Below are 288,358 nucleotides of genomic sequence, written 5' to 3' on the forward strand. Positions count from 1 at the left end.
AGGAGGATAATGTTTGGGCCAAGACTTTCCAGAGAAGAGCTTCTTGGAAGTAGCAAAATCTGCAAACCTATGCACAAACACATCCGCTTCTGTCTCAATTTGTGATCCAAGGGTGGGCCTTTGCATATCCAAGGCAGTCTTTCTTTAACAACAACCTGACATGGTATCCTTGTGTAGGGCCGTCCGACTGGATGATACAAAGGAACATGGATCTTTTAGTGGAGGGTTGAACTAAAGCATAGGCACCCTCTGTCAGGAAATCTGGGATACTGGGGTGGGCGGTTACACTTGGCAAAAAGGAAAGGGGCGACCACTATTTGTGGGAATGCTTACACTGTATTCCTTATCTTTAAGAGGCAAAGGAATGCTTCCAGTTGGCATGAATGAAAACTGTGGGAAAATCCTACAAATTCCAGATATGAAGTGGGGCACCTCCTCAATGATGGATATGTACTGGCAGTGCAGCGAGTTTGCCTACACTGAGCTCATCTCCAGATGGCACTGACTTTGTTCCCTTGTGACCATACACACCCCTACTCTGGCCATTCCTAGAGAAGAACTTTCAGATTGTACCAGCACTCACTAAGGAAGAGTCATTTCTGGAATGGGGATATAGCAGGCACATGTTGTAAGGCTGGGATGATGTGAGCGGGAGCAAGTCGTAAAGCAGGGATGCTGTGAGCGGGAGCATGTGGTAGGCAGGGATGCTGTGAGCAGGATAGCAAGGTCCAGACCTGTCCAGTATAGGCTTGGTTGCTGCAAACAAAGTAGTAACCAGATTACTCCCGTGGGCAGCTGTAGGAATGAAGGACTCTGGAGGGAAATTCAAAATAATAGGAATTAAATTGGGAATATGATTGAGCTGCAATAAACAAATCACATTCACCCACAAAGTGGCTGCCATTTTGAGTTTCCAAAGCAGCCCCAAAGGCAGGAACTACAAGGACAATATTAGAGAACATGATGTCTTGGTTAGATTCAGATTTAGGTCCATAAAACCTTCTAAAAAAATAAAAACAGTTAAGTACACACAAACAAATAACAACTTATGCTATACCATTTTTAAAACACTGCCTGACAGAAAGCACGAATTTTGCAATTCCTACTGCAACATCCATAAAACACATTTTAGACAATAACCCCATTGCATTGGACCTCAAATGTGTATGAGAACTTAAAAATAAGGGCCTTAAACCCGTAATGTGGGCAGACTCCTAAAAAGCCCACTCCATGAGAACATGACTTAAAGAACATTTCACAGTTACGGGACACATTCAGACACCTTTTATATCCAGTACATCATTATTCTATTTAACACTTGATAAAATTGTATTACACCTCAGTCTCACTTTTAAAATCACAATTTACATAGCCTGGGGTCGGGTTAATAAGCCCAGTAGGGAAAAACAACTTCTTGGCCAAGAGACTTCAGTGTAAAGCTTATAGAAGGTTTCTCCCTCAAGTAGGCCATTTCCAATGTACAACCTACTGTTTCAGATAATCCTCTCTGAATTTGTTTGCTTAAAAAGAAAGTCCATATTCCAATTGTGCCCCATAAGGAATGCATACTTATAAGGTCTCTTATCCTAAACAGAACATCCCTGGCCCGCTTCCTTCGGCTAGCAAGAATTTCTTCCAAGCATAATTTGGAAACATTTAAAGTTTCATTATCTAAGGATAGCTTATTAAGAAACCTCAAAATGTTGGAATTAGTCTGCAGATGCCAAGGTACCAAATTGAGCTCCCTCCTAATACTTTGTATCATGGTTCTGGGTGGAAGAAACAATAACCTCCTAAGGACAACAGACTGTACTGTATCTAAGTTACAGGAGGGTTCCAGTGCAAGAATCTCTGCCCCATACAACACCAGTGGCAGTACTTTCCCTTAATAGGCTTTCATAAGAGGTGTGAGCGCCAAGCTCCCATTCCTCTGGTTAAATTTGACCAGGTATCCAGCTTGTAACATGGATCTGGACTTAACGCTCCCCATGTGAATATCCAACTTTAGATTCTTATAAAACGGCAACCCCAGTACTTATAAGAGTCCCCAATAACCACAGTGAATTAATTCAAAACCCACTTAAAATTGGTTAATTTTCATGGTATTCTGTTTATTGTATACTTCAAGGGAGTCCAATTTTCTTTGCAAACCAAGAAGGGTATAGTCTAACAGAATCAAATCATACACATACAGCAGGCATAGGATATGCCATTTCCAAAATTTTGGAGAGAGGGATTTTGTTCGTTTTAAAGCTGCTGCTAAGTCTGCCAAAACTAAACTAAAAAGCAAGGGAGCCAAGACACACCCATGATGCAGGCCATTCCAAATTGGAATATATTGTGAGAATCTCCCAAATCACTTCCAGTGTGCCTTCTAAGGACCTGTTTGACTCCCTCATTTGCATGAGCACTACATGTGCACCAACACTCTCAATATTACAGAATGAGGCACGCAAGCATCAATGGCCCTTTCTACAATGCCATTGTACCCCAGGGTTTCACAAGGCAGGCGCGCACGCCCTTTGCACCCCTGGGATTCAATGTATACTATAACCACATGTTGTAAATGTAAATGTGAAATAAATGTAAATCCAGTATTTGTAAACTGCACAGCTACCCGGAGGCATCCTGGCACTGGGGGCCATCAGGAAGATTAAGCTAGCTATTGCCCAGAGTCACATGGTGCTGGGCTAACCTGCCACAGGTGCTGGGGATCAAACCGGGAGCCCCAGCGTCTGGTGTCAGTCACCCTGGCGGCAGCGCCACACCTCTTCCCAAGGTTGTCAAAGAGATCTGCACGCACAGCTAATTGGGGTCTGAAAATAGTAGTTAACAAAACAAAAGTAGCCTACAAATCATAGGGCTGGGTGATAAGGTGATCACCTGACATCTTGTGACTATAAAGCTAAACCATACAAGTACAGAAAGCACATTTTTGTTTTTATACGCAAAACTCTAATATAAGTGTTAAAATCTGGTTTGCGATGTCAACATAATCGGCGCCACCTTGTCCCCACTCAGGCCTGTACGCTCTAGTAACGCCATGGCCCCTCTGCCCCTCGCCGGTCACCAGCGCGTCTCCCTGGCGCTACGAACACACACCCCCCCTCTCTGACCACCCCCGCTCTCTCGTGCATTGACCTAACACCCCTCCCCAGCGCGACCGACCTCGGAGGCAAAAACCCCCCAGCCAACACCTCCCCGGCCTTTGATGAACCCCCTTCCTCTGCCCTGCCCTGCTCCCAAGCCACCACCTGGCCCTGCAGCTGCCATTTATTGGCTCCCCTTTCCTGTAAGCAGTTGCCCCGATTCAAAGGATTTCCGACTAATCAAAGGCCCCCCCCCGTGCGATCCGATCAGATACACCCGTTCCGGGAATCGACAGAGTATCCTGCTGTGGAATAGCTATCACTTTCTGTAGATATGTGTGGGAACGAGCTAGAAGTTGGGATTCCAGGGATGTCTTTTTGTACATCAAAGTCTTAACAAGAATGTGTCACGTGTAATAAAGCAATAAACCTGTGTATAAGAGGCCAGGCCTCAGAGATGTGGTTAGAGCACCTCCCGAAGACATTCTGTGCGCGTGTCCGAAATGACAGGCTCTCCTCATGAGAAATAAACTCTGTTCTTGCGTTCCAGCTCCAGCGCCTGTCTCTTTATTTGGTACTATTTGCTTTGGGAAATTAGAGGCGCCCTTGCGCCAACAGCCTGGGTATTCGGTGGTAACCGGCTGTTTTTCCTCAATTGGCGTCCCAACGCGGGGCCCATCAGCGACATGTGGGTTCAGTAAGAGAGGTCCTGACGACGGGGTGAACGTCTAAATGATTGGAGTATACCTGCCTGGAGAGGACCCTCGTCTGGCTGCCGATCGAATGAACTTCACCGATTCTGAACGGACCTCTCTTGAGGGACCTGCTGTCCTGACTGGGACCCCACAGGAGTGCTACGGTAAAACTGGAATAAGAGGACGATCGGGCGCTGGAAGGGGAAGGCGAAGAACTGTCCACGTGGTCCGGGTAATGTTAAGTAGGACGTTTTTATACGTCTGATTGGCAGGATGGTTTTATCCACCTGATTGACTATTTGATTGATTGTTTGTATCGGAATTGTTTGAAAATACTAGTATTATTCGTTGATTGGTTCGCTTAGCCTTGGTCGCTACTTGATACATTGGTCCTCTTTGGAGATTCTCTGTCTACAAACGGAGAGGAATACAAAGATTCTCTCTTCCTTTGCAGGTAGTGAAGGGTAGGTAACGCGGACCTTTGTCCCCCGTTGTAACCCGTTGTGCCTATCTCTTTCTCACCATTTGATTGTTTGATTGTCCGAACACTGGTTGTTTGATATTGGTTCTTTGGAGGTATTCTCTGCTTACAAATAACGTGGAATAGAGACATTCTGTCTAGTCTTTGCAAGCAGTGAAAAGATAGGTAGTGCGGACCTTTGTCCCCCCTTTTGTAATCTGTCATGCCTATCTTCTCCCCACTGATTGGTAATTGGTTCTACCCGGACCATTTATTAGAGGTAGCTCGCCCGGCCCCACCGGAGGGCACCCCTAATAAAGAGGACATATATATAAGATACGGATTAGCCACTGTACCTTCCTAGCAAATTATAGCAAAACCAAAGGAATCGAACAAAATCAGTAGGCCACTGATAGGATCCTTTTGACCCTGCTAAAACAAGAAACACTAGGAAATAGCCCTCCGCGAAAAGTATGAAACTAGGGGGAGGAGCCAAGCTCGCAGTCGAGATGGCCACGAGGTAGCTCGGCTCCGCCGCCCTCGCTTCCTAAGCATGCCTGCCCTACCACCCACCCCGCCCAATAAACGACAAACCCTATACAAATGAAAGTCTGCTGATACCCACTATCGGCGTCACCAGATTGGGCTAGATCACGCACAATTGGACTATGTCTTTTTCTGGTTATACAGTAACATCTTTGTGCTCGTTGCCACACTACAAACATATAACACTCCAACAAAGTAGTATGATTAAAACGCTTTAATAACTTATAGATATATACAACACTCCAACAAAGTAAACACGTTAAAACACATTTTTTAAACAACTATTTACATGGCAGCCTGCTGCAACATCCATCCCAAAGCATTCACCGTCCGCTTGACACTATCCCTGTCCCTCCTTCCCCGGAGTAGCAACATTGGGCTGCTTTGGGCTGTCTTTTAGTCGGCTTTGGGCTATAAAAAGCCTACAAAATCCATTGGCCTTTGAGGCGGCATCAGTGGCGGACCGTTGTGCGAATAGGCCGGAGGCAGCACAACGCGCCGAGATCCGGACGGCACCGAGGTGGTGTCCAGCAAGTTGCTGCACTGGTCTGGCCATCCTACAATGCCGCGCCAAAAGACGGCGTGGGGTGCCCTGGGGGGGAGGCAACGCGAACGGGCCTCCCCCGCCTCCCCAGGTGGAGGCTCCTCAGCTGCAGTAGGGCACCCCTTAGCGTTTCACTCGCCGACCAGCTGAGAGGGCGCCCCTTAGCGTTTCACTCTCCGACCAGCTGCAGTGGGACGACCCTTAGCGTTTCACTCTCCGACCAGCTGCAGTGGGACGACCCATAGCGTTTCACTCGCCGACCAGCTGTAGCAGGACAGCCATTAGCGTCTCACCTGCCGGACGGTTGCACCAAGATTGCCGTTTACGTCCCACTCAAGTGGGCCCCCGCAGTTGGTTGGTCGGGGGACCCACTCCGATGGCTGTGGTGGAGAACTGCTGCTGCCACAGGACTCTCAAAATGGCGGCCGGCTCTTCGGATTTGGGCCTGGTCCACTAAAATGGCCCTGGGACAACTTGGAACTCGGAAGCTTGCCTGATCGGGCATGGGCCCCACCCTGGAAGACGTCCCCTCAGCTTTGCAGATTCTACGGGAGTCATTGGCCCTCGACTCCCGCGGACTTCTGGTGGGGGCAACCGCCGCTATTGCTCGATCATTCCACATCGACTTGTCTTTGCCCCGGGCGGCAGCCACCCTGTCCCCATTTGGTGCCGCGAGAGAGGCTGATTCAGGGCGTCGGCAGAGGGACACGCCTGTTGTCCCGCTCTCCGGAAGGACCACGGCATTGCTGCGAGATGGTGGTGCTCTCATGCTGACGCCAGCTAGCGTTTGAATTACCAGGAGACGCAGTAGACTACCAACTCGATCAGTTCAGGCGGAACACCAACGTGACCCGGTAGGGAAGACTTTGCTTTCCCCACCTTTGAGTCACAGTTCATGCTGTCTGTTTTTTTGTTGGCATTAATGAAATTTTTAAACTGCCGAAAGGGGTTCTGGTCCAACCACTAGTCATTGGAGACATTTGGACTGTACCCTGGACCCGCCCGACCTCGCCCCAAAATGGCGCCGATGTAGGCGGGACTCACAACTCCTTATGACGTTCCGGTTACTTGGCACTAATGTTAAGGGATATGTGTACGGTCTTTTTGCACATGACGGTGGGGGGGATACTAACTGGGCATGCGAACAATCTTATTGATGCTGGTCTTTTCATTATTGATTATTTTTATTGTCGCGCTAAAGTAGCGTTGTTCATGATACTCGACGCCTCTTGCACCGTGGCCGGCCTATACGGTTGTAGGCCCGTATTTGTATACTGACCTTTTACAATAAAGGGTTTTCGAGGGAATTATGGAATCAGCGTCATAACAATCGTCTAGGTTGGTAAGGTTTTTGATTAATGGCTGTTATTCCCAAACAATAGAAGACAGATAATGCAGACCCTTTGTAGCTTAAGGTATCTGCCGAATATAAGGTGTGGTATTTTGTCCCATAAAGTACGACTAATTGAGAAACAAATACATGAAGAGGGAACTCGAATTTAGGGACAAACAAAATGAAGCATTTTTTGGTATAATAAGAAGGGAAGGATATGTTACTCAGAAAAATAATGCGAAAAGGATAGCCAAGATCTGCTGTATCACACGTTCCTGCAGCTAGTCTGGTACGTGGTAAGTAGAAACTTTTTCGTGTTTGCGCGTGCTGATGTGCTCTGAATGCTGCACCCCCCCCTTTTCTTTTCTCCTCTGTAGGTTACATCGGAGTTCCGACTGAAGAATGGAGTGGACATGGACCGCACCGTGCTCCATGTAGGGAAAGACATTGACAAGCGCTGTGAGATATTGCATGGAGTGCAGACCATCACTGGGAACGTGAAAAAAATTGTATGGTGTGACTGTGCGTACGTGCCCTGATTGTATGTTATGAATGTATATGTATTGCATATGCCCGGGTCGTTGGAGAAAACGTCTTTGTATGACTGAAATGCTGGTCTACCGATCAAGGGGATGGGGAAATAAGCCTGAATATGGTAACTCCTCGTCTGAAGAAACGACTCTCCCTCAGTCCAGAAGTTAGGGATATTGGCATGTTTTAGATTCACCACATAGAAAATAAGAGTTGTACCACTGAACGTCCGACCGATACCCCTCCTCTGCCCCGGTTTTTTTGATCACCGCCTGCCCAGAGGTTGGAAGGCTCCACCGTGAGTATAAGCGTGACTGGACTAATGTCCGACCAGAAAAAGAGGAGTAAGTATTTTTTTGAAATAAGGCCTCCAACAGAATTGCCCAGAAAGGGAGGGGAGTGAAAAGTCCGAACACCCCCCCCAAAAAAACAAAAACGAATTACGGAGAATACTGAAAATACGCAGCACACATAGAAAAAGGAAAGGAAAAGAAAGGTCCCCTTACCCAAAATAGCCTATTCGGTGTTTGTGTGTACGTGAACGTTGAATTTATGTTTTCCCTTAGCTTGCGTTCTTGTACATAAACCTGACCCGTGTTGCTCTATGTTGTGTGTGCACCAAGTAGCCTATTATCGTACACGTCTCTCTCTCTCTCTCTCTCTCTCTCTCTCTCTCCCGTTTTAATGTCGTACGTGTACCAAATAGCCTACTTGATGCGCACGTCTCTCTCTCTCTCTCTCTCTCTCTCTCTCTCTCTCTCTCTCTCTCTCTCTCTTTCTTCCACACGGAAGGCTCCCTTGCCCTCTTTTAAATAAATGACGACACTGTACCTCCTCGGTATATGTATAATTGGCTTAAACTCAACAGGGTTCGAACAAATTAACAGAGACAAAACAACCGTATTTTGCCACACTACTACCTCTCCTTTCTGTAAAATGATGGAACTTAATTGGCTGAGAAAGAAAGGACAGGTAAGACGACTGATGTCCCCCAATCTGGCCCTTATAACGGGAACTATACGTCAGTGGTTTTTGTTGTTTTAGGGCTCTAACAACCCCACCTCCATTGCTCAGATCGCCCCGCCTATGGCCCAAAAGTACAACGTCTAAACACCCCCGTTCCTCCAGAATAGTCCCAGTTCTGTACTAGCCGTCCCTGGACATTTTAAGAAATAGCTGATGACCTTGTTTTTGAAGATTCATCGCTTAAAACTGATAAAGGTTAACAATAGTCTCCAGCAAGGAAAATGTTTAGCTTGTGTTCCTCCCCGAACAGATACTTGTGAGCCCATGACAGTAGCACTTCGCACTTTTTCATAAACTTAGCAGTCCTTGGAGAAAAATATGAATCAACAAGGCTTGTGTTGGAAAGACGAGTCTCTACCGGAGAAGCCGGTTCGAATTTTGACAGACCAGGTAGTTGATAGATGTCAGACTTCCTACCACGTTTGTAAAGTACAGGAATCAACACCTAGCAGACCCGATGATGGAAATTTGCAGGAGCATTCGCAAACCTGCGTCACAGCAATGATTTATGAGTTAGTAGCATACACCGATGTAAGAGTTAATAGACATCCACCATAGAGTGACCGATAAACGTTTCCCCAACTACTTGGGGTTGGGAGAGAGAATGAAGTATGTAAATGTCTTCCCTACCAGTTCCCTAAGATTTGTTTTTTTTTTACTTATTCAAAGATAACATGCGGTCATCGGAGGAGAGGGGTCGGACGTGACGCACAGCCTGGCTGCGGATCGTGGAACATCTATGGCCTCGTCCAAGGGGGAGCCACGGAGCAAAGAGATGCGGGACGAGGCACCATTCTCAGCATGGGAAGTGATAGAAAAAAGGGCTATTCAGAAACCCCCTGCTCATCGATCAGCTCGTGCCTGAAGTCCCAGCCTGTCGAGCCCGATTGAGGGGCTCATTGCTAAAAGACTCTGCTCTCCTTGGTCCACTTTTGATCCGATCCCACTCCACCCCTCTTCCCTCGGCCTCCCAAAGCACGCCCCTACACCCCCCCTTTTTTTTCTCATATGGGAATTTGAACTTGACTTAATGAAAGAAGAACAAAATGCGGGTACCCCGTCTAAAGGTACCTATGATAAAATTAGTTAAGGAACAGGACAAAACAGGACTGTGATCCGAGAGTAAAGAATGGTCACCCCCTGCAGTGTGGAAACTTGGATTTGGGCTGGACCTTGGCTCAACCGCCGGTGCTCAACAGTGCCAACGAAAGAAGAAGAACAATGAGAGCCTACCAGTGTCGGCTCGCTATAATAGGACACTGGAAAGAAGAACTCCCTTTTTTTTAACATTACCCTCCCACTCTGACTGTAACTCATGTTGAGTTGAATTCCTCTCCCAGCCACCTTCGTATTGACTATCTTCCAATCGAGTTTTCGAAATATTACATCGGTCACTTCCAACTGTACATTGATAGTTAAGAAGCATTAACTCAACATAATGACGATTGTGTAACATCAGCCGTGCACATGAATATGCTGTCTAGTTTGACCCCCACGAAGTCTAGGCCTTAAGTAATGTACGTAATATCCCTTGTTCTGCCAGAACGTTTTATGATATCATGTTTGTGTTCAAGCGAGCTTCCCTCCTCCCATCTCCGGGTCTGACGTATGACGCAGCTGATGTAACTTTGTATGCGCTACCTCCTCGCCTATCACATCAACTACATGTAATTATGTACAATTCTGTCAGATTATTTCTGTCTGTCCTAAGACTCTGTACTGTGAAGAGAGAACGCCTGAAATCATTTAGGATGTCGAGGTTAAGAATTTAAATGAAGGTGGGTGTCGGCTAGACAAGCTGGCTAGATATGTTGAAAAGGGAGGACTGTTAAAATCTGGTTTGCGATGTCAACATAATCGGCGCCACCTTGTCCCCACTCAGGCCCGTACGCTCTAGTAAGCAGCAGCCATTTTGAAAACGCCATGGCCCCTCTGCCCCTCGCCGGTCACCAGCGCGTCTCCCTGGCGCTACGAACACCCACCCCCCCCTCTCTGACCACCCCCGCTCTCTCGTGCATCGACCTAACACCCCTCCCCAGCGCGACCCGACCTCGGAAGCAAAAACCCCCCGGCCAACACCTCCCCGGCCTTTGATGAACCCCCTTCCTCTGCCCTGCCCTGCTCCCAAGCCACCACCTGGCCCTGCAGCTGCCATTTATTGGCTCCCCTTTCCTGCAAGCAGTTGCCCCGATTCAAAGGATCTCCAACTAATCAAAGGCCCCCCCGTGCACTCGATCAGATACACCCGTTCCGAGAATCGACAGAGTATCCTGCTGTGGAATAGCTATCACTTTCTGTAGATATGTGTGAGAACGAGCTAGAAGTGGGGATTCCAGGGATGTCTTTTTGTACATCAAAGTCTTAACAAGAATGTGTCACTTGTAATAAAGCAATAAACCTGTGTATAAGAGGCCAGGCCTCAGAGATGTGGTTAGAGCACCTCCCGAAGACATTCTGTGCGCGTGTCCGAAATGACAGGCTCTCCTCATGAGAAATAAACCCTGTTCTTGCGTTCCAGCTCCCAGCGCCTGTCTCTTTATTTGGTACTATTTGCTTTGGGAAATTAGAGGCGCCCTTGCGCCAACAGCCTGGGTATTCGGTAGTAACCGGCTGTTTTTCCTCATAAGCCCAAAAACTGAAATCATGGGATAGTACACAATCTACCATCAAACTGATACAAAAAGGTACATTTTCAAAGCTTAGCAAGCAATTCAAGAATTTTGCATCTGAGTTGCTATACATGAGAGCCTTTACATGCCAGACATAGGTACAATTTGCTAGGCGCTGAGGAAAGAGATTGCATTAGTTAGTAAAAGTACACTAAGGTAATATTTTATAGCACATGAACATGAGATTATTGCATTCTTTTTTACAACACATTTATTTAGGGCTCTGGTTGGACCAGAATGCAATTACTGCAAATCCCCTGGGTAAAACTCTTCAGGAAATGGTGGTGAGGATACTTGTAACTCTCAATAGCAGAAGCATTGCTTTAACCTGATCAAATTGGGGATTACTTCTTGCCATCCTAAATGTAGGGATTATTGCCATTAAGTTAATTTGGTAGTTGATGGACCCAAGCAAGGAACAGAAAGAATGACCATGGGGGACAAAGAGGAAACTCACTGTTCATCAGTGCAACAGATTTGTTGTGTTTCTAAAACAAACTCCTGCTTTTAAAGTTAAATCGAAAAAAAACCGAAAAAATGCCCCGTGGACCAGAAAACATAGCTCCCTCTTTGCATGCAGTTATGCCTACAATGGACATGCTTAACAGGCAGATGGACTATAGGTACAGAATTCCTAGCTAGGCTCTATTTGTGGTAGTGTGGGCGAGCAGTTCGACTTATCAGAGGGTAGTGCTAAGCATTTGTTTCACTCGCAGAGGCAATACATAAGACACAATCTCAAGAATAAATCTGAGACCAGTTTATAAAAATAACAATGATTTTTATGTCCCTTTTCTGACTAAAAACTTTGTTCTACAGTAAGTACTTTTGAGGATATGAATTTTCACAATGCGCAAAATGAATTACTTTTGTGCAAAATTGAAGTCAAAAGAGAGATATAGGAAAAAAGATTATACAGTTTGATTTCAAGGTTCACCTTCAGGATTTAAGTAAGTAGAAAGGCCAGGTTCAATGTTCCACTAGTGGATACTCGGAGTGTCCCAAATTCGGCCGGGGGCACAGTACTGAGATCATTGGTAGCTGGTGCCCTAGGGGAGAGGGGGCCACTTTGAAAAAGCACTACACAAGGGGACTTACAGGTAAGTCTGAGGCGGCCCACTCAAATGATCAGGATGAAAGGGCCTCAAGATCATGGGAGCACAGCAGGTTCATTGGTACTCAGGACGGGTGGGCTGGGTCAGAGCAGATAGGTCAGCTGGGCAACGGGCTTCAAGATGTCCTCGATGGCAGTAGAAGGCAGATTGGAGAGGCAATTAAGGGACAGCTGGGCCAGTCACAAAGTGGGTCTCTGGGATTTTGGCATCCTTCGATTGGTGCCTGCTTCCTGGGCAGTTGGAGTCCGGATTAGACTCTTTGTCTTGGTGAATGCTGTTGAAGGTCTTGTACCCCTGGTATTGGTGCAGCATGGCTCCGATAGGTCCTGGTGTCTCCACTCTTGGTGGGGAGACTCATATAACCACAGAAGCATGTGTATAACTTTTGGTTTGAGTGTTGCGTCGGAGTAACTGTGAAACAGCAAGCCGATAAAACCATAGTCTGTGGTTCGGTGCCTGCAGGCTGCAGCGGAGTGGTACCTCCACTCCAAGGGAGTTCTTTGGTAATATGCAGAAGGCTGGAGGAGCACCAGATTTCTTGAAGACCCTTAGAGGTGTAGGACAAGACAGCACACCATTGTTGTTGAGTCCTTAATGTAGCAGGCTGGATTTGGTGCCAATTTTCTGCAGCAGGGCTTCAGTCATCAGGTCAGCAGGTCTTCTTTGTCCTTTCCTTTTCAGTGTCAGTTGAATCTGAATCAGGGTCCAAGGATGCCACCTAAATACTACATGTAGGGGCCTTAAAGGGGGTGATAGGTAGTATCCAAAGGGTGAGCTACCTTTAGGGTGTCTATACCCTTAAGTGACCACTTCCTGTGGAAAGGGGCACTAGCCTGACACTAATTGACTACTTTCGCCTTAAGCTAAGATGGAGGGCAATGAAAAGTGGGCTATCCCCTGCCCTTCTTTAAAGATGGTGCTGGCTGAATGTGGGCCCACCTCCTAAGTTACCAAATGTTCCCACCTGTCTTCCCACTAAATGTGAAGCAGTAAAGGGGGGTTGGCATCTTCCACTATCTGGGTCTGCCAGGGTTGAATTTCAAAAGCAGTATCCCATTTGAATCTTCCCATCTTGTAAGGCCATCCTGTCCTCGGGAGGTGTGAGCACCTCCGCTCAGAGCCGGCTTTGTTCCTGGCCTCTGAGAGTGCAGGACCTCATCCCATGAGGTCAGAAACATTTCTGGTAGTGGCATGCTGGCTAAGACTAGTCATTCACCACACCAGTGCTCAGTAAGTTTTCAGAAGACCCTCTAAAGGGTCTCCTGTGTGCATTTATTAATAAATACAACACTATAATCAGAGAAGATTTATTAAGACAAAGCATTTGGTACCAAACATCTTGGGGTACAGTGAAACCATCATGGAGCTAGGAAACCTGTAATGACAAGTATCCAGCCCATGCAATCTCTATGGCTTACCTGTGCACTTACAATATCCAAGAATGTCTCAGATATTGTAGGGTCATATCTGCTCATGCAGATATGTATACTCATGGGATAAAGTGCACCCTTCCTTAGGTCTATAAGGCCTGCAGTAGCAGTGACTTACTTATACCTCATGCAGTGCAGTGAATGGGGGCATGGCAAACAGACCGTCCTGCCTCCATCTGCAGCGGTCGCTCCCCCACGCTCCATCGCTCCATTGCTTTTCAAAAGGCTCCCTGCTGGTATCGTTGCTTGTGCATGCGCTCGAACTGTAAAATCGTTTCACTTGTGATCTTTATTTAGCAGCCAAACCTTAGCATTACGATATTTAATTGTGCCTGCGCTTGTATTGTATAATCGGCCACTTGTAATTTTAATTTAGACTAACCTCAGCGTTACGCTATCTGCATAACTTGCTGGTCGTTTTAATTCATCAGCTGTTATCTGCCAATCTGTGCCGGCGCCTCTGCCCACCCCAACCTCGTTGCCTTAGGTTTCGATTTTGCTGCCATCTTGTTGTTGTTGTGCCGTCCCAGCCTGCAGCTCCACCCTGCTCCCGCCTCCCAGCTGACCCTCCCTCACCCCGCCCCCCCAATATCTACATATGGCAGAACAATTGACGTGCAGCGTCCACGCGCAGCGGGTGCGCGCCAAAGGTGCGCCAAAGGTAAGCCCGTCTATGCCCGTCCGCGCCAGGACCGCGCCCAGCACCTGACCCCCTGTTCCCCGCATCACCCACCCCTCCCGCATTACATACGACGCCTCCACCCTCTTAGCACTTAACCCCGGCCGACTCCCTAACTGCGCCCAAGCAGCACCAGGACACACCCATGGACCCTTCACCTGCCACTCCTGCAAATTCACCTGCATCAAGACCCACACCAAACCCACAAACACCAAACAGAGATCCAACACCAACCACCTTAAATGCATCCTTCTCAACACCCTCTTGGTTCACAAACACGCCATCGACCTTTGGAATCTACTCGACACCATTTCTCCGGACATCGCCTTCCTAACAGAAACCTGGATGAATGCCTCTTCAGCTCCAGACATCACCATAGCCATCCCGGACGGCTACAAGATCATCCGTAAGGACCGCACCATCCAAACAGGAGGAGGCATCGCCATCGTCCACAAGAACACCATCCGCGTCTCAACCAGCTCAGAAGACAACCTCGCTATCGCTGAACACCTTCACTTCCAGATCCACACCGACCCCAAGACCACACTCAGAGGCACCCTCCTCTACAGGCCACCAGGACCCGGTACAAAATTCAGCGAAGACATCACTGACTTCATCACCCCACACGCCCTCCCCTCGGAAGAATACATTCTACTGGGAGACCTCAATTTCCATCTGGAAAAGAGCAACAACAGTAACACTACCACCCTTCTGGACAATCTCGCCAATCTCGGACTCAAACAACTTGTTAACACCCCCACACACTATGCAGGACACACACTCGACCCTATCTTCACTTCCAGCAAGCATATCTCCTTCACTCACACCACACCCCTCCACTGGACGGACCACAGTTGCATCCACTTCACTTACAATAAGACCACGATCCACAACCACCCTCAACCAACTCTGCGAAGAAATTGGAACAAAATCACCATCGACCAGATCTCCACATCGCTTCTTCAAAAACCCCCTGCCTATTCAACGAACCCTAACCAAGCCGCCATCAACCTCACACAATGGTTAACCCAAACCGCCGACAAACTAGCACCCTTGAAAAAACATCAAATCAATCAAGGAAGCAAGAACGCCCCCTGGTTCAACGATGACCTTAAGAAATCCAAGAAGCTCTGTCTTTCCCTTGAGAAAACTTGGAAAAAAGACCCAAACACTATCACCCAAGCCGCCTTCAAAAACGCCACCCGCAAACACCACCAACTAATCCGGACAGCCAAGAAATCAGCACTCAAAGACCGACTAGACAACAACACCCACAACAGCAAGGAACTTTTCAACATCATCAAAGAATTCACCAACCCCACCGCCAGCTCAAACGACATCACCCCCTCTCAAGTCCTCTGCGACTCCCTCGCCTCATTCTTCCATGACAAATTCGCCGACATTCATAACAGCTTTACCAACCAACCCGTAAACCAGTCCACCCCACTCACCTCCGAACCTGTACCTCCTCCGAATAACCTTTTCGACTGGAACCCAATCACCACAGAAGACACCATTCGCCTGATGAACTCCATCCACTCAGGATCCCCTACAGACCCATGCCCCCATCACTTCTTCAACAAAGCAGACTCCATCATCGCACCCCATCTCCAAGACGTCATCAACTGCTCCCTCAACTCCGCCACATTCCCAGAAAGCTGGAAACACGCCGAACTCAGCGCCCTTCTGAAGAAACCCACAGCTGACCCCATCGAACTCAAAAACTACCGCCCCATCTCGCTCCTCCCATTCCCTGCCAAAGTCATTGAGAAAGCCATCAACAATCAGCTCGCCGCCTTCCTCGAAACCAACAAATCACTCCACTCCTCACAGTCTGGCTTCCGAGCCAAACACAGCACCGAGACCGCCCTCATCACAGCAACAGACCACATTCGAACACTACTGGACAACGGAGACACAGTCGCCCTCATCCTCCTTGACCTCTCTGCAGCCTTCGACACAGTCTGCCATAGCACCCTGATACAACGCCTCAGAAACATCGGAATTCAAGGAAAAGCATTGGACTGGATCATCTCGTTACTCGCTGGAAGAACTCAGAGAGTCCGCCTCCCCCCTTTTAAGTCAGAGGCCACCGAAGTCATCTGCGGCGTCCCGCAAGGATCATCACTCAGCCCCACCCTCTTCAACGTCTACATGAGCCCCCTCGCAACCATCGCACGTCAACACAACCTCAACATCATCTCCTACGCTGATGACACTCAGCTGATCCTCTCACTCACCAAAGACCCAATCACCGCCAAAACCAACATACATGAAGGGATGAAAGAAGTAGCCGAGTGGATGAAGCACAGCCGTCTGAAACTGAACTCGGACAAAACGGAGGTCCTCATCTTAGGTGCATCCCCTTCCGCCTGGGACGACTCTTGGTGGCCAACGGACCTAGGAAAAGCCCCCATACCGACGGACCACGCACAGAACCTGGGCATCATCCTGAACTCCTCACTCTCGATGACCAGACAAGTCAACGCCGTCTCATCATCATGCTTCAACATCCTACGCATGGTCAAAAAAGACATTTCGCTGGATCCCCACCGAAACAAGAAAAACGGTCACCCACGCACTGGTTACAAGCCGTCTGGACTACGGAAACACCCTTTACGCCGGTACCACCGCAAAACTGCAGAAAAACTCCAACGCATCCAAAATGCTTCAGCCAGACTCATACTAGACATCCCCCGCACAGACCACATTTCCGTTCACCTGAAAGACCTTCACTGGCTCCCCGTGAAACAAGAGGATAACGTTCCGTCTCCTCACCCACGCACACAAAGCCCTATACGAACTTGGACCTGATTGTCTCAACACGCGCCTTTCCTTTTACACCCCCACCCGCCAGCTGCGTTCGTCCAACCAAGCCCTCGCCGCTGTTCCGCGCATCCACAAAGCCACCATGGGGGGAAGATCCTTCTCCTACTTAGCGGCCAAAACCTGGAACTCCCTTCCCATCCAACTCCGCCTTACTCAAAACCACCTAGCCTTCAGAAAACAGCTTAAAACCTGGATATTCGATAAGTAAACCTCCCCCCCTTCCTCAAGCGCCTTGAGACCCTCTGGGTATGTAGTGCGCTATATAAATTCTGACTTGACTTGACTCGAAACAGGAATGTGTGGCATGTCAACTCTTTAGTTTTTCCCGCAACAAGACATTCAGCCTGCAATCACATTTTGCATGATCTTGTTGAGGGGTCTCTAGGGTGGCACAATTTGTGCTGCAGCCCTAGTGGACCCTCTTCAGTCCCAATGCTCTAGGTACCTGGGGTACCATTAACTAGGGACTTAGTGGGGTTGCTGTAGTACCACGTGTGGTGTAGTTATAGGGAAGGAACACTGGTACTGGAAACCTGGTTAGCAGGGACCCTGTACCCCTTATTCAAAGTTACATCAAAAAGCACGCAAAAAGTGGGGGGGATTGCAATAAGAGCCCAGTTCCTCACATGCGTTACTTCATTTTTAGCATTGTGAATGTTCTCTAAAAATGTTCCCTGGGACCAACTGGAATTTCTCTGCTATTGTGCACACAAATATGTGTTTGGTTTTTATTCATGTGATGTGTTCTCCAAGCGTAGTGGTTCAGCATGCAAACAAAATGACTCAACTTTGTCCGTGGGTCCCTTATACAACTGGTTAAAGAGTATATGTTTCTTCAGACATCAATCAATCAATCAATCATATCATTTGTAAAGCGCACTACTCACCCATGAAGGTCTCAAGGCGCTGGGGTGGGGAATTCTGCTACTGCTCAAAAAGCCAGGTCTTGAGGAGTTTTCTTAAGGTTAGCAGGTCTTGGGTCTGCCGTAGGTGGATGGGGAGGGTGTTCCAGGTCTTGGCGACGAGGTGGGAGAACGATCTGCTGCCGGAGGTCACTCTTTGGAAGCGGGGGACTTTGGCGAGGGCGAGGTCGGCGGAGCGGAGCTGGCGGGTGGGGGTGTAGAAGCTGAGTCATCTGTTGAGGTACATTGGTCCGGTGTTGTGGAGTGCCTTGTGTGCGTGGGTGTGGAGCTTGAAGATTATCCTCTTATTGACCGGGAGCCAGTGCAGGTCTCTCAGGTGGGGTGTGATGTGGCTGCGGCGAGGGATGTCGAGGATCAGGTGTGCAGAGGCGTTCTGTATGCGTTGGAGCTGTCTCAGGAGTTCGGCCGAGGCTCCTGCGTAGAGGGCTTTTCCGTAGTCCAACCTGCTGCTGACATCCATACACTAACGCCTGTATTTTTTGTAATTATAATTGCAGCTGCAAACGGTCATGAAAGTGACCTGCCTTTAGGTCGCATTACCTTTAACATTCACTCTGTTAATAGCTTTTCAGAAAAAGTTGTGATTTGAATGCTTTGTCAGGAGTATCAAGCACTACATAAATGCAATATAATAAAAAATTACAATGTTCTGGTGGGCAAAGAAACTAGTTATGCATCTGGGAGTGTTGATTTAAGCCCGTCGCACCCTTTGAAATAATCTTGAGATCTTGGCCAAGCAATGTAATTCCCCTTTGCTTCAGTTCTCTTAGCTTTGAACAAGTTAAAGTAAATAATCAATAACAGTCTGTCATAAAGCAACCTGTAAATATTACATATTTTTAATTCTGGTGCGGGTATTTTAAGCAAAGAAGAAACATGGAAGTCCTTGAGGAACAAGATTGCTTGCAAATATCCTTTGTGTGAATTTATCAGCTGGTCCTTGTCAAACAGTGACTCACTCTCACTACAGAGAAGAGAGGCATGTGTCCACTCAGTGAGTAATAATGCTTTTGATAGATTTATTTTTACCTCAGCGCTGAAGTGACCCAGAAAAGGGGAACATTCATGGCATCCGTAGAAGATAAAGGTCTTTTGGGACCAGCGAGCAGGCGACCCTGACAAAAGCGACAGAATTAGCTGTCACCGCTAACTCAAGGCTCCTTCACAGTGGATCAAAGGCACCTGCTTGCGACAGCCAGATGACAGCATGCAGGGGAAAAGCTGGAACCCGTCTCCTTAAAACATGGTCAATGGTTCCTGTTGTGCAGCATGAGAGATAAAGAGAAGTTCTCCATTCCACAGTGTCCAAATTCCAGAGTAACCAAGCTCTTATATATAAGGACTCAGGTCGACAACTAAACTCAGATGATTTTGTTTATTGCAAACTCTGAAACCGATTATTATACACCAATCTAAGCATAAGGTTATAAAAATACAGAGTAAATAGAATGAAGCCAAATCTACAGAACCGATTCACCCTATATAATAAAAATAAAACATCTAATTTGATCACGGCCACATAGGTAAATAGGAGAGAAAAATGTGCGTTTGATTGCTTCGAAACTCTATTTAGAAAAAGCTCTAAAACCCCCAACTGTCCCTGTACTACACTAAAGAGGGGGTCCTTGTCTAAGGCAAGTTGCTGAATGAAGGGGAAAATGTGTCAGCTATCAGAGCATTCCAAAGAAGTAACTCCATATTGGGGCATGTAGCATGAAGCCACAGCAGCCAAAGATGAAGTCTGAACCTCAAGGCATCCTAAAGCAAAAGTGTCAGCTGTCTCGAACTACGTTGCAACATAAACAATCGCTGGATTAAGGCATCTCCCACAGTTCTATTAGTTTTTTTTCACTATTCCAGCATCCTCCAGCTTCCTTTCTCCTCCTCCATGTTCACACGTTGAGGTATTTCGTACGTCTTATGTCCCATCTCCTTCTGCAACAAGAACTCATACACCATTCAACGGTGCAAACAAAATGCGAATTTAAATGCTAATCTAAAAAATACATTGGAAACACATTTCAGGCCTACAGTTAAGCTAAATTAACAATACACAGGTTACATTATGTGCACCCTTCTACAAGCAAATAAGTCATACTTTCGATGTACACCCTAATAGTTACACATGACAAATCTTAAAGTATTATTATCAAGAGAATAATGTTAAAACAAATTCACAATTGTGTGCATGAGTTTTGGGTTAATTCAGAGGGATACTTTAACATCTGGTGCCCCTCTTTCATATTTTTCATACATTAGTCACACAGAATACATACCTGTAATACCCAGTTCCTCACATGCGTTACTTCATTTTTAGCATTGTGAGTGCTCTCTAAAAAGGTTCCCAGGGACCTACTGGGATTTCCCTGCTAATGATCACATAAATACATATGGGCCTCATTTATGAGAAATGACGCATCGCTGCCTGAAAGCAGTGATGCGTCACTTCTCAGTGTGCACTCCTTGCGACATTCCTGATGTGTCATATTTAATGTATGACGCATCATGTCGCAAGGAGTTACAGATACGTCAGTATTTCTGACGTATCTGTAAGCGCAAAAGTGACGCATTGGTGGAGTGTGTCACAAAAGTGACACAACTCCAGCAATGCATCCTTTCACATGGGGCAAGCCTCATGTAAGAGGGCCTGCGTCAGTCCTACGCCTGCTGTGAGGCAGGTGCAAATTTTTGACGCAACAGCGTCCTAAAAGTGACGCTGTAAAATCTTATAGATTTCACTGCGTCACTTCTACGTCCCTTTCTTGCGTCAATATGCCCCCCTTGCATACATTATACCTGGCGCAGGTACAATGTGGCGCAGGGGTTTACAAAGTTACGCATCTACCTAGATGCGTCACTTTGTAAATATGGGGCAACAAGGTGCATTTTTTACGCTACTGGTGCGTCACAAAAAGTGACGCACCTGCGGCATAAAAGTGATGAACAGCCTCATAAATGAGGCCCATATATTTGGTTTTCATTCATGTGAATATGTGTTTGGTTTTCATTCATGTGATGTGTTCTCCAAGCGGACAACGTCAGTAGTTCAGCACTCAAACGTAATATCTCAACTTTGTAGGTGGGTCCCTTGTACAACCGGTTAAAGAGTATATGTTTCTTCAGAAGTTCAGACAGTTCAGAAGTTTTTTGTAATTGTATTTGCAACTGAAATTGACTTTGAAAGTTACCTGCCACTTGGCCGCATTACCTTTAACATTCACTCTGCTCATAACTTTTCATAGAAAGTTGTGATTTGAAGTTTTAAAGGAGGTAAAGCGCTTCAATGCTTCCTCGGGAGCATTAAGCTCTACATAAATGCAATCATAATAAAATTAAAATGTTCGAGTGGGCAAATCAACTGGTTGTGCATCTGACATGTTGGTTTAAGCCAGCCGCACCCTTTAAAATAAGCTTGTGATCTTGGCCAAGCAACTTCATTCCCCTTTGCTTAAGTTCTCTTAGCTACCGACAAGTTAAAGAAAATAATCAATAACAGGCTGTCATAAAGCAGCCTCTAAATATTACATATTTTTTAATTCCGGTGCGGGCCTTTTTAAGCAAAGAGATAACACGGAAGTGCTCGAGGAACGGGATTGCTCACAAATCTTTGAGTGAATTTACCAGCCGGTCCTTGTTAAACAATGACACATTCTCACTACAGAGAAGAGAGGCATGTGTTCACTCAGTGAGTAATAATGCTTTTGATAGATTTATTTTCGCCTCAGCGTTGAAGTGACCCAGAAAAGGGGAAAATTCACGCCATCCTCAGAAGATAAAGGTCTTTCAGGGACCAGCGAGCAGGCGACCCAGACGACGGCGACAGAATTAGCTGTCACCGCTAACTCAAGGCTCCTCCACAATGGAATCAAAGGCACCTGCTGGCGAGGGCCAGATGACAGCATGTAGGATGAGGTTGACTGAACACATGGCACCTTGTCGCGCGAGGCAGCTCATTACTTCCACAAATTTCACAGCAAATTAATCAGAGATCGAGGCTTTGAAGCAAGAGGCGGACAGGAGAAGGATGTCTGAAAGAGCTGTCGTAGCCTCTGTCATCGCGGATTTTGAGATCCGCCCATCACACCTGCGACCAGAGTACATCTACTTGTTTCATGTGTACGTATGTCGTGGGCGCCACGTCAGATCTTCAGATGCGGTAGCGGCAGCAGGTAGGCAGCACAGCATTAGCAGGGGAAGGCCTGGTGAAGAGCCACGTCTGAAGTTAAGGTACTGTGACCAGTGCTTGAATTGGAAAGATAGAAGTGCAGGTACTCTGTACCAGAGTACCTGCTTGTGTCTGAGAAGTGCTGGTACTCTCCAATTAAAAGTATTACATTTCTTTCGAGTACTCTCCCTCGCAAAATAAAAAAGTGCTGGTACTCAGTACCGGACAGTACCGGCCCATTTAAAGTACTGACTGTGACCAGTTCCATGCTTCATTTGAAAAAATAACAGTGTCGCAGGAGCCAAACCTTCCTCTAAGGAGCCCGCCGATAGAGCTGCAAATGGCTTGAGTTGCCAACACCAGGGATTCTTGGACTTCATTCCACCTCGTGCCTCTCTGTTTGGCCATTCTTCACTTTCAATATCCATATGTCACACTTGCAGGTTCTTTTTCAACCACACTTTCTCCCTTTGTCAGTGTTTTTCTATCATTGTCCTCTTCTTTCTTTTGCCTTTCTGTTTCTCATTTGTTGGATTAAAATCTGATGAAGTCGCAGCAGCGTCGACCCGCCTCTTTAATATCTATGTGGCACCCCTGGCCAGCATCATGAGAACATATGGCTTTATTCCGGTGTCCTACGCCGACAATACCCAGCTCCTCTTCCCTTTCAAACATCTCACCCCTGAGGTCAAGAACTCCTTTTCCCAGGGTATGAAGGCTGTGGGGCATTGGATGTCCACCAACTATCTTCAATGCAATGTCGGTAAGACCGAAGTCATGTTGTTTGGAGAAGCAAAACTGCTATGGACTCCGGACTGGTGGCCACAAGATCTTGGTCCAGTCCCGGACCCAAAGCAGGTTGTAAAAAATCTAGGAGTCAGACTAGATCAGGAACTCTCATTAAAGCAGCATAGCAACTACGTTGTGGGTTCATGCTTCCACGTAATTGGGCTCTTACGGAATGTTTTCCCTCCGCTTCCCGACTCAGTCAGAAAAACTCTGGTGCAGGCTCTTGTTTTAAGTCGCATAGACTACTGCAATGGCCTGTTTCTGACCGCTAATGAAGGAGTTCTAGCAAAACTCCAAGTGGTTCAAAACACTGCAGCTCGATTATTCCTTAACGCCTCTACCCGAACCCCTTCCAAACCTCTATTGGCAAAACTTCTTTGGTTACCCATAAAACAGAGAACCAAATTCAAAACTTGCTGCATTATTCATAAATGCCTTAACGGTTCAGGACCCGAATCCCTAAAAAACAAATTCATCCCCTTCGTTCCTACACGCTCCCTCAGGTCCAGTGACCAGGATTTGCTATGTGTCCCTCAAACTAAGAAGGCTAGACACGGTGGTAAGGCACTGTCTGTGGCTGGACCCTCTCTTTGGAACAGTCTCCCTAGAGCCCTCAGACAATGCTCAGAACACCTACAATTTAGGAAACAACTTAAAACCCATCTGTTCCAACTCTAATCATCCAATCTAGTTAAACTTCTATACATCTTACCGTTATGGCTGCCAAAGCGCAGAGATACTCCTCCGGGAGTTGAATCAAGCGCTATACAAACCCGCAAATAAAATAAATAAATAAATAAAATAAGGTAGGGTAACTGTACTACACACCTTCCGTGGCCAGACAAACTTGTGTGAAAACAATCCCAGAAACAGCTCCTTGTGAAAAAAATATGTGTACACAAACATGAATATATTAAATAGCCTTGATAAAGCTCACTAGCCTACATGTTCACAGAGACGAATCAAACGAGGCATGCATATAAACACAAATACTAAAGAATCTGCTGGATCTGGCCATTTTTGCAGGGTGACTCCCAGGTTTTTGCCTTCTGTTGCTGAACCATTTTTCGTTTTGCCATTTGGACTCTGCACTTTTTTTTCCTGCTAAACATTGATAAGGTGCCTGTGCTCTTTCCCTAAAATATGGTACAATTGGCACCGACCCCATTAGTACATTTAATTTACTTGTAGGTCCCTAGTAAAAGGTACTACATGTACCCAGGGCTGGTACATTAAATGCTACTAGTGGGCCTACAGCCCTGATTGTGCCACCTACTAAAGTAGCATTGTAAAACATGTTTCAGGCCTTCCACTGCAGACTGTAGAGCAGGTTTAAACAGCTATTTCAACATGCCAAAACCAACGTTTTGCCAGGCCTAAGCCTTTCTTTTTAATACCTATAAGTCAACCCTAAGATAGCCTCCTAAATGCTCATAGGGCAGGGTGCATTGTATATAAAAAGTAGGAAATGTGTACTTAAGTTTTACATGTTCTGACAGTAAGAAACTCCTAAAGTTTTTTTTAACTGTAGTAAGGCCTATCTCTCCCATTAACTAACACTGGGTTATATTATTATTACATTTAATATGTACTGACTTTAGATTGGGATGCAGATTTGCTGTTTCCACTAAAATGAATTGCAATTTAAACTCCTCTTTCATGCTGAAGTTCGATTTTAAATTACAATTCTGAAAATGAGACGATTTGAAAGTTGGCATTTTTTTGTCCCAACCAACGGTGCCTCCTGCCAGTGTCTTGGGTCACAAGTCAGTGAAGGCTCAGTTTTTGGGAGTTTGTGTATTGCTTTCAGACAGTAACACAAAGGGGGCTTAGGAAATGACATGATGGGCTATCCTGGTAGGATGACTGGGGATGGGATGTACTCAGCCCCACTTACACTTCATAGGGCTTTGCCATCTCAATACACAAAGGAACCTTACATTAGCCCTGCCCTGCTTTTCGTCACCACAGACAAGTTGAAGCCTTGACAGGGGAAGAATTTTCCAGTCCAGATGGGCTGGCCCAGGTATACATATTGGACATCCAGAACCACTCATCATAACACTCCTGGCCCTGCGGAGGCTATAAAAGAAGGACTGCCATGCTGCCAGAGGACTGCCTTGCTGTCTGAGAAGAAGGATTGGACCTGCTTGCCTTCATGCCAGGCTAGCCAGAGTGACTCCAAGCTTCAGTTGGCTGACCTCCTCTGTGAGCTGCAGGAGCACAACAAGCTTCTGAGGCTTCCTTGCAACTGCCCAGCTGACCTGCTGCAACTGGAAATGCCTGGACATGCAACTGGACCTGCCTGAGCCCAGCTGACCTGCTGCAACTGGAAATGCCTGGACATGCAACTGGACCTGCCTGAGCCCAGCTGACCTCTGCTTGAGTGAGTCCTTATCTACCAAGAGGTGCCTCCACAGGCCCTGGACCCTTAGCTGGTATCAGAGTGTACACCTCCTAAAGAAAAGGTGAAAATCATGAAGTTTGGGTTCCTCGCACCGAGAACAGGGTCAGTTCGGCACGGGCAGCTCCTCCGCAATGGCGGAGGAGCGTCGCTCCACTGGTCAGAGCCAGCAGCTAAAAAATAAACAGTATTTCATTGTAATTTTTTTTTAAGCAACTGGCTCAGCCAGCATGTGCAGGAAGGGGTGGGACCTGGGCATGAGAGGGGAGAAGAGGAGTGCCATGTGCAATATGTAAGCAAGCATGTGTGCTTGGCCGGCCAGAAACCCAACAGACACCCTGACTTGAGCTGTGCATCTTTCCAGCCAGCTCATACCAATACCTGCACTGCTCTCCTAGCAAGAGAGCAGCTTGGGGATTAGACAGGGAGTCTGTGGCGTGGTCAGTGTCTGCTGGGACCAGGAACAACAGCACAGAGGCACGATGCGGAAGGCAGCCAGCAGCAACTAAGTTTTAATTTTTTATTATTATTAAACTCCCTCCCCTATGTGCTCCCTCTCCTGTGCTTCCCCCGCGCCCCTCCACCCCTGCCTCACCACTTTATTTATGTGGTGGCCACCACAGCAATTCAGGCCAAGACTCTGCTGCCAGCAATGACCGCCAACATAAAGGTGCTGTGAAACCTGCTCTTCACACCGAAAATGACCACCTGCTTGAACTAGGAATGTGAGACAGTGAAACCTGCTCTTTGCAGTGACAATGACCTCCTGTGTCAACCAGCAATGTCAGACCCACACTTTGTGCTGAAGCAATGACAGCCCATGACTACAGTCAAGACGAAGCTCCAGCAACAACCAGGTCTTCAGGTTTCTGCAACGACTGTCTGTTATACTCAACCTGCTCTTTGCACCGAAAGACACTTACTCACAGCATCATCCAATAAAAAAGGAACTCTTTGCGTGGGGCTTAGAATGTAATGTTTCAGCACTGTTAGCCTATCAGACTCCCTGGTCTGTCGCACAAAGCCTCCAGGGCCATATTACAGAAACCTTTAATTCGTGCTTTGATGAAGGCAGAAACATTTCACCCATTTTCTACTTCTGTAATATGGACAGAAGCACATGCATTTTGCCCATTCCTAATGATGAAACGCTTTTTGCCACAGGTCAAAAGTGAGAAAATAAGTCGTGGAAGGGTTGCTAAACATATACAGTATACCTTTTTACATATAAATATTTTTACTGGTAGAAATAAAAAAAACCTTGTCCATGAAAAATACCTAAATATATAGAGCAATCTACATATGAACTCTTTTTGTTACCTATGCAAGTAAACAGAACAAAATGATTTTACCACAAATTAAGGCTCCAATTACCAGATATAAAGAATGGATTTCTTGTGTGGAATTACAATTAACATAATTATATGTGGGCTGCTGTGGCCTGGCCACACCCACATTTCCTTAGTACTAGAACACTGGACAAGATTTAAATGGGGGGTGAATTCACTTTGGGAAAAAACTGCATTGCAGTCTTGACTAGGGATACATTTCACCAGGGTGGAATTGTACACTATGTACAGTTCTGCTCTGGGGGTTTTGCTATTGTTTTGCAGCAACAAAATTGATCTGGTTTGCAAAATCGTGTGAATAGTACAACGTTTATCAATGGTTTACATGGTTTTAGAATGCTCATTTCTTCACAAACCATGTGTTGATAAAACACCCCTAAAATGGTGAAATGGAAACTTTTCTTGGAGGACCAGTTTACACAACTCAGTTTCTTGTGCAAATGTTGATATGTAGGTGGAATTTGCCTATTTTGTCTATTCTACTTAAGTCTGTAGGCATGGATACTTCTACAGCACAACATTCTTCTTAAAAAGATTATTTGGCACTATGGAAATAGGGAGTAATTGGCCATTAATGCTGCTCACAACTAAATCCAGTAGTAAAGCTATGTCAGACACCAAGGTCTTCTGAAAATGATGGGGCATGTTAATTAATTTCTAGTGTAATGCAGTGCAGCAACCCAAGTTGCTGTGATGTGCTGATAGAGAGAGCATTCCAGAGCAATACCTACTAAGATGCGGCAGTGCTGCTATCTTACCCAGTGCCACCTAGAGCCATGCAGTTTTGCGCATATCATAAAGGTGTGTGCAAACTGGCTAGCCTAAGATTTTTTTAATGGTAGGTTACTTTGCTGTACAGGGCAGCACACATGCAATGTTTAAAAAGTTAGTGAATATTGAAAGATTCCTCCAACCTAGGGCCTGATTCTGATGCGCTTAGGAAGGTCTCCTAATGGTATTTGCTCCATCCAAATGTGATCGGGAATATGTCTTTCTGACCGACTCGGAAAGGTTTCTGACTAACTGAGTATGATGCGAGTTAGGCATTAGGAATTTCCCAATCCCAAACCGATAGCATTTGGAATGACTGAGCCGTATGGTGCAGTATTGTGCTTCTCTATGAGCCGTTTTTCCGTTCGACCGAGTACGATGCTGGATTTATACAGCCTTTCTGAATCATGCCATCCGACTTGAATCGTCAGTCGGAATCAGACTTTGGGAGCCCTATTTTCCACAGCCATCCTTTTCCTCAATCGGAGCCTATGCATTTGGTTGGAACAAAGGCTCCCATTAAAGTTAATGGGAGTCCAACCAAATTGTATCTGGAAGCATCTGGATGCATCGTACTTCGTCAGTTGGACTCTCCAGATCCGATTAGGTCGGAAACCATTCCCAAACCTATTTGGTCGGGAAGCTTTCCAAACCGCACCAGAATCGGTCCCTTAATGTCCATTCCGACAAGGTGTTATTTTTTGGTGCAAAGGCCTGTCTGCCATTGTTTGTAAATTGGGCTTTGCAGCAAAAACCACGGGTAGTAGCATGGGCTCACCCATGCACTACCCATGGGATGCCCCCTCAATTCAACAGGTCCCATAAAAGCCCACCTCGTACACCAACGGCTGTCCCTCTACATTTTAGGTATTTGAACCTCTGAAACACAGCATACATTTTGATTTGTGTTATATTTAGAGAATTTCATCAGCAGGAAAAGTGCCCCTGTGTCTTTGATAATCTAATGGTTGACGAATCTGAATTCAATAGAATTCTGATCCAAACTGAATGCCAGTGTAGCAGGCACAATTTATGAGAAGGTGGGCAATCTTCTTAAGATTAACGATGTCCATGGATAGTGCATTTTGAATATGTTGGTGCTTATTCCATTCTATTTTTGGCCGACCAGAGTAGGTCAAATTGGCAAAATCTACTTTTGATTTGAAAAAAGATTTGAAAGTATCATGTAATAAAGGAATGGTGTATTTTTGATAAAAATCCTCAGGCGATAAAAATAGACATTCTGTTGTGCATTTCCAAGTTTTAGGAGTATGCAAAGTTCAGATACTTTTAGGTTTTCTCCTGCTTACGTTTTTCTTGTATGATTTCCCTACAGGAGATTAGTTTGAGCAGAAAATGTCTTGCGGGAGACTTGGAATTGAATAAGTGACTTAGCTCTTATTGCATGGGTTATGGGAACACTCCACATTGTCTTTTGCTTGCTTAGTATAAAAAATGTTGTCTAATTTAATGTTCAATGATCAGTGTTTTCTACAGTGGACGAAAAAGTGTGTTCCTGAATTTATCCTAGGTTGCTCTAGATCTTCAATGGTCAAAGCAAACATTTACATAAAAATATGTGTTCCATATGAATTTCTTTTTAAATCCATTCTTAATTTACAGAACATGAGTGAATATAAGATGTCAGAAATCATGGGTTTTGGATTGTGTTTATGTTACAGTATGCACTTTCCTCTAAAGTGATGGTTGAAGAGAAAAATAAATAGCGCTAGAATGGGTCTTGTAGTGAAACTCTGTCTGGTTTGGGAGCGTGAAGAAACAGATGGAGTCAGCACAGCAGTTTGGTATCGATGCATGCCAGCCCAACATTTATTAGAAAATTGAAATTCATAGATGCAGTATGATCCATGTACCTGTTTGATTCTGCCAGTATCACATGCTTGTCTCAAACATTAAGGCATGTATATAAAAGTATACAAGATCAGCTAAATAAATCTGTTATTGTTGCTTTGATGGCTCACAGTAAAATAAACCATTAACACTGTTATTGAAGTTGGTGCCTGTGTATCTATGAACTTAAGTTCTGCTATTTTACACCTGAGGGACAAAGGTGCTTCCCTGAGCCAGCACCCTCCCGCCAGCTCAGCGAACCCCAGCCAGGCCGCCGACAACCTCACGAAGTGGATCAGCAACTGCGCGGACGAACTCGCCCCACTGAGGACCCCGCCTAGCAGACCCGGCAGCAAGAAGGCCCCATGGTTCACCGACGAACTCAAGAGCTCCAAGAAGAACTGCCGAGCCCTCGAGAAAGCCTGGAGAAGGGAGCCAACACCGGACAACATGACCACCCTCAAGCTTGCCACCCGGAAGCACCACCAACTGATCCGCGACACCAAGAAAACTGCATTCAAGGACCGGCGGGATAACAACGCACACAACAGCAAGGAACTCTTCAACATCGTGAAAGAGCTCTCCAACCCCAACGCCGGAAACAACGACATCACCCCATCGCAAGAACTCTGCAACTCCCTCACCTCCTACTTCCACAACAAGATCGCGGACATACACAACAGCTTCAACACCCAACCGACGAACGCCACGTCCAACTCGACCGAACCACCGCCCCCCACCACCACCCTCCGCGCCTGGACCCCGATCTGCACCGAAGAAACCGTCCGCATGATGAACTCCATCCACTCCGGATCTCCGACCGACCCCTGCCCTCACCACGTCTTCAACAAAGCCGACGCCGTCATCGCACCCCACCTGCGGGACATCATCAACACCTCCTTCACCACCGCCACCTTCCTTGAGAGCTGGAAGCATGCCGAACTCAGCGCTCTACTCAAGAAACCAACAGCGGACCCCACCGAACTCAAGAATTACCGCCCCATCTCGCTGCTCCCGTTCCCAGCCAAAGTCATCGAGAAGACCGTCAACAAGCAACTGGCCGCCTTCCTCGAGACGAACGGATCCCTCGACCCCTCACAGTCTGGCTTCCGAGCCAACCACAGCACCGAGACCGCCCTCATCGCTGCCACCGATGACATCCGAACCCTGATGGACAACGGAGAAACAGCGGCCCTCATCCTACTAGACCTCTCCGCGGCCTTCAACACCGTCTGCCAACGCACCCTAGTGCAGCGCCTCAGCAACGTCGGAATCCAGGAGAAGGCACTGGAATGGATCATCTCCTTCCTCGACGGAAGAACACAGAGAGTCCGTCTACCACCGTACAAGTCAGAGGCCATCGAAGTCATCTGTGGCGTCCCTCAAGGATCCTCGCTGAGCCCAACCCTCTTCAACGTCTACATGAGCCCCCTTGCGGCAATCGCACGCCAACACAACCTCAACATCATCTCCTACGCCGACGATACCCAGCTGATCCTCTCCCTGACCAACGACCCCGCCGCCGCCAGAGCCAACCTTCACGAAGGAATGAAAGAGGTAGCCGAGTGGATGTCGACCAGCCGCCTGAAGCTGAACTCGGACAAGACGGAAGTCCTCATCCTGGGATCCTCGCCCTCCACCTGGGACGTCTCCTGGTGGCCCCCCGCCCTCGGCACCGCACCCAAACCGACAGACCACGCACGCAACCTGGGCTTCATCCTGGACTCCTCCCTCTCCATGACCAAGCAAGTCAACGCCGTCTCCTTGTCATGCTTCAACACCCTGCGCATGCTACGGAAGATCTTCCGGTGGATCCCCACCGAGACCAGGAAGACTGTCACCCAGGCACTCGTCACCAGCCGACTGGACTACGGCAACGCCCTCTACGCCGGAACCACCGCCAAGCTCCAGAAGAGACTCCAACGGATCCAGAACGCCTCAGCCAGACTCATCCTCGACATCCCACGACACAGCCACATCTCAGGACACCTAAGAGACCTGCACTGGCTCCCGGTCAACAAGAGAATCACCTTCCGTCTCCTTACCCACGCACACAAAGCTCTTCACGATCAAGGCCCGAGCTACCTCAACAACCGCATCAACTTCTACGCTCCCAAATGACACCTCCGATCAGCCAGTCACACCCTCGCCGCCGTCCCCCGCATCCGAAGAACGACAACAGGAGGAAGGTCCTTCTCATACCAGGCCGCCAAGACCTGGAACTCCCTCCCGACCGACCTGCGCCTGACCCAAGACCACCTCGCCTTCAGGAAGAAGCTCAAGACCTGGCTGTTCAGGTAGTAGCAGCCCCCCCCCCCCCCCCCCCCCCAGCGCCTTGAGACCCTCCGGGTAAGTAGAGCGCTATATAAATGCCTATGATTGATTGATTGATAGGTGCACCAGAATGTGCTCAGTGCTGAAAATGTGTCTCCTTAACCCCCACACACACGTTGGTGATATCCAATTTGGTATTACTCATGAGTGATTTGAGTGGTAACCTTCCTGTCGGCACTGCTGAATGCTGAGGTTGCTCTTTCCTCACCCACCCTTCACTTCCTGTATCTTTATCTCACTCCTGTAGGTTCATTTTCACCCCTGCTTTTTCCCTTTATGACTTTTTGCCCATCTTTCTCACATTCTTCTGTTATCCCTTTTCTGCCTTTCTCTCTCTTGCTCTGGGCCAAAGTCTGACAATGAAAAGTAAATCCTGGTCCATATAGTTTACCACCTTTAGCCACCACAACAAATTAAGCACTGTTTAATACTCACCATATTCCTACCCCCAGAATCCCATACAGTGCTAACAGACATAATTATTTCCTATCACCTGATTATCCAGCAAAGAAAATAGCCCCAAGAATCACACAGGTGAATTGTTTGTTGTTCTCTGTTTCTCCAACCTAAGAGATGGCTAAAGCTCTGATTACGAGTTGGACAATACCAAGGGATGAAGAACCGGGTTTTAGAACCCAGCGGCGCCAGGGATAACGCCCGATGTCTTCGGATTCCCCTGCCTCGGCAAACAGAGACACGGGACACTTCTTGATGACGTCATAGACCAAATTTTTTTGGCTGCAACCAGGAACAGAGGTCTACAACACGGGTGGTTCGCTAGAGACTGCACAAATTCAAGGATCGGAGCATCGTCTTTTATGCCAAAAATCACATTCCTGGCTAGCATCAATTACATACAAACTGACCAATGGAGAAACAACATTTTAAACATATCGCATGACGACAATCCCACTTTCCGTTGTCCAGTCCACCAGAGATGACCAAGCAAATTCCAATATTCCTGTTCGATCAGGCCGGACAAACCCTTCATAAAGACCTCAACCCAAATCAATGATTAAGCCATAAAGGAAGGAACAGAAGCAGGATAGAAGGGTGTGTGCATGTACCATAAACTCAGCAATGTCCTGCTCTTTGATCTCTATCAGACCAGCTGCTTAACAAGGAACTGGCTCAACGAGGTCAGCCTCGGGCAAGGGAGTCAGTTCGGCCAGGTCACACAAAAGTCAGCTAAGGTGTACGTGTCCCAAAGACTCGTTCGGCCATAGTCATCGGCCTATGTGAGGGCAACCACACAAAATGGCTGCCGCACACAAAATGGAACCCGAGGGTTCAAACGAAATCCCTGAATACGTAGTGTTCTCATTGATTGGTTATGACGAAAACACTTGTACATACCGCACTCGTAATTTGCGGTCTGCTGACACCAAAATCGTCTATATCCGACGACCTTCATTGAACGGGTTCAGAATCTCCAAACCACAAACCCTCAGAGTCACAGTACCACAGAACCACAGACCCTCCTTTTGCCCTTACATAGGCAATAAACCCAAACCCATGTCAGTCTGAATCCAGGTCTATATTCATCAGATCATCAAGATGTTGCTGTAGCATCATCCTAGTACTTAGCAACTCTCTCTGGACAGGTCTCCTCGCACACGAAGTAGCACAGAGGCCACATATAGCAGGAGCACACTGTACACAGAGACAGAACAGGAAGAGGATAGCTAAGATCATCCCAATGACCATCAGAATCTTCCATCCCCACGTGGATATCAATCCCCAAAACCATCCCATTAACGACCAATCTCCCTCGTCTATATGTACAGACTCGGAGATCTTATGTAGCTTGGAAATGGCCTGGAAGACTGTCGGAGCGTTGTCTGGAATGAAAACGCAGCAGCTCGATTGAATCAATTTACACACTCCACCTCTGTCTGCAAGTATGACATCAAGAGCAACTCTGTTCTGAAGTGTCATAAGTCGATCCGACTGGAGCTCAGCAGTCATGTTATTAAGGGCACCGGCAGTTTCGACTATGGTGGACTCAACCACTCTCGTCAACTATCGAATATTCCTGCTGTTAGCCATCGGTCCCCAGGACGGCAGAAAACCCTTAAAAAAATCTCCCAACTCTTGCCCTGCGGTATCTTCCTTACTGAAGACACTTCTAGCAACTCTCGTCTTATGGTAATCTGCCGCAGCTGTAAAAGTGGGAGGCAACAGGAACGAAACAAAACATGTGCCTGAAAAGTCAGGGGGCAACCATGTGTATGCTTTATCGTAACAGATGAAATAGGTACCCTTAGCTGCTAGGAACGCTGGGGAAGTCTGAGACGCAAATACATAAGTCTCAGTGCAGACACTCTTCCCTAACTGAGCTCTCGGATTCTTGCCATTACCTTGCAGACAATAATGACCCTGATGGGGCACTATCCAAATCGGTGGAGAACTTTTCGCTCGCTGGTTAACACTCAGACTAACTCCATATCCAGTAACGTTCCAACCAATGTATGCTTGTGTCTCATCTCTCGGTATAGTCTCGTAGGAACTAATTCCTCTAATCATATCGACTATGCCCTTGACAAGAGCACAAGTCTTCGGACTATCTTTCACAGAACGTTGGGGATAGACTCCATGAGCATAAATGAACATCGTTCTATTTGCCGAAATAGAACCATTGTACCTGAAAGGCAAAATCACTTTATCGGTCGTATGGGGCATTAGGCCACAAACCCAACAATTTGTCGTGTTCATTACTAGCTGGTGTTGGTGCAGGAGTTGAACAAAGGAATTGTTAGCAAATTCCAGTCTTCTAACTATTTCATGTTCGGGCAGAGGGTGAAAAGAATGAGAAGAAATAGTAGGAGGAGGTATAGGTTGCGTAGTGGGCATGAACGTCACTTGAAAAGAGAATGTCACATATCCTATTAAAAACATCATTAAGCTAAGCAACATAAATTGACACAATATTAAAAATCTTTTCCGGGTCATCAATTTACAGATTTTGCTCTTAAAGCTTATTCTTTCAACAGGTCTCTCCATCTCGAAAAACTCCATCCTCTCTAATTGCTGCTCGCGGTGGTAGGGTGTTCTATGCTAAGGAATGCTTCTGTCAGCCCAGGGCAACTCCTTTAGGCCAACCAGAACCGTCGACCCAACGTCTTCGGCTTGCACTCCAAAGACTTCGGCAACCGCAACCCTACAGCTGAACCCAGATGGCGGTTCGAAAAACAAAAATCAAAGTAGTTCCTCGGAGGAGAGTTAACCTGAAAAAATCAGTAAAAGAAAACTTTAAAGCTTTATTTGTCCCGCGACTCTCGGTCGCAAATTGTAACGCTCTTTGCCAGGCAATGTCTGTTCTCGGAAAAGTAAATCAGGTTCAACAGTGTTCAAATGCTTCAATGGAGGCACAGCTTCTTGAAGAAGATCATCACTTTCTTGCTCAGTGTTCGTTCCAATCAAACGGGCATCACTGAATGGCAGAAAACGAGGCACGGTCTCAGTCTCAGAATCAGAAAGTCCTTTCTGGACCCACCGGTCGTACGGCAGAGGCAAAGGAGTCCTCTTGCAATGTACACCGTGGATCCAGTTCTTTTAACCGTGCACTCCTACTGCAGAACGGGTAGATAACAACACCAGATAAGGTCCTGTCCAGCGGGGCTGCTCGTTCTTGGTTCGCTGAAAATTCTTCACGAGCACCCACGCACCAGGTTCAATGGCGTGCCCTGGGTCTTCAGAAGCTTGTGGCAATGAATCGTGAACCTGTTGATGCAAAACACGCAATTTAGCCGTCAATTCATACAGGTAGTCAAGCAACACAGGATGTTCTATTTCACTAAATTTTGTCGGCCTCGGCACTCCCCAAATGTTCGCCGGGCGACCAAACACGACTTCATAGGGACTCAAACCCATTCGTGAATGCACAGTCATTCTAGTGGACAAAAGGGCTAGAGGCAAGGCATCTAGCCATTGTAAACCAGAGCTCGCTTGAATTTTGGCTAACTTCAGTTTTAGAGTGCCATTATAGCACTCAACTAGACCAGCTGATTGGGGGTGGTTTGCAGCGTGAAACTTCTGCCTTATACCTAACCCATCACATACTCTCTTCATCACTTGACCCACAAATTCACTCCCATTGTCACTCCAGATCATTCTCGGCAAACCATACCTAGGGAAAAACTGTTTAATAAGGACTTTTGCTGTGGACAAGGCAGTATTGTCCTTCAAAGGGTAGGCCTCCACCCATCTAAAAAAAAATCAAACAACCACTAACACATACTTCAGGTTGTTGCACCTCTCCATGTGGATGAAATCTAGCTGCAAAGCCTCAAACGGATACGTTGGAGGAGCAAAATGACCAGCTGGAGTTGGAATTCCCTTACCAGGATTGTACATCAAACACACCATACAGTTCTTAACCAGATTGTCTGCACACTTAGGAATTCCAGCATTCTGCCAAACCGGAGCCAACAACTTGCAAATCCCTTTCACGCTGATATGTGCCAATCCATGAGCCATTGTAACCACTGGAAGCACATACGCATCGGGTAACAACCATCTCTGATGCTCTGACAAATCAATCCAACAACCATTCGAATCCAATTTACCCTTGCTCTCTCTCCATTCATTCAACTCTTTCTCTGTAGCTTCAGCTTGGATGGATTTCACACTCTGAATCGTATCTTCACAGATACTTCCATCTGGAACCCATCTCACCGGACCTGCAACATACATTCGACTCATCACATTTCTCGCAGTTTCTTTCGCGACCTCATCTGCAAACGCATTACCCCGACCAACATCATCCGTAACTTTCTTATGTGCACTGCATTTCCCAATCGCTACTTGCAATGGCAAAGTAAGAGATTCAAGAAGTTCATTCACCAACTGACCATGCTGGATCTTAGTCCCATGCGAAGTCAGGAACCCACGTTCTCTCCACAAACGTCCAAAACAATGAGCCACACCAAATGCATACTGGCTGTCAGTATACACAGTCACTCGTTTTCCTTTCGCCAATACACATGCTCTCGTTAATGCAATCAACTCTGCTGCTTGTGCTGAATTATGTGGGATACGTGCTGCTTCAACAATCGTATGCAAAGTCGTAACAGCATATGCCGCAGTCGTATCACCATTCGGAAGCTTAAAGCACGAACCATCAACCCATAAGGTACCATCACACTCTGAAAGAGGAGTGTCCCTAAGATCTATCCTCCCTTTCGTTTCTTCCTCAGTCCTAAGGAAACAATCATGTTGTTCGGTATCATCTGACTCAATTGAAATTGGCAACAACTTGGCTGGATTCAACGTGTTGCATCTCTTTATATGCACTGGACTCACTAACAAGGTCAATTTGTAACCCGACAACCGAGCACTAGTTAAGTGCTGTGTCTTGGTACGATTCAACAAGGTATCCACTGCATGTGGAACCATCACAATCAGTGTATTGTCCATTACCAAACCAGCAGACTGTCGAATAGAAACAGCTGCTGACGCTGTAGCTCTCAGACAACTCGGCAACGCTCTAGCTACCGGATCCAAAGTCGATGAAAAATAAGCACATGGACGCTGCTTATCACCAAATTGTTGAGTCAACACTGACAATGCACATCCCTCTCTCTCATGAACATACAATGTGAAAGGCTTACTGTAGTCAGGGGTACCAAACACAGGAGCCGAACACAACGCATCGCGTAATTCTGAAAAGCTCTTCTGACATTCGTCAGTCCAAGGAATAGGATTTGGAGTATCCTTAACCGTAAGAGCTATCAAAGGCTTCGCAAGCAACGGAAAATTAGGGATCCACTGTCGACAGTACGATGTAATACCTAAGAAAGCACGTACTTCTCTCTGTGTCGTAGGTACACTCATTTTCGCAATCGCTTGAATTCTTTCTGGGGTCATTTTCCTTCTCTCCTCCGATAAGAGGTAACCTAAGTAGGTAACTTCTTGTCGACAATGTTGCAACTTCGAAAGAGAAACCTTATGATGGAAATCAGACAAATGACGTAACAACGACAAAGTAGCCTCTCTACAAATCTCTTCATTGTCAGTAGCAACTAACAGATCGTCAACATACTGAATAAGAGCAGCACCATCAGGTAAAACCAACAAATCAAGTTGCGTCTTCAAAGCTTGACTATAGATCGATGGACTCTCGCAATAGCCTTGAGGAGCGCGCTTAAAGCGGAAACTTCATCCTCCTAAAGAGAATCCAAAGATATCTCTACTTTCTACGGCAATCGGGATGCTGAAGAAAGCATTCTTCAAGTCAATCACCAAAAACCACGTGGCTGTAGCCGGGATCAAAGTCAGTAAAGCGGTGATATCAGGCGCGACAGGAAATTGCGGAACTACAATCTTATTCACTTCGCAGAGATCGTTCACGAACCGGTATACAGGAGGCTGTGAAGAATCAGTCCTTTTCAAGACAGGCAAAACCGGACTATTACACACATTACCTCTCGTTTCCTCAATCACACCTTTTTCAATCAGATCATAGATGATCGCCAAAAGTGCTCTTTCGCCATCACTTGAAATGCGATATTGTGGAATGAGTGGTAATCTAGCATTCGCTTTCAACGTCACAACATATGGCGGAATCTCTAGGAGACCCACATCATCAGGACCAGTAGCCCAAAGAGAATCAGGAAGAGAAGACAACTCAGGTGGAAGTCGATCTTTAGACAAGTACATCGGAGAGATCACTCTCTTACCCAATGTAAGATGTACTCCCGAAGGAGAACAATATAGCGTTGCATACAATCTCTTTAACAAGTCCAATCCCAACAAGTTCTCACCACAACCAGTCGTCAGAATGAGGGGTGCTTCGAATTCACAAGGTCCAACAGAAATAGACAACGGACTAGAAATCAGATTCGTAACCGGGGTGCCAGAAAAACCTACTGAAACATTCTTTAAGCCAGACAAAGGTGCGCCAGGGAGTTTAGAGTGCATGATAGAACTCTTCGCAGCACCAGTATCCAACAGAAAAGGCTCTGACACACCTGATGCAATCACTTCAACATAGGGTCCACTCTGATCTACTGGAACTGAAACAACTCCCTCTCTTTGTCTATGGCTGTCCTAGCAATCATTACCATCCATATCCTCACCTTCGAAATAGTAATCGTCCGCATAGTACTGTGCCGTCCTACCAGACGCACCATTCTGCTGATCAAAGCTATTCATAGAGTTCTGTGGAGGCAAGAACACGCATTCTGACCACGACCTCTACCTCTAGGAGCTTGTTGAACACCTCGACCTCTCACACCAGAAATACCATTTGTGCGCTGTAACAGAACCGGACACCTACTCATTAAAATGACCCTCTTCTTTGCAATACGCACACTGATTAGGACCTACTGGAAAACGCTGTTAAGAAGACTCGAACCTTTGCGAGTTTCTCTGATATTGCTGAGGTTGCTGATAATCGCGCTGATTATTACTTGGCGGATAAGCTTCCTGTAGAAGAACTTTAGTCTTCAATTCCTTAGTCTTCCTATCCGCTTTCTCTATCTCATCCTTATTCCTATTCTCATAGTACTGGGCAGTTGCCAAAATCTGCGCTGACGTCGAAACAGCCCAAGCACTCTCAGAATCCTTCAATCTATTGCACAATTCTGGAAGCAAATTATGAACAAATTTGTCAATGAACAACCTTTGACCACTTCGGTACTCATGTCCTGACCACTGTGGTCTACAAATGTCTCTTTGAACCTAGTGAAAAAGTCGGACACAGCTTCGTCTTTCTTCTGCTTACACACAGACAACATGTCCCAATTAACATGCAAAGCAGGCATCAAAGTCTTCATATAATCAATAATCCTACAAGGTAGTTCAGCAATTATATCTTCAGGCTTAGCACCACCTACTTGCCTAGTATCTGCAGCTGTAAGATTATCCCATGTATCACCCAATTCCTGCGCATGATCCGTGTGACGAATCTTTCCCCAAATAGGCTGTGGAACAACATTCCCAAACAACATATCTATATCTGTTAGATTCATAATACATGAATCCGCAGTTTGAGATAGTTCCTTATAGTACCCTGCTGGATTTTTGCGCGGATCAGGCAAAGTCTGCTTAAGAGCTAAAACTTCAGCACGCTTCCATGGAACATGTAACCAGACACGCTGAAAGTGTGGCTGAACAGGTGGAATAGCTTGTGCATCACCAGGTCTCCAAACTGTAGGAACCTCACGCATTGGATATTGACGCGCCTTCCTCCTAACCGACGGATCAGGCTCAAACAGTCGCTGAGAAGGAGATTCACTCCTAAACGACAACAATGTCGCAACTGCTTTCTCAACCTCGAGACCCACAACAGTCCCTTTCGCAAACTCAGAACGTATACGGTACAACTCAGGCGGAGTTTGTTCTACCTCACTATCTTCCCATTGTTCACGAAGGAAAGAACACATCATATCAAAAACATATCTTTGTTTCGGTGCTTCCCATTGATGAAAAACATCCATAACACCCTCAAGATCATAGTGCGAAGGATACGTAACCCATTTACGCGCTAAGTGATCTAACACAGTCCTTTCATTAGCATCAGGCAATTGACTACGCGATTGCTTAAGCTCGACAACAGGAGACATACCCAATGAACCCAACAGAGGAGAAAAAATACTAGCAACCGCATCAGTCATTCTCTGTCGAGCAGAAGGAGAAGGTGACAAAAGAACAGGAGACGGGGCAGAATGAGAGGAAACCAACGTCGGAACAGTAACAGGAGGAGTAAACAAAACAGGCGTAGGAGTAGCAGACGAAGGAGGTAGCAAAGTCTGCGGCCCTTGAGAAGGATGCACCAAAGGAATAGGAGCCAACGGAAGAGGAGCTGGCTGTTGAGGAATCACAGGTGGCAAAGCAACCGGAGGTTGTGCAACTACAGGTGGCGGAGGTGCCGTAGCACTCTGCACATAAGGGGGTGGCGAACTTAATAGATGCGACATTAAAGGATCTTTCACAAGATCTTTCTTCTCTTCTTGTTGTTGAGGTGGCAAAGCTGGGTAGCACTTATCTACCGCTAGTTTACGCTGCCTAAACATCTGTTCGCTTTCTTGTTCTTCTTCATTATCCCTAAACTGTATAGCAGCTTGCCCCATTGACATACCTCGTTCTCGTTTATTTTACTTCGCTAACTTAATTTCTTTCTGTTTGGCTTCCTTTCTCCATATGCGGAAAGAGTCAAACAACGCCGGCCGGGCTTTCTTCTTGAACAATTTAACTTCGAGATTGTCTAAAATCTCAGTTTCAAAGCTACCATAACGTGGCCACTGTAGGACACCGTCTTTCTTGGTATATTTAACCCATATTTCATTATACGCGATGGGGCCCACTCCATGTTTTACGTAGAGCTCATAGGTCGGAGTTCCAATCGGAGGAACCGGACACGAATCCTCCAATCGGGAATCCCTAGTACAACCACAACCAAATATCTTTCCAAGTCTGCTAACACCAGGCATCTTCGCTCACTAGACTAGCTTCAAACTTCAAGGGAAATCTCAAAACGATTGTCTCGTGAATACACGAGTCCCTCGGCTTTGGGGCCTGCAGGTCCCAAATCAAAGTGATCCAGAAGGATACCCAAACAAAACTAAGGACTGGGAGACGCTCCACTCATACTTAAGTGAAAGGTCGATGGCGTCACCAGAAGACCCGTCTATTGTCTCGCTCTACAAATCGTCTAATGGCTCCAAGACAGGGCGACAGTCAGGGCAGCAGTCCTTCGTAGCCGTCGGAAAGCGGGGAACCTCGCAGCAAAGACTTTCTGACCACGACGACATACAGGGATCGATGAAGTGGCAGGCCTTCCTCCAGAATTTCCACACGAAGCTCCTCATGATCTTCGGGCTTGGACCGGTACCGCTGAAGTCGTCCTACGTTGGGCGCCAACTGAAGAACCGGCTTTTAGAACCCAGCGGCGCCAGGGATAACGCCCGATGTCTTCGGATTCCCCTGCCTCGGCAAACAGAGACACAGGACACTTCTTGATGACGTCAAAGACCAAATGTTATTGGCTGCAACCAGGAACAGAGGTCTACGAAGCACAACACGGGTGGTTCGCTAGAGACTGCACAAATTCAAGGAGCGGAGCATCGTCTTTTATGCCAAAAATCACATTCCTGGCTAGTATCAATTACATACAAACTGACCAATGAAGAAGCGACATTTTAAACATACCGTATGACGACAATCCCACTTTCCGTTGTCCAGCCCACCACAGATGACCAAGCAAATTCCAATATTCCTGTTCGATCAGGCCAGACAAAACCATCATAAAGACCTCAACCCAAATCAATGATTAAGCCATAAAGGAAGGAACAGAAGCAGATGAGAAGCAAGATAGAAGGGTGTGTGCATGTACCATAAACTCAGCAATGTCCTGCTCTTTGATCTCTATCTGACCAGCTGCTTAACAAGGAACTGGCTCAACAAGGTCAGCCTCGGGCAAGGGAGTCAGTTCGGCCAGGTCACACAAAAGTCAGCTATGGTGTACGTGTCCCAAAGACTCGTTCGGCCATAGTCATCGGCCTATGTGAGGCCAACCACACAAAATGGCTGCTGCACACAAAATGGAACCCGAGGGTTCAAACGAAATCCCTGAATACATAGTGTTCTCATTGATCGGTTATGACGAAAACACTCGTACATACCGCACTCGTAATTTACGGTCTGCTGACACCAAAATCGTCTATATCCGACGTCCTTCATTTAACGGGTTCAGAATCTCCAAACCACAAACACTCAGAGTCATAGTACCACAGAACCACAGGGAGTGGTAAATTTGCATGTGAATTTACCTTTACAATGTAGCTAATCCACCACAATATCATCTACTTATGAGTTAAACCCTTTGGGATGGGAAATATCCATATGGGACCATTTTTCTGGGTGTGAAACTACACAGAATTTCAAATTTTGTGAGGTTTAATGTTTAGTCAGACCACCTACCTGAGACATTGGATGAACGGAGTAAGAAAGTGAAGGTAATTTAAGGCAGATTTATATGTTCCTCTCAGATCGAAATTACCAGCCAGAAAATTCATGTCTGATTCTACCAAACCTGGAAAATCAGGTTTAGAAAATTCTACCAACTCGGAGTGAAGCAAAGTTCCAGGTAGCAAATCAATTAGTAATTTAGGAAAAATGCCCAAATGCATGCTGGTTCTACTCCCCCTTCCAATCTGCTACCTTTACTCCCTCCCCTCCCATGCCTTCCATTCCTTTCTGGCCAACTCTAAAACTCAGAGGGTTATTTACAAGCTTCTTGTGCTGCCAGTGCATCACTTTTTGTGACGCACCGGTGGTGCAACCTGCTGCCCGATATTTACAAAGGTACTTTAGGCCACCCTGCATGGCTTTTCGGGTTCTTGTAAATATGGCCCATTGATGTGCAAAATTTGTGTAAAAGGGGCATGCCATGGGTGTTGCTGTGGGAATTCCCATGCAATACCCATGGATTCTGCCGCATTTCCAGATTTACGAGAAATCGTAAGCCTGAAAATGTGTCAGAATCCTATGCCTCCCCAGGGGAGGCGTAGGGAAGTGCAATGAGGTGAAATGTTTTAATTTAATTTCTACTCGTTTTTTCCCTCTTTTTATGCCTGCTGCATTCTGCACGAAGACAATCATTCCTGTGATGCAGGCACCCTTGCACCACTGTGCAAGGGTGCCTGAGTTAGTGCATGGCAGCTAATTGTGACCCAGTGGAGAGCAAAGGAATATGTCATATCTTTGTAGATATGACACATCCCTTTAGTTATGAATTGCCACAGCGTGGTGCAGAAAAATGGTTTGTAGCACCGCAGTGAGTTAACATCTTGTAAATCAGGCCCTCAGTTTTTACTATTGGTGTCCTATTTGTTACCGTCAGAGGAATGAAACACAATGGCAGCCGTCTGTTGTAATCAAACTAAAGGAAAGAGGTTTGTGTAGTCATGATTAACAGAGGCAATTAACATACTCTATATTTCATGTTAGCCCAGCTATATTTCATGTTAGCTTGACTCTTAGCCTCCTGGCTTCTTTTCTCCATCAAAGGGAACAAAGAGTTAAGTTGGGCGAATTGCTGTCTCCTCCCAAGCCTGTGCAATGTGGGGTCCCCCAGGGTTCTTCTTTAAGTCCCTTATTGTTTAATATCTATGTGACCCCACTTGCCAGGGTTGTGAGATCCTTTGGGTTTGAGGTGTTGTCGTACGCCGACGACACCCAAATTATGGTCTCTCTCACCAAGTCGGTGAATGACTCTGCCTTGAAGTTCAGATCTTGCATGGAAGCTGTTTCCCAATTGATGATCCAGAACTTTTTAAAATTTAACGGAGAAAAGCCAGAGGTCTTGATTTTCGGGGGCAACCAGGACATATGGTCTAACGACTGGTGGCCGGCCTCTCTTGGGGATTGTCCCGCTCCCTCCCATTCGGCCAAAAATCTGGGGGTCCTGATAGATACCTCTCTTTCCTTTGACCTCCAGGTCAGTAGGACGGTGTCCACCTGTTGTGGTGTTATCAAGATCCTCAGAAAGATTGCAGCGTACCTCTCTCCTGCTGCCCGGAAGCAAGCCACAGTTGCTCTTGTCTCCTCGAGACTGGACTATTGCAACGCTTTGGATGGGGGCATAAATAAGAGCTCTGTTCATCGTCTCCAGATGGAGCAGTATGCCGCGGCCAGGATTGTTCTGGTTCTTCCACGACTTTCCTCTGTATCCCTGGCCCGGAAAAACCTCCACTGGCTTCCTGTCCAGTTTAGGATATCCTTCAAACTTCTCTGCCTGGCTCATGGGGCCTTCTATTGTTCGGGATCTGAAGGCATCAAGTACCCTTCTTCATCCCTATAGCCCCAGTAGAGTCCTCCGCTCCTCTTCTAAAAATCTTTTCCTTGTTCCCAGATTTGCAAAAGCTAGATGGGGAGGTAGAGCCTTTTCCACTCTGGCACCCAAGCTCTGGAATTCCCTCCCTCCAGAATTGGTAGGACAATCCTCTCTGGTGCTTTTCCGTAAACAACTAAAAACTTGGCTCTTTTCGGAGGCGTACCTGTAGATCTTGAATCCGGTGCTGTGAGATTATCTGTCTGTCCATCTTGTTATGGCTGGCTCCTTGATGCCCTTGGGCTAAGTTGCTCGATACAAGTTCCCCTTCATTCATTCATTCATATTGTTGCCTTGTGGCGTCATCTCATGTCTGACTCTGTAGGCCCAAGCCAAACCTTGCTTTTAAGTTGATCTCACCTGGCATGCTGTTGTTTTCCAGCATGTATGTTTAATTGCAGTGATAAATTAGAAAATAAAAATGCAACGAGGAAACAAGCTGTTCCTTAAAAAAATGTGAACTTGTCACAGGTGTCACACATAACATGGGACTACCTGGCAGCTATAAATCTGTTGAGGCTATAATGCTCTATAAAATTAGGGGTACATTTATGAAAACTGATGCATCACTAAGGCATGGTAACGATGTGTCCGAAAAAGTTGTGCTGCAGTACAACAGCTTTAAACGCCTTGAATGCGCCATATTTATGGTATGGTTCACCATGTCATAAGGTTCCAAGGTGCGTCCAAAATATTGACAGGAAGGTGCAGAGAAAAGTGATGCATCTGTAGCCAAAATGCTTTGATTGCTGTAAACAATTGTTTACATGCCGCAAATATTTTTTGCATCACATTCATGTGAACAATTTGGATATTTGGAGGGGTATTTATAAAGCGCAGCGTTCGGTCCGGAAGGAGCATCATGGCGCTATGAATCCTTGATACCAGATCACAGAGTGGTATGGAGGGGGCTAGATTGAAGCTTTGGTCCAGTCATCGGAAAGATTAAAAATCCAAGTTTTAAGGAGTTTCCTAAAAGGTTTCTCGAGCGTCTGAAGTCTGAGATGTCTAGGCATGTTGTTCCAGGCTCTAATAGCCAGGGTACTAAGGGTTTTACCGCCTTTAGATTTCAGGTTGAACTTGGCAGAGGTCATGAAGTTTTCTTGTGAGGATCGGAGGGAGCGACTCGGGTTGTAGTGGGGGAAGCGTCTGGTGAGATAAGAAGGACCTGATTTGTTAAATGCTCGGAAGGCGATGGTGAGAATCTTGAAGAGTATTCTCTTGTGCAGGGGGAGCCAGTGTAGGGTTTTCAGGGCGGCGGAGATAGAGGATTTGCGTGGCAGTTTTAGCACAAGGCGGGCAGCGGTGTGTAAGACACTTTGAAGTTTCGAGAGAGTGGACTTTTTGGTTCCTGCCAGAAGGCCGTTACAGTAGTCCACTCGGGAGAGAATGAGGGCCACTGTAACTGTCTTTCTGGAGTCAAGGGGGAGAAAATCAAAGAATTTTCGCAAAGATTTGATTATGCCGAAACATTCTCCTGCTACGGCCGCGACATGGTGATCGAATGAGAGGTCGGAATCAAAAAGGACTCTGAGGTTTCTGGCAGAGGTGACCGTCTGAGGGGGAGCTACAGAGTTGTCCGGCCACCACAATGCAGGGCAGAAAGAAGCATTCTTACCAATGGGAAGGATCTCAGTTTTATTTGAGTTGCAGCGGAGGTGGTTAGCGTCCATCCATTGGAAAACTGCCGTAAGGCAGTGTTTGAGGTTGAGCTCTGCCTTGTTGGAATTGTCGTCAAGGGGGATGATAAGCTGGGTATGATCGGCATAAGAAGTTACGGTTATGCCGAAAGATTCTATCAAGGTGAGAAGAGGGATAAGATAAATGTTGAAAAGGAGGGGGCTTAGGATAGACCCCTGAGGGACTCCGGAGGACACTTTTTTCTCACTGGATTGGAAGGAACCAAGGGTGACGGTTTGGGACCTACCGCTGAGAAAGGATCTAATCCATGATAGGGCTGAGTTGGAGATGCCGATGTCGATAAGTCTGTTGATCAGGATGGAGTGGGAAATGGTATCGAAAGCTCACGTGAGGTCAAGAAGGATCAGAATCGCCTTCTTCCTTTGATCTTGTAAGGTTTTAATGGTGTCGGTAAGTTCGATTAGGGTGGTTTCCGTTGAATGTTTGGACCGGAACCCGGATTGCTGGGGATGGAGTAAGTTGCGGGATTCCAGAAAGGTCTTGAGCTCTTTGTGGACTAGCTGTTCTGTTATTTTACCCAGAGTGGGTAACAAGGTGATAGGGCGGTGGTTGGTCAGGTCCGTTGGGGATTTGTTCGCCTTTTTCATAAGTGGCTTAACCACGCCCTTTTTCCATGAGAGAGGAACAGAGCCGGAACTGAGGGATAGGTTGATTAATTCATTGACGATAGGGTTGACTTCATTGATGATGAGGTGGAGAATCTTGGGGAGACAGGGGTCAGAGGGGGAGCCAGATTTGCAGGAAAGGATCGCTTCTCTGGTCTGAGCCAGGGTCACCGGAGTGAATTTTTTGAGACTGTTAGCGGTTTCTGGTTCGGGGGTATTGTGTGTTGGAGGGGGAGGGGGAAAGTTTTTTTGAATGGAGGTAATCTTATCGTCGAAGTAATCCGAGATCTTGTCACATAGCTCTTGTGATGGGGGGATTTCGGGTTGGAGAGCTTTGGGGTTGGTGAAGGTTTTTACTATTGTAAACAGAGTTTTTTGCTTTTGGCTGGCCTCTTTAATGGCATTTACGTAATAGGTTCTTTTGGCCGATTTGATGGTGGAGAGGTAGCTTTTTCTCTGTAGAATATAAGAGCTTCGGTCGCCATTATCGTAGGCTCTGCGCCACTTACGTTCCGCTTTCCTGCAGAGTAGATGTGCGGAGGCTAAGTCGGGCGTGTACCAAGGAGCTTTGATTTTAGTTTTCTTCAGAGTACTATCCTGATGATTGGATGGGCATCGTTTGGCGATTTCCAGTGCGAGCCAGTTGTCGAAGCGGACTGCATCTCTATCGATGTTACCGGATAGAGGTGGGGCACTGATTGGGGAAAAGGGGTGGAGGGTTAGGTTTTTCTGGACCGTTTTCCAATTGGTAGAGTGAGAATGGTGGAGAGTGCGCTTATGATTAGTAGAAGGGAGGCAGCTGGAGATATGGAAGGGGATCAGACAATGATCAGTCCAAATCTGGGGTAGGGGGGATAGGGTGGTGATGGAGGGGAAATTGGAACAAACACCGTCCAGGGTGTGACCCAGGGAGTGGGTGGGTAGCTTGACGCTTTGTTGTAGGTTGAAGATTTCAAGTGTCTGCAGGAAGTTGCTAGTTTGAGAGTCGGCGTTGGACTCGAGGTGCAAGTTAAAATCTCCTAGGAGGGTAAAGTGGGGGTAACGAAGTAGGAAGTGACCTAAAGCGTCGTTAAGAGAGTCAAGGAACTTAGCAGCATTGCCGGGTGGGCGGTAGATCAGGCCACCAGAGAGGGAGAGGGAATGGCTGAGTTTGATGGAAAAGCCTAGTCCCTCTACGTCCATGAGAGGGTCAAGGCAGAAGGTGTGGCAGTTGAAGGTATTCTTCAGTATAATTGCTACGCCTCCTCCTCTGCCTTTCTGTCTGTCCTGTCTATGAAAGGAGTAACCCTGGGGGAGGGCTATGGCTATGTCGGGGTTACTGTCTTCTGTGAGCCAGGTTTCAGTGATCATGAGGCAGTCAAGATCATGGTCAATGATAAGGTCGTGGATGTCCTGACTGTGTTTACACATTGACCGGGCGTTTATCAGGCCACCTGTGAAGAAAGGTCGTTGGTTTTTAGTGGAGGTACGTAGGTCGGAGTCGAGAATGAGTGACCAGTGACAATTAGTGCAGCTGGTGGAACAGTGTAAAGATATTGTCATCTGAAAGGCAACTACACTGCAACTTGACCTCATTTCCTTTGATTATCATATGCCCTAAACATCGATGTTTAATCAAATGTGAATAAGAATAAAGTCTGTATGTCAGCCAAGTTACTCATGTCAACAGCTATCATAGATCCCCATTAACATATCTGACCTCCTGACCAGCAGCCTGTCCTGGATGACCACCTGTTGGCGATGACAACCTGCCCCCCCAAGGACTATTGCACCTTCCCACAACTCATGGACTCCTATGGAATACCTTCTTTAGCCACGGAAAGAGATGACAGCATTGCTGGGTTTTCACAGGAACCACTCACCAATCCAAGCCCAGATGTGAACTCCGAGGACCTCCACGTAGCCTTCCAATAGCGAGCAATAGGAGTCCTGGGGCAGCTAGTATATTCAGTGGGGGCCCGGAGTGGGATGATGGTGCATGCCCTTGAAAGTGTCCATAGCTGCCTCAGTCCCAGTAAGGACACCTCTGAGGCAATCAAAGGCATCTAACCTTTGCACCATAGAATGAAACAGTCGCTGGCTAACATTGCTGGTGTCATGGGGCAACAACAACTGCCCTGCCAATGTGACACAAGTAAGATGCCAGCCAGCTGGTATTCACCTGAACCATTTAGCAAACTATAGAGTGAAAGCAGAACTCCTATATAGAAACTTTAGGTGCCTTCCACAGCAATGCTGTTGCCTTGTTGACAAGTTATTAGGCAATTGTCAGCGCTGTGCTGCTTTCCCTGAGACACAGACAAATGCTACCGGTGACAGGGGAGACACATCTACCACTGATGTGTGTGTGCCTCAGATGCCCCGACACAGATACCACCATCCTCAGGGAAGGCACAACACCCATCAGAGAAGGAAGAAGTGGACTTTACCAATTTCCAGCAGCAAATTTCCCAGTAACATGTGTCTGTGCTTCATGGCCAGTTTCTCTGTGGATCTGGGTTTCTCATCACTCCAACTCCTTTTTCACTTGATACTGTCCCCATTTTGTATGCTCACATGTTTAACTAATCCATTTGTTGACTGTGGATGAGGTCAACCTTTCCTAATGGCAATTTGGACCTCCTCACTGAAATTCTCCCCATCTCTACATATCACATGACATGTATTCCGGACTCTCTCTGGACTTCCTTTGGTCTACAACAATGTTGGTGTTGGTGCCCCAAGAACTGCATATATGTACATGCCTATGCATACACCTGTAAATAAATGCACTCCTATGAACCAGTGTAGTGTATGTCTGTTGCAGATAGAACTAACTGGGCCATTGTGGATGCTTATATACAAACCCACTTCTTAGCATCTCAAGGAAATAGCTCAAAAGTCACTATCACCTGCTTGTTGTGCATTATTATTATTATCATTATTATTATTCCTAAAATGAAAACTTATAGAGCGCATAGCTATCCAAAGATCTGACATCCATACGGACAACACTTGAGAACTTTGCAGAGGCATCAGGGTTCAGAGTGAACTGGGACAAGTCCACAATCTATCTGCCACACCCAAGCCTTGCTCCTCAGGACATCAGGATAGGCGAGTAGAGCACAGCATGGAGCTCAAGCGCCCCCCGATAACTCAGGGTTTGCCTGTCCCATTCCCCTGCTAATCTATTTGAAGGCAATCACCGGAAAGCACTGTCTAGAATCAGATAGGCAGTGGGATTCTGGAAGAATCTTCCTTTAGCCCCGATAGGACGTGTGGCCTTGGCCAAGATGATAATGGTTCAACGACTATTATATCACTTTATTAATTTGCCTGTATTCCCACCCCAAGCTTTTTTCCAGGACTTAGAATCGCTACTTAGCTCACTAATCTGGGGCAAAAGGCCGACATAGAATAGCATTGACTAAGTTACAACTACCCACCAACCGGGTAAGGCTGGGTGCACCTCCTTTTGAATCATACTTCTTGGCAGCGCAACTATAGCTGTCCTACCAGACGGCGGGCAGACACGTAGGGGAGACCCACACAGCAATGGGCCCCATACCCACTCCAGAAATCTATTGGTTGCTACTGCCAAGCACTAAACCGTGGCACACATACCCACTAACGGTGTCTGTGGCTCGTATATGCATGCAGAGGATACATCATATGTCTACAGGAGTGCCTTTGTACTCTCCTCTGCTGCCATTGATTGGATGGCCAAGACGGAAGGCAATCTTAACAACTAGTATGCTCTGTAGCTGGACAGAGCATTCTCTAACGGAGATAGAATCTCTGTCCAAGGACGGACAACTAAGACCGTTTCGCCAGATAATGGAAGGCTTTGATTTCCCACCGGACAATTTTTAGTCCATAGGCAGATCATAGAAAGCTACCGTCCAAATTATGATTTGACAGAGGGAGAACCAGCAACTCACCCAGTCCTCCAAATGATAATACACATGGGGATGGGCCGGCACCTGGTCCTGTGGCTGTATAAGGCCATACAGGAGCTCATAAACAAACCACTGGATGCATTAAGGGCAACATGACAGGAAGAACTAGGGCACCAACTACACAACAAGGAATGAGAGACAGCAAGAATACACAAAAAAGGTGCCCCGAAATGCGAGATTTAAAAACATACAATTTTATATATTACACAGAGCGTACCAAACGCCAGCACATCTTCAGCAGTATTATCAAACCACTCAGTTCCTTTGCCCCAGATGTCAATCACTGGACACAGACTTACAACACATGTTTTGGACCTGCCCCACAATACAATCATATTGGACCACTATCCACAAGACATTAAGAGACCTCACGGCCTATCCGTCATAAACACATGGGAGGCCTGCGCACTCAGAATCTTCTGAAGGCGGAAACAACACAAAGTACGAATCAGCTTTGCATCGCTAGCAATACTACTAGCAAAAAGAGGAATAGCCATGTACTGGTGGGACCCTGTGGGACCCCTGGAGGCAGCCTGGGTGGGAGCAGAGAGCAAATGTTATGTTATGTTATGTTATGTTATGTTATGTTATGTTATGTTATGTTATGTTATGTTACCACAATTTGTAAAGCACAAACAGTGCCCCAGCAAAGAGGCGTCCCGGCGCTGACAGCGGAGTAACTGACACATGTGGGAGGGACTGATAGTAGGACTATGGTGCCGGGAAGAGGTGAGTTTTGATGGCCTTCCTGAATTCTTGGTAGTTGTTAAGGCCACGGATGCGAGCTGGGAGTGCATTTCAAAGGAGGGTCGCTCTACTACGAAAGGAGCGGCCTCCACGGTGGACTCTCTGTGTTCGTGGGACCACTACCAGATGTTGACCCTGTGAGCAGAGATGATGACAATTTACAATTTATTCATTTCTTTTGTTTTGGAACTCCTACGGAGGTCCACAAAAACACACCAACAATTAAAAGGCGAAACTTTACATACAATACAAAAATTATTTCATATTCATTGCTATAAAATTATATCAGACATACTGAAAAATATGCAGATAATGCTTTAATACATAAGACAATCACATAACCCACTGATACAAAATTCCTATATCAAACATACTAAGAAATGTGCAAATAGTGCTATGAATACATGAAACAATCAAATAACCAACCGATTGGTATTAAATCGTAACCAGAAAGCTACTGATAGACAGTGTTCTAATGAATAAGCAAAAATGTTCAAAAGAATTGATACATCTTAAAACAAACCATTTCTTTCAGAGAGGACAAGACCAAAGAACGTGTGTCCTGAGCAGAGTGAATATTAAATCTGATAAAAACTCGTTTTAAAAAAACTTGCCTGGCACGTTGCAATTCTGAACATACAAAAAGGACATGATTTAGATCTTGGATTTGCAACTGGCACAATTCAGACATTCTCTTATCTCTAGGTGTTTTATCCCAGATGCAAGTAACATCTCTTAAAGGCAGCAGATTGAGTCTCAGTAGGAGTATCAGCCTTCTAATCCCATGAGGGATATTCCAAGTTAAATAAGGCTGGCGGAGATGATGAATGGAAACATATGGTGAGAGGAGGTTGGCCAGGATGTTAGGGGTGTTCAGTTTCAAGGCTTTGAAAGCAATGCATAAAGCTTTGAATTAAGTTTGCCTGGCCAAGGGCAACCAGTACAGGACCTGCACATACCTAGAAGGGTTTTTGTTGCCGCGTTCTGTGCCCTTTCCAGCCTCAGAATTTCGGCCTTATTGGACCCCAAATACATAGAGCAGGCATAGTCCAGTCTTGACATTACAGACTCTTGGATGATAACCTTTCGTGTGGGTGCATTGAAGAAACCCAATAGGGGTCTAAGCCCCCATAGTAGTCTGAAGCAGGTTCCTGCCACTTGTTTGGTTTGGTCTCAGAAGTTGAGGGGTGAGCCTAGCCATAGCCCCAAATTTTTCACAGCCTGCTTGGAGGGGAGGGGGCACTACCAAGGCTTGCGGGCCACCAGTGTTTCCTCCACGGACCATGGTCCTTCCCCACCAACAATATCTCTGACTTGCTGGCATTCAGCTGGAGACAGTTGGTGGTCATCCACCTGGCGACTGTTACTAGGTCGCCCTGAAACTTGAGGGCGTCCCGTTCAGTGTCATTTGAGAGCACCACCACAAACTGTGTATCGTCAGCATAGGAGACCGTGGTCAGTCCTCTGCTCCTGGCTACTGCGGCCAGGGGTTGAACGTAAAGATTGAATAGCAGGGGGCTGAGGGAGGAACCCTGTTGCACCCCTTGCTTGATGGGGTGGGCGCCTGAGGCATACGGGGGAACAGTTACCACAAACGACTTCTCATGAAGGAATAAGGCGAGCCACTCCAGGGCCCGACCGGTGATTCCTGCCTCCTCCAGGTGACGCAACAGTATGGCATGGGACACTGTGTCAAACACGGCACTTAGATCCAGAAGAATCAGTGCCGACGTTCGACCAGTGACCAGTGCCGACCATAGATGTTCTGTCACAGCCAGGAAGCGGACTCTGTGCTATGACCTGGTGGGAAGCCGTTCTGCGAGGGGTCCAGCGTGTTATTCATGGTCAGAAAGTCCGACAGGAGGGAGTTGACATAGGCCTCCGTGATCTTTGCCGCCCAGGGGAGCAAGGCGATAGGACGGCAGTTCTCTGGTTTGGCCCTTTCAAGAGAAGGTTTTTGAGTAGGGGTATCACCTTGGCCTGTTTCCATGCCCTGGGTACCGTGGCAGAAGCAAGTGACCCGTTTACCACCATGCCCATAGAAAATATGACTGCAGAAAGCACTTTCCTAAATTGGTCTGGTTTGAACGGGTCTACAGGGGATCCTGACTTAACTTTACTGCACAATGCAAGCAGCTGGTCAGGGGGGATAGGCGGAAAGGCATCCAAGATATTCACCTTTTGATAACACTGTGCCACCTGCTTGTTACCATGTGCAGTTTGAAAGGACCTGTATATGTTATTCACATTCCTAACAAAGAAGGTGGTATGGTCCTCACACTGCTCGTTGGACTTGCTGGTCGGCCCAGCGGTGTTCTGCTGGGTTTGAAGGCCAGAGAGTGTCGATGGGCAGCAGCAGAGGAAGAAACAATCAGGGAGGAGGAAGTAAAAGAGATACGCAAATGACACATATCTATGGAGTGGACCTTACTCTTACACCAATTCAAGCAACAAATAACTTGTTACGATCCAGGCATCTCTTTGCAGGCCTCAGCAGACCTGCAAACACAGACCCAGATCTTAGGCACACAACACCACTTCTCATGCGATTGCAAGTGCGTAACGGCATGCAATAATGCAATTGCCCACTGACTAGGTCAACCAGATAGACAATGACGTCTGGACAGGTCTCTACCTGAAGAAATTGACCATATTCACAGACAGAATACACAATAGCCCAGGTACCCCATCTGATACACATATCTCGGTACACACGAACACCACCCCAGTTAAATTCCCCAATTACTAGTTAAGCAGCATAACCAGTAGTTGCTACACCAGTAGTTAACAGGAAGGAGATGCAGCTTCATGAGTAAAGACATACACAATAATATGATATTGTATATTGAGGCACTTATACTATGTACAAGTTAGATGTCAACCCAGACAACCGATTGCACTAACTACTGTTAAAAATGCACAAAATGAAGTCAATATAAGTGTGACACTATGCGATATGCTCCGAATGCAAACAAAAGCTAATCAAGACATTTGGGAAAAAAAGAAAGACAGAAGCAAATAAGTAAAGGAAGGGGGGAGAAAAACCAAAGGAGAAAAAAGAACGAGAAAAGAGAAAGAAATAGGAAAGAAAAGGAGAGAAAGAAGAGATTAAAATAGAAATAATTAAGATAAGGAAAGAAAGCAAAATGCAAAGAAGCAAGAAGAAAAGAAAGAACGAGGAAAGAAGTAAAGGTGTGAAAATAGAATGAAAGTAAAGATGAAGAAAAACGAGTATTAACATATAAAAGTGGAAAGACAAAAGAAACAGTGACCAGAAAAAAAACAATATTTTGAAGCCAAGAGGCATAAAAAGTAAAAGCAAGAAAAAAGAGCAATAAGAAATAGCCTGGTCATCTTTACTGTAATGATATCCTGTACTTAAGTAGCCATTCGAGGCATATTTCATCGTATTTGTAATTGTCATTCCAAAACAGGCATAGTGGTGACCAAAATTTGAATTTCATCTCCCTGTTCACCAACTGCTTCTGATTATTACACAGAAAAACCAAAGGTGGTGATGGACGGAGCGTTGACAATACAAACACTCACCCCCAGTCAACTGATCTGGGTTTAATCCATCACCGTTCTTTAGTTCACTCCTCCACCCCAGGTCAGACATGGCCATATGCAAATCAGTCTGACCCTGTGCCTCATGGGAACAGTCCAGTCCGAACTGCCAAGCCTGATTATTACACAGCATTTTCCCAAACTGCCCTTCAAAAGTAAATTCTCAGTTGTCGCATATGAATGAAATTCTGTATGGAAAAGGGAACTTTCACCTTGAGAACAACAACGACAACAGCTCCGCAACCCTGATCGATAACCTCACCAACCTCGGACTGAAGCAACTCGGCCACACGCTCGACCCGGTCTTCTCCTCAAGCCTATACGTCTCCATCAGCCACACCACCAAACTCCTCTGGACGGACCACTGCTTCATCCCCTTCGACTTACAGAAACCCACCACACACCACCGCACACAACAGATCCCCGGCCGCTGCTGGAGCAAAATCACCGAAGACCAACTAAATGCAAACCTCGCTCTCAGCCCACCCACTGAACCCTCCAACACCGACAATGTTGCCCACAGCCTCAGACGCTGGATCGAGGCCTGCGCCAACAACCTCTTCCCGCTGAAGAAACCCCCCCACAGAGAAACCAGCAAGAGGGTCAGCTAGTTCAGCCTAGACCTCCTAGCCTCCACGCCATCCGAACCACCACCACCTCATCAGGGCGGCCAAGAGGGCCTCCTTCAAAGATCTCCTTGACAACCACGCACACAATAGCAAGGAGATCTTCTAAATCGTGAAGGAACTCCCCAACCACAGCCGTTGCGAGCCCTGTGCGACTCCCTCGCCCCCTTTTTCCACTGAAAGATAGCAGACATCCATGACAGCTTCAACACCCAGACAGCAACAAGACAGACCCTCCGTACACCATCAACCACAACCCCCTACTAGCCTGGGCCAGCGTGAGCATCAATGACACCATCAAGACCATGCTCTCAATCCACTCGGGTTCTCTGTCGGACCCATTCCCGCACCACGTCTTCAATAGAGCAAGCAGCACCATCGCACCCCACATGCGCAACGTCATCAATCTCTCCCTTGAGACCACGACCTTCCCAGAGATCTGGAAACACGCTGAGATCACCGCCCTACTCAAAAAACCTAAGGCAGACCCAAGAGACCTCAAGAACTTCCGGCCCATTTCTCTGCTCCCCTTCCCGGCAAAGGTCATCAAGAAAACCGTCAACAGACAGCTAACCCGATACCTCAAAGAAAACAGAATCCTGGACCCTTCCCAGTCAGGGTTCCGCAGCAACCACAGTACCGAGACTTCCCTCCTCACTGCCACCGACGACATCAGGACCCTGCTGGACAACGGCAAGACCGCAGCACTCATCCTTCTATACCTCTCTGCCGCCTTGGACACCGCCTGCCACCGCACACTATACGCATGCTTCCACGCCGCAGGGATCCAAGACAAGGCTCTGGATTGGACCACCTCCTTCCTTTCCGGCAGAACCCAGAGCGTCGGCCTTCCCCATTCCGTTCCAAAGCCTCCGAGATCATCTGCGGCGTTCCCCAGGGATCCTACCTCAGCCCGACGCTGTTCAACATTTACATGGCCCCGCTCGCACACGTAGCCTGTCAGCACGACTTCAACATAATCTCCTACGCCGATGACACTCAGCTGATCCTCTCCCTCACCAAGGACCCCATCACAGCCAAAGCCAACCTCCACAAAGGAATGAAGGCCGTCGCCGACTGGATGAAGACCAGCCGTCTGAAGCTGAACTCGGACAAGACTGAGGTCCTCATCCTCGGCTCCAACCCTACAGCCTGGGACAACTCCTGGTGGCCGACAGCACTGAGGGCAGCCCCGACATGCACCAACCACGCACGCAACCTGGGAATCATCCTTGACTCTACGCTCTCAATGACCAAGCAAGTCAACGCCGTCTCCTCCTCCTGCTTGAACACCCTCCGCATGTTCCACAAGATCTACAGATGGATCCCGACAGATACAAGAAAGACAGTCACCCAGGCCCTCAACAGCCTACGCGGGAGCCCCGACCAAGCTCACCAAATGACTACAACGCATCCAAAACGCCTCGGCACGACTGATCATCGACGTACCATGGCACGGCCACATCATCCCCCACCTGAGAAACCTGCACTGGCTCCCCGTCAACAAGAGGATATCCTTCAAGCTCCTCACCTACGCACACAAGGCACTCCACAAGACTGGCCCAGCCTACCTCAACAGACGGCTCTCCTTCTACATCCCCAACCACCAGCTACGCTCCGCCGACCTCTCACTTGCCACTGTCCCGCGCATCTGAAGTACAACCTCCGGTGGGAGATTCTTCTCCCACCTCGCCGCCAAGACATGGAACACCCTCCCACCGAGCCTACAAAAGACCCAAGACCTGCTGACCTTCAGGAGGATACTCAAGACCTGGCTGTTCAATCAGTAGTGACACTGTCCCCCCCACCCCTCAGCGCCTTGAGACCCTCGCAGGTACGTAGTTCACTTTATAAATGACTAGCAGCCCGCCCCAGCGTTGTCTGGGGCAGAAGGGGGCTGGGGGCAGCATTTCAGGCTTGCGTGCACTCCTGCCCCGGCCCCCGCCCGCCACAACATTGTCTGTGTCCCGGACAATGTCGTGGCGGGCGGGAGTGCACGCAAGCCTGAAATGCTGCCCCCAGACCTTGAGCCTTACCGCTGTTGTTCCGGGCCAACCTCCAGCACCGGCTCCCTCCCGTCCCGTGTCCCAGAGCCTTACCTGAGCCGCCGCTGCTCCCCGAGCTCCTCACTTCACCGCCGCTCCTCCTCGTCATCACGTACGTTGCGGCCAGCGCTACGTCGTGGCAGTCAGCGTCGCGGCCGGCGCTACTTTGAGGGCACTACTTTTTTTTAAGTTATATTTTTAAATTTACGTTTTTTTAAAATTTTCTATAGCCTATGTCCATCTGCACACCCTGAGGATTACAACAATGTATTGGGTGTGTGGATTGGCGCTGTGGTTCCCGAGTTTACCTTGTCAAAAGGTTTGTGTTCTCTCTTTATAATAGTAGTATAGATTGATTGATTGATTGATTGATTGGAAATAGGAAAGGAAAGTTAAGTGCGGGGGAAGGCATAATTAAAGAAAAAAGATGCTACATATATCTTCAAAATGTCAAATTGCATGTCCAACTTATTCAAAATGCCTTATTCTTAACCAATTGTTACACCAACAGGGCTGCAAAACATTCAGTTTTGATGCAATTGTTTTACCACATTTTATTGGTGGATGAAACACCCCTTGAAAGGATCAGACTGTCTGGAGCAACATAAATTAACTAAATATTTAATGATTAGCTCTTTCAGCCCCAATCATGAGATGGGTAGAATGATAAACCTAACCAGGAAGTATAAGTAGTGCCCAGACCCTGTCTGATTTCTCCTATGGCATGGAGGAGCATGATTTGCGCCTCCATTCCTGGCATCATCTGCTTTTGTCTGATAATACTTTTTTCCTGCCCACCCCTACGCATCAACCTCTTGCCCTCCTTCGCCACCTACACAGATTGAAACATCTAATGCAGAAGAGGATCCAGTAGTTCTGGGCCCATGATATTCCCAGCTGCAGGTACAAAAACTTGTTATTTCATCATTCAGGGGTAAAATGGCAAGACAAATCTGTGATTGCAGACCCGGTAATTTTGGCACCCTACACCGCAAAACTCATCATCAGAGCCATAGAATTGCTACAATTTCCCATGTTTTTTAAGTTAGGGTTTTTACAAATTGTTGAATCAAATTTGGGTACAAATAGATCAAAAATGTAATGGGAACCCCACTCCAATACTTCTCAATACCAATAAGGAAGGTTAGGCCCAATAGGCAGTCTTTGATTTTTTGGGTTATTTCATGTGTGTCAGTACACAAATGCCTGAAAACATTTTGTAACTTTTTGGTAAATTCTTGACTGATGTGCTGTAGAGTGCACCATTTAGCCTCATTTTACTCAAACAATTTTGTAGAGCCATTATATTCCGAATTAGGCTCTCTCACTTTGCTCGCTTTATGCCTTTCACGATGTGGTTCTAAGTGTTTGTGCGTAGTGGCAGGGGTATTTTTTGTATTTAGTAAATCTCTTGCCACATTGACATGCTTATAAAGAGGAAAACAAAAAAGTTTCAAGTGGTTTGATAGAATTAATCTCAGCCACTGGAAAGTACTCTGGGCACAATCCAGTGCATCATTTTGATTTTTTTATTTTGCCTAGCATGCCATTTCATACACGAAATGGACATATACAAATCAGCCTTGGTTTTTCTCCAGGTGGAGCAGTCCAGTCCAAACTATGGGACCATGTCCCATATAAACAGAAACACATGTAACAAGAGACCAGTTTTGTTCACTATGGGCCTCATCAACAGGGTGCAGATTGAATGCTACTGCACTGAGAGCATGAGCCCCACATTTGGGCATGCCCATTGCACTTAAGGTGTTGCACTGAGGAAAACAAAAGTGATGTGAAGTAGTATCAGCCACTGTTAATTGCTCAAGGCCATAATCTAGTCCATCATTTTTTACTATTTATTCATGCTCAACACACCACTTCATCCAGGAACGAGTCATGTGCAAATCAGCCTTTGTCCAGTCTGAAATGCCAGACCAGGTATCCTATGAGTGTGAACACAAGCAATCCTAGACAGGTTTTCCTTGATTTGAGCCTCATCAGTAGGATACAGCTTGAGATGTGATCCAAACGTAAGTCCTGCGCTCACTGTGCCACTTGAATCAAGCGGTACCCTGCTGATGAGGTCTAAGTGTGCCAAAACCAGTTTAGGGGTGCCAAATGCATCCACTGTAACAAGTAGACCATAGACAGTTGGTGCATCTTGTATGTATCAGGATTGTGACCTTGTTTTCGAGGCTGTAAAGCAATAACTCCATTTTGGGTTCACAGAATATGTGGCATTGAAAGCAAGCCTGTGGACCACCAACACGTATGGTGGTCATTTAAATTTAAAAACAGACATTTATGTAACTAAAAAAAGGCACCTTACATGCACCCTTGGTCTACATTCTATAAATAGGGGGTCCTTCATAATCAACTCAACTATTTTCCCCAGGCGCCATATTTACACCCAACTCGAGAGACTTTGGACCTGGCATGCCTTGCAAAATTGGCTGTATCACCTTTTTGCCTATGTTTGATGAATACTTTATAATATAAAGACCATTTTGAGATGCTGATTTTCTACCAACTCAGAAAAACCTGCTGCATAAGAAAAGTGTCACCTCTTTTGCAGAAAGTGGATATAGCACACTTTGGAAAGGGCAGGAGTCCTTAGCACCTATTTTTGGGCAAAAGCTCACTTCCAGGAGAAATGATTACAAAACATTCAGTAAAATTGTGAGGCACTTTTTGCATGTGTCACTCCCACTTTTTGCCCCGTGTTTTATTACTAGGCACTGGTAAAATGACTCTGAAATGCCCTGAGCCCTGTTAATCAGGACTTTGTGAATGTGCGCTGACCCTTAAAAAGGTACATGAGTGATTGTTTTTTATCCAACTGGCATAGCTTAACTTACTTATAAGTCCCTGGTATATGATACCAGGGGTACCTAAGGCCTACATGTCAAAGTGTCACTCGTGGACTGCATAACTACTTGTATGACTAAATATGACTAGTATGACAAAGTTAAACATGTCTCCCAGGCTGCCACTACAGATTGTAGAGCAGTTTTAAATGCCAATTTCACTTGACCATTTAAGGCAATGGCAAAGCCCAAACCTCAAGTTGTAAAATACCCAAGTCACGACTACAGCAGACCTCAAGAGTCCTAAGGCAGTGTGCCATATATTCCAAAGCAGAACCCATGCTCTACAGGTCCTGGCAGCAAAAACGTTACATTTTCATTTTTATTGTAAGGGGGGTTTGTAGCCCCATTGGCAAGTAAAAAGTTAGAGGCTGATACTTCAGCCCTGCTAACTTCAAAATATCAAACAGTTCATTGCATTAAGCCAGACTGATGCTCAAGTCGAAATTAATGTAATATGTTGCCACATACAACTTCAACAAAGTTGCTACTCTGTTGCCCAGTCTTCCAGTGACCATCTGCTGAGGCTAGCCATGAGACAGCCTTCTGCCCTCCTGAGGAGATGTATGAACAACTCCCAGGGAAGGTAACAATAGAAGCCTGCCACTTGAGGAGGTGTTACCTCCTCTTGTAGGAAGCCACACCGGGTATTGACCCAAAAGGCAGTCTTCATAAGGGAAGCTGCCTTTCAACGCTCAAAAAGGTGAAAACACTAGATAGGAGCTGCTCTTTCATCCATGCAGGTAGGTTGGCATTGGGGAGAAAGAGAGGTAAACACTGATCAGACAATTGTTTTCCATGTGTATGTAGCACACAGGTAGCCACATGTCTAGGTTGGGCTACTAAGGTCCACACCAAGAGGGATGCCCGACCTCTTGGGAGTGGGCAGAATAGAGTACTCTGGGATAGTTAAGTGCCACACTTCAAAGGAAGTTGCCATCAGGTGGGGGGACCCTAATAGCCTTTTGGGAAGTGACTGGTACCTCCCCTGAGGGTATTTTCTGGGCATAAAAGGGAAACCCCTAGCACCCAAACTCAGAGCTCACTAAACAAGAGAAGAATACTGAAGGACTGCTCTGGTGAGCCTGGAATCAGTGAAGAATAGGCTACTCTAAAATTGGACGGTACCTGTTGCTCCTTGAGCTAGCAAGGGAAAAGGCTGTTCCTACTGTGTTCTGCTTGTGAAGAAGTCACCCACCTGAGCCCAGACAGAAGCAGACACTCTAAGAGTCAGTTGATTGACTTCATGTTCACTGCACAATGCCACAAAAGTTGAAGAAGCCTGCTGGGGCGAGTTGGTAACCAACATTACTGGATCATCACTCTTTGCCCCCATTCAGTCCAATAGACCTGGACCTGACTATCAAAAGTTGCACCCATGTCTGCTGGGCCCGGGAGAGGTGTCATCCAGAAGGAGAGTTACTGCTAAAAAAAGAACACCACTAAAAACCATTGTGCCAGGCACTGGTAACTCAGAAGTCTCTGGACCTCTGTTGCCTGAGCAGATTTCGAGGGATGTCGACCCCTGTGAGTAGAATCACCTAACTGAGACCATGACCAATGAGTAGCCCCAGGAAGACCCCTGTCAAACTGCACAACCTTGTCAGCATCCTTCTGCCTCTTCTGCATCCTGTGTCCCTTCCATGAGGGCCACTCTATAGAAGACAATGAAAGGGGCCACTGGTGGCACAACTGGACTAAAATCGGCTTCTCTTGAGGAGGTAACTGTTTTTTTGACCTTAATGGCCCACTTGACTGGCTCCCGGCTGGAGGTGTTTTTTTATAGGAGCAAGGGTCACTTATGTGAAGACTGTAGAACATCTAATATACATAGAAATACAATGAAGTCTACATTTGGTATCCAATTGGAGTAATAATACATATTTATTAAAGCAGAATAAAAGATTTTGCAGTGGGAAGACAAACACAAGAAAGGTCAAATGAAGCTTCCAAACTCATGAATCTCAATGTGACAAGAATGAGAATGCCATAGTTAGGTCACAAATTGCCAGTACCAATGCTCATGTATTATAATGATCAATTTTAGCAATTGAGTCAAAGTACCATAGTCAACGACATTTCGATCCCTTGGAGAACTATTTGAATCACCATCAGGGCTTACAAGATTATTCCTTAGACACTATTAAAGTTACTCATTGTCTAACCCATTGCCAGCATGAAGGGAGCCAGTAGTAGCCAGCGGACCCACCTGCAATCCAGGAGACCAATTATTGTATTGCCTCCTACAGGACCAGCATCTTCTAGCGACCTACGTATCCTTGCACTCATATATTCCTGAGACAATCATCCTCCTCCTTATCAAGGGCCTTCAACCACAAGGCTCGGGACCACTTCCTCCTGATGTGGCCTCTTTGCATCTCTGTCCTGGAGGCCACTGTGCCCCGTTTTATCAATTCCACCCTGTTCCTTTCATTTTGCAGCTACTTCTGGCTCCCTTGATGGTGGCATTTTGTTACACATGCCGTAATCCAAGGGCTAGTTAGCTCCCCTCCTATCTGGACCCTCAGGGAAAAAAGGCTCCAATGACCTTGAAACCAGCACTTGGACTCTACCATCATTGAGTCCTACCATGTCAAGTACTGCCACCTTAGTTCTGGTCTTCTGGACCATTAGAAGTGGGCTCTGCAAGGCTCTCTGTGGACCCAGCAGAACCAAAGCATCTCCTCTGCTGAGAGGCGCTTTTCCCAAGCAGATGCAACCTACGTGGGTTCACCCAATCAAAGGACTCTGCATCGACCCCGCTATCCGCATCAGAACTGCTGTCTGTGCAAAGCTTTCCTGCCCTGGACCCTCCCATCACAAATATCTCATTGACAGCAGCCTCAACGATGATGCATGTTCTTGAATCGTAGTTTCACAGCTCCTCGGGACTGCACATCATGTTGACTGCATGATGCATCATCGGGGTCAGGCTTCACATTGTAAGCCATCAGCGACAGGATCCTCAATGGTGATGCTGGATCTTGCAGCACCTCAAAAAAAGCACATTGCCTCAACTGTGTGACCTTTCCTCGGCACAGGACCTCGCAACTCTCATTCAGCAGGCTTACTGGGTCACGGTACCCTGCTCACGCTCCATCACATTTGACCTGAACTTGTGACTTTCCAGCCCTATCTATTTAAGTGCAGAGACTCTGCAGTCATAAATATACTACTAGTAAAATACCTTCATGAGTAGAAAACAGTCATATACCTATGCAAAAGTGTAAGTTTACCTTTGTGAATCAGGCCCTCAGTATCTCATCAAGTACTGAACCATCTGCCTACGATATTACTGGAAGAGAAGCATATTGTTTGCATAGAGTCTCACAAGCCGTTGGGTGACTTCTTCTTGTCCAAAGTGCTGCAGCAGCACATCTTGTATGTATTTTACCATTGTCAATGCAAATAAAAGTTGCAAGAGAGAACAACTTGGTTCAGACACCAGCTCAATAAGCCTGTATACTAAACTAACGGCTAGGAACACACTTTTGAAATTCACAAGTCATTATCCCCAAAATTTGAGAGATAATCTCCCTTTTGGACAGTTTTTAAGAATCAATTATAATTATACCAAAAAGGATGATTATTTTACTGAGGCAAAAAGTCTTATGCCAAAATTGGTAATGAGAGGCTATCCACCCCGCCCTGTGAAACGTTAATTAAAACAAGCTTGGTATTATGATTGTGATGCTCTATTAAAAGTAAAAGATCATCAAGAACAAGATCATAATCGACTGACTTATGTAACAATCTTTGGGACTCAATTTAATAGGACAAACAAGACTATATTTAAAATTTTGCATCTATTACAAACTGTCGACACCTAGTGGGAAAGAGCAATGTTTGAGTTTAAAAGAGGTAAAAACCTGAGAGATCACAGGGTTAGGGCATACAATGATCTGGACCCTAAGTCATTACAACGACTTTGGGGTTTGAAGCCAGCAATGGGACATTACCCATGTGGTAATTGCTCAGCATGTCCCAGGACAACCATAGTTAAAACATGTACATTAAATGAAAAATCTTGGGTTTTGAGGAGACATCATTCAAATTGCTGTTCAAAAATGTAACTTACTGTATTGAATGTCCTTGTTCATCATATATATAGGAACAATTACTCAAGAAGTGAAGAAATGTATAATTCAACATCAGTCATACTTACTTTGCAAAGTAGCAAATGCGGTGCCCCATTGGTGGACCATTATAAGAGGCTGACACATGCCTCAAAGAAAAGGAAATAGTTAGTCTGAGGAGTACTTACGTGTTCTAGATGCAGACAGGATGTGGATTGCCTGCTTACAATGAAAGAAAACAAGCGGATTTGGTTGGTCAAAACATTGGGAAAAGGGCTAAATCAATATGTTGAATGGCATACATTGGCCACTTTGTAATACTTTCTGATTGTGGCAATTCATGTTGTTAAATATTACTGATATATATTGTAATTCAAGATTAATTCCTCTGTGTATAGCTGAGGTTCCATCTAACGATCTACTGGCTGGGAAGACATTGCAATATGGCATATTTTTTGCTATAAGTACATGCCAGATATGGATTTTTTAGTCCTTATTTGTTATATTGAATCAACCTTGTCCAGTTTCTGTGGATAGCTTCATTGTAAGTTCCATTAGTTGAATGGTCCTTGGGCTGCAATTTTCTTTTTCACAAAAATTATTTAAAAAATGTTCTATGAATATTGTTTTTTCAAAAAACTCTGAACTCACTGTATAACCATAAATCTGTCTATTCGGTTTTCTGCTTGCGATGTTGTCTTTAACTTACAGCATTATATTACTCCTATTTATGTCTCCTTTTGTCAACAATGTGAGATCCAATTTACCTTTAGTAGGGATAGGGAGATTAGTTGTTGTGTTGAATCTCTGAAGCTATTCCAAGATGGCTGCTACCTATAATGATTTCAGACAGTAACTTAGAAAGGTGCACTTTCTAGCCTAGTTAAGTGACATTGTTGCGAACCATTAGGTGTTTTTCTCACACCTGTATATGTGTTTAACGCCTCATTATGATATATTGTACATACTTTATTTATGGTTACTGTGCTGGGTTACTATCGCTTTTCTGATTTTTGAAGTACTTCTCAGAAGGCCAACATTTTTTGGCTTCTCACATGCGATCTTGAATAGGTACTTTTAAATTGAGTGAAGCATTCTTCTTACGGAGTTGAAGCTATTTGTTCGGACCAGTGAAAGTATAAGAACGCCACGGCATCGAGTATAAGTAAGTTTCTACAAGTTTCTCTACCACCTTGACTAGGTCGTGAATGAAAGTCGATGAGAACTAATTCTTGGCTTTAAGTTGTTTCGTTAATTTTTTATAGATAATATGACCCTAATTAACTTGGACATCGGTAAGACCGTTTTTCTTTTGGCGACAGTCAATTTATAATAGGATTGGATTTGGAGTATTCATTGCAGGATTTGTGTTTTAATCTACAGCTTGAACTATGCACTATAATTGGTATCTGGCATGAAGCTGATTTATATGGAAGTAAGGTTTTTGATTCATATGTACTGTAGGGATTGGGTTATAGGTTTGACACAGGGTGCTCCAATGTGAATTTCAAATGTCATAAAGTGTTTTTTTCAGTATAGTTGAATTGGCACAAATGTATGGTGTTTTGGTAGTGATTTGTCACTTGTGGGTGTTTTTATTGTAAACAGGCATGACTATTGTTACTGGATGTTTTGATTTGAGTGCTTTTGATTCAGTGCTTTGTTTGTGTCAGAACATACAGGATTTAATTCTCCGCTGAGTCACGAGGATGGTCTCAGGGACCTAGTGGGCAGGGCCGGACTGGGAACCAAAACCGGCCCTGGCAAGGTGCTCGCCCAGCCATCAGGGTGGGGTTGGGGGTGCAACCGAGCTCTTTGCCAGTGCCGGTTTTCAGCCGATTTTGTTACACAGACTATTTTGCAGCTTTGCAACGGCCAGTCCGGCCCTGCTAGTGGGGCATTGAAGACCGAAACGTCAAAACCACACTATTCTTAACTTTAGTCATCAGAATTTGTATTTTGTTAAGTCCCATTTTTGCGAGTATTTGAAAGATGATTCATTGGGACCAAAGATGATTTTTTCAAACTGTCATGGTTAAGAGGAGTGACTGCACTTCCATTGATTCCTATATTAGACACAATTTAGAGAATTGGAGGGATTTTTTGGATGATGTCTGTGTTGTTATTATTTTAATATATGTACTTCTTTGAATTCTTATATATATATATAATTCAAGGATTACTAAGCAGGATACTGCCCCTCAGTATTGCGAGTCAGTGGAGAGGAGTGGGAGCTGCAAGTTTAAATGGGGGACTGATTAAAGGTGAACCAAGAACATTTCATGCTGCTATTTTAAAATAACTTTTAATGTGCTGTTTGTTGCGCAAGACATTTTAACATTCCAATACTCACTGTGCAGGTTGGGATATTCATATACACTACATTTATCATGACAGGCCAGTCTGCAAAAGAAGTACGATGAGTATTTTCTACATTTTGATGGAGGGCCAATTTGCATTAATTAAACAAAACAAGCAGCACGTGACTCCAGATTGAAAAAAACAGAAAGTGCTGAAACGTGTCTCTGGGAAAGGAAAGCAGTTTTAAATAAAGTTCAATGGCCCACCCTCCCTGGAGAGCAAGGACTTCTTTTTATTGGAAGGAGACCGTGGTATATATATATATATATATATATATATATATATATATATATATATATATATATATATATATATATATATATATATATATATATATATATATATATATATATATATATATATATATATATATATATTACCTACTGGCGGTCGCCAGTAGGTATATATAGTTAGGACCTAGTTACCATAGGAAATTCCGAACATTGTATTGGGAATAACTTTGGCGCCGATTGAGGAATCTGCCTGTAATGTTCCTTACATTTGCCTCGCTGCGCTCCGCTCTTTCCCTGAAAGTTACGGGGGGGATTTGTCAAGCAAGGGCCGAGAAAAAAGGGGGGTCCCAAAACGTGTTTTCCCAATGTTAATTTTCATAGGGACATTCTGACAAGGCTACAGCTCCAACGGCTGAACGGAATTACACCAGCTTTGGCAAAATCGTAGGGACTGGTATGCAGCAGCGCCTTTTGTATGTTTGGTGTAAATCCCTCCTGTAGTTTTTGAGAAAATTGAATTTGAAATTTTTCAAAGTGCATTTTCTATGGGACCTTTAGACGCGGCTACAGCCCGAACAGCTGAACGGAATTAAACCAAACTTGGCAAAATGGTAGGGACAGGTATGCAGTAGTGTCTTTTCTTTATTTGGTGAAAATCCCTCCAGTAGTTGTTGAGAAAATTGAATCTGAGCAAATTATATATCTATATGCGCTCACCGCACGCGCACCGTACGCGTACGGTACGCGTACCGTACATGCGCGTACCCTTACGGGCGCGAGCGAGTTTCTGATTGGCTGGCAGTCGACTGTCAACATTCCAAACTGTCCAAACCAGGAAGTGTTGGCCACCATCTAGTTTTTCAGGAGAACTGAGGCACAAGAGAGTCCAAAACAAGAGTGGAAAACACGAAAAGGGGGCAGGGTAGAGACCCCACAACCATCTAGCCCTTCTCAGGGGGTCCCAGAAGGACCCCCAAAGGCAAAAAAAAAAAAAAAAATCAAAAAAATCGAGGGGTACGCACTCCGTACGCGTACGGTAGGAGTACCGTGCGCGTACCCCGCGATTTAAAAAAAAATGTGGTGGTCCTTCTGGGACCCCCTGAGAAGGGCTAGAGGGTCAGGGGGTCTCTACCCTGCCCCCTTTTCACGTTTTCCACTCTTGTTTTGTGCTCTCTTGTGCCTCACTTCTCCTGAGAAACAAGATGGCTGCTCGGGTGGTCCCAGAAGGATAATAACATATATAAACGTTATCCGCTAATAGAATTAGCATTTACAAAACCTTTGAAATTTATTGAAAAAAAATATAGGTTTCACGCCTGATATAGTTAGAAATTAGCATTTAAAAAACCTTGCAAATTCACTGAAAAAACGATAGGTTTCAGGCCTTATATAGTTAGGAATTAACATTTAAAAAACCTTGCAAATTCACTTAAAAAACCATAGGTTTCAGACCTTATATAGTATTATAGTTAGGAATTAGCATTTAAAAAACCTTGCAAATTCACTTGAAAAAACGTAGGTTTCAGGCCTTATATAGTTAGGAATTCGCATTTTAAAAACATTGCAAATTCACTTAAAAAACCATAGGTTTCAGGCCTTATATAGTAAGGAATTAGCATTTAAAAAACCATTGAAATTGCTCCTATATAGTTAGTTGTACTAACTATATTTCGCGCACCCGCAATCCACTCCTGATGATGTCACATATTACATCATTCATGACATGGTCAGTGACATCACTGATGACATCACTGATGACATCTCAAATGACATCACTGATGACATCACTGATGACATATCATTTGACATTTGTCACTTGTTACGTGGCAGGGCTCTTCCCCCGACCGGGACCGGCCGGTAAAACATCCAGCAAAAGAGTCGTCCCCACTTACAAGAGCCCACAAGCAGGTAGGTTTGAATCATGTTTTAATCAGCAGGTTTGCATCGTAGAAAGTAAAAAGACAAAGTCCTGTTTTCATGCTCACCCGAGCACTTCCTCAGAGGCTATTTCAACACTGTCTGGAGCCAAAGTTATTTTAACCACTTGCACCTGCCCCGGTGGGCGTTGACTCCCCCAGAGCCTATATATATACCACTGTCTCCTTCCAATAAAAAGGAGTCCTTGCGCTCTCTCTCTCTCTCTCTCTCACTCTCTCTCTCTCTCTCTCTCTCTCTCTCTCTCTCTCTCTCTATATATATATATATATATATATATATATATATATATATATATATATATATATATATATATATATATATATATATATATATATATATATCAGTGAGCAAGGGCACGGACGTGCCCGAAACGCGTCTGATGACAGCTTTTCACCCACACGATGAATAATAAAAAAAAGTTGGATATCTGACCTTGCCTGGGCGTGCTGATTCTTGGTCTGTGTGCCTTTCTGTGCAGCTAAGCACTCGTGTAGACGGGCTGGATACACATATACATATATATATATATATAAACAAAATCCTCTCTTAGCAGAGAGATAGCCGCACTCCACAATGAAGGTTCTATCCTTTAATTTCAAAACTAGCCGGCATTCCTGACATGTTTCGTTCTACTTGAACTTCTTCAAATGTGCGCCGCTGACATACATTTAAGGACATTGACCCCAACAAGCTTTCCACTCGCTTTTAAAGTTTTCGTCCCCTAGTGGACGCCCATAGTGAGTTTGATGCATTGCGGTACTTGCAGTTCAGTGTCCCAGTAATTATTGCCCTCCAGTGGCTGTTTTTCAGTAAATTAATGTATTTGCTTACCTTCCAGGATTCATTGCGTCTCCAAGAAGCCCATTTTCAAGGCTTCCGTGATCCATACCAAAGTGTTCTTTGGTGGCGCCCGTTTACCCTAACGCTTTCACATGCTTGTCCAACAGGGTTCTTTTTCGGGTAAACTGTGGCGCTCTCGCTGGTGGTGCGTTGCTGCTGCTGAACCATGCCATTACACATTGACAGAATCCTCCCTTAGCAGAGAGATAGCTGCACTCCACAATGAAGGTTGTATCCTTTAATTTCAAAACTAGCCGGCATTCCTGACATGTTTCGTTCTACTTGAACTTCTTCAAATGTGCGCCGCTGACATACATTTAAGGACATTGACCCCAACAAGCTTTCCACTCGCTTTTAAGGTTTTCGCCCCCTAGTGGATGCCCATAGTGGGTTTGATGCATTGTGGTACTTGCAGTTCAGTGTCCCTGTAAATATTGCCCTCCAGTGGGTGTTTGTCAGTAAATTAATTTATTTGCTTACTTTCCAGGATTCATTGCGTCTCCAAGAAGCCCATTTTCAAGGCTTCCGTGATTAATACCAAAGTGTTCTTTGGTGTCGCCCGTTTACCCTAACGCTTTCACATGCTTGTCCAACAGGGTTCTTTTTCGGGTAAACTGTGGCGCTCATGCTGGTGGTGCATTGCTGCGGCTGAACCACGCCGTTACACATTCACAAAATCCTCCCTTAGCAGAGAAATAGCTGCACTCCACAATGAAGGTTGTTTTCTTTAATTTCAAAATTAGCCGGCTTTCCTGACATGTTTCGTTCTACTTGAACTTCTTCAAAGGTGCGCAGCTGACATACATTTAAGGACATTGACCCCAACAAGAGATATATATATATATATATATATATATATATATATATTTATATATTTATATATTTATATACATATATATATGTGCAATGAGGTTAGAACTTCAAGGGGGACCAGAGGAGAATCGGCGATTGAATCTGTGCCAAGACTCCAGATTATCAAACCCTGCACTTTACTAGTATATAAAGCCACGGCCGAGCAACACTCACCCACGCCTACAGCATTTTGGGAATTGTAGTTGTAGCAGAACTATAGTAAGGTTGTACTCAATTGACCATTGGTCAGCGGACTTCCGCCAATGGCAGTGACTCTGGTGATTCAAAGGCGGGGGAGGAGTGACTCTCGGTTATACAGCAGCATCTGAGGAAGGCCGTCAAGGCAGAAATGCATTATGCAAACGCTGTTTGATTTCTATTAAAGATTCTTCAAAGCTATCCCCCGAGTGGCCTCTACCTGTTTCCTGTCGGAGTGGGTGTTTGTGGATATTTTCGCGTCGGCCAGAGAAGCGTGAGAGGTCCCGTTCTGCAAAGAGGCCGGAGCTTTACTGGCATCCGCTGCATGCAGCTTGTCGTTGGTTCAAGGGATTGAATAGACTCCGGTCTGCCCCGAAGTACACGCCTGTACCCTCGGTGGTTGCGGGATGCAGCATATCATTGATATGGTTAAACAGATTCACTGCAACTCCGTTTTCACGATCCAGCCGGCACACGTGCAACGAGGTTAGAACATCAAGGGGGACCAGAGGAGAATCAGCGATTGAATCTGTGCCAAGACTCCAGATTATCAAACCCTGCACTTTACCAGTATATAAAGCCACGGCCGAGCAACACTCACCCAAGCCTACAGCATTTTGGGAATTGTAGTTGTGGCAGAACTACAGTAAGGTTGTACTCAATTGACCATTGGTCAGCGGACTTCCGACAATGGCAGTGACTCTGGTGATTCAAAGGCGGGGGAGAAGTGACTCTCGGTTAGACAGCAGCAGCATCTGAGGAATGCCGTCAAGGCAGAAATGCATTATGCAAACGCTGTTTGATTTCTATTAAAGATTCTTCAAAGCTATCTCCGAGTGGCCTCTACCTGTTTCCTGTTGGAGTGGGTGTTTGTGGATATATATATATATATATATCGTTTGATAAATTTTCATGACATTTTCAAAATAAATTCTTTGTTGATATCAGCTCAAGGAGGGGCCAAGAAAAAAGGGGGGTCCCAAAACATGTTTTCTCCGTGGTAATTTCAATAGGAAACTTTAGACAAGGCTACAGGTCGAACGGGTGAATGGAATTACCCCAAATTTGGCACGGAGAAGGGTCTTGGTCTAGAAAGCAAGCTTGTGTTTATTTGGTGTAAATCAGTTCAGTAGCTTTTGAGAAATATCAAAATTTACAGATATCGATATTTGGAAATTCTGCCATCTGATTGGCTGAGGTGTTACGAGCACGAGCTTGCTGCTGATTGGCTGCGAGTGCTGCAAGTGTTTGCAACTAGGAAGGGTTGGCCGCCATTTTGTGATTCTGTTGAAACGAGTAAGGGGAAAAAAGGGCGAACAAAGTTTAAAAGAGGATGGGAGGAGCACTGTAACCTCTGTGGGGGAATGCGAAGGGAAGTAGTCACTCTTACCGGTCTGAAAGTGCGATGTTGCTCAGAGTGACATGGTGTTGAGAAGATATGCTGCTACACTCAGGTATGAAACCAAGAGCCTAAACCGTGAGCTCATTGCTGTAAAATGATGTGGTCTGGTCTTTGTAGCATACGTTTGCAAGTAGTCCTAGTAGGCGTTTACAATATACAGGGAGTGGAAAGCGTACCACTGGCCACTATCATGCGTTTATCCTATATTGGAAGCGGGAAGCGAAGTGCTCACGCCTACCGGTGTGAAGACTTGGGGATGAAACCAAGGTATTTGCTGTAAAGGGATGGGTTCTGTGCGCTGTAATATACGTGTGCAAGTTGTGTTAGTAGGCGTTTATAGAGGGAGTGGGAAGCAAACTACCGACCGCTACTGTGTATTTATAGTATACCGGTAGCGGGAAGCGAAGTACTCACGCCTACCGGTGTGAAGACTTGGGGATGAAACAGATGTTTTTGCTGTAAAGGGATGGGCTCTGGGCGCTCTATTATATGTGTGCAAGTACTGTTAGTAGGCATTTATTTCATACAGGAAGTGGGAAGCGAACTACTGACTGCTACCGTGCGTTTATACTATACCGGAAGTGGGAAGCGAAGAACTCACGCCTACCGGTGAGAAGAGTCGGCGAACAAACTGAACTGATTTGTGTAAATTGATGGGCTCTGGGCATTGTAGGATACTATTCGCTGTAGTATAAGTGTGTAAGTAGCGTTAGTATGCATTTATATTATATAGGGAGTGGGAATTGAACTACTCACCCCTACTGGTCTGAACACTCTGGGATTAAACCGTGAGCCTAAATTGTGAGCTCATTGCTGTAAAGTGATGTGCTCTGGGCGCTGTAGAAAATACCTGTGGAAGTAGTGTTAGTTTGCGTTTATACAATACAGGGGGTGGGAAGCAAACTAATCACCCATACCGGTCTCAAGACTTGTGGATGAAACCATGAGCTCTTTGCTGTAAAGCCATGTGCTCTGTGTAGTATTCCATTGTAAGTCATGGTAGAATGTTGATATGTATTTCTACTAGAATCTAAGTATGTAATGTTAGAATGTAGGGCTGTCATGAGGGGAACTTTTCAGAGTTTGTAAACATTGCTGGAGAAGACGGTTGCCTTGCTGTCTGCTCCTGTTGGTGGCTGTTTCAGGAGTCTTGTTTTCCTGTTATAAATATACTTATTGAATCCACTGCTGTCCGCCTCTTCACAACATAAATTTGGCGACAAGCGGGAGAAGGTAAAAAGAAGGCAGCACTCACCAATATTTCAAAATTGCTTGCGCTGTGCTGAAGACCCGTTTTCCTCGTGTAGCTGTTCCGACTCATGCCAGGGTCCTTGGGTCATTGAACTATGTCATCCAACTTCTGGTAGGATTTATATTTTTAGATTTTGCGCTTCCTATAATTCTTCACTATATTCTGGTCGCTGTACTACATGTGTGTAAGTAGTGTTAGTATGCATTTATACTAACAAATGCATCATGGTCCTATGGAGGGCGACCTTTCAGGCGCAGCTCATACAATGTCCCAGGGTGTGTATTCACTGGACATTGGTGTTTGCTATTATAGGGTGGGGGCATGGCTTCCACCCTGTGATAGCAAATCCTTGTTTGACTACTTGAACCGAGAAGAGGAAAACCTCGTATCGCTTTAATAGAGGGGATGCGGATGGTAAAAATGGAGAGAAAAAAACCCCAAAAATAAAAAAGCGGGGTCTCGCCCATTCATTTAAATGAGGCCTGTGGTGGGTAATGTTCCGTGGCCAATTCAATTATTATATTGTGAGGTCTCTGTAGGACTGGGGATCTTAATGTCACATGTAAATTAGACATTGGAGGGCACAGAGACGTTTTGCAGTCAATGGGACTGTCACCTTCCCGGGCATTGTTTACTAATTGTTCGGGGGGTTCGAGGCCAAATGAAGTCCGGCGGGCTGCCACACTCCGGGGCTTTACTAAAATATGCAGGGTGGGCCTCGGCAGTCCCTGAAGCCTCGGTGGTCCTAGGCAGTGCCTTATTGGTTCTGTAATCACACGGGCAGTACTCATGGTATTATAAAGTAATACACTCATAGAACACTTGCAGTTGTAGAATTTGCAGGTTTGGTAGGTGCACTGTAATATTAGAAAGGTTTGCCCACATAATCTCCTATAAACAGATAATTTTCACAATAAACTATAGACAAGAAAAAGAAGACCTATACACTCAGTTATTTATATGAAAAAAAATAACCTTTATTAAAACACAAATAAATAGAAATGTAAGTTTAATAGAACAAACAGTATAATATGAAAAACATGAGATGGACTCCAATGGAAGCAGCGTAGAAAACTTGCAAAACGAAAATGAAACATAAGAATGTGTGCTATGTGGAAGAGGTAAAGAAAGATAGTCTGAATGAAAGGATGATAGCGAGAATGGGAGGGAGAGGGAGTGGGTGGAAGGGAGAAGGGGAGTTAGAGTCAAAAGAAGAGAGGAAGGAGGAGACAGAGCTTCGGCCTACTGCACCCAGCCCTCAGTGTTTACCCTCCCGTCACCCGTTTGTCTAGAACGCTGGGGTCCGCGAGAAAGAGTTTGGTCCAGCATGTCCTTAAAATGAAACATATGCAGCCAGAGATTAGGGGCCATATTATCATGGAACGGCGATAACATTATCGCTGCTATAGCGACCAGAAACTGCAGCTAAAGCGGCGATAAGGGACTTGATAATATGCCCTTGTGAATTCCCATAGAAGCCCAGGTTCTGGTGCAAACCTGGGATTCTATGGGAATTCACAAGGGCATATTATCAAGCCTATTATCGCTGCTTTAGCGGCAGTTTCCTGCACACACACACACACACCAGGGGCATCATGTAACACACATTTGTTTTGATGGAACCTTTGAGATGAATGGCAATCACATGTGGAAGGCTAATGTGCAGACCATGAATATTGATCAAGATGATCGTTGCATGTTTTGTATAGTATAAGATATGTGTATACAGGAAAACACTTTTCAAAAAAGCTTTCCAAGTAGAAGAGGTGTCTCTCATCAAAAGCTGTAGAGAGAATGACTAAAATAGCTGAGGTCGTCCAAATGTTACAATGGGAAATGTTATGAAGCAATCAAATGCTTTTTTTTAGGGTCACATGGCAATAGCGCACCGAGCGCGCAAGGAGGCCGCACCCGTTGTGATTTTGACAAAATACATTTATCATAATATAAGTTTTCTTACAGTTAGAAATATATAAATGTTTAAATTATTTTAGATTATCGCTTGCTCTCATATACTTTTTAAAGTTATTTAGATATACTTTTGAGACAAATAAAAGAGGGAATGGGGTACTCGAATGGGGCAGCCTGTACTCGTTGCATACGCAACATGCAGCGAGCGCGACCCCATACATACATGACGTAATATGTGGCTTGGTACTGTCAACCCATCAGATACCAAAGTATCAGTTGGGGGGACTTCCTGTGTATATGATGTTACGTGGGACGCAGTGCCAGAAACCCGTTGGATACAAAATGCCAGCATTTACGAGTTTAGCAATATGGCGGATAGGATATGCGTGGTGATGGAGCTTGATACGCTACCGGTATGGGAGTGCAGTTTTCTCAAAAAAATTAAATAATATACATATTTTTGGGGGAAGATATAAAACATTACATCATTTTTAAAGTAAAAAAAAGAAGTATAATAGAGTTCCAAAATATTTTTTAAAATGTTTTAAAAAATGTAGGTTTTAAAAACATTACAATATGAAATTAACATTTAAAAAACCTTAGAAATTCACTGAAAAAAACATAGGTGTCAGGCACATTATAGTTAGGAATTACCATTTTAAAAACTTTAGAAATACACTGAAAGAAACATAGGTTTTAAGGACGTTATAGTCAGTTGAACATTTGACTCATATAAAACCAGAGAAATTCGCCTTTTATAGTTAGTTGAGCTAACTATAACTCACTAGCCCGCAATGCACTGCTGATAATGTCACATATTACATCATTCATGACATGGCCAGTGACATCACTGATGACATCACTGATGACATCTCAAATGACATCATCCACATGACAATCTAATGCACATACTGATGCTCTAATATAAACTTTGATACACCCATTCTAAAATGCTGAATAGTATTTTTGAAACCATACACAGAAGAATGCTATATACTACATAGCACTCACTATTTCCTAGGTCTACACACATATCCAGTCACTTATACATGTAGTGACTCATCAATACAGGACTATAATATGCACTGATACATCTATAAATGCAGTCACACTCTGCTACTCATCCATAGAGTTACTCACACAACTAGTCAGTAATGCAAAAAATCAATCACATACCTATTTACTCATGTATACAGTTATATACACCACCTTCATTATTTTTAAGCATACCACATCACTTATTTATACAGATAATAACACATATTTACTGTCTTATACAATTACTCATAGAAACTGACACTTATTTATACACCCACTCTTCAAATAACTTAGTCTCACGTATACTCATTTATATATAGTCCAACACTCACATATAGTGCCTTAAAACATATGTAGTTAGTCACAGATATACCACTGAGATATTTATTCACTCACCAACACATCCTTAGACGCACTAACTCACCCATCCAGCCCTTCCCAGGTGCACTTTTTAATCCATACAACAACTGAATCACCCACTCAGACATCTATGCAGAGAGTCATATACCCACCCACCCACACAAACACTCAGGGACCCATACAGATACTCAGACAACAAATCAAAAATATATATAGACACTCATGTAGCTATTCAGCAACCCATGCAGTTTCTTACACACCAATGGAGAGACTAATAGACTTTCACACAGTTTAGTCACTAACCCATGCATTCAGTAAGACATGTTCAATCACTCACTTAAAATAAACAAAGTGGACAAGTCCTTGGTAGGTGTAAAGGTCGTAGTTCATGACTGGTACCTACGCAGAAGGAGCGCAAACAACTGTTTGTTGTTTAAGAAAACCCCTCACACACCTACCTAGTAGGTGGCATGCTTCATCGTCGGGGCCCAGCTGGATTACCAAGTGCAATCCAGATGTGCTTCAATGCCTGAACTACAGCGGAGCAGGTTCTTGTGTGGACAGTGCTATTTGAAGTGAAATTATGTGCTAAAAATGTCTCTAGGAAATGCTCTTATGAAAGTTTTAATGAAAGGGTTCTAGGAAATCCCACAAACGGTCCGGACTGCAATGTAGGTGATAATGCATTGCAGCCCAAAGACAAACATGAGTAAATCCAGGCGCCAATCTCTCACAGGACACAGAGTTTCCTCGTTTGACCATCTTTGCCGATTCCCGCTACCATTTCCACAGCACTTATTGTTTTTCCAGGGTCAAAAATGGGTGTCACATTGTAAACCGGATCCAAGAGGCAGCTTGCTAACAGAAGCAAAGTGAGTCAGCTCTTTTGCTTGTTGTCAGTCAGTACATCCTGTATGTCTCTCCATGTTAAGTGTGTTCTTTGGACATATAACGCGCTATCATGAGATTCCTAATTTTAATAAACACAAGATGTGCCATAATGCGAACACATCTCTGAGCAAAAACGTAAATGCATTCCGATTAAATATTGATAAATAACAACAGTTAACCACTGCACAAATCGGCATTTTGTTTAACCATTCTCTAAAATGCCAGTATGCCAGACACTACTGGGGCACATTGTAGTCACGCTTGGTTATTTATAGATAGCCACCATGCATGTACTCACAAAGTCACATGCATGATGCCTTCTTCAGACCATTCCCCACCACTCTATGCACAGAGGAGCGCTACCAAAGTAAGACATGCATGATATACCTACAGATAATTGAAAATGTGACCATATAAGTTGTACTGTATATTTTCTCTCTCACAGATATTCGCTGCATAGGATCTGTCAGTAACGAGATCCCACAACACTCACAGCACACTTTAGGTTGTGTGCTGATATTCACACCAACGTGCCCCCTTTCTTTGGGTCACGCACTCTCATATGGTCCTGATGAAAACCTCTTGAACATTTCTGAAGGCTGAAACTAGTAGCCATACACTTTTTTAAGAGATACAGAGGTTCATTTTAAAACCTCCAGTGTATCCTCACGATGGGCCCGATTCACAGAATGAACTTAAGACTCAATCCTAAACTTACTACTGTTTTGGTATTCACAGATTGCACTGACTACTTTTGGTATTCACAGAATGAACTTACTACTTTTGGCATTCACAGAAGTTAGGACTCCTAACTTTAGGACTCCTAAATGCCTTCTGTGAATACCGAAAGTCTTAAAATTAGGATTTTTCTCAATTTAGTAGTAGTAAAGTTAGGACTACTAACTTTAGGACGCCTAAATGCCTTCTGTGAATACCGAAAGTCTTACAATTAGGATTTTTCTCAATTTAGTAGTAGTAAAGTTAGTAGTCCTAACTTTACTACTACTAAATTGAGAAAAATCGTAATTTTAGGACTTTCGGTATTCACAGAAGGCATTTAGGAGTCCTAAAGTTAGGAGTCCTAACTTTACTACTACTAAATGGAGAAAAATCTTAATTTTAAGACTTTCGGTATTCACAGAAGGCATTTAGGAGTCCTAAAGTTAGTAGTCCTAACTTTACTACTACTAAATTAAGACAAATCGTAATTTTAGGACTTTCGGTATTCACAGTAGGCATTTAGGCATCCTAAAGTTAGTAGTCCTAACTTTACTACTACTAAATTGAGAAAAATCCTAATTTTAGGACTTTCGTTATTCACAGAAGGCATTTAGGAGTCCCAAAGTTAGGATTCCTAACTTCTGTGAATACCGAAATGAGTAAGTTCATTCTGTGAATACCAAAAGTAGTAAGTGCATTCTGTGAATGCCAAAAGTAGTAAGTTCATTCTGTGAATACCAAAAGTAGTAAGTGCAATCTGTGAATACCAAAACAGTAGTAAGTTTAGGATTGAGTCTTAAGTTCATTCTGTGAATCGGGCCCGATGTTTTTACCCATGTCCTAGGACCCTTTAAGTAAAACTTTAATAAGGGCCTTTCCTAGAGACATTTTTAGCAGATAATTTCACTTGACATAGCACTGAGCACTTTCCACACAAGAACCCCCTCCGCTGTAGTTCAGGCGTTGAAGCACAGCCGGATTGCACTCAGTAATCCAGCTGGGCCCAGATGATGAGGCATGCCACCTACTAGGTAGGTGGGTGAGGGGTTTCCTTAAACAACAAACAGTTGCTCCTTCTGCGTAGGTACAGGTCACAGACTAAGACCTTTACACCTACCAAGGACTTGTCCACTTTGTTTATTCTATATTTACCCAGGGAACAGGACAGGTAGCCTTCCTGTTATTCCTTACTCTCTTATTGTCATGATGTCACTCCCCAGAACCTCCTGAGTCTCTGATTGTGTTGTCCTTGGTGCTGAATGTTCCAAAATCCCCCCTGAACCAATCAAACTAACAAAATCTTAATAATTCCTGTCAGTCTGAGTGATCCCTGGGGGAAAAGGGAAGTGGAATGACAAAAACAAGACAAACACTGGACTGCGTCTACTTGAATTAGTCCAGCGATGTTTTCTCAGCAGGAAGTGACTCTGAGCTCTCTTTCCGTGTAATCTACATAAAAGAGGTAACAATGTAACTAAATTGCAAATTTATACAATAATAATAGTGTTCCGAGTTCAGGTGCAGGCCTACCTAGATTTGAGAGAACTCATACACACACTTCAAAGGAAATAATCTTACGTCCCTTAAGATGACTGTATTATGCTAAGAGAAACAAATGACAAAACATTAATCATTATGTATATTGCTCTTTTTTTGTCAGGTGGTTAGTAATGTTTATGTTGGACTACTGAATTTTTAATCGTACCTTACTCCTCTGGGACGATTCTTTATAAAGGGACTCTGAAATTAAAATTAAAGAGAAAAAAAGAAATGCAATGCAGAATACTATGTTTCTATTTGCATGTATTAAATGTAGTGACCTTCAATCAGAAGATGCTGCACAGATGCTGCTCTGTTGCTTGTATGTTAGCAGCCAATAAATGCTAAATAAACATTAATCAGTAAAGTTCTCCTAAATGTCTTAAGAGTTCTGAGTAAAAGTCTCTCAGTTGGCAGGAATTCCTATAAATGTTTCCAGCTGCTTGATTTCCTTGAAATATTATTATGTCCAATGTCTTGTCATTAAATATTCTGAGATGCACCAAAGCGTTCCATTAAAATATTCAAAAAGAGTTAAAGAATGTTCATTAATGTTAAATAAGCTTACCGGTATCCTTTTAGATAGTATTCTGCTTTAAAGGGATTTACCGATTGTTCTGTACTCTAAGACTGTGCGCTTTCTCTTTCTCCGTAGGTTTTAAGGAAAGCAGTCGGAAGGGGCGACGAACCAGGAAGCCATCGGAAGAACATCCGGAAGTGAAAGGGGCAGCCGAGGATGCAGCCGAGAAGCAGGAGAAACCAAGAGCGGTTCCAATGGCAGCGTCTCTTCTCAGGTAAGCAGGTCCAGGAGTTCTTGTGGGGGGGCGTCTCTAAGCAGGTCTGGGAGTTCTTGTGGTGAACGCGAAGAAGCGAAGCACCGTTCAGCAGCGGGGTGGGTTTTTATAGGTACGCGTGAGAACGTCAGGCAGATGGAACTACCGCTGTACACGTGTTAGTTATTTTCGGTTGAAGCATTGAGGACATGTGTGAGCGCGTGTGAGTGCTTTAAGATTTCCCATCCTTCAACTAAGTACTGGGCAAATAACCAATTAAACAAGCATTGCTACTTACAAGGCATTACAAGTAGATTAACATCACAAATACTTCTTGAATATTTATTCACCATAAATAGGTTATCTAGAAATACTTTCGAAAGGGCAAGACTATCAAGGGAATACTTAAGATGTCAACATGTATTCAGGCTGAATCCTTAACACTTATTGTTCTGAAGTACAATTACTCACTTACACAGTCAGTCACGCACCTATGAAATAATTTCTTTAGGCACTTGTAAATGCATTCATTCTTCAATACACCTTGGCATATATATATAAAACATATTTAAACTTTACAGAAAACGAAATTTACTGGATGATTTCATGAGTGATGTCATCAATGATGTAATTTGAGATGTCATCAGTGATGTCATCAGTGATGTCACTGACCATGTCATGAGTGATGTAATATGTGACATCATCAGCAGTGCATTGCGGGCCCGCAAATTATAGTTAGCTCAACTAACAATAACAGGCGAAATTCTCTGGTTTTATATGAGTCGAATGTTCAACTAACTGTAACGTCCCTGAAACCAATGTTTTTTTTAGTGAATATATATATATTACCTACTGGCGGTCGCCAGTAGGTATATATAGTTAGGACCTAGTTTCCATAGGAAATCCGCAACATTCTATTGGGAATAACTTTGCCGCCGGTTGATGAATCTTCGCGTATTTCTCAAAGAAGATGGCCCGCTCCGCTACGCTCCTTCCCTGAAAGTTTTGGGGGGATTCGTCAAGTGGGGGCTGAGAAAAAAGGGGGTCCCAAAACGTGTTTTCCTCATGTTATTTTCAATAGGATGATTAGACATGGCTACAGCCCGAACGGCTGAACGGAATTACTAGAAATTTGGCAAACTGGTAGAGTCTGATTCGCAGATCACGCTTTTGCTTAAATGGTGTAAATCCCTCCAGTAGTTCCTGAGAAAATTAAAAGGAAAAAAATTATATATCTGGGTGGAGCCTAACCACACATCTCATCGTGAGATCTGATTGGCTGTCAGCACTTCATCCAAGAAGTGTTGGCAGCCATCTTGGGACCAAAATACATGATAGCGCCTCATTAAAAAGCATTGCAGTTAATAGAAGGTTTTAGGACTTTATTTACATTATAAACCATTTGTTGATGGTACCATACTAATTTTAGCAATTGTGGTGTGTTCTAAGGTGATTTTACCATGTGAAAAAGCCTTCTGCTGGGATACCATGAATCATGTTTGAAAGAAAACTATTATCTCATGCTTTTCCCACAGTGGTTTTGAAGGGGATCTATAAGCTAAACTGAAAGCATATTTTCTGTAAATTCACATTATCTTTCTCAGTCATGTTAGAATGAAGTCTGACACTCTCAGTAAAACATGAACATCCAACAAGGACAGAGACTGTCAGTTGATTCCTTTGTGTTCTACTGCAGCCTCCTAGAGTGTTCTAAAGAACAACTAGAGCGCTAACAGTCCTACTTATTACAAAGGTATGGCACACCTGAAGACATCTTGATTGAAATACAGTGGTAGCTCTTAAAACATTTAAATTAAAAAGGAACAAAATGAGGGGGTATATTTTGCCATAGAAAGTATGATTAGTGCTGCAGAAAGAAATATTAGGGCACATTTTGAGTGACTTTTCAAATCCTCTTCTATTTCATTAAAACATTCTGACATGCAGTCTCCCAAGATGGCCACCAGAGGCAAAAGAGCCCAAATGTAGCCCAAATATCACCCAGATGTAGCCCAGGTATAGCCCAATGACAGAATGTCCCAGAGTGATCTAAAGAACAACTAGAGCGCTAACAGTCTTACTTATGACAAAAGTCTGGCACACCTGAAGACATCTTGATTGGAATGAAGTGGTAAGTCTGAAAACATTTAATTTAAAAAGGAACAAAATGAGGGGGTTCATTTTGCCATAGAAATTATGATTAGTGCTTCAGAAAGAAAAATGAGGGCACATTTTGAGTGACTTCTCAAATCCTCTTCTATTTCATTAAAAAAATTCTGACATGCAGACAGAAACATGCACTTTGAATACCAGCAGCAGACTTCCCTGGTGAGCAGTAGCTTTACTACATTGATCTAATGAGCAACTAGAGTGCTAACATTCAGAATTTATGGCAAATGTGTGACACATCTGAATGCCTTCTTGATGGAACCAAAGTAAACAAGCATTGAAAATGCAATAGATCTCGCCCTCGTTTAAGTTAAAGCCATTCTGTTTGTAATGAGGTGGCTTTTTAGCTTTGCTTTTATTAGTGTTTTTCAAACTTTCATGTAAATAACATTTATATGTATGCATATATGTATATGTATGCATGCATTTCTATTTCTATTTATATAGATATGCAAATTATATATGTTTATATATGTATGTATATATATATATATACACATACATATATATAAATGTATATGCAAATATATGCATATATATATGTGTATATGTGTGCGTGTAGAGAGAGGTAGAGAGGAAGAGATGTAGAGGTAGAGAGGTAGAGGTAGAGAGAAAGAGGTAGAGAGGTAGAAACTAGTAGAGAGAGAAGTAGAGAGAGGTAGAGAGGTAGAGAGTAGAGAGTGAGTAATAGAGAGTAGAGTGAGTAGTAGAGAGTAGTAGGGAGCAGTAGAGAGAGTAGCAGAGAGTGAGTAGAAAAGAGTAGTAGAGTGAATAGTAGAGTGAGTAGTAGAGAGTAGTAGAGAGTAAGTAGTAGAGTGAGTAGTAGAGAGCAGTAGAGAGTGAGAAGTAGAGAGTGAGTAGTAGAGAGTGAGTAGTAAAGAGTGAGTAGTAGAGAGATAGTAGAGAGTGGGTAGTAGAGAGTAGTAGAGAGTGGGTAGTAGAGAGTAGTAGAGAGTGAGTAGTAGAGAGTAGTAGATAGTGAGTAGTAGGGAGTGAGTAGTAGAGAGAGAGTAGTAGAGAGAAGTAGAGTAATAGAGAATGAGTAGTAAGGAGTGAGTATTAGAAAGTAGTGGAGTAGTAGAGAGTGAGTAGTAGAGAGTAGTGGAGAATATTCCAAAGTTTGGCACAGCACCACTTGCACCACAAGTCCAATCAAATCATATCACTTAGAGTCCTTATTGAAGCGCTGAATCTTGGTGTATATTCAAATGCTTTTATTTTCCTTAAGTTTATGTACCACAGCCAGCCGACGCGTTTCGTTCTGTACAACAGATTTTCTTCAGGGCATTCTTATTTCCTTCAAGTTATATCGGTATCCTGTTGTCATATAACTAGATATTTATTTCAAATGTTAGATGAGGCGTAAGTACATTCTTATTCAAAGTAACTAGGTATCAATTTTACCAGCACAATTCGGGCAGACTTGAGTAATTTATAGCAGCCTCAAAGTCAGTCTTTCAGAAATTCCAAAGTATAGGACATGATAATCCAAATTCAAATGTTTCACTCACTGAGTGGGTTTTTAGATACTTGTATTGCTGTGACAATTGATTCAAATATGATACCCTGTATTTTACAAAGAGTGATGAAAGATTTTACTAGTGTATGAAAAGGTGTATGTGATTGTCATGTGGATGATGGCATCAGTGATGTCATCAGTGATGTCAATTGAGATGTCATCAGTGATGTCACTGACCATCTCATGAATGATGTAATATGTGAGATCATAGGCAGTGGATTGCGGGTGCGCGAAATATAGTTAGTACAACTAACTATATAGGAGCAATTTCAATGGTTTTGTATGAGAGAAATGTCCAGCTAACTATAACACCCCTAAAACTTATAGTTTTTTGAGAGAATTTTAAAGGTTTTTTAAATGCTAATTCCTAACTATATAAGGCCTGAAACCAATGTTTTTTTCAGTGAAAAAAATAAATAAATAATAATATATATATATATATATATATATATATATATATATATATATATATATATATATATATATATATATATATATATATATATATATATATATAAACAAACCACTCCTTCCGAAGAAACGAGGCAGAGACCCTGGAGAAAACGTTTGGAAGCCTTTTTAATTTTGACCATGCGAATGCATTTCGGCAGCACTTCTGCCTTCCTCAGCGCCCAAAGCGTCCAATTTGGTATTGTCACATGCTGCTGGTAAGTCTCTCCTCTTTGTATATTGCAGTAGCAAGCCCGCTCTGCCCTCTGTAGATGTTATGTTATATATATATAAGAAATGTGGATCTCTGGTTGGCTAAGTCTTGCGCCAAACCAGGCAGAGAACACCACTCTAGTCAGGGAAAGGGAGTTACACGCCAAAGATAACCCCTGCTCACCCACTTGGTAGCTTGGCACGAGCAGCTAGGCTTATCTCGGTGGCAATGTATAAAGCATTTGCGCAACACACACAGTAACAACACATTAGGCACACCACAAAAGGAACTCAGAGGTGCGTGCTACAAATAACTATTTGTCATTTAGGAAACAAATCAAAACCTGGTTGTTTCCTTCTATCTAGGGTTCCTAGTGGCGCTACACGCCATCTCCATGGGTTAGGTTGCCTTGCTTCAAGTTGTCTGCAGCGCTGGGATGCCCAGTTGCTTGGGTAGCCATGCGCTATTTAAGCATTTCTAACATTAACATTAACATTAACTACACACAAGGTTATATAAAAATAGCCTTTGTATTATAATAAAAACACATCAGATAGTAATCACACAATATACACTTTGCCAACTGGCACGGGCAATATTTACAAGGGATTATTTACAAATGACAGGTCCACGTGGGCCACTGCCAGAATTAGCACTTGGTAAAGAAATAGTAAAAAGTAAGATTGCATATGAACTTAGAACACAGGCAGTAATCATTGGCAGACACTATACTCAGCGTTAACCTGTAATGTAAATCAAAACAGGTACAGTATCACATAAGGCGAGAACTCTATTCTGTGCCAACCTCATAAGCAAAAATAGGATAAACCATAATCTCCTAAACATCAGGAAATACACTTAATAACATAACCTGCAGTAAGTAATAAATCAAACCTAGACCACAGTAGAGAAATAAAACAGTAGGTAAAACCTAAGAATCATAAAAGCACATCTATAGCATGAATCAAGGTGCATAAATCATACTAAAAACATTACATTTCCTAGCACCTATATAAAAATAATATTAGGGCCTTGTGCCCTATAAACCTAAGAGTCCCCTGGGCCAACTGGCCATCTATAAGGGGCTTAAATGCCCTCTGTCCACAAAGTCAGGGCGCACTGCAAAGGAAGCGACAGTCACGGGGGCGCACTTGGCGCAAACCTAAACGTGGCAGCTGCCCACTACTTGCTGGGCAGATTGAAGACTGAAATGGAGGCCTAAACGTTTCAGCTGGCACTAAGTGCTGCGCAGCTGTGCAGGCCAAGGAAGGGAGGAAGGAATGCGTCTCACTCCTGGGTTAACAGGACATGTCCCCCTAAAAGAAAGAACTTAAATGGTGCAGCTGCCCACTAATTGCTGTGGCGTGGGCTCTCAGTAGTCCTTTAGACAAAAATGCGCCAACGTGGGAGCCACTGGGCTCTAAGAATACAGCATATCACTGGGAGAACTCTTGCTCCTAAACTAAGTATGCGCCCCAAAAATCACGAAAGGGAACCTGGCCCCCTGAACAAATGTGTCCCCCCCTTTGCTGGAGCCACTCGGGGCTCAGGAAATAACAAAAGCTGGAGCCATCTGGCTTTGGGACCAACTAATTATGCCCCCAAAAACGTGGAACCTACGGGGCTCTGACAATACCTACGCCCCTTCAACAATCAGGCATGGGCTCGCTGGGCCCGGGTAAACAATGACGGCCACGGAGCAGCGGCCCTCTACCCATCAGGGCAGCTGGGATGTTTACTACAGCCCGGCACCACGGTGGGGCCTAAAAAAGCCCACAGGCCCCTCTGGAACAATATGCAAGCACTGTGGGGGCAGCCCTCTGTTAAGCAAGGCTGCCCTGATGGGAAGTACCGGCTATGTCTCCCCCCCGGCCCTCTCTTACCGGGGCTGACGGGGGACTAAGCGGGACACTCTTGCTCCGTGCTGGGGATCTGGCGGCACTCAGCGGCAGCCACGCAGGTGGTGTGGGCTCCCATCTGCCTCCATCCTATTCACCTGGGCTTTCCTCAGCGGCAGTGGTGGCGTGCGCAGGACTTCCTCCGGCAAACCGGAAGTCCCGCCCACCGCCAGGCACTATGCAGCCTGACTTCCGGTTTCGGCCGAACGGGGCTGCGGGGATGAATTTTCTGGGCGAAACGAGGGGTAGGCTCCCTCGGGACTAACAATACATATAGCAAGTGGGGTGGGCAAACGCTAGGGTTTCCAGGAACGGGGTTGGCACCTGCAGTAATTCAGGGAGGAAAACGAAGATGCAGGGTGGGCACCTGCGCACTCGGCATAGTAAACAATAAGACTGGGCTGAAAATTCGTTCTGCTCGCGGAATTTGGGAATTTTTGGCAATTTTGCAGTCCGCGAATCGTGTGAAATTGCCAAACAATTCGCAATTCGCGAGTTGACAAATTTTTTTTGCTTGGTCGCGCTTCAAAAATACAATCTCGCGCGCACGGCGTTGACTTACCGTTGTTCTGAGTACGCTAAGGTTTCCTCCCAGTTTGCATGCGCTGCTCCATTTTGGATCTGGCTGCGTGATCGTGCGAGACTTTTCGACCGCGAGTACGTCATGGAGTCCTGCCATCTTGCACTGCGAGACTTTGAAAATGCGAATATGTCATAAGGGCCTCTGATCACGTATCGCGAGAGTAAACAATGGCGAATACATAGATGCGACACGCAGCTGACATCCGGCACGAGATTTGAACTGCTCGCTTTCCGGAAGTCGCAAAAATTGCAATTCTGCACAAGAAATCTATTGCTGGCAGCATAAACCTTCTGAAAATGATGCTTTGGATCAGAATAACTCCAAAGATTGACATTTGGCTGCACTTTTTTGTGCAAGGAGTCAATTTTTGGGGGGGTGGTAGGAAGGAAGTGCCCCAGAGTCGCCAACTTCCTGTTCCTGTCCAGCAGGCTCCTCCCAGTGCTTGTCACTTTTCATTTGGATCTGGAGCTGAAAGGATTACTCTCTGTGGCTGCTGCTGGATATTTGTATTTAAGGACTTTTTGTTTGGATCACTTTTGGATTTGAGATTTTACAAGTAAGTTGGTGTTGTTTGTTTGGGGCAATGCAGTTGCTGCAACTACAATTTATAAACTTTTTCATAACTTTAAAAAATATATATTGTGGGTAGCCACAGTATCCAGTAGGCCCAGGGTTAGTCATGGGTGCATGACCCAACTGTTTCTGTGAGTTTTGTTGAACTTAAATAGCATTTACAGCATGGATGGCATGGAATTGAATAGCTCACTGTTATATGTGGAAGTTTTTTTAAATTTTGGAGTGCGTGTTAAAGCTACACTAGCCAGTAGGCCCAGGGGTAGTCAGTGGTGCATGGACAAAGTCTTTCTGTGGGGTCTCTTGAATTTAAACATCATTTAGGGCATGGATGACATTGGATTGAGGTGATTATTGTGTGTATTTTGATTTTTTGGGTGTTGTTGGGGTGTGGTCCAGGTCCTGGCCATGTAGGTGGGGGGAATTTTGAGACCTGGTCCAGGGCCTGGCCATGTGGGTGGGGGTCTAGGGGCCATTTTGAAGCCAGGCAGTGTGCATTGTGCCATAGGCCTGCACCCAGTCTGCTTCGCTTTCATCCATTATGCCCAGGGGTACTCAGTAGATGCATGGACCAAGTCTTTCTGTGGGGTCTCTTGAATTTTAACATCATTTAGGGCATGGATGGCATTGGATTGAGGTGATTTTTGTCTGTATTTCGATTTTTTGGGTGTTGTTGAGGACTGCTCCAGGGCCTGGCCATGTGGGTGGGGGGGCCATATTGAGGCCAGGCAGTTTTTGCCATAGTCCGGCAAGCTTGCGGGCCAGTAGGCCTAGGGTTATGAATGGGCACATGAAACAACTCCCTCTGTGTGGTCTCTCTTCTATTAATTTAAACATCCATTTTTGATTAGTATTGCAATTTCTTTTTGGGGTCTTTCCGTTTTTGGGTGTGTTGTGTCAATAATAATAAATGGCTAGTTGCAATAGTATTAATTGAAGCACAACATATGCAACATTTATTTAACTGATGGTCCTCTGGCTTCTTTGCTTTTAGGTGCACAAAGACTGAGAACCAGGAATTATCCTCATCATCATCACTTGTTGTAGTGCCAGGAAGAAGTCCTGCTGCGGTGCGTGCACAACGTCATGTGATGTCACGTGTGGCCACAGACAACTCTGCAACTCGTGCAACTGCGTCCTGCTGTTCTGACATCTGAAGAAGATGGGCCCAAAGAAAGGTAGCCGTAGCTCCTCTACCAAGAAAGTTGCCAGTGCCACTGCCAGTAAGAAGGAGCAGAAGAAGCAAGTGGCGCCACTTATCAAGGAGAAAGGTGTGTCAACCGCCACTTTGTTGGGGGAAAAAAAACTGCGCCTGCAGCAGCGGTGTCCGCCGGGGACCAAGCTGGGAGCAGCACCTCCGCTTCATTGGTCTCAGTGCCACCACGCCAAGTTAGGCCCAAGCCCATGAGTGCCGCAGAGGCAGCAACTTGAATTGTTCTTTCACCATCGAACAGTGATCCAATCAACGCAGGATGTAACTCATCTGACGAGTGTCCAACCACAGCCGCAACGACAACCACAGGTGCAACAAGGAGAGGCGCAAGAATAGCGCAAGGATAGGTGCATGGAGAGGCTCAAGGAGAGGCACAAGGAGAGGTGCAAGGAGAGGCACAAGGAGAGGCACAAGGAGAGCCACAACTGCCCACAATACTTGTTCCTCCAGAAGTAGCGGCACATCAGGAAATTGAGATTCATGGGGAGGTATCAGCCGAGCAAGCCACTCCTGATGATCCTTTCTCTTCCATATCCCCACAAGGAAAAGGAGGTCTAGTACAACTTCTTCTTCAAGCCCCCTTCCTTCTGATGATCTAGATCTTGATTGGCACCCACCAATTCAGTCTGAGAGGGAGGCACGCCATGAGCCGACAAAGCTAGGTAAAAGGAAAATTCCTGCAAGGCTTTCAGTTATTCGTGATGACGAAAAAGAAGTAGAAGTGGTGTATTCTGCTGCTGATAAAAAGTCTGACGATGACGACCCAGTCATCACAGTCCTCACTCCAACCCCAGCGGGCATACATCAGACAGATATTTTTACCCTATATTAAAATGCTGCGCGGGATGTGGGCGGCGTGGCACTGGTACCACCACCAACACAGGTAACTACTACACCAACACAACCTACAGCTTCCATATTTTCTCTTCAGAAGGGGCGGCAGGTACCTCTATCCAGCTCGACCTCCATTACCTCAAGTAGTGGTGCTGTAAGTGCACAACAGAGTCAGATTCCACCACACCCATCCTCCACTTCATCTGGCATTGAAAGTGGCACCTCCACCACCACCAGAAATCTCAACTCCCCAGTTTGGGACTTCTTTAGTATTAGCAAAAAGGCAAAAAAACAAGTTATTTGTTCGATTTGTAAACAAGTAGTTAGTCGGGTAAGCTTGGTACCAACTATGGTATCGGAGGCCAGAGAGGTCATCTCCAAAAATACCACAGCATCCAGTGGGAGGCGCACCAAAGTAACATCCGGAAAGCCAAAAGTACAAATCCAAATGTAGCCATTGATATTGCATCTGATGACGAGGAGCTGATCGTGCAGGGGGGAGGTGAAGAAGCGAGAGACATTTTTTCTGGTACACACAGTACCCCTGGCAGCAGCACTGCAGTGGTAGCGCCCACACCCTCTACCCCAGCAACATCTAGGTGGCACAGTAAGAGTCTGGTAGAGACACCAATGTGAAAAAGTACATCAATGAGCCTAACTGGGTTGAAGAAGTCTGGATGATTATCACATAAGAAAACGGTCCTGACCACCATTAAAAGCATGTTTTGGTCGGAGGCGCCATTTGAACGCAATGCTGGCTAAAATGTTAGCGCTGGACCTTCTCCCTTTTTCTTTCGTGGAAGGGGTGGGTTTTCTAGAATGTGTGGCAACAGTCTGCCCTAAATGGAAGGTTCCTAGTCGGTCCTATTTTGCCAGAGTTGCTGTTCCAGCACTACATCAAGATGTGCTGGACGTGATTGGGGCAGCTTTGCAGAAGAGTGCTGTTCACACTATCCACCTGACAACAGACATGTAGACCAGTTGCCAAGCTGTTGATTACATGTGCATCACTGCACACTGGGTCTCTTTTGCGGGGGTTAGAGAGAAGGTAGCTGCAGGTGTTGACAGTGTCACAATTTTTCAAGCTACTCGGAAACATACAACAGTAGCCATGTTTGCCATGGAGAAATCTCATACTGCAGTAAACATTTTGGAGGAGTTTAACAGTAAAGTCTTTGAATGGCTGCAGCCAAGAAGGTGCATGGTTGGTTATGTTTCCACGGATAATGGCAGTAATATATAGTTAAGGCCATGGCTGATGGTGGCTATTTCAGAGTGCTGTGTTTGGCGCACAGCATTAACATTATTTATCAAGATTTCTTGAAAAAAAGAAAACACAGTCAGCAAGTTACTGACCATCTGCCGAAGAATCTGCACACATTTCAGCCATTTTTTTTAAGGCCCGGAAGCAGCTGAGGATCATTCACTGTGACCGTAGAGTGCCAGTCATAGGACTCATCCAGGAGGTGGGAACACGGTGGAACTCGACCTTCTACATGCTTGAGCGTCTGTTTGAGCAGTACTTGGTAATCAATGAGTATGTCTTTCACGCACGGGGTGCTTCTATGAAAGACATGAGGCTAGAGGTGGAGGAATGGAACCTAGTTAAAAGCCTGACAGACATCCTTTTTCCTTTTGGGGACTTCACGCGTGAAGTCAGCAGGGAGGACTGTACTTTGGGCAAAACTATCCCTTTGTTGCGCATGCTAGAGCATCAACTGAAGGTGGTGTCTTCAACGTTCTGAGTTGAGGATGAAAAACAAGATGCATATCAGTTGGCGGAGAGCTTATTAAGATGCTTAGTTGACAATGCAAGGCTTAAAACAATACATTTAGAACAACATTACATTTGTGCCACTATTCTGGATCCAAAAGGCACTGGCCAGCAATACATTTATTCCTTTTTCTGGAGCAGATGTTTCCAAGTACAAACATTGGCTTGCTCTATCAGCCACTCGGTTCGAAAAGAGTGGCAGGAAATTGAAGTAACCACCACAAGTACTACTGAAGCAGCAGGGCATCCGGCGTCAAGGTCCCCTTCTGAGCCGAAGGCAGTCACTTTCCCTCAGAGCCGTTACTGACACCAGCATTCGTATCATCATCACCTGCACCAGGCCCAGCCATATTATTGTCGGAAGCGGATTGGATAACTCATCAATGGTTTGCTCATTCCAGTGTTGATGCAATGGCAACAGATGGTACGCAAAGTGGAGCACCCCTGGAGGACCTTGAGTGGATGGTGCAGGCCTATCTGGATAACCCAACAGAGGTCTTCTTTGATCAGAACCCATTGGTGTATTGGTATGGGAAAAGGCCTCAATGGCTACTGATCCCCAAACTGGCTATAAATTATTTGGCATGCCCACTCGCAAGTGTGTCTTCTGAACGTGTTTTCAGTGCTGCTGGTGCCATTGTAACTTCAAAAAGGACCCGCCTCTCGCCCAAAAATGTGGAGAGGTTAACAATGATCAAGATGAGTCAGCACTTCATACCACTAGATCACAAAATATGTGAATCCACACAGGAAGAAGAGGACACCGACTTAGATGATGGAAGTTCTTCTCTGTTAGCTGGCCTACTCCCGTTTCAATTCAAGAGTTTGAGGATGAGCTCTACTTCCCTGACACCTAGGCTTGAAATACTTTCTTTTTTTTTCATCCTTATTCACTTTTATTTCTGTGTGTCTTTATTTGTTTTGCAACTTTTAGCACAACAAAACTCTAATCACAACAAATCCATCAGCAGCACTGTCTTCATCTTATTTCCATATTGAAGGTGCCGCTGTCTTCATTCCTGAAGTTCACAAGTTCACAACTCAGTCATGCTCCTCTACCCTCCTCCTCCAGACTCCCCCTTTCCATTTCCCTCAAGGCAGATGGCCGGATTACGCAGAATCAAGAAACTGTTGCTTCGTAGACGAGTCCCCTCAAAAGAAGTGGGACTGGAATAACTGACTATGCTGACTGTTACTTCTGAAATTGACACGAGAGGCTGCCCTGTGGCCCTTCACTTATAAGATGCTGACAAAAAGTGGAACAGGTAATGAATGATGAGATGGCATGCAGTGGACAACACTGGCTGTCTGGCTCTGATGAAAGCAATTGCTGTTTGTTTGTTGTGCATGAAATGAATCCTATGTGTTCTGTTATTATTTAATCTTCTACACACTAAATGTAACTCAGGTCTACTCTGTTTACCTTGTTTAACACAAATTGTACTTCGCCTGCACGGGCCACTACATTGCATTTTTTAATATGGAAAATGTCCTTGGACTCACTTTGTGTTGACTGTGACTGCATGAACAGCATTGAGTTTGTCAACACCATGATGATGATGAGTCATGATGACCAAAGTTACATAATATCTTTACAGTCACTCACTGGGATGGATGGATCATCATCGTCAATTTACGCAAGAACTATGGCCATTTCGTGAGTGGCAAACAGGTAAACAAGTCAACAACAACCACAGCAGAACTACATGTCTGTTTAGTCGTTGTATGGAGTGGTCGAGCCAGTGTAGTGTTATGCCAGAGTCCAGACAGCGGTTCATGTAAAATTGCGGCTATGTGGCTTGCTGTATAAAATTAGATCTGCTTTGTCTGTCTGTATCAAAGAGGTATGCTACATGGAGGCTGGTTCAAGCATTGGTGCCTGCCTTGAATGTCTGCATGGCCATGGCCTGCTGTGTGTTAATTATTATCCTGGAGACTCAGAGTAGGCACTTTAGAAATGATGCATGTATGTAATACTGTCGCCTCTGAAAGTGAAAGTGTTATTTTTGCACTACACACCGTACCTTATATTTTACCTCCGGGGTGTTTTAATGTCCCTTTCTGTTTATCCATCGACAATTACAGGCTGGCACATACCCTGTGCGATAGGAAAACCATTAACTCAGGCTTACCATAGCAATCTACAATTCCGCATCCGCCAGGCAGGCAGTGGACAGTGTGGTCACCAAGATTGATCGACGGAGCGCCCGATGGAGGAGTACCGCGAATAAGAGGAATGGCTGGATGCATGCAACTTCCCAAATTGACCATGACAACTACAACTTACAGTTACAGTATCCACTTCACTTGTCGTTATCTTTTAAATAATGTTATTGTTGTGTACTTCTATGAGTGTGACTCTGTGCGTTTGCTCTCTGCTTCAAATTCATCCCTACAGCTATTTGATAAGTTTCTTTGCTATTTTTAAAACTAATGTAATGTACTACTAAGTGTTTATTCTCTCTGAGGGCAGATAGACAAGTGAAAGTGCGTAAATATAATTACTGCAGCCCTGTACTGTCTAATTGTTTAGTACTACTTAGTAAGTTGTAGTAAGTATTACTTTTCAGTACCCTAACCATCCATTTAACAAACAACTTCATGCATGCACTTCCTTTATGTCCCTTAAAAGATTTATGGATATCTTCATATCCAAAGATTTTTCTTTCTTCATTTGTTGTTTGTACATGCTGTGTTTTTTTTTTCTCTCCAAAAAACTTTCCCAAAACCCCCCATTCCCATCCATTTTTCAAACCCTAACCCTCTTCCCCCGGACTGTGTGGTTTTCATTGAGGTGTGACTAAATGACACCAATAATTCCACACGCTTGCTGGGGAGGATAAGGTCAAAAGCAACAGAAAATCAATTTCAAGGCAGGTCAAAGAATCTGAGGATATATTCTTATTCTGCTTGACACACACCCATGAGTATTTGCAAATCAATTCAGAATTTCAGGTCCGCCATCGAGTGGATTTATCATCAACAACATCCTCCTACACGTGACTAAAGCTTACGCTGCTGTGTCCTTCAGTACTAGTTCTTGTAGTAGCCATAATCCACGCAACTAGTAGTTAACTTTTGATTGAATACTTTAGAATTGCTTAGGCTACAATGGTACTGTTCTTCTGTACTGTACTATCGTACTGCTCTAATGCTCCTCTCAGGCCACTCAATGTCTCATTTCCTTTTTTTTCATATGCTGCTACTGCCAGTGTGTTCCACTACTACTACCACTACAACAATGCCATTTCATCCGTCCAGGATTCCATAGCCAACCTTAATTGCCATTTGCCATGCAGCCAGCCCTGTGCCTAGCCCTATTCTCAAACACGAATCACAGGCAAGATAAGCATTTGGGGGGAGGAAGAGACTGACGGTAGTACTAGTAAAGTAATAGGACAATTGAATTCACTAACTTTGTCAGTCGCACTTTTGTACAAATTTGGGTGATTACTTAGACACTTTGAATCAACCAGCCAGTTAAGTTTCAGGAAAACAAACGTACAGTTAACCCCCCCTCCTCCCCCACAAAACAGCAAAAACATGTATGCTATGTTTAAGTGGAAAATAAATAATTATTTCGACCCTAACAAAAATAAACTATCATACAAGACCCGACCCACCCCCTCCCTAACCCCAACCAATGTCCATGAAATGTCCCCAAAAGTTCAAAAACCCCAACGCCCAATTCCCACCTCCTCAAAAGTCTTTAAAAAAGAGGCAAGGGACAGTCTCTACTTTGGCCGGTGGTGTCTTGTGGCCAGGTGGTCCTGCAGCTCTCTCCCGAGGGCCTTGAGCAGGGCTTTTTGCCTCTCCACCTCCTGCTCAAGGTAGGACACTCGCAGGGTTAGGCAGTGCACACGCGCCTTGCAGGTACTGTGGGGAGCAGCTGCTAGTTTCGCTGCTCGGCGGCGGCGGGTGGCTGCCGGACCACGGGGCCGTACCGCTGGAGGATTGCGCTGGCTGGATGACTCAGAGGCAGTGGAGGAGGATGCAGCTGTTGTTGTTGACTGAGACTCATCCTCCTGCTCCTGAGTCACCAGCCGACGATATTCGGCGACAATTACCTCCAGCTTCCGGCGCCTGGCCCGGATAGCCAACTCCTTCCTTGATGGTTTAGAAGGAGTATCTATATGAAGAAAGAAAAAATACTGTAACCAATACTCTTTACGATTAACACAAAATAATTCAACAGAAATTTGTGTCACAGTAGCACTAGCAACTTGCAAGCATAGTACATAACATTTGTGGCATGTATCTATCTAACTTCCCACTTCGTCAGCCTGTGCTCTAACATTAGTGGGAGTTTCAAGAATTCTACTAGCACTATGGACTCACTACATTAGACTCAGACAGTACACCAGTCTTCTTCTCTCTTGTTTAGCGAAATTAGTACGTAAAGTTCTGGAAGCCGGCATAATTCCAGCGCAGTCAGCTTACACCCAAGAAAAACAGATGCAAGCCATGATGACGCAGACTTGCATTACTGTTACCAGTTCATGCAGGTGGGGAAGCTCTTACTTTTCTATTATGGGTGGCACTGGCCATACTCTGTTACAAGAAGGGCTACTGCTCAATTAATTTAACCTTCCCCCTGCCCTGCCCCTGACTACTACAAAAGGAAAATGAAGAAGATAATATAATCATCTATCCCCTTCACATGATATTTGCTTATTTAAGGGATGACTTTAGGTGCCTTATTTTTATTGATTGATTGAACACCGATAGACCACACATGAATGACAGAGTTGAAAAAAAATTATTAACATAGGTAGTGAGTGGTCCCCGTAATCGCCGGAGGAAGGCACTTGTGACTTGACTTGATAATGTGAATAGATACACAATATATGCTGTGCTTGCAAACAACTGTTAGTCAGGGAGTATTCTGAAAAATTAAAACTTCTATTTTCCTCGGCTTTGCTACTCTGGCATGGACATGCAGTGTAACATGCTCTTCAAACTAACACTCATCATTCAGTGACCGTCTACTCTGTCATAGTCTACATACACCTATGCTATCTAAGAGGAAGATACCATCCATTCAAAGTAAATGTCAATCATTCTTCTTAATGTCTCAACTGTGGACAAACCTTACTTTCTTTCACCGACAAACACCCTTTTCATTTAATTTTGTAAACCATGCTTGATTTGCATTTGAATTTGACCCAAAGGATATATTGCGCACACATACAGTTTCTGTTTCACCCACCCAGGCAGTCCTCTTTTCTTTCTCCTTCCACCCATCCTTGCTTCAACGGCCATGCATCAGATTCCTACCAGCCACCTCTGCCTGCATTCTAAAACACGTATAATTCTTTGCCAGTCATTAAATTAACACTCTCGTCCTTCCTCCTTCCTTACACCCTTCTTTCCCTTTTCGTTCATCCCATCCATCAAGTTCATCCTTGATCTGACTTGGCTTCTCGATAAAACTTTCACAGCTGAGTGGAAATCAAATTTAGAGGCGGCCATTGGTTACTCGTCAACTCCCGCCGCTAATGCTATTGCTAATGCGAAGTCAAAGGTGAATGTATTCTACCTGGTTGACAAAAACTTAGTTCTAAATTTGTAATTCTTCTTAACAGTAAAGTGTACTTGTACTGTACAACATACACCCTTGCAGCGAACCTACTCTGCAATCTCAATAAGTAAGGAATATAATAGCTTACCACTGCCCGCCACTACCGAGGCATCCCCCACAGCAGTTCCTGCTGGGACTGGTGGCACCGCATCCGTCCCTGGAGTGACCACCTCTGCGCTAGCCCTGGCACTGGTGGTGGTCTGTGCCGATGGTTTTCCGCCTAGAAAATACATTTCATATTTTTAGATTCCATATACACCACTCGCTATTTTGTCTAGGAATGAAAACAATTTTTACTACATAAACAAATTTAATAATTTGTGACTCTCTAGTCTAAACAAAAAATTCCCATTTCAGAAGGGAGGGTGTTTTTATTTATGCTTAGCCATAACATGCTACACTTTTTGGCACAACTGATGAATGCTTGCTTTTTACCACGCACCATTTTTCTCATAACAGACAGAAGATTCCCTTCTACGAACAAAAGTAATATGTTACTCATCATCATCACCACCAGTACTTTAAGTTCCAACTAGGTGAGGGGTCTCCCACAATTAATGTGTAAATCAGCCACTGTTCAGTTTTCATGTGTTCACCATTTCTCTTCTATGACGTTGATTTTAACAAATGTTTTTATATAATGCACAATTGAAAATTAATATACAGAGTACACACAGAGCTAGTTGTTTTACTTTTAATAAAGCTTTAAAACTTACATAGACTCTGTGGTTTTTGGTCATTAGTGAGTGAGCGAAAGGGTTTGCAATTTGCAAGCATGATTCCGTGACTCTGAGAGGTTGGGACTCTGACTCCGTAGTCTTATGTATCGGGTTGTAGAATCATTGGGGATCATCGCAGCATTAGGGAGCTAAATATTGACTCTGACACAATAGCTAGTCAGTAAGGAGATTGGGGGTTCAACTTCTGTTATGACTGAGGCATGTAGAAAGTCTAACTGCGCCTATTATCACCAATGCCCTATTTCTTGTCCATAGTTCTGTATGTGCAGAATAGTCTCTGCAACAGTAGTAGTATGTCCTCCTATCCAATCAAAAAGTAAACTAGTATCTTATTCTTGGTGGCCATTGACATTTTATTGTTGGAAATTGTCAAAGCATAAACATTAAGAAGACTTCAATAGACATTATGGACAACCCAGAGGACTGCACTCAGTGCCTAGAGCTATTGCTGAATAGGAGTTTTGTTTAATACCTTTTGCCAACTGTGCAAGCTTAGCTAGCTACACAGACAGACTAATAATAATAAATAGTAGTAGCACAGAGACTCATAGTAGAGGCAGGATAACAATTTAGAAACAGTCTACAAAAAGATCAAAGAAGATTTAGGAAAAAATAGAATTATGATGAATGTTTGGAATAAATAGGTGCTGTAAAAGTTAGGGAAGTATAATTATTAATATTAACAGGAAAACTTACTGGGACTAGCAGAAGAGCCCTCGGCGGACCGATCCTGGCCTTCCTGCTCCGCCGGCGCCGCCACCTCTGTCCTCTTGCCCCTGGGAGGTGCTGATGTACATGAAAGAAAGACACAAACATGGATGATTGCTGTCAACGAAATCAAGCATTTAAAAAAAAAACAATAACAAATTATTTCAGGGAAATAAACAACAATTGCACTAAATTTATTGACCTATCTGATGTGGTCTACTAGCATATTAGTATTGCTGGATTCGCGGACCGTCTACTTGGAAAGTTATGTAACTCACTAAACCAACTACAAAAAGGTTCTACTAGGACTGGCAGCACTCAGCAGCACGCGAAGTGACAGACACAGTCCATCATGATTGCAGACCACTAAAAATGTCCTACTAAATAACAAGTCATAATATACTCAACCTATCAATCCACCACCACTATCTCTTCTTAATTGCAGGAGTACAAAGGAAGGACTGGACTTGAGTCTCTAGTCTCCAGCATTACGCAGTTCTGTAAAGTACACTCACACATAATCACTTAGGCCAAATGAGCACAAGTAAGCATAGTAGCATTGCCACTGAGAAGGCGAGCACTTGCAATCACAGAAGCTATTGAAACATAATTTACCTGCAATGTAATCAGCAGCATTCTTGCTCTTCGGAAAAAACATATATTTGCAATATAACACAGAGCAGAAGAAAACAAAGTAGTTATTAAATAGCTACTAGTACTCACCATGCCCAGGGATCTTGACTCCAAGCAGGTCGAGCAGGTCTTGTTCCCAGTCCAGTATGTCGGACCACCGGTGGGTCACCTGGTTGTAGGTGCACCGGACCCCAGACTCCCGATACATGACCCTGCACAACTTACCCCATAGCCGGCGATGCTCCCGGAGGCCATACCCGGTACCGGGCCTGCCGCCTGCTGCGATGGTCTTGGGGAGGTGGCGCTGCACAAAGAAGATCAGTGCGCCCACCTCCACTATGCTGAAGCTCTCCCTGGGACTTACAGATGCCCCCCCTTAAACGCCCGCAAGGGAGCCGGCTGCGGGGTGCGGGACTCTTCCCCTTGGACTTGCCCGCTCTCTTTGCCATGGTCCTGGGTTAAAGAAAGGAAAAATAGGAAAGAATAGGGAAAAAAATGTAAAGAAAAGAAAAGAGAGAGTTAAAAAAAAGTAGTTATTAAAGTAACGAAAAGTAGAAAAAAACACAAAATATAGATGTACAAAAATAGAAAGATAGGTAATGAGTAAAAAAGATTTTAAAAAAGTTCAAACAAACAAAGGATTACAAAGATTGAAGCAGGATAGAAAAGGCATGCCCAGAACCATAGCAATGAATTAAAAACAAGATGGCCAAGCCCATTGCAACCTCGTGGGTAAGTTTGTGCGATATTTTCCTCGTGAGCACGCAAAAACGGACGCGAACACTCAACTGCGACCCGGAACGTGAAATGCGCAATGCGAACAGTGAAAACAAGATGGCCGCGCCCATATACGACAGCATGGGAAACTACGCGGCAGCCGCAGCGAAAAAAATTCCTGCAAACTCACAAAAATAAAAAAATATGCAATCTCACGAAAGTTTGCGTATTTTGCGAACCGCGAGTACGTTTTCGCGTGAATTCACGTACCGGCAATTCTCAAAATTTGCCCACACGTAGTAAACGCAAGTGGATAAAATGCAGGGTAGGCACCTGCTAGTAAACACAAAAATAAGCGGGCATAATGCAGGGTAGGCACCTGCTTGTAGATATCAAAAATAAGCGGGGTGGGCACCGGCTAGGAGCACAAGGAGGGGGGAATCCCCAGGCAGGGGGAACCCCTCTAGGACGTATTGCAGAAAAGTGCTGTGGAGGTCAATAAAAATAAAGCACTCTCAATGTGCTGGGGCAAGAAAAAGGTCCTTAAAGCTAGAGAAAGGATCCTGGGGCAAAGCAGGAGGAACCCAAGGGATTCAAGTCTTCAAGGCATCCAGGGGCAGGGCAGAGCACAGGGAGGCAAGACTTCCCCTGAGCTCCAGCAGCAACACACCCCTGGCAGATTCTAGTCCAAGACAAGAACATTTACTTGGGGTCACAGCCCCTCTTTTATACACAGAAATACTTTGTTGTCAAAGGTGCAGGCAAGGGGTGAACCAGATGCAACTGGTTCTGGAGCACTTTGTTTTGCTCAGCCCCTCTTCCTATTCACAGGATAGGCCAGGGACATCAGACGTACCACAGGGGGTGGAGCCAGCATTGTGGAGGGACGGCACAGCCCTATTCAGGTCCCAGGTGCACTCCCCCCTCCCATCAACATGCAGATCTCTCCATTCACCACCGGGGCAGACCCATCCTGACTCCAGGAGCCAGGCACACCAGCCATCTCCAGTTAATCACAAGCCAGACAGCCAATTCACATTCACTGCACAGACATGCCAACTTCTAAAAGTGGCACTTCTCCACTAGACACAATAAATCTGTGCACATCAATGCGCAGCATTTAACCTCACGAGCTCGCACATACCAAACTCTCCCCTGCACTCCCCACATATCAGGAATTACCACGGGTACCCATATCCCCCATGCATTCCTATGGGAGGGCAGGCCACTCTCAGCACATACATCCAGAGTGCGCACGCACTTTACACTGGGCCTCAGTGCTAAAGTGCGCAGAGGCCTAAAATCACTACCGCCATGCCAGAGGCTAAAGGCACAAAGTTTAGGGGTGAACCAGCCAAAAAGCCCTAATCGCAAACAATATATATATATGTATATACCGACGAAGGCGTACCGCCGAAACGCGTCTGTTCTTTGAAATCTTTGTGTGTAAAATCAATCCGACTTGGATTTAAACCCCCGTGAGTGCAATTATCTTTTCTCGGAGCTCAATATATATACATATTTCCTTCGCGTTCAATAAGAACAAGAAAACAGCACTCTCAGGGGGGTTCTCAGTGCACAGACGTATATTTGTCTTCACTTAATTGATTTTACAACAACTGTATACAAATATACACTGTACAATATTTTTCGTTGTATGTTTTTCAATATTGGCCAGATTGAGAGCACAACCACCCTCCTTAGGAACAATCTGGCCAATATTGAAAAACATACAACGAAAAATATTGTACAGTGTATATTTGTCATAAAATCTGGGCACTAAGTCCCCATACAACTTTACATGCGCGCAAAAACTTATTTCGTTCTAGAAGATAACATAATATTTACAAGGGAATAAATACATGCAATGATACAATTGATGCATGTAAAATGAACATCCACTTGACTCACTGAGAGATTAATAGCAAATGCGCCGCTGTTTTTAGAATACAAACAGTTGTTGTAAAATCAATTAAGTTAAGACAAATATACGTCTGTGCACATGCCAGAGACTATGATGTGATTAATGCACAAAAATATACCGCTAAAAGGAAACAGAAGGAATTATGTATGAATTTAAAGGTGAACAGTAACTACCAGAACCATAATGCATCATAATAGTGCTGCTATGACTAACTGGTATAAATGACTGAAACCAAAGAAGGACAAATGTTTGTAACCGTGAACAAGATCGTGAGATCGAAACGCGTAGGTTAAGATGCTGTGTGCTGTAATGGCACAATGATATAATAAAACCTGCTAAAAACGACACCCTGGAGGAGTGCGAGTATAATTCTTTGGTGGTGAAAAAAAAAAAAAAAAATATATATATATATATATATATATATATATATATATATATATATATATATATATCTATATGAATATTGCGTCCACAAATCGGTCAAGGTGCTGGAGTGCTCTCACTGCTGGTGCAGCGTGCAGTGTTTAGGAGTAAGACCGCGACACCGCAATAATCGTCTACACCAATGGAAAAAGAATTATGGATTCCAGGGAGTTTGTATTAATGGTAACAATTATTTCTTACAGTATCCTATAGAATGTAGTAATACGTACACCAACACCATAAAAAGGTCAGATTTTTTATGTTGCATTAATGTACAAAGGGACGAAACAATGCCAGAATGACATGATTATGTACCCAGACATATGGTACAATAAAGCAGATTAATAGAGACCACAGTAACACATTTGTAAACATATTCATTTGGCCAATAGATAAGTATCAAAGGAGAACTTCCGATCTCATAATGAATTAGTGATGTAATACAATTTTAGAGTGTAAAATGCAACAGTGGGAAAGGACGTACTAACCGCGACAAAGACCCTTTTGTTAAAATGTGTCAGTTGGAGTGGAATATGGGTGCTTTGTTCTTTTTCTTTTGGAGTACTATAGATATATATGTTTATATAACCTTCAGGTTACCAATACCTCTGCATACACGGACGGGTGCTTGAACAAGTGTGAGGATGTACTCATGGATTAGATGATTGCTCCATGAAAATTAACAGTCAACACTCATGGGAGAGGGATTTCCAGCCTTTTACTGGAAGACAGGTGCAAACAATCACATTTCAGCAAACGCCTTTCTCAATGTTAGCGAACATCATCATCACACATCTTCATATACAATATATTTCATTGGTTCACTGAAATTTATAGCTATAAACGAAGGACTAAACTTTAAAATCACATGTGCATTCAGGCATCTACATAATACACGCCATCTTGAAGTGTATTCTGATTTCTGCAATTCATATAAGTAACATCAAACAAATGTCCATTATACACAAGACTTCACCTATATGTAGTAAATTATAATCACATATTGTACCTAATTATCAACCAGATATTGATGGCCTCCTACCAGTAGTCATTCATAATTAATGCATGTTGGCTCCTTGTGGCATTTATGAACAAATTCAATCATGTACCACCTTGTACTGCACACTAGTCACCAGACTCTACTACAATGCCGGCATTGCTGGAAAGGCCCTAAACTGGAAACACTCATTCCTCACTGGCAGAACACAGAGAATAAGACTCCTGCCCTTCCTCTCGGAACCAACAGAGACCGGATGCTGAGTACCCCAAGGTTCCTCCCTCATCCCCACCCTCTTCAACGTCTACATGGCCCCCCTCTCAACCATTGCCAGAAACCACAGGCTCAACATCATCTCCAATGCCTATGATACCCAACTCATCCTCTCCCTCACCAAGGAACCTGACATCATCTGGCAAAAATTCCAAGAGGGGCTAATAGTCGTTGCAACCTGGATGAAGAACAGCTGCCTGAAACTCAACTCAGAGAAAACTGAAGTACTCATCCTCGACTCCCCCCCCGTGCTTGGACACCCACCCAGACCGACAGACCACGCACCTAACCTCTGCATCATACTGGAATCATCGCTCATTATGAATCGCCAGATGAACACAGTTTCCTCTGCATGCTTCAACATCCTCAGCATACTATGCAAAACATTCAAATGGATACCCTCCGACTCCAGGAAAATGGTCACTCACGCCTCATCACTAGCAGACTTGACTATGGCAACTCCCTCTAGGCCGGAATCAACAAAAAACTCTGCCACATCCTCCAGACTGTCCAGAACTCTGCAGACAGACTAATCCTCAATATCCCAAGACACAACCACATCACCCAACACCTCTGCAACCTCCTATGGCTCCCTGTTGAAAGAAGAATAACTTTAAAGCTACTCACCCATACATACAAGGCCCTCCACAACATCAGACCCCAATACCTCAACAACCACCTCTCCTTCCATGTACCCAAGGGAAACCTCCACTCATCTGACCTCTCCATTGCCAATGTCCCATGATTCTACAGGGGGCTACCGATGATGTCTTCCCCGCCTGAAGTTGGGCTGTCAGGCGTTCCTGGCAACTCAGGGGCAGTCAGTCTGTCCTCATTTCCTCCGCTGACCCTGTCTGGTTATGAGACTTAGAGCTTTAAAATTAGATCTGGCTCCCCGGCCGATCCTCTGCCACCCGCCCTCCTTCGTCAACTATACTCCTCTATTTCCCCGGCATGTCTTGAGCTGGTCAATCTATCTCTGGGTTCAGCTTCTGTCCCCAGAGCGTGGAAGCACGCCAAAGTGGTCCCACTACTAAAAAAGCCTTCTTTGGACCCGAGTGACCCTGGGAATTATCAACCGATTTCCCAGCTCCCTTTTTTGGCAAAGTTGGTGGAATCCCATGTGAATTCTATCCTGGCCGGACTCCTTGAGCAAAACGCCATTCTCGACATAACTCAGCATGGCTTTCGGCCACGGCACAGTACTGAGTCTGCTCTACTCACCGTATCAGAGAGCATTCGAGGGAGTCTGGATACTGGGGACTCCGCGGCACTCATCCTTCTGGACCTCAGTGCCGCCTTTGATACGGTCTACCATGAGATCCTTTTGAATCATCTTAAGGAAGTGGGATTGAGATACCTGACACTGGCCTTTTTCCAGTCTTTTCTTGAGGACAGTTCCTTTCAGGTCCTAGCTCCCCCATATCACTCTTGGGAGGCTGTTTTACACCGGGGAGTACCACAGGGCTCCGTTCTGAGTCCCTTGCTGTTCAACTTGTACGTCAGACTCCTGGCAGAGGTGGCCAAGAGCAGGGGTCTGTCCCTGGTGTCCTACGCCGACGATACCCAACTGGTGTTGGCCTTCTCGAAGAAGTGTGATAACAACTTGGTCAAGTTTAAGGACGATCTCTTGGCAATCTCGGACTAGATGGCGGCCAACTGTTTGCAGTTGAACGCCAGCAAGTCTGAGATTCTCCTCTTGGGCAGGGATCGCGAACTGTGGTCCGACCAATGTTGACCGGATCACCTTAAGCCCGCCCCCTGCCCCAAAGAGGCAGTGAAGAATCTGGGCGTATGGTTTGACAGTAACATGTCCTTCGAAAAACAGTCAATGGTTGTCGCAGGGACCTGCTTTGGATTTTGACGTGGCCTCAGACCACTACTTGTGTTCTTTTCCCCCAAGGTGCGACAGACCATCATCCAGGCATCCATTGTGTCCAGACTGGACTATGCTAATTGTCTCTACCTGGGCGCCAATAAAGCGAGCATCAAACGCCTACAGAGGGCCTAGAATGTGGCGGCTCGGCTCTTAGTTGCTCTGCCTAGATCGCACTCAGTTGCCCACACGTTCCCGAGACTTAATTGGCTGCCAGTCGACCATCATATCGAGTTTAAGACACTGTGTTACTCTCAAAAGATTTTGGTATGACAGGCCCCGCCTGGGCTAATCCATCTGTTGGCGTACTATGAGCCGGGCCGTCCGCTCCCTTCTGCTGATCTTGCTTTGGTCCATGTTCCACGCATCCGGAGAGCGAGGGCTGGTGGTCGTTCCTTTGGTTACCTGGCCGCAAAACTCTGGAACTCTCTCCCTTTCTCCATGAGAGTAATATCGAATCATTTGGCATTTCGTAAGACCTTAAAGACCTGGCTTTTTCCCTGTAAGTAGCATCTCTGTTGCCATTCACTAACTGACTCTGGGCCTTGGGGTTTCTGATAGCGCTGGGATGCCTCGTCGCTGTGGCAGCTACGCACTCTATAAATCCAAAAATAAATAAATAAATACATTATACAGGAACTGATCGGGTGAAAGGTCCTTCTCCTACCTTGCAGCCAAGACATGGAACGAGCTTCCCCTCCACCTGCGGCGAAGCCCGACGCTGCACCAACTCAGGACCAACATTTGTCATGGGTGTCTGACCAGGCTACCTCCTTCTCCCACCAGCCCACAAACAAGTTCTCTTAGCTGGGGGCAAAGAGGGACCCATGGCCATCCCCTGTGTCTGTCTGTAGAGCTTGTCTTGATATATAAAGACATTATTATACAGAAAAAAATTCAGAAACAATAACAACTCCTATGACTCGGAGTAAACACGGGAACAAGCGCAGATGGACCTGGAGATTTTAACGTTGTGATTTCTCCAACGTGGTGGTCACAACTGTTCACTCTCAGATAGCTGCCCCTCAAGTAGAAAATCGACTCGAGCTGCAGCACAATCAACTTGAGAAGCTGCACTCTGTGTTCCACACTGTGGTATCATACGCACAGATTTTGCAGCTCCTTGAGCTAAATCACAATGTGAACATCGTGAAGTGTCTATTTCTGGCCGCTCATGGAATTCCAAGGAGTTTTTTAGTAACTCCACTGAATTTCATGTGGAGTGAAACTCCATGAGTTCCGCTCATGCCTATAAAGATCCACTTAGGTACCTTTTTTTCATGAGAGGTAGATGAATGTGAGGATAGTTGGCAATATGCCACGCTTCCCCTCTAATTTAATGTGGGGGTAGTCATTGCCATGTAAAGGATTTTGAGGGACCCAGGCCAGAAATAATTTTGCGGCCCTGTTTGTAACAACTCAAATTTTATTATCCATTTTCCGCTTTGCAATCCCTAGGCGTCCTAACAATGTTGAATTATAAGTTGATGGTTGAGATACAGAAATACAAAGAAGTGAGCTAGTGAGAAAGTTCACTTTCCCGGGTGGGGGAAGCAGAGGGCCCTGGCAATTGCCAACTTTTTCCATGTCTTAAAATGTCTCTGTGTGGAAGAGCAATGAGGAGTCAAAGCCAGAGATAAGTCAGCCTGAGGGACAGTGAATGCAACTGGTCGATGAAACCAACACGGGATAAAGAGAGGAATACAGTTTCATTATCAAGGCCCAAGCACACAAATGAAAGTATATCTATCAAGGATCTTGTTAGCATATACATTTCATATTAATATTTGCTTGCTCTGCATTGTGACCTATAACTACTTCTACTCTGTAATGTATGTGTAGCATTTGGGAGAGTGGCCGTGTCTGAAACCAGGGTCTGGTGGCTCAGTGGACTAATACATCCACTGCAGGTGCCTGTGTTTGACCTCTTGGTCACAGGTTCAAATCCAAGCCGTTCCATTCAGCCTTTCATCCATCCATCTAAGGTCGATAAAATGAGTATCATTGAGTTCGGTAACAATAAACATCTGTTATTCAGAGCCAAGATACCTCCGGGTGAACGTGCGCTTTACAAATACTCATGTTATATGATATCAGTATCCTAAGAAATAGTTTTACTCTCCCTTAAAGATATATGTACATTTATCAACAGATCTCTTCTTCTCAGATTACCGTATCAGAATTCTATAACCAATCAATCAATCAATTATTTGTAAAGCGCACTACATACCCACAAGGGTCTCAAGGCGCTGGGGGAGGGGGGCGCTATTGTCTAGTCTAGTCTTGTCTGGATATTTATATTGGGCAGACATATCACATCCCAAGAGGGAGTCTCATGGCGCATGCGGACAGTCCCAGAAAAGGAAAGTAAATGATCCTGGAAATGGAGGCCTAACTAAAGAGCCATGTTTTCAACAACTTTCGGAAACTCATGTGTTCGATGGTTGTACGTATGTTTAAAGGAAGTTTGTTCCATAAAGATGGTGCCATGTAGGAGAAAGCGCATCCGCCATTTCTAGCTGCTTGAACTCTAAATGGCGTGAGCTGGAACTTAGAGCTTGATCTCAATTCTCGACCAGGCTGGTACCATGTCAATTTTCAGTTCCAGTATTTTGGTCCTGTGCCGTTCATATGTTTATGCACCAAACACATGGTTTTAAAAATGGCTCTTTTTTTACAGGGAGCCAATGTAGACTTTTTAGGCATGGCAGGGAAGGGGATCATCTTGGTAGGCCCAGAATGAGACGAGCAGCAGTGTTTTGAACAACTTGTAATTTCCTGATATGGCTCTTATTTATGGCAAGCAGAAGAGAGTTACCATAATCTAACCTATTTATTATAAGGCCCTGAACTAGGATTCTGCGTGCTTCCTTTGGTATCCATTTGAAAACTCTGCGTAGACTTCGCATGATTCCAAAGCAGGTGCCAACGGTGTGGTTTACATGGTCCTTCATGGATAATTTATTATCCATGTGGATTCCAAGGTTGCGGACAGATTCCTTTGGGACGGGGCATTCCCCCATTTCCGAGGGCCACCAATCCTGGGTCCAATGTACACTGGCTTGGCCAAATGTCAATATTTCGGATTTAGCACCATTCAGTTGTAGATGATTCAAACTCATCCAATTGTTTACCTCCACCAGGCATTTTTTAAAGCGCTTTTTGGTGTCATTTATGTCAGGGCCAAGGGTAACTAGTATTTGCGTGTCATCCGCATATTGATCGAACAGCCAGGTATTGAGTATCCTCCTGAAGGTCAGCAGGCTCTCCCACCTGTGGTTGCTCATCGGATGCGCGGGACGGTGGTGAGTGAGAGGTCGGCGGAGCGTAGCTGGTGGTTGGGGATGTAGAAGGAGAGCTGTCTGTTGAGGTAGGCTGAGCCGGTCTTGTGAAGTGCCTTGTGTGCGTGGGTGAGGAGCTTGAAGGATATCCTCTTGTTGACGGGGAGCCAGTGCAGGTTTCTCAGGTGGGGGTGATGTGGCCGTGGCCGGGGCTGTGGCCATGGCGTGGTACGTCGAGGATCAGTCGTACCGAGGCGTTTTGGATGCATTGTAGTTGTTTGATGAGCTTGGTCGGGGCTCCCACGTAGAGGGTTTCCAAAGTCGAGTCTGCTGCTGATGAGGGCCTGGGTGACTGTCTTTCCTGTATCTGTCGGGATCCATCTGTAGATCTTGCGGAGCATGCAGAGGGTGTTGAAGCAGGAGGAGGAGACGGCGGTGACTTGCTTGGTCATTGAGAGCGTTGAGTCGAAGATGATTCCCAGGTTGTGTGTGTGGTCGGTGGGTGTCGGGCTGCCCCCAGTGCCGTTTCCAGATCTCTGGGAAGGTCGCGGCCTCAAGGGAGAGATTGATGACGTTGCGCAGGTGGGGTGCGATGGAGCTGCTTGCTCTGTTGAAGACGTGGTGTGGGAATGGGTCTGACGGAGAGCCAGAGTGGATTGTGCACATGGTCTTGATGGTGTCATCGATGCTCACGCTGGCCCAGGAGGGTATTTTGTGTTGCTGTCTGTTGGGGCGGTCTGGGTGTTGAAGCTGTTCTGGATGTCTGCTATCTTGCGGTGGAAGAAGGTGGTGAGGGAGTCGCACAGGGCTTGCGACGGCGGGATGTCGTTGGTGTTAGAGCTGGGGTTAGAGAGTTCCTTCATGATGTTGAAGAGCTCCTTGCTTTTGGGTGCATTGTTGTTGAGGCAGTCTTTGAAGGAGGTTCTCTTGGCCGCCCTGATGAGGTGGTGGTCATTGCGGATGGCGTCCTTGTGTGCTGTGTGGCTGTCTGGAGTTTGTTCACTGTGCCATTTCTTCTCTAGTTTCCCGCAGTCTTGCTTGGAGGCTAGGAGTTCTGGGGTGAACCAGTTGGCCCTCTTGCTGGTGTCTCTGTGGGGGGTTTTCTTCAGCGGGCGAGGGTGTTGGCGCGGTCCTCGATCCAGCGTCTGAGGCTGTGAGCAGCATCGCCGGTGTTTGAGGGTTCGGTGGGTGGGCTGAGAGCCAGGTTTGCGTGTAGTTGGTCTTCAGTTATTTCGCTCCAGCAGCGGTGAGGGATCTGTTGGGTGTGATGGTGTGTGGTGGGTTTCTGGAAGGTGAAGCGGATGCAGCGGTGGTGGGTACAGAGGAGTTTGGTGGTGTGGCTGACGGAGACTTGCAGGCTTGAGGAGAAGATGGGGTCGAGCGTGTGGCCGGCGGAGTGGGTGTGCCATTCAAAATCTTGAGATATGAGGCAGAAGCAACATGAGAGAAAACTATGCATTCTTAAACCCAGTCCTGTAAATTCTGTAGTCTAAAGGACAACGTGTCCATAAACATAGTTATAAGGGATCTTAATAATCATTGTAAATGTTCTTTAATTCTCTTTTGCTACATTTTTTAACAGAAAGTTTATTAATGCTTTCAGCCAGTAAGATTTGTGTAAACAATCAATCAATCAATCAATCAATCACTCAATCAGCATTTATGAAGATCGGCTAATCACCCAGTAGGGTATCCAGGCATTAGCAGGTCACGGAGGCACAATCATACAGCCGGGTCTTGAGCCTTAAGTGCGTGGGTCAGTAACTTGAAATGGCCCCTATTCTAAATGGGAAGCCAGTGGACTTGCCTGAGGTGGAGTGTGATGTGGGTACATCGGGGAAGATTGAGCATGAGTCTAGCTGCGGTGTTCTGCATGATCCGTAATCACTAGGAGGTGTGCGGTAATTTCACATAGAGAGAGTTGTCATAGTTCAGTTGACTGGTGATGAGGGCCTGTGTCACTGTGAGTCTTATGTGCAAAGGCAGCCACATGAAGATCTTACATAGCTGCACCGAGTGAGGAAGCAGGCGGAGGAGATGCTGCTGATCTGTGATTTCATGGAGAGCTTGTTGTCAATGATGATTCCAAGGTTTCTGGCATGGTCAGAGGGAGTAGGTGAAGATCCTAGATCTGATTGCCACCAGGAGTCATTCCATGAGTTGCTGTTGTTGCCAAATATCAGTACTTCCATCTCTTCTCATAGGCGAACACTGATCATGAGCGCATGCCATCTTGAAGCACTGGTGGGGGTTCCCTTAGAGCTTCCATCATAGTGGTGGAAGGCTATCACCTTCACCAGGAATTAAGCAGTACGACTGTGGTGGTGGCAGTATATTGTGTAGTTCTAAGTATAAGTGCATAGGTCCTTTTTAACCTATGTCACTAGAGATAAGTCTACAGGCTCACTCACTTTTTAAAGTTCCACTGTTCTCTGCTTAACTTTCGCTTGGCTTACATCAGGTTGATGTGAAGTGGTGCACAGTGTGGAAATGTTATCTGCTCTGGGTTTATTTGTGCCTGAGAAGGTTGAATACAGGAATAATGCATTACTGAGTAGTGTGTACAAGGTGTATGCCTGTGCTAGATGTACATGTGCCTATGAGTGGTACAATACCAGAAGGATGTAGTGCTGTACAGTGTGTGCACAATAAATACACATGATGGATGTGTATGTGCCTATGAGTGGAGCATAAAGTGGAGTATAAAGGATACAGTACAGGCAGTGCATGCACTTTAGATGCAATTGCTGGATATATGTGTGCCTCTGAATGGTAGAGAACATGGAGGATACAGTACTATGCAATTCTTGTGTGCTGTATACATGCACTGTGTGTATGTGTGCCTGTGCATGGTACGATACATGTAGGGCCCTGACTTCCATTTTGGGAGATCCAGCCCTGCCTGGTAAAACATGGAGATTAGGTATAGAGATCCCCCAGACACATTTGTGGATTGCTGCATTCCGGTAAGCTGGGTGAGACATACACCGGGGAGAGAATTCTAGGCCTCCCCGATATACTTCAAAGGGTGTTCTTTAATTCAGTGACAGGTCACAAGGAAGGGGCCTGGGCACATCTCAGGAAAGAGATGGGGGTGATAAAAGAATCATAAATAATAGGGCTTGGGCCCTGGGCTAATCTTGTGATGCACATATCACTGTGGCTGACATCCAGGTGTGAACTCTAATCACTCATTTGGCCTGTGTTGTGGGACCATAAGCTTTGGAGACACTCCTGCCATGTGAGATGGGCTTTCAAGAGATAGAGGGTGCAGGGGAATATGCATTTCAATAAATGCAGACCTCAACATAAAACCTCAAAGACTCTGACCCTAAAGAAATGGACTATAAGGAGGTGAATTTGAGACCCTACAAAATGGTCATCTGCAAGCAGCCAGACAGGCTGTGTGAGAAGGGGAAGCTCTGGAAGACTTCTGACTGTGACCAGGACTGAGGGCCAAGGCCTGCTACTCTCCTTTCTGGGTGAGGGGACATAACTCAGGGAATTGAAGACCACCTGCCCTTGAGCCTGAAGCACCAGCATTTGCCTGCTTGCCAAGACCAGTCTGCCCTGTGAGAAAGAGGAGAGCATTGGCGAGAGCAAGGACTTAGTCAGCGAACTCCGTATGCCAGGAGGGGGCTGTTGTGAAGATAACTGTGTGAAAGACTGCCATGCTGTAAGGGCAAAAGCCTTTTGCAGTAGCAGTGCAGTGACCCTGTATGCCAGGAGGACCCTAAGGAAAAGACAGCCGTGCAGTAATGCTAAAGCCTTTTTGGCAGCACTGGCGGCCCCGTATGCCACGAGAGGTTGCTGAGAAAATGACTGACAAGTGGAAAGGGCCAAAACATTGTGCTGTAGTGGTGCAGCAATCACATGATTTCAGGAGGGACTCCTGATAACAGTGAGTTGTGGTGATCCCGGGGTCACAGGGAGCATCAGGCACTGCAACTTATTTTTTCCCCCTGCTGGAATAGTGATGCAGTGGGAGCACCCGTCCACCCTCCCCTGGGTGAGGAACCCAAGGCAGGATTGTCATACCACCCCCCATCGAGAGCCAAAGGAACACTTACCCCACATGAGGAGTTGCAGAAAGCTGTTGGTCACTTCAAAAGCGTGACCACGAGTGAAAGAATCGGCACACACTGCGTGCAGCTGTCTGGTGTGTGTGCAGCTGACTTCCCAAAGTTGGCTGCAGCTGCTGTTGTCATCTGCGGATGGGGTGCACTCCAGAATTCTTGACTCTCCACACCTCCCTGTGGGGTTAAGACTTGTTTCAGGCCTGATGTACCCGGGAGATTTTGCTGTTAATATGAAAAGCATTTGCACAGGAAGAATATTGACTTTAAATCAAGGTCATAGTGGACTCTTGACACTGAGACTACTAGTGGGACATACCCTGGATGTTACCAGTAGTGAATGGGGAATAACTACGATCACTAACACAAAGAGCGAGAGGGACTGAGAACCACCAAAGAAACTCCAGAGACCATATCTCAAGGGGAGGAGTGTGTAATTGTTTGTGAATGTTGTATTTTTCATTTGTAGGGATAGGGATAGAAATTAAATACCCCTCTGTTTTCATAACAGTGAGTATTTTTCCGGACAGTGATTTATTCCTGCAACTCTGTGCGTGTTGAGTTGTGAGTCTGTTTTTAGTAATCTGTATCCACCTCCCCCTGAGGAAGCCTTGGACTGCTCTGACCAGGGTATCTGGAGACTCAAGTGCAAAAGGGGTACTTGGCCCTGATGCTAAGATTCCATGGTAAGTTTGCCCGAGACATCAGGAGTAAAAAGCCTCAACACTCAGGAGTGGGCCCGGAACCCCTGCTTGCCCCGTGGACTTCTGAAAGGGATTCTGATATCTAAGTAGCCCGAGAGATAGCTCTGTTGTCTAATCCACCGGCCTATCAATACAATTCTGGAAACATGATCAATAGCTCTGAGGCATGGGTCTGCTAAACTCCCTTAACACTAGAAGTTACTGTTTGGGGCCTAATCCTGTAAGATTTGTGCAGTTTAGCGAATCGACCTAATCCTGAGAGCTGTTTTAACTGTTAAAGTGTTGCTGCATCCTGCGATGGAATCGGGATAAAATGCCATGTTCTGTAACATTTAATGATGTCATTAGGCTCCAGGGTGATGTCATGATACTCCTATTATGTCATCAGAGTTCAAATTCATGATATCGACAAGGAATTTATTTTACATTTCCAATTGTTATGAAAGGTATACAAGCATTGACAGTAGAGAATGTAAGAGTTTGGAGGATGCACAATCTGCAGTGCGGGAAATCTCTGGAAAGTTTTCAAAGGGTCTTAAAGACATAACACCCCAACTTACAGATTTCTTCCCTTGGAAATCCTGATGGCTCCCTCCTAGGTCAATGGACCTTGGCCACTGTAGTTGAAGGGACCTGGAACAAGAATACAAGTCATGCATATTTCATCAACTGTCAGATTCTTAATGTTCAGTCAATGATGAGAGATTTGAACAGTTTTCCAAAACCTTTATTTATCTTAAAGGATCCGTATGATTTTCATCATTTTTATTCAAATTAGTTTGGGTAACAGAAATATCAAGTAAAAGATTGATTAATGGCAGGCATAACTCAATATAAAGTGTTCCAGAGCTGTCCCTGATCTACCCTAGAATGGAACCCATGAAGAGTTCCTTTTCGGAAATTGCAAGTTGAACTTCCCATAAAGAGTTGTTCTGAAAACTTAGCTGAATTCCCACAGTTGTAGGAGCAACCATAAAAGTATCAGTAAAGGAGGAAGGATCGTTGTAGTAGAATTGTTCAAAAAAGGATTTAGGTAAGTTAGAGAATAGAGGGGCATATTATCAACAAAGGGCGTTACATTATCGCCGCTTTTATAGGCAGGAAACTGCCGATAAAGCGGCGATAATGGGCTTTATAATATGCTCTATGAATTCCAATCGAAGCCCATGTTAGATGTCAAGACATTTAACATGGGCTTCGATTGGAATTCAATAGAGCATATTATCAAGCCCATTATCGCCGCTTTATCGGCAGTTTCCTGCCGATAAAAGCGGCGATAATGTAACGCCCTTTCTTGATAATATGCCCCAAAGTCCCCTTTAGCAATAGTTGTCGTTAGCAAGGATGAAGTCTCCTACGAGCGAGTCTTAGAGGTAGAATTAGGCGAGTCTCTAGTCTCAAAATGAGTCTCAAGTAAGGGTCAAGAAGAAATGAGAGCAACTGCCCCTAACTAGCTAGAAACACTTATTAATATAAAATCATGTAATAATGTATCAAAGCTTTTGCAATTGTTAATAGTCTTCCTCCAATGGAAACCGCTCATCGGATGGTGTTGTCAACTTTCGATGTTTCGCCACTCGATTCCCACTGTATACATTCATGCCAGTGTATAGTAAAACAATATGCCATGCATTTGCAACATGGATGAAATACACTGTTACAAAACTAGCAATAATGTTTTGGTGAGGCATACATAAAATATCTAAATCATTATTAATTTTCACAATCACTGCATAGTCTATTGTTTATTTCACATGAGCTAATGTGGGTGATGGGGCGAATGAAACATAAGCTTGAAGTCAGCACATTTTTAAGCAAAATCCTGGTGCAAGACAAAATGCTCTAAGTAAACGTTTATCAAGCTAAGGGTAATAGTTCGAAAAGAGAGACTTTTGGGCCTTCTTAAAGGGGCACATTTAGGAATGATAGCCTAGTACAAAATGTTTCTTGATATTATTTCATATATATTTAAGCAATGCACATTTTCCCTACGTGTAATTAATTTATGAAATATTTGCGATATTAATAATGCATTTGAAAATTATTCTTTCACATTATGAAGCACGCACATTTTTCCTGTGTCATTTTCTATTTGAAAACATTTCTATAGCAGTTTAAACACATTCTCAGGTGATATTCTCACATGGTTTGTAGTCGAAATTTGATTTAAAAAGTATTTCCCACAGCAGCTACATTCATCTCCTGTATGATGAATGTACCACCAGGCAAAGTGACCTGCCAGAGATTTGTTCTGCTGTGATATAGAGAATAAGTGGAACATCTGAGTCACCTCTGCACCCTCTGACAGCTAAAACCTAACCCTCTCAGGGTCGCAATCTATGGATGGGGTTAACATAAAGTTTGCTCCTCCAAATATTTCCTCTTGACACAGGGGAGTCTACACTCAGACCTTTTCTTTGTGGCTTTCTATACAAATGCAATTTTGTGAAAGTTAAATTGACTCCTTCTCCATGCCAGCCAGAATAGGTGGCATTACCTTTGCAAAGTCAAAGCACAGAGGCCTGGTCTAAAATAAATTGTGTTGTATTTTAGAATATTAAGAGATGTTTGCCATAAGATCTGGCTTTGGTGTCCTTGTTCATCCTTATAATTGCAGCTCACGGCTGTCAGCTACTCTGGCTATCAATCAATCAATCAACAACATTTGTATAGGGCCTACTCACCCGCAAGGGTCTCAAGGCGCTGAGGGGGGGGGGGGGGGGGGGGGGGGGGGGAGGGTGTCACTACTGCTCGGACAGCCAGGTCTTGAGTTGTTTCCTGAAGGTGAGATGGTCCAGGGTCAGCCGTAGGTGAGTGGGGAGGGAGTTCCATGTCTTGGCCGCCAGGTAGGAGAAGGATCTTCCTCCGACGGTGGATTTGCGAATTCGTGGGACGGAGGCGAGGGCGAGGCTGGTGGATCGGAGCTGGCGGGTGGGTGTGTAGAATGTGAGGCGGTTGTTGAGGTACTTCGGGCCCGTGTCGTGGAGAGCCTTGTGTGCGTGGGTGAGGAGTCTGAACGTGATCCTCTTGCTGACGGGGAGCCAGTGCAAGTCTTTCAGGTGTGCAGAGATGTGGCTGTGGCGAGGGAGGTTCAGGATGAGTCGTGCAGAGGCGCTCTGTATGCGCTGGAGTCTTTTCTGAATTTTGGCTGTGGTGCCAGAGTAGAGGGTGTTCCCGTAGTCCAGACGGCTGGTGACGAGGGCCTGGGTGACCGTCTTCCTGGTTTCGGTGGGGATCCAACAGAAGATCTTTTGGAGCATGCGCAGGGTGTTGAAGCAGGAGGACGAGACAGCGTTGACTTGCTTGGTCATCGTGAGGGAGGAGTTCAGGATGAAGCCCAGGTTCCGTGCATGGTCGGTTGGCTTGGGTGCGGTGCCCAGGGCAGGGGGCCACCAGGAGTCGCCCCAGGCAGAAGGGGATGGTCTGAGGATGAGGACTTCCATTTTGTCTGAGTCCTGTTTCAGGCGGCTGATCTTCATCCATTCTGCGACCTCTTTCATTCCTTCCTGGAGGCTGGCTTTGGCGGTGGCAGGGTCGTTGGTGAGAGAGAGGATCAACTGGGTGTCGTCGGCGTAGGAGATGATGTTGAGGTTGTGTTGGCAAGCGATGGCTGCGAGAGGGCTCATTTAGACATTGAAGAGAGTGGGGCTGAGTGAGGATCCTTGCTGAACGCCGCAGATGACTTCGGTGGCAGCGGATCGGAACGGAGGGAGGCGGACTCTCTGGGTTCTTCTGGCGAGGAACGAGATGATCCACTCCAGTGCCGCTCCTTGGAGTCCGGTGTTGCTGAGGCACTGTATCAGGGTGCTGTGGCATACGGTGTCAAAGGCTGCTGAGAGGTCCAGGAGGATGAGGGCGGCAGTTTCCCCGTTGTCGAGCAGGGACCTGATGTCGTCGGTGGCTGCGATGAGGGCGGTCTTGGTGCTGTGGTTTGCTCGGAAACTGGACTGTGAGGGGTCGAAGGATCCGTTGATCTCGAGGAAGGCGGAGAGTTGTCTGCTGACGGTCTTCTCGATGACTTTGGCTGGAAAGGGGAGGAGAGAGATGGGGCGGAGGTTCTTGAGGTCCGTGGTGGGTTTCTTCAGGAGGGCGCTCAGCTCGGCATGTTTCCAGCTCTTCGGGAAGGTGGAGGATGCGAAGGAGCTGTTGATGATGTTCCGAAGTTGGGGTGCGATGATGGAGTCGGCTTTGTTGAAGATGTGGTGTGGGCAGGGGTCAGTAGGGGATCCAAAGTGGATGGTGTTCATCAGTCGGGTGGTGTCTTCGGTGCTGACAGGGGTCCAGGTGCAGGGGGTGGTGGGGGCGCTGGATCAGTGGTTGGGCACGTTGTCAGCACGCCAAACCTGTTGTGTATGTCAGCGATCTTGCGGTGGAAGATCGAGGCGAGTGAGTCGCAGAGGTCTTGCGAGGGTGTGATGTCGTTGTTGCAGGCGCTGGGGTTGGAGAGCTCTTTAACTATGCTGAAGAGTTCCTTGCTGTTGTGGGTGTTGTTGTCCAGTCTTTGAATGTTGTCTTCTTGGCGGTGCGGATCAGCTGGTGGTGTTTGCGGGTGGCGTTCTTGAGGGCTGTCATGTTTTCTGCTGTCTGATTGTCCAGTAGGGCGGTGGTGTTGCAGTCCTTGTTGTTCTCTAGGTGGAAGTTGAGGTCTCCTTGGAGGATGTAGTCTGAGGAGGTGAGGTTGTGTGGACTGACGAAGTCTGCGATGGCTTCGCTGAATTGTGTGCGTGGTCCCGGGGGTCTGTGGATGAGGGTGCCTCTGAGGGTGGTCTTGGGGTCGGTGTGTATCTGAAAGTGAAGGTGCTCAGCGGCGGTGAGCGTGTCGTCAGAGTTGGTCGTGATGCGGAGGGTGTTTCTGTGGACGATGGTGATGCCTTCTCCGATTTGGTTGTCGCGGTCCTTCCGGGCGATCTTGTAGCCATCCGGGATGGCTATGGCGATGTCTGGGGCTGAGGAGGTGTTCATCCAGGTTTCTGTGAGGAAGGCGACGTCAGGTGATGTTGTGTCGAGGAGGTTCCAGAGTTCGACGGCGTGCCTGTGAACGGAGCGGGTGTTGAGCAGGATGCACTTGAGGTGGTTGTTGCTGATGCTCGGCTTGGCGGGTGTGGTGCAGGTTCGGAGGCAGGTGAATTGGCAGGCTTGGCTGGTGAAGGGTCCGTGGGTGCGTTTTGGTGTGGGTCGTTAGCAGGCGGGGTTCCGGGCGTCGTTAAGTGCGTGGAGGGTGGCGGCGTCGTAAGTCCACCGGGTGCACTGGCAACGTCGAGGGCCAGGGGTCCTGGCACTGGGCGCGGTCCAGGCGCGGACGGGTGTAGACGGGCTTGCCTTTGGTACGCCTTCAGCGGACAATCGGCGCGCCCGCTGCGCGCACGCGTGGGCTCCGCCATATGTGGCGAAGTGGGAGGGAGGAGCAGCTGGAAGTCGGGAGAGGGGTGGCGAATGGGAGGGGTACAGAAGGAAAAAAGGGGCAGGCCGCAGGGGAGCAGCGGCAGGGAGCGGGGGGGTGAAACGAGCGGGAAAACAGCGGTCCTAGGGCGGCGGAAGTAACAACAGATGCCAGGGGCGGCAGCAGGACACAATACAGAGCAAAAAACACTACAAAAAATACAGTTAGGAAATAAGAATACACGAATCAGAAGGAACACCTCAGGGGCAGCGGCAGTGGCAGCGGGGGACACCAGGCGCACTCAGAGTGAGCCGCGCAGTGCGAGGAGCGAACGGCCCTGGGACAGGGTCAGGTCACCGTGTCACCAAACAAGACACTCATTCATCCACCAATTTATTCACAAATTCGCATTCATTCTAACCAACCAATATTAAACTCATCACTCCATTCTGGCATCCTTTCATACGCTCACAAGTCCACCAAATCACCCATGCACTCCACTCGATTTTCGTTGAATTCTCCCAACTGACTTATCCATGTGTGGCCTTCCTCTCACTCACCCAAGCATTCCCAAGTCACCCATTCATTCACCGCTTACTCTTCTACACCAACAACATTCACCCATTAATAAATAAATACTTCCACACACTTTGGAAGCGACCTTCAGAACCGGATATAATTTGCAATAGGTAAGCCTCTAATGCCAGAAGACGTCAATGGAACTGAACACACTGTGATAGAGGTAGGCTCCAGAAATGACCAGAATACAGCACAGGTAACTTGTAGAACAGATACAATAAACAATATGTCACCTGAAGAAGATACCTTCAGAACTGGGTGCAAGACTCTAGGTGAGTCTTGCTGAAATGTAGACACTGAAGATCTACCCTTTAGAGGTGTACAGAATAGTCCAGGTGTAGATAGCAGAACTGACTCAGAGGGAGCCGCCAGGACTGCACTCAGCACAATACATGAAACTACCAAACTGGACACAATATTCCAGACGAGGGTTCCAGCACTGGACAGAAAACAATGGATGTATCATACCCAGTACCAAATTCCTTCTAACTGTATGTCAAAGGCTCAGTTGCTTCCCCTAGTAAAATGATATCTGCTCTGGTATGGCTTTCTATGATAAGTGGGGGTGGGGTGATAATACAAACAATTTTGCCATTTATTAGGACACACTTGGAAAGGTCTTAGAAACGTTTTGGTGCACTTCATTGGGCATAAAACACAATATCTCAGCTGCAGATATATACTGTGATCCGGGACACTGAAGTTTGAAAAGAAGAGCCTTATTTATCCTGCTCAAATCTACCTCTAAAACCAGAATACCCTACCTGTAGCTGGCACTCTCGAAAGGCATTGTTGCTGAAAAAGTTAATTTTGTTTCTAGAGTGCTCACTAAGCAAGGAAATAGAGGAAGGGTTTTTAACTGAGATAGAAATGACTAATATTGCAGATGGAGAGATCTTCAAAAGCTGCAATACATATTGCCTACTAAAGATAAAAGATTAACTAAAATATGGCTATGAGAAGAGATTGTGAGGAAAAATCCAGATTTTCCAAATATTAGGTACTAAGTGTAATATGTGTATTTTAATAAAAATGAACTTGGTCTGCCACTTCATAGGACCTAGACTGGGTTATGTAAAACGGAAGGTCATCACATGCCAATAGGTATGGGACTGACAGAATGGATGGAACTTTTAGTTCTTTTGGGAACAATAACATGAAGGCTGTGCATCATGTAATATTTGTTGGATTTGCCTTTTCTGCAGGGTCAACTTCGGACCTTTTGTCTTCACTTCTCAATTTTTGCTGAATTCATTTTTGTTGCCCTTAGAACTCTGAGCACTTTACCACTCTTAACCAGTGCTAAAGTGCTTGTGCTCTCTCCTTAAAACATGGTAGAATTGGTTTATACTCAAATGGCATTTTTAATTTACTTGTAAGTCCCTAGTAAAGTGGCACTGCCTGGCACGTGGCCAGTAAATTAAATGCTGCTCGTGGGCAGGAAGCACTGTTCATGCTACCCATTCATGTAGCACTTTAAACATGTCTCTGGTCTGCTATTGCAGCCTTAGTGTGACGTTTTTAAACTGCCATTTGGACCTGGCAAACCTTACTATTTAATATATAAAAGACATCCTTAGGGTAGGATGTGGACAGGTTAGAGAGCAGGGTGAAATGTATTTTAAAAAGTAGGACATGTACTGTTAAGTTTTACATGTCCAGGTATTCTTACATTCATTTTTCACTACTGCAAGGCCTACCTCTACCATACGGTAATAATGGAATTACCTAATTGCATTTTATAAATGTAATTTCCAAGTTGGAATAGGTAACCGGTTCATTGTTGGAGTCCATGGAATCATAATGTAAAATCCTAACTTATGGTGAAGTCAGATTTTACATTGCAATTCTGAAAATGCCACTTTTAGTAAGTTACCATTTTCTTGCAATAGCCATTTGGTGCCTGCAGCCTGTCTCTGGGCCACATAACTGAGTGCGGCTGACAGTTGGGCTTTGTGTATTCCTCCTAAACAGCCAAACACAATGGTGAGCTTAGGTGTGACCGAAAGGACCATTGCTGGTAGGATGGGAGGGAGGAGCTGGGCCCAGTCACAGTAACACTTGTATAGGCTCTCCACACAAAGGGTTGCATACTCCCCTCAGTAAGACAGGAGTCAGGGCAAGGAAGGCTGGCCATCTATACACTTCAAAAGCATACCTCTAGAAGGTTCTCCCCACTTGAAAGTTGTATAAACCCAGAAAGAAACAAAGAAGCAACCCACTTCCACTGACAGCTCACTAAGGAGTCTACCTACAACAGAACAGCACAACCTGTTACTGTAGCCTGACCTTAATTTATTTTATTTATTCAAAGACCATTTTTAGAAAATTAAGAATATCAGAAAAGTGACTTAATCATACATATTGAATATAACATACTAGCCATCATATCCTCCAATCAATCCATTAACAGTACATATTATATATACTCTCACACCACAAACATACCACTCCTACCTTAAAAACTATAACAAAGCAATCCTTCAAACACATGTAATCAGCATAATACAGCACAATAATGATTTCTGTAGGTAATTCCTTTTAATATTCAAATCTTGACTATGTTGCAGATCAAAATGAGCATATGTATGTTCAACCCAGACTTCTCTGAATATTTCTTCGAGGTTAGACTCTTAAGAAACATTTCTATTTGAGTACTTCTGCATGATGGTCACACCCCTGTAAAGTTCTGCAATTCCTTCAGATATGCAAAAAATTGTCCAAAGGCGAAATAGCTACCTGAATCTTGGAAGTATTATTTAATACCCTGAGCAGTAAGTCCCCTGGTATTGCCACGCATGTCCGTCTTTTGCTTACTTTGAACTTTGTCGTTATATGAATTGGTCTGAGTAGTAAATTGCATGGGAGCTTTGGTTACCCATAAGATTATGAAGAATCTATTGACCACAAGGTAATATATATTTTAACCAAAGAGCATTAGAGGTCTTTACGCATATGTTTATTTATAGACTTAATTTGTCCTTCGTTGTATTTCGTAGCTTTATCACTGGAGGGCATTAGCCCATTGAAAAGATTTTTGCTGCTCATGATTTCCCCCGTGATTGGTGGATTTGATTCTCCTTTCATTAGCCAATAGGCATTAGGTAACCTTTGTACATTCATTAGGGCTGTGGTAATACGTTTGCTCATTATGGGTGCTTTTTTAATTTATATATATAGTGCTTGGTGTGGTTACTCACTGTGAACTGTAAACTGGTACTGGGTGTTGTTATTAGTTAATACAACCACATGGGTTCTTGTGATCGTGGGCGGTCGGCGGACTGGTAAAGCAGGCGAGGAGGCCGGATATAGTGAGCGATAGTGATTTATTTGACTTTATACAAGGTTTGACGGGGACAGTAGGAGAGTTCCGGTCCAAAAACCATGGAAAGGTACACGTCTTCTTCTCTGTTTCTCCGGGTCCGACGAGGGTCCAAGGGGCGTCCAGGTCTGGGGTGTAGCTGCCTCGATGTGGTCGGAGAACACCTCGGAGGGCAAACAAGAGAAAGAGGGAGCCGTTAGCTGTGCTTGGACTCGAATTCCGATCCCGTCACCGTTAACCGGTAGTGTGAGGAAGTGAAGAGGAAGGGAGGGAGGTATGGGTGGGGGAAGGTACGGACACGAGTCAAGGAAGGGAAAGGAAAGAAAGTGTACAGGGCGGTGGGGAGAGGGGTGCTCTTTATACAGTGCTTAGTGCGTATTTACAATCTACCTAGTGCCTACTGGTGACGTGCCTAGGATAGCGGGAACAATTTACACTGGGAGGGGTTACTAACTATGTACACAGTGCACCTAATGTGCTCAAGAGAGTAACTGGTACTCACGCGCTCCGCCGTAACTCTCCTCCGAGTTACGGCCGCTCTCCAGCCACCTCCGTGGGACTCCACCACTCTTCGGACCACTCCTCGCTGTCTCCGTTCCCGTCTTCTCCGTCCGTCACCGATCTAGCCGAAAGCTCCTGCCACAATCCTTCGACGCCGTCTGTCTCTTCTCTTCCGGCTTTTCTGTCCCCGGCCGTCGGTAGAGAGGCGGGGCTTCCGGGTTCGTGGGGTAGTCCTTCCGGTCCTCCGTAACCTCTGTTTGGACCCTGCAAAGGTGAGAGGGGCGGGACTCCGGTCGTCATGGACGCTGTTGTTGGGGTTTCTACGCGTCTATTTGGACATGGTGCGGTGCGATGGGGCAACAGAGGTGAGGGGCCGTCTCGTGGTCGGAGGTCCCTCGGGGCGAGATCACATTCCCTTCCCCTAGCTGTCTTTCTTGTACCCGGTGTGGACACAGGGTACCGAGATAGATAATCGGCGTTACCTTGATCTAAGCCTTTCCTGTGTATGGTAGTGAAGTGGTATGGTTGGAGGGACAGGAACCAGCGGAGGACTCGATCGTTGTGACCTTTATCCCGAGCCATCCACTCTAAGGGAGCATGGTCGGTATAGATGGTGAATTGTCTCCCCTCCAAATAGTAACGGAGACTTTCCACCACCCACTTGATGGCCAGGGCTTCCTTTTCTACCACGGCATAGTTCTTTTCTCGTGGGAACAGTTTCCTGCTGAGGAAGAGAATAGGTTTTTCGTCTCCCTGGGAGTCTTTTTGGGATAGGACTGCCCCGAGTCCCTGTTCCGAGGCGTCTGTCTGCAATATAAAGGGCCGAGCATAATCAGGACTTACTAACACGGGATGGGAGGTCAGAGCGTTCTTCAGGTCGGAGAACGCCTGCAACAACTCCGCCGTGGGAGATCTAAGGAGGGTGTCTGTTTTCACAGATTTCTTTAAGAGGTCTGTGAGGGGGGCAGCTCTTTGGGAAAAGTTAGGTACGAAACGCCTGTAGTATCCCAAGAGGCCCAGGAAAGCACGAAGGTCTCTTTTGCTCTGAGGGAAAGGGAGGGAGTGTATGGCTTCGATTTTGCTTTCCTGAGGTCTTATCAAGCCTTCCCCCAGGAGGTAGCCTAGATATTTCACGGTCTGTGCTGCTAGGGTGGTTTTGGAGGGATTTATGGTAAAACCGTAAGTCCCTAGGGAGGTGATGACCTGGTGTAGGTGTTCTAAATGCTGTGTCCAGTTGTCACTATAAATGACGATATCGTCAAGATACGCGCCAGCATATCGTGAGTGAGGTTGTAAGATTTTATTCATGGCCCGCTGGAATGTGGCTGGGGCGCCATGAAGCCCAAAAGGAAGGACTAGGAATTGGTATAACCCATCAGGGGTCGAGAAGGCCGTCTTTTCTCTATCTTCTTCTCAAAGAGGGATTTGCCAATACCCCTTACAGAGGTCTAGCGTGGAAATATACTGGGCCTTCCCTATGCGTTCGACCATTTCGTCGACGCGGGGTAAGGGATATGTGTCAAATGAGGATATTTTGTTTACCCCCCGGAAATCAATACAGAACCGGACAGACCCGTCCGGTTTGGGCACGAGTACAATCAGGGAGTTCCACTCGCTTACTGAGGGTTCGATGATACCCATCTTCAGCATTTGTTCAGTCTCGTTCCGTATTACCTCCCTGCGGGCCTCGGGGACTCTATATGGCCTTTGTCGTATTACCTTCCCAGGAATGGTCTGTATCGTGTGCTCAGTGATGGTGGTGTGTCCCGGGGAAGAGGAAAACACCCGTCGCAATGGAAAAAGGACTGTCTCGAGTTCCTGTCTCTGTTGTAGCGTAATAGCTGGATCAATACAGGGGGTGAAAGAGAGGGGATCCGGGTTAAGTGATCCGGTTAAAACCGGACGAGGGCCTTCCCACTTTTTGAGAAGGTTGACATGGTAGATTTGGGTTACTCCACGGGTGGGGTCCATGTCTAGCTCGTACGTGACCGGGGTCACCTGCCGTAGGATAACATAAGGACCCTGCCACTGTCCCAGGAGTTTTTGATCGGAGGAGGGTAACATCAGTAACACAAGATCACCTGCTAAGAAGGTTCAGGGTTTGGTGCCTTTATCATACTGTCCTTTTTGCCTATTCTGAGCACTTTCGAGGTTCTGACTTACTATATCTCTCATGATGGCTAGGTGGGTTTTCAGGTTCTCCATGTACTCGGGAAGGGGTCGAGTACGGTCTGGTTCTGCTTCCCAGGCTTCTTGGGCCATATCTAGCAGGGTACGAGGGGGTCGCCCGTATAACAACTCGTAGGGCGACTACCCGGTGCTACTCTGGGTGGCGCAACGGATGGCAAACAGGGCAAGGGGTAGCATATCCTCCCACCTTTTGGTTTCCAAACCTAGCAGTTTCTTAAGGGTCTGTTTCAGGGTGGCGTTGTACCTCTCGACCAACCCGTCGGTCTGGGGGTGGGATGCCGAGGTCCGAATCTGTTTGATTCCCAGGTGGGAGCATACCTGTTTCATCAGAGAGGAGACAAAAGGAGTACCCTGATCTGTTAAAATTTCTCTAGGAAAACCCACCCGAATGAATACTGAAATGAGGGCCTTCGCAATGTTCTGGGTGGTGGGCTGTCTTAAAGGTAGGGCTTCAGGGAAGCGGGTGGCATAATCTACGATAACTAGGGCGTACCGACACCCGCTACGGGACGGCAACAGGGGTCCGATTATGTCCATACCCACCCTGCTGAATGGGACGTCAATGATGGGAAGGGGTTGCAGCGGTGCCCTAGGGGGTCGATATCTACTATGTCTCTGGCATACCGGGCATTCTTTACAAAACTTTTTGACGTGTTGGTAAATCCCAGGCCAATAGAACTTGTCCAGGATTGTTTGACTGGTCTTTTCTTCTCCAAAATGACCTCCCAGAAGGTGACTATGGGCTAGGAAGAGCACCTTCTCCTGAAAGGGACCGGGGACCAGGAGTTGGGGCTTCTGTCGGTTCCTCCCCTTGCGATACAAAAGGCCGTTTTTCTTGAAGAAATATGGACCTACGGTAAGGGGATCCTCTTGGTCCACGGCCCTTCCCCAGGCTTCCTGCAATAGAGGGTCTTCCCGTTGGGCTGCCCTGAATTCACGATCCATTTGCCAGGGGTGTTCATCCGGGATCACTGGGTAGGCGCTGGTATATTCTCTTCTTTCCTTTTTCTTCTGTGCTTTGGATTTGGGTGGTTTACGTGCCTGCAAGGGGGAGGACAATCCTTTTGGGAAGGGTGCTTCCTCCCACCAGTGTGTCAGGGATTCAGTGGTGTCACGTAACAATCCGGGTAATCCAGGGTAATCGCTCCCTAGTATCGCCTGCTCCGGGCGGGCGGGGATCAGTCACACAGTGAGAGCGGTTCCGGGATCCTTGGCATGTTGGACCATTACTTGGGTGGTGGGGTATCTCTTTGTATCCCCATGAACACACTGAATGGCGACAATGTCGGACGAGGGTTTCACAGGGTGCGATAAGTCCTGAGGTCTGAGGACGCTCTGTCGACACCCAGTGTCAGTTAGGGCCATGAGGGTTTGTCCATCAAAATTCACTGGACATCGAAAAGGGGGTGGTGGGGCCCCAGGTACGGAACACACATAGTTACGTGCCAGACCCACTTCCATCGGCTCGTCTTTGTGCGGAGATATTCGGGCGATGTGACCGAATCCGCCACAGCTGTAGCATTGTGGTCCGGGATTAACAGGACGTTGTATCACCGGGGTGGGGAACAAAAGAGGAGGGTCTGGCCTTCTTGGAACAGGGGGACGTTGAGGTCGTAGGCCTGTTGGAGGGTGAGGTTTGTGGGGGTGATCCTCTTTTCCTCTCTGGGCTTCCTGGGCCCTGCTATAGGCGCTTGCAATTTCTATGGCCGTGTCCAGGGTCAGGTGGGCATGTTGGCGCACCCATCTTTGAGTACCTGGAAGCAAAGACGACAGGAATTGTTCCAAGTAGATTTTTTCTAGAATGTTCTCTTTTGTAGAGGTGTCGGGTTTCAGCCAGCGATTGGCTAGGTCTTTGATCCGGAAGGAGAGGGCCCTGGGGGTCTCCTGGGGTCCTTCTTTTACTTGGCGTAGTCGTACTCGGTAGGTTTCCTCATCAATGCCCAGTCTTTCAAGGATGCATTTTTTTACGTCTGCATATGGAGTGTTGCCCTGAATGTTCGCTTGCTGGTAGGCTGCCTGTAGGTCCCCCGTTAGCAGGGGTCCTAGATAATGCGCCCACCGATCCAAAGGCCAGGTGGCAGCCTGTGCTAGCCTTTCAAAGTTGGTAAAAAAGAAATCAGGGTCCTCCCCCGGCACATATTTTTGCAGAACCACCGAAGGGAGAGAGGACATCGGCCTCGGTTGACCCAGGACATCGGTCAGTTTCCCCATAGCCTGGTCATGGGAGGTTCCCTGTCCCTTTAATACATCATGGAGTTGTCCACGGTCGTCCTCAGCAGTTTTTAGGAACTGCTCCATTAGTTTTCCCAGTTGCTCCTGGGTTTCCGCTATCCTCTTCATCACGGCCTCTATTCCTCCAGTTAATCCCACTTCTGACACCAGATGTGATCGTGGGCGGTCGGCGGACTGGTAAAGCAGGCGAGGAGGCCGGATATAGTGAGCGATAGTGATTTATTTGACTTTATACAAGGTTTGACGGGGACAGTAGGAGAGTTCCGGTCCAACAACCATGGAAAGGTACACGTCTTCTTCTCTGTTTCTCCGGGGCCGACGAGGGTCCAAGGGGCGTCCAGGTCTGGGGTGTAGCTGCCTCGATGTGGTCGGAGAACACCTCGGAGGGCAAACAAGAGAAAGAGGGAGCCGTTAGCTGTGCTTGGACTCGAATTCCGATCCCGTCACCGTTAACCGGTAGTGTGAGGAAGTGAAGAGGAAGGGAGGGAGGTACGGGTGGGGGAAGGTACGGACACGAGTCAAGGAAGGGAAAGGAAAGAAAGTGTACAGGGCGGTGGGGAGAGGGGTGCTCTTTATACAGTGCTTAGTGCGTATTTACAATCTACCTAGTGCCTACTGGTGACGTGCCTAGGATAGCGGGAACAATTTACACTGGGAGGGGTTACTAACTATGTACACAGTGCACCTAATGTGCTCAAGAGAGTAACTGGTACTCACGCGCTCCGCCGTAACTCTCCTCCGAGTTACGGCCGCTCTCCAGCCACCTCCGTGGGACTCCACCACTCTTCGGACCACTCCTCGCTGTCTCCGTTCCCGTCTTCTCCGTCCGTCACCGATCTAGCCGAAAGCTCCTGCCACAATCCTTCGACACCGTCTGTCTCTTCTCTTCCGGCTTTTCTGTCCCCGGCCGTCGGTAGAGAGGCGGGGCTTCCGGGTTCGTGGGGTAGTCCTTCCGGTCCTCCGTAACCTCTGTTTGGACCCTGCAAAGGTGAGAGGGGCGGGACTCCGGTCGTCATGGACGCTGTTGTTGGGGTTTCTACGCGTCTATTTGGACATGGTGCGGTGCGATGGGGCAACAGAGGTGAGGGGCCGTCTCGTGATCGGAGGTCCCTCGGGGCGAGATCACAGTTCTCTATTGTAAATGTAAATGTAAATTGATACTTGTTTAGCGCACTACTCACCCGCAAGGGTCTCAAGGCGCTTGTACGAATACTGCTGTGGAACCCTTCCTTGCCTTCCCTGTGAAGCATCGACTCCTGGGCGGGGAATTGAACCCTGGTCCCAGGCTAGATCTCTGCATCAGGGTCTGCCGCTGTAATCATTGAGCTACACTTCTCCACATTATGTGTATGTGGAGTTTTTAGTATGTTGGCCATGTGTGTTGTAAAAGAGGTATTTGCATAAACCTGTAGGAGACTTGTATTGATTCATGTATTTTTACATTAGTGTTGGGGTGCTGCTTGTTTTTTTTCATCCTCTCTCCTTTTGGTTATATTCATCATCTTGTGCCCTCAAAAAGGTATGTGGTTGGCTGACCACTTTACACTGAATCATGTGTCGGCACCTGCACTACAGCTGTACAGACAGCAAATGAATATATTTTTGTAGTTATGTGATGTGGTCTCCTTTTTGATTGATATTTGAAGTTATTTACTTTGGTCTAAGTAAACTGTATATACAGGAACATAAGTCCTGCTACCTATGAATATATTTTTGTGTCTGGTTTATACATACATGCTCCTTTTGACCTGCAACATTGTATGGCTTTCAATATTCAAAGGAGTTTTCTACTGGATGATTCAATATGGTGATATTCAATGGAGTTGTCTACAGGATGATTGAATGTGGCGATGTACTATGCTGATTACATGTGCTGTAATGATTGTTTTGTTATAGTTTATAAGGTATGAGTGATGTGTATGTAGTGTGAGAGCATGACATGTACTTTTCATTTATTGATGGGGGATAGGACAGCTAGTAAGTTACATTAAGTATATATGATTAATCATTTATCTGATATTCTTATATTGTTATGAAAATATTATTTGAATAAATAAAAGATATTAAAACTATGCTACAGTAAAAATGTGTGCTGTTAAGTTGTAGTTAGATTCCTTACTGAGCGGACAGTGGAGGTGGGTTGCTTCTTTGTTTTTTTCTTGGGGTAATTTTCCCTGTCTCACTCCACCTTGTATATTTATTTTAGGGGACCCCTTTAATTGTATTCCTATACAACTGTGTATAAAAACCGGACCTCAGACACCAACTCTTCAAATACACTTCTGGACATGTGGATACTCTGCCAGGAAGAAGGAGTTCTGGGCTGCTGAAAGGACTGCCACTCTGTTGGACTGCTGCTCTGAAAGAACTCCTGCCCTGCTGTACTGATCTGCTGCCTGCTACCCTCAATCCTGGGGAGGAAGATCTGGATCTGCAACTTCATCTTGAACACAGGACCCCAAGGGCCAGTCTGCTGGCCTCCTGATCTCAGCCTCAGGAACATAAAAGGCTCCCCAACTGAGGTAATATGAATTTTTATGGTCAATTGTGTCCCCTAACGTGAACCCCACCGACTCCATGTACGAGCTTAAAGTGCATGTAACTTCCCTCCTCGACCTGCTATGAAGACGCAAATACATTTGCGTCCAACGTTAACATGTCCTCTTTCAGATCCACCATGAATGGATCGATAATTCAGTTCCTAAGTATGCCTTGCCAACGTCTTTTCATGGTGCACTTTCACGTTTTTCCTAGCCCTACAGAGCTAGGCCCTGATTTCTGCCATCAAGCCCTTTTCTGTTCTCTGCCTCCTGAAAGCTGCAACGTGGGATGCATCCCTGACCTCTGTCCTACTCCCTGCGCGGCGAGCGGTGCCCGGCTCGGCCTGCTTGCCTGCCAAAGACAGTATTTTGCCTTCAAGTTATCAGTATAGCTGAGTTCAGCTCCTCGAAAACACATTCCAGTCTAGCAGAATAGATAAACATTTCCCTGACTGCAGAGCAAAGGGCCCGGCCTCTCTGTCTCCATGCAAGTAATTCATTGCTCCTGTTACCATGGTAGGCCCATGGCCCCTCGCATTACACGCAGACACGTAGTCACATATGCACGCATTGATAGTCAGTATGGAGTAGCCTCTGCCCAAGAGACCTTTCCTTCTAGATAATATAGTTCCCCAAACACAAGATATCAGATATGATTTAGGAACGAGTCTATCTGACATGCCAGACTTCTGTCTCTTTCCTCTAGTGCTAAATGTCAAGTCCCCTGCACCCTCCAGCCTCACGTCAGTAACACGTCATGCTGCTGCGTGCGCATCCTTGCTACAGATTTCTGCTGACACTGCAAGATTCCACTATGTATCCACCCACTTGTGACACCTTCATGTGACGTTTCTAGCACACACCTCTGTGTACGCCCTCGTGCACGCCTTTCTGTTACGCACATGTGTTCTTATCTCGTTTCTCTCAGCTGTTACGCCTTCTGTATCCATCACCATTATATGCATTTACTATAAATAATGTATTCTGTCAATAAAGTATTGCTCTATCCCTTCCTGATCCTTTATGGTGAAAGGAACATGATACCCTGGTTCGAACAATTCCATTTTATGGAATAAAACCCTTATAAACTCAGATATCACGGATTTTGCCTCTTATTTTTGACAGAGTTATTTTATTGAACTTTACTGCATAGAAATTCCGACGGTAAATATTTATTTACCACATTAATTTGGCGCCCGAAGAGGGACCCCTCCCCCACCTTACGTGCCGGCGGTGCGTTGCAAGCCTAGCCCCCTGCCACAGCCGAGACGGACAATTACGCGTACCCGCAGGATTTCCTGTATCTCCCTCTGGCCAACGGAGGTGACTGAGACTGCGATCGACACCCAGACGAGGCGGTGAGGAGTGCGGAGGATCCCGACCAGAGCCCAGCCAAGAGAGCAAGATCCGAGGTGTTTAGAGGCCCACCAGTACCGACGTGCCAGTGACGTCACGAGTCGAGTCGAGTCGAGTCCAGCCCGGTCCAGTCCAGACGAGTTTTCCGAGGCCTTCTGTTCCGTGCTTCCCGGTGAGTACCGTTGCTGGGGACGCATCTAGACGGGTGCATTACTATGCATCCGGTCAAGACGGGTTTGGGTACACAGACCCGGTCTGCACTGTTTTAGCAGTGTATCTGTACTGTTTAGCAGTATATCAAGAAATGAGTGTCTTCAACAGTTCGATTTTTGTTTTCGTTATAGAATTCAAGCTTAGTTAAAATGTGTTCAAAATGTTTCTATGTGATTAATGTCGTGGTATGAGTGACTGTTTGATATACATTACTGTGTTTCTGTGTCAAAAGTGTGTTCAGGTTCAAGTAAGTATCAAGTACCGAATATCAAGATGCCACTGTTTTCCAAATTAAGACAGATAGGAACTAGGAAAGGGATACTAGAGGAAGCGATTCCTGTCCCACCTAGGGACACTCCCGGAAATTTTATGTACCATAAGCATGGCTTAGATGCCATCTTATATCTAGATTTATGGGCCGATTATACTAAGAACCTAGACGAGAAATACAGATGGCCCGTTACAGGGACATGGGATGCAGATTGCATCATTAGAGTAGAAGAAACGCTATGGAAAAAGAAGGCTAGACAATCTCAGAAAGACGCTATAGAATTGTGGCGTAAAGAATCGCATAGACGTACAGAGAAAGAATTCAGAAAAGCAGAGAAACATAGAGAAGATTCAGACAAAGCCCAAGAAAACGTACTAGTTGAAGAAGGAATACGAGTTAAAGCAGAGCAAGTAGACCGACAACGAAACACTCTTGTGAATGGTATGTATCCTCTTTTGGCCGAGGGTTTACCTAAGGCCACTCCGGAAATACCAAAAGATCTGCCCCCTCCATTGGTTCCGACTAAATTACGTCACAAGACCGCAGCAGACATTTTTATTTCTTCCTACTTAGACGATGTAGCTCCCACTTATACTACTGCACCTGCCCATGTACCCGTACCACCTGCACCTGCTGACGGTCTCCTACCCCAAGATCATCCGCCCCCAGGTCCGCAACAGCAGATCCTTCCAGCTCCGCTACCCGCACCCGTTCCCGTTGTCCCCCCTGGTATCCAACAACTGCATCCATTAAATCCTTTTGGGACTGGCGTGGTCCAGGACCCAACCCAGCTACAGCAAGTACAGCCAGGTTATGCTCAAGCCTCCGGTTCAGGAGGTGCTACAGGAGGTTATAGAACACCCCCCCAGATACACCGAGTTACAATGAGAGATTTAGCAAAGGCTCGAACACCGAAAGGCGCTTCGACCGAACACCTTAGAAGAGAACTTACAGACTGCAGATATGACACAGTGCCTGGTACGTCAGGACCCCTGTTGTTAGCGTCCATACATTTGAGACGCGTTACAGATTATTTGATGCTACTACCCGAAATGCCAGAACATCTAGACAAATTGTATTTCTTTATCAGAACAGGAGAAGGACCGGAGTCTGTTGCCGACGCCATGTCACGTCAGAAAGTTGAGAATAAAGGTTTTATAATGCGATTTTTGGTTAATTGTTTAATAAGAGAACAAGATCAGGCAGGTTTCCCGCAAACTGAGATGAAAAGACTGATTAGATGGAGCCAGAATATGGCGGAGGGTAAACATGATAAGGAGAACAGTATACATATTATGGTTAAAAAGATCCGTAAAGAAATAATAGACATACATGCCCAGCAAGCACCTGATGAAGATTTTGAATTAGACGATCCACTTTCCTCGCAAGAGGAGGAGGAAACAGAGAATGTAGCAGAAACATCACAACAGTCAGCCAAAGAGATGATAGCATATGTAGGTAAGGGAAAATACCTTAAGAAAACAATACGTCCAGAAAGCAAAATAATTTTTCTCTCTGCTATATCAAATCCGAGTTCTCCTGAACATATGTTTCAGGCTACCGATAAAATACTTCAAGATCGAATGGGGTACCATGTACTCAATTCCATGGATGAGCAAGAACTAGCCCGGTCCGCAGTACAATGGGCTAACGATTCCAGTACATATAATGATGATGCAGTAGCTCAGACGTTTTTGAACCTTTCCCCTGATGAACAAAAATTAGCTGGTGTATACATGATTCAGCATCTCATTACGTTGTTTAAAAGCCAACATTCTGATCCAGGTCCCTTACCGGATATATTAGTATAACTGCTCTCTAATAGATGGAGAGGCCTAGGTACTGATTTAATTAAAGAAATTCTAGAACATAGACACAAATATAGTGCTTTCCTGAAACCACAGTTTATGTCAGCTCCACCACCTTTAGAAAGAAAAATGTTTTACTTTGACAGACAGAATCCCTTACGGGAAGTACATCCGGTCAGAAAAGACGATAACACACTAGAACGTGTATTTGTATATACACCCATCACTAAAATGGAATTATTGGAAATGAAGAAAATAGTGCCCAGTCATGATAAAGACCCCGCAGGTTTTCACCGAGAGATTAAAGATATGTTACTCATGGGCGATTACACGTATACAGATATTATGAAAATGTTAAAGGTACTGTTGCCTGCTGGAATTTACGAGAAACTAAAGGAGAAAGAATGGGAGGTGGGAGACACCAACATTGATTGGGCTGCACTAGAAGTCGAAGAAAATGGTCGTACCGCAGGTTTAGGCCTTGGGGATAAAGCTAAAGCATTACCAGGTTTATTAGTTCAGGTTTTACCTAGACTGTTAGCAACTAAAAAGGAAGACTGGGACGCAATCTCAGCCTGTAAACAGAAACACGATGAAGACACTAATGATTTTTATTCTAGATTCGAGAAATGTTTTATTATTAACAGTGGCCTGAAAACAAGTAGCGAGTCATACCCACACCTCTTTGAATCAAAATTAGTCGAGAATTCCCTGCCTCAAGTTAAGAACCGTGTTTTGAAAGTAGAAAGTACATGGCAAGCAAATACGCCGTCCCAAATGTTACAAATGTTACAGTACCACCAGAACAGAATTAGGGAAGAACAAGACCACGAACAGAGACGTATGAAAGATACGAAAATGAAAATGTTGGTTGCTCAGTCAGTTCCAGCTGACGGTCAGAAAAAGGGTATGACACAGTCAAATAATACGGCGGCTCCCGTTAAAGGGACATGCAACTATTGTAAACAGCCAGGTCACTATGTGAATGAATGTACGGTTCTGAAATACAATATAGCAACAGGAAAAACTAAAGAGAGACCACGTCAGCCTAGACAGGACCAGGTCCAACACCAAGTTCAGCAACAAATTCCACAGAACGCACAGCCAATGCCTGCTCCACAACAGACAGGACAGACAGTAGCGGTACCACATGCACAGCCCATTGCCGCGACACAGCAAGTTTCACAGCAGATGTATCAGTATGCACAATCTGATTACCCCGATTATCAGCGATACTCATGAAACAGCCTAGAGAGGGAGGTTGGCTTGCCTCTCATTGAAGTTCCTGTAGATCAAGAGGGTCCTTATGTACATAGTCAAGTATTAGGAAAAGATAGAAAGTTTTTGATTGACACAGGGGCAAGTCGAACAACAATAAGTCACGACGAGGTTCCAGGGGCACCCCTCTCAGGCTCACAGAATGTTTCCCTTGGATTTTCAGGACAGCCCATTGTTAATGAAGTATCGAAACCTGTTCCCGTAGCAGTTGGTCCATTATCACGCACTACAGACTTACTACTCACGAAGTCATGTCCAGAAAACTTGTTAGGTATCAAGACACTGAAAGCTCTAGGAGCTGTAATATGTTGTTCTCCGGAAGGAGTTAGACTGTTTTTACGTGACTTTAAAGGTCACTATGTATTACGAGATTTTGATGTGAGATTGAACAATGTACCAGAACATTTGTGGGCGAAAGGCCCAACTGATGTAGGTTGTATGCACATTACACCATACCGAGTTACACTCAAGCCAGGAGTTGTACTGCCCCGAATCCGACAATACAAGTTACCACCCGATGCTGTAGTGGCTTTACTGGAAATCATTGAAGAGCTCATTGCACAGGGAGTGGTTGTAGAAACCGACTCCAATCTATGTAATTCCCCTATCATTCCGATTCTTAAACGTACTGACCCAAATGCACCACCAGTTTATCGGCTGGTGATTGATCTGCGAGAATTAAATAAATGCATTGTGCCACAGTACCCTGTGGTCCCCGACATCTCATCCTTATTGACTGCTATTGATTCAGAGGCGACGTTCTTTACTGTAATTGACCTCAAGAACGCCTTCTTCAGTGTCCCCATTGATCCGGAGAGCCAATACCTTTTCGGATTCTGTTTAAATGGCCGTAGCTTCAAATTTGCACGCGCACCTCAAGGATTCACAGAAAGCCCCAGCATCTACAGCCAAGCATTAAAAAGACAACTTGACAGTATTCACATGCCAGTTAACACAGCCCTACTGCAGTACGTCGATGATCTGCTGATCACCGCCCGTAGTGAACCTGAATGTGAACATGCATCACTGACGGCTTTGCATTTCCTAGCTGACAAAGGACACAAGGTGTCCCCTTCAAAGTTACAATTCTGTGTTCAGCAAGTGGTGTACCTTGGGCACTTGCTGTCCAAGAGGGGGAGACAGCTAACACCTCACCGCATTGAGTTAATTGCACACTTACCGCAACCCTAGACACAAAAGGAAGTGCGGGCCTTTATTGGCCTCAACTCTTACTGCAGGCAATGGATTCCCCAGTACGCATTTTTAGCCAAGCCACTTATACAGTTGACAACACAGGAGGCAGCGACTTCGACTGTCCTCCCTTGGACTCAGGAACATACACAAGCTTTTGATGAATTAAAGAAAGCATTATGTCAAGCACCAGTTTTAGCAACACCTTGTTACAGCAAACCTTTTACACTTTTTGTTACAGAACGTGATGGCACAGCATTATCTGTCCTCACACAAGACCAAGCAGGTTCACATAAGCCGTGTGCTTATTTTTCGAGTACATTAGACCCAGTAGCCCAGGCCCTGCCTGCGTGCTTAAAATCAGTTGCAGCGACAGCCTTAGCGATCCGACAAAGTGATTCCATAGTGTTAGGACATCCCCTGACAGTACAAGTTCCACACTCTGTGGAAGTTCTTTTAAACAGAACACAGACTCAACACTTGACTATAGCACGATTGACAGGTTATGAATTGACATTGTTCCAGCCACACATAGAAATCAGACGCTGTAATATACTCAATCCTGCCACATTGTTGCCTTCGAACATTACAGATCCAGCTCCACATGACTGTATAGAGATCATTAATGCAGTAACAAAGCCCCGACGAGACTTGACAGATGTTGCACTGACTAACCCAGACCTGACACTTTACGTGGATGGTTCATGTATGAGAACAAGCACAGGAGAATTAGTGGCCGCATATGCAGTGACCACTGAAACTGAAGTCAAAGAAACACACCGCATTGATACACTGTCTGCTCAAGCTGCAGAGCTCATTGCTCTGACCCGAGCTTGTATAATAGCCAAGAACAGGAATGTTAACATATACACAGATTCACGTTATGCATTTGGAGTCGTACACGACTTCGGTGTACTCTGGCAGGAAAGAGGTTTCTTGACCTCTCACGGAGCCAAAATCCAACATGGTCCCCTCATTCAAGAATTATTGGAAGCAATACATTTGCCATCAGCCATAGCTATCATGAAGTGCAAGGCACATACTAAAGTTACAGATACCATTTCCCAGGGTAACGACCTGGCCAATCGAACCGCGAAACACACAGCTCTGACTCATACACATGCAGCTGACATGACAAAGACAATAGTTCCGACACCTACACATTGCATGACAGTTAAGGATCCCGCACTAGATGTGATTGACATACAGACACATGCTACCCCAGACGAAATCAAGAAATGGACTGAACTAGGAGGGATCCAGACAGATCAGGGATGGATGACTAAGGGAAAAGCCACATGGTTTCTCCCCGACTCTATGGTTCAAGTTATGATCAACACTGCACATAGTCCAGCACACTTGGGAGAAAAAGCCATGTTAGACAGTTTACAGAATCTCTGGTACAATAAACATTTACGAGCAGCAGCAAAACAGAAAGTGCGTACTTGCATGATCTGTTGTCAGTTCAATCCAGGTAAAAGCATTCCTGTAGAGCAAGGTGGATTCAATCCTCCCGATTACCCTTTTGAAGTCCTCCAGATGGATTATATCCAGATGGAACGATGTCGAGGATTCAAATATGTCCTCGTAGTTGTATGTGCACTTTCCCGTTGGACAGAAGCATATCCAGTCCCAGATTACACTGCTCCGACCACTGCCAAACAGTTGGTTCGTGAATTCTTCCCACGGTACGGTTTGCCTCGTGTCGTGTATTCAGATAATGGCCAACCATTCTCGTCCGAATTAATGAAGCAGGTATCACTCCTGCTAGGATATCAGTGGAAATTCCACTGCGTCCGACATCCAGAGGCAGCAGGTCTCGTGGAACGCCACAATCAGACACTGAAAACACGTCTTGCTAAGATTTGTGCCGAGAAAGGGGTGGACTGGATAGTCGCCTTGCCAGTTGCATTGTTTTACATGAGAATGGTTGCACACTCTAGAACAGGGCTATCCCCGTACGAGGTGGTCTTTGGTAGGCCACCGAATATGTGGGGGACGCCTCTGCCTCGTAAAATAACCGATGTTGACTGTAACATGTTGACAGATTACCTTGCCTCCTTGATGTCTGCACTACAATCTTGTCTTTCACAGGTAGCTGCAGCCTTTCCCGACAACACCGAGGTGAAGCCGCACGAGATTATTCCAGGGGACCTCGTCTTTGTGAGAAACTTCGACAGGAGGAGTCCGTTGGAGCCCCGCTGGCAGGAGCCGAAGCTTGTTTTATTAACTACAAGGACAGCGGTGAAAGTGGAGGGCCGCAAGGGCTGGCTCCACTCAAGTCATATAAAAAAATATCATGGATTTCCGCCAGAGTCAGACTCTCAGCCCGGCCCCGTCCCAGAGACTGAATCTAAACTCCCACTGGTAGAGAAAACTCCCCAACAGGAGTACCGTTTAAAGTTGAGGTCTAGCAAGTCAGACAGTTTAATTGTTTAAGTCCTCCCCTAGGTGAAGCGGTTAGACAGGTTCCTGACATGTACAAGCTAGATCCCAATAGAGAGAGAGATAGACAGAAACAGCTCAAGAAACGAGAATATTGTAAATCTCTTCGTAGTCATTGTATTGTGACATTATTGATTATGTTTTTTCTGAGTCTTACGATTATTGCTGCAAGTTTACTGCTACACATGTATTTCCCTATTTCCAGACATGCACGTTTCTTTCCAAATAGCACTACCGAGCATACTTTCAGCGAATTACCCCCGCACGAGTTATCTTACGGGCTTGCGCTGCGCAACAATACTTTTATCAGTATGTTACATCATTCCCATCAGACCAGCAATGCTACCAATTGTTGGATATGTGGCCGACTTCCTCCCTACCAGAAATACAAGGGAGTCCTGCCCCTCTTCCCGTATCCGTTCACACATAATGGTTCCTGTGGTGCCTGGTTCAGTTTAATAAATTCTTTAGACTCTGAGTCCATAGTCTACAAAGGCAGCTGGATATGGGGAAATCTGAACACAGTTCTGCATAAAGCATGTTACCCTAACAAGGAGGGTCTTCCACAAAGGACAGGGACCGATCTAGAAAATGAAGTATATGGATTAGGCAATTATACACTTAACCTCATGATTCTGAATGTCCAGTCTGATACAGGACCAGACTTACCCTCTATGTCAGTATTACCAGTCAAATGCGAATTATGTGTCAGAAAGAATGGTTCAGTACCCCTAGGTCATAGTAAATGTACTACTGTGATCGAATTCAGTGATAAAGGCAAGTCTACATTCAAAGCTACCCGCCATTCCTATTTCATTTGTGGTCATACAGCCTATATACGTTTGCCACTAGATTGGGATGGGACATGTTACATTGCATTCCTTCTGCCACCTGTTTTTCTAGCTCCTCCTGACTATCATAAGAACTCCCGGCTAGTACCTAATAGACACAAGAGAGATCTCCCGATTGTCGACTATACTGAAACGGCATTGGAACAATATACAGATTTCAATAAAGGTTTCTTTCCCTATTTAGGAGCTATCTTCAATAGCAAAGCAATACGTCATTTGACCAGAACCCTTGAAGCAGTGGTAAATGAAACTACTTCCGCCCTAGGCAACTTAACAGAGGAACAGTCTGCTATGAGAATTGTTGTCCTTCAAAATCGTCTTGTTCTTGACGTCATCCTGGCCGATAGGGGCGGAGCCTGTAGAGTCATCGGATCGAGTTGCTGTGTTTTCATTCCAGAAAACGCACCGTCAGTATATAAAGCCATAACCCGCCTCCATAAGATTGCAAGTCAGATACACCAGAATCCAGGCACTTGGACTTGGTCCGGTTGGTTCTGGAGCGTGTTATCAGCCTGGGGTTGGAAAGTCCTATCCTTCCTCGGAATAGCCCTTCTCCTAGTATTCAGTTGTTGCCTATGTATACAATGTGGGCCAGCGATTTGCGGCTTGTGCGCCACATCATGTTTTCCTCATCCAAGTCCACGTTCTAAATCCCGCCTGAAAAAGGAAGAGCAAATGATGTTATATGAACAGATAGATGGACTAATGAAGATTGATATATCATGAAGGGTCCGTAGGGGACAAGGAGGGAATGAGGTAATATGAATTTTTATGGTCAATTGTGTCCCCTAACATGAACCCAACCGACTCCATGTACGAGCTTAAAGTGCATGTAACTTCCCTCCTCGACCTGCTATGAAGACGCAAATACATTTGCGTCCAACGTTAACATGTCCTCTTTCAGATCCACCATGAATGGATCGATAATTCAGTTCCTAAGTATGCCTTGCCAACGTCTTTTCATGGTGCACTTTCACGTTTTTCCTAGCCCTACAGAGCTAGGCCCTGATTTCTGCCATCAAGCCCTTTTCTGTTCTCTGCCTCCTGAAAGCTGCAACGTGGGCTGCATCCCTGACCTCTATCCTACTCCCTGCGCGGCGAGCGGTGCCCGGCTCGGCCTGCTTGCCTGCCAAAGACAGTATTTTGCCTTCAAGTTATCAGTATAGCCGAGTTCAGCTCCTCGAAAACACATTCCAGTCTAGCAGAATAGATAAACATTTCCCTGACTGCAGAGCAAAGGGCCCGGCCTCTCTGTCTCCATGCAAGTAATTCATTGCTCCTGTTACCATGGTAGGCCCATGGCCCCTCGCATTACACGCAGACACGTAGTCACATATGCACGCATTGATAGTCAGTATGGAGTAGCCTCTGCCCAAGAGACCTTTCCTTCTAGATAATATAGTTCCCCAAACACAAGATATCAGATATGATTTAGGAACGAGTCGATCTGACATGCCAGACTTCTGTCTCTTTCATCTAGTGCTAAATGTCAAGTCCCCTGCACCCTCCAGCCTCACGTCAGTAACACGTCATGCTGCTGCGCGCGCATCCTTGCTACAGATTTCTGCTGACACTGCAAGATTCCACTATGTATCCACCCACTTGTGACACCTTCATGTGACGTTTCTAGCACACACCTCTGTGTACGCCCTCGTGCACGCCTTTCTGTTACGCACATGTGTTCTTATCTCGTTTCTCTCAGCTGTTACGCCTTCTGTATCCATCACCATTATATGCATTTACTATAAATAATGTATTCTGTCAATAAAGTATTGCTCTATCCCTTCCTGATCCTTTATGGTGAAAGGAACATGATACCCTGGTTCGAACCATTCCATTTTATGGAATAAAACCCTTATAAACTCAGATATCACGGATTTTGCCTCTTATTTTTGACTGAGTTATTTTATTGAACTTTACTGCATAGAAATTCCGACGGTAAATATTTATTTACCACACAACATCCTGCACCAACCCCTGTACCCAGCTGTAGTGTGTTCCTGACACCCAAGTGGTGCCTCTCATATCCTGGACACTTAGTGTGATTCGAAGGTACTGAAATCAAACTTTTGGGCTCTTCACGACTGCAAACGGACACATTTGCACCAAGACCTCACGGCTCGCACAGCAAATCAGCACAATGCTCCATCAGCCTGACTCGTTGCACTGCAGTATCAACCACTAACGGGGATCGCCACCTCGAAGATCCAGCGACACCTGCCCAAGATGCCCGCTGCACCTGATGCTTCACAACAGCCTCCCATGACCTCTCCCTGATCCTCTTCAATGCAAACTGGAATCTTGGTATGAACTTGGGAAGGTAAAGCATCAGCGAGTCTAGCCTTGTAACTGTATCCAATCTGCGTTTTATTGCAGTCGGCCTCAAAGTGTAACTTTGATCCGGTCCAGCATGACCAGATATCCTGAGTTGGTGCTTTTTACTTTTTGGCTCTATTTTCACTAAATTCTTTAAAAATTCATATCAGTACGTCTACTGATTGGATGTTTGTCGTTTTGATCTTGTTTTATTTATTATATATTGGCTCTATGTTTCTAATCTGACTTTTTTGTGTGATGTTTACACTGTTTTACTGTTTGAAGTATTGTTCGAATACTTTACAAGTTTCCTCTAAGTTAAACATGACTGCTCTGTGCCATGCTACCAGGGGTTGTAAACAGGTTAATTTTTGGTTTGCTTGTGTCTTACCCTGAGGTGGATTGTTGTTGGTGCTTGGCCAGGGCCCAATCCCCAGTCAACCAACAACCCAATTTCTCAAAATATTGGATTGCACAATTTATTAGAATTAACGTGACCACTGTGCACTAGGTGACCTTAAGAAATTTGATCAAAGTTACTGATGTTGCCCGCAGAACTCAACACAACCCTATAGAGATGGCCTGCACACCTGGATCCAGCAATCCATGTATAGTCTACAATGGATATAATGCAGAGAGATGAGATCCACAATATGCCTTGAGGAACTTCCAGAACTAGGCAAAATGATGCAAATATGGCCTCCGAAGCGTGATACATAATGCAGTATGTGACTGCCAAAAGGTACTAGTTATTTATTGAGAATTTAATAAATACAGTGCATTGCCTTTTATAATCAATAAAAAGAACCACATAAACTTGATACAGCTAGACATTTTAAATAAAAAAACATAAAGGAACATTTCCTGTAAAGAGTAACATAAACAAAGAGTAAGATACTCAATAAGAATATTTATGATTTTAAATTCCTGTTGTTGACCCAATTCATGCAGCTATGGGTGTGCTAAGTTATTTCTCTGCAAACCTGGTGAAGCTGTTTTGCAACCTTTGCAAGCTTTCTAACCTTTGCAATGCATGCGACCATTGAAATGATAAGACTAAAACTGAGGGAACAGGAATGTATTGATCGACCAGACACTGATCAAACTAATCACTACTCTAGTGTCACTCACCCAGTGCCTCATTCCCTCACTCACATATTCAGTAATTATCCAATACAATTATTTGTATGACTGCAAGTAAAACAGGTCATGGTGCCTACACATTATATACAAAACTCTGACCTGTTTTAATCTGTTCCAAACCTGCCACTAAAGAGCGCTCATGCAACCTCTCTATGACAAGTCCATTACCCACCCGAATTATCTTATCTGTAGCATAACCTGAGACTTGCAGGGTACCATAGATCTCCACAGTGTACACCTTAACTCCTTAATTTTTTTAATGCAATCTGTTTGTCATCAGTTATGGAAGCCAGAAAAGCCTAACTATATGATTTTTCCACATGGACATTCTCTGAGGGCAAAACAAAACTGCAAAAGCAGTTGCATTTGCTAATGCAGTCTATTAATATATGACAAAAAATGAAAAGTAACAATTGTGATAGATGATGAGCATTTAGGCCACAAGATGATACCCTCAGAACTGAGTGCAAGACTTTAAATGAGTTCTGCTGAACTGAACTCATGAAATGATATAAGATGGGAAAACATTAACACATTATATATATTTAAGCGGGGTGTATCCAATCAGTCTGCTATCTCCCTACAGCCATTGTGATCTGTGGTTGGCAAATAGAGAGATGAATTGAAGCTCTCCAGAGAGGCCCTTTCTGAGGTAAAATCACGAAGGAGGTTGGAGAATTAGAAGGTTTTAAGAAATGTGACCTAATAGGTATTCCATAGATGAGGGGAATAGGGGGATGTGGGGAAAAGATATGATGGCAAAACTGCGTACTTTGAGTATGAACTGTCTGAAGAAGATTTTTTTAGATATCTTAAACAGAGACAGGGACTAGGTAAAAATGTGAAGATAGGAATCAGTGCCTGATTACACTCCATTGTAGAACAAAGTACTCTTGAAAGTGTTGAGATCAAAGGTAGTCTCAGTCATGCACAAGACGTTAATCAATAATACACAACACAATACAGATAAAGTTAAAATGAGACAGTAAAACGTTGTGAGTGATTTGATGGTAGAAGACCAGAGACAGACCTTGGTGCATCCCATGGATGTTGCAATAAGGATAGGATTCTATCTATTTCAACTGAAGATACTGCAAATAATGTACTTTTAGAGCATTCAAAGGCTAGGTGCTTGTGATTTTGCCGCCTCCTCATTATTCCCAAGGTGGTGCATGCAAGTGGCACTTTCTGTCACATTCTCTGGTTGTGTCCCCAGGATATCGACCTGCTGGGCGAAGGTGATGGCTAGAATGCACAGGGTTATTAACACACCAAGAGTACCATCAGACAGATTACTACTGTTGGAGATACTGGATAATTCTGAAACAACAAAATGTAAGAAACTGTTTGCTGAGCCTCCTCTAGTAGTAGCCAAATATAATATATTAAAAACTTAGGGCAGCCTAAGGATCCCAACAGTGAAGAAATCTTTTTGAGATCGGGACAGTTGATATATGCTTGATATATTGAAGAATGGTCTGTTTAAAAATGTTCAATGAATTGTGAGATGTTTGGTGTAGCCATTCCAGAAAGAGAAGGAGGGAAGTAGGGAGATCATCCTGTTTTGGATATTTAGTTGTCTATGTAGTGGGAAAGGAGCTTCAGATGACTAACATATTTAACTGAGACAGAACTCTCAATATGAAACGAAACATGATGCTAGCGAGGGATTATGTTCTAACTCTGAGGGGTATATTCATTAAAAAAAATCACACCGCAGTAAGTCACCTTGCTGCACTGTGATGGAGCCCTGGGCCCTTCAAATAAATCTGCTTCTGTGGTCAATAAATCTTGTAGTAGCTTGTGAGGTAAGACGGAGTTGAACATCAAAATAATGTTTTTAAAATACCTCAATCTCAAAATGTCTTAACAGTCTAACACGTTTGGTCACACAGTAAATCCTGAACTATTAAACAAAGTTATGTTGATGTATTACAGACTCAAAAACAAACTCATATAAATGAGTCTCAAAAGCATATTATATAAACATAAAATCACCAAAATGAGACCAAATCTCCTACCGAACTTCAGTCTAAACAACATGAAACATTCCAAAAATTCAGTAGCAGTGATAAAAAATAGTAGAAACTACATTTGCAAATTGAATCACAGATTGTGATCTTCCTGTCTAGTCATGAGTAAACTCAAGAAATTCGATATATACTCCTCTACCTTATAGTAAGTGAAGCCCTAGTTAGCCAAAGAGTCAAAGAAAGGTGTCAGCATACTGGGGACTTCAGCACATGTCCTCGAGTCAGGAAGAGTGTTTCGCATAAAATCACACTCAGGGAGCTAGTAGTGAGGTTTGTACCTCTGGATAGTCTAAAGGCATTTGAACTGTAACAAGCAAAACAATACCAATTAGTGCAAAATGGTTCAAGAAAATTCTCATTCTTGTTTCCAGTACTTTACCATCTCACAGCAACATGTGGCAGCTCTTCTTCTCTCCCACAGTCTTTTAGAACACTAATAGACCTTGAACTCCTTCTTTCTACTATGAAACTCGTCTCTATCCTCATTAACATATTTTCTCTTGCCAACGAAGACATCCCGTACCTTGTTATCTCTACATTGGACAATAGCCTTTTCACTAGCTAATAGAGTCTAGCTTGCACCTGCAGAGGAAAGAAAGAAAACATTTAAGAAGACAACTTTCACATTGAAGGTAAACACTAAAATCCCCAAAAGCGCCAGGTCATGCTAAATTAGAAAAATAATCATTGTATACCCGACATATTATGAAGATAATATGTATTTATGATGATTAAGATTACAAAGTGAAATATTCATGTAACTGTAAGTGAGAACTTTAATCCATTATAAAATATTATTAAACATTGATAACCACATTATAGGATTCATTTTCCACCAAATTCTGGTAAACGCACTGCAACGGGGTGCATTTTAGCACATCACCGTACAATCTAATCCTTTAGAAGATTAAGATCCGCAATCCAGATACTTCTGCAAAGGAAAATGTTAATATGCATACACAGATCAAAAGCACATAATGAATATGCTTCTCTATATATTCCGTGCACCATCTCTTAATTGTAAACATTGTATCACACAAATGTATAAGGCTAAAAATAGAATATATGTGGCTTAGCCAAACGTATAGAGGTGGATCCAAAATGAAGCTGCTCCAGCTGCGTGATAGGGAAAGGGCAGGAATGCACAGTATTTAATTTTATGCAGTACATTCTTCTCTTTTACCTTTGCTGGCACAATGTGCTGTCTAGCGCCAATGCAGGCATGGGCAGTGGTTTCTGCCTATTAGGAAGGATTGTTTTTGGGCAGGAAGGGAACGCTTCATGCACATAAACAATCATCTGAGGCATTTTCCTCTTTCTTTTTGTGCTGCAGAATACACATAGAAAGCGTAAGTAGCAAGGAGAAATAAAGATATTTGTTCTTGGTACTCCTCATCTGGGGAAGCGTAGCATTTTGGTGCATTCCGAGGTCTACGGGTAATGGTAAATCTGGGAATACCCAGCTCCACCTGTGGAATGCCTTCCTAGAGCAGGGTAATGCAACGCAGCGATTTGCACTAGGGTGCAGTACTCTAGATTTATCAAGCCACACAACCTTGCTGGCTTGATAAATCTTACTTAGTAGTTGCGTTGCACATGCGTCCCATTGCGTGGTGCAAGGGCAACACAACTACTTGATAAATCTGCTTCTGAGCCACTGAGCAGACTTTTACTTCGTCCTACTGCTGCCCAATGTAATTATTTGAGGAACCCAAAAGTCACTATATTAACACTCCATCCTTCTTTACTTGGCATAAATAAAGGCATCCCTACCCAATAAATTGTCTTCGCTGATAGATTATATACTTATGACTCCCTCATTAGCTGAGAGGGCTTTAGGGTTACGTAATTCCTTCACGCCATATTGTGACCACGCTATGGTTTCGATGGAGCTCAGGGTATTAACATCTGAGGGACAACCTCGTAGAAATGTTGAAACACCAATTGCGTGCAGGAAAAACGAGATACAGCTTAAGTGGGCCCATATCGACAACAAAGTTCGTCCCTGAACTTATATCCAATACACAAGTTGACATTCAAAGTCAAAGTCAAAATATTCTTTATTCGGCATTTAAGTAACACCATCAAAGCACAGATTAAAAAAGACAATATTGACAGTTATTATGTTAAAAATCACCTCCTAGGGAATACAGTACTGCTAATTGCTTAGTTCACATTCAATTTTGTCTAGACCCGGAAGCAGAGGCAGGGAAAGTTGTCCCAGCCTTTTGTAATATCCTAACAAAAATAAAATCGGCCCTAACTAAAGATAAAATCTCAAAAAGGGGGAAAGGCTGGATGGTTTAATTCCCCTTGCACAAAAGCAAGAAAGGCACTGTTGGTTGCCTTAAATGCTAAACCTAGGAACCATGACCACATAAGAACACTCCGGGCTTCATACAAAACGGTAAGGAAAATAAGAGAAAAAGAAATTAGGGATGACCTATGGACTGACCTGGAAAAAGCATCCTGTTCTGGAAACAGCTGAGAATTCTGGAAAATTGTTAATGCACCAAAATTTCAAAGCCCTACTGACCCTACTACGGACGTAAATGTTGATGAGGAGTCGTGGGTCATTCATTATGGGAACATTTTTTCATCAACTTTTGATACTAACAACCATCATGCGATTACCCTGGAAACGTCTTATGCACCAATATCTTTCTAATTAAATGAAGTAAAGTTGGCACTGAATTCATGTAGTGCTGGAAAGGCCCCAGGACTGGATGGCGTCCCAATTAATTTCTTCCAAACGAATCCAAATCTGTGGATCCCACTCTTAACCAATGTTTTAAATAGCATATATTTGATTGGCCCGCCCCCCTCGTGGTCTTCGGGGGGTTATTGTACCTATTTATAAAAAAGGGGATAGGGCTGTCCCTAAAAATTACAGACCAATATCCCTGCTGGACACAACATCAAAGCTTATGGGTCGACTCCTCCTCTCTAGATTAGAGAGTTGGGCTTCTTCAAATAAGATCTTGATCCAGGCACAGTATGGCTTCCAGCAGGGATATGGTACTGTGGACCAATGCTTAAACTTAGCACTGATTATTGAAAAATACACCAGTATGAAAGATGGTAAACTATACATGGCATTCATGGACCTGAGCGCGGCTTTCGACTGCGTGGCCCATGATAAATTATGGGATATAATGGAGAGGATGGGGTTGAATCTGCTATCTTAAATTACATTAGGCAATCGTATGTAAATGCCACGGCTTCAGTGAGCTATTCTAAATTGGGAAATAGTACATAAAATTTCCAAAGGAGTCAGACAGGGCTGCATACTGGCCCATTTTCTTTTCTCCCTATATACAAACGGAGTAGAGAAGGCGCTAACAGTGGCTATATGGACGTTCCCCTTCATGAAAATCAAATGCTACCGATATTGTCCTAAGCAGACGATGCAGTTTTAATTGCAAGAACGGGGATAGGACTACAACGGGTTATAACAGCGTATGTCTCTTTTTTGGAATCATTACAGCTAAAAGTAAATCAATCTAAGTCCTTTATAATCATAGCTGGGGGCACTAAAAGAGATAAAGTCCCGTATTTCAGCGCAGATGCAGGAACAATTGAGGTTGTAGACTCTGCCCCCTATCTAGGTATTCTTTTTGATAAAGACTTGACATGGGCAAAATGGATGGAAGGTAGGAGGATGGTGATGGAGAGGGGCATTACTGCCGTAAAATCGTTTTCAAAGAAATTGGGCACCAAACCCCTACTGCCAATAAAAAACATATATCAGGCTAGAGTAAAAGCGTCCGTGACTTATGGAGCTGGGGTTTGGGGCACGGACAGCCACACCCCTACAAATCATTGAAAATAATTTCTTCAAATCTGTTGTGGGCCTCCCTCTCTCCTTTATGAATGTGATCTTACAACAAGAACTAACCCTCCCTTACATATCAAATTACATAAAACTAGCCCCACTTCTCCTATGGCATTCCATTTGGAGGCGAGACAAATTGCCTCTGACTCAAATGATAATTTAGAGCTGCATAGAGATGGATAAATTGAAAAGATCTAAGTGGCTAAGCTATGTGGAGACAGTTTTAAAAGAGATAAGTCTTCATGAACTTTTTAAAGATCCTCTGGTCTGTAAGAGGATGTCCAAGCAGAACGTTATTGTTATGTTTATGTTGATGGCTGAATATAGACGTAAAGAATACCATAAAGAGATACATGTAGCACAGGTTTATTACCAAAACCCACCACTAATGGAGGGAGATTTTTTTTACCTAGTCAATATAAACAGCTCACAACATAGATTATTACTGTTAAGATTCCGCACCAACTTGATTCCACTAATGCTTGCCTATTCTGAAAAAACGTATAACCACTCCAATCTAAGCTTGTGCCCGTGTGATAATGTATCACCTCAAACCGAACTGCATTTGGTTTTATTTTGCAGGCACTACGAGAGTGAACGGAAGGCCTACTTGAAGCCAATTTTAAAGAAAATTGGCTTTCAGCAGTGTAGGGTTGCACTATCCTTTTTAAAAACTCTCTCAGGTCCTTTGGTTTGCTTCTCTGTAGCAACTTTCTTATGGGCTTGCATAAGAAAAAGAAAAGGGATGACATGCAGTAAATTGAGTTTGATTAGCAATCTCAACGTAACTAGACCTATGATATGAAATGTTTTTCCCTTTTCTAATGGTCGCACGGCACAGGGGCATTGAGAATCAGCTATGGAGAAGCGTGGGTACGGCTGCAAGATCTGTTATGTACAGTGATTATAGCCAGTGACTTACTGACGGCGATTTTTGTGGTTTTTTTTATTATCGGACTGACGGCGGGACAGCTGGGGCTGAGAAGCCGCGAAGTCTTCAGCATCTTCAGCGGGCTCCACGTTCCGCATTTCAGCGTGGGAGCGCTGCAGGTGCGTTCAGTGGCAGCGGCGGGAGTTTATTTTTGTGGAGAGGAATGCAATGCTGGAAGGGTGATTTCGACGGTTTGGAGGCTTGACAGAAGCAGAAAAAACTCCCAGAGTACACCTGATAAGCGCGTTCAATAAGGACAATCAGGACAAAGCACTGAAACGGTTATGGGGTCTGCTTTCTAACAATATTATTGGATGCTACAGCGAGCTACTATATTCTCTTCTACTTAAACTGTCTCATCACCTGAACTCTCATTTGGTATGTTAGGAGCGGCAATTGCTACAGGGTGTTGCTATATTGTTTGCCTCTCAACCTCTCATCCACCCTAATCTTACGAGATTCTCTTATGAGGCTGTGAAGTTCGTGGCAGTGATTACGGTTGCTGACTTAAGTGAGTGGGGTTCTCTGAAAGGAGAAAAAAGACACACCAAAAAAATGGATTATGTTTTTTTATATCACCAGGTACATCACCAGGTACTGGAAAAGCCAATTATATCTTGTGAACTTTAACAGTAATAACACTCGCAGCCGGACTTTGTTGCTGGTTGTTTCTTTGCTGACAGGAGCTCGGGGCACTACAGATACCAGGAGCCCCTTAACGCCACTCACCTGGACTCAAGCGCAATCCAGCCCACAGCGCTACTTCAAGGCTCATGGCCCCCACTTCGCGGGACGCATGCGGGCATGCGCCGGGCAAAGCCCGGGCCAAGGGCGGGCCTGTTTGAGCCCGTACGAGGACGGGACGGGCTCCCCTCTTACATTTGCAACCAAATGAACACACAAAGGTCAGTACTTATATTTTGGTTGGCCCTGGCAGATTAAACCTCTTTTGCAGGATCCATCACAATTGATTTGAGGCGTAACTGTTTCTTTAATCATTTCTTGAAATGGCTACCACCAAGGGGGGGAAGGGTAGAAAGTCTATTCCTGGCGGGTCGATAGTGGGAACCTTGGACCAATTTCTCCTCCTCTATGCTGGCACACGAAATAGAAATAACGGAAAAGAGGTTATCCCTGGACCCTGCCTTTGACAAACGGTCGTCCATGGGCAGGTTGAGACAGGCGCCGTCACCGAACCAACAAGGAATTATAGAGCCTGCCTCTTTAGGCGACAATGGCGAGGGCTGTCATCAAGCACATGTAGAATGAGGGCCGTCTGATTCTCCAGATAGTTCGGATGTTGTACCTATTGCCCAATGTGTTTCTGTCCAAAAACATGAGCTTCCCGGTCAGTCTACCTTGAGATCGCAAACTCGATCTGCCAGCAGTTCTAAAACAGGGGCTGTAATCCCTGCTTCAGACTCAATCCCTAAAATGAAGCGTGGAGGAGCCCCTCTGAAAAACAGGAAAGTAAAAATACAGAAATGCAATAATGCGGGAGAAGGTCAACTGGCAAGATTTACTAACAGCCTTGCTTCATGCCGGCCCAACGAACAAGCGTCTACGCCCCTATCAACTCCTGCTGATGTGTGTCTTACGGAATTTGGAGAAGATTTTTGGGTCAAAATGGAAAGTATTTTTACCAAGACATGGCTTCCTTTTTATGACAGACGCAATGTTATAGAAAGTAGACTTTTGCCTCTGGAATTATTGGTTGCTTCTGTTCAGGCGGAGGAGGGGGTTACACAAGCAAACGATGATTATGGAACTATTGAGAGGCCGCCTATGCCAGTGAATGTAATTTCCCACCATTCTGCCCCGTCTGAAGTGAATAATGCAGTTGATTTATCCCCCCCAATTGTGCTGCCTAGTGGCCATGTACAACAACCTAGTAACAGTGCTGTGAATAATAACACAGTAATAAGTAGAATTAATGAGAATGGGGGGCAGAGGGACTGTGAAACTACAACCTCCACCAAACAGTAGTACAACCTGTGATGTCCCAGTAAAAGAACAAAAACGTTTAGATCTTCCTCCTGAGTCTGTACTGTATGTGTAGTGCTTGCAGGGGTTCCAGCTTTGAATCAGGGAAAAAGGGAGGACTATGGTGATCTAAAAAATAAATGTCTTCAGTGGCTGAATTACAACAGGCCACTTCCTACACATGTATCTAGTGAAATTCTTTTTGCTAGACTAGTGGATTGGGTGGGGCCACAGGAAAAAACATTAGGAGGGACTGTGTTGTAATCAATTTCAGGAATAGATGGGCGGTTACACACATTTGCAACTGGGCTACAGTGCGCTCAGTAACGAAAATTCAATCCCCCCCTTAACGTACTTATATCCCGCTTCTCCTATTGACTTCAGAGGAGGTAGGTCTTAGGGGACCATGATAGCCGGGGCTTTAGTGTCCAGGTTGGGCACGCTAATCTATACTCCTAGTGATGTTATGCTTCCCCCTGAGTAACAGATTTAGTGTTTTGGATCAAGTAGAAAATAGATTGACAGCAAAAGAGTTGCCTGTCTCATTCTCCCCACACTGATGCTCAGGCTCCACTTGTAGCCAGGGAAGGCACAGAGGTAAATGCCTGCTCTATTATTTTATCTAGTCCTCAGGGGGTGGGCTAGTCAGGGAGGTTGATAGGGGGGCAGTGGGATTAACCCGGCTGGTGTACTGCCTGGAGCTACGCCACCCGCAATTCAGGAGGATGTAAACTGTGTTGCATCTCCAATGGTAGTGGAAAGGAATCACAATAGTGACGTCTGGGTTATGGGGCCAAACTCTAGCAGGAGGGGGGAGCCTATTGACGGCCCACTTGCTGGGGATAATAGCTACGACATGGCACAAAAGGAAACTGTGTGGGTGAGTCAAATTAAAACATTTAAATCCTCTCCTGGAATGTAGCTAGGATTAAAAATAAACTATTATGCCCAGATTGGGGATCATTTGTAGAGAAGTGTGATGTTTGTTTAATGCAGGAGACGTGGGCACTGGAGGAAGACCAGAGGAGTGGTTTTGCCACTTTTAGTATATTAGCTACAACGAAGGGTAGGGGCAGACCATCGGGGGGATTAAGCATCTGGGTGGGCACTCACCTGGGTGCTATTGCAGTGCAGATTCCAACTAACTCCCTCAATGTGCAATGTGTCCTTCTAACGCTCCCAGAAAACATACAAATTGCCCTAAGAAACATCTACTCTCGTCCCATTCAGAGTGGGAAGGAGTCTGGAGTAATTGATCAATTGAGGCAGTTTATTTCAACACTAGACCCAGCAGTTACTCTAATAGTGGGGGGAGATTTTAACTGCCAGTTTGAGCCCCTCACTGATGTAAGCATAGACGGCCTAGATGAGGAGGACCAGAATTGGCATATTTCGGAACCTCAAATTCCAGTGGTTAGTGCATGGACGCCGTTGGTTGTCCAAATTAATTTGCTTACTCTTTCGTCCTCTTTGAGGGCTTGCAATGGAAGGACAAAATCGGATAGACCTGGCCGACCGACCTTTAATAGAGAAGGGCAAAACTCCATTCTGGATTACATCCTGGTTGATTCCAGATTATGGGTTATGGGGCCAGATGTAGGTAAATGGCATTTACCGATTCGTAAATACCGAATTTTACCGATTCGGTATTTACAAATCGGTAAATGCCATGTAGGTAAATATTCGGTAACAATTACTGAATCGTTAAGATTCGGTAATTACCGAATCGGTATTTACCGATTTGGTGATTGCCATTGATTCCTATGGGCCTTGAGGCCCATAGGAATCAATGGCAATCACCGAATCAGTAAATACCGATTCAGTAAAATTACCGAATAGTCAAGAGTGGCTGGGTGGCACTTTGACACCCTGTTGCACCCCTGATTCAGGCTTGTGTGCCATGTGGCACACATACATGCCCTTAGGGCCCTTAGGGCATGTATGTGTGCCACATGGCACAGGTGTACATGCACAGATTTGCATATACACAGGTATTCGTTATTTACCACCAACTAATAGTTGGTTGTAAATAGCGAATCCTTAAGGCCCTGTGGCACTGTTTTCAGTGCCACCTACATCTCAAGTTACTGATTCGGGAAATTTACTGATTCAGTAATTTACAGAATCCGGAAATGTACCCATTCAGTAATTTACTGAATCGGTAAATTTACAGATTCTGTAAATTTACCGAATCTGTAATTTTTAAGGCCCCCTACATCTGAAACTCCAAATACCGGTTGGTAACGTCCGAAATCGGCCGTTACTGACCGGTATTTGGCCGGTATTTGGCCACCTACATCTGGCACCTATCATGGTCTTGGATTTTCAGATCTATCCAAGGAAAGATAGTGACCATAATCCCCTTGTTATGACGTTTAACCAGGGAGTTTGGGCCTGCCTAATCCTGCTCCCGAGCCCAATCCTGTAGAACATCCTCTCTCGCTAACTAACAGCAGGCGGAGAGTTGAATGGCCACACATACAAGGTTCCCAAGAAAAACTTGCAAATATATACCAAAGGGTAGTGCCGCATTTAAGAGACATGGGTGAGGTGGGGGTAACTGCCTTGCATTTGGGACTAGAGGACAAGCCTTTGAACATACACAAACAGTTGACTTCAGAACTGTTTGATGTGTTTTACAGAGAAGGAAAAAAAATGTAAAACCGGTCTCTGCCCATCCCTGGTATAATGCTAATTGTCAAAAAGCAAAAAAAGATCTCATATTTGCAGTCAAAGCAAAGGATAAGATTAGGATTAAGCAATGTCAGCTCAAGTACAAGCGGGTCATCAAAAAGGAAAAGAAAGACTTAGAAGCCGATAAATGGGATGATCTTAGAACTGCACTTAAGTCCAAAGATTTGAAATCCTTCTGGGCAATTGTTAGCTCTGGGGGCAGGGGGGGGTAGAATGGCAATTGAACCGAATATAGCTGCAGCATCCTGGGAAGCTCATTTTGGAGCTCTGTATGCATATTCGGGTGATGTTGGTTTCCTAAGCCCCCTCTCAGGCCTCCCCCATGAGCATCGATTGGAGGGGGTCTGGGAGATCACCTCCTCTGAGATGGAAGCCCCCATTGTTAAACTAGTACCTAATAAGGCGCCGGGCTTAGATAAGCTCCCGGGGGACTTATTTCGGTCTGAACCGAAAATATGGGCTCCATATTTATGTGTTCTCTTTAATGCCATATTAAAGGGCATGGACCCGCCGGACACCTGGCGGGGTGCAGAAATAGTCCCTGTCTACAAAAAAGGCTGTCCTCCTAAACCGTCTAACTACAGGCCTATTAGTCTGATAGATGTTACCCAAAAATTGATGGTTATTCTAGACAGAGTCCAAAGTTGGATGGAAGAAAATGAGATCTTGACCCCTTTTCAGGCTGATTTCAGGAGCAGTACATCGACTGTGGACCAGATAATTAGACTTCAGGTCTTGTATTGGAAAACAGCGAGTGTGGAGGGTGGCAGCCTCTACCTCATCTTCATTGACCTGAGGTCCGCGTTCGATCTGGTCCCTAGGGATAAATTGTGGAGTGTACTGCTTGAACTTGGTCTACCACCTTACCTCTTGGACGTGCTGATAAAGCTCCATACTGATACTTATGCGCAAGTGAGGTGTGGGAAGTATGGAGAACTGTCAGCCCGCATCCCGGTGAACCAGAGGGTGCGCCAGGGGTGCGTCCTGGCCCCCACCCTCTTCTGTTTGCATATCAAAGGGCTCATTGACCAACTTCTTGGAGTAAAGGACACTGATGCCCCGAGATTGGTTTCAGGTTGGGTGCCCGCCCTGATGTTCACGGACGACACTTTGCTGTTGTCCAAGACATCAACGGGCATCCAACGAACCTGTGATTGTTTTGCTGACTTCTGTGCATTGAGAGGCCTGGAGATAAATCAAGATAAAACTAAATTTATGATTTTTAATCCTCCCAGGCAGACACGTCCGAATCCCCTTCTGGGTGGAATCCCATTGGAGCGAGTTAGGACCTTTGACTATTTGGTCATCACTCTGGAAGAACACCTGGCATGGGATATTCAGTCAGCAAAGGCCGCACTTAAGCTAACCAAAGAGGTGAGGGGGATCCAGAAATTGCACAGAACCTCCGTGTTCAAGCCTGCTGCTCCCGTCATTGAAATTTATAACCTACAGGCCAGATCGGCCTCTTTGTACGGGGCAGAACTATGGGGACACCAAAAATTCACCAACCTCATGAAGGTTGAACATCAATTCATGAGGAATTTACTGGGTCTGCCAGTGAGTACCTCGCTAGTACCTCTTCTCATGGACTTAGGGCTACTCCCTATTGAGGAGGTAATGGCACTACGCCCTTTAACCTATTGGAGAAGATTATGGTCAGTGCCTGAACTTGTCTGTTATAAAAACGAATTTTGGGAGATTTGGGTGCACTGAAAAACAAGAAAATCCAGTGGTTAACCCATATTAAGGCAACTAGCATTAGGATTGGTCTACCTGAGCTCTGGAAAACTCGGGACGTAGCTTGCCCAGCGTTAACCAGGGCAGAGTTGGTTCGCCATTTTAGGTTCAATAATCTATTGTCCCTCCATGCGAGTCCTACAGTGGGAAGACTGACTATTGAGTTTCTCCAAATCAAAGAAGATTACAAAAAGGAAGAATTTCTAGTTCTGATCTATCCATCATCAGCAAGGAAACTCTACATGCAATTTTGGATGGGTAGTCTTCCACTCAGGGTGTTTACGTGTAAATGGGACAGAAATAAGAACACTGAGTGCCCAGCTTACAAATATAACATTGAAAATGAAATTCATGTCTTTTTTTTTCCCTGCTTACCAGGCTGTACGTAAACGTTGTGTGATATCAATCTGCAGAAATTTAGGCTTTATTCAGTGTGTTCAAGCTTTCAGAGTCTAAATGGAATGTGGCACAGACGTAGGAAATACATTATTGAAACCATTGGACAGTAGGAATTACTTTTGCTTTATTTTGTAATGAACTTTTTCGATAACCAACCCAATGTTTAATCCGGTTTTATGTTGATGGATGAAGCCACAGTTTTAATTCTCCAAATATGTGTATTTTTACGATTGAGCTTGAATCAGTATCGTTCCTGTTATTAATTTTTTTATTCTTGCTATGTATGTATTTTATCTTGCACTTTTATGGTCCGTTGCGACCGAAATAAAGTTTTCGAATGAATGAAATGTTTTTTACATCTCTTTTTTTATCTTTTATACACTCTCATCTCAGTTTAGGATTGTGAAGAAATATTCGGAATTTTAAATGATAATATTTTGTAGGAACATCTTTTTATAGATCAATTTGTATGTGCTTTTATGCTTTTTTAATATGACCGAATGAAGATGATGATTGATTGGTCTTCGCCGCACTGTCTGATGCTCCTTAAAATGTGGTCTCATCGAGTCGCTTACGGATTCTGCCTATATGTCCCAATGTGGCGCTCTCAACAAAGATAAGTCGGCGTGAGTAGAATTGTTACATTACAAACCTGCCTTTTTTTGGATGCAGGCTCGTCAGAATTAACAAAAGGAAAAATATATAATATCCGGACGGTGAAGACAGGGGGAAACACGTCCTGCCTTGATCTTTTGCGAAAACAATATTAATATTAACAAAGCTTTTCCTAATTAATTTCCCTGGCAGATGAAAAGCAGGACGCAGTACGCGGTCTCCTTTTAGCCGCGCCGATGAAAGCGCCAGAAAGGCTTTGAGGCAGCCGCGAGAGGTGTGAGGTAAGTTTTCTTGTGTTGCAATACTGCGAGTCCGATCAGAAACCAGGCAGAGGCGGACTGACCGTTAGCTCAATCGGGCTAATAATGCCAGGTGGGACTACACCATACGTTGTGGGGTCAGCCCTTCTTGGTTCAGGGCCTCGCCTCTGCTCTCAGCAGGTGTTCGCATTCCTGCTTATTTTCTGTAATCAGTTCTTTACTGAGGTTTCTAATATTTCCGCATACAGATTAGTCTACTGTCAGCGATAAAATCAAGATGCCTAGTAGAGAGAAAAAGCTGCATGGGTAATAACTACAAGGGAAACTAAGAGAGCCCTTATATACCGGTAAATAATAGAATTATACGCATTCTTCGAAGCCGAGTTCTATAAAAGCGGCGTGGATAGCCATGTACGCCAACTGTGCTTCAAACAGCTAGAAAAAAACCACCACCTGCCATCGCCACCCGTCTACCGTGCATCTCGTGACAATCCATGCCTTCGCTTCTGTCAGATGGGATAGGAATCACCTTCGCCACTATAATGCTTGTGTGAAAAAAGGGGACATTTAATGGGATCGAGCTGGGCTGACATCTTTAGACCTTCGGATGAGCCCCAGCAGGGCTTTAAGTGGGATGAAAAAACGGTGGGGGGGGGGGTCTCTCAAAGGGGCATGGCCAGTGTAATTAGAGGCGTGGCTTTAAAACAATGATGCTAAAAATCTGTGTTTCGCATAGTGTACCACCCCACTTGTATTTTGCTGTTTCTGTCATTGCATCCAGATATGTGATACAAGTAACATCATACCTACAACAAGTAAGGACTTTTGGCTTTGTCAAGTGTTATTAGTTGCATACGATAAATAAGCTGCAACTATGGCTTGTTACATATAATATTGAAAAAGCTTCCAATTCAAGCCCTGGTGACCCTACCACAATGTTGCTGCTCCTGCGTTTCAGAAAGAGAAGGGAAATCCAGAAAGAAAATGACTCTTTAAAGGATTTCCCTTCCTCCACAATGCTCACCTGGCATGAAGTCATGCCATAACTTCTCCACTAGTGAGAAGTAAGCAGTGTGGGCAGCGCATTCGATGTGCATGCTGTCTAGAAACTGGTCCCTATCAGGCTCTGTGCGCCTTGACACTTTTTTCCGGACAGCAGTGACAGCAAATTACTGTCACTGCAACCCGGAAAAAAATACAGACCGCCAGTGCCAGGCCTCAAAACAGAGCCCGATAGGAGACCCGTTTCCAGGCCCCATTTAAAAAACTGCCGGTGCTCAGACCCCTTGAGACCCGGCCCACTTAAAGCCCTGAGCCCCAAGTTCTATTGTGACATAAACAACGGACTAACGACGACTAATCCGTTCACTACTCTCTAAACAACAAACCACTCAACATCTCCCATCCCCTCTGTTTGTTTTCTCAACAATAAACTTTAAGAAGTATTAAATCCTACATTCCTCGTGTGCTTTTCCCCAGGATCTCCGTTCCTCCTCTCTCTCCTCCTACTTCCTCTGTTTGCCTCTATTCTGCTTATCCATCTCTCCATTCTTTGAGCCCCCACTCTGGCTTCTTCCTAGTGATATTATACATCTGTAGGCCCCCCTGAACAGCCTATCTTCAAATGGCTACCGTCCTTGTACCAGGATATTGCTCGTTAAGTGAATTTCTCACATAACCCCACATGCATTCACTCATCCACCCCTCTATGTACCTAGTCAGTCCCAATCAAAAACCTTACATAGCCAACCCTATATTGAATGAATGGGTCCCTAACCATCCCTCCTTCCCGCCACTTTTCTTCAGGCATTTTCTCATAATCCCCAACACTTGCCTGTCTGTCACTGTCTGTTACTTTCGAACTGTCTTTATGCCAAAAAAAAGCCGTTTGCAATGCCCTTCTTTTAAAAAAAAAACTTTGGGCCTCATTTATGAAAAGTGATGCATCGCTGTGTGAAAACAGCGATGCGTCACTTTTTACTGCGACCTCCCTGCGACACCAATGATGCGTCATATTTACTGTATGACGCATCATGTCGCAAGGAGTTACAGATAGGTCAATATTTCTGACGTATCTGTAGGCTCCAAAATGACGCATTGCTGGAATGTGTCTCAAAAGTGACGCAACTTCAACAATGGGTCATTACACAGGGGCAAGTCCCATTTCAAATGTTCCTACGTCAGTCTTACGCCTGCCATGAGGCAGGTGTAAGATATTGACGCATTAAAATCCAAGAAATGTTGCAGTGAAATCTTATAGATTTCACTGCATCACTTCTACGACCCTTTCTTGCGTCAATACACCCCCCTTGCATACACTATACCTGGCGCAGGTAAAATGTGGCGCAGGGGTTTACAAAGTGACACATCTACCTAGATGCGTAATTTTGGAAATATGGCGCAATAAGGCGCATTTTTTACGCCGCTGGTGCGTCACAAAAAGTGACACACAGGCGGTGCAAAAGAGAAGCAAGGGCTCATAAATAAGCCCCTTCGCACTTACCACTTTCGCTTGACATATTTCTTCTCCTGACACTTATCCACACCATATTCACTTTGATGTTTTGATCTGTTTTACTCCTCTTCACTCCAATTCCTACTCCACCCCCATTCACCCTTATGTAATCCAAACTAAATTTCTTGCTGCTCCCTGACCCAACTACCTTCGATACCCGAAAGGCCCTGAAAAACAGCACTATGAATGTTGCAATGAATAATGCACTCTCCCAGGTGAAGCAGTACGAAACTCTCACCTGTTTTAATACTCCCCTCAAACATCAGTTGTGACTGATTTCCTAAGGTCCCTATCTTTCCATTTTTTACTGCCCCACCCTTCAAGAATTCTTATACCCAGTTTGCTCCCATGTGGATCATGTCCTTAGAAACATTTCCCATGGAATGCTATGCCTGTAAGTCTCCCCCCACCATATTCATAGGCACAAGCCCTTCCACAATCTGCTTCATGATAAAATTCATCATAAATCTTCCTCTCTTCCAAACCCTGCACACTTTTATCTCACCTTCTCTCCTGAGTCAAAAACGGACAACTAACTGATTAGCAATCACAAACATCACTTGTGTTTCCCTCAGTTCATCTACCCACAGTCTCACCACCAGCGGAAAAAACTCCAAAAAGGCAATTCTATGACATTTGATCCTTCACTATTCTAGCCACCTTTCAGTACACTATTGGCCATTCCAGTATAATCCAAATCCTCCTGCGCCTTTTGCATCAGAAAATATCTTTACATTCAGCTCATCGGCGAACCACACTATGACTCCATTGGAGTGCTAAAAAACATTCAAGCCATATTCTCAACTCCTGTTTCACCCTTTCTGTCACCCTAACCTTGTGATGTGGATTTGTTACCCCTTTCATGCTCTCCATGCCACTGGAGTCAAGCTATCTTGGCAGATGAGGCATGAAACCCCAAAACCGGTCCTAGGATGCTTTGTTTCCAATCCAGGGAGAACCTTGCTTTGCAGTTTGGGCTGGACTAATGCCATTGGGCGTAGGGTCAAGAATGATTTGCATATGGCTGGATCCAAACTGGAATGGTATGGTGACCAAAAAAATGATGGATTTAGGCCCAGATCTCTGTACTGGGGTGAATGTATGACATTGTTCTGAATTCTGTCCATCAATTGTTCTTTTTCCATCCATGGTAAAAGGCAACTGTCCAAAAAAGGATCGACCCAGGTGCATTGCCTTTCAGATGGAGCACAGTTGCCCTAGCACCTGTTGTAGTTTCCTCAGTCCACTCTTCTTTTCACCCACTTCCTCCTTAAGTAAGGCCTTCTGGGCTGTTGTTTTGTCCACTTTAAGCTTCAGCAGCATATCCACTGAGTTTTGTCTAATTCCCAGTGTTAGAAAATGGGATTTCCGGTTGGCTAGGGCTTGCACCTAAGCCTGGCCGAAACCACCACTCTAGTCAGGGCAAGGGAGTTACACGCTGAAGATAACCCCTGCTCACCCCCTTGGTAGCTAGGCAAGAGCAGCCAGGATTATCCCAGAGGCAATGTGTAAAGCGTTTCCGCAACGCACACACACAGCAGCAACACACTAGGCAGACCACAAGAGAAACTCCACACAAGGTTATATCAAAAATAGCCTTTGTATTATCATGAACACATTAGAAACATAATCTCACATTTACACTGTGCCAACTGGCACAAGGCAATATTCACAGGGGATTATATACAGGACCAGGGCAATTGGGCCATGGTCAGAACCATCAGAATGCAGGTAGTAAATATAAAACACAGCCAGTAACTACTGGTACCATAATGACCTAAGCATTATCAGATTAGCATTAAACACCTTCCGAAAATATCATAGCATGACATTAGGCATAACCACATTAGGTCCAAACCTAATTAGCATAAACACATGAAGCATTAGGCCTCACCAGCATAAACATATCATGCAACAACCCCATAAGCATAAACACATTACGCCATAACCTCATAAGCATAAACACATTACTCATAAGGCCTCACCAGCATAAACACATTATGCATAACCTCAAAGGCATAAACACATCACGCAATAGGTATCACCTTGAGGCAATAAAAGTAGGCATAAATCACATTAGCCTAAAACTCAGTAGGACCCCAGGCCAACTGGCCTCTAAATGGTGGCCCCAATGCCCTCTGTCCAGAAAGTCAGGGTGTAGCTGCCAAGGCAGCAAAATTACTGCGCAAATGAGCTGGGGCAAGGGGTGCAACTCACCCCCTGTCTCCTCACCCAAAAAATGTCCCCCAAACGTAGCTACCCAATATCCGGCAAGGCAGCTGTGGAGCACAAACAGGTCCGGGCACTACCATGCCTCTGGAATCCAACTCGGGGACTCCTAGAACAATGCCCCTTCAGAATGGGGCATCTGCAATGGGCCTCAACTTGGCCCAAAAAGAACTCAGCCCTGGCGCCAACTGTGCAAAGTAGAGCCCCACTGGGACTCCTAACCAAAGTGCCCCCTTGTGCACGAGACCTCCCCCGGTCCCAGTCGTCAACACCTTGCTCCCCCGCCTCACAGCAACCAGAGCCCAGCCCCACTCACCGCTCCCCGGGGGCTGGGCAGGGGAAGTCTCAGCCGTCCGCTGCAACCGATGGCCTGGCGATTCCTGTGCAACAGTGCTCCGCAGGCCCTACTCACCTGGACTTCTGGTCTGCTCTGGTCTGCGCTGGTGCGGCTCCTGGCACCACCCTGACAGAAGAGGAAAAGACCCCAATGCAGCCCCACTCACTGGAGCTTCTCCGGGGACTTCTCCTGGCAACACACTGGGCTCCCACCAGCACACAGGTGCCCTTCTCGGGCAGGCGCAGACTTCCTCTCGGCTCTTCTGTGGACGGGGCTTCCCTCACAGATACGGGAGCCACGTCCCACAGACATCATGCACTGTGTTGCCTGACTTCCTCTCCTCGTGCCTCCTTCCACTTTCACCCACAAGGCCTCACCCACGTCCAGGCGTCCGCCTGACTTCTTGCTTGGCTTGGACTGCGGCGGTTCTCCCTTTCAACACCACAGTGCGGCATAGGCTCCCACCTTCTAAATAGGCATAAAAGCGGGGTCGGCATCCGCTTGAGGAATAAAACAGCAGGGTGGGTTCTCGCTGATCCACAAAACGCGGGGTGGACTCCCACTTGCAAGTGCACTAAAATGTGGGATGGGCACTCCCTTTACGCAAGCATAAATCAGCAGGGTTCGCTCCCGCTCCTGGCACAGCTGGGGGGAATCACTACACCGGGGATTCCCTCTCCATGATGTGCAGCTCAGCACTGCAGGGCTTACACGCCCCTCGTCCTCAGGGAGAAAGATATAGCACTCCACAAGGCGCTAGGGGCCACAGCTCCAAAGAGCAAAGTTCCAGAGTCCCTAAGCTGGGCCCAGGCAGACCAGCTCACAGGGCCCTCCAGCAGGGAGGCTGTCCCTCGTGGTGATTCCTCCTGGGGCACAGCAGCAGCAAGTCCCCCACAGGTCACAAGAAGAACATTTTCATGGGGTCACAGCCCCAGTATTTATACCAGCATTCTCTTTGTCTGCCCTGGAACAGGGCTTTGGGGGGAACCAGTCCTAACTGGTTCTGGGAAGTGTGGAGCGCTTTGTTGACAAGGCCCCTCTTACCCTTTGTCAGGTGGGGGCTCATCATCAGACACACCACAGGGAGCGGAGCCAGCATTCACATAGGCAGGCACAGACTTATTCAGGGTCAGGGGACTACTACTCCCACTACTCCAAATGCAGATGCGCTATTCAGCCTAGCGCTGACTCACCCTGCCCCTCCTGGAGCCACACACACCTCACCACCCCCTGTCACTCCAAAGCCAGACATGCAATCCACGTCAGGCAGGCAGATACATAGCACACAGAAATAGCCACTTCTAAAAGTGGCATTTCTAAAATAGTTATAATAAATCTGCACACAACATTGCGTAGCATTTATTATTACTATTCCAAACTTGACCACGCTGCTCCTCTCATATCAGGAATTACTAGTGAAACACTTATCAGGAAATCCCCAATGCATTGCTATGGGAAGGCAGCATCACAGTAGTGAGAAACCAAAAGGGCTGTTTGTCTCTACCAGGATATGTCACACATTTAAGGTACATGTTCCACCTTTTACCAACAATGCACCCTGCCCATAGGGCTAGCTAGGGCCTACCTTAAGGGTGACTGACATGCAGTAAAAGGGGGGTCACAGACATGGTTCACACTTTAGGTGCCACGTCACAGAGGCAGTAACACTGCACGCACAGGCCCTGCAATGGCAGAGGCCTGGGATAGGTTTGCAAGGCTAGTTTGGTGGGTGGCGAAATCAGCGCTGCAAGCCCACCCGTAGCATGTAATTCACTGGCCCTGGGTGTATGAGATACCACTTTACAAGGGACTGACAGGTAAATTAAATAGGCCAAACAGGTGTAGATCAATCTTACCATGTTTATCACAGAGAACACATGCACTTTACACTGAACAGCAGTGCTAAAGTGCCCAGAGTCCTAAAACCACCAACACCATGTCAGAAAAAAGGCTAGGAGAAAGGCAACATTTTTAGGGATGACCCTGAACAAAGGGCCAAGTCCAACACCCAGGAACATCAGGAGAGTGTTGGAACTTTCTTTATTTTCCAGAGCTACCTGTATGCCAAAATCACTTGCTATTGCCAGAGCCGGACAGGCTCATAGGGCAACCAGGCCGGGCTGATGGGCTGGTCTGATAGGTGAGAGTGTGGCCCTGTTTTCTGGCTGTTTGTGGGACTGTTTTATGGTCCTTTGGGCCATTTGTTATTGCTAATTACCCTGATATTAAAACAAGCATTTCCTACGGTAAGTTAAAATCCATGCAGTCTTCCATACCTTGCAAACACATATTCAGTGGGTCTTTACGAGTTAAAAATGACCCCAATTTGAAAATACTGGCCTAATTTTTAGTGATCACATTCACTAATAGGGGCCACTTCTATTTTGGTGCCTGGGCCCATTTTCTGCCCCAGTCCGACCCTGGCTATTGCCTCCTAGATTTTCCTGATTCTGGTGAATTCATGAGCCATTCACACTCTGTCCCCATCAGAACACTTTCATGGTAGTGCAGCACCTCCTCAGGCCTCAGCATCTGCCTCATTACCCATTCCAGAAACATGCTAAATTTCTCAAACACTGCACATGGTACAAGACACCCCATATGTCTCCAACTAGTATAACCCTATAAATAAAAAAATCAAGTTGCTGGAAATCTTCAAGGTGTACTGGCAAGAGCTGTAATATTTACTTGATATCAGATTTACACATTTCAGCCTCTTTCTGCTTTTCCTTACTAACTCAATCACTGTGTCTATGTTAGAGTAGTCAATTCAACAATCACTTTAGTCAATGAAGTTTCTCCTTCCAGTCATAATAGGTGCTGAAATAGCTGGAAATCGCCTACTGCATTCTTTGGCACCACCCCAAGGAGTGAAAAAAGTTTGTCCTATAGTTGCAGCTCATCAAAAGGGCTTGCCATTTGACCACTCTCTACTTCTTACCTCAATTTATCAACCACTATTTTATTATGTCAGTGCATAATCTGACGTTTTCCACCCACTTGCTGGTCCTATTTGCTGGTCCTATGTGCTGGTCCTAGGTTCAAGGTAGGGGATTCTAAATCCCTGTGCAAATCCCTCCCATAGCAAACTGGTTGTGACCCCATCGGTGCAGCTGCAGCCAATCTCTCATTCTGTCTTCTTTAACCAGTTGGCCCGGTGTCTAGTCTTTGGACTCCAAAGCACTGCAGGAAAAAATGCTTGCCAGAGTACCTGTGTGTGTAACTAAGCCCAGATACCTATGGCGTTCACCTCTGATAAAACTCCAGGAGTGGAATGCCCTTGAAAATACATGTACAGCTATGGTAATCTGCTTACTGTGTGCTCTGTTGGTAGTGACTGTGTTGGTGTTATGAACTGTGGCCACAGCTCATTGTTAAAGTTAACTCACGATTTCATGAATGTCTCATTCCTTCTTGGTCTGAATTCCTTGTCATATCGTAGTCATGCTAGAACCCTAAAGCTTTTACTGGCAGATGCTGTTTTTATTTTGTATTTTACAGAGTTTTATATAGCGTAAACTTGACCCAAATCGTGTATCAGAGTGCTTTACATAGCACCAGTTGCATTACATGAGAACACATGAATTATCCATATATATCCATAGGGCCACACAACTCTCCAGTGGATTCTGACAATTGATAGTTGTGAAGATTGTGAATACTGCCATCTAGGTATCTATATTGGTTGGCACCTTGGGTGCTTGGCAAGTTCCCTCTCCTCTGTCCTGGAGCCATGCTTGCACCTAGTTTTCCAAAGCAATAGCCTAAAAATTTCCATATACACTTTCTCTCAACTCTTCTCTTTGGTACTCATCAGAATGTATCCCCTCTACTCCCACCACAGGATTCTTCACTCTCATGTATGGCAACTTTATCATCCTGTCTATCTCCGCTAATATCCTCTTCTTTTTGTCCTGTCTCTGAGTCATTCATTTCCCCAGGTGTAGGTGGCAATCCCACGATGCCCGGACCCATCTTTGCACCTTCTTCAATTGTCCCTCCACTCCTGTGCTCCTTTAGCAGAGGTTGCACTGTTTCTTGGCCATCAGACTCTTCCTTCTGGGCCCATGCTTAAACGAGTCCCAAAACGTCCACCATTCCCTATGAAATTCCACATTTTGACTTCTCTTGTCATGCCCATTACTCTGACAACGCCTTCCTCTCCATCAGCCCCCTTTAGGGTACTCCTGTCACAGCACTTATCTCGCCAAATGCCCCCTCTCTCAGAATCCGATTCCTCTCTTCTTCTTTTACAATGCTCCAACATTTTGTGCTTCTCATCTTTTTTCACCCTCCGTTCTTCTGTCCTTCCACTAGGCCAGTGTCTTTTCTACCTTGGCACCTTTACTGGGTTAAACTCAAGGTTCTCCTTCCTTCTTCCCTGAATGTCCATTCCTTATTCTCTCACTCACATTTCCATTTGTGCCTCACTCCTTCAACCTTTCCATACAACTATTTTCTCCCTCTACCACACTGCTATACGCTTCAACATTTTTTGCCGCTTGGCTGTCTGCTCTTCCTTCTTCTAGTCCCCTAAATCTGTCTTCTTCTTCTGTCACACACAGACCCTTATGGACCAGGTCCTTCCACTACGTAATGTGCCTATACCCTTCTATGACCTGTTTTTGGCTTAAGCATGAGTACCATTACCACTGCTGATCTGGGAGAGGCTTTGTGTTACACCCCTTTGCTGGTACCCTCTTTGTCCCCATCATCCTCCTGCACATCATGTGCTCCAATATCTTTTTTGCCACTCTTTTTTTGATGTGTGAGCCCTTTTCCCCTCCACAAATTCTGTCTCTTCTTGGTCAACTGCGCTCTCCCAACCACCGTCCAACCTTTCTAATCACTGTTATCTATCCAGGTCTATCAGCTTCTCCTGACTAGGATACCCAACCAGAGACACCCGTTTCCTGCTCCCCAGGTGTTGGTCTGTTGTGCCTTATGTATTACTTTGACCTGGCATGGGCTGCTCCTGGATGTGAGATTTCCCATTAGTCTGTGAGTCCCTGTGATAGAGTAGAAGAATTTAGCTTAAATAAATTCCATACTTTACACTAGACATTAACATGAAAATGCTTGATAGAATGAAATGTAGGAAAATGTGCCTTTTCTTAACCCCTTCGATGCTGATGACGAGCTCAGCTCGTCATCAGCCACGGGCGGCGTGTGCGGATGACGAGCTGAGCTCGTCATGTAACGCGGCTTTTGTAAAAAAGCTGCGCAGCGCAAAAATGACCGCCGCAGCGATGCGGTTAAATGTGCAAAATTAACATGTAGCATGATTTTCGAAGTAAGCACTCATTTCTATTGCAATTACACTACTTGGCCAGACTACGTCTCTCACATTTTCTACTTTTCAGTTAATTTTCTTCTTTAATAAATGAATTATTTTAGGGAATGCTGAACTATGCAATATGATTTGATAAGTGATTCACACTTGACTTATTTAAACACGTCATCTCTGTAGAATGTGCTGATTTTAAAAATGCATTTCTTCTCTTCCTAAGCTACATCTTTTTATCATATTTAGTTTGTTTTCTAGGTGCTGAATGCTGACTAGTGTATTGAAACAATAATGCTTACATGAAGATGTGAGTCTCAGAACTTAATGTTGTAGGTCACAACTAGAATGTTTCTGCCTTTAGAATAGTTAATTGTTACGCAGTGGAATACTGAATAACTAAAAGCTAGACTGCATGGTTCTCGGCAGAACGCAGAGTAGCCCTAATTACGATGTCGGATGAATTTGCGATCTCAGGACCTACTGACCTCTGGTCGACAGTCCTGACACCGCGAATACAATGCGACCACATGTGATGGAGTCGCATACTCCCATAGACAAATGTGGGAATCTGTTCTTCCCTGCACTGCGTGGCAGGCACCTCAGGGTGCCTGCCACATCGTGCAGGGATTAGCAGGTGGGTACCTCCCCTTGGCCCCCAACTGGAGGCCTTAGGGTGATGGGGGCCCTGGTAGGGGCCCCAAAATGCCTCTTTCCAACAAGCTTTCTATGTCAGAAAGACTGACATGGAAAGTCTGACAGAAACCGACTTCATAATGCCTACAGTGGAAATGCCTCCATAGGGATTATGGGCAGGCCTCAGACCGTGACCATCCGGTTTCACTTTCAACTGACGGCATCGTAATGCAGCAGTCGAACCTGAAACTGCAATGAGGCTCGGAAAGCCTCTGACCTGCGGTCAGAGGCTTTCCGATTCTCATCGTAATGAGGGCCTAAGTTGACATTTGTAGATGGCACCTTGCCGAACTCATACGTTTACCGTGGGAATGAAGGTAGAAGCAGAAGACCATTGGACTATCTTTTCTCATTGGTTTAAGATGACTTTACTCTACTATGGATTGTTACATATGTTTTGTGTTTTATAACATGCACGTTCTTAGTTAGAATTAAGGAAGTTCAGTCCAGTCCAGACCATTCTTCTGCAAACATCCCTTTCTCCCTTAGCACTTTTTACCCTAATCGCTGTGAGGTACTACTGACTGTGATCTCTGTTACCTACTACTTTGTGGGTTTCTATTTTCTTTAACTGTTACTGTTACTTCTGTGACTATTGTCTTAGTTTAAATGTGAACAATTGTTACTGCAACTGTTTGCTGATACTGATTTGAGAGAAGAGACTCAGACGTGTTTCTGGAACTTCTCTTCATGGGGAGTTCGGCTTCAATCTGATTCTATTTCAATGCATGTTTAAATCTTGCTCGTTTCCAGAAGGATTCTTTCTGGGTTCTGGAAGGTTAGAATCTGCTTAGAATAGAACAGGGATGTATTTCCTTTATAGAGCACAATGTAATTTACATGATTGATTCTAACTATGACCTTTCCTTATGTTTCTATAAACAGATGTATCTGATTTACTAATTTGAATAAAAAGACGAAACAAATACTAAACACTTATCAATAAATAAAGGTTTTCAAACTGATCCAAAACGCTCATCATTAATTGAACTAAATGACTAAATTGATGATTTCTATTGAGATTTTTTTTTATTGATGCGCCATTCTAAAATGGTGGCAAAGATCCATTGCAGAGAAGAAGATTGCGGTGTGGAGTTGGCCCCTATTTTAAGTTATGGGCTGAACTGAAAATGTTAAAGAAAATCGCTTCTGTGCCTGCACCTGTGATGTTCTGGCCACCATGTTTAGGTCCTACTGCATTGGTGCAGCTCTGGCATCCCATGCTCCGAGGAGTCACCTGAGCATTGTACCTGGGGTTGTAGTTGGGGAAATCCACCTCTGCAATATCAACCAACAGTAACCCTACATGAATCTTAACATCCATTTGTGTCAGACCCATAAACTGGGAATACCTCTGTGTTGCTACTTCATAGGAGGCAGGTTGGTCACCTTCTTTCCCCTCTTGGTGCCCCCCCCCCCCCACCAATGGGGCATACCCATCAAGGATGGCTCACCAGCACGCCTCCCTCATCACCTAAAGTGTGGTGCTGAATTTGGCTCTGCCATCACTTCCTTGTTACTATTGCTCTTTGGGGAGCTAGCTGTTTTCTTATATGTGCTTACTCTAGCCCAAGATCTTATTGAGCTCCTCAATCCAAGCGTGATTTGTCCCCCATTCCTTCCTCTTGGAGATGCTCTACAGCTTTTAGCCATTTCAGAAGCCACCCTGGAAGCTGACTTCTTACTTTCTGCTGTTTTGGCAAGGCGTGCACCCCTTTGGCCATGTGTGCTTTCTTGGGGCAAGTTTCACTGGACCATCGTGGTATAGCTGTGCTTATCTGAGGGATGGACCTGAGTTCCCTGTTTGCACGTTTGTCTGGCGGCTACATGCCACCCCACCTGTAACCTGTCAATCAGTAACCCCAGGCCTAGGTTGCAGAGTCTGCCTGATCACAAATTTTTGAGTTGGAGTTGAGGAGAGTTTATGATGGGTGAATTTGATAATAGTGAATCAATTTTGTTTGTGTATACAAGTGAAGCATTATAAGCATTGGCATAATTTTTATCATTATCAACATTCCACCCTCAAGTTGAATTTTCAATGACATTATCTAACCCATAATTCATGACAGTCACATTATTGGGGACATGCTGTTCTTCAGTTTTGACTAATACCATTTTCCAAGGTACTTGCTCTCCATGTAATTTGAGGACTGTGTTTTTACAGCAGGAAACCCCCAATTGTAGGAAACCGCACAAGAACAATACAAATAAGTGCACAGGCCAGTCTGTCATCGGCAGAGCTAGGTAAACTAGTTTAAATACCATGGCTGCCCAGGGGCAACACCCTCCTCTTCTGGTAAACGGCGCAATGCTTGGATGGCAAAAGTATTATCCAGGTCATTACATGAGATAAATGTGCAACAGGAGACACTGCGTTTGGCAAACACCCCTCCCTCCATTGTGGTCATGAGTCTAACATATATTGATGTTGCATCACCATGAGGCAGATGGCTTTCAGTTCTTCCTGATTGCATTAAGGTCGAGCTCAGTGCTGTTCATCATCTTGAGCATCTCCCACCTGATTTTTGTCAACCAGCGGAAGTTCACTTTTGTTTGCACTGTGAAGTAGGGTATGGACCCCCTGCATTGATTTATGTGTCAGAAAACAGTCTGAATTTGTCCAGAATGTCCTTGTACTGAGCCCAGCCAAAATATTTAGCAGTTCTTTTCTCTCAAGTCTGATGCAAAAGAAACATCCTCTTCCTTAGCTGGTGTTTGTGCAACTCTGACAGATCTTTTCTGGGAATGATCAGGGTTGGGTGCTTTTGGTGATGGGGGAGCAGAAACCACACCATCCAGGGACAAGCTGAGTGTAAGCAAACTCACCACACTGCCAGTAGGTATCTCATTCATTCACAGTAGGATATTTCCTTATCCTTTGAAACACAAGGAATACAGTGTTAGTTTCTGTACAATTAAGAGTTACCCCTTCCCTTCTAATCACGTATATCTATTCATCTCCGTATCCTAGATTTCCTGACATGGGGCAACAATGCTGTTGGTTTACCCTCCCCTCAGAGACTCATTTCGCTTTGTATCACTGAGGTGGATAGCGCTACACTGGAACTCCATGTTTGGGGTCCGTTTGTTATTAAGGAAGACAACCGCAGAAATGCTAAAAGACACACTTGGGCCACAGATGAAGGCAGAAGCAGACGTGTTTTTGCATTGGTGTGGTGGTTTAGCTACCTCCAAGAACCTCTATTATTGAAAACCTTGGGCCAAACAGTATCCTCCCCCATAGTGCCCATCCTTCGCATTCTATCTAGCTCTATTTAAAATGTAAATGTAAATGTATTTGAGCTTGTAAAGCGCACTGCTACCCGTAGGTTTCCTGGCGCTGTATAACGCTGGGGAACCCGTCCTGGCTCTCCCTGTGAGAAGGTCCCTATTGGGCACCCCCAAGGTGAAACCAAGCATCCCCGGCGTTGATGCGGCCATTTGTGGAGATTAAGCAAGCTATTGCACAGAGTTGCTGAGTGGAACCCATGGTTAGAGTGACACCGAGGCGAGATTTATCGAACCCGCTGACATTGGCCCAAACACTCTGCCGCGTCGGGAATTGAACCCTGGTCCCGGGCCGTCCTCTGCTTCTGGGTCTGCCGCCTCTAACCAGTGCTGTGGAATTGGTCTCGTATTGAGTCAGGTTCATACTACTCCATGGGGTTCTACTCTGTTGGGTTGTATATTGTTCCTACTCTAGGCCACGCCCACTTTCTGGCCACGCCCCCAAAACAGCATATGTAAGCGCCAAATCGAGCGCTTCACTTCAGAATTGACCAGACTCCGTAGGCATACGCCGGGAGCACGCAGAAATCGAAGCTTTTAAAAATTTTGATGTAATTTCTTTGTACTTGCTTACTTGCTTTTAACAAACAAAGCCTCACCTAAACAGCTGACAGCGCTCCTTAGCGCCGGCTGCAATGACGCCATCACGGCGAGACTCTAGGCCACGCCCACTTTCTGGCCACGCCCCCAAAACAGCATATGTAAGCGCCAAATCGAGCGCTTCACTTCAGAATTGACCAGACTCCGTAGGCATACGCCGGGAGCACGCAGAAATCGAAGCTTTTAAAAATTTTGATGTAATTTCTTTGTACTTGCTTACTTGCTTTTAACAAACAAAGCCTCACCTAAACAGCTGACAGCGCTCCTTAGCGCCGGCCGCATCGACGCCATCACGGCGAGACTCTAGGCCACGCCCACTTTCTGGCCACGCCCCCAAAACAGCATATGTAAGCGCCAAATCGAGCGCTTCACTTCAGAATTGACCAGACTCCGTAGGCATACGCCGGGAGCACGCAGAAATCGAAGCTTTTAAAAATTTTGATGTAATTTCTTTGTACTTGCTTACTTGCTTTTAACAAACAAAGCCTCACCTAAACAGCTGACAGCGCTCCTTAGCGCCGGCTGCAACGACGCCATCACGGCGAGACTCTAGGCCACGCCCACTTTCTGGCCACGCCCCCAAAACAGCATATGTAAGCGCCAAATCGAGCGCTTCACTTCAGAATTGACCAGACTCCGTAGGCATACGCCGGGAGCACGCAGAAATCGAAGCTTTTAAAAATTTTGATGTAATTTCTTTGTACTTGCTTACATCATGCCAAAAACTAACAAAGGTAGAAGTCCATCCAATCGCATGGACAGATCATAAACTAGTATCATTCCAATTAGAGACTATAGAGGACCTGGGAAAACCAACTGAAACTTCCAAGGGAGTCACCTATCCGGATTGGTCGAAAATAGACACTCAAATGTTAGTAGAGGTAATGAATTCCTCATCTCCAATGCTAGAAAGCGACAGCAATATAGCTTGCAAGCAATTCAATGACTGGCTAAAAACAGCCACTCAGAGTTCCGTACCACAAAAAAGAGCTACCTTTAAAAGGAAGTCACCCTCACAACCCTGGTACTCGGAAGCCTTAAGAGCACAAAAACAGACCTGCAGAAGAGCTGAGAAAAAATGGAGATCGCATTATGACCCCAAATTAAAGACAGACTATAAAAACGAACTGGCCACATATAAAAATATGATAGTCGCAGAAAAAAGCTAATTCTTTGTAAACAAAATAAATGATTCCAAGAACTCGAGCAAAGACCTGTTCACAGTAGTCAAAAAACTTGCCAAAATTGAAAACAACAATCCAGTAGATATATCATCTGATTTCTGTAACATCTTAGGCCACTTCTTCGTAAATAAAGTATCATCAGTGTATGAACTCTTTAAAAACAATCAGAATGACCATTCAAATCAAAACCCCATAAACAATACAAAACTAGACAATCAATCCAGCGGCACCCCATCCTTTAACTGGTCACTACCCACAGTGGAACAAATTACTAAGGAAGTTATGACAACCAACTCTGGCAGTCCTTTAGACCCATGTCCACCGAAAATATTTCAAATATGTCCTGAACAAATAGGACAGACACTTCAAAAACTGTTTGAAGTAATTTTAAACACCAACATATTTCCAAACGACTGGAAAACCATTTCAATTAGGCCACTACTGAAAAAACCCCATCTAGACAACGAGGTCCCCAGTAATTACAGGCCTATAGCCAGGATTCCTTTTGCTGCAAAAGTGCTGGAAAAACTACTAAACAAACAGTTTTCACGATACCTACTGGACAATGATTGGCTTGATCACTCTCAATTTGGATTCCGGGAAGGACACGGAACGGAATCAGCCCTCCTCACGGCCACCGAGGAACTTAGAAGTATACTGGACAGAGGAGAAAAGGCCGCCTTGGTGCTATTGGATCTCTCGGCGGCCTTTGATACGGTCAGCCACGAGATACTAATAAAACGTATTAGGGAAACAGGAGCCAGTGACCACGTGTGCAACCTCATCGCATCCTACCTCCATGAAAGAAATTTCACAGTTGAAATAGGAGAAGCAAAATCAGACTCCTTTAAAGTACCATGCGGCGTTCCACAGGGCTCGTCATTAAGCCCAACACTTTTTAATTTATATGTGGCCCCCCTTGCCGAATTAATAAGAGAAAATGGATTTACACCAATATCCTACGCTGACGATACCCAAATCGTCATTTCTATAGGCAAAGACAGCTAACAGCTAACAGCTAAGAATTTCCAACTATGTATGCTAAAAGTTAGCCAATGGATGCAACAAAATTGCCTCAAACTCAACGGAGAAAAGAGTGAGGTAATGTTTCTAGGAGGTAACGCCGATATCTGGTCCCCAGACTGGTGGTCCCCTGAACTGGGAACAAGACCAGAACCCTCAGAGAAAGCTAAAAACTTGGGAGTCATGATAGACACCAAACTAACATACGAAGCCCAAGTAAACAAACTGGCATCGTCTTTCTGGCTGATACTGAAAATGATCAGAAAAATACTCCCATACCTGCCTCAAGACACACGCAGAACTGTAGTGACAGCCCTAGCACTGTCTCGACTGGACTACGGTAATGCACTGTATGCCGGAGCCAGAATAAAAATCATGGAAAAAATGCAGCGACTCCAGAATGCAGCGGCACGACTGATACTGGAAATCCCAAAGTTTCAGCCTATCAGTCATAAACTAGAGACACTCCACTGGCTACCTGTAGCCAAAAGAGTCAAGTTTAAATCACTGTGCATGACCTACAAGGCACTGCAGGGCAAAGGCCCTCTTTTCCTGAAAACCCACCTAAAGCACTACGAACCATCAAGGCCTCTCAGATCAGGTGGAAAAAAACTGATAGCGATACCCAAGTTCAAACGATCAAATTGGGGAGGAAGAAGCTTCCTCGTGCATGCAGCACGGACATGGAACGCACTACCACTTGACATAAAAAACAGCCCAACCCTGGAGATTTTCAGAAAGAGAATTAAGACCTGGCTATTCACCGCATAAATTTCACTAACTCCACACTTGCCCCAGAATCTGGACAATCCATAGCGCCAAGACACCTTCGGGCATTCGTGCGCTTTAGAAATGCACAAATCAATCAATCAATCAATCCTACTTAAATGCAGGTGAAGAAGGCATGTTCCATTTTGAGGGGCTACCTCTTGGGACAAGTAAAGCCTGTCTCCGCCTACTGTGTGCGGTATCAGAGAACAAACATAACATGACCTGGCTGTTGTCTGGGAGCCCATGGTGGTAATGTACTGATACAACATGTTGTGTTAGAGGGTGCTATGTATTGCGTGGAATGCTAGTGAGGGGTTCGGTGTAATTATAAGTAATGTGGGAGCCATCTCTACGCAAGCACAGTATTAGCTTCGGGGTAGATCTCATCATACTTGTCAATGCTTTGATGAAAAATGGATGCGGAAACACCCATAGCAAATAAAGTGTACATCGAAGAGCAACAATACATAACTTATGGAACATCGTAGATCTTGGCACAGGATCAAGGGGAGGTGTTGGTGTTTCTCTGGGGATTGGGAGTGTTTTTATTCAAAAGGTTTGAGGCAATTGTTCATTATACAGTTCATAGTCTTTAGTTCACACACTGTAGAGCCTTTTGGGATGCTGATGTGTCCTCTGAAAATATTCCTCCACATCGGAGGAATCCTGCAATAGAATTGCCGACTTCTTTGCAGAAAAGTGACAAAGATCTATGATACCTTCCCTAGAGAAGTACGCCAGGCCACTAGCCCCAAAGACACAACATCCACAGTAGTCAAAGTCGCAACCCTAGAGGAATTTATAATGCTAGAGCCAGATATAATAAGGAAACTAGCAAATGGAATCAAATCAGGTTCACCTAGGGACACAGCCCGTCCCGAAATCTTATTACAAGGAGCAAAATGTATTGTACCTTTCATATCAGAACTTGTCGCCCTCTCCTTCCAACCAGTAGAAGTTCACTATGAATGGAAGCAAGCTATGGTCCGCCCATTAACCCCTTCCATGCGGGGCTAAGTCCCCAGCGGTGCAGGGGGGCAGGGAGGCTACCTTTAGCAAAAGGCTGAAAACTTGTTTTTTCCCACCTATAAACCTGAATAGACCTTGAAACATTACAGCTAGGGCTCTCCTACATATCTTGTGTTATTTCTGAGTTTCTGTTCAACGCGGGGACACACAGTTGGTGTAACCAGGCACTCTACAAATGCTGATGATGATGATAATGAAAAGGTGTTGCACTTAGACGTTCAATTGCCAACCTGTTATATAAAATTAAAATAAAAGCTGTTAAATAAAAGCTGTGTTATTGCACGCCCCTTCATTTTCCTTCAGGGTTCCTGTGTGCTTTTTCTTTTTAGTGGTGTGCCTTTTAACCATTCATTTGTGCCATTTTTAGTGAGGCACCTGAAGGCAGCACCAGTCAGGGTACCTTATTTTGCAAAGTATGTTACAGTTCATGGAACACATTAATTTCTAGAGATTGTCAGGCCTTTTAATATTTATGGGATGTCGGGCCTCACCCCTCTCCGTGCTTAGCTGGCAGTTTAGTTAGTTCAACATTTTTATGGGGTAATCTCATGAACATGGGGTGTCATCAACCTTAGTTAGGGTTCCATTGGTGTCACCAGCCCTGCGGTGTACATGGGAGGTGCTATTGGTATGAGTGGTGTTCTTGACCTTTACATGCGTGGGGCAATATATAAGAGGGGGGTGTCGCAAATGAATATGGGTTGTGATCGCAACATGCCCTGAGGTCACGTGTATACCCCTCTTGTCTCAGCATGGGGCATGGAACATGACCCTCCCAGTGGCATCAGGTTTCTTGACTATGCCCCTTCTATGTACTTCCATTTGGGCTAGCTTTGGTCTTCTTATTTTGGTCTTTTAGGTGCTTCCCTAGATCTCACATGATTTGGCTGTCCCATTTTATCAGGAGAGAATTGAGGTGGTTGGAAAGCTGTCCTGTGACCTTCATGCGTTTCTGATATTGAAGTGTCTGGGATTGGGCTTGCTGTCTTTTTCAGATGGTGTGTGTAAGGACTGGGTGTTGGCTCGCTGCTAGGCCTAATAAGGCAGTGAGCACAATCTCAACTTCTAATCTTGTGTGGAACTGTGATAGATCTTTGCGGACTCCCTGTTCCTCTCCCAACAGCCCCCTCTCCCTCCGACCCTGCTTCTCCAGTGCAGTTGGACCTGCAGTTCACTGTTGTAACGAGGGTTCCCTTAATCATCAGAGTTATTCTGGAAGAGCATGACCCAATGAGCAGGCTTTTGGATGCTTGGAAAATTTTGAGGGCGAAGGGAGAAGAAAACATTTCTGCATGGAGAACCTGGAATCTAAGGTCAAGAATTTGTTAAAATTCATCCAATGAAGGTGATGAACTGGGATAGTTGACTGTTCGGGCAGACCTCCCTTCCCGACTGACTCAACACTGTGTAGCACCTTGCAACTTGTCAGATCCTATGAGGTGTAGGTGATGGCGTCTTCACTATCCCAAGCCTGTGGAACCTTGGCTCCTGACACCGGCAGACAGCTTTGTTTTGGAACTTAAAGGGGGCCATAATTGGCTGAAGGCTGCTGGCTTTTCGGGGCTCAATAGGAACCACAAGCCATGAAAGGATTTTGTTCCTTGGCTGGGGGCCCTCAAAAGGAGTCCTTTTGAATTATTGATCGCAACCCATCCTATTTGAGTTGTGGGTGCGTGTGCCTGCTTTTAAGGACTGGATGAGAATCACCCTACCACCCCCCCACTTGTCAGACTGCCCTCCCCAGGACTGTGGTCATCCAGCCCGCCCAGGGGTATCAGCAGAGAGGGGCCTAGGCTTCTGCTGCCAAATGGAATAGCGGACTCTTGTGAGGATACCCGATCAACAAAACACATCCACCTGACCTGAATTTCCTGAAAACATGTACAGGCTTGGATTTCTAACATTGTCTCATTGGTCCTTCTTTAGAATTTTGGTACAGTGGATTATGAGTTGCACATGAAATGGATGGTTCATAATTGGGTGTTTTTACTTACTGCATATTTGAGTTCTGCATTTGCATGAAGGAATGGCCTCCCCAGACAGTAACCCTTCCTTGCCATGTTTGTGGCTCAGGTCCAAGCTGAGCTGGGTTCCCTGTTTATTGTTGCTGTTGCCATGCATTTGCTCAACTACCTGATCTCTATTGTCGTGGAGCAGTGGCTGGCTTACTTCCCTGATGCTGTGCGTATGGTTGGTTCGGGCCCCTCTGTGTTTGGTTTTGTCGATGAGGGTTTTGCAGTGACTGGCACATTTCTATCGACCTCTGTTCATGATATGGTTTAAGCATGCATCAGTCAGCCATGTGGCCCATCATGTGGCAAGAATTATATTCTCTGAGGTCTGACTGCTACCACTCTCTCTGACCCCTGCCATTATAGTTAGGTTGGAACCCTCTGGGGTTTTCTGGCGGAGCCCCCTTCAAGACTGGTGCCATTTGTATGTTTGCGGCCCACGCGCCCCCTCCCCCCGCAGGGACACCTTTTTCAACTTGTGTTGAACCAAATGAGTGGTGCCTCTCTTGGTCTGCTCTTCTTTTTCTCTATCCTTCTCTTATTTCTCTTTGGACTACTGCAAACTGTGGGACTATATCTCCCACCAAGGTTTGGTATCTAACCATACTACGCTGTCAGAAGCACTCTGCATCTCGGTGGGTAGCCCCTTTGTGAGAATGTTATAAAAGTGTACGACTTGTGGGCCAGACTCAGTCCATGGCTCTCCTGTCTCTTTTCCCCATTATTCCCTCATTCCAGACATAAACCCAGTTATGGTATCCCCAGGTTTCAAAGTTTCTGCCATTAACCCTTCTACATCTGGGCATTCAGGGAACATTTCCCTCAGAGCAACCCAGAATTGGTGCCTGTATGAATTGAACGTGACCCATCATGCTAGGGGTCTGTTAGCATGACTGCTAGGATGTGAGCTCTGGAAAATACCGTGTTAGTCTGTTCTCCGATGAGCCTACTCAGCAGACTTTCAACATCACCTATCACAATATTTACTCCTGTAGTGTACTTCACAAAACATGAGATCTATTTCCCCGCTCCCATCCAGCAAAGGTGACAATTTGGTCCTTAGCCCTTCTTTATCCAACTGAGCCCAGGGCACATAGATAGGCCCAGCCGTGTCCTTCTGTAGTAGTGGATAAATGTTGTGGCTCCACTGGTTTTTCCCTAACAAGCGTTCCTATCTTCTTAGGCAATCCTACATGTAGGTGAAGTTCCACTTGGGATTGCCCCTCGCTTCCAAATGAAGTCTTCAGCAACAGTCTTCTCCTCTGGTTCGAAGGATCCCTTCTCTGACCAGGGTCTATCACACTGCTCCTTGCCCTTGGTCCAGTGGTGTAACAGGTGGCTAAGTATGGGCGGAAAATCCGTTCCGCTCGCGGATTTTGCGGATTTTCGGTAAATTCGCAATCCGCGAGATTCGCGAATTTCCTGCAAAATCCGCAAATCCGCGAGCAGCGGATTTTATGGCTTGCTCGCACTGTTCGCGTGAGTTCGCGGCTTCCCAGTTCAACTTCGCGCCCCGCGAATAAGCGCTAAATTGCAGAAATACGATCTTAGCAAAACTGAAACTACTTACCAGGTTCAAAAGTTCAAGCTCATCATTAGTAGCCATTTCCTGTAGTGCTTCCTGAGGGGCCCCTCCAGAGTTCAGTTGCCTACTTGCAACTATTATGTGACCCTGCTCTGACCCTCAGAATAGTTACACATATGCCACAAAGGTCCTGAATTACAGCTAAGGGAGACAAGCAGGAGCCAGGCTGGAAGTTCAAATCCAGTGACACATTAATCAGCCCCTAATTCATTATTGTCAGTTGGGGCAGGGCAGGTGTTGTAACTAATTTTGCAACAATGAAAGCACTTAGCAAGTGCAAAAGATCACTAATCAGGAAGCACTAAGGAAGCAGGTACCAGCTAAAAAAATATTCTGTGACACATTAATCAGCCTCAAATTAATTCAGGTCACTTGAGGCAGGGAAGGTGTGCTTTGCTTTGCCACAATAATGTACACTGGACAACCAGAGGGTGCTGTGATGAAACAGAGGGTGGCATGGGTGGGCCAGAGGGTGGCATGAGTAGTCAGAGAGTGGCAGTGGTGACAGAGGGTGGCAGTGATGAAGAAGAGTGTCCCAAACAGGCTGGACACATAGAAACAACAAGTTCGCAAAACTTGCGACCCGACAGGTAAGTTCGCGTTTGCGAAATTGTACAAAACACTCGCGAACTGGCAGAAACCCGCGCGAACACAAAAAAAAAAATTCGCGAGAATTCGCGGATTTTGCGGATTGCGAGTTCGCAAATCCGCAAAATTCGCGAACGCGAGATTCGCAAAATTTGCCCATGCTTACAGGTGGCAAAATGCCCATGAGAAGATCCCATTTTCCTTTCAGGCCACTATCTCCCTTTGGGTCGGCCTATCTGTCCCACAAACTCAGGAGGAATAGTGGACATCTTCATCGCTGCTCACCTTGTGCGCACACAAAGGTGCCATCCTACTTCTCCTAAGTCTCAACTGAGTTTACACCAGGTTACCATGGTCTCTGATTTACTGGTCAGCCCCTCTCCTACACTGATGATATGACGAGGCTCGGATCCTGCCCAGAAGCCTCTCATCTAGTTCTGCGTCAGATTCTTCCTTGAATGGTGCTCTGTGCGTACCCCTGCTCTCCTCAGGAGGAGGGAGCGCTGCTCTGCATTCCGGCTGAGCTTATATGGCGTGGACTATCTCTCTCTCCTCAGTTCACACCTTTCCACTAATTCCCACCTAGATTGCCTCCTTCATTCCGAGCTTTGGACAGTTTTTTGGGTTGGAACTTGCCTACCCATCATTTGTTCTGGTACCTGATCAAACTCTGTGGCTCCACCTTGTTGTCAGACCCCAGAGGACTGGGACCCTGTTTCTCATCCCTGCACGTTGTCCGTAATTGCTATGAATTTCCCTGTTACCCGAGTGTGTTCATCTGACCTGGTGGAAGTGTGTGTTCTTTGTGCCGCTGGGACTTGATGGGCCAAATGCTACACACAGGGGGTGGAGCCTTAAGGAGCACTAGCACTGGAATGGGGTTGTGCCTGATCCAGCTAGCCTGTTAGGCCCTTGTGCCTGGACATAACAGTCCGTTGTTTGGTGTATCCTAATGCGGGGATAGCTGGCATTGGGGTGAGCACCTCCATACCTGCATATGTCAGGGGAGGTGCAAATGCTTTTCTTATTGTCTGTGAGACAGGATTATAATTCTGGGCCTTCACAAAGATGGCCCACAGTTCTAATAGTGCCTCTCGCCTGGCCTTCTTCTGTCCTGCATATTTAGGGGCCGATTATGATCGCGGACGGACTTGCGTCCGTCCGCGATCACTGAGGAGGAGGGGACGTCTGCATGGGCTGCGGAGTCCCCTCCTGTGCGATTAGGATGTGACCGCCACCCTGGCGGTCACATCCTCTATTTTTAACATTGCGGCGGGTGCGGCTTCAAGCTGCACCCGCCGCAATGTTAAAAATGCAGTCATTGCATTTGCATGCAGAAAGAGGCAGGCACCGCGCGGTGCCTGCCGCTTTCTGCGTACAAATGCAGGGGGGTACCATAGGTACCCCCCATGTGCACCCCCACCCCCCCTTCACCTAGGGGGCCCGCAACGGGCCCCCGCAGTGAAGATCCGTATGCTTTTCCACGGCGGAAAACCCGCACGGAAAAGCATATTTGACAGCCCATCCTAATATGGCGGACGGTGTCTGAGAGACACCATCACCATATTAGAGCTTTTCCGGCGCGAATGTAAGCCAACTGCGGCAGAAAAGCTGCGGACGGAAACCAGGACCCACCAGCCATCCTAATGTGGCGGTGGGTCTTTGGTCAGTCCGCGGCGGTTTTTCCGCATCCTCTGGGCCGGCGGTGGCTTCCGCCGGCCCCGAGGATGCGGAAAAACCGCAATCCTAATCTGCCCCATAGTCTGTATGTGTGTCCTCGTGTGTTCAATTAAGTTAGTGCCGAAGGTTCCCTCTTCTGGCCAGGGAAATGCATGTGCCTTAGTGTGTGTACGTCAATCATGACAATATTTGTTTAGTGTTTTTTCATGTGTTGGGAACCTGGTTTGCATGTGCTTTAGTAGTGACTCTATGGTAGGCTAGGTACTTTTTAAGGGGCACACACATCCTAGTTTCTATGGGGTTTATGTCAAAAAATATTGCATGTGGGTTGCTGGTCCTAACTACTTATTATGAGCTCAACACTATGCATAGAGGCATCAATATATACATTTCCCAAACACAAAATAGCAATGTATATGAATGATCACAACCCGGAACAAAGTGCAATTGTTAATGCGGCATTAACTGGGCAGCAAGTAGTAGAGTTTACTGAAATATGAAATAATAATTGTGAAAATAGCAACACCTTCATATAGCACATTGAGACATTGACAAAACACAATATTCAGACAAAATACAGTTGCAATAATCTAACAGCACCACAGTATCACATCAAACAACTTGCATCAATTCAAACTACATTGAGAAAAAAACTGACAGTGAAAAAATTATGACTTTATCAAAAATACCTTAACCGTCTCCTAGCGCATGCTATCCTGTGACTGTGGAAGCCCTGCGCGGTACACGGAGCTAAGTGAGCCCCATAGTTTGCCAATATCGACTGCGGGACAAATACAAAGAAAATACATTCACAGAATTAAACTCAACAAACCACAGGCCCCTCTTGGCCAAACACAAGCTGCACCTGATCTCCCAGATCCAAATCTTTCAAATTCGTCTGCATTTCGTCCCATTTCACACCCAGGATCCTAGCATACCATCTGTGTAACACCAAGCAGTCCAAGTGAATAACACATCTCACTTCTTTCAGATAACACCAGTGTTAAGAAACAGGTCGCCCTTTAGACTAAAGAATAAGGTTGAGGTGCCAGCCCTATATCACACGCAGGGCGAATGCGTACCATCTGTATCACTCCCCAGGAGTCCAAGCGCCAAGCAATTCACCCTTTATAGTATGCTGACTATTAAAAAAGGTGACCTCCGCTGTAACGTCTCGGAGGCCGGCTTGCTACTACTTAGTTAGGGCACATAAAACAGGTAACATACCAGATTTCAGTCAGTGGTAGGGTGCTCAGGTTAAATGTTTGTACTTCTTCCTAATTTCCCATACCTCAAATGCATAAGATTAAGGATGAGATGTGGTCTCTTAACCTCTGATGGTTGCCTCAGGATGGACCTCCATTCTGCCGATTCAGTAGAATTTCCAGTGAATTGCAGTGTCTTCTCACCCTCTTTGCTGTGCAGATATGAATCAGTATGGGTGGGGACCCTTTCCTTCAGCTGCGGTTGGGCTCGAGGTACCAATCTCCCCTATCTGGCTTGCGAAAATGTTGCTCAAATATGAATTTACCTTAAAAAAACAAAAGACATTTGGCAAAACATTTGGTTTAATTAAACACTTCGGCCGAGAGTACAGCTTACAGAAACGAATCTTAGGACTGTCTCAAAGTACAATCAATCAAAGCAATTATTATATAGGTTTGGGTGTCATAAAAGTACATCCTGTGATCCTTGTCTGATGAAAGAATACAGGCCTTGTCTTGTAACTAAAGGTCCCTGAGGACAAATGCAGGTGGGCCTTGACTATGCGTGGATACAATTTGGGCCAGTGGGTAATTTGTCCAGTTGCCCGGCATGATGGACATGTGATGACTGCGTGTACTGTATGTGCTGTGTCCTGATTGACTGCATGTTCCTAACTCCATGTGGCATCTGACTTTATGGTTTTTTAGGAATGTGTTCACACCTTTGGCTATGTGCGCTTTATTGGGGCCAATTTCCCTGGACCATTGTGGTGTTGCTGCGCTTATCTGGGGAATGGACCTGAGTTTCCTATTCGCATATTTGTCTGGGCGCTATGTGCCACTCTACCTGTGACCTGTCAATCAGTTACCATGGGCATAGTTTCCAGAGCCTGCCTGATCACGTATTTCTGACTCGGGGTTGTGAGAGGCCAGGGAAACATCCTTTACAACGCAACCTTTACCACGCAGTGCCTTTACATCGCAACTTTTACAACGCAAACCATTACAACGCATTGCGCTGGGGGGCGCTCTAGGATAGGGAATAGATTTAATTTACTATCCAACACCTTCCCTACTATCCACGGGGACTGGAGTTGGAATAGTAAATGAAACTATTCACTATCCAGCACCCCTCAACACTATGCGTTGTTAAGGCATGCGTTGTAAAACTTGCGATGTAAAAGCATGCGTGGTAAAAGCATGCGTTGTGATGTCATACATCGCCATGATGGGCGAATTTGACAATAGTGATGCAATTTTGTTTGTCTAAGCGAGTTTACCATTATAAGCATTGGCATCAATGTTATCAATATCAACATTATGAGGAGTTCAAACTACCACTAGACAAGACTTCAACTTCTCTCCTGCAAGTACTTTAATCACTAGAGTTACCCAGACATTTCGATTGTTGACTGAAAATTGCTGTATACACAGGGAACTCTGCAGAAAGTGCTTTTAAACCCATAGGATATTTCAAAACACAGCCACCAAGCCAGAGCCAAGTTAAAATAGGAGTTGGTGGTAATAATCTCAGACAGATGATCAATTACAATCCTTTCAGTTTACCACTAAGGTAACAGGGAATGGGATGATAGTTGCTCAAAATCAGAGGGTCATGCAGTGGCTTTTATAGTAGAGGGATGTATAATGCCTAAGTTTTCTAAGGTCCATAAGGGATGAGTTGCTCCCATCCAGGCTTTTTCTTTACATTCTGGTTTTGTAATGGAATAAACAATACTACAATTCTCACAATCCAAATTAAAAAACCTGGGCCCTTATTTATGAGGCCTTGCGTCAGTTTTGCGCCGCCGGTGAGTCACATTTTGTGACGCACCAGCGGCGTACAAAATGCGCCTTGTTGCGCCATATTTAAAAAGTGATGCATCTAGGTAGATGCGTCACTTTTTAAACCCCTGCGCCACATTATACCTGCGTCAGGTATAATGTATGCAGAGGGGGCGTTCCCCCGCAAAAAGCCTCGTAATAGTGACGCAGTGAAATCTATGTGATTTAACTGCGTCACTGTTAGGATGCTGTTGCGTCAAAATCTTGCGCCTGCCTCACAGCAGGCGTAAGACTGACGCAAGCCCTTTCACATGGGGCTTTCCCCATGTGAAAAGACGCATTGCTGGAGTTGCGTCACTTTTGTGACACACTCCAGCAATGCGTCACTTTTGCGCTTACAGATGCATCAGAAATACTGACGTATCTGTAAGTCCTTGCGACATGATGCGTCATATATTAAATAGGACGCATCATTGGTGTCGCAAGGAGTGCGCAGTGAAAAGTGACGCATCGCTGTTTTCACGCAGCGATGCGTCACTTTTCATAAATGAGGCCCCTGGACTAGAGCAGCTAATCACAATGGACCTGAAAACGAGACAGGACTAGGTACGATACACGGGTTTTTCAAGTCTGATGCCAAAAGGTGAACTATAGACTCTGGGCGTGGATTGTTAAGAGAGTCGATTCAAAGCTTAAGAATCATTTCAAATGAGAAAGACCTAAGAAATAGAGAAGGCATGGATTGATGCTGGCGTGTTTTTGGCTGAATGAAGACTAAGGAAGGTAAATATTTTAAATGTTCTAATATAAAACTTTACAGATTGATTCACAGAACGCCAGCGTTTTGGGGTCCTTATTCTGGGTGACTCGCGAATTTGAGAATTATTTGAAGATTGTAATATTTCTTTAGAAGAATTGCGGCTTGATAGGAGGCATTTGGAGAAGCAGTAATTAGTGGGGCCCTATAGTCCTTCAAAAGGGTCTTACATTTATTTCTGTTTTCTGTGAATGTGATTTTCTGTAAAGCTCTCTCCAAAGCTTTTACAAGCATGTTTCACATCTCCTGTAGCTGGAGTATTCAAAGGTGCTGAAGGGCAATTTCGATGAGTAATTATACTTCTAATTGACAAAATAGAATCTAGTGCTCAGGTAATCCGGCTATTAAAATGATCATTGTTTTTCTGTGCCTTGTCCTGGATGTCACAGGCTGTATTACTCAAAGCGGAGCCATGAATGGAAGCATTTGACTGAAAATCTTGTGATATGGGTAAAACACTTGGGGGCATATTATCAAGAACGGCGTTAAAAATTATCGCCGGTTAAGCGGCAGAAAACTGCAGCTAAAGTGACGATAATGGGTTTGATAATATGCCCTTGAGAATTCCAATAGAAGTCTATGTTCTGGTGTGAACATCGGCTTCTATTGTAATTCTCCAGGGCATATTATCAAGCTCATTATCACCGCTTTAGCAGCAGTTTTCTGCCGCTAAACTGGCGATAATATGCCCCTTAGTCTTCCTGTGCCTATAAACAGAGGTGTAGCTCTAGAGCTGGTATTTGGGGAGTGACACTCCATAATAAATGGACCCTGGTGTGTTTAGTTGGGTTTTCGGCCTCCATTCAGGCTGGCAGTGTCTGTGGTCGGATTTCCACTCAGATTATCAGCACTCATAGCACAGAGTTCAAGTTCAAGTTCAAGTTCAGGGGATTTATATAGCGCACTACTCACCCAGAGGGTCTCAAGGCGCTTGGGGAGGGGGGGGGTTCATTTTTTGTCGAATAGCCAGGTTTTAAGTTCTTTTCTGAAGGAGATGTGGTTCTGTGTAAGGCGGAGGTGAGTGGGGAGTGAGTTCCAGGTCTTGGCTGCCAGGAAGGGTAAGGATCTACCACCCATGGTGGATCTTCGGATACGCAGGACTGCGGCGAGGGCTTGATTGGAGGATCTTAGTTGGCGGGTGGGTGTGTAGAAGGACAGTCGAGTGTTGAGGCATTCGGGTCCTAGTTTGTAAAGGGCCTTGTGTGCGTGGGTGAGGAGACGGAACGTTATTCTCTTGTTGACGGGAAGCCAGTGGAGGTCTTTTAGGTGTCCGGTAATGTGATCTTGGCGAGGGATGTCCAAAATGAGTCTCGCTGATGCGTTTTGGATGCGTTGGAGTTTTTTCTGTAATTTGGTTGTGATTCCGGCGTATAGTGTGTTTCCATAGTCCAGTCGACTCGTGACCAGTGCGTGGGTGACAGTCTTTCTTGTCTCGGGGGATCCAGCGGAAGATTTCTTTGAGCATACGAAGTACGTTGAAGCAGGAGGATGAGACTGCGTTGACTTGTCTGGACATCGAGAGTGAGGAGTCTAGGATGAAGCCAAGGTTACATGCGTGGTCTGTGGGTATGGGTGCTGTGCCCAGAGCCGAAGGCCACCAAGAGTCGTCCCAGGCAGAGGGGGAAGATCCTAGGATAAGCACCTCCGTTTTGTCTGAGTTAAGTTTTAGGCGGCTGTGTTTCATCCATTCGGCTACTTCTTTCATGCCTTCGTGAAGATTGGTTTTGGCGGTGTTAGGGTCTTTGGTGAGGGAAAGGATTAACTGGGTGTCGTCAGCGTAGGAGATGATGTTAAGGTTGTGTTGGCGCGCGATGGATGCGAATGGGCTCATGTAAACGTTGAAGAGGGTGGGACTGAGTGATGATCCTTGTGGTACGCCGCAGATGACTTCAGTGGCCTCTGATTTGAATGGGGGAAGTCGGACTCTTTGAGTTCTCCCGGCGAGGAACGAGATGATCCAGTCCAAGGCTTTTCCTTGTATGCCGATGTTGCTGAGGCTTTCTATAAGGGTGCTGTGACAGACTGTGTCGAAAGCGGGGGAGAGGTCGAGTAGAATGAGGGTCACTGTTTCTCCGTTGTCCTGTAGTGTTCGGATGTCGTCTGTCGCTGCAATGAGGGCGGTTTCGGTGCTGTGTTTGGCTCGAAATCCGGACTGAGAGGGATCGAGGGAGTTGTTGGATTCAAGGAAGGCGGCGAGCTGGCTGTTGACGGCTTTCTCAATGACTTTGGCAGGGAATGGGAGGAGGGATATGGGGCGGTAGTTTTTAAGTTCAGAGGGGTCTGCTGTGGGTTTCTTCAGGAGGGTGCTGAGTTCGGCGTGTTTCCAGCTTTCTGGGAAGGTGGCAGAGTTGAATGAGCAGTTGATGACACCACGGAGATGGGGTGCGATGATGGAGTCTGCTTTGTTGAAGATGTGGTGGGGACAGGGGTCGGTTGGCGAGCCAGAGTGGATTGAGTTCATTAGGCGGATGGTGTCTTCAGTGGTGATTGGGTTCCAGGCGCTGAGGTTGTTAGATGGCAGTGTAGGTTCTGAGGGGGGTGGGGAGGATTGTTCGTAGGGAATGTTCTCGAAGCTGTTGTGAATGTCGGCAATTTTGTTGTAGAAGAAGGAGGATACCGCATCGCAGAGGTCTTGGGAGGGAGTAATGTCGTTAGAGGCTGCGGTGGGGTTGGTGAATTCTTTGACGATGTTGAAAAGTTCCTTGCTGTTGTGGGCGTTGTTGTCGAGTCGATCCTTGAATGCTGATTTCTTGGTGGATCGAATCAGTTGGTGGTGTTTGCGGGTGGCTGCCTTGAGGGTGGTCATGTTGTCGGTGGTTGGGTTTTTTCTCCATGTTTTCTCTAGGGTACGGCATAGCTTCTTGGATTTCTTAAGGTCATCATTGAACCAGGGAGCCTTTTTGTTACCTGATTTGATCTGGTGGTTTTTAAGGGGTGCTAATTCGTCAGCGCTGTGAGTGATCCATTGCTTGAGTTTGGTGGCAGCTTGGTTTGGGTCTGATGAGAGGGTTTTGGTTGAGTGATGTGAAGAGTTGGTCGGTGGTGATTTTGTTCCAGTTTCTTCGAGGAATAGGTTGTGGGGGGTTGTGGGTCGAGGTGGTTTTGTAGCTGAAGTGAACACAACTGTGGTCCTTCCAATGGAGAGCTGTGGTGCGATCGAAGGAAATGTGTTTGCTGGAGGTGAAGATAGGGTCGAGCGTGTGTCCGGCTACATGGGTGGGGGAGTCAACAAGTTGTTTGAGTCTGAGATTGGCCAGGTTGTCCAGAAAGGTGGTGGTGTTGCTGTCGTTTTTGTTTTCCAGGTGGAAGTTGAGGTCTCCTAGTAGAATGTAGTTCTCGGAGGCGAGGGCATGTGGGCTGATGAAGTCAGTGATGTCATCGCTGAATTGTTTACGGGTTCCTGGAGGCCTGTAGATGAGGGTGCCTCTAAGTGTGGTCCTAGGGTCGGTGTGGATCTGGAAGTGGAGGTGTTCGGCGGTTGCAAGGTTATCGTCGGAGCTGGTCGTGATTTTGATGGTGTTCTTATGGACGATGGCGATGCCTCCTCATGTTTGATTGGTGCGGTCTTTTCGGATGATATTGTAAGCGTCCGGGATGGCTATGGCGATGTCGGGTGCTGATGATGCGTTCATCCAGGTTTCTGTAAGGAAGGCGATGTCCGGTGACGCAGTGTCGAGTAGGTCCCAGAGTTCAGTGGCGTGTCTGTGGACCGAGCGGGTGTTCAGCAGGATGCACTTCAGGTGGTTAGAGTCAGAGCTGTGTTTGGATTTGGTGTGGGTCTTGATGCAGGCGAACTTGCAGGAGTGGCAGGCGAATGGACCGTGGGTACGTCCTGGGGCAGCTTCGTAGCATTGTGGTGTGCGTCCGGGGTTAAGGGCTAAGAGGGTGGCGGCGTCATACGATATGCGGGAGGAGTGCAGGTTGTGGGGGCAGGGGGTCTGGCACTGGGCGCGGTCCAGGCGCGGACGGGCGTAGACAACCTTACCTTTGGCGCACCTTTTGCGCGCATGGTGCGCGACTGCTGCGCGTCAACGCTGCGCGCTAATGCATCTGTCATATATGGATAGTGGAGGGGGAGGGGCGAGGGAGGGTCAGCTGGGAGGCGGGGCGAGCTGTGGGGGACAGGCTCTGAGGCACCACAACAACAACAAAAATGGCGGCAGCGAAAGAAAACGAAACTGGAGGTAGGCTGGGGCACAGACAATCAACAATGGCTGCTCCAATGTGTCTTGCTAGCGTGGCAATAATCGAGTCTAAAGCAGGCAATGCACAATCAACCAAGCAGTACAAATAGCGCTACAGCTATGAAAGTGCGAATTAAAGTGCCGTGTTAAATTACCCCAAAAGCGCTACAAATGTCTTAGATATTCTACAATGGCACTCGCACTACAGCGCTATGCTGTGTAGGAGGCAGCAGTAATGCGATATCAAATTGTACAAGAGCGCAGTCAACGATACCAGGCAGGAGCTGGGGGCGAAGGGAGCGACCGCTTCTGCAAGCGTCAGGACGGACAGACACACATCTCTATGAAACTTTGAAGAGATTATATACACTCAGCCCTCCTTTTCCCTTCTGCGCAAAACAGGCTAAGAATAAACAAAGAACTGGATGGTGCTTATGTGGTGCAGAGAAGTCTTTTACATTTTAGACTATTCTCAACCATTTTGCCATTTCAATGGCAGTGATGGTTGGGAAATCTTTGTTTCTCACCACTGGAATGTAACTGGCCAAACTATGCCCCTGCCTATAAATGGAACTATGTCAATTGCATGAAATTGTGTCAATCAAAGTTGTAAATATTCACTTGATGTACAGAATCCTCTCAACACCCACTATAATGTATGATGCTCCATTGCTCGCCACCTAGGTTCACTCTATATATTATATATATTACAAGCAAACAGTGAGTAAGAAGGCAGAAGCAAGACCAGCTTGCTGAAGCCTGCTAGGAAGTTGTCTCAAGGAAGGAAGAGGCGACAAAAGGACGTTGCAGCTCGGCTGGCATGAAAGGAGCTTTACAACAGGTTAAGCGATCTAAGGAAGATCTTCCTGAACGTTTAGTGTGGCATCAACCTATCCTGCCCAATAGCCTACAGGAACACTGATGGAAACTGTATCGATGCAAGAGTTTTTCTATTATCCTAGGCTTTAACTTCATATCCTGTTGGGTAAGTTGAGCCATACTGATTCCAGAGTTGCTTTAACCATCTATCATAATGTTGATTAGGCCAGAAACTCGACTGTGCGGACGTTTGCTGCCTCGAGTACCTGGATTACCGATTTAATCAGCATCACGACTCTGACTCTTAAATAAGGAGCTTAGGTGGACATTTAATTTGCCAGTACCGTCACGAGTGACCTGACGGGCAAGTGGACATTTTGGAGATATTTGAGTGGACGCCCTCACTTTGTTTGAGGTTCGTCTCGTGTGCACCATACGAGGAAGTTTGCCCTGCCCTTAGGAATAGTTAACACGTGTGGATTATTATTATTTTTTCAAGTACTCGTGTCCCGATGAAGCCAAAAGAGATAACTGGCGGAAACGCGACCACGACTGCGTCGACACCTTTGTGATAAGGAGTCCCCATACATGTGTATTTTGGTGTTTGATTTCAGGCGCCCAGATTAATATATTGTCATTAATGAGAATTTACAACTCAGACGCTGCGAGGACTTCCTTTTTCTGTGATATATCACTCTGAGTTAGGAGTGAATATTGTAACAATTTATTCTCTTTATGTGTAGGGTACACTGTTGTGTATATATAGTGTATATATTGTATATGTAGGTTGTGTATATATAGTATTTTGTGTAAATAATTCTTATAATTTTGTTGTTTTGAGCTACCTTGTCCTGTGCCACGTATATATGTCCTTATAAATTTGTAAAAGTTGATTCAGGCAAAAATAATTGCAAACAACAGGATAATTAAATATATCTTGCTGTAAAAGTAAATGTTTAATTGATTCCTTAGTACCTTCTTTTTCTACTTCCTCATCTTTTTGATGTTCCTCGCCCAGGTATGGGAGGGTTATTTGGGCAGAAACCCTTAATAATTTCCTAGGATTAGGCCAGAAATGCCACATTTTGTTGACACAACCAGGCCATAAGTCTCTTGTTCCTCATTTGAAAGTAAGAATAGGGTGTCCAAGATTTTGTATGTGCACCTGTACATCAAACTTTTCTGACTTCACCACCAAATCAAAAAAGGGAAGTCCTTTAAGTGGTCTATGAACAGCAGACATACTGTGGGTCTCAGCCCCTTGTTCAAACAGTTTGCCGTTCAGTTAGGACAGTAACTGGCTTCTAGTTAAACGATATACAATTCTTCCCTTTTCTACAACCACCAAAGTAGTTTGGGCCCCAACACATTGAGTACCCATGTTCTACTAAGCCCACTGCCTCTACTTGAGAAAAACTGAGGGATTCTACAAAGGGCATCTCAGGGCTTTACAATTTTGCCTGACACATTAGGTATAAGCCCCCCCCCCCCCCCCCCCCAATGTTGTATTAGTTATATACAAGGATAAACAGATCCAGATGGCCACTTTTTGTTGCAAAATCTGGGGGTATGCTAATATTTATCATGTGCAGGTGATTGAAAACACGTTTTTGCAAAACCTACTGGATGTGGGCCAGAGAATTTCCATCGAAATTATCCATGAAGTACTGGGCATGTCTTTCATTACAGATTTTATTCTTGTTCGTCCTCTTTTATTGTGGTGTTTTGTATGGCATGAGGGGAAATTATATCTTAACAGGCTCATTCTCCAGGATTGTCTGCTTTTAGATAATGTATCACAAATCTCATGGCTATAATACGTTAAGAAATCTTTTTAGGAATTAGGTTTACTATGCTTATTTACCAACCCCAGGAACATTTTGAAGAGAGATCTTGCGTGTGTCAAGCAGGCTTTCTCCCAGAGGTTGGCAGTTGACTAGGAGAACTCTGCTTTAACAAAGCAGACAATGTACAAGTATGTCCTTGTCAAATCTGTCTGTGGGATTGAGCCATACCTCCTACTGAACATGCATAGTCACAATGTCATGTCTTGACATTTCTAAGGCTGGACATATTTCACCAGCTCTTGTTCCTTAAAGGGGTATGGTACAAACCATCCAACTTGCCTGTTTGCAACTGTGATAACATCTCAATTTGTGACACTATGCATGGTTTACTCATTTGCCCAAAGTTTCTCAATCTCCAATAGAAATATATCAGTCCTCCCCTGGTTTCTGAACATTTTAGACAGATCAGATCTGCATATCTTTACCTACAACTGCGAGCGACAACCAAAATGTGTATTTTTGTTTCTCACTTTCTTTCTGGTGTCCTATTTGTAATTTACTAAGATCTGCCAATTAGGATCTAGTTCTTCTAGGATTATGATGGCAATGTTAGTCTTAATATTGTTTTTAATTACCTGTTTTTATGTATATCTGTAAGGTCCTCTTAAATTTGTATCTGCTGTATTTTTAATAGTTTTATTTTTACTGGGATATATTGCCACTACTAAATGAGATGTGCACTTTTATGATTTTATCAAAACTCAGAAATATTGTAATAAACTGAACTGAACTGGTAAGCCCGTGGGGGGAATGAGAAAAAGTGTGAATTATAATCACAAATGTGATAAATTGTAGCATTCTGCATTGATCCTTGAATCCATTGTCAATGTTCTGTTAATGAATATGTAGTAAGAGAAATGACACCTCTGGTGTTCAGATTAAAGCAAGAACTTCGCCACCATTAAAACACTGATGCTGTCTGTATGTCCCACATCGCTTAGAGATTAACCCCTTGTCACTAGGTGCTGAATATGTTTTGAAGTCATATATTGAAGATAAAATATGAGAGGAACCATACTTTGCTTTCCACAATGGAACTGGGTCTTTGCCACTGTGCATAAGAGTGAAGTGCAAATATTGAACAACATACGTAACAAAAGGCCCCAAACTGAAGAGGATTGACAGATGTTGAAAAGACTCACTGAATTCCATGTCAACGGCATTCTGTGGGGTCAACAAGAGAAGCATCCCAATAAACCAAAAGAGACTGAGATGATCCACTGGCTAGAAGAAAAGTCCACATTGGTGAAGGAGGATATCTTCACCTCAAAACAATCGAATGTGTACTTATTTGCCGGCAGTCAAGGGAAGGTAGGCTTTTCAAAATATTTCCATTTCTTTTCTAGGAGTTTACTTATAAATCTACGCACAGACACTGAGACCTGAGAATGAAATAGGCTGAAGAAGTCATCCTGAACATCATCTACCACCAGTGCAGTAAACACTGGTTCTCCATAAGCATCAGCTGGGGTCCTTCTACTTATCTGCCAGTAAGTTCCTTCTCCTCCACAGTCTCTTCAACATTTTCACAGCAAGGCTTTTTAGATAAAAAACAGGCACAGCATGCATGTACCAGGCATCAGCCAAATACCAGTCTAGAATGTGCTGAAGTTCTTAAAGGTGCTACGCAAACAAATGATGGATGGAATGCTTAATAAATCATACAATTAAACAACAGGGGGTGGTGATGGACAGAGTTTCTGAATTAAGCAGAATACTCTCACCCAGTCAAGAGATCAGGGCTTAGTCCAACACCATTTTTTAGCTCACTGCACCATCCCAGCTAAGAACCTGGCTATATGCAAATTAGTCTGTCCCTGGCCCAGTGCATCATGGGAACAGGGCAAACCAAACTACCAAGCCAATTCTTTCACTGGGAAGGAAACAAGCTACCGGGGACCGGTTTCAAGCATTTCAGCCGTCTTCGGCCCGGCTTGCTTGAATCCTGATGGTGCAATGAGCAAGGGACTCACGTCTGAGTATACCCTTCCACGCTTATGGTGGACAAAATAATTAAACAACAGGGGGTGGTGATGGACAGAGTTTCTGAATTAAGCAGAATACTCTCACCCAGTCAAGAGATCAGGGCTTAATCCAACACCATTTTTTAGCTCACTGCACCATCCCAGCTAAGAACCTGGCTATATGCAAATTAGTCTGTCCCTGGCCCAGTGCATCATGGGAACAGGGCAAACCAAACTACCAAGCCAATTCTTTCACTGGGAAGGAAACAAGCTACCGGGGACCGGTTTCAAGCACTTCAGCCGTCTTCGGCCCGGCTTGCTTGAATCCTGATGGTGCAATGAGCAAGGGACTCACGTCCGAGTATACCCTTCCACGCTTATGGTGGACAAAATAATTAAACAACAGGGGGTGGTGATGGACAGAGTTTCTGAATTAAGCAGAATACTCTCACCCAGTCAAGAGATCAGGGCTTAATCCAACACCATTTTTAGCTCACTGCACCATCCCAGCTAAGAACCTGGCTATATGCAAATTAGTCTGTCCCTGGCCCAGTGCATCATGGGAACAGGGCAAACCAAACTACCAAGCCAATTCTTTCACTGGGAAGGAAACAAGCAACCACCCCCTTTTCTGAATCGTAATAAATCATACATTCACCCCAGTCAAGAGATCTGTGTTAAATCCATTGTTCTTTTGCGCACCATGCCACCCCAGTTTAGACCCAGCCATATGCAAATCAGTCTTGACCCTGTGCCTCATTGGAACAGTCCAGACCAAAATGCTAAGCAGGGTCCTCCCTCGACTGGAAACAAGCATTGTGGGACTGATTTCTGGGTATTACCCTTCATCAGCCAGGCTAGCTTGAATCCAGTGGCACAGTGAGCAAGGGACCCACATCTGGGCATAACCAGCCTACTTAGGGTGAAAAGTGCTACGCAAAAAAATATTGGACGGAATGCTGAATAAATCATACATTCACTCCCAGTCAAGAGATCTGGGTTAAATCCACCCTTCTTTTGCTCACCATGCCATCCCAGCTGATGCAGGGTAATACCCAGAAACCGGTCCCAGGATGCTTGTTTCCGGTCCAGGCAGGACCTGGTCTGGCAGTTTGGTCTGGACTGTTCCCATGAGGCACAGGGTCTAGACTGATTTGCATATGGCTGGGTCTAAACTGGGGTGGCATGGTAAGCACAAGAAGGATGGATTTAACCCAGATCTCTTGACTGGGGGTGAATGTATGATTTATTCAGCATTCGGTCCATCATTTGCTTGCGTAGTGAAGTTCTGAAAGGAACAAAGAGATTATTGGATCTCATGGAGCGATCTCAGAAGCTGAGGATGACTGTGCTCTCAAGAGCAGCTAAGTTCACCTCCCCACCTGCACAGTCTGAAATAACTGACTTAAAAATGCAGATACCAGTAATGAACACAGAACAAGTAGACCCCATCAGTGAAATCGTGGGATGATAAATGGATTGGCAGAGTCTACCCAGAGCCCAAAAAGGAATTTAGCCTTCTCCCCAAAAGCAGCAGCACAGCACTGGAGCCAGACAGCACATGGACAACGACCAAACCAAATGTAAACTATAAGAAAAGAAGGTCAAGAAATACAAAATGACCTCTTACCTTACGTAGCACAGCATAGCACTGTCTCCAAAGGAGACAGAGACAACAAAAAATGATGTGGGTCAATAGAAGGCTACATATGGGCGATGGGCAGGATTTGAAAAAATATGAGCACTGAATGCCAGTGACCTTCATGTCTCCTGGGTGAGGGCTTACCTAATGCCTTAGACTGTGCCAAGGATCGCTACTGAGGTGGTAATGTTTCAATTACTTACCAGTAATCCACATTACTTATAATCCTATTAAGCCTCATGCTGGTCACTTACTTTTGAGGTGGAATCCACAATCTGAGGCAGGAAAAAACAGGAAATCTTCCTCAAGGGTTATGATAAGGACTATGTTACCCTGCATTCTTCCTGGAATACTAGTCATATTCTTGCTGGAATACCAGTCGTAACTAATGAATGGTGTACATGTTGGTCATTGGGGGTATTTAATAACTAATATGAGGATGAAAGGGCCTGTGGTAATGTAATAGAAGCATTACCACAATGTAGGTAAGTAGCTTAATGTACATGATTAATTAAAATCATTTTTTAAAACAAGAAGAACAAAGTACAAAGAATCAGGGCATAGATTGCAGTACAGTTTAAAAAGATACTTGATTTTCCGATCTATCCTTAATAAATACTTAGTAAAACAACAATTTAATATAGGGTCTGCTGGGTTAAAAGAAGCAAGAGTTGCTATTGCTTGGTGGTGATGGAGCGAGCTTCAGAAATTATTTTATTCTGACTCGTGAAATTCATTCCCTGTAACATGAATCAATCTATTAATGAATTGTTGCATGATTTGTTTAATTAATCCAACTTAGAATAAGATTGCACCACACACTCGAACACGCGGGTCTAATGACATGTGCTCTTGTTGCATTTGCGAGTTTGTCATGTAACACATGATTAATATTGTTTTGTTTGTCATGTTCGTCTTATTGACTTTGTCACTATTAATATGCGGCTGATCATTATGGCATGTGCTTTTAATATATGTGCTTACATGTTTGTCCTATGTCGTGATTGTCTGTCTGTGTATTATTTAATCATCTTTTTACTCTTTCAGAAACTTAAAGCTGGACTATATGAAGAATGGTAGATATTTTATGTGCTGCTTTATTTGTTTGCTTCTGCTAGATGCCATTTATTAATGGGTTCATTATTAGCAATGGTCGGGTGGGTAACAGAAGGGTTTATTTTACTTGAATTAATCATTCTTTTGTGTTTGTTTAAATACTAGCTCGTGTGAAAAGTTTGGGGCCTAGTGCTAATGAAAGTTGGTTGGCCTGACAAAAGGAGCAGAGTGCAACGTGACGATCTTGTTGTTTTGAAAAAAAACTTCCACGCACGGAAATGTGCAGAAGCTCAAACAATGGTTGTACAGAACAGCTCCGAAAGCTAAAGCGTCAAGGCCAAGGAAGCGTGTAGAGGCAGCTTGGCTAAAATCCTGGAGGAAATAAACTGAAAAACTTTTGGTTTAAAGTATCAACTTTGGGAAGCCAGTGTTGCTTCGTCTCAATGGACAATGACATAATGATGTCATAGTGACTGATGCGTTGGCCTCTCGGTGGTCTGATGGATATCAACCAATTAGGTTGCTGTATTTTACTAAAATATAACATTGAGTTAGATTAGCGAGCAAGAAAGGCCTCTTGAGGGGAACGGGGCTGACTGTTTCCTGAGGGCGAAGTGCTGTCCGATTTCCTATGGACACGTAAGAATTCAACTGTTTATTAAAATTATTTTCCTTTTCAGGTCAGAAAGCTAATTTAGGGAATAGGGTTAATGTTTTCTTAAATTCATTATTTTATGCAATGTTGAACTGTCGGATCTTTGAGCCAATGATTAATGAATAAAACTGAATTAATAAAATTAAATGTTTGATATTAATAAAAAGTTAATAAAGTTTATGAAATTTGAGAATTTAAAAATAAAAGACTTAAAACGTCAAGCTGGTCTTGAGTTTTGAGTTGTTACCATCAGTTTAAATCCGTTGGCCTCTATGGTCTAATTAAATGTTTGTTTGATAATTCATGAATAAAAATGTTATACTGCAGTTGTAAATATGTACAGATGAGTTTAATAGTGTAGTGAATTAGGCCATATGATTCAGCTTCATGATTTTCTGTCTTTGTGCATGGGCCTGGTTATTGATTAGTTTGGTGAGTATTAGGTAGTGAATGGTGACGCATGTGAGACAGAATTTCTATAGTGACGCTGGATCAATTCTTTTGGTAGCAGAGGATGGTTACTATGGTAACATACATGTCACATGCGAATTACATAGGATACATGTCTAAAAAAATGTTGTTAAGTTTGTTCACTCGTTGTATGCAGTCGTAAGGATTTTTTCCAGCAGTGTGAAAAATTCCTGGTTATTTGCCGGCAAAGGGTAGTGTGACTAGAAGAGTTACACAGTGCATTTGTTCTGTTTCAAAATCGTGGTATAGAATATATCACATGTTGTGGACGTACAACACAAGTTTAGGGACCTTAGAATGTCTGGTTAAATGTTATAGTGAGGATTGCCTATGAAATCGTAGCATTAAGCATAGGGACTTCTTGCCCGTTTTAAAACTTTTTGTGAAAAGAGTAGTAGGATTTATCTAAGCTTGAGAGAAGGGTGAGATAGCGTCGTCTATTCTTATTAACGTTTGACGTTTTCTGTGGTTGGTTGAAGTCCTGCCAAGATCTTGTGCGTGAATGATTAGGGTTTTCGTATGTAAGTGTGAATAAATGATCGTATAGAAATAGCGTCGTCTATTTTATGCGAAGAGTGAGATCTGAATGATTGTAAAGCTATCACTTTGTTAGCGAAACAGACAGGTGGTTTGTTTATTCGTAGTTACTAATTAAAATTCATTGGAAAGTTTTGCTTAAAATGGCGCCGTGAAAAAGTTTTGTGAAGGAGGGGGGAGTTTACGGAGTAACACGCAGAGAAGCTGCAGCGGCAGCATACGTCATTTTGGTTCTTGCTCTGATTGGCTAACATACGTCACAGATAGCGCACTGATTGGCTCATGTGACAGTGACGAGCTGGTACCAGATTGGACAGTTCTGAACACTGTATTTCTATTGGTGGAGCAAAGTGGTGACGTGGCTTAACCTGATTGGCTTGTTGGTGTCTTTCGCACACGGATTGGTTAGAATAGCGGAACACCAGGAAAACATTTTCGAAGCTTACGGAACAAACGATTTTGATTTTAAACATGAGTTATTGGAGCGATAGTGTAATAAAGAAGCCTTCATGGTTTCAAAAAGTGAAAAATTATTTTAAACCTGACAAGAAAATTGAAACGCGTGGTGGTAAATTACTTCATAAGTACAAAACACCCGCAGCCTATATGGAAGGTGAATATGGCTATCATACTGTAATTTGGTTTGATAATTGGATGCATTGCCCCAGAAATGATGGCGTATTAGCCTGGCCAGAAGATGGGTCATTTAATATGAAAGTTTTGAGAAACCTGAGAGGAAAAATGATGGATCTTGTGCCGAAGCCAAGACCTACACAATTTGAGGCATTGGTTGAATGGGAGGTTGAAATGATGGAACTTGAGCGTGAAAGCAAATGCCTGGCACCTAGAAATTCAAAATATATTTTAAATAGAGAAACACATGAAGAAAAAGTGAGACGCTGGAGAAAGGCAGATATGTACGATGGTCTGTATCCAGTGAGAATAATGATTACTGAAGATCTAGAACAAAAGAAAGCTGGAAGGAGAATTGATGAAGAATTAGATGATGCAGTTTTAGAAGACATTTATGCTACTAAACGCAAACCGCCACCTTATCAAGCAGGTTCTCAATTTACCCCGAGAGTTTCTACAGAAACCTCTCCAAGTGCACCTCCTAGAGAAGCTGAAGAAGGTTCTCCCAGATTTTAAAAATTGCCTGAAAGAGTAGGGTCAGTAAATAATTGTAGTACACCTAGAGAAAATAGATTCCAGCAACAGGAAAATAACTTTGTGAGAAATCAAGAGAGAATACCTGCTGACATTCCAGAATTTCTAGTTACAATAAAGCGAAAGAAGATTTAATTCAACAATTGACAAAAGGCATGGAAGCAGTGACAGTACCAGTAACTATTGGTCCTGTTGTACCGGTTTTCGATCAAGGAGACAATAGACATTCTGCTTTGACAGTTCCATTAAATGCAGAAATTCAAAAAGTTGCTGAGAGATTTTATTCGGAACTTTCAGAAATTCATAGAGAAAAATCTATGATGCCAAATTTAACTTTAAATGGAAGTTTGTCAGGTTCGCAAACACCATCAGTGGCAGATTCAGTTTCAGGTCTGTCAGAGAAAAGTTTAAATAGAATAGATTTATCCCAAAATGGATTGTCCCTTGAAGCTCCTGATTATAAAAAGCTTGATGTTGATAAATTAAAGGCTGATCTGGAGGAATTAATCATTGGCACAATTGGTACTGACAATTTGAAGTTCTATCAGGATGATGAATTGCTATTTATCTGTAAAAGTATTCAGTGAAAAACGAAAAACAGGTATGAACAACTGGAAGAAATGGCTGCTGAATTAGAAATTGATTTGAGTAAACAGAAACATTTGCAGAAACATTACAGAGTGGATTTCTCTGAAAGAGACATTGACAATCTAAATGCTGCTGGAAGAATGACACATATAAAAGAATTAATACGTTTTCTCAGAAAATTAGGCGAATTAGGTAAATGGAGAATTAAATGGTCAAAGAAAGAACAGGATAAAAGATTAAGAAACAATGTAGTTTCAGAATTTCCAATGAGGGAAATAGCTGGAGGAGGGTATGTGCATGTTCGTTGGTCTAGACAGGATATTCTCCTGTTTACTAATGATTTTCCACGTTTGAGAGAGAAGCCAGTTGAGTGGTATCGACAGGTAGACAGATTTATAAAAGTGTCAACAGTTCTGTGGATTGATCTAGATGGATTCTTTGATATTGTTGTCCCATCAGATCTTTTGACAGAATGCAACATTTCTGTGGATTGGCCAAAGGAAGAACCTCCCCGAGAACCGGTTACAGGTGCCCCAGCAAAGGATGTCATGGACATTTATAATAAAGTAATTTACTGGCTGAAAGGAAAAATTCCCCCGAAGGAAGTAGATTGGGTTAAAATTGACAGAACAAACCAGGAACCAAAAGAATCAGTTCATTCATTTTATGAAAGGTTACTGTTAGTTTTTAAACAGTACAGTGGCTATGAAAAATTAAGTGAAAAGGATATGAGTCACTTTATATACAGATTTGTATATGGCCTGAGACCTGAAATTGGTGACATGATTAGAAACGGAATTGTCTGCTGGCAAGCACTTTCAGTTGATGACATCTTGAGAAAGGCAAAATATTGCAGCGATGAGATAGATGCAAAACAAAAGAATCTCAAGGAAAAGGCGATGTGGGCACAAGTGAAGGTAGCAGAGCAGCAACAACAACAATTAGCTTCTATGCAGCAGCAGAATCAGGGAAAATTCAAGAATAATTTCAATAATAATAATAAGCCAAAATTTAATGTGAATGTTGAAGAGCTGAAACAAAAGCTCCCATGTTTTAATTGCGGAGAGATTGGACACTGGAAACGCGAGTGTAAAAACCCGCCCAGAAATTTTAAAAATAATTCATTGAATCCACAGGTGCAGTGTGAGATAAAGCCGCAGCAACAGCAACAGCTACAGCAACAGTTAAACGAGTTAAGTCAGCAGCGACAGCTACAGCGACAGGTAGCGAATCAGCAGAGCCAGATACAGCAAAGCCAGTTTCAGCAGAACCAGATACAGCAGAGTCAAATTCAGCAGAGTCAGGTACCTCAAGCACCATTCCCTAATAGTGCTAATACACAGAGATTTTCTCCCGAAACAGGTTTCTGTGGAGGTAATTTGGTTAATAATGTGTCAAAAGTTAACATGTCAAATGCTTCTCAATTTTGGTTAAAAGACAAAGAAGAGAGTGATTCTTCAGAAGATTACTCATGACGGTGCCTGAGAGAGGAAGAAGAGTGTGTGCTTGGACCCACTCTTGAGGTAGATCAGTCTGGTCCATTTGTGAATGGTAAAGTAAAGGATGTTGATGTTACTTTCCTTGTGGATACAGGTGCTACCCGTTCTACTGTTAGATCAGCAGACATAGAAAACCTTCCTCTCTCTGGTGAGTCCATCCAAGTTGTAGGTGTAGCTAATCAGCAAATTAAAACAAGTTTAACAGAACAGGTAAAGGTGGAAATAGGGAACTACAAAGATAAACACAGATTTCTAGTTTGTGACAGCAGTCCTGTGAATCTGTTGGGTCGTGATATATTGTGCAAAAGGAATTGCAGAATATATTGCTCACCAGATGGCATCGAAATGCAAACAGCAGAAGAAGATGGGCTTTATAAATTGACTATGCTAATGGTTGATGAGGAGAAAACATTACTGTTTCCTGTGTTTGATAAAAATGATTTGCCAGAAGAGCTAAAAAAGCCAGTTAATCCAGCAATTTGGGACCTAACAGGAAATGATATGGGTCTTATGAAAAACATAGATCCAGTAAAAATCATTGTTAAGCAGGGAATAGATTTTCCAAATGTTCCTCAATACAAAATGAAAGCTGAGACAATTGAGGGTGTCATTCCAGTAATTGAAAAATTCATAAGTCAAGGTGTGCTAAAAGAAATTGAGAGCAGCCCATGTAATTCACCGATTATGGGTATTAAAAAGCCAAACGGAACACATAGGATTGTTCAGGACCTGAGAAAAATTAATCAAATTGTTGTTCCATGTTGTCCCATTTTTCCAAACCCTGCAGTAATTCTTTACCATATACCGCATGATGCAGAATGGTACACGGTCATTGACCTGTGCAATGCCTTCTTTACAGTTCCATTACATCCAGAAAGCCAACACATTTTCGCTTTCAGGTTCCAAAATAGGATCCTAGCATGGTGTCGTATCCCACAAGGGTATACTGAGAGTCCATCTATCTTTTATCAGTTGCTAAAGAAATCTCTGGAAGATCTGATATTGCCTGGTAATTCCACACTGGTACAGTACATTGACGATTTGCTTGTGGCAGCTAAAACACGAGAAAATTGTGTTACTGATACCATTACCCTGTTAAATCATTTAGCAGATGAGGGACATAAAGTGTCACCTGCAAAATTGCAGTTTTGCAAACAAGAAGTAAAATATCTTGGTCACAGAATTGCAAAAGGAACAAGAAAAGTGACAGTTGAAAGAATTAAAATGATTCGAGCAATTCAGCCACCATCAACACAAAGACAGGTGAGAATGTTTCTGGAATGGTTGGTTACTGTCGACAATGGATTCGTGGATTTTCAGTAATTGCAAAACCACTTCAGAGACTAACAAAAGCAGACATAAAAGATCCAATCAGTTTGTCAAAAATTGAACTGGAAGCTTTTGAACAATTAAAAAAGAGCTTATTTGAAGCTCCTGCCTTGGGTATGCCAGACTATGAAAAGGAATTTGAACTGTACTGCAGCGAAAGAGAAGGTTGTGCATTGTCTGTGTTGATACAGAGACATGGAAAGTTGAGAAAACCAATTGCATATTTCTCAGCTGTTTTGGATCCTGTTGCAAAAGCTTTGCCAGGTTGCTTAAAAGCAGTGGCTGCAACAAGTGTAAGTCTTGAACAAAGTGAGGGTATCATTATGGGATTTCCTGTAAAAGTATATGTACCTCATTCAGTTGAAATTCTTCTTACCAGAAGTAAGACTCAACATTTAACAAGCAGCAGATTAACAAAATATGAGAAAACAATTCTGGGATCAGATAACGTTTCTATTGCGAGATGTGTTAATTTGAATCCTTCCACACTGTTACCAGATGGAGTCGTTACTGAGGTAAATAATGAAAATGACATTGATCATGAATGCCTGGATGTTGTAGATTACTGCACAAAACCTCGACAAGACATAAAAGATGTTCCTTTACCTGAATCAGACATAGTTTACTTTGTGGATGGGTCTTGTTTGAGAAATGATGAAGGGATTCTGAGAGCAGCATATTCAGTGTGCACAGTTTCAGATGTTGTTGAAGGTTCACCTCTTGAAGGAATTCGTTCTGCTCAAATTGCAGAGTTAATTGGTCTGATTTGAGCTTGTGAAAAAGCAGCTGGCAAGAGGGTAACCATAGTGACTGATAGTCAATATGGTTATGGCGTAGTTCATGACTATGGACAGCTGTGCTCTCAAAGAGGTTATTTAACTTCTGCAGGTACGCCAATCAGAAATGCAAAATTGATCAAGAGATTGATTGATGGCATTCAGTTACCAGAGCAAATTGCTGTAGTCAAATGTGCAGCTCATAAGAAAGGTGATGATTATATCACCAAAGGGAATGCATACGCAGATGAAATTGCAAAATACTGCGCGAAAAACAATTATTCAATCAATCGGGAAAAAGACAAAAGTCACACAATGAATTCTCTCATGCTAATTTCTGTAGTTGAAACATGGCAGGAAGTGAAAGATTTACAAGATGAGGCAGATGAGGAAGAGAAAAACACATGGTTAAAAAATGAATGCAGACAAAGAGGGGAAGATGGAATTTGAGTTTACAAAGATGGAAGGCCTGTAATGCCAAACTGCATGATTGCTGATATGGCACGGATGTACCATGGTCCAGGACAATTAGGTAGAGATTCTATGATTAGATTATTCAGAGAAACATGGTTCAATACAAAATTCCGAATCATTGCAGAGTCACTTTGCCAAAGATGTTTGACCTACCAACAGATGAATCCAAACAGGAAAACTGTTGTAAGTTTGGGAACCATAGGACGGGAGGGTGGTCCTTTTACCAGATTACAAATGGATTTTATTGAGATGCCGATGCACAACAGACTAAAATATGTATTGGTATTTGTTTGTCTGTTTTCAAGATGGGTGGAAGCTTTCCCAACTCGTCACAATGACTCAGTCACTGTGGCAAAATTGCTTCTTGGGGAGATCATACCTAGGTACGGATTTCCAATAACCATTGAAAGTGATTGTGGAACTCATTTTGAAAACAGATTGATGAAACTGATTTGTGAGGCTTTGAATATTCAACAGAAGATGCACTGTGCCTACAGACCAGAAGCATCAGGTGTTGTTGAACAAATAAATGGAACTATCAAGAATAGAATTTCAAAAATGTGTCTAGCTACAGGAGTGAAGTGGACGGATGCACTTCCACTTGTCCTAATGTCATTAAGAAGCACTCCGGAGAAAAAGACAGGTCTTAGCCCTCATGACATCGTAATGGGTAGAGTAATGAGGCAAGCATTTGTTCCAGTTGGCAAATTAATGAGTATTAATGATAGTGCAATCTTTGAATATTGCCAGAACCTGTCTGATGTAGTCAATTCTATATTTCATCAGGTGGGAACAGATGTAATCTCAAAGGAGAAAGTGCAAGCCCATGATTTGTTACCCGGAGACTGGGTAAGGACCACAGTTCATCGAAGAAGAAACTGTTTAGTTCCAAGGTGGCAGAAGGCAAGACAAGTGATTTTGGTCACAACAAATGCAGTTAAATGCAAAGGGCTGAAAAGGTGGGTGCACGCGAGCCATACAATTCATGTACCACCTCCTGAAAATCCTGATGAAGACAGTGAGACAACAACTGATTCGGATTCAGAAGGAGACCCAGAAGATCCTGAGTCTGATGATCAACAAGAAAATCAACATCAAGAGAATCTGGATGAGAATCAGAACTTGAATGAAGAAGATCTGAATATCGAAACTGGAGATCGAGGTGTTGATGAAGATCTGCTTGAAAAAGAGTCTCAATAGAAAAAGGAGATTCGGAAGCAGAAGATTCTGAGCAATATGAAAATCTAATCCAAGGAAGTATTGAAAAACAAAAGAGTAACTCTGTGTATAGGAGCAAAAAGCCTGAGACTGGGAAGCTGAAGGTGATTCCTGAAGAAGAGGAAGAACTACCAAGTACCAGTAAGGATATTGTTCTGAATGGAGTGAAGCTGCCGAGTAAAGAAATTCCTAGGTACAGATTTGAAGTCTCAGATACAGACAATGATGATAGTGACGAAGAATATGAAATAAGAAAATTCAGAAAAAGAGCTTGGAAAGCTGAATGTAACAAAAGTGTGCCAAAGAAAAAGATCTTGAGGAAAGGAGATATTTGGCCTGAAGATAATTTGAAATTCAAACTGGTGAAGAAAACAAAAGATCAAATCAACGAAGTATGTAGTCAGGGAGGTGACACTGAAAAGAAAAACGAAAACAAGAAAAGCCAAAGCAGAAGTATAAGTCCCCAGAGTGGACTTACATCATTATTCCGCCAATTGTAGAGGTTGAGAGCAGCAGTCAGGAAGATCTAGAAGAACTCAGTGACAAAGATTAAAAGTGTTTAACATTTTTGATGAGGGTCTTGTTTCCTAGCATAAGGCTGAAGAAAGTTTGTTAGGTAACTTGAGAGTCTTGTTTCTTGGCATAAGGCTGAAGAAAATTTGTTAGGTGACTTTAGGTCGAAGAAATTGTGTTTAGTTGGAGAGCACATATTTATGTGACACAGGGTCGAAGAAAAGCTGTTTAGGGTTTTATTCTATAGTTTACTCACATTTTAAATTTTTGTTTTTTTCAAATTTTCTAGAATGCCTAGATCAGATACTTCTAGGTGTTCGATACTCAAAAGATGTTGCAAAATGACTTCAATTTGTGTGATATTATTAATCCTAGTTTGGGTAATATTAGCTGTGGTCTATCCTTTTGATGTTAATAAGCAAAAACTTAAGACTAATATAATAAGTAAGGTAGAGCCTAAACATGAGAAACATGCTGGCAAGTCTAGCAGAGTTATTGAGCGTGATCCAGAGACTCATCAAGATAGATCTGTTGGAGATTTCTCAAGCAATTCATTTTCAAGACTTCTGTCTGAATATGTTAAAGTAATGAATGTTAAGGACTGCTATGTTTGTGTGAAACTGCCTGCTTCTGTTTCAGAGGGGGTGACTTATAATATCTTACCTCTTACTTATGGTATTACTTGTAGTGTAATTGCTAGCCTGTTTTATCAAACTGGTCGCCTGGAATATTATTATTCAGATTTTGATGAGGTTTTTGCAAATCTCAAAGTTGTAAATAGCTTGAACAAAGTGAGACTTGCGAAACAGATGAGGGAATTCTTTTTAGTTACTAATGAACTCAACTATGAGTACGCATATAGAAATAATTTAACATGCAAAATGAGAGCAGAAGAAAAGACTTTCCTGAACATGGTTGAGGAAAGAAGGACTGTTTACAAGAGAAATGAGATGTTAAAGCATGCTAAGTCTAAGTACTGGCAAATGGAGGATGCTAAATTAAATGGTGTTAACACAAATGCTGCACTTCACATAGATGAACCAGTTAGTGGTAAATTTTGCATTTGAAGAGACAATACGCTTTATGATAATTATTTTGTGGGTGCTAGTCAATGTGAGGATACATATCGTATCATAGGGGGATGGGGATTTAAAGGTGGTAAGGATCCAATTTTTCCTGGGATTTATTTTATTTGTGGCAATAAAGCATATTTTAGCCTCCCAGACCATTGGTATGGGACATGCTATCTTGGCTTGGTCTTTCCAAAAAATTTTCATGTTGACAGAAATGAAAAGGGTACCTTTGAATTTGGTGAACATCTGAACCTGAATAGGTACAAAAGAGAAAGTTTTACAGAAGTTCTGGGAGACATCTTTGGTGCTGTTATTCCTATGGTAGGAATTACCATGAATTCAATCAAAATCAGAAAGGTTTCTACAATTGTAGATAGGTTGTCAACAGATACTGCAAGTGGTTTCCAATTAGTTAATACAGAACTTGTTGCTACCAGAAGCATGGTTATGCAGAATCGTCTTGCCCTAGATATTCTGCTTGCAAAAGAGGGAGGAGTCTGTGGGGTCCTACATGTCCAACATTGCTGTACTTATATTCCTGACAAGAGTCGGAATATAGAGTCGCTTATCAAGAATATTACTGAGTTCCATGAGGAGATAGAACCCATGGAAGAGGAAAGTTTCACTGAACGAATTGGGAAAAGAATGGAGGCTATAAAAGAATGGTTTTCTGAAGTTGGAAGCTCCATCATTGGCAAAGTGCTCTATCCAGTAATTGTCATAATTATAGTGATAATGCTGCTAAAAATTAGTTGTTTGATTCACAAAAGGAGGAAGCATCAGAAAGAGAAGAGAAGGATTTTCAAACTTAGAAAGGAACAAGAGAAGATATATGAGTTAGAGGAAATGCGAAGGGTTCAGTTTGAAAGAGATGACCAGACAGCAGAAACAGGAGTTTAGGGAGACTAATATCGAGAGAATCCAATATGTGACGTCTCCAAATTGGGTGAAAAAAATTTCTGAAATTTTTGGGTGTTGTTTGGTGATTTTTAAATCACCAGATGAGGGAGTTGATGGAGCGAGCTTCAGAAATTATTTTATTCTGACTCGTGAAATTCATTCCCTGTAACATGAATTAATCTATTAATGAATTGTTGCATGATTTGTTTAATTAATCCAACTTAGAATAAGATTGCACCACACACTCGAACACGCGGGTCTAATGACATGTGCTCTTGTTGCATTTGCGAGTTTGTCACGTAACACATGATTAATATTGTTTTGTTTGTCATGTTCGTCCTATTGACTTTGTCACTATTAATATGCGGCTGATCATTATGGCATGTGCTTTTATTATATGTGCTTACATGTTTGTCCTATGTCGTGATTGTTTGTCTGTGTATTATTTAATCATCTTTTTACTCTTTCAGAAACTTAAAGCTGGACTATATGAAGAATGGTAGATATTTTATGTGCTGCTTTATTTGTTTGCTTCTGCTAGATGCCTTTTATTAATGGCTTAATTCTTAGCAACGGTCTGGTGGGTTACAGAAGGGTTTATTTTACTTGAATTAATCATTCTTTTGTGTTTGTTTAAATACTAGCTCGAGTGAAAAGTTTGGGGCCTAGTGCTAATGAAAGTTGGTTGGCCTGACAAAAGGAGCAGAGTGCAACGTGACGATCTTGTTGTTTTGAAAAAAACTTCCACGCACGGAAATGTGCAGAAGCTCAAACAATGGTTGTACAGAACAGCTCCGAAAGCTAAAGCGTCAAGGCCAAGGAAGCGTGTAGAGGCAGCTTGGCTAAAATCCTGGAGGAAATAAACTGAAAAACTTTTGGTTTAAAGTATCAACTTTGGGAAGCCAGTGTTGCTTCGTCTCAATGGACAATGACATAATGATGTCATAGTGACTGATGCGTTGGCCTCTCCGTGGTCTGATGGATGTCAACCAATTAGGTTGCTGTATTTTACTAAAATATAACATTTAGTTAGATTAGCGAGCAAGAAAGGTATAAAAATTGGGCCTCTTGAGGGGAACGGGGCTGACTGTTTCCTGAGTGCGAAGTGCTGTCCGATTTCCTATGGACACGTAAGAATACAACTGTTTATTAAAATTATTTTCCTTTTCAGGTCAGAAAGCTAATTTAGGGAATAGGGTTAATGTTTTCTGAAATTCATTATTTTATGCATTGTTGAACTGTCGGATCTTTGAGCCAATGATTAATGAATAAAATTGAATTAATAAAATTAAATGTTTGATATTAATAAAGAGTTAATAAAGTTTATGAAATTTGAGAATTTAAAAATAAAAGACTTAAAACGTCAAACTGGTCTTGATTTTTGAGTTGTTACCATCAGTTTAAATCCGTTGGCCTCTATGGTCTAAATAAATGTTTGTTTGATAATTCATGAATAAAAATGTTATACTGCAGTTGTAAATATGTACAGATGAGTTTAATAGTGTAGTGAATTAGGCCATATGATTCAGCTTCATGATTTTCTGTCTTTGTTCATGGGCCTGGTTATTGATTAGTTTGGTGAGTATTAGGTAGTGAATGGTGACGCATGTGAGACAGGATTTCTATAGTGACGCTGGATCAGTGGCAGGTTTAAATCTCCCTTGCTAAAAAATCTGCCCTAAAAAAATCCCTTCTGTCATGCATAAGAGCTCGACATATGCAATCCAAATGGACCAAATCCTCCCCGGAAGCTCCACATAGATGAAAGCAGCTTTGCTTGCTGGCCCTTAACCAAGGGAGCCTGAGTAGTAAGGCCGGTAAATGGCCAGAGCAAAACGCATTAGAGTCTGGTTAAGACAAAGGAGTAATCAGAATTAAAGAAGGGCTGAGATGATAAGAACTTGTAATTCTGTAACCTCATTTAGGCATGAGATCTTTTGGACAGTGTTGCCTTATCTGCCACTACCAACAGTTTCCTTGTCATGCCATTGATCAATTTTTAGGGCTGTGTGTGGTATATTCAGGTCCCAAAAGAAGCCTGGACCAAACCTGTGTATATCAGTGTCCAGGTGCTGCCTGCCAGGCATTGGGGGGGCAATTAGATAGGGTAGACCATGGTATCAAGTTGCTTGAATAGTTGTCTATTTTAGCCTGTAGCAAGTTTTAATATTGCCTCTTTGCCTGGCCAGAGACTTTAATAATTTAAAATTCGAAACAAATGTATTCTGGTGAAGTATTTTTTCGCAGTTTGAGGATACACCTAAAAAGTGTTGTGATTGTGGTGTCAAGTGGTAAAGCATCGCAGCCACACACTGCCTCACTACAATAAGTCACTGTTGAGAGTTCAGCCTTAATGATGTTTAAGAAGGGGCAGAGAGACAGGCCCTTCAGCAAGCTATACAGAGATAAGAATGCCTGAGCTAAAACGTGCGGTGCCTTCCACTTTGTGCATGCAAATGCAGGTGGGTACCATAGGTACCCCCCATGTGCACCCCCCACCCCCGTCACCCTGGAGGCCCGCAACGGGCCCCCAAAGAAATCTCCGTATGCCTTTCCACGGCGGAGAAGCCGTCGCGGAAAGGCTTATATATTTACCCCCATCCTAATATGGCTGTTAGACACTGCCTCCATATTAGAGCTTTTCCGCCGCAGTCGTAAGGCGACCATGGCGGAAAAGCGGCGGACGGTCTTCCTGACCCCCCAACCATCCTAATATGGCGAGGGTCTTTGAAGGCTCCGCAGCGTTTTTTCCGCATTGTCCGGGCCGGCGGACACCTCCGCTGGCCCGGAGGATGCGGAAAACCGCAATCCTAATGAGGCCCTATATTCTTAACCTAGAATCTGTGTATAGTAATGGTGTAGCTCACAATAAATGATACAGTATGACCCAGACACAAATTTGAGCCAGAGATGATTAGGTGGCACATAATTGAACTTGGCCTTAAAGCCAATAAAGCACAAGTACAACTTAGATAGCATGAGATCAAAAATACCTGGCCCCATTATGTTAGTGGGAGTCTCCGTTCCTTGTGTAAAACCAGTTTAATTTAGGGGGATTACATTGAGCAAAGATCCTCAGGAAGGTAGGATGCAAAATACTTTGCTTCATTGTCAATTAAGACTATTAAACAATAATTATTCTGCTTGAACCTGTCATCCCCCATGGAAATTAAATTGACAATTGAGTCTCTCCAAGAATCTGGGACATACTGGATCTGTATTACAGCATTAAAGACCCTAGTCAATTTTCCTGCCCAATTGCCAATATTTGTTTTGTATGTCTCCTGGGGATGCCATTTGGACCAGGGGCACTATGCCATTGAGCTCCCGCAATTATTTTTTTCAATTTGACATTGTTTTATTCTTTGTTATTCAATTGTGAGATGTTTGGGTTGACAATCGATTGTCACAATTGAAAGTTTGCTAGCATTGGCACTTAGAGTTGTTAAATTGTCCTTGGTTGGTGTTATGCAGCTGACCCGGGAGTGGTCTCCAAGCTGACTTTCACTGCAGTGCTAAACTTAGGTGCAAGATGATCAGCCCATGTTACCTCCATGTCATTTGTCCTCATTCCATTCATTAAGTATGAGGAATACCAAAGTTAAATCAACGTCATCATTAAAACCATATGCATAAATATTACAATAAACCACTGACACTGTCTGGAGATAACAGCCCGCCCTGTAATAACTTCTGGTGCAAAACTACAGCAACTTTGAAGTAAGCATACTGCATTCCCCAGACTGCAATGGGGTGAACTGTGCTGGGATTTAGAGGCAGTGTGCTCACTCCCCCTTGTGTTCAAAAGGATCCCTTGACCGGAAGAGCTGACAAGCTCACCTGGGAGGCACCTGTGTGCCTATGGGGTGGTACTGTGACATCTGAAGACTTGGGCAGCGTTTCTGCAACCTCAGATAACTTTTCAGTGCTCTCTACTACTTCTGCTCTCTACTGATGCAGGGCTAAAGCCAGAAACATATGTTGAGAGATAACAGCACTACCTGCACTAACTTTGGTGGAAAACTACAGCAACTTTAAAGTAAGTGTACTGCATTTTACAAAAATACAACGGAGTGAACTGTGCTGGGATGAGAGTAAGCATGGGCTGAAAATTCGTTCCGCTCGCAAAATTTGCGGATTTTTGGCAATTTCTCGATCCGCGAATAGCGCGAAATTGCCATGCAATTTGCAAGTTTGTGAATTTTTTTGCTTGTTCGCGCTTTAAAAATACAATCTTGTGTGCGCTGCATTGATTTACCTTGATTCTGAGTTTGCCGAGTTGTTTTCCTCCCACAAACAAGATGGCCACGCCCAAAAACGACTTTATAGGTAAGTTCGCGGTAGCTGCGCTGAAAAAAAAACCAGTGAACACGCCAAAATAAAATAATTTCCAAGTTCGCACAAATTCGCAAATTTTGTGGACCGCGAATTCGCGCAAATTCGTGGTCCGCAAAATTCACAAATTTCGCCTATACTTAGATGAGAAGCAGTGTCCGACCTCCCCCGGTGTATTAACCACTGACATGCAACACTATCATGATTTTTTTAGAAGTATCAAAATCAAATATTTATGACACAATTAAGCTTGAAACACCAACACCAATACCAATTCTCTTTCCATTATTTCAAAATATTATTTAGTTAGTAATGCGGAGTGAAAGATCCAAGAAGTCCAAGTGGCAGCTCTACAGATTTCAAATTGTAAAACATCCGCAAATTCCAGCCAGGAGAGGTACGTAGGCTAAAGAATAGGCCAAATCTATTGCCATTCTTAACCAACTAATTATTACTGTAAAATCTCTACAACTCAAAAATTGACAAACATATTTCTGGGATCTCTCAGGATTGATAGTAAAGCCGTTTTGAAATCCTACAAAACTACCATCTGAAGAGATGGAAAATACTGGAAGATCAGCCTTATGTGCTTTATGTTTAGGCGTCCCGGTTTTATGGTATTTATGTTTTTTGCCATTTCCGTCTCTATTTATCCATATTTATTTTTTGCTAATTTTATCTGTATTTATCCATATTTCTTTTGGATTTTGTGGAAAAATGAAGCTGAAACTAGTATCATTCCACATTTATTAAACCAATAAATATGCAGTCATGCTTGAATGCCTGCCAGGTTTCAGTGCTGTAAACACCAGCAGAAGATAAATCAGTGAAGTTATATGCAAATATACATATTTCAGTAACAACCGTGTGCATATCTACTGTTGGTAATGCCTCTTTACTAAAATCCTTTCTTTTTTAACCCTCTTAGATATCAATCCACACAGCTATTGTCCTGTCAGTCATGGCTGACAGTATTGAAAATTGCTCAAAAAGCAACCCAATTTCCATTTTTATCCACATTTAAAAATAAATACGGACAAGAAACAGAATATTTTCTGTCTGTATTTATCTGTAAAAACGGAAAACAGTGAGACTTATTTATGTTTTGCTGAGAGTACCTAAGGACCATTGTTGAATATAGCCTTAAAATCACTCTAGCATCCCAAACAGAAATTAAAGAGCTCCCTAAAAAGAAGAGCACTAGTCTCCCCAATAGTTCTAACTGAAGTGATTGCCTCTTCGAGCACCACTTTCATAGCAACAAGCTTGAAATTAACTGTTGACATAGACTCTAGAGCAGAAATCTTCAATCTGTGTGGCCCGGTCCCCAGGGGGCCTGCGGAGTCCTGGGAAGGGGGTTGTGCATTTCCAGCCCTCACTTCTGCCTGGAATTCAAAACATGTGCTCTTCCTTTTGGAAAAGGATAACCATCCAGGACGCTTCATTCCAATTGTTAAAATGCTCCAGCTGAAGTTAATTGAGTCTCCTGTGCTGCGATAGGAAGAGGGCGGGCAGTCAGGTAAAACAATTCTTCATGTCAGGGTACCTGCTTCCCTGAATGAAATGCAGAAGTGTGAGTTAATCTGCAAATGTAACGGGTGCTTGAGAGCGGATCTGACCCTAATTGCTTCAATCATTCCAAGCATTGCGATGGCAAAGATTCGTTTTTTTAATGGTATTACAAAGAGTTAACAATTGGGCTGTCAAGTGCATGCTTTTAATCTTAATTGTATTTACACAGCACTTAATAGCCCTGAGGCGGTCTTGAAGGGACAGTTATGCCGAAAATAAAATTGCATTACTTATGGTCTGGTATTACTAAAATCTGTATTTTGTGAGCTCCTTTTTATTCTGAAACTATCTGCACAGTTTGTAGCAGTCTATCTTATAATGTGTGTAATGCAAGTATAAAATAATGACTTCCACTTTCACAGTGCTTGCTGTAACAGGCTGTGACCTTGTAGCACTAAAATTACACAAGTCACCATTCCCCACTGCACCAACTAAATGTAATTATGTGGCTCTCTGGCTACACACAGACCTCTGCAGTGCATTAACTAATTGAGGTTTCATAATGTAGTACAGTTCATTTCCCACTGAACAACAACTTTTTAAATGTATCTTTTCATTTAAGCTACCCATTATTTTATATGTAGCTACCAGATGGTGAAAGACCTAAAAAATGAACAAAATATTTTGAGGCTGATTTATGAGAGGCTTGTGCCGCTGGAGCATTACTTTTTTTGAAGCAGAAGCATCGGCAGCGCAAGAGTCTCTATCATATTTATGAGGTGGTGCAAAGTCACCCTGCATGGCTTTGCATGGGAATATAGCCTTTTACATTGCATGTGTTCACAACGCATGCCTGACCAATGTGGTTGTTACTTGACCGCATTGTTACATCGCAGTTCCATTACAACGCAAGTCGTTGCAACAACTTGCTCTAGAGGGCGCCCTGGACTTAGGAATAGTATAATTTACTATTCCAACTCCAGTGTGTGCAACGGTAGAAAAGGGGTTGGAATAGTAAATTATAATATTCCTTAGATTAGACCGCCCCCTCGAGCAAGTCATTGTAGCAACTTGCATTGTAATGGTACTGCGATGTAACAACGCGGTCGTTGTAACGACTGCGTTGTAATCACATGCGTTGTAATGCATGCAATGTGATGGCTGTTTCCCTTGCATCGCCTCATAGATATGGAGTAAGACAAAGTAGCTTAAGTCGCTGCATTGCCTTACTTTATGTCAAGTACTGTTCCATAGGCATTGCAGTGGGTGTTCCCACACAACAAAAGACTAGTGGTGGTCTATATTTGGACACTGAAGACTAAGCAAGAAAAAGAGCCTATGTGTCAGAACTTGAATGTGTGTTAATGAAAGGAAATGAATCCCATCAGCCCACCCATGTGGTGGAGCCTCGTCATCTGGGATTGTAACAGGTTGAGGTACAGATAAGGAGACACACCTGGTGATATTGTGTGTTTCTCCAATTCTCCAAGACCTCTAGTGGTAGATCCGACCCAGAATTTTGTATGTGGGTATGATGGTGTGAGAAAGTAAGATTTGCAGTGAGAAAAAAGTGTGAACAAAGAACAAAATGTGCTACTTAAAATTGGCTACCATGATGTAAGGGGAAACTTTAATGGAAATACATCATGGTGTCAAGATTAAAAAGAGGTGTATGACAGTCTGAAAAAATGACTGCCCAAATTAGATAGTACAGTGGTCAACATGTTTCTGCCATGCAGGGGGGTCTCCCCTACCAGGCTTTCATCAGGACCTTGGAAATACACTACAGTAAAAAATGTACAAAAATCAAAAGTAAATTGTCGTTACCAAATAATACCGGATACCATATCGTCCGCGAGATACTTTCTGCGTCGGTATATCCAGAATTTCTAAAGGATTATTTCCTAAGAGAGTTCAAAACACACAAGTATTTAACAACTTTGTCTGACACATACAGAACGTGCTTATTATCAAAATAAGGAGTTTTCTTTTAACTTGCTTCTAAGTCAACCTTCATAAAGATAGTAAAACAAAAAAATGTATTAATGTTATTTTACTCACCCAAATATTCTTGGGAGTAAACCTCACCTCTCCTGGCCACTGCTCAGGAAAATGGACGCCCCGCTCTATTGTAATGGAAAATGATTATTTCCTAATGTGTAGGTTATCCTATGAAAGTGAAACCTAACAAATACATATCCATTACATGTGCTCTCTTACAGGAGCAATCAGAAAACCTTGGTATATAGTTACTTTAAATTGGAAAAAGCTGAGAAATCAAGGGCTGTCACCAAACGTGGAACAAAGATGTAATATTTCAAAAACACAGCTATGGTATGTCCCAGAGGGCTGCTCTTGTTAATGTTATCTATATCAAAAGTGTGTGACCTGGATTAAGAAGACTAGAAGATTGAAAGATTACACTTTTAGAATTTGTCAAAATAATTTATGGATTAGCTCCTCCATTGTACCCCTTTCATCTAAACATGTTCTTATAGAGATGATGGAGTGGCTAATCCTGTAAAAAAGCTTACTTAAATGATGCAATCTTGCATTAAAACATGCACACGAGTGAAAGAAAAGTGATACGTCCTGGCGCACCTTACCTGTCCGTCGGTACCTCTGGCTTCGTCCTGAGCCAAGGGGGAGGTACCGGCGTGACGGTGCTCAGTTGTTAATAACACGTCTCATGGCCAATCTTGGCGCCGTCGTCGGTCATCTGACTGGCGGACCTGATTGAAAGCGGAGCTTGAAAACTATTGCTTTATGTTCAACTAGCGGATTGGTACAGCTTCCAATAGGGCAAAGCTGATTGGTCCTCTTACGGCCAACAAAATTCTCGTTACGAAACATGGGGCTCAGTTGTTAAAGACCCGTCTGTTAGCAAAACATTAAACCGTCATCCGTCATCTGACCGGCGGACCTGAATGGAAAACGTATCCTCCCTGAGACTGAGTTCAATGTCGAGACTGACCTATTGGTCAGTTTCGATGTTGAATCGTTATACACTAGCAAACCTCAACAGGAGACTTTGCAAGCTATCAGAAGCCTTTTGGAAGATTCGGTGTTAGAGACTATTACACCAATCAACTTTATAATGGAATGTGCCCGTCTAGCCATGATGGAATTTTCTTTTTGCTTTTGAAGACAGCCTCTATTTGCAAACATCGGGAACTTCGATGGGCAGTGTTTTTGCTCCTTCTCTAGCAAATCTTTATGTACATCTTTTTGAAGAGAAATGTGTCCTCAACCACACCAACCCTTTTTTTGGTCAGGTGTTGGTATGGAAACGTTATATCGTCAACTTTATCATGGAATGTGCCCGTCTAGCTATGATGTAATTTTTTTTTGCTTTTGAAGACAGCCTCTATTTGCAAACATCGGGAACTTCGATGGGCAGTGTTTTTGCTCCTTCTCTAGCAAATCTTTATGTACATCTTTTTGAAGAGAAATGTGTCCTCAACCACACCAACCCTTTTTTTGGTCAGGTGTTGGTATGGAAACGTTATATCAACGACATTTTTGTCGTCTGGCATGGAACACCAGACACTATTACCATTTTTCACAAATGGCTCAGCGATCAAAATCCTTTTCTGAAGTTTACTGTTGAGTATAGTCAACAAGAGCTTGCATTTTTGGACATCACCATCTTCCCTGTTGACAGATGTCTCGGGAGCAAGTTGTACCGTAAACCGATGGCCCACAACTCTTTGTTGTCTTACGCCAGTCATCACCCGAAGTCTTTACGGGAGAACCTGCCTGTTGGACAATTTTTAAATGTCCGCAGGAATTGTTCCACCAAAAGTGACTTTGAATTTTTCTCCAAAGATTTGGCTTCGAAATTGCAAGACCGTAACTGCCCAAGACACATGATCAAAAGAGCACAGAAGCGTGCTATGAACAACAACCAGGAAGCTTTGTTAAATCCCCCTGTCTCCAAACCACCACTTGCTAGATTGACTTTTGTGACAACATTCTGCACATTGTCAAACAAACTGCAGAAAACAATGAAGAAGAATTGGAAGATTCTCAATACTGCAGGTTCTGAAATTCAGACACCGTTGTTCTCTTTCAAGAGGGGTCCCAACCTAAAAGACAGCCTGCTCCATACGAGACCAAGAAGCAAAGATGACATCCGTCAACACTTTACGGAACCTACCTTCGGTACAAGGCCATTTCCCATGTGGACAATGTACCACTTGTCCTCAAGCAACTAAGACTCTCACCATAGATATTGGAACCTCGAGACCATGGACCTTGAAGAGTCACACTAATTGCAATAGTGAGAAACTGATATATCTTATCACGTGTCCTTGTGCCTTGCGATACGTAGGGATGACGACCAGAAAGATTAAACTGTGTATAAATGAGCATAAGAGCACCATTCAGTGCAACAAATGAGCAACCAGACTTACCAACCATTTTATACAAATGAAACATTCCCCAGAGGAATTGAGGTGGACAGTTTTGGAGAAACCCTTTGTGCCACCTCACGTACGTGACATCTCAAGGTTCTTGTTTTTGAGAGAACAAAAATGGATTCATCGTTTGAAAAGTGATACAGAAGGTCTAAATGATGACATTCCTTGGGTATCCATCTAATAACTACCCCTTGCGTCACCCGTATGTGTGAAATATGAACACTGTTCGTTTAATGAGAAAATACTTTTTTCAAAAATCGGGCCTATGCTCTTTTGAAAGAGCACTTTGCCTTGTTTGAGATACCCTCGTGTAAAGCAACCTGTAATCAATGGGCATTTTCTGTGACACATGCCCTTTTGGGGACACCTTGCACATGGAGATACTATAGAGGGGTCTTTTTGCTAAACTGAGGCCCTTAAGGGACCCTGATCTAATCTTCCACAACTCTCCACCAGAGTAGAGGGTACTTCGTTCTTGTCTCTTGAATATTAAAAGATGTAATAGAGACAGGATATTAAGAGGCAGACATATCCTATTTTATCGAGCTCTTTTGGGTAACACCCTAGGCACACTGCTACTCACCTTAAGGTGTTTTCCTATGTCATGTTATTGCCACACAAGATATCTCTCTCGCACAGCAGCCCCATATATGAGTTAGACATTTGGTTGTCACAATAAATGTATAGTGGTATGTGTCAATGTTATATATGATATCTTACCCGCACAGGAGTGTCACATTAGAGTGAGACCTCAGAATTGCCCCACAACTAAGTCCGTCCTTATCTTCACGGAACATGTTCGACAAGCTGTTAAACAATAGAGGTGGTTTGTCGTTCAATTATTATTATTTTTTCAACTACTTTGTCATTGGCCCGGTTCCACGGGACCTGGTTCAACATAATTTTATTGGTTGTGTGTTTAACCAACCATTAATGATGGCTTCTCAGAACGAGAGTCACAATTCGGGCGCTATTCCCGCTCGTCTGTTATCATCTTCAAAGTACAATGAGAAATGTACCAGTGTGTATCAAATGAATACAGGTTTTTTTTTTTTTTTTGAAAACCTTTATTATGCCTTCACAGTTTCACACAGCTTGTCGCCTACAACCCGAATGGGCCGGCCGCTAATCAAGGTGTCACAGAAAAACGTTCTTTACAATACATTTGTGCAGGTAGTTGCCGAAGTCATGAAGGTAAAGATCGGTAAACAAGTGGTGAAGGTTAAATACAAATGGTCCATGCTTGGTGAACGAGGTTTTCATTTTCTGTTTTGTACCTAAAGAAAGAACATTCAAAACTTTGGGAAGTCACAGCACGATCAATGAGTATGCTTATTGCCAGTTAGACGTGAGTTCACTCCTGAGTTGAAACCAACCTCATGCACGCCCGTAAGGCAAGGTAGGGTGTGAGCGAACCATCGTTACCCCCCATCCCCCCCGGAAGTACCCCCCCACACTAATCAACCCTCCTCATCCCAACCCGTCTTCCTCGGCTGAGTCCAATGGGTCATCTTCAGGTAGCGGATCGCAGATGTTGCCCCGGTATGCGTTCCATGGGGACCACACCTTGTTCTATTTGACCTGACAAGCCCTGTTCAAGTAAACTGCCCGTTCTGTGATCATGGCCCTGTCCATATTTACGCACCATTGTGAGGCCGTCGGGGGGTCCGCCATCCCCCAGCGCTGCGCGATGTATCTCTTGGCCATCATCATCCCCAATGTTACCCAGAGGCGGCCATGCCGGGACAAGTCAGTTGGTTCCCACACATTGAGGAGGCATCGCCGCGGCTCCGGCAGCACCGAGACCTCCAGCACCTGTGACACAGTGCGCATGACCTGACGCCAATAGGTGTGTATAACTGAACAATCCCAGAATGTGTGGAAGAGCGTGCCCTCCTCCCCGCAGCCTCGCAAGCAGAAGGGATCAGGGGATCGTTGTATGCGGTGAAGCAGAGTCCTGGTGTAATATGTTCTGAGTAGAACTTTGAGTTGGATGAGCCTCATTCTAGTCGATATGCCCGCTTCCTTAGGGGACGCCAGTGCCTCGTTCCATTCATGTTCATCTAGCTCGCCCACTTCCTGCTCCCATTTCTCCTTAAGAGGCACTAGCGGGTCTGGGGAATTGTTAAGGAGTTTTCGGTAAGTGAGGGAGGTGGCCTTTTCTATCATGTAATCCGTCAGAAGGCGATCTTCTAGCGGGGAGGACTCGGGGAGAGTCGTTCCCGCCGGGATAGCTGCCAGTAATGCATGACGGATTTGGACATACCGGTAGGTTTCATGTGGCCCTAGGTCATAGATTTCCTTCAGACGGGCGAAGGTAATGACTTCCCCACGCTCCCACATGTCCCCCACCGTAGAGATGACGATATCGTCCCAACGGGAGAACCCCTTACTGGTCCGAAGATTGCCTAGGGCTCGTGTGTCCCAGAGTGGAGTGAGCTTTGTGAGTGTGTCTTTCCACCCTAGCGCAGCGGTGGCTGCATGCCAGGTGGCCACTGTGAGCCTAGTAGGGCCCTTCAGCGGTCTGAGTTTCCGTCTATCATAAAGCGGTGCCAGCAGATTATTGGTGCCCAGTTGGGCCCTGTCTGCCCGAAACGCTGGATCCGATTGCGATGCATGCAGCCATTGGTTGATCGGTCTGAGCTGTGCCGCCCAGTAGTAGAGATAAAGGTTGGGGAGTGCGATGCCGCCCTCGTACCAGCTCCTACATAGCTTGGCGTGTGCTATACGCGCCGGGCGGTTGCCCCACAGCAGACCAGAGACCACTGCCGCCACTCTCTTGAAGTATTTTTGGGGTACAGCAAATGGGGTATTGTCTAGGATATATAGGAAGCGGGGCAGGGATTTCATCTTAAACAGGGCTGCTTTCCCTAGCATCGTCAACGGTAATCCCGCCCAGAAGCTTGCATCTTGTTTGAGGCAGTCCAGCGGTGGCATGAGGTTCAGTTTTTCGTATTCTGCCGGGTCACCCGTGACGTGGATACCAAGGTACTTGAATGAGGAGCCGGCCAACCGCAGAGGGCAGTCCGGACCAAGCGTTGGGTGACCACCCGTCAGGGCGTACAATTCTGATTTACTCCAATTAATAGTGTAGCCTGACATCTCTCCGTGGTCATTACAGAGGCGCAAGAGGGCCGGTATGCCTTGATCGGGGTCCGTCAGGTACACCAGATGAATACAGGTTTTTGACATACGGGATTAACTCAAGCCACTCCCATATGTTCAGCGGGTTTGTATCACTCCAACGTTTGTAGAACAATTATGATTGGCCGTGAGAGGACCAATCAGCAGTCCCCCTCTGTGAATTATACCAATCCGCGAGTTATCTTTAGACGATACTACCTAAGCCCTTTTTCTCAATACATTTTCCATTCAGGTCCGCCAGTAAGATGACCGATGACGGTTTAGTGTTTTGCTAAAAGATGGGTCTTTAGACGATACTCCTAAAGCCCCTTTTTCTCAATACTTTTTTCTCAATACGTTTTCCATTCAGGTCCGCCGGTCAGATGACCGATGACGGTTTAATGTTTTGCTAAGAGACGGTTCTTTAACAACTGAGCACCATGTTTTGTAACAAGAATTTTGTTGGCTGTAAGAGGACCAATCAGCTTTTCCCTATTGGAAGCTGTACCAATCCGCTAGTTGGACATAAAACTATAGTTTTCAAGCTCCGCTTTCAATCAGGTCCGCCAGTCACATGACCGACGACGGCGCCACGATTGGCCATGAGGCGCGTTATTAACAACTGAGCACCGTCACGTCGGTACCTCCCCCTTGGCTCAGGACGAAGCCAGAGGTACCGACGGACAGGTAAGGTGCCCCAGGAAGTCTCGCTTTTCTTTCACTCGTGTGCATCTTTTAATGCAAGATTGCATTATTTTAGTAAGCTTTTTTACAGGATTAGCCACTCCATCCTCTCTATAAGAACAAGTTTAGATGAAAGGGGTACCATGGAGGAGCTAAACTATAAATTATTTTGACAAATTCCAAAAGTGTGATCTTTCAATCTTCTAGTCTTCTTAATCCAGGTCACACACTTTTGATATAGATAACATTAACAAGAGCAGCCCTCTGGGACATACCATAGCTGTGTTTTTGAAATATTACATTTTTGCTCCACTTTTGGTGACAGACATTGATTTCTCGGCTTTTTCCAATTTAAAGTGACTATATACCAAGGTTTTCTTATTGCTCCTGTAAGAGAGCACATGTAATGGATATGTATTTGTTAGATTTCACTTTCATAGGATAACCTACACATTGGTAAATAGTCATTTTCCATTACCATAGAGCGGGCCTCCATTTTCCTGAGCAGTGGCCAGTAGAAGTGTGGTTTACTCCCAAGAATATTTGGGTGAGTAAAATAACATTTATACATTTTTTTATTTTACTATCTTTATGAAGGTTGACTTAGAAGCAATTTAAAAGAAAACTCCTTATTTTGATAATAAGCACGTTCTGTATGTGTCAGACAAAGTTGTTAAATACTTGTGTGTTTTGAACTCTCTAGGAAAGAATCCTTTAGAAATTCTGGATATACCGACGCAGAAAGTATCTCGCGGGCGATATAGTATCCGGTATTATTTGGTAACAACAATTTACTTTTGATTTTTGTAAATTTTTTACTGTAGTGTATTTCCAAGGTCCTGATGAAAGCCTGGTAGGGGAGACACCCCTGCATGGCAAAAACATGTTGACCACTGTACTATCTAATTTGGGCAGTCATTTTTTCAGACTGTCATACACTTCTTTTTAATCTTGACACCATGATGTATTTCCATTAATGATTCCCCTTACATCATGGTAGCCAATTTTAAGTAGCACATTTTGTTCTTTGATCACACTTTTTTCTCACTGCAAATCTTACTTTCTCCCACCATCATACCCACATACAATATTCTGGGTCGGATTATCACTGAAGGTCTTGGAGAATTGGAGAAACACACAATTTCATCAGGTGTGTCTCCTTATCTATACCTCGACCTGTTACAATCCCAGATGACGAGGCTCCGCCACATGGGTGGGCTGATGGGATTCATTTCATTTCATTTACACACATTCAAGTTCTGACACATAGGCTCTTTTTCTTGCTCAGTCTTCAGTGTCCAATATAGAACACCACTAGTCTTTTGCTGTGTCATTACTCGTTAAATTGGGGGTGTAGACTGTGTTGTGGTCTTTAAATATTTTTTCCCCTTGGACCCTTCCTAATCTTCTGTGTTATATGTTCCCACGCAACACCCATAGATATTGACGGTGCCCCAGATTTACAAAACCATGTAAACTTGGGGCAGCGCCAACACCTTACACGTCCCCACAGTAGGCGTAATGAGGACTTGTGGTGCTGCTGTGTGCAATTACTCAAGAATTAGGCAATTTGTTTTTAGCCACACCTTTGACCACACCCCCACGGTCACTGACCTTTGGTTTGCAAAACACTATTTAATATTATTTCCTGACTGTAAAAATGATTTGCTGTGGGGATTGTGTGTGTTTATGGTTGTGGATGGTTGTCAATGATGAGGAGTATCAAGTTCTAGATAATTTTGTCAGGAGGGGGTCCTTTCGCCTAAAACATTTTGATAGGTAGGGTCTTGGCATCAAAGAGTTTTAAGACCTCTGTTCCTGAGTATGTATCTATAGGGCAATAATCACCAAGGGCCTTATTCAGAGTTTGATGGTCCTCCTGCAGCACTGCCACTGCTGCACTTGCTGGAGGAAAACCAACCTGATGGTGTACCCGCCCACTGAATTTTGAGTTGAATCCAAGTCAGGCGGGAAGTTGTGCAGCAGTCTCATGGTGGCGGATGTGTTAGGTTCATAGGAGAGCCTTAACAACAGATCAACGCTGTGACAGCGCCTGCAGCATGTTCCTGCATGGTGTGGCATGCACCATGTCATGCATTTCACACTGCAGGACTGCGGGGTAATTTCAGGGGGGGCACCCTTGCGTGCACCACCAGGCCCAGAAGCAGCAGGGGGAGCTGTTAGTGCCCCCATATTTTCATATCCACCACCCTTTCCATGGTGTGCTTACTGCCATGAATTGGGTGGTGGAAAAGCAACTCGGAATATGCTCAGCTGTGCTGCAGTGACACCACCAGCATATTCCTGCTGTGCCACCACTTGCTGAATACTGTATCCTGGCGAACGTAGCGGCCCGACGCCACACTCATAATACTGCAGGCAGACCCGCCATGATGTCGGTGGTCGGACCATTACCTGGAGTACTGTGGTCCTAGTACCGCCGTACTCATAATAAGGCCCTAAAGGTGAATTTCAAGGAAGCGACTAGAGTCTAACAAAAGAGGAAATGTCTTCAACAAACAAGAAGTTAAATCCACATTATCTTTATAATCGACCAAAAGATCCTTACACTCCTTAATAGCTGTCAGTTCAGCCCTCGTAATGGAAACCAACAGCTATTGTTCACTACATCCCACAAAAATAGTAGAATTGTAGAAAAATCATAATCCAAAGTGAAAATGAGTGACTAGGACAGAATTTCTGAAAGTTCCCCAATGCCTAACCTTAACCTCATCACTGCTTGAGATATTCCCCTCCTGTGCTGAGGGCCAATGATAATGGGTGTGGTCATGACGGAGCGGTTCCGTCATGAGCACAGCTCCACTGTGCCTCATGACGGAACCGTTCCATCATGAGCATCGAAGGGGTTAAGGTAGAATGCATATGACTGTTGTATTGAAATGAAATGGTAAACCTTTGTTGTGCAAACTGCTCCTTTCAGACTAAATCCAACTGACACAATCAGAACACTGCTTGAAAATCTGGGAGGTTACAGCCAGAGAAGTAGGAGCCATTGAGGTTGAACTGCAAAAGAGAACTATAATCTTCTGGACCACAAAATGGAACTACTAGAATATGTTCTCTGTTCTTTCTCAGCAATATGGCTAATACTTTGGGGATTGGCAAAACTGGAAGAAATGCATGACATATATTTGGTTACTCTTACATTAATGCATTCACTCCCATGCCACTGTCACCACTAAGCATGGGCGAATTTTGCGAATCTGGCGTTCGCGAATTTGCGTATTTGCGAAATCCCAATCCGCAAAATCCGCAAATTCTCGCAAATTTGTGGATTTTTTTTTGTGTTCGCAAGGGTTTTCTGCCAGTTCGCAAGGGTTTTGTACTAGTTCGCAATTGCGAACTTACTTGTCGGCTCGCAACGGTCGCAACTATGTTGTTTCTACGTCTGGTTCATCATCACAGGTTCCCAGCACCCTCTGTTTCACCACTGCCACCCTCTGTTTCACCCATGCCACCCTCTGGTACATCAATGCCACCCTCTGGTCCATCATCACTGTAGATTATGGGGGGGGGAAGCAAGCACACCTGCCCTGCTTCAACTGACATGAATAAATTTGGGGTTGATTTATTAATGTGTCACTGTTTTAAAATTCCAGTCTGGCACCTGCTTCATTATCTGTAATTTGCTTTCTGTTGCAGTGCAATTTTTTTTCCAGGACCTTTGTGGCCTCCTTGTAGCTATTCTATGAGCCTGCTGTGAGGGTCAGAGCAGGGTCATACAATTGTTGCAACTAGCAACTGAACTCTGGAGGGGCCCCAGTCAGGAAGCACTACAGTGAATGGTTACTAATGATGAGTTTGAACTTTTGCACCTGCTGAGTGCTTTCAGTTTTGCAAAACTCGTTTTTCTGCAATTTCGCGGGATTCGCGGGGCGCTAACGTGCGCGAGATCGAATTCAGAAGCCGCGAATTCGTGCGAATATGCGATTTGTTTTTTTGCGGCGTGTTAGTTCGCCAGGTTTTGTGCGTTTTAGTGAGCTGCTTGTAGCGCAACGGCGCGAAGTTACCCTCACGGTCGTTCACGGGCGCGGCCATCTTGTTTGCATGACGTATTTCCGTTTCCGGGCGCGATGTGTAATCTCGCAAATTGTGCAGCTCGCTAGTACAATTTTGCGTGTGTTCGCGAGGAAGATCTCGAGCGAACTTACCCAAGCGGTCGTGAACGGGCACGGCTATCTTGTTTCTCATTCATTGCTATAGTTCTGGGCATGCTTTTTCTATCCTCTCTGAATCTCTGCCATCCTTTGCTTGTTTGAAGATTTTTTTTATCTATTTTACTTATTATCTATCCCTCTATTTTTCTAGCTCTATATTTTTGTGTTTTCTGCTACTTATGGTTAATTTTAACCTACTTTTTTAAACTCTTTTCTTTTCTTCTTCCCTATTCTATTTTCTTTAATATTTTGCTTCCTTTCTGCCCAGGCCATGGTAAAGGGAGCCGGGAAGCATCCCGAGAAGGGGAAGGGTCCCGCACCCCGTGCCCGGCTCCCGTGCGGGCGTTTGAGGGGGGAGCAGGTCGCACCCCGGGAGATCTTCAGCCCGGAGGAGGTGGCCGCACTAATTTTTTATGTTCAGCGCCACCTCCCCAGGACCATCATGGCAGGCGGCAAGATCGCTCGCGGGTACGGGATCCAGGAGCGCCAGAAGCGGTGGGAGAAGGTGTGCCGGGCCATGTACCAACACTCTCGGGTCCGGCGCACCTACAACCAGGCCACCCAACGTTGGACAGATCTCCTGGACCGGGAACGCGATCTGCTTGACCTGCTCGGCCTTGAGATCCCCGGGCTTGGTGAGTAGTAGTAGCTATTTCTTTACTACTCTGTTTTCTCCTGCTCTGTGTGTTATTATATTGCAAATTTTTGTTTTTTACCAAGAGCATTAATGCTGCTGATTACATTGTAGGTAAATTATATTTCAAAGTGTTCTGTGCATTTCAGGTGCACTGCTCTCCTTCTCAGTAGAATTGCTACTATGCTTATTTGTTTTCGATTTTGTGTTCATTTCATTGGCCTGTGAAATTATATATGAGTGCAGTTTAAAGAACTGCATAATGCTAGACACTAAGGGTCAGATTTTTAATTACCGGCGCATCCCTGCAAAGTAGCAGGGATGCGCTAGTAATTGTGCGCCACGCCAACAATAGGATGTAGCATGCAGCACTAGCCACAACACGTTCACAGTTTACACGCTAACGCACATGAAGAGCACAGACTGGGGACCGATTGAGGGGAGGCGGGGTTTTGGGGTGGGGAACAGGTTGGGAGAAAATGTTAAAATACATAGATTTGTCCATATACACACAGTGCACATCACACTATCGATAGTATTGGCCTGCCGGAGAAGTCCCGCTCTGACTGAATACTTACTAGACTTGAAGTTGGGTTTTTTTCCATCTGTTATGCTTATGCGTCATTGATAAGATAAGGTGACCTACTGCCGGCCCGAGAAGGGATGTAGGCGAATGGCTACTTGCGCTTTGTAATGTGCTGTTTTATGATAAATAAATAAAAAAAAATAAAAAAAATTGGCCCAAAACGTCACCAAAGCGTTACGCATCTGTGCAGTAAAGGCGGCACATTGCTGGAGTTGCGTCGCAACGATGGCGCAGCTCCAGCAATGCTCTGGGGTGCCCTATCTCCCCAATGCTGCGTCAAGCCGTACGTCTGCTTCAAGCAGGCGCAGGGTTTGAGTCATGCATCATTGTCCTCAAAGTGACTAATTAAAATCTTGTAGATTTCCCTCAGCCACTTTTAGAATGCGGTCCTGCGCCGGAACGCCCCCTGATGGCGCAGGGCTTTACAACATGATGCATCTCCCATATTCGTCACGTTGTTAATATACGCCGCACCATGGCGCCTCTTTTGTTCTGCCGCTGCGTCACAAAAGTCACGCAACAATGAAGCAAAAGAGCCGCAAGGGGCTTCTAAATCAACCCCTACAGACTCAAGTCCAGTCCTTCCTTTGTACACATGGCGATAAGAAGAAATAGTGGTGGTGGATTGATAGTTTGAGTATTTTAATGACAGGTTAATGTAGTAGGAAACATTTTAGTGTTGTCGCTGATCTGCAATCACGATGGACTTTGTCTGTCACTTCGCGTGCAAATCAAGCAATACTAACAACGTTGTAGACCACATGAGATCGGTCAATATATCCTGTGGAATAGTTGTCTATTTGCTATTTCGCCAAAATATTTTGTTATAGTTCTTTTGAAATGTTTGATTTGGTTGACAAATATCATCCATGTTTTCTGGTCTTTCTTTCTTTCATGTTGTACATCAGCTCCCCTAGGGGCAAGAGGACACAGTAGGAGGTGGCTGCTGTTCAACAGGATGCAGGCCAGGATCGGGCAGGCGAGGGCTCCTTTGCTGGCCCCAGTAAGTTTTAATTTTAATAAAGAGTACCTATTTTTTCCTAGCGTTCCTCATTCGATTTTTTCTAAATCGTCTTTGATCTTCTTGTAGACTGTATCTAAATTCTTATCCTGCCTCGACTATGACTCCCTGTGGTATTACTAGATTATTCTTATTAGTCTGTCTGTGTAGCTAACTTAGCTAACTAAGATTGCACATTTGGCAATTCCATTGGACTCCCATTCTAGTCAGCAGTAGCTCTATGCACTGAGTGCAGTCCTCTGGGATTGTCCATAATGTCTTTTCAAGTCTTCTAAATGTTTATGCTTTGACAATTGCCAACAATAAAAAGGTGAATGACCACCAAGAAAGAATAGGATACTTCTTTACTTTTGGTTTGGATAGGAGGACAATCCATTCTACTGCTGTTACAGGGACAAATCTGCACAAACAGAACTATGGACACTAAATAATGCATTGCTTAGCTTCTCAATTATAATAGACGCTGTTAGACTTTCCACATACCTCAGTGATAACAGACTTTGTAGTTGAACCCCCAATCTCCTTACTGACTAGATAGTGTGGCAGAGTCATTTAGCTCCCAAAGTCACCGATGATTGATCCCCAATGATGATTATCCAACGCAGGACAAGAGTACAGAGTCAGAGTCAAGATGTGTCAGAGGCACGGACTCATGCTTGCAAAAATTGCAAAACCTTTAGCTCAGCCACTCTAGTCTAGAAGACCAAAAACCACAGAGTCTATTTAAGTTTAAAAGTTTTATTAAAAGTAAACACATTTATTAAAATCAAGTTTGTCATAAAACTAAACGTTTAACTGAAAATGGAAAAGTGCTTAGTGCTGACGATTAATTGAACACATTTCTTGTGGTCGAGCCGAGCTCTCACCTGGTTTGAACTTGATCTTGCTCGTGTTCTTAGAAGTCAAGCTTCTGTCTGTTAGGGGAAAAAGTGGTGCGTTTTTTTAAAATTAAAAAGTAAGCATTCATCAGTTGTGCCAAAAAGTGCCGCAAGACAACAGCCTTCCCTGGAAAAAGGGACATTTTTACTTTAGAGTAGACAGTCACAAATTATTACATCGTTTTCTGTTTTTTTCACATTTCTTTATTCCTAGATCAAATATTATATAGTAGTGAGTGAGTGGTGTATTCTAACATTCTTAAATGTACTTTGTAGGTGGAACATCTGGTGGCGGGGTCAGCGCGGAGGTGGTGGTGCTGGATGAGGAGAACACTTCTGGGGAGGAGGAGGTGCAAGTGCCGGACGACACCAATGTGCCTGTGAGGGTTCACTCGGTGGTGGCGGGCAGAGGTAAGCTATATATTCCTTACTTATTGAGATTGAAGACTGCAGAGTGTGCTTACTGCACGGGTGTATTATAAATCAACCAGGTAGTAGCCTCCTCTAAATGTACTTCGACTTAGCTGTGAAGTTTTTGGCGAGCAGAATCCCATTCAGATCTGAGATGAACTTGATGGATGGGATGAACGAAAAGCGAAAGAAGGGTGTAAGTAAGTGTGGAAGGACGAGAAATTTAATGATGACTGGCAAAGAAGAATGATATGTGTTTGCTTGGTCCCCGAGGTGGCTGGGAAGGAAAGAATATGGTATGGTGCATGGCTGGGTGAATGATGAAGCAAGGATGGGTGGAAGGAGAACAGCCTGGGTGGGTGAAACAGAAACTGTATGTGTGCATATACTTTGAATGGATGGATGCCTGGATCATGGTACTATCTGACTCTTAGATAGCATATGTGTATCTAGAGAGAGTAGACAGTCACTGGATGAACTAAGTGTTACTTTGAAGAGCATGTAACACCGCACCCGCACGTCCGTTCCAGTGTAGGAAAGGCAAGGAAAAGAAGTTGTAATTTTGTCCAAATACTACCATGAATAGTAGCAGTAGTTTGTATTGCAACTGCAAGCACAGCATATATCCGGTTATTACGGTGGACACTCCCTACCTCTCTTAATAAGTTTAGTTTAGTAGTAGTACGTCATTCATGTGTGGGTGTATCACTGTTCACTCAATAAAAAGCAAAGCACCTAAAGTCATCCCATATGTAAACAAATACATCCCATGTGAAGTGATAGATAATCAGATTTAGCTTCTTCATTTTCCTTTTCTAGTACTCATTTGCACTGTAGGGTGAAAGTTAAATTAATTAAGCAGTAGCCCTTTTAACAGAGTATTCTCAGTGCCACCCGGAATAGAAAAGTAAGAGCTTCACCACCTGCATGTACTGGACTGGTACAGTAACGCAAGTCTGTCTCACTCATCATGGTGTGCGTCTGTTTTTCTCGGGTGCAAGTTCACTGCGCTGGCATTATGCCGGCTTGCATAAGATAATGTACCAATTTTCCTAAACAAGAGAGAAGAAGAAGAAGAAGACTGGTGTACTGTCATAGTCGACTGTAATGGAAGTCCATAGTGCTCGTAGAATTTGTTCCTTAAACTCCCACTAATGTTAGAGCAAGGATGAAGAAGTGGGAGGTTAGATAGATACTGGCCTCAATAATTATGTACTGTGCTTTCAAGTTGCTACTTGTACTGTGACACAACTTTCTGCTCAATCATTTTGTGTTATTCTTAAGGAGCATTGGTTACAGACTATGTCTTTCTTTCTTCATTTAGTTCCTCCTTCGAAATCAACAACACCAACAAGGAAGGAGCAGGCTCGAATGGCTGGATGACACTGTTGCCGAATATCGGCGGCTGGTGGCCCTGGAGGAGGAGGACACGAAGTCTACTGGTACAACATCCACTGGGACAGCTGCATCCTCCTCCGTGCCCCCACGGGCTGCCAGCCAGCGCAGTGCTCCAGCGGTACGAAGCTGGGCTACCAAAGCCAACCGCCACCGCCGAGCAGCAAAGACAGCAGCTGCCCCCCACAGGAGTTGCAAGGCACGCCAGCACCGCTTATGCCTCAGAGTGTCCTACCTGGAGCAGGAGGTCCTAACATATAAGACCTTGGTGGAGGGCCTCCGCTCCGACCATGCCACCCTCCGCAAGGAGTATGATGCCCTGGCCGCTAAAGTGAACATCATCCTGCCGTAGTGTCCCTTCCCCCTTTTTTAGAGACTTTTGGGGGGTAGGAATTGGGAGTTGGGTTGTTTTTGGGACTTTTGTAGACAATCTTTGGAGTTAGGGAGGGTCTTGCAGGAGATTATTTTGTTAGGGCTACACATATATACTTTTTGAAACTTTATCTGAGCATACCTGTTTTTTACTGCTTTTGAGTCTGGTGGGTGGGGGTTTAACAGTAAGTTTGTTTTCCTGAAACTTAAGTCTGTGTCATTTTCTTCCTTTAAGTGTAAATGGCTAAATGTTTTCAACACTAAGTGCCTCTCACAGAGTAAGTGAATTCAAGAGTCCTAGGACTTTAGTAGTACTATTGTCAATCTCTCGTCTCTCCTAATACTCCATTATACTACCTCCCACCAAACGCTTATCTTACCTGTAATTTGTGTTTGAAAGTAGGGCTAGGCCCAGGGCTGGCTCCCCGGGAAATGGCGATTAAGGTTGACAATCCTGGGCGGATGAAATGTCCTCATTGCGGTGGTACTAGTGGTGTGACACAGTGGCAGTTGCATGCCTATGGAAAAAAAGAAAATGAAACCTGGTTTGTCCTTACTAGAGCATTACAACGGTACGATAGAGAATATAGCAGGTGACAGTACACTAGAACAGTGCCACAATGTAGCCTAACAAATGGTAAAAGTATTGAAAGTATAACTAGTACCTGCGTTGAATTTATTTGACATTGGCTACTACTACAAGAAATAGTACTGAAGCTGAGTAAGTCTAGAATATATCCTCAGATTCCTTCACCAGCCTGTTGCTATAACCTTATCCTCCCCAGCAAGTGTGTGGAATTATTGATGTCATTTAGTCACACATCAATCAAAACCACACAGCCCGGGGGAAGAGGGTTAGGGTTTGGAAAATGGATAGGAATGGGGGTTTCTTTTTGGGTAGGATTTGTTGAGAGAAGAAAAAAAAAAGCACAGCATGGACAAACATTAATTGAAGATAAAGAAATCTTTGGGTACAAAGCTAACCATAAATCTTTTAAGTGACATAAAGGAAGTGCATGCACTACTGCATGCATTGTTACTGAAAAGTAAGTTGTACTTTCGACATCCGTGAATGACAGGGCTGCAGCGTTTTCACTTGCCTATCTCTGCACTCAGAGAAACACTTCTTACATTAAATTAGGTTTAAAAAATAGCCGAAGTAAAACCTATAGAATGGCTGTAGGATCAATTTAGAAGCAGAGAGAGATCCAAGAAATGCAGAGTCACACTCATAGAAGTTCACAGCAATAACATTACTTAAAAAAACATTACAAAAGAATGGATACTGTATCTGTATGTTGTTGTAGTTGTCCTGTTGAATTTGGTAAGTAAGTTGCACGCATCAAACCATTCCTCTTATTAGCGGCACTCCTCCATTCCAGCTGACACTCCGTCCATCAATGTTGGTGACCAGAAGACACCCTGTCCACTGCCTGCCTGGCGGATGCTGAATTGCGGTTCGCTAATGTGAAGCCTGACTTCATCCTTTTTTTCCCATTGCACAGACTGAAGCCCGGCCTGTAATTATTGATGGAAAAACAGGAAGTGATATTAGAACACCACTGACAAATAAATATAAGGTATGTACACTGTGTAGTGCAAAAAGTCACACTTTGAGTTTCCTAATAGACTACAATGTTTTTGAAAGTGCGTACTCTGTCTGAGTCTCCTTTTGAAGGATAAATAAGTATGGGCAAATTAATTTAGCGGATCTTTCCCCTCAAGCTAGGTGCACTGTAAACTGTGTTTTAGAACAAAATTAGACCTTCCCAGCAGTGCTCCCACACAGACCCTTGCTAAAGCCAGTCGCGAAAATGTAGAAGACCCCCAATCAGATCTCAATAAACGAGGCCTAGTAGAAAACTGGTGACAAAACTTACTTTGAAAGTAAAAGTAGGCCCAAATACCCCCTTACCCACCGTGGATTGTATTCATACCACTTGCAAGCAAGCAAAAGTATCCATACCCAGCATCGCTCCAAGACTCGCAAACCCCCCCACAAACAGCCCCCCACCCAAACACATGCAATACAAATACTGCTAACCCTAACGAGCCCTAAGTTAAGAATAGTGGAAAACACTTTCTTTAACTATGCCAAATCCCCCCTTTCGCACCATGGATTTTCTTCAGATCACTTGCAACCAAAATTACACATTCCCACGAGTGCTCTAAGAAGACCCCAGAACTCAGTTGCAAAAATCTAGAACACCCCGAAACACATGCAATCCTGCTGCTAGGGCTAACCCTAACGAACCCTAAGATACAAAAAGTGCCAAAAGGCTTTTCCGCATGGATTTTGTCCAAACCACTTCTATCCAGTATTAGACCTTCCCAGCAATGCCCCAAGACCCGCCAACCCACCCGCAAAAAAGCACAACACCCCCAAACAGCCAAAAAGGAAAATCTCATACTTACAATATTTATCGGCCTTCGGTCCAAACGCGCTGTGCAGCTAGGTCATAACTCCCGTTTTCCACCACGGATTTCCTGAAAAGCAAATGCAATCAAAATTAGACTGTCCCAGCAGTGCTCCCAGACCCCAAAACTCACCCACAAACACCCGGAACCCCCCAAAGAGCACCTCAAAGGCAAGCAAGTCAGCAAAAACGCAAAAAAAAATTGCCTCCGATTTGGTCCAAACCACTTTTATCCGGTATTAGAGATTCCCAGCAATGGCCCCAGAGCCGTCAACCCAGGCGAAAACTAGTAGAAGACCCCCAAACAGCCAAAAAGCAAAAGTACAAAAATGGGGACTTAGTCATTTTCATGGCAATTTCCAAAATCACTCCGCGCGCGCTCTGCAGCTAGGCCCTAACTCCCCTCTGCCACCATGGATTTGCTTCAAACCTCTTGCAATCAAAACTATCCATACCCAGCAGTTCTCCCAGACCCTGAAACCCAACCACAAACACCAGGAAGCCCTCCAAACAGGCCCAAAAACGCTCCATGAGCAAAATGTCAGAAATAGCAAAAAAAAATGTCAGCATGGATTTTGTCCAAACCACTTCTATCCGGTATTAGACCTTCCCAGCAATGCCCCAAGACCCGCCAACCCATCCGCAAAAAAGCACAACACCCCCAAACCGCCAAAAAGGAAAATCTCATACTTACAATATTTATCGGCCTTCGGTCCAAACGCGCTGTACAGCTAGGTCATAACTCCCGTTTTCCTCCACAGATTTCCTGAAAAGCAAATGCAATCAAAATTAGACTGTCCCAGCAGTGCTCCCAGACCCCAAAACTCACCCACAAACACCCGAAACCCCCCCAAAGAGCACCTCAAAGGCAAGCAAGTCAGCAAAAACGCAAAAAAGTTTTCGCCTCCGATTTGGTCAAAACCACTTTTATCCGGTATTAGATCTTCCCAGCAATGGCCCCAAGACCCGCCAACTCACCCGCAAAGAATTAGAACACCCCCACAAGTGCAGAGTCTTTCTTCATTGGGCGTAATCCAGCCCTCTGCTTTGAGGGAAATAGGAGTCTGGAGGAGGAGGATAGAGGAGCATGTTCTTGTGAACTTGTGAACCTGAAGAATGCAGACTGCGCCACCTTCAAATCAATAAGCAAACAAGTGAAGACAGTTCTGCTGATGGGCTTGTTTTTGTGATTAGGTGATTAAAGTTTTAATTATATTAACTGTGCAAAACAAAGAAAGACAGACACACAGGAATAAAAGTGAAAAAAGACGAAAAAGAAAGTTATTGATTCATTGGCTCATTTTCAGGGCTCGGTGTCAGGGAATAAGAATAAGAGTTCGTCCTCATACTCTGCGAATTCAGGCAGGAGTAGGTCAGTGTCACCTAACAGAGAAGAAATTTCCTCATCTACGTTGCTGTCCTCCTCGTCTTCATCTGGCGTGTGTTCTCGTACTTTGTAATCTGGTGGTATGAGGTGCTGATTCATCTTGATCATTGTTAACCTCTCCACATTTTTGGGTGAGAGGCGGCTCCGTTTGGAAGTTACAATGCCACCAGCAGCACTGGAAACTAAACATGGGCGAATTTTGCAAATCTGGTGTTCGCAAATTTGCGTATTTGCGAACTCGCAATCCGCAAAATCCGCGAATTCTAGCAAATTTGCAGATTTTTTTGTTTTTTTTTGTGTTTGCAAGGGTTTCTGCCAGTTTGCGAGGGTTTTTTACCAGTTCGCAATTGCAAACTTACTTGTCGGCACGCAACGGTCGCGACTATGTTGTTTCTACGTCTGGTTCATCATCACAGGTTCACAGCACCCTCTGTTTCAACACTGCCACCCTCTGTTTCTCACATGCTACCCTCTGGTACATCAATGCCACTCTCTGGTTCATCATCATCACTGTAGATTATGGGGGGGGGGGAAAGCAAGCACACCTGCCCTGCTTCAACTGACATGAATTAATTTGGGGTTGATTTATTAATGTGTTACTGTTTTAAAATTCCAGTCTGGCACCTGCTTCCTTATCTGTAATTTGCTTTCTGTTGCAGTGCAATTTTTTTCCAGGACCTTTGTGGCCTACTTGTAGCTATTCTATGAGCCTGCTGTGAGGGTCAGAGCAGGGTCATACAATTGTTGCAACTAGCAACTGAACTCTGGAGGGTCCCCAGTCAGGAAGCACTACAGGGAATGGTTACTAATGATGAGTTTGAACTTTTGCACCTGCTGAGTGCTTTCAGTTTTGCAAAACTCGTTTTTCTGCAGAACAGCAACTGTAATGCCCCAAACAAACATAGGCAACTGAACTCTGGAGGTGCCCCTCAGGAAGTACTACAGGGAATGGTTACTAATGATGAGTGAACTTTTGCACCTGCTAACTGCTTGCAGTTTTGCAAAACTCGTTTTTCTGCAGAACAGCAACTGTAATGCCCCAAACAAACTTACTTGTGAAAGTTGATTTCTAATCCAAAAGTGATCCAAAGAAAGTCAAAAGGCCTCAAATCCAAAAAAGTGCAGGCAAATGTCAACCTGAGGAGTTATTCTGATAAAAATCATCATTTTCAGAAGGTCTATGCTGCTTGCTAGTGGATTTCTTGTGCAGAATTGCAAATTTTGTAATTTCGCGAGTGCGAGATTGTTGCTGCCCGCCGCACCTACATGTTCGCAATTGCGAACTCTCGCGATGCGTCGCCAAACTCCCGCAGGATCCCGCAGCAAGATCCAAAATGGCGCAGCACTCACAAAATATCGAGAAAAACAACTTGGCAAACGCTGAATGACGGTAAGTGAACGCCGCACGCCTCAAAATTGTATCACCGAGAAAAAAAAATCCGCTGCGTGCGAATTTGCGGATTTTCGGTAAATTCGCGAGCGTTCGCAGATTGCGAATTTACCGAAAATCCACAAAATCCGCGAGCGGAACGGATTTTCCGCCCATGCTTACTGAAAACACGTTCAGAAGACACGCTTGCGAGTGGGCAAGACAAGTAGTTTATAGCCAGGTTGGAGAGCTGTGCCCACAATTTTTTTTTCCCATGCCAATACGCCAATGGGTCAGCATTAACATAGACCTCTGTTGAGTCATTCAGATAGTCCTGCACCATCGACTCAAGGTTCTCCAAGGTTCCTCCACTTTGCTTACTTTTTGCTGGGACCTTTAGAGAACCAAACCCAAGGAAAGTTAGCCAATCCTCTTCTTCACCCAATGTTACTGTTGTGTCTGGTGCAGATGATCCGGTTGCCGGTGTCTTTAACGGCTGAGAGGTCACTTGTGCCACAGCCACAGGTGCAGAAGTGGATTCTTTTGACTGGGGATGGCCTGCTGATGCTGATGTACTGCCTTTTCCTTCAATTTGCTGCCGTTCTCTTTCAAACCTCATGGCTGACAAGGCTAGCCAACGTTTGTACTTTGTAACATCTTCATCATCAAACCAAAGAATGCTCGGCCTGCCAGCACCTTTTTGTAGCGTGGATCCAGAATAGTAGCACAAATGTAATGCTGTTCTGAGTTAATCATTTTAAGACGTTCATCGCCAAGTAGGCGCTCTAATAATTTCTCAGCCAAAACAAAAGCGTCTTTCTTTTCTTCATCTTTTTGAAACATAGAAGACACCACCTTCAGTTGGTGCTCCAGCATGCGCAACAATGGGATAGCTTTTCCCAAATTACAGTCCTCCCTGCTGACTGCACGCTTGAAGACCTCAAAAGGATGAAGCATGTCTGTCAGGCTTTTAACTAGCTTCCATTGCACCGCATCTAGCCTCAGGTCCTTCTGAGCTGTACCCAGTGTTAAGAAATAGTGATCGAGTACTGTATACTGCTCATACAGACGCTCAAGCATGTAGAAGGTTGAGTTCCAACGTGTTGGCACCTCCTGGATGAGTGCTTTCACTGGCATTCGACGTTCATGTAGCAGGCTCCTCAGATGCTTCCGGACCTTAAAAGAATGGCTGAAATGGTTGCACATTCTTCGGCAGGTGGCCACTAACTCGCACGCTGGACTGTCTTCACTCAAGAATTTTTTAACAACCAGGTTTATACAGTGCGCCAAACACGGCACTCTGAAATAGTGACCCAGATCCATGGCCTTAACTACATTGGCGCCAATTATCCGTGGAAACATAACCAATCTGGCGTTTTTTTGGGGACAGCCAGTGAAAGACCTTTGTGTTAAACTCATTCAAAATGTTTTCTGCTGTATGACGTTTCTCCAAGCCATACATGGCTAGTGTTGCATGTTTCCGAGCAGCTTTAAAAACTTGGTCCGGGTCGACACCTGCGTTTAGCTTTGCTTTAACCCCTGAATAAGAGACCCAGTGTGCAGTGATGCACATGTAATCAGCACCTGCGCCACTGGTCCACATGTCTGTTGTCAGATCTATAGTGTGAACAGCACTCTTCTGCAAAGCTGCCCCAATCACCTCCAACACATCTTCATGTAGTGCTGGAACCGCAACTCTGGCAAAATAGAACCGGCTAGGAACCTTCCATTTAGGGCAGAGCGCTGCCACTAATTCTAGAAAACCAACCTCTTCTACAAAAGAAAAAGGGAGAAGGTCCAGAGCTAGCATTTTAGCCAGCTTAGTGTTATAAAGACGCGTCAGTGGGTGGTTGCGATCATATGGCGCCTCTGAAAACAACAGGGTTATAATGTTGCCCTGGACCATGCATTTACGGGATGATGATGATGATGACTTCTTCGACCCAGTTACGCTCGCTGATGAACTTTTTCGCATTGGTGTCTCACTCTCTCCCACACTCTTAGTGTGGCTCACATGGGGTGTGCTGCTGACAGGGGTACTGGGTGTAAGTGAAGTGTTTGACACGTCTTCTTACTCCTCGTCATCATCAGATGAAACATCAACGTTTTCTTGACTTGCAATTTGGGCTTCCTTGATCTCCTTTAGGTGCGCAAACCATTGGACAGCGTGCTGTCTCTTAAGATGACCTCTCTGGCCTCTGGTACCATAGTTGGTACCAAACTTACCACAACTAACTGCAAGCTTACAAATGCTACAAATGGCGAAGTTTTCCTTTTTTGGGCAAACACTAGAAAAGTCCCAAACTGAAATGTCTGTGGGGGCGGGAGGAGGTGGCGCTCATGCTTCTAATGCCAGATGCAGTGGAGGATGTGGATTGCCGAACTTTACTACGTTGTGCACTTTCACCACCACTAATCGAGGTCGAGGTGGATGGAGGTCCCTTCTGGCGAAGAAGAAATATGGAAGTGGTAGGTGTTGGTGTACTAGTTAACTCCAATGATTGTGGTATTTCCATTGCCTCCTCGTCGACAACATCATCACGCTCAGCAGCTTCTCGGGCTAGGGTCAAAGTGTCTGTTTGCTGCATTCCCGCTGGGGCTGCAGTGACCTTTATGATGACAGGGTCGTCATCGTGAGAGTCTTCATCAGCAGCAGTTCCCGCCACTTCTTGTTGAGCCTCATCACACTCCATAACTATGAGACTTTGGACGAGCTTCCTTTTACGCTTAACTACCTTTGTCAGATCATGGTGTGCCTCACTCTCAGACGGCAGTGGTGCTGGTTCCCAATTTTGATCCGTATCATCAGAAGGAGGTATGCTTGAAGAAGATGTAGACACCACCCTTGATCTCTTCCTTGCTAGGGATGTGGAAGACAATGAATGATCATCAGGAGGAGTGGCTTCCTCAAATGATACCTCAGCTTGATAGTCGATTTCCTGATGTGCCCCTACTTCGGGAGGAACAACTATTGTGGACACTTGTGACCCTCCATGCACCTCTGCTTGCGCATCTCCTTGCGCTGCCTCTCCTTCCACTTGTACTTGGGCTTCTACTTGCACATGTGGTTGTTGTTGTGGCTGTGGTTGTTCAACACTCGTCAGATGAGTTACAACAACCTGTGTTGATTGAGGGACATTGCTGCTACTATCTTGCGATGAGCCAACATCACTGGTCGATGGTGATTGAACAACTAGACTAAGTGCCTCTGCAGCACTCAAGGGCTTGGACTTAAGTTGGCGTGGTGGTGGTGGTGGCACTGAGCCCAATGGAGCGGGGGTGCTGCTCCCAGCTTGTTCCCCAGCGGATCCCGCTGCTGCTGCAGGCGTACTTTTTTTTTTTAACTCCCAAAAAATGTGGCGGGCAGCACACCAGTCTCCTTGGTAACTTGCTTCTTCTGCTCCTTACTGGCAACTTTCTTGCTAGAGGAGCTACGGGGAACTTTTTTGGGGGCCATCTTCTTCAGAGGTCAGAACAGCAGGCCGCAGCTGCACGAGTTGCAGAGTTGTCTGTGCCCAGACGTGACATCGCGTGACGTTATGCTGCACACACACACCGCTGCAGGACTTCTTACTGGCACTGGTGGTTCTCTTGAGTCTTGTGCACCTAAAAGCAATGGAAGACAGAGGAACATTAGTTCAGTTATACACCCCAAAAACTCGAAAACCACATACAAATCAGCACAATACCATGACATCCATGTCCTCAATGATGTTTAAATTAAAGACACCCACAGAAAGACTAGGCCCATGCACCACTCACTATCCCTGCTCAAAAAGCCACAACAACAGCCCAAAAAAATGAAAAACACAGAAACATCAGCACAATCCCATGCCATCCATGCCCTCCATGATGTTTAAATTCAAGACACCCCACAGAAAGACTAAGCCCATGCACCACTCACTACCCCTGCTCAAAAGGCCACAACAACAGTCCAAAAAAACGAAAAACACAGAAAAATCAGCACAACCCCATGCCATCCATGCCCTCCATGATGTTTAAATTCAAGACACCCCACAGAAAGACTAGGCCCATGCACCACTCACTACCCCTGGGCATAATGGTTGAAACCTAGGCAAAATTGTTGCAGACCTAAGAACACTGCCTGCATTCAAAATGGCCCCCTGCCTCCCAGCACATGGCCTGCCTGTACCAGCACTCAAAATGGCCTCCACCCACGTGGCCTGTCCCCATGAACACCCCAAAAAATCGAAAAACACAGAAACATCAGCACAATCCCATGCCATCCATGCCCTCCATGATGTTTAAATTCAAGACACCCCAAAGAAAGACTAGGTCCATGCACCACTCACTACCCCTGCGCAAAAGGCCACAACAACAGCCCAAAAAAACGAAAAACACAGACAAATCAGCACAATCCCATGCCATCCATGCCCTCCATGATGCTTAAATTCAAGACACCGCACAGAAAGACTAGGCCCATGCACCACTCACTACCCCTGGGCATAATGGTTGAAACCTAGGCAAAATGGTTGCAGACCTAAGAACACTGCCTGCATTCAAAATGCCCCCTTGCCTCCCAGCACATGGCCTGCCTGTACCAGCACTCAAAATGGCCCCCACCCACATGGCCTGTCCCCATGAACACCCCAAAAAATCAAAAAACACAGAAATTAGCACAATCTCATGCCATCCATGCCCTCAACGATGTTTAAATTCAAGACACCCCACAGAAAGACTAGGCCCATGCACCACTCACTACCCCTGCTCAAAAGGCCACAACAACAGCCCAAAAAAACGAAAAACACAGAAAAATCAGCACAATCCCATTCCATCCATGCCCTCCATGATGTTTAAATTCAAGACACCCCACAGAAAGACTAGGCCCATGCACCACTCACTACCCCTGGGCATAATGGTTGAAACCTAGGCAAAATGGTTGCAGACCTAAGAACACTGCCTGCATTCAAAATGGCCCCCTGACTCCCAGCACATGGCCTGCCTGTACCTCACTCAAAATGGCCCCCACCCACATGGCCTGTCCCCATGAACACCCCAAAAAATCGAAAAACACAGAAAAATCAGCACAATCCCATGCCATCCATGCCCTCCATGATGTTTAAATTCAAGACACCCCACAGAAAGACTAGGCCCAATGCACCACTCACTACCCCTGCTCAAAAGGCCACAACAACAGCCCAAAAAACAAAACACACAGAAAAATCAGCACAATCCCATGCCATCCATGCCCTCCATGATGTTTAAATTCAAGACACCCCACAGAAAGACTAAGCCCATGCTCCACTCACTACCCCTGCTCAAAAGGCCACAACAACAGTCCAAAAAAACGAAAAACACAGAAAAATCAGCACAACCCCATGCCATCCATGCCCTCCATGATGTTTAAATTCAAGACACCCCACAGAAAGACTAGGCCCATGCACCACTCACTACCCCTGGGCATAATGGTTGAAACCTAGGCAAAATGGTTGCAGACCTAAGAACACGGCCTGCATTCAAAATGGCCCCCTGCCTCCCAGCACATGGTCTGCCTGTACCAGCACTCAAAATGGCCTCCACCCACATGGCCTGTCCCCATGAACACCCCAAAAAATCAAAAAACACAGAAACATCAGCACAATCCCATGCCATCCATGCCATCCATGCCCTCCCTGATGTTTAAATTCAAGACACCCCAAAGAAAGACTAGGTCCATGCACCACTCACTACCCCTGCTCAAAAGGCCACAACAACAGCCCAAAAAAATGAAAAACACAGAAAAATCAGCACAATCCAATGCCATCCATGCCCTCCATGATGCTTAAATTCAAGACACCGCACAGAAAGACTAGGCCCATGCACCACTCACTACCCCTGGGCATAATGGTTGAAACCTAGGCAAAATGGTTGCAGACCTAAGAACACTGCCTGCATTCAAAATGCCTCCCTGCCTCCCAGCACATGGCCTGCCTGTACCAGCACTCAAAATGGCCCCCACCCACATGGCCTGTCCCCATGAACACCCCAAAAAATCAAAAAACACAGAAATTAGCACAATCTCATGCCATCCATGCCCTCAACGATGTTTAAATTCAAGACACCCCACAGAAAGACAAGGCCCATGCACCACTCACTACCCCTGCTCAAAAGGCCACAACAACAGCCCAAAAAAAACGAAAAACACAGAAAAATCAGCACAATCCCATGCCATCCATGCCCTCTATGATGTTTAAATTCAAGACACCCCACAGAAAGACTAGGCCCATGCACCACTCACTACCCCTGGGCATAACGTTGAAACCTAGGCAAAATAGTTGCAGACCAAAGAACACTGCCTGCATACAAAATGGTCCCCTGCCTCCCAGCACATGGCCTGCCTGTACCAGCACTCAAAATGGCCCCCACCCACATGGCCTGTCCCAATGAACACCCCAAAAAATCGAAAAACACAGAATAATCAGCACAATCCCATGCCATCCATGCCCTCCATGATGTTTAAATTCAAGACACCCCACAGAAAGACTAGGCCCATGCACCACTCACTACCCCTGGGCATAATGGTTGAAATCTATGCAAAATGGTTGCAGACCTAAGAACACTGCCTGCATTCAAAATGGCCCCCTGACTCCCAGCACATGGCCTGCCTGTACCTCACTCAGAATGGCCCCCACCCACATGCCCTGTCCCCATGAACAACCCAAAAAATCGAAAAACACAGAAAAATCAGCACAATCCCATGCCATCCATGCCCTCCATGATGTTTAAATTCAAGACACCCCACAGAAAGACTAGGCCCAATGCACCACTCACTACCCCTGCTCAAAAGGCCACAACAACAGCCCAAAAAACAAAAAACACAGAAAAATCAGCACAATCCCATGCCATCCAGGCCCTCCATGATGTTTAAATTCAAGACACCCCATGGAAAGGCTAGGCCCATGCATCACTCACTACCCCTGGGCATAATGGTTGAAACCTAGGCAAAATGGTTGCAGACCTAAGAAAACTGCCAGCATTCAAAATGGCCCCCTGCCTCCCAGCACATGGCCTGCCTGTACCAGCACTCAAAATGGCCCCCACCCACATGGCCTGTCCCCATGAACACCCCAAAAAATCGAAAAACACAGAAAAATCAGCACAATCCCATGCCATCCATGCCCTCCATGATGTTTCAATTCAAGACACCTCACAGAAAGACTAGGCCCATGCGCCACTCACTACCCGTGCTCAAAAGGCCACAACAACAGCCCAAAAAAACGAAAAACACAGAAAAATCTGCACAATCCCATGCCATCCATGCCCTCCATGATGTTTAAATTCAAGACACCCCACAGAAAGACTAGGCCCATGCACCACTCACTACCCCTGGGCATAATGGTTGAAACCTAGGCAAAATGGTTGCAGACCTAAGAACACTGCCTGCATTCAAAATGGCCCCCTGCCTCCCAGCACATGGCCTGCCTGTACCTCACTCAAAATGGCCCCCACCCACATGGCCTGTCCCCATGAACACCCCAAAAAATCAAAAAACACGGAAAAATCAGCACAATCCCATGCTATCCATGCCCTCCATGATGTTTAAATTCAAGACACTCCACAGAAAGACTAGGCCCATGCACCACTCACTATCCCTGCTCAAAAGGCCACAACAACAGCCAAAAAAACGAAAAACACAGAAAAAACTGCACAATCCCATGACATCCATGCCCTCCATGATGTTTAAATTCAAGACACCCCACAAAAAGTCTAGGCCCATGCACCACTCACTACCCCTGGGCATAATGGTTGAAACCTAGGCAAAAAGTTTGCAGACCCAAGAACACTGGCTGCATTCAAACTGGCCCCCTGCCTCCCAGCACATGGCCTGCCTGTACCAGCACTCAAAATGGCCCCCACCCACATGGCCTGTCCCAATGAACACCCCAGAAAATCGAAAAACACAGATAAATCAGCACAATCCCATGCCATCCATGCCCTCCATGATGTTTAAATTCAAGACACCGCACAGAAAGACTAGGCCCATGCACCACTCACTACCCCTGCTCAAAAGGCCACAACAACAGCCCAAAAAAACGAAAAACACAGAAAAATCAGCACAATCCCATGCCATCCATGCCCTCCATGATGTTTAAATTCAAGACACCCCACAGAAAGACTAGGCCCATGCACCACTCACTACCCCTGGGCATAATGGTTGAAACCTAGGCAAAATGGTTGCATACCTAAGAACACTGCCTGCATTCAAAATGGCCCCCTGCCTTCCAGCACATGGCCTGCCTGTACCTCACTCAAAATGGCCCCCACCCACATGGCCTGTCCCCTTGAACACCCCAAAAAATCGAAAAACACGGAAAAATCAGCACAATCCCATGCCATCCATGACCTCCATGATGTTTAAATTCAAGACACCCCACAGAAAGACTAGGCCCATGCATCACTCACTACCCCTGCTCAAAAGGCCACAACAACAGCCCAAAAAAATGAAAAACACAGAAAAATCAGCACAATCCCATGCCATCCATGCCCTCCATGATAATTAAATTCAAGACACCCCACAGAAAGACTAGGCCCATGCAACACTCACTACCCCTGGTCATAATGGTTGAAACTTAGGCAAAATGGTTGGAGACCTAAGAACACTGCCTGCATTCAAAATGGCCCCCTGCCTCCCAGCACATGGCCTGCCTATACCTCACTCAAAATGGCCCCCACCCACATGGCCTGTCCCCATGAACACACCGAAAAATCAAAAAACACAGAAAAATCAGCACAATCCCATGCCATCCATGACCTCCATGATGTTTAAATTCAAGACACCCCACAGAAAGACTAGGCCCATGCACCACTCACTACCCCTGGTCATAATGGTTGAAACCTAGGCAAAATGGTTGAAGACCTAAGAACACTGCCTGCATTCAAAATGGTCCCCTGCCTCCCAGCACATGGCCTGCCAATACCTCACTCAAAATGGCCCCCACCCACATGGCCTGTCCCCATGAACACCCCAAAAAATCGAAAAACACGGAAAAATCAGCACTATCCCATGCCATCCATGCCCTCCATGATGATTAAATTCAAGACACCCCACAGAAAGACTAGGCCCATGCACCACTCACTACCCCTGCTCAAAAGGCCACAACAACAGCCCAAAAAAACGAAAAACACATGAAAATCAGCACAATCCCATGCCATCCATGCCCTCCTTGATGTTTAAATTCAAGACACCCCACAGAAAGACTAGGCCCATGCATCACTCACTACCCCTGGGCATAATGGTTGAAACCTAGGCAAAATGGTTGCAGACCTAAGAACACTGCCTGCATTCAAAATGGCCCCCTGCCTCCCAGCACATGGCCTGCCTGTACCAGCACTCAAAATGGCCCCCACCCACATGGCCTGTCCCCATGAACACCCCAAAAAATCGAAAAACACGGAAAAATCAGCACTATCCCATGCCATCCATGCCCTCCATGATGATTAAATTCAAGACACCCCACAGAAAGACTAGGCCCATGCATTACTCACTACCCCTGCTCAAAAGGCCACAACAACAGCCCAAAAAAACAAAAAACACAGAAAAATCAGCACAATCCCATGCCATCCATGCCCTCCATGATAATTAAATTCAAGACACCCCATAGAAAGACTAGGCCCATGCACCACTCACTACCCTTGGTCACAATGGTTGAAACATAGGCAAAATGGTTGGAGACCTAAGAATACTGCCTGCATTCAAAATGGCCCCCTGCCTCTCAGCACATGGCCTGCCTATACCTCACTCACAATGGCCCCCACCCACATGGCCTGTCCCCATGAACACCCCAAAAAATCGAAAAACACGGAAAAATCAGCACAATCCCATGCCATCCATGACCTCCATGATGTTTAAATTCAAGACACCCCACAGAAAGACTAGGCCCATGCACCACTCACTACCCCTGGTAATAATGGTTGAAACCTAGGCAAAATTGTTGGAGACCTAAGAACACTGCCTGCATTCAAAATGGCCCCCTGCCTCCCAGCACATGGCCTGCCTATACCTCACTCAAAATGGCCCCCACCCACATGGCCTGTCCCCATGAACACCCCAAAAAATCGAAAAACACGGAAAAATCAGCACAATCCCATGCCATCCATGATCTCCATGATGTTTAAATTCAAGACACCCCACAGAAAGACTAGGCCCATGCACCACTCACTACCCCTGCTCAAAAGGCCACAACAACAGCCCAAAAAAACCAAAGACACATGAAAATCAGCACAATCCCATGCCATCCATGCTCTCCATGATGTTTAAATTCAAGACACCCCACAGAAAGACTAGGCCCATGCACCACTCACTACCCCTGGTCATAATGGTTGAAACCTAGGCAAAATGGTTGAAGACCTAAGAACACTGCCTGCATTCAAAATGGTCCCCTGCCTCCCAGCACATGGCCTGCCAATACCTCACTCAAAATGGCCCCCACCCACATGGCCTGTCCCCATGAACACCCCAAAAAATCGAAAAACACGGAAAAATCAGCACAATCCCATGCCATCCATGACCTCCATGATGTTTAAATTCAAGACACCCCACAGAAAGACTAGGCCCATGCACCACTCACTACCCCTGCTCAAAAGGCCACAACAACAGCCCAAAAAAACGAAAAACACATGAAAATCAGCACAATCCCATGCCATCCATGCCCTCCTTGATGTTTAAATTCAAGACACCCCACAGAAAGACTAGGCCCATGCATCACTCACTACCCCTGGGCATAATGGTTGAAACCTAGGCAAAATGGTTGCAGACCTAAGAACACTGCCTGCATTCAAAATGGCCCCCTGCCTCCCAGCACATGGCCTGCCTGTACCAGCACTCAAAATGGCCCCCACCCACATGGCCTGTCCCCATGAACACCCCAAAAAATCGAAAAACACGGAAAAATCAGCACTATCCCATGCCATCCATGCCCTCCATGATGATTAAATTCAAGACACCCCACAGAAAGACTAGGCCCATGCATTACTCACTACCCCTGCTCAAAAGGCCACAACAACAGCCCAAAAAAACAAAAAGCACAGAAAAATCAGCACAATCCCATGCCATCCATGCCCTCCATGATAATTAAATTCAAGACACCCCATAGAAAGACTAGGCCCATGCACCACTCACTACCCTTGGTCACAATGGTTGAAACATAGGCAAAATGGTTGGAGACCTAAGAATACTGCCTGCATTCAAAATGGCCCCCTGCCTCTCAGCACATGGCCTGCCTATACCTCACTCAAAATGGCCCCCACCCACATGGCCTGTCCCCATGAACACCCCAAAAAATCAAAACACACAGAAAAATCAGCACAATCCAATGCCATCCATGCCCTCCATGATGTTTACATTCAAGACACCCCACAGAAAGACTAGGCCCATGCACCACTCACTACCCCTGCTCAAAAGGCCACAACAACAGCCCAAAAAAACGAAAAACACAGAAAAATCAGCACAATCCCATGCCATCCATGCCGTCCATGATGTTTGAATTCAAGACACCCCACAGAAAGACTAGGCCCATGCACCACTCACTACCCCTGGGCATAATGGTAGAAACCTAGGCAAAATGGTTGCAGACTTAAGAATACTGCCTGCATTCAAAATGGCCCCCCTGCCTCCCAGCACATGGCCTGCCTGTACCTCACTCAAAATGGCCCCCACCCACATGGCCTGTCCCCTTGAACACCCCAAAAAATCAAAAAACATGGAAAAATCAGCACAATCCCATGCCATCCATGCCCTCCATGATGTTTAAATTCAAGACACCCCACAGAAAGACTAGGCCCATGCACCACTCACTACCCCTGCTCAAAAGGCCACAACAACAGCCCAAAAAAACAAAAAACACAGAAAAATCAGCACAATCCCATGCCATCCATGCCCTCTATGATGTTTAAATTCAAGACACCCCACAGAAAGACTAGGCCCATGCACCACTCACTACCCCTGGGCATAACGTTGAAACCTAGGCAAAATAGTTGCAGACCAAAGAACACTGCCTGCATACAAAATGGTCCCCTGCCTCCCAGCACATGGCCTGCCTGTACCAGCACTCAAAATGGCCCCCACCCACATGGCCTGTCCCAATGAACACCCCAAAAAATCGAAAAACACAGAATAATCAGCACAATCCCATGCCATCCATGCCCTCCATGATGTTTAAATTCAAGACACCCCACAGAAAGACTAGGCCCATGCACCACTCACTACCCCTAGGCATAATGGTTGAAACCTAGGAAAAATGGTTGCAGACCTAAGAACACTGCCTGCATTCAAAATGGTCCCCTGCCTCCCAGCACATGGCCTGCCTGTACCAGCACTCAAAATGGCCCCCACCCACATGGCCTGTCCCCATGAACACCCCAAAAAATCGAAAAACACAGAAAAATCAGCACAATCCCATGCCATCCATGCCCTCCATGATGTTTAAATTCAAGACACCCCACAGAAAGACTAGGCCCATGCACCACTCATTACCCCTGCTCAAAAGGCCACAACAACAGCTTAAAAAACAAAAAACACAGAAAAATCAGGATAATCCCATGCCATCCATGCACTCCATGATGTTTGAATTCAAGACAGCCCACAGAAAGACTAGGCCCATGCACCACTCACTACCCCTGGGCATAATGGTTGAAACCTATGCAAAATGGTTGCAGACCTAAGAACACTGCCTGCATTCAAAATGGCCCCCTGCCTCCCAGCACATGGCCTGCCTGTACCAGCACTCAAAATTGCCCCCACCCACATGGCCTGTCCCCATGAACACCCCAAAAAAGCAAAAACACAGAAAAATCAGCACAATCCCAAGCCATCCATGCCCTCCATGATGTTTAAATTTCAAGACACCCCACAGAAAGACTAGGCCCATGCACCACTCACTACCCCTGCTCAAAAGGCCACAACAACAGCCCAAAAAAACGAAAAACACAGAAAAATCAGCACAATCCCATGCCATCCATGCCCTCCATGATGTTTGAATTCAAGACACCCCACAGAAAGACTAGGCCCATGCACCACTCACTACCCCTGGGCATAATGGTTGAAACCTATGCAAAATGGTTGCAGACCTAAGAACACTGCCTGCATTCAAAATGGCCCCCTGCCTCCCAGCACATGGCCTGCCTGTACCAGCACTCAAAATTGCCCCACCCACATGGCCTGTCCCCATGAACACCCCAAAAAAGCGAAAAACACAAAAAAATCAGCACAATCCCAAGCCATCCATGCCCTCCATGATGTTTAAATTTCAAGACACCCCACAGAAAGACTAGGCCCATGCACCACTCACTACCCCTGCTCAAAAGGCCCCAACAAAACAAAGAGTGCTGTTTAAAACTTGCTGCACTATTCACAAGTGCTTGTCTGGTAGAGGCCCGGAGGACTTAAATAAGAAATTCATCCCATATATTCCCGCTAGAACCCTGAGATCCGGAGACCATGAACTACTATGTGTCCCAAGATTTCGGAAGACGCGACAAGGTGGAAGAGCTCTGTCAGTGGCAGGCCCGAAACTTTGGAATGAACTTCCACTGGAAATCAGAACGTGCAGGGAACATTTTCCCTTCAGGAAAAAGCTAAAAACTTTCCTGTTTAATTACTGACACTGGTGAATATTGATATTACATGACAGGGCTGTTTGCTATTTGCTTTATGACGTTGCCAATGGCGCGGAGATACTCCCAAGGGAGTCGATTCCCAGCGCGGTATAAGCTTGCAAATAAATAAATAAATAAACAACAGCCCAAAAAAACGAAAAACACAGAAAAATCAGCACATTCCATGCCATCCATGCCCTCCATGATGTTTGAATTCAAGACACCCCACAGAAAGACTAGGCCCATGCACCACTCACTACCCCTGGGCATAATGGTTGAAACCTAGGCAAAATGGTTGCAGACCTAAGAACACAGCCTGCATTCAAAATGGCCCCCTGCCTCCCAGCACATGGCCTGCCTGTACCAGCACTCAAAATTGCCCCCACCCACATGGCCTGTCCCCATGAACACCGAAGAAAATCGAAAAACACAGAAAAATCAGCACAATCCAATGCCATCCATGCCCTCCATGATGTTTAAATTCAAGACACCCCACAGAAAGACTAGGCCCATGCACCACTCACTACCCCTGCTCAAAAGGCCACAACAACAGCCCAATAAAACGAAAAACACAGAAAAATCAGCACAATCCCATGCCATCCATGCCCTCCATGATGTTTAAATTCAAGACACCCCACAGAAAGACTAGGCCCTTGCACCACTCACTACCCCTGGGCATAATGGTTGAAAAAAAGGCAAAATGGTTGCAGACCTAAGAACACTGCCTGCATTCAAAATGGCCCCTTGCCTTCCAGCACATGGCCTGCCGGTACCAGCACTCAAAATGGCCCCCACCCACAAGGCCTGTCCCCATGAACACCCCAAAAAATCGAAAAACACAGAAAAATCAGCACAATCCCATGCCATCCATGCCCTCCATGATGCTTAAATTCAAGACACCCCACAGAAAGACTAGGCCCATGCATCACTCACTACCCCTGGGCATAATGGTTGAAACCTAGGCAAAATGGTTGCAGACCTAAGAACACTGCCTGTATTCAAAATTGCCCCCTGCCTCCCAGCACATGGCCTGCCTGTACCAGCACTCAAAATGGCCCCCACCCACATGGCCTGTCCCCATGAACATCCCAAAAAATCGAAACACACAGAAAAATCAGCACAATCCCATGCCATCCATGCCCTCCATGATGTTTACATTCAAGACACCCCACAGAAAGACTAGGCCCATGCACCACTCACTACCCCTGCTCAAAAGGCCACAACAACAGCCCAAAAAAACGAAAAACACAGAAAAATCAGCACAATCCCATGCCATCCATGCCGTCCATGATGTTTAAATTCAAGACACCCCACAGAAAGACTAGGCCCATGCACCACTCACTACCCCTGGGCATAATGGTAGAAACCTAGGCAAAATGGTTGCAGACTTAAGAACACTGTCTGCATTCAAAATGGCCCCCTGCCTCCCAGCACATGGCCTGCCTGTACCTCACTCAAAATGGCCCCCACCCACATGGCCTGTCCCCTTGAACACCCCAAAAAATCAAAAAACACGGAAAAATCAGCACAATCCCATGCCATCCATGCCCTCCATAATGTTTAAATTCAAGACACCCCACAGAAAGACTAGGCCCATGCACCACTCACTACCCCTGCTCAAAAGGCCACAACAACAGCCCAAAAAAACAAAAAACACAGAAATATCAGCACAATCCCATGCCATCCATGCCCTCCATGATGTTTAAATTCAAGACACCCCACAGAAAGACTAGGCCCATGCACCACTCACTACCCCTAGGCATAATGGTTGAAACCTAGGAAAAATGGTTGCAGACCTAAGAACACTGCCTGCATTCAAAATGCCCCCCTGCCTCCCAGCACATGGCCTGCCTGTACCAGCACTCAAAATGGCCCCTACCCACATGGCCTGTCCCCATGAACACCCCAAAAAATCGAAAAACACTGACAAATCAGCACTATCCCATTCCATCCATGCCCTCCATGATGTTTAAATTCAAGACACCCCACAGAAAGACTAGGCCCATGCATCACTCACTACCCCTGCTCAAAAGGCCACAACAACAGCCCAAAAAAACTAAAAACACAGAAAAATCAGCACAATCCCATGCCATCCATGCCCTCCATGATAATTAAATTCAAGACACCCCACAGAAAGACTAGGCCCATGCACCACTCACTACCCTTGGTCATAATGGTTGAAACCTAGGCAAAATGGTTGGAGACCTAAGAACACTGCCTGCATTCAAAATAGCCCCCTGCCTCCCAGCACATGGCCTGCCTATACCTCACTCAAAATGGCCCCCACCCACATGGCCTGTCCCCATGAACACCCCAAAAAATCGAAAAACACGGAAAAATCAGCACAATCCCATGCCATCCATGACCTTCATGATGTTTAAATTCAAGACACCCCACAGAAAGACTAGGCCCATGCACCACTCACTACCCCTGCTCAAAAGGCCACAACAACAGCCCAAAAAAAACGAAAGACACATGAAAATCAGCACAATCCCATGCCATCCATGCCCTCCATGATGTTTAAATTCTAGACACCCCACAGAAAGACTAGGCCCATGCATCACTCACTACCCCTGGGCATAATGGTTGAAACCTAGGCAAAATGGTTGCAGAACTAAGAACACTGCCTGCATTCAAAATGGCCCCCTGGCTCCCAGCACATGGCCTGCCTGTACCAGCACTCAAAATGGCCCCCACCCACATGGCCTGTCCCCACGAACACCCCAAAAAATCGAAAAACACAGAAAAATCAGCACAATCCCATGCCATCCATGCCCTCCATGATGTTTAAATTCAAGACACCCCACAGAAAGACTAGGCCCATGCACCACTCACTACCCCTGCTCAAAAGGCCACAACAACAGCCCAAAAAAACGAAAAACACAGAAATATCAGCACAATCCCATGCCATCCATGCCCTCCATGATGTTTAAATTCAAGACACCCCACAGAAAGACTAGGCCCATGCACCACTCACTACCCCTAGGCATAATGGTTGAAACCTAGGAAAAATGGTTGCAGACCTAAGAACACTGCCTGCATTCAAAATGCCCCCCTGCCTCCCAGCACATGGCCTGCCTGTACCAGCATTCAAAATGGCCCCTACCCACATGGCCTGTCCCCATGAACACCCCAAAAAATCGAAAAACACAGACAAATCAGCACTATCCCATGCCATCCATGCCCTCCATGATGTTTAAATTCAAGACACCCCACAGAAAGACTAGGCCCATGCATCACTCACTACCCCTGCTCAAAAGGCCACAACAACAGCCCAAAAAAACTAAAAACACAGAAAAATCAGCACAATCCCATGCCATCCATGCCCTCCATGATAATTAAATTCAAGACACCCCACAGAAAGACTAGGCCCATGCACCACTCACTACCCTTGGTCATAATGGTTGAAACCTAGGCAAAATGGTTGGAGACCTAAGAACACTGCCTGCATTCAAAATAGCCCCCTGCCTCCCAGCACATGGCCTGCCTATACCTCACTCAAAATGGCCCCCACCCACATGGCCTGTCCCCATGAACACCCCAAAAAATCGAAAAACACGGAAAAATCAGCACAATCCCATGCCATCCATGACCTCCTTGATGTTTAAATTCAAGACACCCCACAGAAAGACTAGGCCCATGCACCACTCACTACCCCTGGTAATAATGGTTGAAACCTAGGCAAAATGGTTGGAGACCTAAGAACACTGCCTGCATTCAAAATGGCCCCCTGCCTCCCAGCACATGGCCTGCCTATACCTCACTCAAAATGGCCCCCACCCACATGGCCTGTCCCCATGAACACCCTAAAAAAATCGAAAAACACGGAAAAATCAGCACAATCCCATGCCATCCATGACCTTCATGATGTTTAAATTCAAGACACCCCACAGAAAGACTAGGCCCATGCACCACTCACTACCCCTGCTCAAAAGGCCACAACAACAGCCCAAAAAAAACGAAAGACACATGAAAATCAGCACAATCCCATGCCATCCATGCCCTCCATGATGTTTAAATTCAAGACACCCCACAGAAAGACTAGGCCCATGCATCACTCACTACCCCTGGGCATAATGGTTGAAACCTAGGCATAATGGTTGCAGAACTAAGGACACTGCCTGCATTCAAAATGGCCCCCCTGCCTCCCAGCACATGGCCTGCCTGTACCAGCACTCAAAATGGCCCCCACCTACATGGCCTGTCCCCATGAACACCCCAAAAAATCGAAACACACAGAAAAATCAGCACAATCCCATGCCATCCATGCCCTCCATGATGTTTACATTCAAGACACCCCACAGAAAGACTAGGCCCATGCACCACTCACTACCCCTGGGCATAATGGTAGAAACCTAGGCAAAATGGTTGCAGACTTAAGAACACTGCCTGCATTCAAAATGGCCCCCTGCCTCCCAGCACATGGCCTGCCTGTACCTCACTCAAAATGGCCCCCACCCACATGGCCTGTCCCCTTGAACACCCCAAAAAATCAAAAAACATGGAAAAATCAGCACAATCCCATGCCATCCATGCCCTCCATGATGTTTAAATTCAAGACACCCCACAGAAAGACTAGGCCCATGCACCACTCACTACCCCTGATCAAAAGGCAACAACAACAGCCCAAAAAAACAAAAAACACAGAAAAATCAGCACAATCCCATGCCATCCATGCCCTCCATGATGTTTAAATTCAAGACACCACACAGAAAGACTAGGCCCATGCACCACTCACTACCCCTGGGCATAACGTTGAAACCTAGGCAAAATGGTTGCAGACCAAAGAACACTGCCTGCATTCAAAATGGTCCCCTGCCTCTCAGCACATGGCCTGCCTGTACCAGCACTCAAAATGGCCCCCACCCACATGGCCTGTCCCCATGAACACCCCAAAAAATCGAAAAACACAGAAAAATCAGCACAATCCTATGCCATCCATGCCCTCCATGATGTTTAAACTCAAGACACCCCACAGAAAGACTAGGCCCATGCACCACTCACTACCCCTGCTCAAAAGGCCACAACAACAGCCCAAAAAAATGAAAAACACAGAAATATCAGCACAATCCCATGCCATCCATGCCCTCCATGATGTTTAAATTCAAGACACCCCACAGAAAGACTAGGCCCATGCACCACTCACTACCCCTAGGCATAATGGTTGAAACCTAGGAAAAATGGTTGCAGACCTAAGAACACTGCCTGCATTCAAAATGGTCCCCTGCCTCCCAGCACATGGCCTGCCTGTACCAGCACTCAAAATGGCCCCCACCCACATGGCCTGTCCCCATGAACACCCCAAAAAATCGAAAAACACAGAATAATCAGCACAATCCCATGCCATCCATGCCCTCCATGATGTTTAAATTCAAGACACCCCACAGAAAGACTAGGCCCAATGCCCACTCATTACCCCTGCTGAAAAGGCCACAACAACAGCTTAAAAAAACAAAAAACACAGAAAAATCAGGATAATCCCATGCCATCCATGCACTCCATGATGTTTGAATTCAAGACACCCCACAGAAAGACTAGGCCCATGCACCACTCACTACCCCTGGGCATAATGGTTGAAACCTATGCAAAATGGTTGCAGACCTAAGAACACTGCCTGCATTCAAAATGGCCCCCTGCCTCCCAGCACATGGCCTGCCTGTACCAGCACTCAAAATTGCCCCCACCCACATGGCCTGTCCCCATGAACACCCCAAAAAAGCGAAAAACACAGAAAAATCAGCACAATCCCAAGCCATCCATGCCCTCCATGATGTTTAAATTTCAAGACACCCCACAGAAAGACTAGGCCCATGCACCACTCACTACCCCTGCTCAAAAGGCCACAACAACAGCCCAAAAAAACGAAAAACACAGAAAAATCAGCACAATCCCATGCCATCCATGCCCTCCATGATGTTTCAATTCAAGACACCCCACAGAAAGACTAGGCCCATGCACCACTCACTACCCCATGGCATAATAGTTGAAACCTATGCAAAATGGTTGCAGACCTAAGAACACTGCCTGCATTCAAAATGGCCCCCTGCCTCCCAGCACATGGCCTGCCTGTACCAGCACTCAAAATGGCCCCCACCCACATGGCCTGTCCCCATGAACACCCCAAAAAATCGAAACACACAGAAAAATCAGCACAATCCCATGCCATCCATGCCCTCCATGATGTTTACATTCAAGACACCCCACAGAAAGACTAGGCCCATGCACCACTCACTACCCCTGCTCAAAAGGCCACAACAACAGCCCAAAAAAACGAAAAACACAGAAAAATCAGCACAATCCCATGCCATCCATGCCGTCCATGATGTTTAAATTCAAGACACCCCACAGAAAGACTAGGCCCATGCACCACTCACTACCCCTGGGCATAATGGTAGAAACCTAGGCAAAATGGTTGCAGACTTAAGAACACTGCCTGCATTCAAAATGGCCCCCTGCCTCCCAGCAGATGGCCTGCCTGTACCTCACTCAAAATGGCCCCCACCCACATGGCCTGTCCCCTTGAACACCCCAAAAAATCAAAAAACATGGAAAAATCAGCACAATCCCATGCCATCCATGCCCTCCATGATGTTTAAATTCAAGACACCCCACAGAAAGACTAGGCCCATGCACCACTCACTACCTCTGATCAAAAGGCCACAACAACAGCCCAAAAAAACAAAAAACACAGAAAAATCAGCACAATCCCATGCCATCCATGCCCTCCATGATGTTTAAATTCAAGACACCACACAGAAAGACTAGGCCCATGCACCACTCACTACCCCTGGGCATAACGTTGAAACCTAGGCAAAATGGTTGCAGACCAAAGAACACTGCCTGCATTCAAAATGGTCCCCTGCCTCTCAGCACATGGCCTGCCTGTACCAGCACTCAAAATGGCCCCCACCCACATGGCCTGTCCCCATGAACACCCCAAAAAATCGAAAAACACAGAAAAATCAGCACAATCCTATGCCATCCATGCCCTCCATGATGTTTAAATTCAAGACACCCCACAGAAAGACTAGGCCCATGCACCACTCACTACCCCTGCTCAAAAGGCCACAACAACAGCCCAAAAAAATGAAAAACACAGAAATATCAGCACAATCCCATGCCATCCATGCCCTCCATGATGTTTGAATTCAAGACACCCCACAGAAAGACTAGGCCCATGCACCACTCACTACCCCTGGGCATAATGGTTGAAACCTATGCAAAATGGTTGCAGACCTAAGAACACTGCCTGCATTCAAAATGGCCCCCTGCCTCCCAGCACATGGCCTGCCTGTACCAGCACTCAAAATTGCCCCACCCACATGGCCTGTCCCCATGAACACCCCAAAAAAGTGAAAAACACAAAAAAATCAGCACAATCCCAAGCCATCCATGCCCTCCATGATGTTTAAATTTCAAGACACCCCACAGAAAGACTAGGCCCATGCACCACTCACTACCCCTGCTCAAAAGGCCCCAACAAAACAAAGAGTGCTGTTTAAAACTTGCTGCACTATTCACAAGTGCTTGTCTGGTAGAGGCCCGGAGGACTTAAATAAGAAATTCATCCCATATATTCCCGCAAGAACCCTGAGATCCGGAGACCATGAACTACTATGTGTCCCAAGATTTCGGAAGACGCGACAAGGTGGAAGAGCTCTGCCAGTGGCAGGCCCGAAACTTTGGAATGAACTTCCACTGGAAATCAGAACGTGCAGGGAACATTTTCCCTTCAGGAAAAAGCTAAAAACTTTCCTGTTTAATTACTGACACTGGTGAATATTGATATTACATGACAGGGCTGTTTGCTATTTGCTTTATGACGTTGCCAATGGCGCGGAGATACTCCCAAGGGAGTCGATTCCCAGCGCGGTATAAGCTTGCAAATAAATAAATAAATAAACAACAGCCCAAAAAAATGAAAAACACAGAAATATCAGCACAATCCCATGCCATCCATGCCCTCCATGATGTTTGAATTCAAGACACCCCACAGAAAGACTAGGCCCATGCACCACTCACTACCCCTGGGCATAATGGTTGAAACCTATGCAAAATGGTTGCAGACCTAAGAACACTGCCTGCATTCAAAATGGCCCCCTGCCTCCCAGCACATGGCCTGCCTGTACCAGCACTCAAAATTGCCCCACCCACATGGCCTGTCCCCATGAACACCCCAAAAAAGCGAAAAACACAAAAAAATCAGCACAATCCCAAGCCATCCATGCCCTCCATGATGTTTAAATTTCAAGACACCCCACAGAAAGATTAGGCCCATGCACCACTCACTACCCCTGCTCAAAAGGCCCCAACAAAACAAAGAGTGCTGTTTAAAACTTGCTGCACTATTCACAAGTGCTTGTCTGGTAGAGGCCCGGAGGACTTAAATAAGAAATTCATCCCATATATTCCCGCAAGAACCCTGAGATCCGGAGACCATGAACTACTATGTGTCCCAAGATTTCGGAAGACGCGACAAGGTGGAAGAGCTCTGCCAGTGGCAGGCCCGAAACTTTGGAATGAACTTCCACTGGAAATCAGAACGTGCAGGGAACATTTTCCCTTCAGGAAAAAGCTAAAAACTTTCCTGTTTAATTACTGACACTGGTGAATATTGATATTACATGACAGGGCTGTTTGCTATTTGCTTTATGACGTTGCCAATGGCGCGGAGATACTCCCAAGGGAGTCGATTCCCAGCGCGGTATAAGCTTGCAAATAAATAAATAAATAAACAACAGCCCAAAAAAACGAAAAACACAGAAAAATCAGCACATTCCCATGCCATCCATGCCCTCCATGATGTTTGAATTCAAGACACCCCACAGAAAGACTAGGCCCATGCACCACTCACTACCCCTGGGCATAATGGTTGAAACCTAGGCAAAATGGTTGCAGACCTAAGAACACAGCCTGCATTCAAAATGGCCCCCTGCCTCCCAGCACATGGCCTGCCTGTACCAGCACTCAAAATTGCCCCCACCCACATGGCCTGTCCCCATGAACACCGAAGAAAATCGAAAAACACAGAAAAATCAGCACAATCCAATGCCATCCATGCCCTCCATGATGTTTAAATTCAAGACACCCCACAGAAAGACTAGGCCCATGCACCACTCACTACCCCTGCTGAAAAGGCCACAACAACAGCCCAATAAAACGAAAAACACAGAAAAATCAGCACAATCCCATGCCATCCATGCCCTCCATGATGTTTAAATTCAAGACACCCCACAGAAAGACTAGGCCCATGCACCACTCACTACCCCTGGGCATAATGGTTGAAACCTAGGCAAAATGGTTGCAGACCTAAGAACACAGCCTGCATTCAAAATGGCCCCCTGCCTCCCAGCACATGGCCTGCCTGTACCAGCACTCAAAATTGCCCCCACCCACATGGCCTGTCCCCATGAACACCGAAGAAAATCGAAAAACACAGAAAAATCAGCACAATCCAATGCCATCCATGCCCTCCATGATGTTTAAATTCAAGACACCCCACAGAAAGACTAGGCCCATGCACCACTCACTACCCCTGCTCAAAAGGCCACAACAACAGCCCAATAAAACGAAAAACACAGAAAAATCAGCACAATCCCATGCCATCCATGCCCTCCATGATGTTTAAATTCAAGACACCCCACAGAAAGACTAGGCCCTTGCACCACTCACTACCCCTGGGCATAATGGTTGAAAAAAAGGCAAAATGGTTGCAGACCTAAGAACACTGCCTGCATTCAAAATGGCCCCTTGCCTTCCAGCACATGGCCTGCCTGTACCAGCACTCAAAATGGCCCCCACCCACAAGGCCTGTCCCCATGAACACCCCAAAAAATCGAAAAACACAGAAAAATCAGCACAATCCCATGCCATCCATGCCCTCCATGATGCTTAAATTCTAGACACCCCACAGAAAGACTAGGCCCATGCATCACTCACTACCCCTGGGCATAATGGTTGAAACCTAGGCAAAATGGTTGCAGACCTAAGAACACTGCCTGTATTCAAAATTGCCCCCTGCCTCCCAGCACATGGCCTGCCTGTACCAGCACTCAAAATGGCCCCCACCCACATGGCCTGTCCCCATGAACACCCCAAAAAATCGAAACACACAGAAAAATCAGCACAATCCCATGCCATCCATGCCCTCCATGATGTTTACATTCAAGACACCCCACAGAAAGACTAGGCCCATGCACCACTCACTACCCCTGCTCAAAAGGCCACAACAACAGCCCAAAAAAACGAAAAACACAGAAAAATCAGCACAATCCCATGCAATCCATGCCGTCCATGATGTTTAAATTCAAGACACCCCACAGAAAGACTAGGCCCTTGCACCACTCACTACCCCTGGGCATAATGGTAGAAACCTAGGCAAAATGGTTGCAGACTTAAGAACACTGTCTGCATTCAAAATGGCCCCCTGCCTCCCAGCACATGGCCTGCCTGTACCTCACTCAAAATGGCCCCCACCCACATGGCCTGTCCCCTTGAACACCCCAAAAAATCAAAAAACACGGAAAAATCAGCACAATCCCATGCCATCCATGCCCTCCATAATGTTTAAATTCAAGACACCCCACAGAAAGACTAGGCCCATGCACCACTCACTACCCCTGCTCAAAAGGCCACAACAACAGCCCAAAAAAACAAAAAACACAGAAATATCAGCACAATCCCATGCCATCCATGCCCTCCATGATGTTTAAATTCAAGACACCCCACAGAAAGACTAGGCCCATGCACCACTCACTACCCCTAGGCATAATGGTTGAAACCTAGGAAAAATGGTTGCAGACCTAAGATCACTGCCTGCATTCAAAATGCCACCCTGCCTCCCAGCACATGGCCTGCCTGTACCAGCACTCAAAATGGCCCCTACCCACATGGCCTGTCCCCATGAACACCCCAAAAAATCGAAAAACACTGACAAATCAGCACTATCCCATTCCATCCATGCCCTCCATGATGTTTAAATTCAAGACACCCCACAGAAAGACTAGGCCCATGCATCACTCACTACCCCTGCTCAAAAGGCCACAACAACAGCCCAAAAAAACTAAAAACACAGAAAAATCAGCACAATCCCATGCCATCCATGCCCTCCATGATAATTAAATTCAAGACACCCCACAGAAAGACTAGGCCCATGCACCACTCACTACCCTTGGTCATAATGGTTGAAACCTAGGCAAAATGGTTGGAGACCTAAGAACACTGCCTGCATTCAAAATAGCCCCCTGCCTCCCAGCACATGGCCTGCCTATACCTCACTCAAAATGGCCCCCACCCACATGGCCTGTCCCCATGAACACCCCAAAAAATCGAAAAACACGGAAAAATCAGCACAATCCCATGCCATCCATGACCTTCATGATGTTTAAATTCAAGACACCCCACAGAAAGACTAGGCCCATGCACCACTCACTACCCCTGCTCAAAAGGCCACAACAACAGCCCAAAAAAAACGAAAGACACATGAAAATCAGCACAATCCCATGCCATCCATGCCCTCCATGATGTTTAAATTCTAGACACCCCACAGAAAGACTAGGCCCATGCATCACTCACTACCCCTGGGCATAATGGTTGAAACCTAGGCAAAATGGTTGCAGAACTAAGAACACTGCCTGCATTCAAAATGGCCCCCTGGCTCCCAGCACATGGCCTGCCTGTACCAGCACTCAAAATGGCCCCCACCCACATGGCCTGTCCCCACGAACACCCCAAAAAATCGAAAAACACAGAAAAATCAGCACAATCCCATGCCATCCATGCCCTCCATGATGTTTAAATTCAAGACACCCCACAGAAAGACTAGGCCCATGCACCACTCACTACCCCTGCTCAAAAGGCCACAACAACAGCCCAAAAAAACGAAAAACACAGAAATATCAGCACAATCCCATGCCATCCATGCCCTCCATGATGTTTAAATTCAAGACACCCCACAGAAAGACTAGGCCCATGCACCACTCACTACCCCTAGGCATAATGGTTGAAACCTAGGAAAATGGTTGCAGACCTAAGAACACTGCCTGCATTCAAAATGCCCCCCTGCCTCCCAGCACATGGCCTGCCTGTACCAGCATTCAAAATGGCCCCTACCCACATGGCCTGTCCCCATGAACACCCCAAAAAATCGAAAAACACAGACAAATCAGCACTATCCCATGCCATCCATGCCCTCCATGATGTTTAAATTCAAGACACCCCACAGAAAGACTAGGCCCATGCATCACTCACTACCCCTGCTCAAAAGGCCACAACAACAGCCCAAAAAAACTAAAAACACAGAAAAATCAGCACAATCCCATGTCATCCATGCCCTCCATGATAATTAAATTCAAGACACCCCACAGAAAGACTAGGCCCATGCACCACTCACTACCCTTGGTCATAATGGTTGAAACCTAGGCAAAATGGTTGGAGACCTAAGAACACTGCCTGCATTCAAAATAGCCCCCTGCCTCCCAGCACATGGCCTGCCTATACCTCACTCAAAATGGCCCCCACCCACATGGCCTGTCCCCATGAACACCCCAAAAAATCGAAAAACACGGAAAAATCAGCACAATCCCATGCCATCCATGACCTCCTTGATGTTTAAATTCAAGACACCCCACAGAAAGACTAGGCCCATGCACCACTCACTACCCCTGGTAATAATGGTTGAAACCTGGGCAAAATGGTTGGAGACCTAAGAACACTGCCTTCATTCAAAATGGCCCCCTGCCTCCCAGCACATGGCCTGCCTATACCTCACTCAAAATGGCCCCCACCCACATGGCCTGTCCCCTTGAACACCCCAAAAAATCAAAAAACACGGAAAAATCAGCACAATCCCATGCCATCCATGCCCTCCATAATGTTTAAATTCAAGACACCCCACAGAAAGACTAGGCCCATGCACCACTCACTACCCCTGCTCAAAAGGCCACAACAACAGCCCAAAAAAACAAAAAACACAGAAATATCAGCACAATCCCATGCCATCCATGCCCTCCATGATGTTTAAATTCAAGACACCCCACAGAAAGACTAGGCCCATGCACCACTCACTACCCCTAGGCATAATGGTTGAAACCTAGGAAAAATGGTTGCAGACCTAAGAACACTGCCTGCATTCAAAATGCCCCCCTGCCTCCCAGCACATGGCCTGCCTGTACCAGCACTCAAAATGGCCCCTACCCACATGGCCTGTCCCCATGAACACCCCAAAAAATCGAAAAACACTGACAAATCAGCACTATCCCATTCCATCCATGCCCTCCATGATGTTTAAATTCAAGACACCCCACAGAAAGACTAGGCCCATGCATCACTCACTACCCCTGCTCAAAAGGCCACAACAACAGCCCAAAAAAACTAAAAACACAGAAAAATCAGCACAATCCCATGCCATCCATGCCCTCCATGATAATTAAATTCAAGACACCCCACAGAAAGACTAGGCCCATGCACCACTCACTACCCTTGGTCATAATGGTTGAAACCTAGGCAAAATGGTTGGAGACCTAAGAACACTGCCTGCATTCAAAATAGCCCCCTGCCTCCCAGCACATGGCCTGCCTATACCTCACTCAAAATGGCCCCCACCCACATGGCCTGTCCCCATGAACACCCCAAAAAATCGAAAAACACGGAAAAATCAGCACAATCCCATGCCATCCATGACCTTCATGATGTTTAAATTCAAGACACCCCACAGAAAGACTAGGCCCATGCACCACTCACTACCCCTGCTCAAAAGGCCACAACAACAGCCCAAAAAAAACGAAAGACACATGAAAATCAGCATAATCCCATGCCATCCATGCCCTCCATGATGTTTAAATTCTAGACACCCCACAGAAAGACTAGGCCCATGCATCACTCACTCCCCCTGGGCATAATGGTTGAAACCTAGGCAAAATGGTTGCAGAACTAAGAACACTGCCTGCATTCAAAATGGCCCCCTGGCTCCCAGCACATGGCCTGCCTGTACCAGCACTCAAAATGGCCCCCACCCACATGGCCTGTCCCCACGAACACCCCAAAAAATCGAAAAACACAGAAAAATCAGCACAATCCCATGCCATCCATGCCCTCCATGATGTTTAAATTCAAGACACCCCACAGAAAGACTAGGCCCATGCACCACTCACTACCCCTGCTCAAAAGGCCACAACAACAGCCCAAAAAAACGAAAAACACAGAAATATCAGCACAATCCCATGCCATCCATGCCCTCCATGATGTTTAAATTCAAGACACCCCACAGAAAGACTAGGCCCATGCACCACTCACTACCCCTAGGCATAATGGTTGAAACCTAGGAAAAATGGTTGCAGACCTAAGAACACTGCCTGCATTCAAAATGCCCCCCTGCCTCCCAGCACATGGCCTGCCTGTACTAGCATTCAAAATGGCCCCTACCCACATGGCCTGTCCCCATGAACACCCCAAAAAATCGAAAAACACAGACAAATCAGCACTATCCCATGCCATCCATGCCCTCCATGATGTTTAAATTCAAGACACCCCACAGAAAGACTAGGCCCATGCATCACTCACTACCCCTGCTCAAAAGGCCACAACAACAGCCCAAAAAAACTAAAAACACAGAAAAATCAGCACAATCCCATGTCATCCATGCCCTCCATGATAATTAAATTCAAGACACCCCACAGAAAGACTAGGCCCATGCACCACTCACTACCCTTGGTCATAATGGTTGAAACCTAGGCAAAATGGTTGGAGACCTAAGAACACTGCCTGCATTCAAAATAGCCCCCTGCCTCCCAGCACATGGCCTGCCTATACCTCACTCAAAATGGCCCCCACCCACATGGCCTGTCCCCATGAACACCCCAAAAAATCGAAAAACACGGAAAAATCAGCACAATCCCATGCCATCCATGACCTCCTTGATGTTTAAATTCAAGACACCCCACAGAAAGACTAGGCCCATGCACCACTCACTACCCCTGGTAATAATGGTTGAAACCTGGGCAAAATGGTTGGAGACCTAAGAACACTGCCTGCATTCAAAATGGCCCCCTGCCTCCCAGCACATGGCCTGCCTATACCTCACTCAAAATGGCCCCCACCCACATGGCCTGTCCCCATGAACACCCTAAAAAAATCGAAAAACACGGAAAAATCAGCACAATCCCATGCCATCCATGACCTTCATGATGTTTAAATTCAAGACACCCCACAGAAAGACTAGGCCCATGCACCACTCACTACCCCTGCTCAAAAGGCCACAACAACAGCCCAAAAAAAACGAAAGACACATGAAAATCAGCACAATCCCATGCCATCCATGCCCTCCATGATGTTTAAATTCAAGACACCCCACAGAAAGACTAGGCCCATGCATCACTCACTACCCCTGGGCATAATGGTTGAAACCTAGGCATAATGGTTGCAGAACTAAGGACACTGCCTGCATTCAAAATGGCCCCCCTGCCTCCCAGCACATGGCCTGCCTGTACCAGCACTCAAAATGGCCCCCACCTACATGGCCTGTCCCCATGAACACCCCAAAAAATCGAAACACACAGAAAAATCAGCACAATCCCATGCCATCCATGCCCTCCATGATGTTTACATTCAAGACACCCCACAGAAAGACTAGGCCCATGCACCACTCACTACCCCTGGGCATAATGGTAGAAACCTAGGCAAAATGGTTGCAGACTTAAGAACACTGCCTGCATTCAAAATGGCCCCCTGCCTCCCAGCACATGACCTGCATGTACCTCACTCAAAATGGCCCCCACCCACATGGCCTGTCCCCTTGAACACCCCAAAAAATAAAAAAACATGGAAAAATCAGCACAATCCCATGCCATCCATGCCCTCTATGATGTTTAAATTCAAGACACCCCACAGAAAGACTAGGCCCATGCACCACTCACTACCCCTGATCAAAAGGCAACAACAACAGCCCAAAAAAACAAAAAACACAGAAAAATCAGCACAATCCCATGCCATCCATGCCCTCCATGATGTTTAAATTCAAGACACCACACAGAAAGACTAGGCCCATGCACCACTCACTACCCCTGGGCATAACGTTGAAACCTAGGCAAAATGGTTGCAGACCAAAGAACACTGCCTGCATTCAAAATGGTCCCCTGCCTCTCAGCACATGGCCTGCCTGTACCAGCACTCAAAATGGCCCCCACCCACATGGCCTGTCCCCATGAACACCCCAAAAAATCGAAAAACACAGAAAAATCAGCACAATCCTATGCCATCCATGCCCTCCATGATGTTTAAATTCAAGACACCCCACAGAAAGACTAGGCCCATGCACCACTCACTACCCCTGCTCAAAAGGCCACAACAACAGCCCAAAAAAATGAAAAACACAGAAATATCAGCACAATCCCATGCCATCCATGCCCTCCATGGTGTTTAAATTCAAGACACCCCACAGAAAGACTAGGCCCATGCACCACTCACTACCCCTAGGCATAATGGTTGAAACCTAGGAAAAATGGTTGCAGACCTAAGAACACTGCCTGCATTCAAAATGGTCCCCTGCCTCCCAGCACATGGCCTGCCTGTACCAGCACTCAAAATGGCCCCCACCCACATGGCCTGTCCCCATGAACACCCCAAAAAATCGAACAACACAGAATAATCAGCACAATCCCATGCCATCCATGCCCTCCATGATGTTTAAATTCAAGACACCCCACAGAAAGACTAGGCCCAATGCCCACTCATTACCCCTGCTGAAAAGGCCACAACAACAGCTTAAAAAAACAAAAAACACAGAAAAATCAGGATAATCCCATGCCATCCATGCACTCCATGATGTTTGAATTCAAGACACCCCACAGAAAGACTAGGCCCATGCACCACTCACTACCCCTGGGCATAATGGTTGAAACCTATGCAAAATGGTTGCAGACCTAAGAACACTGCCTGCATTCAAAATGGCCCCCTGCCTCCCAGCACATGGCCTGCCTGTACCAGCACTCAAAATTGCCCCCACCCACATGGCCTGTCCCCATGAACACCCCAAAAAAGCGAAAAACACAGAAAAATCAGCACAATCCCAAGCCATCCATGCCCTCCATGATGTTTAAATTTCAAGACACCCCACAGAAAGACTAGGTCCATGCACCACTCACTACCCCTGCTCAAAAGGCCACAACAACAGCCCAAAAAAACGAAAAACACAGAAAAATCAGCACAATCCCATGCCATCCATGCCCTCCATGATGTTTCAATTCAAGACACCCCACAGAAAGACTAGGCCCATGCACCACTCACTACCCCATGGCATAATAGTTGAAGCCTATGCAAAATGGTTGCAGACCTAAGAACACTGCCTGCATTCAAAATGGCCCCCTGCCTCCCAGCACATGGCCTGCCTGTACCAGCACTCAAAATGGCCCCCACCCACATGGCCTGTCCCCATGAACACCCCAAAAAATCTAAACACACAGAAAAATCAGCACAATCCCATGCCATCCATGCCCTCCATGATGTTTACATTCAAGACACCCCACAGAAAGACTAGGCCCATGCACCACTCACTACCCCTGCTCAAAAGGCCACAACAACAGCCCAAAAAAACGAAAAACACAGAAAAATCAGCACAATCCCATGCCATCCATGCCGTCCATGATGTTTAAATTCAAGACACCCCACAGAAAGACTAGGCCCATGCACCACTCACTACCCCTGGGCATAATGGTAGAAACCTAGGCAAAATGGTTGCAGACTTAAGAACACTGCCTGCATTCAAAATGGCCCCCTGCCTCCCAGCACATGGCCTGCCTGTACCTCACTCAGATGGCCCCCACCCACATGGCCTGTCCCCTTGAACACCCCAAAAAATCAAAAAACATGGAAAAATCAGCACAATCCCATGCCATCCATGCCCTCCATGATGTTTAAATTCAAGACACCCCACAGAAAGACTAGGCCCATGCACCACTCACTACCCCTGATCCAAAGGCCACAACAACAGCCCAAAAAAACAAAAAACACAGAAAAATCAGCACAATCCCATGCCATCCATGCCCTCCATGATGTTTAAATTCAAGACACCCCACAGAAAGACTAGGCCCATGCACCACTCACTACCCCTGGGCATAACGTTAAAACCTAGGCAAAATGGTTGCAGACCAAAGAACACTGCCTGCATTCAAAATGGTCCCCTGCCTCTCAGCACATGGCCTGCCTTTACCAGCACTCAAAATGGCCCCCACCCACATGGCCTGTCCCCATGAACACCCCAAAAAATCGAAAAACACAGAATAATCAGCACAATCCCATGCCATCCATGCCCTCCATGATGTTTAAATTCAAGATACCCCACAGAAAGACTAGGCCCAATGCCCAATCATTACCCCTGCTGAAAAGGCCACAACAACAGCTTAAAAAAACAAAAAACACAGAAAAATCAGGATAATCCCATGCCATCCATGCACTCCATGATGTTTGAATTCAAGACACCCCACAGAAAGACTAGGCCCATGCACCACTCACTACCCCTGGGCATAATGGTTGAAACCTATGCAAAATGGTTGCAGACATAAGAACACTGCCTGCATTCAAAATGGCCCCCTGCCTCCCAGCACATGGCCTGCCTGTACCAGCACTCAAAATTGCCCCCACCCACATGGAATGTCACCATGAACACCCCAAAAAAGCGAAAAACACAGAAAAATCAGCACAATCCCAAGCCATCCATGCCCTCCATGATGTTTAAATTTCAAGACACCCCACAGAAAGACTAGGCCCATGCACCACTCACTACCCCTGCTCAAAAGGCCACAACAACAGCCCAAAAAAACGAAAAACACAGAAAAATCAGCACAATCCCATGCCATCCATGCCCTCCATGATGTTTGAATTCAAGACACCCCACACAAAGACTAGGCCCATGCACCACTCACTACCCCATGGCATAATAGTTGAAACCTATGCAAAATGGTTGCAGACCTAAGAACACTGCCTGCATTCAAAATGGCCCCCTGCCTCCCAGCACATGGCCTGCCTGTACCAGCACTCAAAATGGCCCCCACCCACATGGCCTGTCCCCATGAACACCCCAAAAAATCGAAACACACAGAAAAATCAGCACAATCCCATGCCATCCATGCCCTCCATGATGTTTACATTCAAGACACCCCACAGAAAGACTAGGCCCATGCACCACTCACTACCCCTGCTCAAAAGGCCACAACAACAGCCCAAAAAAACGAAAAACACAGAAAAATCAGCACAATCCCATGCCATCCATGCCGTCCATGATGTTTAAATTCAAGACACCCCACAGAAAGACTAGGCCCATGCACCACTCACTACCCCTGGGCATAATGGTAGAAACCTAGGCAAAATGGTTGCAGACTTAAGAACACTGCCTGCATTCAAAATGGCCCCCTGCCTCCCAGCAGATGGCCTGCCTGTACCTCACTCAAAATGGCCCCCACCCACATGGCCTGTCCCCTTGAACACCCCAAAAAATCAAAAAACATGGAAAAATCAGCACAATCCCATGCCATCCATGCCCTCCATGATGTTTAAATTCAAGACACCCCACAGAAAGACTAGGCCCATGCACCACTCACTACCCCTGATCAAAAGGCCACAACAACAGCCCAAAAAAACAAAAAACACAGAAAAATCAGCACAATCCCATGCCATCCATGCCCTCCATGATGTTTAAATTCAAGACACCACACAGAAAGACTAGGCCCATGCACCACTCACTACCCCTGGGCATAACGTTGAAACCTAGGCAAAATGGTTGCAGACCAAAGAACACTGCCTGCATTCAAAATGGTCCCCTGCCTCTCAGCACATGGCCTGCCTGTACCAGCACTCAAAATGGCCCCCACCCACATGGCCTGTCCCCATGAACACCCCAAAAAATCGAAAAACACAGAAAAATCAGCACAATCCTATGCCATCCATGCCCTCCATGATGTTTAAATTCAAGACACCCCACAGAAAGACTAGGCCCATGCACCACTCACTACCCCTGCTCAAAAGGCCACAACAACAGCCCAAAAAAATGAAAAACACAGAAATATCAGCACAATCCCATGCCATCCATGCCCTCCATGGTGTTTAAATTCAAGACACCCCACAGAAAGACTAGGCCCATGCACCACTCACTACTCCTAGGCATAATGGTTGAAACCTAGGAAAAATGGTTGCAGACCTAAGAACACTGCCTGCATTCAAAATGGTCCCCTGCCTCCCAGCACATGGCCTGCCTGTACCAGCACTCAAAATGGCCCCCACCCACATGGCCTGTCCCCATGAACACCCCAAAAAATCGAAAAACACAGAATAATCAGCACAATCCCATGCCATCCATGCCCTCCATGATGTTTAAATTCAAGACACCCCACAGGAAGACTAGGCCCAATGCCCACTCATTACCCCTGCTGAAAAGGCCACAACAACAGCTTAAAAAAACAAAAAACACAGAAAAATCAGGATAATCCCATGCCATCCATGCACTCCATGATGTTTGAATTCAAGACACCCCACAGAAAGACTAGGCCCATGCACCACTCACTACCCCTGGGCATAATGGTTGAAACCTATGCAAAATGGTTGCAGACCTAAGAACACTGCCTGCATTCAAAATGGCCCCCTGCCTCCCAGCACATGGCCTGCCTGTACCAGCACTCAAAATTGCCCCCACCCACATGGCCTGTCCCCATGAACACCCCAAAAAAAGCGAAAAACACAGAAAAATCAGCACAATCCCAAGCCATCCATGCCCTCCATGATGTTTAAATTTCAAGACACCCCACAGAAAGACTAGGCCCATGCACCACTCACTACCCCTGCTCAAAAGGCCACAACAACAGCCCAAAAAAACGAAAAACACAGAAAAATCAGCACAATCCCATGCCATCCATGCCCTCCATGATGTTTCAATTCAAGACACCCCACAGAAAGACTAGGCCCATGCACCACTCACTACCCCATGGCATAATAGTTGAAGCCTATGCAAAATGGTTGCAGACCTAAGAACACTGCCTGCATTCAAAATGGCCCCCTGCCTCCCAGCACATGGCCTGCCTGTACCAGCACTCAAAATGGCCCCCACCCACATGGCCTGTCCCCATGAACACCCCAAAAAATCTAAACACACAGAAAAATCAGCACAATCCCATGCCATCCATGCCCTCCATGATGTTTACATTCAAGACACCCCACAGAAAGACTAGGCCCATGCACCACTCACTACCCCTGCTCAAAAGGCCACAACAACAGCCCAAAAAAACGAAAAACACAGAAAAATCAGCACAATCCCATGCCATCCATGCCGTCCATGATGTTTAAATTCAAGACACCCCACAGAAAGACTAGGCCCATGCACCACTCACTACCCCTGGGCATAATGGTAGAAACCTAGGCAAAATGGTTGCAGACTTAAGAACACTGCCTGCATTCAAAATGGCCCCCTGCCTCCCAGCACATGGCCTGCCTGTACCTCACTCAAAATGGCCCCCACCCACATGGCCTGTCCCCTTGAACACCCCAAAAAATCAAAAAACATGGAAAAATCAGCACAATCCCATGCCATCCATGCCCTCCATGATGTTTAAATTCAAGACACCTCACAGAAAGACTAGGCCCATGCACCACTCACTACCCCTGATCCAAAGGCCACAACAACAGCCCAAAAAAACAAAAAACACAGAAAAATCAGCACAATCCCATGCCATCCATGCCCTCCATGATGTTTAAATTCAAGACACCCCACAGATATACTAGGCCCATGCACCACTCACTACCCCTGGGCATAACGTTAAAACCTAGGCAAAATGGTTGCAGACCAAAGAACACTGCCTGCATTCAAAATGGTCCCCTGCCTCTCAGCACATGGCATGCCTTTACCAGCACTCAAAATGGCCCCCACCCACATGGCCTGTCCCCATGAACACCCCAAAAAATCGAAAAACACAGAATAATCAGCACAATCCCATGCCATCCATGCCCTCCATGATGTTTAAATTCAAGACACCCCACAGAAAGACTAGGCCCAATGCCCAATCATTACCCCTGCTGAAAAGGCCACAACAACAGCTTAAAAAAACAAAAAACACAGAAAAATCAGGATAATCCCATGCCATCCATGCACTCCATGATGTTTGAATTCAAGACACCCCACAGAAAGACTAGGCCCATGCACCACTCACTACCCCTGGGCATAATGGTTGAAACCTATGCAAAATGGTTGCAGACATAAGAACACTGCCTGCATTCAAAATGGCCCCCTGCCTCCCAGCACATGTCCTGCCTGTACCAGCACTCAAAATTGCCCCCACCCACATGGCCTGTCACCATGAACACCCCAAAAAAGCGAAAAACACAGAAAAATCAGCACAATCCCAAGCCATCCATGCCCTCCATGATGTTTAAATTTCAAGACACCCCACAGAAAGACTAGGCCCATGCACCACTCACTACCCCTGCTCAAAAGGCCACAACAACAGCCCCAAAAAACGAAAAACACAGAAAAATCAGCACAATCCCATGCCATCCATGCCCTCCATGATGTTTGAATTCAAGACACCCCACAGAAAGACTAGGCCCATGCACCACTCACTACCCCATGGCATAATAGTTGAAACCTATGCAAAATGGTTGCAGACCTAAGAACACTGCCTGCATTCAAAATGGCCCCCTGCCTCCCAGCACATGGCCTGCCTGTACCAGCACTCAAAATGGCCCCCACCCACATGGCCTGTCCCCATGAACACCCCAAAAAATCGAAACACACAGAAAAATCAGCACAATCCCATGCCATCCATGCCCTCCATGATGTTTACATTCAAGACACCCCACAGAAAGACTAGGCCCATGCACCACTCACTACCCCTGCTCAAAAGGCCACAACAACAGCCCAAAAAAACGAAAAACACAGAAAAATCAGCACAATCCCATGCCATCCATGCCGTCCATGATGTTTAAATTCAAGACACCCCACAGAAAGACTAGGCCCATGCACCACTCACTACCCTGGGCATAATGGTAGAAACCTAGGCAAAATGGTTGCAGACTTAAGAACACTGCCTGCATTCAAAATGGCCCCCTGCCTCCCAGCAGATGGCCTGCCTGTACCTCACTCAAAATGGCCCCCACCCACATGGCCTGTCCCCTTGAACACCCCAAAAAATCAAAAAACATGGAAAAATCAGCACAATCCCATGCCATCCATGCCCTCCATGATGTTTAAATTCAAGACACCCCACAGAAAGACTAGGCCCATGCACCACTCACTACCCCTGATCAAAAGGCCACAACAACAGCCCAAAAAAACAAAAAACACAGAAAAATCAGCACAATCCCATGCCATCCATGCCCTCCATGATGTTTAAATTCAAGACACCACACAGAAAGACTAGGCCCATGCACCACTCACTACCCCTGGGCATAACGTTGAAACCTAGGCAAAATGGTTGCAGACCAAAGAACACTGCCTGCATTCAAAATGGTCCCCTGCCTCTCAGCACATGGCCTGCCTGTACCAGCACTGAAAATGGCCCCCACCCACATGGCCTGTCCCCATGAACACCCCAAAAAATCGAAAAACACAGAAAAATCAGCACAATCCTATGCCATCCATGCCCTCCATGATGTTTAAATTCAAGACACCCCACAGAAAGACTAGGCCCATGCACCACTCACTACCCCTGCTCAAAAGGCCACAACAACAGCCCAAAAAAATGAAAAACACAGAAATATCAGCACAATCCCATGCCATCCATGCCCTCCATGGTGTTTAAATTCAAGACACCCCACAGAAAGACTAGGCCCATGCACCACTCACTACTCCTAGGCATAATGGTTGAAACCTAGGAAAAATGGTTGCAGACCTAAGAACACTGCCTGCATTTAAAATGGTCCCCTGCCTCCCAGCACATGGCCTGCCTGTACCAGCACTCAAAATGGCCCCCACCCACATGGCCTGTCCCCATGAACACCCCAAAAAATCGAAAAACACAGAATAATCAGCACAATCCCATGCCATCCATGCCCTCCATGATGTTTAAATTCAAGACACCCCACAGAAAGACTAGGCCCAATGCCCACTCATTACCCCTGCTGAAAAGGCCACAACAACAGCTTAAAAAAACAAAAAACACAGAAAAATCAGGATAATCCCATGCCATCCATGCACTCCATGATGTTTGAATTCAAGACACCCCACAGAAAGACTAGGCCCATGCACCACTCACTACCCCTGGGCATAATGGTTGAAACCTATGCAAAATGGTTGCAGACCTAAGAACACTGCCTGCATTCAAAATGGCCCCCTGCCTCCCAGCACATGGCCTGCCTGTACCAGCACTCAAAATTGCCCCCACCCACATGGCCTGTCCCCATGAACACCCCAAAAAAGCGAAAAACACAGAAAAATCAGCACAATCCCAAGCCATCCATGCCCTCCATGATGTTTAAATTTCAAGACACCCCACAGAAAGACTAGGCCCATGCACCACTCACTACCCCTGCTCAAAAGGCCACAACAACAGCCCAAAAAAACCGAAAAACACAGAAAAATCAGCACAATCCCATGCCATCCATGCCCTCCATGATGTTTCAATTCAAGACACCCCACAGAAAGACTAGGCCCATGCACCACTCACTACCCCATGGCATAATAGTTGAAACCTATGCAAAATGGTTGCAGACCTAAGAACACTGCCTGCATTCAAAATGGCTCCCTGCCTCCCAGCACATGGCCTGCCTGTACCAGCACTCAAAATGGCCCCCACCCACATGGCCTGTCCCCATGAACACCCCAAAAAATCGAAACACACAGAAAAATCAGCACAATCCCAAGCCATCCATGCCCTCCATGATGTTTACATTCAAGACACCCCACAGAAAGACTAGGCCCATGCACCACTCACTACCCCTGCTCAAAAGGCCACAACAACAGCCCAAAAAAACGAAAAACACAGAAAAATCAGCACAATCCCATGCCATCCATGCCGTCCATGATGTTTAAATTCAAGACACCCCACAGAAAGACTAGGCCCATGCACCACTCACTACCCCTGGGCATAATGGTAGAAACCTAGGCAAAATGGTTGCAGACTTAAGAACACTGCCTGCATTCAAAATAGCCCCCTGCCTCCCAGCACATGGCCTGCCTGTACCTCACTCAAAATGGCCCCCACCCACATGGCCTGTCCCCTTGAACACCCCACAAAATCAAAAAACACAGAATAATCAGCACAATCCCATGCCATCCATGCCCTCCATGATGTTTAAATTCAAGACACCCCACAGAAAGACTAGGCCCAATGCCCACTCATTACCCCTGCTGAAAAGGCCACAACAACAGCTTAAAAAAACAAAAAACACAGAAAAATCAGGATAATCCCATGCCATCCATGCACTCCATGATGTTTGAATTCAAGACACCCCACAGAAAGACTAGGCCCATGCACCACTCACTACCCCTGGGCATAATGGTTGAAACCTATGCAAAATGGTTGCAGACCTAAGAACACTGCCTGCATTCAAAATGGCCCCCTGCCTCCCAGCACATGGCCTGCCTGTACCAGCACTCAAAATTGCCCCCACCCACATGGCCTGTCCCCATGAACACCCCAAAAAAGCGAAAAACACAGAAAAATCAGCACAATCCCAAGCCATCCATGCCCTCCATGATGTTTAAATTTCAAGACACCCCACAGAAAGACTAGGCCCATGCACCACTCACTACCCCTGCTCAAAAGGCCACAACAACAGCCCAAAAAAACGAAAAACACAGAAAAATCAGCACAATCCCATGCCATCCATGCCCTCCATGATGTTTGAATTCAAGACACCCCACAGAAAGACTAGGCCCATGCACCACTCACTACCCCATGGCATAATAGTTGAAACCTATGCAAAATGGTTGCAGACCTAAGAACACTGCCTGCATTCAAAATGGCCCCCTGCCTCCCAGCACATGGCCTGCCTGTACCAGCACTCAAAATGGCCCCCACCCACATGGCCTGTCCCCATGAACACCCCAAAAAATCGAAACACACAGAAAAATCAGCACAATCCCATGCCATCCATGCCCTCCATGATGTTTACATTCAAGACACCCCACAGAAAGACTAGGCCCATGCACCACTCACTACCCCTGCTCAAAAGGCCACAACAACAGCCCAAAAAAACGAAAAACACAGAAAAATCAGCACAATCCCATGCCATCCATGCCGTCCATGATGTTTAAATTCAAGACACCCCACAGAAAGACTAGGCCCATGCACCACTCACTACCCCTGGGCATAATGGTAGAAACCTAGGCAAAATGGTTGCAGACTTAAGAACCTTGCCTGCATTCAAAATGGCCCCCTGCCTCCCAGCACATGGCCTGCCTGTACCTCACTCAAAATGGCCCCCACCCACATGGCCTGTCCCCTTGAACACCCCAAAAAATCAAAAAACATGGAAAAATCAGCACAATCCCATGCCATCCATGCCCTCCATGATGTTTAAATTCAAGACACCCACAGAAAGACTAGGCCCATGCACCACTCACTACCCCTGATCAAAAGGCCACAACAACAGCCCAAAAAAACAAAAAACACAGAAAAATCAGCACAATCCCATGCCATCCATGCCCTCCATGATGTTTAAATTCAAGACACCCCACAGAAAGACTAGGCCCATGCACCACTCACTACCCCTGGGCATAACGTTGAAACCTAGGCAAAATGGTTGCAGACCAAAGAACACTGCCTGCATTCAAAATGGTCCCCTGCCTCTCAGCACATGGCCTGCCTTTACCAGCACTCAAAATGGCCCCCACCCACATGGCCTGTCCCCATGAACACCCCAAAAAATCGAAAAACACAGAATAATCAGCACAATCCCATGCCATCCATGCCCTCCATGATGTTTAAATTCAAGACACCCCACAGAAAGACTAGGCCCAATGCCCACTCATTACCCCTGCTGAAAAGGCCACAACAACAGCTTAAAAAAACAAAAAACACAGAAAAATCAGGATAATCCCATGCCATCCATGCACTCCATGATGTTTGAATTCAAGACACCCCACAGAAAGACTAGGCCCATGCACCACTCACTACCCCTGGGCATAATGGTTGAAACCTATGCAAAATGGTTGCAGACCTAAGAACACTGCCTGCATTCAAAATGGCCCCCTGCCTCCCAGCACATGGCCTGCCTGTACCAGCACTCAAAATTGCCCCCACCCACAAGGCCTGTCCCCATGAACACCCCAAAAAAGCGAAAAACACAGAAAAATCAGCACAATCCCAAGCCATCCATGCCCTCCATGATGTTTAAATTTCAAGACACCCCACAGAAAGACTAGGCCCATGCACCACTCACTACCCCTGCTCAAAAGGCCACAACAACAGCCCAAAAAAACGAAAAACACAGAAAAATCAGCACAATCCCATGCCATCCATGCCCTCCATGATGTTTGAATTCAAGACACCCCACAGAAAGACTAGGCCCATGCACCACTCACTACCCCATGGCATAATAGTTGAAACCTATGCAAAATGGTTGCAGACCTAAGAACACTGCCTGCATTCAAAATGGCCCCCTGCCTCCCAGCACATGGCCTGCCTGTACCAGCACTCAAAATTGCCCCCACCCACATGGCCTGTCCCCATGAACACCCCAAAAAAGCGAAAAACACAAAAAAATCAGCACAATCCCAAGCCATCCATGCCCTCCATGATGTTTAAATTTCAAGACACCCCACAGAAAGACTAGGCCCATGCACCACTCACTACCCCTGCTCAAAAGGCCACAACAACAGCCCAAAAAAACAAAAAACACAAAAAAATCAGCACAATCTCAAGCCATCCATGCCCTCCATGATGTTTAAATTTCAAGACACCCCACAGAAAGACTAGGCCCATGCACCACTCACTACCCCTGGGCATAATGGTTGAAACCTAGGCAAAATGGTTGCAGACCTAAGAACACAGCCTGCATTCAAAATGGCCCCCTGCCTCCCAGCACATGGCCTGCCTGTACCAGCACTCAAAATTGCCCCCACCCACATGGCCTGTCCCCATGAACACCGAAGAAAATCGAAAAACACAGAAAAATCAGCACAATCCAATGCCATCCATGCCCTCCATGATGTTTAAATTCAAGACACCCCACAGAAAGACTAGGCCCTTGCACCACTCACTACCCCTGGGCATAATGGTTGAAAAAAAGGCAAAATGGTTGCAGACCTAAGAACACTGCCTGCATTCAAAATGGCCCCTTGCCTTCCAGCACATGGCCTGCCTGTACCAGCACTCAAAATGGCCCCCACCCACAAGGCCTGTCCCCATGAACACCCCAAAAAATCGAAAAACACAGAAAAATCAGCACAATCCCATGCCATCCATGCCCTCCATGATGCTTAAATTCAAGACACCCCACAGAAAGACTAGGCCCATGCATCACTCACTACCCCTGGGCATAATGGTTGAAACCTAGGCAAAATGGTTGCAGACCTAAGAACACTGCCTGTATTCAAAATTGCCCCCTGCCTCCCAGCACATGGCCTGCCTGTACCAGCACTCAAAATGGCCCCCACCCACATGGCCTGTCCCCATGAACACCCCAAAAAATCGAAACACACAGAAAAATCAGCACAATCCCATGCCATCCATGCCCTCCATGATGTTTACATTCAAGACACCCCACAGAAAGACTAGGCCCATGCACCACTCACTACCCCTGCTCAAAAGGCCACAACAACAGCCCAAAAAAACAAAAAACACAGAAATATCAGCACAATCCCATGCCATCCATGCCCTCCATGATGTTTAAATTCAAGACACCCCACAGAAAGACTAGGCCCATGCACCACTCACTACCCCTAGGCATAATGGTTGAAACCTAGGAAAAATGGTTGCAGACCTAAGAACACTGCCTGCATTCAAAATGCCCCCCTGCCTCCCAGCTCATGGCCTGCCTGTACCAGCACTCAAAATGGCCCCTACCCACATGGCCTGTCCCCATGAACACCCCAAAAAATCGAAAAACACTGACAAATCAGCACTATCCCATTCCATCCATGCCCTCCATGATGTTTAAATTCAAGACACCCCACAGAAAGACTAGGCCCATGCATCACTCACTACCCCTGCTCAAAAGGCCACAACAACAGCCCAAAAAAACTAAAAACACAGAAAAATCAGCACAATCCCATGCCATCCATGCCCTCCATGATAATTAAATTCAAGACACCCCACAGAAAGACTAGGCCCATGCACCACTCACAACCCTTGGTCATAATGGTTGAAACCTAGGCAAAATGGTTGGAGACCTAAGAACACTGCCTGCATTCAAAATAGCACCCTGCCTCCCAGCACATGGCCTGCCTATACCTCACTCAAAATGGCCCCCACCCACATGGCCTGTCCCCATGAACACCCCAAAAAATCGAAAAACACGGAAAAATCAGCACAATCCCATGCCATCCATGACCTTCATGATGTTTAAATTCAAGACACCCCACAGAAAGACTAGGCCCATGCACCACTCACTACCCCTGCTCAAAAGGCCACAACAACAGCCCAAAAAAACGAAAGACACATGAAAATCAGCACAATCCCATGCCATCCATGCCCTCCATGATGTTTAAATTCAAGACACCCCACAGAAAGACTAGGCCCATGCATCACTCACTACCCCTGGGCATAATGGTTGAAACCTAGGCAAAATGGTTGCAGAACTAAGAACACTGCCTGCATTCAAAATGCCCCCCTGCCTCCCAGCACATGGCCTGCCTGTACCAGCACTCAAAATGGCCCCCACCCACATGGCCTGTCCCCATGAACACCCCAAAAAATCGAAAAACACAGAAAAATCAGCACAATCCCATGCCATCCATGCCCTCCATGATGTTTAAATTCAAGACACCCCACAGAAAGACTAGGCCCATGCACCACTCACTACCCCTGCTCAAAAGGCCACAACAACAGCCCAAAAAAACGAAAAACACAGAAATATCAGCACAATCCCATGCCATCCATGCCCTCCATGATGTTTAAATTCAAGACACCCCACAGAAAGACTAGGCCCATGCACCACTCACTACCCCTAGGCATAATGGTTGAAACCTAGGAAAAATGGTTGCAGACCTAAGAACACTGCCTGCATTCAAAATGCCCCCCTGCCTCCCAGCACATGGCCTGCCTGTACCAGCATTCAAAATGGCCCCTACCCACATGGCCTGTCCCCATGAACACCCCAAAAAATCAAAAAACACTGACAAATCAGCACTATCCCATGCCATCCATGCCCTCCATGATGTTTAAATTCAAGACACCCCACAGAAAGACTAGGCCCATGCACCACTCACTACCCCTGCTCAAAAGGCCACAACAACAGCCCAAAAAAACGAAAAACACAGAAAAATCAGCACAATCCCATGCCATCCATGCCGTCCATGATGTTTAAATTCAAGACACCCCACAGAAAGACTAGGCCCATGCACCACTCACTACCCCTGGGCATAATGGTAGAAACCTAGGCAAAATGGTTGCAGACTTAAGAACACTGCCTGCATTCAAAATGGCCCCCTGCCTCCCAGCAGATGGCCTGCCTGTACCTCACTCAAAATGGCCCCCACCCACATGGCCTGTCCCCTTGAACACCCCAAAAAATCAAAAAACATGGAAAAATCAGCACTATCCCATGCCATCCATGCCCTCCATGATGTTTAAATTCAAGACACCCCACAGAAAGACTAGGCCCATGCACCACTCACTACCCCTGATCAAAAGGCCACAACAACAGCCCAAAAAAACAAAAAACACAGAAAAATCAGCACAATCCCATGCCATCCATGCCCTCCATGATGTTTAAATTCAAGACACCACACAGAAAGACTAGGCCCATGCACCACTCACTACCCCTGGGCATAACGTTGAAACCTAGGCAAAATGGTTGCAGACCAAAGAACACTGCCTGCATTCAAAATGGTCCCCTGCCTCTCAGCACATGGCCTGCCTGTACCAGCACTCAAAATGGCCCCCACCCACATGGCCTGTCCCCATGAACACCCCAAAAAATCGAAAAACACAGAAAAATCAGCACAATCCTATGCCATCCATGCCCTCCATGATGTTTAAATTCAAGACACCCCACAGAAAGACTAGGCCCATGCACCACTCACTACCCCTGCTCAAAAGGCCACAACAACAGCCCAAAAAAATGAAAAACACAGAAATATCAGCACAATCCCATGCCATCCATGCCCTCCATGGTGTTTAAATTCAAGACACCCCACAGAAAGACTAGGCCCATGCACCACTCACTACTCCTAGGCATAATGGTTGAAACCTAGGAAAAATGGTTGCAGACCTAAGAACACTGCCTGCATTCAAAATGGTCCCCTGCCTCCCAGCACATGGCCTGCCTGTACCAGCACTCAAAATGGCCCCCACCCACATGGCCTGTCCCCATGAACACCCCAAAAAATCGAAAAACACAGAATAATCAGCACAATCCCATGCCATCCATGCCCTCCATGATGTTTAAATTCAAGACACCCCACAGAAAGACTAGGCCCAATGCCCACTCATTACCCCTGCTGAAAAGGCCACAACAACAGCTTAAAAAAACAAAAAACACAGAAAAATCAGGATAATCCCATGCCATCCATGCACTCCATGATGTTTGAATTCAAGACACCCCACAGAAAGACTAGGCCCATGCACCACTCACTACCCCTGGGCATAATGGTTGAAACCTATGCAAAATGGTTGCAGACCTAAGAACACTGCCTGCATTCAAAATGGCCCCCTGCCTCCCAGCACATGGCCTGCCTGTACCAGCACTCAAAATTGCCCCCACCCACATGGCCTGTCCCCATGAACACCCCAAAAAAGCGAAAAACACAGAAAAATCAGCACAATCCCAAGCCATCCATGCCCTCCATGATGTTTAAATTTCAAGACACCCCACAGAAAGACTAGGCCCATGCACCACTCACTACCCCTGCTCAAAAGGCCACAACAACAGCCCAAAAAAACGAAAAACACAGAAAAATCAGCACAATCCCATGCCATCCATGCCCTCCATGATGTTTCAATTCAAGACACCCCACAGAAAGACTAGGCCCATGCACCACTCACTACCCCATGGCATAATAGTTGAAGCCTATGCAAAATGGTTGCAGACTTAAGAACACTGCCTGCATTCAAAATGGCCCCCTGCCTCCCAGCAGATGGCCTGCCTGTACCTCACTCAAAATGGCCCCCACCCACATGGCCTGTCCCCTTGAACACCCCAAAAAATCAAAAAACATGGAAAAATCAGCACTATCCCATGCCATCCATGCCCTCCATGATGTTTAAATTCAAGACACCCCACAGAAAGACTAGGCCCATGCACCACTCACTACCCCTGATCAAAAGGTCACAACAACAGCCCAAAAAAACAAAAAACACAGAAAAATCAGCACAATCCCATGCCATCCATGCCCTCCATGATGTTTAAATTCAAGACACCACACAGAAAGACTAGGCCCATGCACCACTCACTACCCCTGGGCATAACGTTGAAACCTAGGCAAAATGGTTGCAGACCAAAGAACACTGCCTGCATTCAAAATGGTCCCCTGCCTCTCAGCACATGGCCTGCCTGTACCAGCACTCAAAATGGCCCCCACCCACATGGCCTGTCCCCATGAACACCCCAAAAAATCGAAAAACACAGAAAAATCAGCACAATCCTATGCCATCCATGCCCTCCATGATGTTTAAATTCAAGACACCCCACAGAAAGACTAGGCCCATGCACCACTCACTACCCCTGCTCAAAAGGCCACAACAACAGCCCAAAAAAATGAAAAACACAGAAATATCAGCACAATCCCATGCCATCCATGCCCTCCATGGTGTTTAAATTCAAGACACCCCACAGAAAGACTAGGCCCATGCACCACTCACTACTCCTAGGCATAATGGTTGAAACCTAGGAAAAATGGTTGCAGACCTAAGAACACTGCCTGCATTCAAAATGGTCCCCTGCCTCCCAGCACATGGCCTGCCTGTACCAGCACTCAAAATGGCCCCCACCCACATGGCCTGTCCCCATGAACACCCCAAAAAATCGAAAAACACAGAATAATCAGCACAATCCCATGCCATCCATGCCCTCCATGATGTTTAAATTCAAGACACCCCACAGAAAGACTAGGCCCAATGCCCACTCATTACCCCTGCTGAAAAGGCCACAACAACAGCTTAAAAAAACAAAAAACACAGAAAAATCAGGATAATCCCATGCCATCCATGCACTCCATGATGTTTGAATTCAAGACACCCCACAGAAAGACTAGGCCCATGCACCACTCACTACCCCTGGGCATAATGGTTGAAACCTATGCAAAATGGTTGCAGACCTAAGAACACTGCCTGCATTCAAAATGGCCCCCTGCCTCCCAGCACATGGCCTGCCTGTACCAGCACTCAAAATTGCCCCCACCCACATGGCCTGTCCCCATGAACACCCCAAAAAAGCGAAAAACACAGAAAAATCAGCACAATCCCAAGCCATCCATGCCCTCCATGATGTTTAAATTTCAAGACACCCCACAGAAAGACTAGGCCCATGCACCACTCACTACCCCTGCTCAAAAGGCCACAACAACAGCCCAAAAAAACGAAAAACACAGAAAAATCAGCACAATCCCATGCCATCCATGCCCTCCATGATGTTTCAATTCAAGACACCCCACAGAAAGACTAGGCCCATGCACCACTCACTACCCCATGGCATAATAGTTGAAGCCTATGCAAAATGGTTGCAGACCTAAGAACACTGCCTGCATTCAAAATGGCCCCCTGCCTCCCAGCACATGGCCTGCCTGTACCAGCACTCAAAATGGCCCCCACCCACATGGCCTGTCCCCATGAACACCCCAAAAAATCTAAACACACAGAAAAATCAGCACAATCCCATGCCATCCATGCCCTCCATGATGTTTACATTCAAGACACCCCACAGAAAGACTAGGCCCATGCACCACTCACTACCCCTGCTCAAAAGGCCACAACAACAGCCCAAAAAAACGAAAAACACAGAAAAATCAGCACAATCCCATGCCATCCATGCCGTCCATGATGTTTAAATTCAAGACACCCCACAGAAAGACTAGGCCCATGCACCACTCACTACCCCTGGGCATAATGGTAGAAACCTAGGCAAAATGGTTGCAGACTTAAGAACACTGCCTGCATTCAAAATGGCCCCCTGCCTCCCAGCACATGGCCTGCCTGTACCTCACTCAAAATGGCCCCCACCCACATGGCCTGTCCCCTTGAACACCCCAAAAAATCAAAAAACATGGAAAAATCAGCACAATCCCATGCCATCCATGCCCTCCATGATGTTTAAATTCAAGACACCCCACAGAAAGACTAGGCCCATGCACCACTCACTACCCCTGATCCAAAGGCCACAACAACAGCCCAAAAAAACAAAAAACACAGAAAAATCAGCACAATCCCATGCCATCCATGCCCTCCATGATGTTTAAATTCAAGACACCCCACAGATATACTAGGCCCATGCACCACTCACTACCCCTGGGCATAACGTTAAAACCTAGGCAAAATGGTTGCAGACCAAAGAACACTGCCTGCATTCAAAATGGTCCCCTGCCTCTCAGCACATGGCCTGCCTTTACCAGCACTCAAAATGGCCCCCACCCACATGGCCTGTCCCCATGAACACCCCAAAAAATCGAAAAACACAGAATAATCAGCACAATCCCAAGCCATCCATGCCCTCCATGATGTTTAAATTTCAAGACACCCCACAGAAAGACTAGGCCCATGCACCACTCACTACCCCTGCTCAAAAGGCCACAACAACAGCCCAAAAAAACGAAAAACACAGAAAAATCAGCACAATCCCATGCCATCCATGCCCTCCATGATGTTTGAATTCAAGACACCCCACAGAAAGACTAGGCCCATGCACCACTCACTACCCCATGGCATAATAGTTGAAACCTATGCAAAATGGTTGCAGACCTAAGAACACTGCCTGCATTCAAAATGGCCCCCTGCCTCCCAGCACATGGCCTGCCTGTACCAGCACTCAAAATGGCCCCCACCCACATGGCCTGTCCCCATGAACACCCCAAAAAATCGAAACACACAGAAAAATCAGCACAATCCCATGCCATCCATGCCCTCCATGATGTTTACATTCAAGACACCCCACAGAAAGACTAGGCCCATGCACCACTCACTACCCCTGCTCAAAAGGCCACAACAACAGCCCAAAAAAACGAAAAACACAGAAAAATCAGCACAATCCCATGCCATCCATGCCGTCCATGATGTTTAAATTCAAGACACCCCACAGAAAGACTAGGCCCATGCACCACTCACTACCCTGGGCATAATGGTAGAAACCTAGGCAAAATGGTTGCAGACTTAAGAACACTGCCTGCATTCAAAATGGCCCCCTGCCTCCCAGCAGATGGCCTGCCTGTACCTCACTCAAAATGGCCCCCACCCACATGGCCTGTCCCCTTGAACACCCCAAAAAATCAAAAAACATGGAAAAATCAGCACAATCCCATGCCATCCATGCCCTCCATGATGTTTAAATTCAAGACACCCCACAGAAAGACTAGGCCCATGCACCACTCACTACCCCTGATCAAAAGGCCACAACAACAGCCCAAAAAAACAAAAAACACAGAAAAATCAGCACAATCCCATGCCATCCATGCCCTCCATGATGTTTAAATTCAAGACACCACACAGAAAGACTAGGCCCATGCACCACTCACTACCCCTGGGCATAACGTTGAAACCTAGGCAAAATGGTTGCAGACCAAAGAACACTGCCTGCATTCAAAATGGTCTTCTGCCTCTCAGCACATGGCCTGCCTGTACCAGCACTCAAAATGGCCCCCACCCACATGGCCTGTCCCCATGAACACCCCAAAAAATCAAAAAACACAGAAAAATCAGCACAATCCTATGCCATCCATGCCCTCCATGATGTTTAAATTCAAGACACCCCACAGAAAGACTAGCCCCATGCACCACTCACTACCCCTGCTCAAAAGGCCACAACAACAGCCCAAAAAAATGAAAAACACAGAAATATCAGCACAATCCCATGCCATCCATGCCCTCCATGGTGTTTAAATTCAAGACACCCCACAGAAAGACTAGGCCCATGCACCACTCACTACTCCTAGGCATAATGGTTGAAACCTAGGAAAAATGGTTGCAGACCTAAGAACACTGCCTGCATTTAAAATAGTCCCCTGCCTCCCAGCACATGGCCTGCCTGTACCAGCACTCAAAATGGCCCCCACCCACATGGCCTGTCCCCATGAACACCCCAAAAAATCGAAAAACACAGAATAATCAGCACAATCCCATGCCATCCATGCCCTCCATGATGTTTAAATTCAAGACACCCCACAGAAAGACTAGGCCCAATGCCCACTCATTACCCCTGCTGAAAAGGCCACAACAACAGCTTAAAAAAACAAAAAACACAGAAAAATCAGGATAATCCCATGCCATCCATGCACTCCATGATGTTTGAATTCAAGACACCCCAC

The sequence above is a fragment of the Lissotriton vulgaris genome, chromosome 11 (genome assembly GCF_964263255.1).
Source record: "Lissotriton vulgaris chromosome 11, aLisVul1.2, whole genome shotgun sequence".
NCBI lineage: Eukaryota > Metazoa > Chordata > Amphibia > Caudata > Salamandridae > Lissotriton > Lissotriton vulgaris.